The following is a 288,358-nucleotide window of genomic DNA, read 5'->3' as shown; positions in this document are numbered from 1 at the left end:
TTTTCGAGTTTGAGTTTTCGAGCTTGAGTTTTCGAGTTTGAGCTCGAAAACTCAAACTCGAAAACTCACTCAAACACTAAAAACTCAAACACTCAAACTCAAACACTCAAACTCGAAAACTCAAACTCGAAAACTCACTCAAACTCGAAAACTCAAACTCGAAAACTCAAACTCGAAAACTCAAACTCGAAAACTCAAAAACTCATGCTCGAAAACTCGAAAACTCAAAAACTCAAACTCGAAAACTCAAACTCGAAAACTCAAACTCGAAAACTCAAGCTCGAAGATTCGAAGATTCGAAAACTCAAACTCGAAAACTCACTCAAACTCAAACTCGAAAACTCACTCAAACTCAAACTCACTCACTCAAACTCAAACTCGAAAACTCAAACTCAAAGTTTTGAAAACTCAAACTCGAAAACTCACTCAAACTCGAAAACTCACTCAAACTCGAAAACTCAAACTCGAAAACTCAAACTCGAAAACTCAAAAACTCATGCTCGAAAACTCGAAAACTCGAAAACTCAAACTCGAAAACTCAAACTCGAAAACTCAAACTCGAAAACTCAAGCTCGAAGATTCGAAGATTCGAAAACTCAAACTCGAAAACTCACTCAAACTCAAACTCGAAAACTCACTCAAACTCAAACTCACTCACTCAAACTCAAACTCGAAAACTCAAACTCAAAGTTTTGAAAACTCAAACTCGAAAACTCACTCAAACTCGAAAACTCACTCAAACTCGAAAACTCAAACTCGAAAACTCAAACTCGAAAACTCAAAAACTCAAGCTCGAAAGCTCAAGCTCGAAAACTCAAGCTCGAAAACTCAAGCTCAAAAACTCGAAAACTCAAACTCGAAAACTCAAACTCGAAAACAAACTCGAAAACTCAAACTCGAAAACTCAAACTCGAAAACTCGAAATCGAAAACTTTGAAAACTCAAACTCGAAAACTCACTCAAACTCGAAAACTCAAGTTCGAAAACTCAAACTCGAAAACTCAATCTCGAAAACTCAAACTCGAAAACTCAAAAACTCAAGCTCGAAAACTCAAGCTCGAAAACTCAAGCTCGAAAACTCAAGCTCGAAAACTCGAAAACTCAAACTCGAAAACTCAAACTCGAAAACTCAAACTCGAAAACTCAAACTCGAAAACTCAAACTCGAAAACTCAAACTCGAAAACTCAAACTCGATAAATAAAACTCAAGCTCAAACTCGAAAACTCAAACTCAAAAACTCGAAAACTCGAAAACTCACTCAAACTCAAACTCGAAAACTCAAACTCGAAAACTCACTCAAACTCAAACTCGAAAACTCAAACTCGAAAACTCACTCAAACACTCAAACTCAAACACTCGAAAACTCAAACTCGAATACTCAAACTCGAAAACTCAAACTCGAATACTCAAACTCGAAAACTCAAACTCGAAAACTCAAACTCGAAGATTCGAAAACTCAAATTTGAAAACTCACTCAAATTTGAAAACTCACTCAAACTCAAACTCACTCACTCAAACTCAAACTCACTCACTCAAACTCAAACTCAAAAACTCACTCAAACTCAAGCTCGAAAACTCAAACTCGAAAACTCGAATACTCGAAAACTCAAACTCGAAAACTCAAACTCGAAAACTGTGTTGAACTGCAGTGCAATTTCGAATTTTCGATTTTTTTATTCAAAAATTCAGAAAATTCGGAAATGAAAAAATTCGACAATACGAAAAATGTTTAAAATTCGAGTTTTCGAGTTTGAGTGAGTTTTCGAGTTTGAGTTTTCGAGTTTGAGTTTTCGAGTTTGAGTTTCTGAGTTTGAGTTTTCGAGTTTGAGCTTGAGTTTTATTTATCGAGTTTGAGTTTTTGAGTTTTTGAGTTTTCGAGTTTGAGTTTGATTTTTCGAGGTTTCGAGTTTTCGAGTTTGAGTTTTCGAGTTTGAGTTTTCGAGTTTTCGAGCTTGAGTTTTCGAGTTTTCGAGCTTGAGTTTTCGAGCTTGAGTTTTCGAGCTTGAGTTTTCGAGCTTGAGTTTTTGAGTTTTCGAGTTTGAGTTTTCGAGTTTGAGTTTTCGAGTTTGAGTTTTCGAGTTTTCGAGTTTGAGTTTTCGAGTTTGAGTTTTCGAGTTTGAGTTTTCGAGTTTGAGTTTTCGAGTTTGAGTTTTCGAGTTTGAGTTTTCGAGTTTGAGTATCCGAGTTTGAGTATTCGAGTTTGAGTTTTCGAGTTTGAGTTTTTGAGTTTTCGAGTTTGAGTTTTCGAGTTTTCGAGTTTGAGTTGTTTGAGTTTGAGAGTTTGAGTTTGAGTGAGTTTGAGAGTTTGAGTTTTCGAGTTTGAGTTTTCGAGTTTGAGTGAGTTTGAGTTTTCGAGTTTGAGTTTTCGAGTTTGAGTTTTCGAGTTTTCGAGTTTTCGAGTTTGAGTTTTCGAGTTTGAGTTTTCGAGTTTGAGTTTTCGAGTATTCGAGTTTGAGTTTTCGAGTTTGAGTTTACGAGTTTGAGTTTTCGAGTTTGAGTTTTCGAGTTTGAGTTTACGAGTTTGAGTTTTCGATTTTGAGTTTTCGAGTTTTCGAGTTTGAGTTTTCGAGTTTTTGAGTTTGAGTTTTTGAGTTTGAGTTTTTGAGTTTGAGTTTTTGAGTGAGTTTTCGAGTTTGAGTTTTCGAGTTTGAGTTTGAGTTTGAGTTTTCGAGTTTGAGTTTTCGAGTGTTTGAGTTTGAGTGTTTGAGTGAGTTTTCGAGTTTGAGTTTTCGAGTTTGAGTTTGAGTGAGTTTTCGAGTTTGAGTTTTCGAGTTTGAGTTTTCGAGTTTGAGTTTTTGAGTTTGAGTTTTCGAGTTTGAGCTTGAGTTTTATTTATCGAGTTTGAGTTTTTGAGTTTTCGAGTTTGAGTTTTTGAGTTTGAGTTTTTGAGTTTTCGAGTTTGAGTTTTCGAGTTTGAGTTTTCGAGTTTGAGTTTTCGAGTTTGAGTTTTCGAGTTTGAGTTTTCGAGTTTGAGTTTTCGAGTTTGAGTTTTCGAGTTTTCGAGCTTGAGTTTTCGAGCTTGAGTTTTTGAGTTTTCGAGTTTGAGTTTTCGAGTTTGAGTTTTCGAGTTTGAGTTTTCGAGTTTGAGTTTTCGAGTTTGAGTTTTCGAGTTTGAGTTTTCGAGTTTGAGTGAGTTTTCGAGTTTGAGTGAGTTTTCGAGTTTGAGTGAGTTTTCGAGTTTGAGTTTTCAAAACTTTGAGTTTTCGAGTTTGAGTTTGAGTGAGTGAGTTTGAGTTTGAGTGAGTTTTCGAGTTTGAGTTTGAGTGAGTTTGGAATCTTCGAGCTTGAGTTTTCGAGTTTGAGTTTTCGAGTTTGAGTTTTCGAGTTTGAGTTTTCGAGTTTGAGTTTTCGAGTTTGAGTTTTCGAGTTTGAGTTTGAGTGAGTTTTCGAGTTTGAGTTTTCGAGTTTGAGTTTTCGAGTTTGAGTGTTTGAGTTTGAGTGTTTGAGTTTGAGTGTTTGAGTGAGTTTTCGAGTTTGAGTTTTCGAGTTTGAGTTTTCGAGTTTGAGTTTGAGTTTTTGAGTTTTTGAGTTTTTGAGTTTGAGTTTTTGAGTTTTTGAGTTTGAGTTTGATTTATCGAGTTTGAGTTTTTGAGTTTTCGTGTTTTTGAGTTTGAGTTTTCGAGTTTGAGTTTTATTTATCGAGTTTGAGTTTTTGAGTTTTCGAGTTTGAGTTTGAGTTTGATTTTTCGAGGTTTCGAGTTTTCGAGTTTGAGTTTTCGAGTTTGAGTTTTCGAGTTTGAGTTTTCGAGCTTGAGTTTTCGAGCTTGAGTTTTCGAGCTTGAGTTTTCGAGCTTGAGTTTTTGAGTTTTCGAGTTTTCGAGCATGAGTTTTCGAGCTTGAGTTTTCGAGCTTGAGTTTTTGAGTTTTCGAGTTTGAGTTTTCGAGTTTGAGTTTTCGAGTTTGAGTTTTCGAGTTTGAGTTTTCGAGTTTGAGTGTTTGAGTTTGAGTGTTTGAGTTTTTAGTGTTTGAGTGAGTTTTCGAGTTTGAGTTTTCGAGCTTGAGTTTTTGAGTTTTTGAGTTTGAGTTTTCGAGTTTGAGTTTTCGAGTTTTCGAGTTTGAGTTTTTGAGTTTGAGTTTTCGAGTATTCGAGTTTTCGAGTTTGAGTTTTCGAGCTTGAGTTTTCGAGTTTGAGCTCGAAAACTCAAACTCGAAAACTCACTCAAACACTAAAAACTCAAACACTCAAACTCAAACACTCAAACTCGAAAACTCAAACTCGAAAACTCACTCAAACTCGAAAACTCAAACTCGAAAACTCAAACTCGAAAACTCAAACTCGAAAACTCAAAAACTCAAGCTCGAAAACTCGAAAACTCAAAAACTCAAACTCGAAAACTCAAACTCGAAAACTCAAACTCGAAAACTCAAGCTCGAAGATTCGAAGATTCGAAAACTCAAACTCGAAAACTCACTCAAACTCAAACTCGAAAACTCACTCAAACTCAAACTCACTCACTCAAACTCAAACTCGAAAACTCGAACTCAAAGTTTTGAAAACTCAAACTCGAAAACTCACTCAAACTCGAAAACTCACTCAAACTCGAAAACTCAAACTCGAAAACTCAAACTCGAAAACTCAAAAACTCAAGCTCGAAAACTCAAACTCGAAAACTCAAGCTCGAAAACTCAAGCTCAAAAACTCGAAAACTCAAACTCGAAAACTCAAACTCGAAAACAAACTCGAAAACTCAAACTCGAAAACTCAAACTCGAAAACTCGAAACCTCGAAAAATCAAACTCAAACTCAAACTCGAAAACTCAAACTCAAAAACTCAAACTCGATAAGTAAAACTCAAGCTCAAACTCGAAAACTCAAACTCAAAAACTCAAACTCGAAAACTCAAACTCGAAAACTCACTCAAACTCAAACTCAAACTCAAACTCGAAAACTCAAACTCGAAAACTTTGAAAACTCAAACTCGAAAACTCACTCAAACTCGAAAACTCAAGTTCGAAAACTCAAACTCGAAAACTCAAACTCAAAAAAACTCAAACTCGAAAACTCAAAAACTCAAGCTCGAAAACTCAAGCTCGAAAACTCATGCTCGAAAACTCGAAAACTCGAAAACTCGAAAACTCAAAAACTCAAGCTCGAAAACTCAAGCTCGAAAACTCAAGCTCGAAAACTCAAGCTCGAAAACTCAAGCTCGAAAACTCGAAAACTCAAACTCGAAAACTCAAACTCGAAAACTCAAACTCGAAAACTCAAACTCGAAAACTCAAACTCGATAAATAAAACTCAAGCTCAAACTCGAAAACTCAAACTCAAAAACTCGAAAACTCACTCAAACTCAAACTCGAAAACTCAAACTCGAAAACTCACTCAAACTCAAACTCGAAAACTCAAACTCGAAAACTCACTCAAACACTCAAACTCAAACACTCGAAAACTCAAACTCGAAAACTCAAACTCGAAAACTCAAACTCGAAAACTCAAACTCGAAAACTCAAACTCGAAAACTCAAACTCGAAGATTCGAAAACTCAAATTTGAAAACTCACTCAAATTTGAAAACTCACTCAAACTCAAACTCACTCACTCAAACTCAAACTCACTCACTCAAACTCAAACTCAAAAACTCACTCAAACTCAAGCTCGAAAACTCAAACTCGAAAACTCGAATACTCGAAAACTCAAACTCGAAAACTCAAACTCGAAAACTGTGTTGAACTGCAGTGCAATTTCGAATTTTCGATTTTTTTATTCAAAAATTCAGAAAATTCGGAAATGAAAAAATTCGAAAATACGAAAAATGTTTAAAATTCGAGTTTTCGAGTTTGAGTGAGTTTTCGAGTTTGAGTTTTCGAGTTTGAGTTTTCGAGTTTGAGTTTCTGAGTTTGAGTTTTCGAGTTTGAGCTTGAGTTTTATTTATCGAGTTTGAGTTTTTGAGTTTTTGAGTTTTCGAGTTTGAGTTTGATTTTTCGAGGTTTCGAGTTTTCGAGTTTGAGTTTTCGAGTTTGAGTTTTCGAGTTTTCGAGCTTGAGTTTTCGAGTTTTCGAGCTTGAGTTTTCGAGCTTGAGTTTTCGAGCTTGAGTTTTCGAGCTTGAGTTTTTGAGTTTTCGAGTTTGAGTTTTCGAGTTTGAGTTTTCGAGTTTGAGTTTTCGAGTTTGAGTTTTCGAGTTTTCGAGTTTGAGTTTTCGAGTTTGAGTTTTCGAGTTTGAGTTTTCGAGTTTGAGTATTCGAGTTTGAGTATTCGAGTTTGAGTTTTCGAGTTTGAGTATCCGAGTTTGAGTATTCGAGTTTGAGTTTTCGAGTTTGAGTTTTTGAGTTTTCGAGTTTGAGTTTTCGAGTTTTCGAGTTTGAGTTGTTTGAGTTTGAGAGTTTGAGTTTGAGTGAGTTTGAGAGTTTGAGTTTTCGAGTTTGAGTTTTCGAGTTTGAGTGAGTTTGAGTTTTCGAGTTTTCGAGTTTGAGTTTTCGAGTTTGAGTTTTCGAGTTTGAGTTTTCGAGTTTTCGAGTTTTCGAGTTTTCGAGTTTTCGAGTTTTCGAGTTTGAGTTTTCGAGTTTGAGTTTTCGAGTTTGAGTTTTCGAGTATTCGAGTTTGAGTATTCGAGTTTGAGTTTTCGAGTTTGAGTTTACGAGTTTGAGTTTTCGATTTTGAGTTTTCGAGTTTTCGAGTTTGAGTTTTCGAGTTTGAGTTTTCGAGTTTGAGTGAGTTTGAGTTTTCGAGTTTGAGTTTTTGAGTTTTCGAGTTTGAGTTTTCGAGTTTGAGTTTTCGAGTTTTCGAGTTTTCGAGTTTTCGAGTTTTCGTTTTTGAGTTTGAGTTTTTGAGTTTTCGAGTATTCGAGTTTGAGTATTCGAGTTTGAGTTTTCGAGTTTGAGTTTACGAGTTTGAGTTTTCGAGTTTGAGTTTTCGAGTTTGAGTGAGTTTGAGTTTTCGAGTTTGAGTTTTTGAGTTTTCGAGTTTGAGTTTTCGAGTTTGAGTTTTCGAGTTTTCGAGTTTTCGAGTTTTCGAGTTTTCGAGTTTGAGTATTCGAGTTTGAGTTTTCGAGTTTGAGTTTACGAGTTTGAGTTTTCGATTTTGAGTTTTCGAGTTTTCGAGTTTGAGTTTTCGAGTTTTTGAGTTTGAGTTTTTGAGTTTGAGTTTTTGAGTTGGAGTTTTTGAGTGAGTTTTCGAGTTTGAGTTTTCGAGTTTGAGTTTGAGTTTGAGTTTTCGAGTTTGAGTTTTCGAGTGTTTGAGTTTGAGTGTTTGAGTGAGTTTTCGAGTTTGAGTTTTCGAGTTTGAGTTTGAGTGAGTTTTCGAGTTTGAGTTTTCGAGTTTGAGTTTTTGAGTTTGAGTTTTTGAGTTTGAGTTTTCGAGTTTGAGCTTGAGTTTTATTTATCGAGTTTGAGTTTTTGAGTTTTCGAGTTTTCGAGTTTGAGTTTGAGTTTGATTTTTCGAGTTTTCGAGTTTGAGTTTTATTTATCGAGTTTGAGTTTTTGAGTTTTCGAGTTTTCGAGTTTGAGTTTGAGTTTGAGTTTTCGAGTTTGAGTTTTCGAGTTTGAGTTTTCGAGTTTGAGTTTTCGAGTTTGAGTTTTCGAGTTTGAGTTTTCGAGTTTGAGTTTTCGAGTTTGAGTTTTCGAGTTTTCGAGCTTGAGTTTTCGAGCTTGAGTTTTTGAGTTTTCGAGTTTGAGTTTTCGAGTTTGAGTTTTCGAGTTTGAGTTTTCGAGTTTGAGTGAGTTTTCGAGTTTGAGTGAGTTTTCGAGTTTGAGTGAGTTTTCGAGTTTGAGTTTTCAAAACTTTGAGTTTTCGAGTTTGAGTTTGAGTGAGTGAGTTTGAGTTTGAGTGAGTTTTCGAGTTTGAGTTTGAGTGAGTTTGGAATCTTCGAGTTTGAGTTTTCGAGTTTGAGTTTTCGAGTTTGAGTTTTCGAGTTTGAGTTTTCGAGTTTGAGTTTTCGAGTTTGAGTTTGAGTGAGTTTTCGAGTTTGAGTTTTCGAGTTTGAGTTTTCGAGTTTGAGTGTTTGAGTTTGAGTGTTTGAGTTTTTAGTGTTTGAGTGAGTTTTCGAGTTTGAGTTTTCGAGCTTGAGTTTTCGAGTTTGAGTTTGAGTTTTTGAGTTTGAGTTTTTGAGTTTTTGAGTTTTTGAGTTTGAGTTTTTGAGTTTTTGAGTTTGAGTTTGATTTATCGAGTTTGAGTTTTTGAGTTTTCGTGTTTTTGAGTTTGAGTTTTCGAGTTTGAGTTTTATTTATCGAGTTTGAGTTTTTGAGTTTGAGTTTTCGAGTTTTCGAGTTTGAGTTTGAGTTTGATTTTTCGAGGTTTCGAGTTTTCGAGTTTGAGTTTTCGAGTTTGAGTTTTCGAGTTTGAGTTTTCGAGTTTGAGTTTTCGAGCTTGAGTTTTCGAGCTTGAGTTTTTGAGTTTTCGAGTTTTCGAGCATGAGTTTTCGAGCTTGAGTTTTCGAGCTTGAGTTTTTGAGTTTTCGAGTTTGAGTTTTCGAGTTTGAGTTTTCGAGTTTGAGTGAGTTTTCGAGTTTGAGTTTTCGAGTTTGAGTGTTTGAGTTTGAGTGTTTGAGTTTTTAGTGTTTGAGTGAGTTTTCGAGTTTGAGTTTTCGAGCTTGAGTTTTTGAGTTTTTGAGTTTGAGTTTTCGAGTTTGAGTTTTCGAGTTTTCGAGTTTGAGTTTTCGAGTTTGAGTTTTCGAGTTTGAGTTTTCGAGTATTCGAGTTTTCGAGTTTGAGTTTTCGAGCTTGAGTTTTCGAGTTTGAGCTCGAAAACTCAAACTCGAAAACTCACTCAAACACTAAAAACTCAAACACTCAAACTCAAACACTCAAACTCGAAAACTCAAACTCGAAAACTCACTCAAACTCGAAAACTCAAACTCGAAAACTCAAACTCGAAAACTCAAACTCGAAAACTCAAAAACTCAAACTCGAAAACTCAAAAACTCAAACTCGAAAACTCAAACTCGAAAACTCAAACTCGAAAACTCAAGCTCGAAGATTCGAAGATTCGAAAACTCAAACTCGAAAACTCACTCAAACTCGAAAACTCACTCAAACTCAAACTCACTCACTCAAACTCAAACTCGAAAACTCAAACTCAAAGTTTTGAAAACTCAAACTCGAAAACTCACTCAAACTCGAAAACTCACTCAAACTCGAAAACTCAAACTCGAAAACTCAAACTCGAAAACTCAAAAACTCATGCTCGAAAACTCGAAAACTCAAAAACTCAAACTCGAAAACTCAAACTCGAAAACTCAAACTCGAAAACTCAAGCTCGAAGATTCGAAGATTCGAAAACTCAAACTCGAAAACTCACTCAAACTCAAACTCGAAAACTCACTCAAACTCAAACTCACTCACTCAAACTCAAACTCGAAAACTCAAACTCAAAGTTTTGAAAACTCAAACTCGAAAACTCACTCAAACTCGAAAACTCACTCGAACTCGAAAACTCAAACTCGAAAACTCAAACTCGAAAACTCAAAAACTCAAGCTCGAAAGCTCAAGCTCGAAAGCTCAAGCTCAAAAACTCAAGCTCAAAAACTCGAAAACTCAAACTCAAAAACTCGAAAACTCAAACTCGAAAACTCGAAAACTCAAACTCGAAAACTCAAACTCGAAAACTCAAACTCGAAAACTCAAACTCGAAAACTCACTCAAACTCGAAAACTCAAGCTCGAAAACTCAAACTCGAAAACTCAAACTCGAAAACTCAAACTCGAAAACTCAAAAACTCAAGCTCGAAAACTCAAGCTCGAAAACTCAAGCTCGAAAACTCAAGCTCGAAAACTCGAAAACTCAAACTCGAAAACTCAAACTCGAAAACTCAAACTCGAAAACTCAAACTCGAAAACTCAAACTCGAAAACTCAAACTCGAAAACTCAAACTCGATAAATAAAACTCAAGCTCAAACTCGAAAACTCAAACTCAAAAACTCGAAAACTCACTCAAACTCAAACTCGAAAACTCAAACTCGAAAACTCACTCAAACTCAAACTCGAAAACTCAAACTCGAAAACTCACTCAAACACTCAAACTCAAACACTCGAAAACTCAAACTCGAATACTCAAACTCGAAAACTCAAACTCGAAAACTCAAACTCGAAAACTCAAACTCGAAAACTCAAACTCGAAGATTCGAAAACTCAAATTTGAAAACTCACTCAAATTTGAAAACTCACTCAAACTCAAACTCACTCACTCAAACTCAAACTCACTCACTCAAACTCAAACTCAAAAACTCACTCAAACTCAAGCTCGAAAACTCAAACTCGAAAACTCGAATACTCGAAAACTCAAACTCGAAAACTCAAACTCGAAAACTGTGTTGAACTGCAGTGCAATTTCGAATTTTCGATTTTTTTATTCAAAAATTCAGAAAATTCGGAAATGAAAAAATTCGACAATACGAAAAATGTTTAAAATTTGAGTTTTCGAGTTTGAGTGAGTTTTCGAGTTTGAGTTTTCGAGTTTGAGTTTTCGAGTTTGAGTTTTTGAGTTTGAGTTTTCGAGTTTGAGCTTGAGTTTTATTTATCGAGTTTGAGTTTTTGAGTTTGAGTTTTCGAGTTTGAGTTTGATTTTTCGAGGTTTCGAGTTTTCGAGTTTGAGTTTTCGAGTTTGAGTTTTCGAGTTTTCGAGCTTGAGTTTTCGAGTTTTCGAGCTTGAGTTTTCGAGCTTGAGTTTTCGAGCTTGAGTTTTCGAGCTTGAGTTTTTGAGTTTTCGAGTTTGAGTTTTCGAGTTTGAGTTTTCGAGTTTGAGTTTTCGAGTTTTCGAGTTTGAGTTTTCGAGTTTGAGTTTTCGAGTTTGAGTTTTCGAGTTTGAGTATTCGAGTTTGAGTTTTCGAGTTTGAGTTTTCGAGTTTGAGTATCCGAGTTTGAGTATTCGAGTTTGAGTTTTCGAGTTTGAGTTTTTGAGTTTTCGAGTTTGAGTTTTCGAGCTTGAGTTTTCGAGCTTGAGTTGTTTGAGTTTGAGAGTTTGAGTTTGAGTGAGTTTGAGAGTTTGAGTTTTCGAGTTTGAGTTTTCGAGTTTGAGTGAGTTTGAGTTTTCGAGTTTGAGTTTTCGAGTTTGAGTTTTCGAGTTTTCGAGTTTTCGAGTTTGAGTTTTCGAGTTTGAGTTTTCGAGTTTGAGTTTTCGAGTATTCGAGTTTGAGTTTTCGAGTTTGAGTTTACGAGTTTGAGTTTTCGATTTTGAGTTTTCGAGTTTGAGTTTACGAGTTTGAGTTTTCGATTTTGAGTTTTCGAGTTTTCGAGTTTGAGTTTTCGAGTTTTTGAGTTTGAGTTTTTGAGTTTGAGTTTTTGAGTTTGAGTTTTCGAGTGAGTTTTCGAGTTTGAGTTTTCGAGTTTGAGTTTGAGTTTGAGTTTTCGAGTTTGAGTTTTCGAGTGTTTGAGTTTGAGTGTTTGAGTGAGTTTTCGAGTTTGAGTTTTCGAGTTTGAGTTTGAGTGAGTTTTCGAGTTTGAGTTTTCGAGTTTGAGTTTTCGAGTTTGAGTTTTTGAGTTTGAGTTTTCGAGTTTGAGCTTGAGTTTTATTTATCGAGTTTGAGTTTTTGAGTTTTCGAGTTTGAGTTTTCGAGTTTGAGTTTGAGTTTTCGAGTTTGAGTTTTCGAGTTTGAGTTTTCGAGTTTGAGTTTTCGAGTTTGAGTTTTCGAGTTTGAGTTTTCGAGTTTGAGTTTTCGAGTTTGAGTTTTCGAGTTTTCGAGCTTGAGTTTTCGAGCTTGAGTTTTTGAGTTTTCGAGTTTGAGTTTTCGAGTTTGAGTTTTCGAGTTTGAGTTTTCGAGTTTGAGTTTTCGAGTTTGAGTTTTCGAGTTTGAGTTTTCGAGTTTGAGTGAGTTTTCGAGTTTGAGTGAGTTTTCGAGTTTGAGTGAGTTTTCGAGTTTGAGTTTTCAAAACTTTGAGTTTTCGAGTTTGAGTTTGAGTGAGTGAGTTTGAGTTTGAGTGAGTTTTCGAGTTTGAGTTTGAGTGAGTTTGGAATCTTCGAGCTTGAGTTTTCGAGTTTGAGTTTTCGAGTTTGAGTTTTCGAGTTTGAGTTTTCGAGTTTGAGTTTTCGAGTTTGAGTTTTCGAGTTTGAGTTTGAGTGAGTTTTCGAGTTTGAGTTTTCGAGTTTGAGTTTTCGAGTTTGAGTGTTTGAGTTTGAGTGTTTGAGTTTGAGTGTTTGAGTGAGTTTTCGAGTTTGAGTTTTCGAGTTTGAGTTTTCGAGTTTGAGTTTGAGTTTTTGAGTTTGAGTTTTTGAGTTTTTGAGTTTGAGTTTTTGAGTTTTTGAGTTTGAGTTTGATTTATCGAGTTTGAGTTTTTGAGTTTTCGTGTTTTTGAGTTTGAGTTTTCGAGTTTGAGTTTTATTTATCGAGTTTGAGTTTTTGAGTTTGAGTTTTCGAGTTTGAGTTTGAGTTTGATTTTTCGAGGTTTCGAGTTTTCGAGTTTGAGTTTTCGAGTTTGAGTTTTCGAGTTTGAGTTTTCGAGTTTGAGTTTTCGAGCTTGAGTTTTCGAGCTTGAGTTTTCGAGCTTGAGTTTTTGAGTTTTCGAGTTTTCGAGCATGAGTTTTCGAGCTTGAGTTTTCGAGCTTGAGTTTTTGAGTTTTCGAGTTTGAGTTTTCGAGTTTGAGTTTTCGAGTTTGAGTTTTCGAGTTTGAGTTTTCGAGTTTGAGTGTTTGAGTTTGAGTGTTTGAGTTTTTAGTGTTTGAGTGAGTTTTCGAGTTTGAGTTTTCGAGCTTGAGTTTTTGAGTTTTTGAGTTTGAGTTTTCGAGTTTGAGTTTTCGAGTTTTCGAGTTTGAGTTTTTGAGTTTGAGTTTTCGAGTATTCGAGTTTTCGAGTTTGAGTTTTCGAGCTTGAGTTTTCGAGTTTGAGCTCGAAAACTCAAACTCGAAAACTCACTCAAACACTAAAAACTCAAACACTCAAACTCAAACACTCAAACTCGAAAACTCAAACTCGAAAACTCACTCAAACTCGAAAACTCAAACTCGAAAACTCAAACTCGAAAACTCAAACTCGAAAACTCAAACTCGAAAACTCAAAAACTCAAAAACTCAAACTCGAAAACTCAAACTCGAAAACTCAAACTCGAAAACTCAAGCTCGAAGATTCGAAGATTCGAAAACTCAAACTCGAAAACTCACTCAAACTCAAACTCGAAAACTCACTCAAACTCAAACTCACTCACTCAAACTCAAACTCGAAAACTCAAACTCAAAGTTTTGAAAACTCAAACTCGAAAACTCACTCAAACTCGAAAACTCACTCAAACTCGAAAACTCAAACTCGAAAACTCAAACTCGAAAACTCAAAAACTCAAGCTCGAAAACTCAAGCTCGAAAACTCAAGCTCGAAAACTCAAGCTCAAAAACTCGAAAACTCAAACTCGAAAACTCAAACTCGATAAATAAAACTCGAAAACTCAAACTCGAAAACTCAAACTCGAAAACTCGAAACCTCGAAAAATCAAACTCAAACTCAAACTCGAAAACTCGAAAACTCAAAAACTCAAACTCGATAAATAAAACTCAAGCTCAAACTCGAAAACTCAAACTCGAAAACTCAAACTCGAAAACTCAAACTCGAAAACTCACTCAAACTCAAACTCAAACTCAAACTCGAAAACTCAAACTCAAAGTTTTGAAAACTCAAACTCGAAAACTCACTCAAACTCGAAAACTCAAGTTCGAAAACTCAAACTCGAAAACTCAAACTCGAAAACTCAAACTCGAAAACTCAAAAACTCAAGCTCGAAAACTCAAGCTCGAAAACTCATGCTCGAAAACTCGAAAACTCGAAAACTCGAAAACTCAAAAACTCAAGCTCAAAAACTCAAGCTCGAAAACTCAAGCTCGAAAACTCAAGCTCGAAAACTCAAGCTCGAAAACTCGAAAACTCAAACTCGAAAACTCAAACTCGAAAACTCAAACTCGAAAACTCAAACTCGAAAACTCAAACTCGATAAATAAAACTCAAGCTCAAACTCGAAAACTCAAACTCGAAAACTCGAAAACTCGAAAACTCACTCAAACTCAAACTCGAAAACTCAAACTCGAAAACTCACTCAAACTCAAACTCGAAAACTCAAACTCGAAAACTCACTCAAACACTCAAACTCAAACACTCGAAAACTCAAACTCGAAAACTCAAACTCGAAAACTCAAACTCGAATACTCAAACTCGAAAACTCAAACTCGAAAACTCAAACTCGAAGATTCGAAAACTCAAATTTGAAAACTCACTCAAATTTGAAAACTCACTCAAACTCAAACTCACTCACTCAAACTCAAACTCACTCACTCAAACTCAAACTCAAAAACTCACTCAAACTCAAGCTCGAAAACTCAAACTCGAAAACTCGAATACTCGAAAACTCAAACTCGAAAACTCAAACTCGAAAACTGTGTTGAACTGCAGTGCAATTTCGAATTTTCGATTTTTTTATTCAAAAATTCAGAAAATTCGGAAATGAAAAAATTCGAAAATACGAAAAATGTTTAAAATTCTAAGATTAAAAAAATCGAAAATTCCACAATTTCGAAAATTCCACAATTTCGAACATTCCACAATTTCGAAAATTCTGAATTTTTACATTTTCGGATTTTCGAATTTTTTATTGTTCGAATTTGCGATTTAAAAAAAAAATCTAAATTCGAAAATGAAAAATTCGTAAATTCGAAACATAAAATCGAAAATTTGAAAATTCGAAATTTCGGAAATTCGAAAATTCGAAATTTCGGAAATTCGAAAATTCAAAATTTCGAAAATTCATTTTTTGTTTCGAATATTCATTTTCGAATTTTCGAATTTTTACATTTAGAATTTTTAAATTTCGAATTTTCAAATTTCGAATTTTCAAATTTCGAATTTTCAAATTTCGAATTTCGAAATTTTCAAATTTCGAATTTCGAAATTTTCTATTTTCGATTTTTCGAAATTTCGAATTTTTAATTTTTGAAATTTCGAATTTCGAATTTTTAATTTTCGAATTTCGAATTTCGAATTTTCGAATTTCGAATTTTGAAACAAAAAATGAAATATTCGAAAATATTCTAAATTATTATTCGAATTTTCGAATTTTTCAAAATTCGAAAATTAAAAAATTCGTAAATACGAAAATTTGGGAATTAAAAATTCGGAAATTCGGGAATAAAAAAATTCAGAAATTCGACATTTCGGAAGTCCGAAAATTCGGAAATGGAAAAATTCGGAAATACGAAAATTCGGAAATGTGAAAATTCGAAATTTTCAGAAAGTCCGAAAATTCGGAAATAAAAAAATTTGTTAATACGAAAATTCGGAATTAACGAATTTCCGAATTTTCGTTAAAAAAACTAATTAGAAACTAAACTAATTGCACATGTCTACACAACGGCAAGACCCAATTTTTTACCTCTCTTAAAGAAGCAAACCACTGGTTGGAATCCCTTGGTGCTGCTTAAAGGGTCCTTGCTGTGTTCAGGTGTTCAGGAGGGGCTCCTTTCGAGATATTACTCTGGAACTACTCTTTGCTGGATAAAATGAACATTATTGATCCTTGCTGATCGCACAGCTATGGGGCTCAGATTTCTGACCCAGTTATCAGCGCGGTCCATCAGTTGCTCTACTGACTGTCACATACCTACCCCTGATCTTTCTGTCCGGCTGGACTGGGAGAACTACCCCCCGGGGGTGACTTTTTTTTCAATTTATGGCTACATTGTTTGGGGTGAAGGTATGTGGGATGTTTGAGGCTACGGGCAGGGAGGGGGGAAGGGGGATGGGGTTCCTTGTTGTTGGGGATCGCAGTTTCTCATGTTTTATTTGTTAGTTTTTTTTCGTTTACTTTTTTTTGTTTTTGCTCACATGGTCGTATTTGCTCTATATTTTGTTCTATGACTAGCCTATTGTATAGCAGAAATGTGTCTCATGTCATCATCTCCACGTGTGGGGTTGGGGGTGGAGTGCCCTGGCCTGGGTTAGAGTGGTTGCCTTGCTGCCCTCGAAAGTTTAGTAATGAATGAATGAATGAATGAAAACTTATATAGCGCAACACATGCGAACTTAATCGCCAATCCTGACATATTGAATGTTCCCCTCTTACATTATGCAGGCCCTTAATGTCATATCATGAATGTGAGGGATCTTAACTCCAGGATTAAACGGGCTTTGGTTTTCAAACACTTACAGAGTCGTAGGCCGAATATTGTCTTCCTTCAGGAGACACATCTAGTTGGCTCTAAAATGTTGGCCCTCCACAGGGCATTTGTGGACAGGGCATTCCACTCTGTGTACTCAAACTATGCAAGGGGGGTTTCAGTGTTGGTGTACAGGTCCCTTTTGTATACCACCAAGCTGGTTAAAACAGACCCATTTGGTAGATTTGTGATCTTGGTCCTTATCGTGAATAACAGACCACATACCTTTGTGGCAGTGTATATACCACCCCCATTTACAGTGGGAGTATGGGACACAATTATGTCTGAAGTTCTTAGGGTGGCGGAGGGGCCTATAATCCTGGCAGGGGACTTGAACGTGGTTCTGTCACCAGCATTGGATAGACATGGTATGGCGCCTATGGACAGCTCCCCTCTGGGGGCATGTGTAAACCCTATGACTTGGTGGAAGCGTGGAGGTGGAAAAATCCTAATGCTAAAGCATACTCCTGTTACTCTGCCACATGCAACACCTTGTCAAGGCTGGACATGTGTTTTGTTTCCAGTGAGCTCCTTCCTAGGATCCTGGATGTCCAGTACCTCCCCCGAGCCATCTCGGATCATTCTCCCCTGTTGGTCTCAATAGATATGGAGGGACCAAGGGGGTTCGTTTGTGGAGACTGAGCCCCTTGTGGCTCAAGGAGGAAATCTTTGAGAGGTCCACCTTGTCGGCTATTAATGCATTTTGGAGGGAAAATAGATTCCTGTGGGAGTTACATGGGACGCATTTAAGGCCACGCTTAGAGGCTCTGTTTCAGGAGTCATTAAACAAACTAGGTCAGATAGAGAATAGAAGTTAAGGGAATCAGAGCAAACTGCCACCAAAGCAGAGGTGGACTATATTAGGAATCCCAACCCTGACACTCATAGGACATGGAGGGAGGGAGTTAGGCAACTTGATCTAGTGTAGCAGGGTCATTCTGTCAGAGTCTAATGACAGGCCATCCCCGCTGGAACTTTATTCTAGCTTGTAAATATATAAGATACCTTTAAGAAAGTGATGCATTGTGGGACTGCAAGTAGCAGGAGATATGGATTCCATTGACTCTTAGGAGAAACAGACTACACTCCCTACAATGCCCTTCGTCACTTGAACATGTGACACCTCCGCACAGACTTATGGGGGAGGTTACTTAAGGAAAGGTAGTGACTGTTTTCGCTCTCTCGGGACCTGCATTCTTCTCCTCTGTGGAGCTGCTGACACAACACAGCCGTGCTGTTAGGCCAGAGGCCTGGGCCTAAACCCACCGAGAGACCAGCCATCCAGAAGGAAGCAAGACTCCAGTAACCAGCCAGTGTGTCCGGAGATCGAAGAGGCAGCCCAGCTGACAACTGAAACAGTGGAGCACCCTCATCCAGGATCCTTGTACTGCAGAGCAGTGTTCTATCAACGCGCCTTCTGAGAAAAAACTCCCCTTTCAGACAAACACTTAAGTGCCACCTCACAGACCGGAGACACATGTTGGCCTTCTGTTGAAACTTGGAGGCCTTATTAACCGTTTGAGAGTTTTATAAAAGTGACTGACGCTGACGAGCGATCAGTTCACCAACGTTAGCTGTTCCAGATACTTTGTTTGTAGCTTCATTCATCAATTGCCATTTGTGGATTATAACTTTAATGTGCACCACCCGGCCTCAACGTGAGCTCTAACTGTCTATAGGACTGCCCGCTAGAGGGCGCTCGCGAGCATAGACTGCCTACTTCAGTTAAATGAATGGTACCATTCTTTAGTTTAGGTCTTTATCTGTTTATACTAATTGCTGATTCCAGTAAGGGCCCTTAGAGTCATTACCTGCCAGTTGTCTGTTTGTGAAGTAAATCTAAGCCTGTTTGCTAAGTTCACATAGAGTAAACTTATCCTTTTCTGATTTAAATACATCAACTGTGTGGAGTGTATTTTTCTAATCTGGAGGGCCCATCCAAAGAGAACAGGTAATACCCTTGCCATATTGCTACTGCATAGTATATGCCTGCTATTGTGATCCCCAGCCAAGCAGAGGTCACAATACCCTGAAATACCAGATGTGTCAAGGGAGGGTTCGAGTAAATTGCATAGGGGTGAGTCAAGTCATAGAGAGTGGATCCCAAAACAATCAGCGGCTCCTTCAGGGGTAGCGCTACACTAGTATTGGTGTAAAAAAACAGGAAAAGCTTTTGCATCAGTCCCAGCGCATATTGAATTCGGCAACAAAAATAGTAGATTACTGGCCTACCTGGCTCACTCGCAGCAACCTGCTGCTTCTATCCCACGCATTTATGATGGGCAGCAGAACCTCTGCACATCACAATTGGATATAGCTGATGCTTTTTTTTTTAATTTTACAAAATTTTACTCAAACTTATACTCTCCAGGGTGGACTATGGGGAGAGGGAGGTGCATGATTACCTTGCCCCTATTCCAATCTAGGAACTGTCTGGGGAAGCAGCAGGGGAACTGGATCTCCCATTGACTGTCGAGGAAGTAGTGTTCGCCATACGTTCACTTAGCCCGAATAAGACACCAGGACTGGATGGCTATCCGGTTGAGTGGTACGATACGTATGCAGAGAGTTTGGCTCCTAGACTGCTGGAAGTGTACGAAAAGTCCCTTGCACTGGGGGTGCTCCCGGAAACTCTCAGAGAAGCCCTTATTGTACTGATTCCAAAACCGCACAGGGACCATGAGCTATGTGAGTCGTATAGGCCTATTTCATTAATTAATGTAGATGCTAAAATCCTAGCTAAACTTCTAGCTGCTTGCTTGAATAAGGTCATAGCTTCAGTTATACATCCTGATGAGACAGGTTTTATACCAACCCGTTTAACGGTCATAAACTTAAAAAGACTCTTTACTCTCTTACAAACTGAAGGGCCCACTCCTGACACCAGAATAGTGGTGTCATTAGACACTCATAAAGCTTTTGACTCAATTGAATGGCCATACCTGATATCGGTCCTTGGGCGGTTCAGATTTGGTCCCAAATTTATAGCTTGGGTGAGACTGCTGTATGCTGCACCAGTGGCTCGTCTACTGGTGAACAATATTGTTACGGAGCCCTTTGAGATAGCTAGAGGCACCAGGCAGGTGTGCCCATTGTTGCCCCTGCTGCTGGCAGCCCTATTGCGGACAGATGTAGGGATCAGGGGCTGTACTATTAATGACAGGGAGGAAAAAACGTCACTCTCTGTATTTGGCTGAAGTTGAGGGCTCCTTGACAACCGCCTTGGACAGAATCTCTGGATTTGGGATGTACTCTGAATTCAAGGTGAACTGGAGTAAATCTGTGGTCCTCCCATTTCCCCCCGAATATGTGCCTCTAATGCCCCCTCGCTACCTGGAAAAAGAGAAGCAACTACCACTGAATACATATATAAAGAACAACTTGCTCCCAATGGTGGTGCGCCTCAAGGAGTCTGCAATTCTGAAGTACACTGCCCCTTAACCTCCTGGGTAGAGTGAATATATACAAATGATTTATCTCCCTAGATTTCTCTACATGCTCTGGCATGCGCCAATATACTTACCTAAGAAACTGTTTACACATATTAATGCGCTGCTTCTCCCCTTTCTATGGGGAGCTAAACCAGCTAGGGTGTCCTTGCATACCTTATACTTGCCGATACGGGTGGGAGGCTTGGCATTACCAAACTTGCAGTGCTACTATCTTGCGGCTCAGCTGTCGCATGTGCATTGGTGGGGCTTCCCAAGGTTGCACAATGCCTCGTTGACTACCCAGGCAGCTCAGATGCATTCTTTTGAGGCTCTAATTAATGTTCTGTATCGGAATGGCCCCTATCCAGTACAGCGTGCGGGTATACTGAAACTGTCTTATAAGATATTTCATATGTGCAATGCAAGGATGGGGGGTACCAGCTTGTCTGGTTCTCCAAATGCCCCATTGTGGCACAATCCTCAGCTGAAGGACATATACAAAATCCCTGATGGTGCATGCTGGGCTGCATACGGAGTCAAGTATGCCCATCAATTGCTTAGGGACGGAAGGTTCAGATCATTTATGGACCAAAAGTCTGAATATAAAATGCCTAACAATTTTTTTTCCGGTATCTGCAGCTGCGTCATGCAGCGCAGGCTCAGTATGGGGGGGGGGGAGGTGTCACTTCTCCCTTCCTGTACGGAGAAAATGATAGCTGAGGAGGATCATTCCAAGCTTGTCTTTAGATATTACTTTTCCCTGCTGACATTCTCTTGTGCCAGAATGGAGAGGGTGGCGATGCAATGGAAGGCTGCTGTTCCATCCATGTCGGATAGGTCCTGGGCCGAGGCCCTGGATTCGTCGCTGCCATAAATGTTGTCGGCAAGAGACAAGCTGATACAATTCAATTATTTGCATAGGATTTATTACACCCCGCACCGCTTACATAAGATGGGAAGGTTGGACACACCGGAGTGTTATAGATGTAGGGATGCAGTGGGCGACTTCTTTCACATGGTGTGGCTATGCCCCCATGTGGTGAGATTCTGGAAGGCGATCCTTCAGTATTTAGAGGATGCTCTGGCCCTCCCGAATATCTATTCTTCAGCCAGGTGCCTGTTTGGGGACCTGGAGGAAAAAGGGTTGTCTGAATCAAGAAAGGCGCTGCTCAGAATACTGTTCTGTTACGCCAAAAAGGCAATAGCTCTGCAATATTGGATGGACCTAGTGAACCAGGCGATGCCAATGTAAAAAAAATGACCTACACTGCTAGAGGTTGCCCCAAAAAATTCGAGAAAATTTGGGCAGAATGGCTGAAATATTCTTCTGAAAATGTTGTGGTGGGATAAGAAGTGGATGTGATACTGGGATTAGATGGATGGGATGTGAGCGGATATCCGGTCAATAGGCACCTGAGCTAGGTCAGACTCCTGCATGATGTGGGGTGAGCGGGTGATGGAAATTTATATTGCAATTGGTTATTGGTTGAGGGCTGTTTTTTTTTTAATGACATACTGTTACGAATGTACGGTTAAACATGTATGCTATGCATTTCAGTTTAAGTTATGTACTGTCGAGCTTATACATCATTACTGTGAATTTCAATAGCCATGTGATGTAATACCTTTTTATTTTATTTTGTCTTTGTTTTTCTGAAAAAAAAAAAAAAATGTACCCTTTAAAAAAAAAAAATGGTTTACTAGAATTGGCAGAGTAGCCGAAATGGAGAAACTTATCCACATTGCACAGGACACCCCAACACGCCTGCTGGACGCACTACAAGACAACATCTGCATTCATAAACATACACAATTCACCCACGTAAAGGTATAACCAGGGTCGCGCTAGGCTCTGCTTACAACACACTGCAACCCACGTCCGCCATACCCCAAGCCTTTGCTTAACGTCCTTGCCACCTTCCAGACCGCCATACACTACAACACACCTGATGCCTAACCGGAGCCCCCACACCCAACTTAAAACTGGGGAGGGAAGTTAGAGATGGCCTCCCCCTCCCCCTATGCCTCTCCCCTCCCCCTATACCTCTTCCCTCCCGCCTCTCCCCACCTCTCCCTTCCCCATCTGCCCCCCTCTCTCATTCCTCCTTACCTTCCACACCCCCTGAGGTACTCTAGTTACATACCCACTCACCCACATTACAAAATCACTTCACACTCATTCCAATCTCCTGATTCAGAAGCCAGACACGATGCTACTGCATAGCTATTTCCCTCTAACCATTGTCCAAACTTATACCCTAATGACCTCACACTACAACCATTTTCCACGCCTAATGAATTCCTATCCAATACCAACATAACCTGGCTACAACCGATGGTACGCTAGACATTTCCTCAAGGCATTGCCCACAAGTGAACAGGAAAATGTATAGAATTTCATATCGAGTTCATATTTCTCCACATGTTAAAACTCATGTTGAAGTGACTAACTTTTCTATGTAATGGTATACTGTAGCTTTACGATTTTTATTCATTGTATTACTACTGTTCATCTGGTTCATGGTCAATTGGCTTCAGTATAAATCACACAAATAGGAAACACAAGGGGAACACTGAAGGCACTGAATTTCAAAAGAATCAACTTCCCTAAACTACGAACCTTGCTAGAAGATATAAATTGGGATGAAATCTTAGAAACAAAGAACACGGAGGATAGATGGGTTTGCTTTAAGAGCATATTAAGTAAGGGCATTAGCCAGTACATCCCATTGGGAAATACATTTAACACAAGTCCTGGATGGCTAAACTCTAATGTAAAAATGCATATAAAAGCAAAGGAGAGGGCCTTAATCTCCCTGGCGGTATGATTCTGTCTGGAATTACGTACCAAAAGCGGTACAATTATTTTACAAGGAAATTTGGTGATTTATACTGTAGGCCTGTAATTTTTAGGAATAACTCACTTAAATCTGACCAAACAAGAATCTTGTAGGCATCCCGGGTATGACATTTTTAAAAAAAAACAAAATATAAATTATAATATAATAAATAATTATAAATAATTATAACAAATAATAATATAATTATAATAAAAATTATTCAATAATGTAATCAACTCAAAATCACTGAAATTTGCTCAGTTGCAGAATTGTCGCTGTCATTATTATTATTTTTTTATGACGAATTTCCCCACAAATGGCTATCGCACATTTCTGCAAGTGATTATAATTTATTATCGCTGTTTTCTAGCTGATCTAAAACCATTTTTGACATAAAGGGACACTTTTGGACAATCTACAGTTTGCAGACAGAAAGAACAGTTTTTATTATATAAAAGTACATGTAGGGCACTGGGCAGACCACTAGGGACAAGGGGGTGTGTATTTTTTACATACAGTACTGTAATCTATAAGATTACAGTATACTGTATGTATTGTGTTTGTTTACTTTTTTTAATTTGGCGCCGTTCTCCGCCCCCGTGCGTCGTATCCAGGGACAAGGTAAGTAACTTGCCTGTGGATCCAGCGAGAAGGTAAGCCGCGCCGCTGCACACTCTGCACGTCCACCCCGAGCGTGACTCGGGGATACCGATCCTAACATTGAAAACCCACCCCGAGTCACGCTCGGGTTTACCGTTAAGGGGGTTAAAAAAATACAAGGCAAAGGAGAAGGCCTTAAAAAATATAAGGCTGAGGGATCATCATCAGCATTCAGACTTTGCAAAGAATGCAACAAGATATGTAAGGGTGCAATTAGGGCGGCTGAGATAGAACACGAAAGACACATAGTGGAGGAGAGCAAAAAAAATCCCAAGAAATTCTTTAAGTATATAAACAGTAAAAAAGGGAAGACAGACCATATTGGCCCCACAAAGAATGAGGAAGGAAATCTGGTTACAAAGGATAGGGAGATAGCGAAGGTGTTGAATTTATTCTTCTCCCCAGTGTTCACGAGGGAATCGGGGGGCTTCACCAACCAAAACTGCAGTGTTTGTCCTCATGACATATCACAGGAAGCACCCTCATGGCTAACAGAGGACAGAATTAGAAATAGACTTGGGAAACTTAACATTAATAAATCACTGGGACGAGATGACTTGCACTCGAGGGTACTTCGGGAACTCAGTCAAGTAATTGCCAGACCATTGTTCCTAATATTTACTAACAGTCCACTGACTGGAATGGTAACTGTTTGGAGAAAAGCCAATGTAGCACAAAAATAAAAAAGGGCCAAAATACATCCCTGGGAATTACAGACCAGTTAGCCTAACATCAATAGTATGCAAGCTCTTGGCGGGGGTGATGAGGGACTATATACAAGATTTTAGTCATGAAAACTCTATCATTGATATAGCGGGGTACCTAAAGGAAGTAGAATACCCAAAAATAACAAAAGAAAATGCAAAACCAATGTATGAGGAGATCACTTAGGAAGTAGTAAGGGAAGCGATCAGCTCGTTGGCAATGGGTAAATCCCCAGGACCAGATGGTCTACCTTTTTGGAGGTGTATAGCCGATATGTAGACCTGATAGCCCCAATATTATCTAAGGTATATAGAGAGGACTTTGTCCCACATTCAATGTATGAAGCAACTGTAATTTTATTGTTAAAAACAGATAAGGACTCATGTGTGAAGTGTAAAATGTACCTCATATAGGCCAATATCTTTGCTAAACTGCGATTATAAAATTCTGGCCAGGATACTGGCCAAAACATTAAACACTGTAATAACATCTATAGTACATGAAGATCAGACAGGTTTTATAACCTGTAAATCAACATCGATAAACATCTGCAGAACACAATTGGTAGTACAGATGAAGGAGTATATTCCAGAAACAGGGGCTTTGGCATCACTTGATACAGCCAAAGCCTTTGACACTGTAGAATGGAGATTCTTGCAGGCAACACTGGGGAAGTTTGGGTTTGGAAATAGATTTAAACAATGGATAAAAATATTATACGCAGCCCCGCGATCTAAGTTATTGATTAATGGCATACTAACCCCGTCAATTAACTTATTTAGGGGCATGAGGCAGGGGTGTCCGTTTTCTCCTCTCTTAATTGCTATCACAATTGAGCTATTGGCTCTACGATTCAGGCAGTCTGAATAATACCAGGGGATAGAAATGGGGGACAGTACAGAGCAGATTGGACTGTACGCAGACAATATTATATTGTATATGCAAGATACATATGGTATCCTGAGGAAGGCTATGAGTATAATAGATAGGTTTGGCCGGTACTCAGGACTCAAGATTAATTGGCAGAAGTCTTTTCTAAAGCCACTGCATCGAGAAATGGAAAAAGAGGAGATGACAGACACCCCACTTAAAATAGTGGATTCTTTTAAGTATTTGGGGATCCACATAACAATAGGGTTGAGCGAACCCGAACTGTAAAGTTTGGTACCCGGACCCGAAACCGGACAATTTACTGTAAGTTCGGGTTCGGGTCCGGTGTTCGGCAATGTAATGGCGCGCTGCAGGGCAGCCAATCACCATTTGTTTTACTCGTGTGACCTAGAAGCCATCACAGCTCGTCACTCTGCTTTAGATAGGGTAGGGAAAGGCTGCTGCTGCTGCTGCTCTGAGGGAGAGCTTTAGATAGGAGTCAGACTGTCCTGCTTCAGAAATCAAATTACTCAGCGATCTACATAGCACAGCAAGTCACTCTGCATTAGATACTTTAGGGAAAGGTTCCTGCTTTTGCTTGTAGGGAGAGAAATATATAGGAGTCAGTCCTGCTTCAGAAATCAAATTACACCAGCACTGCATATGTTACTGTGAGATACTCTGCATTAGATACTTTTCTTCTATTGTGCTATTCAAAAAACATCCATTTAGGGCAAAAAAAATAAAATTTGCAGTGGTTCCACCATATCTGTACGTGTGAGATACACCCTTTAGATACTTTTCTTCTATTGTTCTATTCAAAAAACATCCATTTAGGGCAAAAAAATATAAATTTTGCAGTGTTTCCTCCAGTGTTTGCAGTTTTTCCTCCATATCTGTACGTGTGAGATAAACACTTTAGCTAGGGTTCTTCTATTGTTCTATTAAAAAAACATCCATTAGTGCCAACAAATATATTTTGCAGTGTTTCCTCCAGTGTTTGCAGTGTTTCCTCCATATTTTTTATTTTTATGTATTTTATGTTATTTTAAGTTATTTCCCTATCCACATTTGTTTGCAGAGTACTTGCCATGCTCTTACCAACACTTTGCTGCCATTTGCAGCCCTCTAGAGACATTTTAGTACTCAAAAGTTCTGGTCCCCATTGACTTCAATGGGGTTCTGGTTCGGGGTCAAGTTCGGGTCAAGTTCGGGTGCCGAACCCGGACTTTTTTCCAAAGTTCGGCCGAACCCGTCGAATCCGAACATCCAGGTGTCCGCTCAACTCTACATAACAAGACAACCCCTGGCTGCATTGGCGGCCAATGTTTATCCATTGATAAAGTATATTAAAGTTAAGCTGGGGATCTGGATAAACTACCCCTGTCAGTGGTGGGAAGAATTAATTTAATTAAAATGATTTTACTACCAAAGTGTATGTACATCTTCTCACACTCTCCAGTGGCAGTGCCTAAAAAGTTCTTTAAAAAATTGAATTCACCAAAAATGTATATGGGCTAAAGGTAGATGTAAAGTAAAGCTTACAACATTACAGCACCCAAAGGTAGAGGCAGGGTTGGCGCTGCCAGATGTCTATTTGTATTACTTGGCAGGACAAATGAGACATGTGCGTAATTGGTTTACACCGGGAAAAAAGCCTGGGAGTAGAGAAGTACTTGTTAAATATATTACAAGCTGAGAACTTTTTTGTAGCACTAGAGGCAAATGCATACACCAAGGGTTAAGATCCCCATGCTCTTATTGGCATGATCAGTATTGCGGGATGTAAAAAAAATAACGGGCTTCAGGGATATCCCAGCTGAACTATCTATGTGGGATAATCCCTTGTTTGAAGAATTGTATACATTTGAGGATAGTATATTTTGGAAGCAAAAAGGAATAGTAGCTCTGGAGCAGGTATACCAAAGTGGGAATATATGTTCATTTGATTATTTAAACGCACAATATAATATAGTTGATACATTTTTTTTTATAGATTTTTACATTTAAGACATGCGTTAAATACCCAATTTGGTAGTAAAAGTAGAGATATATCTAAGTTCCCCCTCATAGGAATATTGAGAACTCAGGGATTAGTATCCAAGCTGTACACATATTTGATACAGGCCAAGATACGGGATTCTCCACTTTAGATCAAGAGAAAGTGGCAAACAATATGTACATCTATGACAGATGAGATCTGGAGGGAAGCGTGTAAATCACATTTGACAGTCTCACTCGCAAGTAATAATAGATTGACACAGTTTTATATAATACATCAGGTTTATCTTACACCGTATAAATGAAGTCTGATGGGGCGAGTAGTAAATGCGGAGTGTGCAAGATGTCACCTACCAGGCCCGGACTGGGACAAAAAATAGGCCTGGGCAATTTAGACTGAGCACCCAATTTTTCAGCAACCACCCATTCGCGAGGGCGATTGGTGATGGGATAATCACGGAGTCAGTCCTCCGCACTGTAATGTGATAGGGGCACTGCACTGTAAATGAAGCTGTTAGGATTACAGTGCCCCTTTACAGTGCAGTTCCCTTTTCATCACAGTGCCCCTACCAATCACAGCTCCCCATTACAGTGCCCCTTGCAGTCATGCCCCCTCTTTTTTCTCTGTAATCACAGTGGCCCCTTTTACTCTCTGCCTCCCCTGCACAGTCATACCTTTGGCAGGGCAGAGGCAGGATTCAGCCTGTGTGTCCTCTACTGTCTCTCCCACCCTTCTAACGATGTCATCCTGTCAGCATGGTAGGGGGCAGAAGGAGCTGTAGATCAGGATCATATCAACAAACAGGTGATTACCTGCTTGTTGATATGAAAGGACTGCCGCTTTATTGAACCTGTATTACCATTGATTAGGTCCTTCTGCACCCCGGCTTTGTTCCCTTCTTTTTTCACCTGTAATATTTTAGGTTTTCCCATTTTTCTTTTTTTCCTCTTCACGGTTTCTTACTCTTCGTGTTCTTTCATTTTTATCCTTTATTTTTATTTTTTATTTCTCCTTTTTTTTCCTTTTCTTTATATTATTATTTATATTTATTTTTATATTTTATATTATTTTTTCACACTTTATTTTTATTTTATATTACTTAGGTAATTTTCTTTACTTGTTTTTTTTAAGTTTATTTTCATACATTTTTCTCAGTTGTACCTTATTCTCTTAATTGTTCTCCTTTTCCCACTCATTTCTTCCTTTTTTCCTATTCTCATTTCTCTATCATCTTTTTATTTTTCACTCATATTTTTCTCTCCTTTTCTGTTGTCCTTATTTTTCTCTTTATATAGCCCCCTTTTTTCTATCTGTTCTTCCCTCTTTTCCCTCTTCTTCCCCCTTTTTTATCTCCTTTTTGCCGCCATTCATCTTTATCGATTTACACTTTCCTGTGTCCTCCATTACCCCCTTTCTCGTTTACCTGTTTTGCTTCTGTATCTCCTTTACTTGTCTCCCGAGCTGATGGCTTCACTTCACATGTGTCTTCCTCTCTCCTGTTGGTTTTTGAATGGACGTAATCTGCCTGGGTGGGCGGGGTCTCCAGACGTCATACGTTTCCGTGTCATCAGCGGCCCCAGCCCTGGCAGCGTCCACGTTGCCTAGCTACTGCAGGCAGCAGCGCGTGTGCGTGGACAGCAATAGCTGTCTCCGGCTTCTCCCAGCCCTGCTCTGCTGATTGATGACATTGTCGGCAGGGCAGGAGAGCCTGTAGAGGAGACACAGGCACAGCCGCATAGAGGGAGGTGAGCGGTGACCACGGCCTGTGTTAACCCTCTCCAGGCCGCGGTCACCGCTTACCTCCCGCTGTGCGGCCCGGTCATAAACAAGTATTGAACTGCGGCCCAGAGATTGATCCCGGCGGCCCCGGCCCACTGGGCAAATGCCCGTTGTGCCCTATGGCCAGTCTGGGCCTGTCACCTACCACGGGCTGACTTCAAGCACGTAATGTGGTCTTGTCTCGGCATCAATAGATACTGGAGACAGTTCCTGGATATACAGTGGGGATCAAAAGTTTGGGCACCCCAGGTAAAAATTTGTATTAATGTGCATAACGTAGCCAAGGAAAGATGGACAAATCTCCAAAAGGCATCAAATTACAGATTAGACATTCTTATAATATGTCAAAAAAAGTTAGATTTTATTTCCATCATTTACACTTTCAAAATTACAGAAAACAAAACAATGGTGTCTGCAAAAGTTTGGGCACCCTGCAGAATTTATAGTATGCACTGCACCCTTTGCAAAGCTGAGACCTGCCAGTGTCATGGATTGTTCTCAATCATCATCTGGGAAGACCAGGTGATGTCAATATCAAAGGTTTTAAATGCCCAGACTCATCTGACCTTGCCCTGACAATCAGCACCATGGGTTCTTCTAAGCAGTTGTCTAGAAAACTGAAACTGAAAATAGTTGATGCTCACAAAGCTGGAGAAGGCTATAAGAAGATAGCAAAGCGTTTTCAGATGTCAATATGTTCGGAATGTTATTAAGAAATGGCAGTCATCAGGAACAGTGGAAGTTAGAGCAAGATCTGGAAGACCAAGAAAAATATCAGACAGAACGGCTCGCAGGATTGTGAGAAAAGCAATTCAAAACCCACTTTTGACTGCACGATCCCTCCAGAAAGATCTGGAGGGACACTGGAGTTGTGGTACACTATTCCACTATAAATAGATACTTGTACAAATATGGTCTTCATGGAATAGTCTTTAGAAGAAAACCTCTTCTACGTCCTCACCACAAAAATCAGCGTTTGAACTTTGCAAATGAACATATAGACAAGCCTGATGCATTTTGGAAACAAGTTCTGTGGACCGATGAGGTTAAAATATAACTTTTTGGCCGGAATGAGCAAAGGTACATTTGGAGAAGAAAAGGCACAGAATTTAATGAATAGAACCTCTGTCCAACTGTTAAGCATGGGGGTGGATAAATCATGCTTTGGGGTTGTATTGCAGCCAGTGGCACAGGGAACATTTCACGAGTAGAAGGAAAAATGGATTCAATACAATTTTAGCAAATTTTGGATGGTAACTTAATGCCATCTGTGAAAAAGCTGGAGTTAAAGAGAGGATGGCTTCTACAAATAGATAATGATCCTAAATACACCTCAAAATCCACGGAGGATTACATCAAGAGGCGTAAACTGAAGGTTTTGCCATGGCCTTCACAATCTCCTGACCTCAACATAATTGAAAATCTATAGATAGACCTTAACCCCCCTGGCGGTATCCCCGAGCGTGACTCGGGGTTGGTTTTTCATGTTACTATCGGTAACCCCGAGTCACACTCGGGGTAGACATGCAGAGCCTGCAGCGTGCGCTGACTTACCTTCTCCTGGATCCAGCGATGTCACCGCGCTGTGTGAGCGAGCGGGACCTCGCTCGATTCACACAGCGTCCTCCTGTGCCGCCGATCTCCGTTCCCTGCGACGTTACGACGCACGGGAGCGGAGATCGGCGCCAAATTCAAAAAAGTAAACAAACGCTATACATACAGTATACTGTAATCTTATAGATTACAGTACTGTATGTAAAAAAAACACCCCCCCTTGTCCCTAGTGGTCTGCCCAGTGTCATGCATGTCATTTTATATAATAAAAACCTTTTTTTCTGCCTGAAAACTGTAGATTGTCCATAGCAACCAAAAGTGTCTTTTTATGTCAAAAATGTTTTTAGATCAGCTAGAAAACAGCGATAATAAATTATAATCACTTGCAGAATTGTGCGATAGCGATTTGCGGGGAAATTCGTCATAAAAAAAAAAAATAATGACAGCAACAATTCTGCAACTGAGCAAATTTCAGTGATTTTGAGTTGATTACATTATTGAATAATTTTTATTTTTATTATATTATTACTTGCTATAATTATTTATAATTATTTATTATATTATAATTTAAAATTTTGTTTTTAAAAAAATGTCATACCCGGGATGCCTATTAGATTCTTGTTTGGTCAGATTTAAGTGAGTTATTCCTAAAAATCACAGGCCTACAGTATAAAACGCCAAATTTCCTTGCAAATAATTGTACCGCTTTTGGTACGTAATTCCAGACAGAATCATACCGCCAGGGAGGTTAAAAGAGCAGTGCCTGACAGACAGCCCAGAAATCTCAAAGAACTGGAAGACTTTTGTAAGGAAGAATGGGCAAAGGTACCTCAAACAAGAATTGAAAGACTCTTGGCTGGCTACAAATAGCGTTTACAAGCTGTGATACTTGCCAAAGGGGGCAGTACAAGATATTAACTCTGCAGAGTGCCCAAACTTTTGCAGGCGCCATTTTTTTTTTCTGTAATTTTGAAAGTGTAAATGATGGAAATAAAATATAACTTTTTTTGACATATTATAAGAATGTCTAATCTCTAATTTGATGCCTTTTGGAGATTTTTCCATCTTTCCTTGGCTTCGTTATGCACATTAATACAAATTTTTACCTGGGGTGCCCAAACTTTTGATCCCCACTGTACTGTCGGAGGTGATGGGAGGAAGTGTCCCATTCACTTCGGAAGTATGTCTTTTAGGACTAGTCGAGAGGTGGAATGGATATGCAAAGACCTGTCTACAGGAAACTTTATTTATGGCTCTTAAGCAAATTGTACTTGGATGGACGCAACAAACACCTCCTTCAAAGCAACAATGGCTTAAAGCGGTAAATCAAATACTTCCATATGAGAAATTATTGTACGAGCATAGAGGAACACCCCAGAAATATCAAAGAATTTGGGATGAGTGGTAAAACGTAGTATTAAGTCAGTAAAGGGGGGGGGGCTGCAACCAGGGTAATAGGGTAGTTGTATTTTTAATTGGGGAGAGGAGTGGGTAGAGAGAGGTCTCTTTTTTACCCTCCTCCACTCTCTCGCTAAAATTTTGTCTGCATTTCCTTCTGAATTCTTCTTGCTTTTTGTGTTTTTTTCTCTTTCTTGTTTAAGGTGAAATGTAATGTATAATGAAACATTTTTGTCATGTGGCGGCAAATAGATAAAGAATTAATGAAAAAACTTGATATAATTGAATATTGTAAATGCAGATACAGTATATGAAAGAATAAAATAAAAACCTATTAAAAAAAAGAAAACGGTATCATTAGCAGTAATCAGCATGGATTTATGAAGAATTGTTCTTGCCAAACCAATCTATTATCCTTCTATGAGGAGCTGAGCTGCCATCTAGATAAAGGAAGGCCCGTAGACGTGGTGTATCTGAATTTTGCAAAAGCATTTGACCCAGTTCCCCATAAATTTACACACAGAGTTCCACGTCCCTGGCTCTGTGACTGCCGATCGCGGGTGCCTGGCAGACATGCCTAGGGGCGTGCAGCCGGAGGCCATATATTGACAGCCTCCCGGCAGATCAGAGCCACCTTGCGGCCGTAAATAGTCGGCCACAGGATGGCAAGTGGTTAAGGGTGTCCTATGACCGATCCCCTCTGTCCAACATTTTTCCTGTTCTGAGAAATAAACATCTTATTTGTTTAAGCATAAAAGTGACAGGCTCCTATGTTATTTCTTGTTCATCGCCCACAAACCTGCACCCTGAGAATGTATGTCAGCCATCCCTACCCCTGGTAGCCACCATCAGGCTTTTGAAAAATTGGGGTGGCGATATTTAGTATATATATTTTTTTGTAATGTACCTCTAAAGCTTTGCACCCACAATCAGCAGATCGTGAGTGTTATGCCATGGTCCTGCAGACTGTCTGCCAGGCAGTTACACTGACAGGAAGACTAAGGCTGGGTTCACACCTCCAACGAATGTGGAGCGCATCAGGAGTCCGGTGCATCCATGTTCTCAGTTTCAGGGATGAATCAGGGCTGAATTTTTGCCTGATTTCCCTGAAATGGAGCCAAAGATGCACAGCGTTCATGTGCAAGCTGCCCCACAGCCGCAATGAAGATATGTGAACCGGCTCTCCTGTCATGTGAATTGAATGCAATGAAGCTTGCATCAAATTTGCATAGGTGTGAACCCAGCCTTAAAGGGTCACTAAAGGATTTTTTTTTTTTAGCTAAATAGCTTCCTTTACCTTGCTGCAGTCCTGGTTTCATGTGCTCATGGTTCGTTTTTGCTTTGATGTTGCTGTAAATCCTCTCTGTTTTGGACACTTCCTGCTTGCCTGTTTCCTGATAACCACAGTGCTGGGAGATTTCTCACGGTGGTCACTAATGTGATTATTGTGTGTAAAACGAAACTGGATTGGTGCTGAGGAGTTTTAGACAAAGTATCACTGATCTCTATTGGCTGACTGCCCTCTAGTGGTTCTCTGTACATCAGAGAACCAGCAAACAACAGCAAAAACGAAACTACACTGCAGGCACATTATATGATTGTTTTTTTTATCAATTTTTAATAATTTTTAAAAGGAATCAGTTAACTATTATGTCTCTATGCCCTGTAAACAGTCATTTCAGCAAAAAAAATTTTTTCCTTTAGTGACCCTTTAATGAACTACCACAGCACTCAACAGCGCCATGGTAGTTCATTGAGAGTTCAGCCGACAGCCACAAAGGTAGTTTTGTCATTCACAGTGTCCAAATGAGCAGAGCGCCGCATGGCTGAGTTTTTTTGCAGATTGTGACAGCTAGCATGGTTTTCCAGTAGATCCCCCGCTAGCTGCCAGAACAGGCGAGTGGGGGCGGTTCATCTGTAATGCCGTGTACACACCATCACTTTATGTGATGAAAAAAAATGTCATTTTCTGTGAAGTAAAAAACGACGTTTTTGAAACTTCAATTTTCAAAAACGATGTTGCCTACACACCATCGTTTTTTCACAATGCTCTAGCAAAGCGAGGTTACGTTCACCACGTTTTTCCATTAAAGCTCGCTTCATAACTAGCTTCTGGGCATGCGCGGGTGTAAAAACGTTGTTTTAAACGTCGTTTTTTGCTACACACGGTCAATTTCTGTGAAGTAAAAAACGACGTTTTGAAAAACGACACATAAAATTGAAGCATGCTTCAATTTTTTTTGTCGTTTTTCACAAGACATAAAACAACGTTTTCCCCCACACACGGTCATTTAAAGTGACGTTTTTAAAAACGTCGTTTTTTTTTCATCACATAAAGTGATGGTGTGTACGCGGCATAACATCTTACAAAAGGTGAATGTGTCCTTTAAATCTGCTACACCCTGTCTAAAAGTAGGGAGAAAAACACATTGTGGCTTACCTCACAATCTAAATAGAGAATTGTGAAACATGGAGAAATTTCATTTGAACTTTGACAGTTTTGAAAGCGATAAAATCATTTCTCAATTTTGTTTTTTTTCCATTCTTCCTTGTTGACCTGTAAGCTCAGTTTATTTAATGAATGTCATGTCTAATTGTTTACTTTAGAAGGTGTTGCCCGTTCCTCTTACGACACATGGGAAAAAAAAACCTATCATGTCCCTGCTTGTTTAGACTAAGGAGAACTGTAGATTGGGAGAATTGTGCTGGTAGATGTATGATAAGACAAATTTCTCATCTTGGCTACAGCAAACTTTACTCACTGTAGTCCTTGCAGGTCCTCCTCGACTAGCCCTACCCATAATGATTTACAGTAATTCACTATTGGGGGTGCAAAATTGAAAATATTTTATATTATGTAAAATACAATAGGAAGCCTGTAACGCCTTAGGAATAGGAAGCCTGTAACGCATTCTCAAAAAATGTATAGGGACACTTTTTTGTCTGTAGACGAAGTCTCATTATAATTAGGGATGGGGCATTCATTTGTAGGCGTGGTGTAGCGCGAGGGGGGGGGGGAATGCACCACAGCAAAATGGGCATGGTCTAAACTAAATATCGGGTGTGGCTTAACGGGGGTGTGGTTAGAGTCTAAGATGAAAGAGGGATGGGGGAGAAGGAAAGAAAGAAAGAGAAAGAGATAGGAAGGGAAGAAAGAGAGAGAAGGAAAGAAAGAAGGTAGATAAATCAGAAAAAAAGATACTCCAAACATCTGGTGTTGGCACTTCAACCATTAAAGCACCATGTTTGTTGTGGTGTCAGGATGATTGAGGCACAATATTTCTTAATATAAAATGTAATAGTTCAACAAATTAAATAGTGCAGCGCAAAATATGTATAGCATAGAGTCCATATACTAAAAATAGTAAATCAGACGGAGAGAGACACCCCGTGTGGTAGAGATCTTCAAGTGAATACAGTATGATGAATGGAGTCCAGCCGGGTGACAGACAGGCATCAATCAAAAAACTAACCATGCATGGAATTAAAGGCAAAACCACAATCTAAGTATAGACTGGTTTTATTACAAAAGGGGAGAAGAGGGGGGATATAATCCAGAGAAGGCACAACGGCCTAAAAAAAGCAGCATAAAATGGTAAAAAAGGCACACACAACAACAGTGTGTCAGCAGTGTGTAAACCGCGAGTGAGCCTTAGTGGGAGCCCTGAGTGTCTCACTTACCACCGTCGCCTACCTCCAGATGCAGCGTGTCACTTGCCATGTCACCTGCTACCAGATGCTTGGCTCACTTGTCAACAGATGCAGCTTGTCACTTGTCTCCACAGATACAGCTTGTCACCACAGATACAGCACGTCACTTGTCACCACAGATAAAGCTCACTTGCTGCTCTGTATCTGTGATTCGGTCTCCGTGCCATTTGCAGAAGACTACTGTAGCTCTCGTGGAGGCCGAAGGGAAGTAAAAAGAGCTGGAGATAGTGTGGCAATGAAAGCGGCTACCAATATAAATGGAGCAGCCACCTGTGCTCCGCCTCTTGTTTCTTCCTCACGAGAAATGTTCTGTTGTAAAATGACGGCGGAGACAATTCACTAGTGCTGGCCCCGGACCTCTAGCTCTGGTGAAAAAACCTGAAAATGCCAATTTCTCCGTGAAATTTCTCAGGACATGGTAAGACTGGGACAAGGGTCCAAATACCGTAAATTTCCCGGGAAATTCGGGACTGGCTGCAACTATGCCTTATGTCTTAATGGAGCTAACTGTCCGTGCACACTGGGCTAAAAAAAAAAAACAGCCATACAATCGGATTCTGGTGCGAACCAAAAAAAGAGTGTTATGTCTGACTGTCTGTATGGCTGAAATTAGGTTACACAGACATCGCATGTGATTTGCACTGACATCGCATGTCAAGTACGGTTGCACAGCGCACCAGTGTGAACCCACGCTAAACGTCTTAATGTGCATGGACACATAGGACAACATTGAGCTGCTTTTACAGGCAAAACACAAAATTCCTGTAGAAACAGCATTTGTTTAACCCAGTATGCACAGACCCTAAAGGTTAGTGGGTATGAATTCTGTAATGTGGAAACTCAGACAATCAGCTGTGTGGACTTCTTAATGTTTGCACTCCCAGATCCAGCAATGATTCAACCAGTTGGGGTGGGCAACAGTGGCAGCTGGTGCTGCATATTTTTTTGGTTTTGGTCCTATATCAAAAGGGATCTTTGGCTCTGGTAAGCAGTTTTACTTACACTATGGTGGTGGAATTCACTTAAAGTTACGGATCTTAGGAAGAAAGAGCAGCTGTCATTTTGGACCATCACTGGGTGTTTCCTCATATTGCAGCCATATGGACTTTCTTTTTCTTTTCAATCCACTGTATTACGCCTAATACTAGTGGTACAGCCCATTGCAGGGCTTATAGTTCATGATTTGTTCACATCAATTTATGATCTGTATTTGGTTTTTGCACATAGGTTTATGCCCCGGCCTATTTCATGATTTGTCAATTTCACGTTTGAAATTTGGTTTACTGTTTATGCAGACAGGCACTTTAATATAATTCACGGTTCATGTTCACTCATGCAACTTTCACATTTATGGTCACCTTCTCCGTAAAGGTTTTCCTTTGATACTAGCACAACTATATATATTTTTCTCACTTTTTTTCACTGTTATGTTTTCAGGTTAGTTGCTGCTTACTTTTGTAGAGCTTCGGGCCATTACTAATTTGTAGTTATCCTAGCGCAGTTTCTTTACTATTATCTAAGATATTAGCACATACCATACCTAGTCCATCATGGGAAAAGCACAACACCTGTAAACACTGGAGCATAATTAATAAACAACATGGAAATTAAACAATATCTATGAATTATACTTAATAATAATGACATATATTGTAACAGTACTTACATGAAAATGTTTGTACTTTAACAAAAAATTGTCTAAATATATAATATATACAACAAAAACCCCCCTATCTATGTGTCTCCAATAATTAATTAAGTTTAAAGGTCCCCTTACATACCTCTATCAATGGGGCGTATCAGAGAGAGGAGTGTTCTAAAAAGGTGGACCTCAAGATGCCCAGAAGCATGAAGATCCGGACAGGATGGTGTCCACTTGGTAAGGGAGAAAAGTAAGGCCACAGAGGCCAAAGGTCTACCAGAGAGGAAACGGAAAATCCAAATAGTATACACTTCTCGAGTCTCAAGAAGGAGACTCGTCGATCAATCCGTTTTCCCAGATCTAAACCCCTCCAAGAAGGGTCTATAGCTTTCCGCCTCATTTAGACCGGGTGGTGTTGTGGCCTTCAGGTACCAGATCCAGCGCATTTCGCACTGGAGCAGGACCTTATTCCAGCCCCCCCGGAGTGGAATATGAATTCTATCTAGCACAGTAAAATTAACTGCAGGCATATAATAGTTATGACATCTAGCTACATGTCTTCCCAGGGGAAGATATAGATTACAAATACGCATAGAATGTATTAGCCAGATTCAGACAGACTTACGATGGCGTATCAGTAGATACGCCATCGTAAGTCCGAATGAGCGCCGTCGTATCTTTGCGTGCATTCTTAAAATTAGATACGCCTCACTGTTGCTAAGATACGACCGACCTAAGTCTCCTACGCCGTTGTATCTTATGTGCATATTTACGCTGGCCGCTAAGGGCGTGTACGTGGATTTACGCGTCTAATATCCTAATGAGGAAGATACGCAGATTCACGAACGTACGTACGCCCTTCGCAGTAGGCTACGCCGTTTACATAAGACATACGCCGGCGTAAAGATAATCCACCAAAAAGATGGCGCAGCCCATGCAAGGTATGGACGACAGAACAGCCGTCGTATTTTACGTTGTTTGCGTAAGCGTACGTGAATGGGGCTGGGCGTAGGTTACGTTCACGTCGAAAGCATTGAGTATTTGCGACATGATTCTGAGCATGCGCGCGCATGCGCCGTACCAACGGCCCTCATTTACATGGGGTCATGGTTACTTTACATGTAGCACGCCCACTACATGCCTAATTTGAATTAGGCGGGGTTAGGCCGGGCCATTTGCGCTACGCCGACGTAAGGATGAGGGCTGCTCTCCAGGACTTGGACTGGGAGGGAAAATTTGGCACCAATGAACACAGAACAGAAATGGGAATTCTTCAATAAGACCGTTTATGAACTCACTACAAAGTATATTCCCATGGGCAATAAGTTTAAAAGGCTAAAAATAAAACCTATGTGGCTCACGATCAAAGTTAAAAAAGCTATAAACAATAAGAAAATAGCTTTTAAAAAATATAAAAATGAAGGAACACTAGTGTCGTTTAAATGTTACAAAGAATATAATATGTAAAAAACGATATGTAAAAAAGGAAATCAAGGATGCAAAAATTCAAAACGAACGACAGATTACAAAACATAGTAGGACAAACCCCAAAAAATTATTTAAATATATTAATAGTAAAAAGGTGAAGTCTGAGCATGTAGGCCCCTTACAAAATAATCTAGAGTGGGTGACTGGGGACAAAGAGAAGGCAAATTGATTAAATGCTTTCTTCAGCTCTGTGTATACAATGGAGCATGGGGGAACTCATGTCCATAATGGGGGTGGTAGTGACACAGCCCCAAATCCACAATGGCTCAAAAGTGATATTGTCCAGAAATATTTAGACAGAATAAAGGTGGATAAAGGACCAGATGGAATCCACCCACGGATCCTAAAAGAATTGAGCTCTGTAATTTCAAAGCCACTGTATCTAATATTTAGGGACTCATTAATGACAGGAATAGTACCACTGGATTGGCACAGGGCCAATGTAGTGCCCATATTTACAAAGGGAACAAAGTATTTGCCAAGTAACTATAGACCTGTTAGTTTAACTTCTATAGTTAGGAAGATACTGGAACGTTTAATAAAAGACCATATGGATGAGTTCTTGCTGGGAAAAAACTATTTAAGCAACAGACAGCATGGATTCATAAAAGACAGAAGTTGTCAGACAAACCTGATTTCCTTTTATGAAGAGGTAAGTAAAACCTTGGACAGAGGGTCCAGAGGTGGACGTGATATACTTGGATTTTGCAAAAGCGTTCGATACAGTTCCGCACACACGGCTGATGTGTAAGGTAAGGTCTACACTCTACAGGATTGGATATATCAGTCTGTAAATGGATAGAAAACTGACTAAAAGACAGAATTCAGAGAGTTGTGGTTAATGATTCATACTCTGAATGGTCAAAGGTTATCAGTGGTGTACCCCAAGGTTCAGTGCTGGGACCCTTACTTTTTAATATCTTTATAAATGATATTGGGTCTGAGATCAAAAGTAACATTTCTGTCTTTGCAGATGACACCAAGCTATGCAGTGGAATAACGTCCTTACAGGATGTCTCCAATTTACAAGTCGAGCTCAATGCTCTGTCTGATTGGGCGACTATGTGGCAGATGAGGTTTAATGTTGATAAATGTAAAGTTATGCACTTGGGGGCTAAGAATATGCATGCATCATACATACTAGGGGGAGTACAACTGAGGGGATCTGTAGTGGAGAAGGATCTTGGGGTTTTGGTAGATTATAAGCTCAATATTGGCATGCAATGCCAAGCTGCGGTTTCCAAAGCAAGCAAAGTCCTTTCTTGTATTAAGAGAGGCATGGACTCCAGAGAGAGAGATATAATTTTGCCCCTGTACAAATCATTAGTAAGACCTCATCTGGAATATGCAGTTCAGTTTTGGGCACCAGTTCTCAAAAAGGATATCGGAGAACTGGAGAAAGTGCAGAGAAGGGCAACCAAACTAATAAGAGGAATGGAGGAGCTCAGCTATGAGAAAAGATTAGAGGAACTACATTTATTCACTCTTGAGAAGAGGAGAATAAGGGGGGATATGATCAACATGTACAAATATATAAGGGGTCTATATAGTGAACTTGGTGTTGAGTTATTCACTTTACGGTCAACAACGAGGACAAGGGGGCACTCTTTACGTCTAGAGGAAAAGAGATTTCATCTCCAAATACGGATAGGTTTCTTCACAGTAAGAGCTGTGAAAATGTGGAACAGACTCCCTCCAGACGTGGTTCTGGCCAGCTCAGTAGATTGCTTTAAGAAAGGCCTGGATTCTTTTCTAAATGTACAGAATATAACTGAGTACTGACATTTATAGGTAAAGTTGATCCAGGGTAAATCCGATTGCCTCTCGGGGGATCAGGAATGAATTTTTTCCCCTGCTGTAGCAAATTGGATCATGCTCTGCTGTTTTTTTTGCCTTCCTCTGGATCAACTGTGGGTATGGAGTTGGGTGCATGGGATTGTATTGTGTTTTTTATTTTGTTTGTTTATTTATTTTTTTGGTGGTTGAACTGTATGGACTTGTGTCTTTTTTCAACCTGACTAACTATGTAACTATGTAACTTAGGAAGCAAGTGCTTTGTGAATAGTGATGTCGCGAACCTAAATTTTCACGTTCGCGAACAGCGAATGCGAACTTGCGCATATGTTCGCGAACGGGCGAACCGGGCAAACCGCCATAGACTTCAATGGGCAGGCGAGTTTTTAAATGCACAGGGACTCTTTCTGGCCACAATAGTGATGGAAAAATTGTTTCGAGGGGACTAACACCTGGACTGTGGCATGCCGGAGGGGGATCCATGGCAAAACTCCCATGGAAAATTACGTAGTTGTCGCAGAGACCGCTTTTAATCCAAAAAGGGCATAAATCACCTAACATTCATAAATTGTTTGGAAAAACGTGCTTTAAAACATCAGGTATGATGTTATATCGATCAGGTAGTGTAAGGCTTAGGATTAGGGTTAGGGTTACAGATAGGGTTAGGGTTACAGATAGGGTAACAGATAGGGTTAGGGTTACAGATAGGGTTAGGGTTAGGGTAACAGATAGGGTTAGGGTTACAGATAGGGTTAGGGTAACAGATAGGGTTAGGGTAGGGTTAGGGTTACAGACAGGGTTAGGGTTACAGATAGGGTTAGGGTTACAGATAGGGTTAGGGTAACAGATAGGGTTAGGGTAGGGTTAGGGTTAGGATAGGGTTAGGGTTACAGATAGGGTTAGGGTTACAGATAGGCTTAGGGTTAGGGTTACAGATAGGGTTAGGGTTACAGATAGGGTTAGGGTTGGGGTTACAGATAGGGTTAGGGTTACAGATAGGGTTAGGGTAACAGGGTTACAGACAGGGTTAGGGTTACAGATAGGGTTATAGATAGGGTTAGGGTTAGGGTAACAGATAGTGTTAGGGTTAGGTTAGGGTTAGGGTTACAGATAGGGTTAGGGTTACAGATAGGGTTAGGGTAACAGATAGGGTTAGGGTAGGGTTAGGGTTAGGGTTACAGATAGGGTTAGGATTACAGATAGGCTTTGGGTTAGGGTAACAGATAGGGTTAGGGTTAGGGTTATGGTTACAGACAGGGTTAGGGTTACAGATAGGGTTAGGGTTACAGCTAAGGTTAGGGTTAGGGTTACAGATAGGGTTAGGGTTTCAGATAGGCTTAGGGTTAGGGTTACAGAAAGGGTTAGGGTTAGGGTTACAGATAGGGTTAGGGTAACAGATAGGGTTAGGGTTACAGATAGGGTAAGGGTAGGGTTAGGGTTACAGACATGGTTAGGGTTACAGATAGTGTTAGGGTTAGGGTTACAGATAGGGTTAGGGTTAGGGTAGTGTTAGGGTTACAGACAGGGTTAGGGTTACAGATAGGGTTAGGGTTACAGATAGAATTAGGGTTAGGGTAACAGATAGGGTTAGGGTTACAGATAGGGTTAGGGTTAGGGTAGGGTTAGGGATACAGACAGGGTTAGGGTTACAGATAGGGTTAGGGTTAGCATTACAGATAGGGTTAGGGTTAGGGTTACAGATAGGGTTAGGGTAACAGATAGGGTTAGGGTTAGGGTTACAGACAGGGTTACCCAGTCTTCAGAGGCCACGTACCCTGAACTCGAAAAGTTAGGGTTACAGATTGGGTTAGGGTTACAGATAGGGTTAGGGATAGGGTTAGGGTTACAGTTAGGGTTAGGGTTACAGTCTGTAACCCTAACCCTATCTGTAACCCTAACCCTATCCCTAACCCTAACCCTATCTGTAACCCTAACTTTTCGAGTTCAGGGTACGTGGCCTCTGAACACTGGTCATTATTCTAGGGCCAAAAGGAATCACAGCACCACGACCACGACAGCCCCTGCGGGGTGGCCTGCCTCTGCCAGTTATTTTTTTTTATTTATTTAGTTGTACTATGCGTGCAAGCTACTGTGACACCAGATATGAGTGGCACTGTGCACTGGCAGAAGTTGGCAGAGTAGACGCTGTAGGCCTGACACACGCCTGCAGATAACTAACTGCTATTCTATTGCAGTCAAAATTGTGTTTTTTCTTTTTAAATTTAATCTACTATGCCACCAGATATATGAGTGGTGGCACTGGGCAAGTGGGCACAGTATATACTATGAGCCTGACACACGCTGGCAACTGACTACTATTCTATTGCAGTAAATTTTTGGGGGTTTTTAAATGTTATGTACTGTGCCACCAAGATAGTTGAGTGGTGGGTGGCACTGGGCACAGTGTACGCTGTACCCCTGACACACGCTGGCAGCCAGGCAACTGACTGCTATTCTATTGCAGTAATAAAAAATATATATATTTTTAAATGTTATCTACTGTGCCACCAAGATAGATGAGTGGTGGGTGGCACTGGGCACAGAGTATGCTGTACCCCTGACACACGCTGGCAGCCAGGCAACTGACTACTATTATATTGCAGTAATATTTTTTTTTTTAAATGTTATGTACTGTGCCACCAAGATAGATCAGTGGTGGGTGGCACTGTGCACAGTGTACACTGTACCCCTGACACACGCTGGCAGCCAGGCAACTGACTACTACGCATATGTTTGCGTGCATCGACGAACGCGCAAAAATCGCCGCAAATTATTCGCCGGCGAACAGTTCTGTACATCTCTATTTGTGAATACTGGCCTTGCCTCACTATGTTACGTCGGCGTAGTGCAAATGGGATGAGCTACGCCGAACTAAAGATGCACCCGTCTCTCTGAATCTGGCTATATATGTTTTTCAACCGTTTGCATAATTCCTGTTTTGTTTTTCCTATGTAAAAAGAACCACACTGTCACTGCATGAGATACACGACTCCCCGAGTTCTGCAGTTAGCAAAATGTCTCTCCATTAGGCAGTGCCAGTGTGGTTCTCCTACCTATTACCATGCATTGTGCACAGGACCCACATGAGTAAGTACCATGAGTTTTACATGGATCTTTTCTAAAGCTACCTTTATATTCGCTCTGGACCAACAGAAGGTAATTTGTGATATATCCGTCACCAAATTCTTAAGGATAGGATCTTCGGTAAGAATAGGCTAAAAATTAGAAATAATTTTCTGTATGTTAAGTAGAGTTGAGCGAACCCGAACTGTAAAGTTCGGGTTCGGTACGGACTTTGGGTTTTTCCCAAACCCGGACCCAAATAATTGGAAAAAGTCTGGGTTCGGAGTTCGGGGGAAAAAAATTTGCGGAGGTCCCCGCAAATTCAATAACAAGACCCTTTAGGTCTGGTATGGATATTAAGGGGAAAAAAAATGACGTGCGGTTCCCCCTAAATATCCATAACCAGACCCGTTATCCGAGCACGTTGACCTGGCCAAGGACCCACCCCAAAGCACCCTCCCAATGTTGAGGGCATGTGGCCTGGTGCGGTTCAGGAGAGGGGGGGCCGCACTCTGTCCCCCCTCTTTTCTGCGGCCGGCCAGGTCAACGTGCTTGGATAAGGGGTCTGGTGTGGATTTTAGGGAGAACTCCACACCATTTTTTTTTTAAATTTGGGGTGGAGTTCCCCTTAAAATCCACACCAGACCTGAAGGGTCTGTTATGGATCTTTAGGGGGAACCGCACGTGATTTTTTTTTTAATTGACGGCGGGGTTCCCCTTAATATCCATAACAGACCTAAAGGGTCTGGTTATTGAATTTGCGGGGACCTCCGCGCATTTTTTTTCTAAAAGTCCGTGTCCCATTGACTACAATGGGGTTCGGAGTTCGGGTTCGGGTTCCCGAACCCAAACTTTTTTTTAACATCCAGGTGTCCGCTCAACTCTAATCTTAAGATGTTCATTTGAATATCCGATAATAATCCTTGTGTTGTTTTCTTCACTTTTTTTCTTTATTTTTGGCTTGAAAATCAGACTTCGCCTATTGATGGCTGTAACGGACCTATGAACTATTCTGCCTAGACATCTATAATCTTCATGCAGGGAGGACTACAAGGAACTGCATGGGTTTTCATATTGGATGTACCACATTGTATTCTGAGCTCAAAGGGTTAATTGGACAAGGGTCTCTTTCACTGCTGAATGCTAATGTACCCTTTGCATAGCTAATGAACTCTCTTTTGTGTAGGTAACAGCCTCCTGTGAGGTGTATGCTGACGGGGATTATGTGTGAGTGATAATTGTTTTAAAGGTTGATTGAATTCTATTGTCTGATCAAGCTAAGTTTAGGAGCCAAAACGTCTAGCGACTGATTGGCTCAAGGGAATGTCATTATTTCAAAGTATGTGTATTGAAGCCCCCCCTGGGTGGGGGGGAGTGTCATTTGTTTCTGTACAGTTTGTAACCAGATATAAGGAGGTAAAATGTGGCATTTAAAGTCAGTCCTGCTTGACTCTGCAAACGTAGCCCGTCTCGTTTCTTGAAAGGGCGTTCGATGGGATATACCGGCGGTACCTGCATATCACAGCTTGTCAGGGAAAAGGACTTCTCCAACGGCTGAGACCCTCTCACCAGTGGGTAGCCGTTACATTGGTTGGCAGCACTGGGATGGTCCTTTTATCCAAAGAGCAAGTGCTGAATGGAGTCGCAGTACGCCAGGCTGAAAAGATCCACACTGAAAGATTTATTAGAGAGTCGTGGTAGGAGTGCCAGTAACAGACCACGGAGGGAGCTGATAGCTGAACTGCTGGAGCTGGACGAAATGGATGGATCCATGGAAGGAACGGAGCCCCTTGCACCGGTCAGCGAAGAAGATGTAATTACTGGGATTGTACAGCGGAGATTATCCTTGTATCCAGAAACGTCCGTGGAACTAATCAACCAGCTGTTCCGGGAAGCAAGGGAAGAGATACAAACGAAGAGGGGACAAGAACTGGAACTGGTAAGAGCGAGACAGCCCATTACACCTGCAGTTCCTACCCCCCCACCTGCTGCTACAGGAAAGAAAATACCGTTGACTGCATTTAAAGCTTTTGTAGAAAGTGAGGAGGAAATAGATGGATATTTGGCGGACTTTGAGAGGCAGTGCTCACTACACCAGGTACCACCAGACCAATGGGTCACTATTTTGTCGGGGAAATTGTCGGGCAAAGCCAATGAAGCCTTTCGGGCTCTCGCTCCAGAGGATATTTTACAATATCAGCAAGTTAAAAAGGCGCTGCTAACCCGATATGCCGTAACGCCAGAAGCCTACCGCCAGCGCTTCCGGGAGTCCAAGAAGATGGCTGTGGACTCCCACATGGAATGGGCCAACCAGTTACAAAGGGTGGCATCCCTTTGGGTCCAAGGGTGCAAGGCCAACACCGGGGAGGAAGTATTGCAGCTGTTCCTAATGGAACATTTCTTCCAAGACCTGGCCGCAGACATACAAGACTGGGTACGAGATCGCCATCCCGCTAACTTAAGCGAGGCGGCTCGGCTAGCAGATGAGTACGCGGAGACAAGGAAAGTAAGCCAGGGTACTATGCGGCTGGCTCAGAAGGTAGAACCGCGTACTCCAACCGCCCAGAGTTTCGGGCTCCAGTCCCACCACGTCGTCAGGGGCCTAGCAACTACCCCCGGGATTCGCCTAGGGTGACGTGCCATCACTGCAGCGACACGGGACATATTGCTCGTTATTGCCCTTTGAGAGCTACAAATAACAATTGGAGATGCACAACACCCAACACAGAGGTCAGTCCATCACGTCCCTCTGCGGCCCACTGCCTGGAGACCGAGGGGGGCCCTGAGGAATGTCTGGGAATTTGGTATGAGGCAGACCCAATACAAGCTGCCTCTCCAGATAACCGTCAGCATCACCGTTAGGAGGTACGAGTAAATGGACAAGTAGCACAAGGCCTAAGAGATTCCGGGACTACTATCACTCTGATTCAAAAACATCTGGTAAAGCCAGAGAACGTGTCCACTTGCACAGTTGCCGTCCGGGTCGCAGGCGGTGCTGTATTTCGCGTACCCACCGCCCGGGTGCACTTAGACTAGGGAGCCGGGTCAGGAAAGACCACAGTTGGTATCATGGACAACCTACCTGCCGAGGTGGTGCTGGGCAACGACATTGGCCCTCTGACTTCGGCTTATTTACCTACACCTGCTGCTGCTTGTCCCGTGACCACCCGCGTTGCTGGAATCAACCCGCTTGCTGCTGAGAACCGGGTAAGACTACCTTCCCCGACATGTATGATAAGAGGGGGAACCAATGCGCAAATCCACCTAATCAAGGGTATTCTAAACTAAAAGGAAGCTAAAATTAATAAATAGCAGCCACGACAGAAAGTGTTCTCACACTCAAGACAGATAAGAATAATGGTAGGTGTAATGGCGCTAAAAACAATAAAAAAACTTAAAACAATAAATACTCCTCATCACTAGACCCATAAAATAATTAAGAAAGTAACGTGGTGAATCCTCCAATGGATGTGAATAAAATGTGTTCCACTCTGGGTCAATCCTGGAATACCATCCGACATCAACAAAAAATGTGGAGGGTATTAATAGTGGTAGATAATAATACGTACCTAATGATTAGTGAACAACTGTGCCAAAACACTGCACAATGTTGCATCAATACACTCAAAAATGACTAATTGGTAGCATAGTGAACATAGATGATAGTGAAAAAACAAATCCAGTATAATTAAAATCACCAAAGGCAGTAATCCATTAAAGTGCAGCGTGCAATGATATAAGTGCAAAAAATACAAAGTGATCCGAAGTAATTTAAATGACATGCACCAATGAGCATTAAAATAAAATCTATATGTGAAAAAATGTCCAGTGAAAAAAACAATATTAAGATGGTAACAGTGTCTCAAATAATCCACCAATTGAGGTTAAAATAAAACAAGGTGATATTAGCAAAGTGTCCCAGTGCATATAATCATGAAGAATAAACAATCATGAATAAATATTCAGTGAAAAAAATGTGCTCCAAAACACAGATCCTTATATCCAAAGCGTTCAGTGATCAATGCTGGATGTGCATGCGTGCTTATACTTCCACCATCAGGCTTCCCAGAAATGTCCGACAGACTAGGTGTTCCAGCCCCTTACCTCAGAGCGGCTTGTAATCAAGCCTAAATGGATATCTCACAGGCAGTCTGCTGCTCATCCACTCCCTCAATCTCACGGCTCGGTCACAGATGATTGCAGTCTCTCAGAGGAAATATAAAGCAAGGGGAGCCTCCATAGTCTAGTAACACAAAGATCGTACACGCCGACTTTTACTGCTTGAAATGTGAGTGTCTACTTGTTGCTTAAATAAATGTTTTAATGTTACTACACTATGGAGGCTCCCCTTGCTTTATATTTCCTCTGAGAGACTGCAATCATCTGTGACCGAGCCGTGAGATTGAGGGAGTGGATGAGCAGCAGACTGCCTGTGAGATATCCATTTAGGCTTGATTACAAGCCGCTCTGAGGTAAGGGGCTGGAACACCTAGTCTGTCGGACATTTCTGGGAAGCCTGATGGTGGAAGTATAAGCACGCATGCACATCCAGCATTGATCACTGAACGCTTTGGATATAAGGATCTGTGTTTTGGAGCACATTTTTTTCACTGAATATTTATTCATGATTGTTTATTCTTCATGATTATATGCACTGGGACACTTTGCTAATATCACCTTGTTTTATTTTAACCTCAATTGGTGGATTATTTGAGACACTGTTACCATCTTAATATTGTTTTTTTCACTGGACATTTTTTCACATATAGATTTTATTTTAATGCTCATTGGTGCATGTCATTTAAATTACTTCGGATCACTTTGTATTTTTTGCACTTATATCATTGCACGCTGCACTTTAATGGATTACTGCCTTTGGTGATTTTAATTATACTGGATTTGTTTTTTCACTATCATCTATGTTCACTATGCTACCAATTAGTCATTTTTGAGTGTATTGATGCAACATTGTGCAGTGTTTTGGCACAGTTGTTCACTAATCATTAGGTACGTATTATTATCTACCACTATTAATACCCTCCACATTTTTTGTTGATGTCGGATGGTATTCCAGGATTGACCCAGAGTGGAACACATTTTATTCACATCCATTGGAGGATTCACCACGTTACTTTCTTAATTATTTTATGGGTCTAGTGATGAGGAGTATTTATTGTTTTAAGTTTTTTTATTGTTTTTAGCGCCATTACACCTACCATTATTCTTCCCCGACATGTACTGTAGATCCGGCACAATATCACAGTCTAAAATGGGAATGTGACAAGTTGGCCAGTGAGAAATCAGAGATGCAACTACACTATGTCATGTATTATGAGATGTCCCGTGGCTTGAACATTGAAATGCACAAACAGGCGGAAATTGTCAAAAGATTAAATGGGATTTGCATCCAGGTGGTGCCGTATCTGTCCCAAGAGCATCAGCAACAGGTTTTGGGAGCCATTGAGAGAGCAAAGCAAGTGACTGTTCCAGAACTGAATTCTATTATTCACCTTCACCATCAGCTACCGACCTGGTAAGTCAATGGGAAGGCCGACGGACTGTCCAGGCAAACGGAGCTTTTACCTTAACAGCAGACCGGACATCCCCAAGTTGATCCGAAAAGGATCAATCCGGGTCTGCCGGAGTGTTCCACAAAAGGGGAGTAGTGTAACGGACCTATGAACTATTCTGCCTGGATATCTATAATCTTCATGCAGGGAGGACTACAAGGAACTGCATGGCTTTTCATATTGGATGTACCACATTGTATTCTGAGCTCAAAGGGTTAATTGGACAAGGGTCTCTTTCACTGCTGAATGCTAATGTACCCTTTGCATATGATAAAGTGAGGGTGCTCTTGCGCCTACCTAGTAAAGCTTAAGATGTGAAGTAAAATAATAGTAATGAACTAAAAGTGATGATGCTGCTCAATCTAATAATGTATAAATATCAAATAGAAATACAATAAAATAGTGAAAGGTAAAGTGACGAGCGCAATGAATATGACTAAGTAATCAAAGTGTTAATCAGTGAACATTGATAATAAACTAAAATTGAAACAAAGTGCTAAAAAATATTAAAAACATCAATAATGAATAAAACCGTTCAGCCAGCAAGTGGCCAGTGAAAAAAAAAAAAAAAAAAAAAAAAAAAAGTGTGCACAAAAATAGCTGCAAAAGTCAGCAGGCAAACATAAATATGAAGCCTAAATCAGTCCTGGAATAATAGGCTAACAATACAGCCTTTATACGTGCATAAAAGTGTAGGAAGTTCCATAAAGACAAAAATAAATATAAACTTCTCCAATAGTGATAAACAAATGTTTAAAATCTTCTCATGTGGGTCTTCAAATAATGTGGGCTCACAATGCGCTTACCTTCCCAAGGTAATAATCAAGCCTTGATTAAATGGATATCCACAAGGGGTGTTGTTGAATCTGCAACTAGCTGTGGATGTTCAGGGCGTCCTGTATAATCCAATGTTTGTAGGCTCCAGATTTCTATTTGGCAGCGGTGGTGCTCAGCATGGGGAAATAAAAAAGGTAGCTTCCCATAGTGTAGTAAACCAAGGCTAATTTATTGGTAAAAACGCTAACAAGTGCATTTTAAAAGATCAAAGAAAACGAAACTAAGAAACAGCTGATGACAGCTTACTGATGTATTGCTTCAAAAATCAGTCCGTCCCTTACATGTTACACCACGTCACGTGGCTTCATCAGAGGATGAAGCCACGTGACGTGGTGTAACATGTAAGGGACGGACTGATTTTTGAAGCAATACATCAGTAAGCTGTCATCAGCTGTTTCTTAGTTTCGTTTTCTTTGATCTTTTAAAATGCACTTGTTAGCGTTTTTACCAATAAATTAGCCTTGGTTTACTACACTATGGGAAGCTACCTTTTTTATTTCCCCATGCTGAGCACCACCGCTGCCAAATAGAAATCTGGAGCCTACAAACATTGGATTATACAGGACGCCCTGAACATCCACAGCTAGTTGCAGATTCAACAACACCCCTTGTGGATATCCATTTAATCAAGGCTTGATTATTACCTTGGGAAGGTAAGCGCATTGTGAGCCCACATTATTTGAAGACCCACATGAGAAGATTTTAAACATTTGTTTATCACTATTGGAGAAGTTTATATTTATTTTTGTCTTTATGGAACTTCCTACACTTTTATGCACGTATAAAGGCTGTATTGTTAGCCTATTATTCCAGGACTGATTTAGGCTTCATATTTATGTTTGCCTGCTGACTTTTGCAGCTATTTTTGTGCACACTTTTTTTTTTTTTTTTTTTTTCACTGGCCACTTGCTGGCTGAACGTTTTTATTCATTATTGATGTTTTTAATATTTTTTAGCACTTTGTTTCAATTTTAGTTTATTATCAATGTTCACTGATTAACACTTTGATTACTTACTCATATTCATTGCGCTCGTCACTTTACCTTTTACCCTTTGCATAGCTAATGAACTCTCTTTTGTGTAGGTAACAGCCTCCTGTGAGGTGTATGCTGATGGGGATTATGTGTGAGTGATAATTGTTTTAAAGGTTGATTGAATTCTATTGTCTGATCAAGCTAAGTTTAGGAGCCAAAACGTCTAGCGACTGATTGGCTCAAGGGAATGTCATTATTTCAAAGTATGTGTATTGAAGCCCCCCCTGGGTGGGGGGGGGGTGTCATTTGTTTCTGTACAGTTTGTAACCAGATATAAGGAGGTAAAATGTGGCATATCACAGCTTGTCAGGGAAAAGGACTTCTCCAACGGCTGAGACCCTCTCACCAGTGGGTAGCCGTTACACTGGCTTTCACCCTATTAAACGCCTTTTTAAGGCTAGTTTTTGTATACCCTCTTGTTAAGAGGCGTGTTGTCAGGGAGTCGCTTTCTTTTTGGAAATCTGCATCCGTTGAACAATTCCTTCGGAAAACACATACTAGTATTAGGGAAAGATTCCTGATGAGGAGGGAAAGCATAGGGTTAAATCTCTTATGGATACCTTCCTGACTGGGCAGGAGACAACCAGGCCGCATTCAGCCCCCTCTCAAAAGAGGTCTATTTGAAATCTACTCCTTTCACGTTTCTGGAAACCATGGGCCAGATCCTCAAAAGAGATACGCAGACTTAACTGCTGTTCAGTCTGTGTCTAACTTTGGAAACGATCCTCAAAAGGCTTTTTCCAAAGTTAGGCAGAAGATCCGGCATGTGTAATTGAATTACACTACCGAATCTTAGGATGCAGTACCGCATCCGCCGCTGGGGGCATTTCGAGTCGAAATTCCGTTTCTAGTATGCAAATTAGCACTTAAGGCGATCCACAAAGCTTTCCAGCTTCGTTTTTTCGCCGTAATTTTTATTTTGCAAGTGTAAAACTAGGGCTGGTGTTACAAAGTGTAAACTAGTAACACCATGTAAAAGCCCATTCCAGCGACGGCATTTGGTATGCATTCCCGAGGGAGAACTCCACGGCAATTTGTAAAAACAAAACCGGCATGGGTTCCCCCCCAGGAGCATACCAGGCCCTTAGGTCTGGTATGGGTTGTAAGGAGACCCCCCCACGTCGCAAAATCGACGTAGGGGGTCCCCCTACAATCCATACCAGACCCGTATCCAAAGCACGCTACCCGGCCGGTCAGGAAGGAAGTGGGGATGAGCGAGCCAGGCCGCATGCCCTCAACATGGGGGGGTTGGGTGCTCTGGGGCAGGGGGGCGCACTGCGGGCCCCCCCACCCCAGAGCACCCTGTCCCCATGTTGATGAGGACAGGACCTCTTCCCGACAACCCTTGCCATTGGTTGTCGGGGTCTGCAGGCGGGGGCTTATCGGAATCTGGGAGTCCCCTCAAATAAGGGGGCCCCCAGATACCGGCCCCCCACCCTAAGTGAATGGATATGGGGTACATCGTACCCCTATCCATTCACCTGTAGGCAAAAAGTTAAAGTTAGTAAACACACAACACAAGGCTTTTTAAAATAATTTATTATTCTGCTCCGGATGCCCCCCCTGTCTTCTTTATTAGCTCTATTACCAGGGGGGGGCTTCTTCTTCCGCTCTCCGGGGGTCTTCTCCGCTCTCCGGGGGGGGGTTTCTTCTTCCGCTCTACGGGGGTCTTCTTCCATCTTCTCCCCTCTTCTGCTCTTGACTCGGCGAACCCCGGTTCTTCTGCAGATGTCCGGTGCCTTCTTCTTCAGCGCTGGCTGCCTGCTATGTTTGTGTGTTAGCTCAATTTCTAACAGGCAGCCGGCGCGGTCTTCTGTGACGTCAGGGTCTTCTCTTCTGTTCTTCTCCCCTCTTCCGATGTTGCCTCGTCGCATCTTGTCGCTGTAATGATGGAAGCGCGCCTTGCATCCCATTTATATAGGCATCACCGTCCCATCATGCTCCGGCAGGTACCCACGTGGTGGGTGCACGTGGGTAGGCACCCACCACGTGGGTACCTGCCGGAGCATGATGGGACGGTGATGCCTATATAAATGGGATGCAAGGCGCGCTTCCATCATTACAGCGACAACAGGCGACGAGGCAACATCGGAAGAGGGGAGAAGAACCTGACGTCACAGAAGACCGCGCCGGCTGCCTGTTAGAAATTGAGCTAACACACAAAGATAGCAGGCAGCCAGCGCTGAAGAAGAAGGCACCGGACATCTGCAGAAGAACCGGGGTTCGCCGAGTCAAGAGCGGAAGAGGGGAGAAGATGGAAGAAGACCCCCGGAGAGCGGAGAAGCCCCCCGGAGAGCGGAAGAAGAAACCCCCCCCCCCGGAGAGCGGAGAAGACCCCCGGAGAGCGGAAGAAGAAGCCCCCCCTGGTAATAGAGCTAATAAAGAAGACAGGGGGGGCATCCGGAGCAGAATAATAAATTATTTTAAAAAGCCTTGTGTTGTGTGTTTACTAACTTTAACTTTTTGCCTACAGGTGAATGGATAGGGGTACGATGTACCCCATATCCATTCACTTAGGGTGGGGGGCCGGTATCTGGGGGCCCCCTTATTTGAGGGGACTCCCAGATTCCGATAAGCCCCCGCCCGCAGACCCCGACAACCAATGGCAAGGGTTGTCGGGAAGAGGTCCTGTCCTCATCAACATGGGGACAGGGTGCTCTGGGGTGGGGGGGCCCGCAATGCGCCCCCCTGCCCCAGAGCACCCAACCCCCCCATGTTGAGGGCATGCGGCCTGGCACGGCTCAGGAGGGGGGGGGGCGATCGCTCCTCCCCACTCCCTTCCTGACCGGCCGGGTAGCGTGCTTTGGATACGGGTCTGGTATGGATTGTAGGGGGACCCCCTACGTCGATTTTTCGGCGTGGGGGGTCTCCTTACAACCCATACCAGACCTAAGGGCCTTTTTTTTTGAAAATTGGCATGGAGTTCTCCCTCAGGAATGCATGCCGAGCGACGCTGTCATTTTTTTTTTTCCCGACGCAACTTTTTTAAGCCGTCGCGATCCTCAAAACTCGGCGTAACGTAACTTCGCGCATGCGCAGTACGGCCGGCGCGGGAGCGCGCCTCATTTAAATGGGACTCGCCCCATTTGAATAGGAACGCCTTGCGCCGGCGGAATTTTAGTTACACAGCCTGAAATTTCTAGATAAGTGCTTTGTGGATCGGGCACTTAGGTAGAAATTTTAAGGCAGTGTAACTTAAATGGGATTTTTTAAGTTACGCCAGGTTTTTGTGGATCTGGCCCCATGAGTGCACCAATACAAGTTTTACATTTGACCCTGACTGTGAATTATTGTCACCACACCCGCTGCACCCCACCTACAACCTCCAGACTAAAATAACAAATGGTGAATAGTTTTAATGGACCTCCTTATTCTACAATAACACAGACATGCTCTGCAGTTGCCAGTTCTCTTCTTTTAGTGCTGTATACAGTCATCAGCTTGTAGACTACCACTTATCTATAGAAGATCTGCAACTAAGCTCTAAGCGAACAGACAAATAAAATTGCACCTGAACACGCTTTGGTCACGATGGTATAATTATTGACGGATTTGCATATCACCTAGCACTATGCAAATAAAACAAATGCACTGACCTTTGATTTAATCAACTGTCTTCAGCCACAGTAACACAACTGAGCATAGCGCACAATATCTGGTAAGAAATACCTTATTTTGTATATTTGAGACAGAAGATGATGGCAGATGCAGCTCTGGAGGGCTTCACCCATGTTCCTAATTCAAGAATATTTGTGTGTTTCCTACTTACATAAAAATGTAATATCATTATAGGTCTTGTTGTATATAAATACTTTGTGATCACAAGTTTGATATATAGTTTGAGATGTTTGTGGTACAATTGTGTAAGATATTGTGGACCCCTGTCAAAGTATAACTCTAATGTGGGGAAAGGTTAGAACCTCTGTTGAATTTTTATTGTGTCCCTGTTGGGAAGATTTCCTGTTCACTTCCTTTTACAGTGACAGCATTGTCACCAAGACAGAAATCTCCAGTGGGGCACAAGACAGTAGTAAATACGATATCAAGACTTTGCTTGAAAGGAAGTGTTTTAATGTCCCTGTTAGCTTGATAACACTATCAGTAGGACAGAAAGTTAGGGAAAATCTCCCCAATGGGGCCACAAAGAGCAAAAGGAAAACCTGACCGGGTTCTAATTCTAACTCTAAGCCAATTCCAACTTTTTTCTGTCTTGTGCTTAAATGTAATATCAGCCATCACACAGGATAGATTTTACAGAGAGTTACATCAAAACAAAGTTTTTGTTCAATCATAGGCATAATAATATAATATATGCAGTATACATGGTAGCTACAGTGGATATAAGAAGTATACACTCCCCTGTTGAAGTGTCAGGTTTCTGTAATGTAAAAAAAAATGAGACAAAGGTAAATTATTTCAGAGCTTTTTCTTCTTTTAATGTGACCTATAAACTGTACAAGTCAGTTGAGCAACACATTTAAATATTTTAGGTGTAGAGAAGTAAAAAATAAATATAATAATAATAATAATAATAATAATAATAATAATAATAATGATAATAATAATAATAATAATAATATTAATATGGTTGCATAAGTGTGCAGACCCTTAAACTAATACTTTGTTGAAGCACCTTTTGTTTTTTTTACAGCACTCAGTCTTTTTAGGTAGGAGTTTATCAGCAACATTTGCCCATTCTTCTTTGCAAAAACACTACGGGCCAGATTCACAAAGAGATACGACGGTGTATCCACAGATACACCATCGTATCTCTGACTTACACTGGTCCTATCTATGCGCCTGATTCATAGAATCAGTTACGCATAGATAGGGCTAGATCCGACAGTGTTACAGTGTAACACTGTTACAGTGTAAATCAGCGAGATACGCAAATTCACGAACGTACGCGGACCCGTCGCAGTGTTCTTACGTCGTTTCCGTAGCGGTTTTCCCGTCGTATACTTACCCCTTCTTTTATCAGGCGCAGCCAATGTTAAGTATAGCCGGCGTTCCCGCGTCGAATTTGAATTTTCCTACGTCGTTTGCGTACGCCGATTCACGAACACGCGCGTCGCAAGTCCCGCTCACGTCGCAACCACTGACGTCCTAGTGACGTCAGTGGGAGCAATGCACGCCGGGAAATTCCACGGACGGCGCATGCGCATCTAAATCGGCGCGGGAACGCGCCTGATTTAAATAGTACACTCCCCTAGCCGCGGAATTTGAATTCCGCCGGGGGAGTTAGGATCCGCCGTCGCAAGTTTGGAGGTAAGTGGTTTGTGAATTAGCCACTTGTCTCCTAAACTTGCGGGAGCGGATCTTAATTCACGTAGATCGAGCGGGTCTATAGATCCGCTGCGCTACGTGAATCTGGCCCTACATATTTATCAGATTGCAAGAACATCTCCTGTGCACAGCCGTCTTCAAATCGCCTCACAGATTTTCAATGGGATTCAGCTCTGGGCTCTGGCTGGGCCATTCCAAAACGTAATTCTTCTTCTGGCAAAGCCATTCCTTTATTGATTTGGATGTATGCTTTGGGTCGTTGTCATGTTGAAAGATGAAGTTACTCTTCATGTTCAGATTTCTAGCAGAACATTCACTGGCTACATGCTTGATATAATTTTGTACAACTTGATTGTTTTTTCACTTGTATTCTATGCAGAGCATTTGCACTTTACTATATCCACCTAGGCTTGTTTGCAATAGACTTATTTTTTTACCTATGTCATGTGCAGCAGCAGCAAGTCCAAACATTAATTATCACATATAGGTGTCCTTTTATGAAAGTGCGGTAAAATACCGCTATTCAGTTCTCAGGCATTCTCAGGGGAGATCGCTCTACTCTGAGTGCCTGTTTATGAAACTTTGTAGCTCGCTTCTCATGTTGAGATGAGGAGTGATCTAAAAACGGCGGGAACTCCTAAAAACAGCTCCTCTCACTGTAATCTCACATGATGTAGCGGGATTACAGTACGAGGAAGTGTAAAATACAATAGTTGAACATGAATCAGCACACATTATTCCCCAACATATTAATAAAATAATAAAGTTAAATTCCCCCTACACAATCTACATTAACCTAATTATTAAAAAAATATGGCCCAGATTCACAGACATATTTATGCCACCGTAGCGTATCTTCTTTACGCTACGCCGACGCAGCCCAGAGAGGCAAGCATGGAATTCAGGAAGCCAGTGCTCCCAAAGCTGCGTCGGCGTGGCGTGGATTTAGAAGGCGCAGACTGGCGTAGGTGGAAGTGGGTGTGACCCCATGCAAATGAAGGTCCGAGCGTGGTGAAATGTTTTACGCCCGGCGTATCATGAACGGCGCATGCGCAGTGACGCTGACGTCTGCCCAGCACCCCTGTGCGCATGCTCACAACTACGCCGGCGCAACTTCCTGAGATACGCCGGCCCACCGGCTTACGCCCAGCCATTCGCCCATCCAGTGCAAAAGTACACCTGTTTGCTTGTTTCCCCCCTGGAGCACAGTACTTTTGTGGAGCCATGGCAGCTGCTAAGATTGATAAGGAGAGGAGGAAGGAAAATTTCTCCATGGAAGAGAGGGCTATCCTGACCTCAGCTATAGGCCAGTACGATGTCTACCTCAATGGTGCACACAGTGCCAGGACCAGCAAGGCATGGAAGAGGGAGATATATATGAGAAGATCACCCTGGAGGTCAATGCTCTTGGGCATGAGACCAGGACCTCCGACGATATTCAGAAGAAAATCAATGAAATGAGACGTCGGGTCTGGGATAAGCTGGCCAGCATGAGAAGGCACCTCAGGGGCAGCTTCATCTCTGAGGTTGACACCGGAGGAGGAGGTGATCGCCAGCTGTCTGTGGCGGGAGCAGGTGGAGGGCATGGAGGGCTTCGACTCCAGTGACCAGGACTTGAGGAGAGGTAAGTGTGTTTTATCCCCCATTCGGTGTGTAGCATGTGAGGGGGTGCAAAAGAACATGTGACAAGTGTGTGGGTCCACCAACATGTGAATGTTTTGTGTCATCCACAGATTTGCTGGAGGGAGTTGGGCCGTCGTCTGCAGGTGTCCGACCCATGCCATCTCTGGAACATCCTCTGCCTCAGCCTGACCCCCTGGGAAGCCTGGTAATATCGGTGGAGGGGAGTGCCCACACCTCTCCTCTATAGATAGTTGAGGAAGAGCCGGTGGATCTCCACCAGGAGGAATGCCTCTATTTTGAGGAGGCTTCCACCTTCCCCGGACCCTCAGACACCTCCCCGCCCATCAGGGGAACCCCCTCCGGGCTACCCCATCCAGGGGAACCCCCTCCAGGGCTACCCCATCCAGGGGAACCCCCTCCAGGGCTACCCCATCCAGGGGAACCCCCTCCAGGGCTACCCCATCCAGGCAAACCCCCTCCAGGGCTACCCCATCCAGGGGAACCCCCTCCCGGGGTACCCCGTCCAGGGCTACCCCATCCAGACGGGCACAAGCTTCTCCATCCCCCAGGAAGGCTTTAAGAAAGACCAGGGGTGTAGTTGGATCCCTCCAAGAAGGGCTGCAGAGGGAGCAGGCAAGGCAGACACGCCACATGGATGATCTAGCCTGTGACCTGCGCCGTGTGGCTGACAGCCTGGCCTCCTCGGCCAATACCCAGGCTGAATGCACAGTGGCTGTGCAGGGCACCCCAGCCACTATGCAGCAGTGCCTCGCTCAGCAGGCTGACCATACCAGCTCGATGTCGGACTGCCTGCAGGAGGTGAGCGCTAACTGCGCAGCCATGGTCACAGTTCTGGGTGACCAAACCGAGACCCTTGAGGCTATGCAGCACCACATAGTGGCAGGGGGTCCCTCACTATCTGGGGACCATGGTTCGTTTGTGCAGGCCAGGCTGGAGCAACATACCCTGGCCATTGGGGAGCTGCAGGCCACAGCAGCAGGCCTCGTGGCGGAGGTGAAGAGCCTGGGGGAGGTTATCCAGGCAAACACTGCTGCCATCCAGGCAGAGGGTCGGCACAACAGGTGACTCCAGCGGCAGACCACCACCCGCCAGCTGCGGATGCAGGCAGATAATAACTTGTTTCTGAGCCGCATTGCCATAGCTTCATTTGCCATCAGACCAGGGGATAAACCTCGTTCTGATGCGCCACCCCCCCACCCGAGTCTCCCACCAGACAATTGAGTAGCCGGACCCGTGGCACCAGGCCTGGCCCACGAGAGGGCAAATGACTACTCTTTGATTTATTTTTGCTCAGAGTATGAGTTTTTTTTTTGTTTTTGTTGGTATGTGCCGTCCTTCTGTAAGGGCATGATCCCTTTTTTTTTTTTTACTGCACACGGTGAGGAGTGCAGAAGTGGTGCCCGGACACCCGTTTGCAGGGGCAGGGTTTGCCCGGTGCTGCTACAGTGTGACTGGTGTGTGAGTGTGTGTATGTGTATGTGGGTGACATTCCTGCCAGGCGTGTCACCTTGGTTCGTCAGGGAGAGGTTATCCCCACGACCGTGTGAATGGATGTGGTGTGTGTGAGCTAGGGACCACAGTGGTGTGCATGCGTGCATTGTCCGTGATGAATGTTTGTGTTTAACGTGCAAAGATGCGTTCCACGAGGCAACTCCTGACTGCTGTTCCCTCAGCAGACGGGGTAGCCTCGGGCAGGGGGGGACTGTGTGGCTCGGGGGTCAGGTCATCACATATGTCAATCTCCAGGCCCTTTCTCATGGCGTAGTTGTGCAGCACGCAACATGCACCGATGATCTGGCACACAAAGTTTGGGGAATACAATAGGGTCCCCCCGGACTTATCCAGGCATCGGAAACGGGACTTCAGGATGCCAAATGTGCGCTCCACCACTGCACGGGTACGTATGTGTGCAGCATTGTATCTTCTCTCGCCTCTGGTTTGGGGATTCCGGTATGGAGTCAGGAGATGGGGCCCAGGTGCATATGCAGAGTCACCTGGAAGGAAAAAGACAGGAGGATGTTAGCTGTGCATGTGCCCCTCTTGATGTCTGCATCATGGGGTCGGACAGTCATGCCTGACACCCATGTCACTCACCAACCAGCCAGCTGTCCCCGTACACGTTCTGTTCCAATTCTGTTGGGATGTTGCTTTGACGGTATATGTAGCTGTCGTGGCTGGCCCCGGGGTGTTGGGCACGGACGTGCCATATGAGGCAATGGGCATCAGCTATCACCTGTACGTTGATGGAATGCCACTGCTTACGATTGCGGTATATGTGCTCTGTGGCACGGGGGGGCCGTAGTGCCACATGTGTGCAATCAATGGCCCCCACGGTGCGTGGGAATCCGGCAATGCTTCAGAAATCCTGCATTGCCTTCTGCCGCAGGTGCTCATGGGTGGGTTTGATGATGTGGTGGGATATGCATGTGAGGATTGCAGGGACAACCTGGTGCACATATCTGCTCATGGTGGATTGTGACATTCCAGACACGACTCCATTTGTACGTTGGAAAGATCCACTGGCAAGGAAATGGAGTGTTGCCAGTACCTTGACCAGTGGTTGCACTGCACGTGAGCTTTGTGTCTGGCTGGTGATTTCATCATGCAGGGCTGTGGCTAATTCCAGGATGGCATCAGGGCTGAATCTGAAGATACGATACACCTCCGATTCCCCCATGCCAAAGACGTTCATGCGCGTTCGGTATATCCTCTCCCGTGCCCTCCTCCGTGCCTGTGGACGCAGTAGTGATATGACCATGGCTGCCCCTGGCACGTTGGCATACGGATGTGTTGTCCTGCAAGTGTGGTTGCTCTGCTCGTCCGTAACGGTGCTGTTGCAGCTGCTCTCCAGCTGACCTGTGCATGTCTGTTGCTGAGTTACACCTGCTTTATGGGAAATAACTCTAGGCCGGACGTACAACCTACGCGCACATCGCGTAGCCTGCGCTGGGCGCATGTACGTTCATGAATTGCCGTATCTCCCTCATTTGCATATGTGAATAAAAAATTAATGGGAGCACCAAATACGTCCAGCGTAAATATGCGCCCACGATACGCCGGCGTAGGCAAGTTACGTCGGTCGGATGAAGTCTATTTTCAGGCGTATCTTGGTTTCTGAGTCCGGCGCATAGATACGACGGCGCATATTTGCACTTACGCGGTGTATCTCGAGATACGTCAGCGCAAGTGCTTTGTGAATCCGGGCCATTGTTTTTATCAATATTTAAAGATCATGGCCCAGATTCACGTAGCTCAGCGCATAATTAGGCGGGCGTAGCGCAACGCAGATACACTACACCGTCGAAACTTAGAGAGGCAAGCAGCCTATTCAGCAAGCAAATGCGCGCTGCGATGCGCCATCGTAACGTAATTTAGACGGCGTAACCCGACGCAATTCAAAGTGGGAAGGAGGTGGGCGTGATCCATTTAAATGAAGCGTGACCCCATGCAAATTAAGGTCCGAACGAACGGCGCATGCGCCGTCACGTGATCGCATGCCCCGCGTCCCACTGCGCATGCGCCCCAATTCGCCTATCGTATTCCCCCACGATAACCCAGCCCACCGTTTCCGCCCAGGGCATAAATCCGCCCAGACATGCGCCAGTCAAGTGCAAAAGTACACCTGCTGGTTTTGGTCGTTTGGTGTGACTACTTTTGCTTTCTTCTTATCCAAAAAGATGTCTGAGGCTGCGTCTAAGGATAGGAGGGATAAAAACTTTAGTATTGAGGAGAAGGCGGTCATTATTGATGCCATGCGAAAATATAATAAGTTCCTCCACGGCAAGGAAAGTGGCTCAATCAGCAAGGTCCGTAAGGATCAAATCTTGGCACAGATTGCAGCGGAGGTGAGTGCCCTTGGCTATGCCAACCGGACCCCAGACAAGATAGCCAAGAAGATCAACGACCTGCAGCGTCTTGTGAAGGAGAAGGTGGCCAAGATCAAGAAACACAGAAGGGGCACCGGAGGTGGTCCAGCCCTGAAGATAAGACTGACACCTGATGAGGAGGTCATTGCCAGGTGCCTGGAGAAGGAGCAGGTGGAGGGCCTGGAGGGCTTCGAGTCAGTTGATCAGCCCTTGAGGACAGGTGAGTGTGTTTTATCTTTTATCTGGTGTCTAGCATGTGGGGGGGGGAGTGAATATGTGACAAGTGTGTGGGTCCACCAACATGTGAATGTTTTGTGTCATCCACAGATGTGCAGGATGAAGCGGGCCCATCCTCGGCTGCTGGGCAACCAACCCCATCCCAGGATACCAGTGTCCACACCTCTCCATTAGAGGAAGTGGAGGAGGAGCACAGGCACCTGGATGATGGCATATATCTGGGGGATGAGACCACCGTCGCTGGACCCTCCCATACCTCCACCTCCATAGGGGATACCCCCCCAAGGGACTCAAACTTCATTGTAACCCCCCCAAGGCCCTCAAATGTGGGATCCCCCCAAGGGCCTCCACCCTTTTGGGAACCCCCCTAAGGGCCTCCGACCTTTTGGGAAGCCCATCCTCCCTAAGGGAAGTGCCCTCAGGGGCCTCCCCATACATTCGTCCCCAAGCCTCACCTGCACCCAGGAAGGCAACTAGGAAGACGAGGGGTGATCCTGACGCCTTAGAAGCCACTTTGGCTATGGACCTGGCCAGACAGACCCACCATGTGGGTTCTGTGGCATGTGATATGCGCCGGGTGGCAGCCAGCCTGGCCTCCATGCAGCAGACCCAGGCTGCTTTCACTGCCACCATGACCGAAAATGTGCAGGAGGTCAGTGCCAACAGCACTGCATTGGTGACCTGCGTTAGGGACCTGGATGACACAAATTCAGGCCTTGTGGCAGAGGTCAGGAGCCTGGGAGTGGCCATACAGGCCAATACAGCAGCCATTGAGGCGGTGGGGAATCAGACCACTGCGGTCCTCACCCGCATAGCCCTGGCTTTAGAGGGTATCCAGGCAGCCAGGGAGAGACCGGGGGATGTTCCTCCTCCCAATGACCCACCCCCCCACCCGCGGCTGCCCCCAGGCAACAGAGGGCACGGAGCCTTGGCACTAGGCGTAGTCCACGTCGGGCCAGATGAGTGCCAGTTCGAATATTTTCTTTTTATACTCGATATGATTTTTGGTTATTAACTGATACTCATGATATGAGTGATATTATGTTATTATGATACTCGATTGGAGTTGTATTTATTTTATTATTATTCGGGATATTTTTTTTTTGAAATATTTTCAGAGAAAGATACAGCAACATAATTGGAGCCTTGACGTGGCGTTGCTGCTCCCAAGTACCGCACGGTGTACTTCGGTCTAATCCAATTTATTGTGGTTTGGGTGAGGGGGGGTGTGTTAGGGACCACAGTGGGGTGCATGCGTGCATTCTCATTGTGACATGTTTCATGTGCGTGTTGCACGTGAAAATAAGCCTACCACGAGGCATCTCCTGACTGCTCTTCCCTCAGCAGACGGGGGACCCTCGGTTGGGGGGGGAATGTCATGACGGAGTTCAACCTGCAGGCCCCTTCTCATGGCGAAATTGTGCAGAATGCAACATGCACCAATAATCTGCCACACAAAGTCTGGGGCATACAACAGTGTACCCCCAGACCTATCTAGGCATCGGAACCGTGACTTCAGGAGGCCAAACGTGCGCTCCACCACTCCCCGGGTACGTATATGAGCCTCGTTGTAGCTTCTTTCTCCTGGTGTTTGTGGGTTCCGGAATGGGGTCATCAGGTGGGGTCCCAGGGCATATCCAGAGTCACCTGGAAGGGAAAAGACAGGAGGAGGTTAGTCATGCATGTGCCCCTCGTGATGTCTGCATCATGGGGGGGACAGTCATGCCTGACACCCATGTCACTCACCAACCAGCCAGCTGTCCCCATACACGTTCTGTTCAAATTGTCCTGGGATGTCGCTTTGCCGGTAGATAAAGCTGTCATGGGTGGCCCCAGGGTGTTTAGCACAGACGTGCCATATGAGGCCTTGAGCATCGGTTATTACTTGTACATTAATTGAATGCCAATTCTTCCTGTTACGGTACATATGCTCAGCGTCACGGGGGGGCTGGAGTGCCACATGAGAACAATCAATGGCCCCCACAGTGCGTGGAAATCTGGCTATTTTATAGAAATCGGTTCTTGCCTTTGCCTGCTGGACCTCCTGGGTGGGTCTCACAATGTGGTGGGACATCCGTCTCAGGATAGCGGGTACAACTTGGTGCATGCACCTACTCATTGTGGATTGGGACATCCCAGCCAAATTTCCACTGGTTCTTTGAAATGATCCACTGGCTAAAAAATGCAGGGTTGCCATGACCTTGAGCAGTGGCGGCACTGCTTGTGATCGATGTGTTGGGCTGGTGAGGTCATCCTGCAGGGATCGTACTATTTCCATGATGGCTTCAGTGTCAAATCTCAACAAGCGAAACACCTCCGATTCAACCATGCCAAAGAGGTCCATGCGATCTCGGGGTACCCTCTCCTGTGCCCTCCTCCTCCTCCTGCGTGCTTGTAGACGCCGTAGTACTATGACCACGGCTGCCCCTGACATGTTGGCACACAGATGTGTTGTCCTGCAAGTGTTGTTGCTCAGCTCCTCTGTCACACTGCTGCTGTTGCTGCTCTCCAGCTGACCTGTGCAAGTCCGTTGCAAAGTTACCCCTGCTTTTATGAAGGGTAACTTTAGATCGGGCGAGCAGCTTACGCGCACCGCGCGTAGCCTACGACGGACAATCGTACGCATGTGAATCGGCATTTCTCCCTCATTTGCATAATTGAATAGCAAATCAATGGGAACGAAGAATACGCCTAGCCTAAATATGCGCCTAAGTTTCGCCGGCGGAGGACAGTTGCGTTGGACGGGTGAAGCCTAAGTTCACGTGTATGTGCTTCTGTGGGTACCGCGCATCGATACGACGGCGCACATCTACACTTACGCCGCGTATCTCGAGATACACCGTCGTATCTCTTTGTGAATCTGGCCCCATAAATGTGCCTATTTAAATGTGAATGGTGTATAGTAAATTAATGGAATCCCACATATGTAATGCAGCTATACACCATTCATATAAATGAAAAATACATTTATAATCATTAAATATTTTTTTTTAATAAAGTATACAAATATAAACCTGTATAACTGTAATAGAACAGTCCATGTTTAAAACATATTTTAGGGTTTACAATTTTTTTGTTACCAATTAGAAATTATATAAAAATTACTTTAATAATAGAATTTTAATGCAAGTAGACTAATATATATATATATATATATATATATATATATATATATATATATATATATATATATATATATATATATACACACACACACATATATATATATATATATATATATATATATATATATATATATATATATATATATATATATATATATATATTTTATGGTCATTACCCTTTGACCGAGAGAGATGTGGATCACATAAACACGCGACAAGACTTACAACATAGATAGATCTGAAGTGTGCCTTGGAGGTCTGGTCAGTATGCCAAGAAAAGGGGGCATAACCAAGGTAAATAATGGGTAGTTAATTGAAGAAGGATATGCTGAGAAGTGCCCTGAAAAGGGGAAGGGCGGTAGGGTGTCGAATGCGATTGAATGCGCAGACTTGCGGACATGAGGTGAGCTGGGAAGAGTCGGCCCAGTGACGTGTAGTACCGCACACTGAAACGACAAAGAGCATATGTGAGTGGGCTGCTTAAATACCCTCTGGGCTCCTCCCATAAACTCAGGCCACCATACTGGCCTTCTTATTTATGGTCGTTACCCTCTGACCGAGAGATGTGGATCACATAAACACGCGACAAGACTTACAACATAGATAGACCTGAAGTGTGCTTGGTGGTCTGGTCAGTATGCCAAGAAAAGGGAGCAAAAGACTCAGATTGGGAAATAGCTTTTATTGATTTATTGTATTTATTGAGCCAGCTTGGTAAAAGCTTGTGCCATTTCTTCCTGAGGATTTGGGAAGTATGAGGCAAAACAAGGAGACTTCCATCAGCCTAGTATGTTGATTACGTGGTCTGGTACTCCTTGTTGGAAGGCAGCTGAGGCTGCTCAAATTTGGAAAGAATGTCCAGAGAACTGACTGGGGTTTGAAGCCCAAGTTGCTTAGGAGGATTCTGACATGCTTCACAAACTGGCTGCCACTCAGGGAGCTGGCTTAGAAAGTGTAGCAACGAGCTACCATCAGATTAGCTGGGTAGATGGAGCAGTAATCGGTCGAGCACCGTCACTGGGCGTCAGGCGTTGTTAGTCTGAAACAGGTTGATGTCAACCCCGGGGCTGTTTTTTTTGTGTTTGCAGACTGTGAGAGTGTAGTGGTTCGAAAGCGAGTGGGGTGGCGTCGGAGCAGTGTCTGACTGCCGGAGCCGCTGACTGTAAATTCACTAGGTCGTAGGGCCTGGTAGATGGCTGTTTGGGCGACTAGGCTAGGCAAAGCCCTAACGGGGAATGAGTAAGGATTTCAGACATGTCCCTAAAGAGGGCACTCTAGAAAGGTAGGCGCTTGCCACTGACTACAGGTTGGTGCTTCTGTATGTCCTGTAGGAGGGACTTGACTGCGTGGGCTCGAGAATACTGATGGTTTACTGGGGTCCTGCAGGGACAGGAAATGCTGGACGCAATCTAGATATAGTGTGATAGTATTGTGAGAAAGGGTCAGCTGCGTGTGGCAATACGATATGAAGGCTAGGAGGTGTCTAACGTCGCCTATTGCTGCTCCGGGGCAAGGGGCCAAAAATTTGGGTTAGTGTTCCAAGCAGTGCGATAGGCCTTCAGTGTATTGCGTGCCGAGAAGTGGTTAATAAGCTGGGTTGCGTTGGCGAGATGCAACTTCAGTCCATCGTCAGCAATGAGCAGGGTGGAACAGGAAAAGTTGTTGGCCCGGCTCCAGGCTCTTGATGGAAAAAACAAAATAAGGTTGGAATGGGACAGCACATCAGCTGCGATTTTGCATTTGCCTGGAATATGTCTACAGAAGATAATAAACTGGTTACGGAGTGACAACTGCACAAACCTGCGCATGAAGGACGTGATGGGGAGTGACTTAGACCTACCTTAATTGATGATGTCAGCTGTGGCCTGATTGTCCGTGGTGAAGAACACTGTCTGTCCTGTTCAAGTGTGGCCCCAGACCTGGGCAGCTGCCATGATGGGGTACAGCACGAGGCGTGATGAAGACTGGGTGAAGCAGAAATTTAAGAGAATTTCTGGGGGCCAAGGTTTGGCGAACCAGTGGCGGCCGAAAAATGGCCGCAAAAACCTGTGGTGTCCCGGCTGACACTGCCGGGAGGAACATTGAAATGCTGTTCTATCAGGTGGGGAAGTTGTCCCACATAGCCACGTCTGCTACTGATGCTTGGTCTAGTTTGAGAACTTGGACTGGATCTTGCATTGATGTGAGAAAATCAAGACAATACACAGGTGCTCAACAAGACGATATACATGCACTCGCTGACCAACGTGCGCCCGCTGACCAACGTGCGCTCGCAGACCAACGTGCGCTCGCAGACCAACGTGCGGGCATGTGGCCTGGTACGGTTCAAGAGAGGGGGGCCGCACTCTGTCCCCCCCTCTTTTCTGCGAACGGCCAGGTTAACGTGCTCGGATAAGGGGTCTGGTGTGGATTAAAAAAAAATTGAGGCTCAGCACCGAAGGGAGAGTTTTTTGACCGGATGATGGAGTGAGTGTGGGACGTGTGTGGGCGTGCTCCTCTGCTGTTGCGATGCTCCACGTGTGAACCACCAGCCTCTCTCCCTCCCTAGCAGCTTTCTATCTCCCGTCCTAGATATTGAGGGGACAACTGAGTGGAGCTGGATGCCCGGTTACTGTGGGTAGCAGAGCAGAGTAACAGCAGCTGGGCTTCGGTGCTTTCAGCCCTCCTTTGGCTGCATACTTCATACTTCCAGATCGGCAGGTCTGCTTACCGTTGGAAGTAATTTGACCCCCTCCTGGATCCTCGGAGCACAGTACGTCATTGTATCCTGCCTTCAGAACTGAGCACTGGCATCCCCAGCATCCCCACGGCTGTGCCTTCTCCTCCTCCTCCTGCTGGCTTCCCTCGGCACTGAACATTCTCCTTGCATAAGTAGGTCTGATCTTTTATTTACTTGTACACACACTGAATGTCACTGCTTTACTGAGCGAAAATTAGGAGAGTGGAAGAGATGCTGAGTGGAAAAACAGAATAAGGACATTTATGTTGGTGAACTGCATTAAGGCATAAATTGCCTAAGAAAGAGGAGAATCTGTGAAAAGGTGGTGGGGGATAAATAAATAAAAATACAGTCTCTATTTCACTGACAAAATCTAGAAATGGTTTAGACGGTGGAGTAGAGAGCAGCATACGCACGCTTGTAGCGCCCCATACCCCACACCCTGCACCCCGCCGCTCACCGAGGGAGGCAAAATTTGAATCCCTGGAACCCAGCTGAAAAATAACCCCTGCGGTGGCCTAGGAATGGCAGCGTGAGAGACATGGAACCCTGCAGCTTCGGGTTCTCTCCATGAGGATTTCAGCGATAGCGGTGTGCTTCTTCTGCGGGGTTTGAAGCGGTATTCACGGCGGGAGCTGGAGCTGGCGCCCTATGGAGCGGCATGAACAAAGACCGCAAATACATAACACGGGCAGATACAAAGAAAGCGGCCGCTCTAACAGATAGCAAGCAAAGAGACATTCAGAGATATCTTACCTCGGCATCTCCAGTGTCCATAGCGGCGAGCGGTGCAATTAACAAAGGAGCCCGCGGTCGGAGCGGTGAAAGTAGTGCAGCGGGGGAGAGGTCAGCAACGCAACGAAGAGCTTCCGGAGCAGGAGTTACCCAAACACAGACGCCGACTGCAGTGAGATCCGCCGCAATAGAGATGGAAATGGCAGAGATCAAAGCGATGCTTGCAGCTCTCCCGACACGCCAGGACATCGAGCGGCTCCCCACCCGGCAGGAGATTGAGGTAATGATACGCCATATGGAGGAGACTCAACGCCAGGACCTACAGGCGGTAAGACAAGATTTAAGTGCCCTGTCAGAAAAGGTGATGTTAAGAGAAAGCTCTATAATCTCAATAGAGCAGAGAGTGGGGGCCATCGAGAGAGCCGTGGAGGAATTGGAGCGTAGTAGAATGGACATAGCAGCCGAATCCCTAATAGACCTGCAACTACAGTTGGAAGTTTTAGAAGACAGAAGTCGCAGGAATAATGTGCGACTTAGGGGTGTCCCGGAGGCAACAGATACTGAGGATTTGGACAGTAAAGTCAAGGCAGTCTTCGGGTTAGTACTAAAATTACCCCAGATGGAAATTGAGATAGAGAGGGTGCATAGAGCCCCAGGCCCTAAGTCACTTAATTTAGATAGGCCAAGGGACATCATCTGTAGATTATATAAATATCAGCAAAAAGAAGCGATTCTCCGGACAGCATGGGACATAAAGGACATAGTATATGAGGGCGCGCCTGTAAAAATTCTACCAGACCTGTCCCGGGCCACCCTTCAGCGCAGAGCATGCCTGCGGCCGTTATTGGACCTTGCTAGAGAAAAAGGGGCTACATACAGGTGGGGGTACCCACTTGCAGTGACATTTCGTAAGCCTGCAGCGTCATTTACGCTCAGAGCCCCAGCGGAGCTTCCAGAACTATTTTTATTTCTTGAGACAACATCAATCCAGGTACCAAACTGGCTCCTACCAATAACATATACGGGTAATAGAGGAAGGCCTCAAATGAAATCAGGGCAAGGGAGGACCCCACAGAACATGCAAACAGCGGACACCAGGAAAGACGGGGGATCCCCTAAGAGACAAATAGTGGTCCCTGAAGGGAAGTAGTTGACCAGCAGGAAGAAATGTGATAAAAGAAGGAACTGAGACAGCCATGGCCAGAAAAAAATGATGGAGAGAGACCAGCTTTGGGGAATTTTTTTTTTCTTTTAACACCCCCACCCTTCGATCATATAACCTTCCCCCCCAAAGATTTTTTTTTTTTTTTTTTTTTTTTTATAGGGGGGGGCGGTCGGGAAGTTTTGAAAAAGGGGAACTTTTTGAAAAAGGGGAAAACCAGGTGTAACGGGGCAGTATATAGGGGACTGCATTCCAAGGAAAGTATCCTAAGGAATGGAGTGTATTGGAATGTTAAGACATGGTATAGTATGATTTAATATGAAAGGTTATGGTATATGGCATAAGGTAAATGGTATAGGGCCAATAGGCAGATATGGATGGGAGGGTGGAGAGAGCTGGGAGAGTGGAAGATGGTGGTGTGTTTTTTTTTTCCCCCCTCTCTCTGCCTCACCCTTCTGCCCCCTTTTTTTTTTTTTTTTCTATTTCTTCTTTTCAGGTGGGGAATGGGAGGGGAAGATACTCGCCAAGGGAAAAAGCGTAGCCCGCCAGAGGAGGGCTGTATGGGGGAAGGGGGGCCCTTTTTCCTTTTTTTTTTTTTTTTTCCACATCACATACAGGGGGAGTGAGATACACCCCAACAAACAAACAACACCAATTACAATTAACGATCCCAGTATTAACGTCAGGAATGACACTAGTGCACAACACATCGTATACACACATAGCGATTTAGATAATTGCCACATAACCATATAGACAACACAGACACTCACTAACATATAGATACACCGATACATAGTCTCACGACAAAGGGGTAGGGGATTCCCCCCCTTTTTTTCTTTTTCTCTCTCTTTTTTTTTTTCTCTCACACACACACACAACTCACAACACAACTACTGATGCACCCAGGTGCCAACGTAGTACGCTATCTGGGGAGCACAATATGCACATGGCACAATAGAGGGGCCCCCCGTTGTACAGAATACCCAGCAGACCCTGACGAGATGCTGTGGAGTTAGGAAGGGGCAGGTCGACCCACCCCCCCCCCCCCCGGCTTGGGGAATGCATTTAATGACAATACAAGAAATGGAATGATACGATTGGTGAATATCTATAGAGAGGAAGCAGAGAGCTGCGAGCTGGAAAATTGAAAAAAAGTGGTCCCACTCTTTTCCTCTCTCGAACCCCCCTTTGATACCCTACAGTTGGGATATTACTGAATCGTCTCTTTCTTTTCTCCGTCTCCTTCCCCCTACTGGGAAATGTGATTATAATTATATTTTTTGGATTGTACTTCACTCCCACCTCCATCTAGAGTTGGATAGTTGGAGAGTGGAGACCAATAAATGAGGGTGTGGTGAGGGATGGGGGGGAAGGGGGAGAAAGGGGCATAACAATAGAATAATAAAAGATAACCCTCTCGATATAAGGGGGGGGGGTACAATATAAAGTAATGGTATGGGCCATGGCTGTAACCTTCTATGTATGTATGTGTATATGTGTATATATATGTATATATGTATATGTGAAATATGTTAAATGTTATGTGGTATAATTACTAGAGAGTAGATATAGTAGGAATGTATGTTCACATTTCTGTAGGTCTTCCCCTTCCCTTTCTCTTATGGAGAGGGGGAACGAGCAGAAGAGAAGGGAAAAGGACTTGGCGATAGGAGTCACACTTGGGCCCCCACAATTGACAGAATGAAGGAACGTGAGAAGCCAGGGGGCAAAGGGAATTTTCTCTTTTCTTCAATTTTTTTTTTTTTTTTTTTTGGGAGAATTGGAAGGAAAATATGGGAATCATGGGGAGACCCGGAGCTTAGAGCTCGTGTTTTTTTTTTTGGTTTGTTTGTGCTCCCTGTATTTCTCTCTCTCTACCCTATTCTACTGAAGGTGTCCCTATAAGTGGGATACTCTCTCATATCTTTTTTTGTGTAAGCATTACATTTAAAAGGAAAGGAGAAGGAAAGGGAGGAAAGAGACTGGCACATAGGAGCACAACGGAAGGCCACTTATGGAGCACGCCCCCCCAAACATAGGTTGACGCTCAAATACCGTTAATACGGTGAGTGTTTCCACTCTTATTAGCAGGATAGCTAATATTAGGAAAGGAGAATATCTCCTTTTTTTTTTTTTTTTTCTTTTTTTTTTGTTCTTTTTTTTTTTTTTTGTTTTTTTTTCTGTTTTGTTCTTTTTACCCACTTTTACCAATCCCACCCCTCCCCCCTCCTTAACTGTCTGCCCTCTAGGTTTATGCTCTAAACTGATACAGGGAATATAGGAAGATAGATGGAGAAATTAAATGTACTTTCAATAAATGCGAAGGGGTTGAACTTACCCGAAAAAAGGAGAATCCTCCTGCATGACCTACAACGATTAGGTATTGACGTTGCGTATATACAGGAAACACATTTTAGAGAAGACAAAACTCCGACATTAAAGAATAGGAAATACCCAATAGCATACCATGCGACAAATCAAGAGGCAAAGTCAAGGGGGGTGTCTATTCTGATAGCAGGGAGAATCCAATGGACATATGTAGACTCCATGAGAGATCCGAAAGGGAGATATTTATTCGTGAAGGGTAAAATAGGAGGAATAGGGGTAACATTCGCCACAGTGTATGTCCCAAATGAGCATCAAGGAACCTTCCTAGACAAAACAATTAAACGCCTATTAGAATTCACAGAAGGACATTTGATTATGGGAGGAGACCTGAATATTCCCTTAGATCCCAAAGAGGATACCTCATCGGGAAAGTCATCCACATCTTTCAGTGTGAGAAATCATATTATGCAAACTCTGTATAAAAGTCAACTGATTGATATATGGAGGCTGCTACACAATAAAGAAAGAGACTACACGTTCTACTCTGCACCACATAAAATATACTCCCGGATAGATCTTTTCCTCATTCCACATGCCCAATTACACTCTGTACAGTCGACTAAAATTGGATCAATTACATGGTCGGACCATGCCCCGATCTTCCTGGTATATGAGTTAAAAGATTTTAGACAGTCCAGACCAAACCAGTGGAGACTAAATGAAAGCCTGTTGGAAGATAAGGAGGTCCTAGAAGACGTAATTAAAGAATTGAGGTTTTATTTCAATTCTAATGACACACCAGAGTGCGACCCTGGAATTATATGGGAAGCACACAAGGTGGTTATTAGAGGTGTGTTAATTAAACATGGATCTAGGATCAAAAGGAAACGTACTGAAAAGTTAAACAGGCTATTAAAGGAGCTAGCCATCTTGGAAGGCAAACATAAGCAAACATGGTCAACAAATGTAGAGAAAGAACTAGCTAGTAAAAGAACTGAAATCACAGATCTCCTGTACTATAAAGTAAAAGCGGCAATGCAGAGATGCAAAAAGGCTGAATACGAGTCAGGGAATAAGTGTGGGAAAAGACTGGCGAGGCTACTAAGAGAACAGAAGCTGAGTAACTATATTCCACATATTAACTCACCCAAGAAACACAGGGTTACAAAACCAAATGATATAACGAAGGAGTTCCAGGAATACTATAACTCTCTTTACAATATACAGAGCAAGCCCCCGACTAGAGAACAAATTGATTTGTATCTAACAGAATCCGCAATACCAAGACTATCAGAAGAGGATAGACAGAAATTAGATGACGTTATAACCGAGGAGGAAATTAAAGTAGCAGTAAGCATAATGAAAAGGGGGAAAGCCCCGGGACCCGATGGTTTTACAGGTCAATATTATAAAATTCTGTTTCCCTCGATATCAGGATATATGGTTAAACTATTTAATGCCTTAGGGACATCGGCCAGTTTAGCCAAAGATACCTTGCTAGCATATATCTCGGTGATACCAAAAGAGGGGAAAGACCCAGCCCTATGTGGAAGCTACCGACCAATTTCGTTATTAAATTCGGACGTGAAGATTTTTGCCAAGGTCTTAGCAAACAGGATACAACAACATATCCCAGACTTAATAAACCTGGACCAGGTGGGATTTGTCCCTACCAGGGAAGCACGAGACAACACAATCAAGGCAATTAACCTGGTGCAGTTAGCCAACTCAACACAGACGCAATGCGTATTTCTCAATACGGACGCAGAGAAGGCCTTTGACAGGGTGAGGTGGAGTTACATGAGGGCAGTCCTAAAATATGGCGGCTTTGGGAACAAAATAATACAGTGGATATTCTCCATGTATTCAGGCTTAACAGCCCAGGTACGGGCCAACGGAATTCTGTCCGAGCCCCTCACAATCTCAAATGGGACAAGACAGGGCTGCCCTCTGTCTCCACTTTTATTTGCCCTGTCACTAGAGCCCTTTTTGTGTACGCTACGAGCAAACTCTAATATTTCTGGCATACAAATAGGGAAGAACCACTGTAAAATTACAGCCTATGCAGACGATATGTTGTTCAGTCTTACAAACCCGTTGATTACAATTCCAGAATTAATGAAGGAATTTGAGAGATACGGATCTTTATCAAACCTACGTATCAATTTAAATAAATCGGAAGCGATGGGGGTAAACGTCCCACATATAGCGATAAACTATCTAAAACAAAAATTTAAGTTTAAATGGACTGACAATGCTCTGACATACCTTGGTATACAATTAGCAGGGAAGGTGGAGAAGATCTTTGAGCTGAACTTCCCACCCCTCTTACAGAAAGTAAAGATCTTATTGGATAAGTGGAACCAGGGTTTTCATAGCTGGCTAGGACGCTGCAATATTATTAAGATGAACATACTCCCGAAAATCTTGTATTTATTACAAACATTACCAATACATATTCCATCAAAGTATTTTAAACAGTGTCAGAGAGTGATCTTTAAGTTCATATGGGCACATAAGAACCCCCGGATACATAGGAAACAACTAATGAGCACTAAGCAGCAGGGAGGACTGGGAGTCCCAGATATAAGGAAATATTATTACGCAACACATCTGAACAGGCTAATAGACTGGAATAGGCATTCAGATACGAAGCTATGGGTACAAATCGAACAGGCGCAATTCAAAACACCTCTAGAAAGAGCACCGTGGTGGTTTGCCTCACTCCCTAAAGAAATGAATAAAAATCCAATAGTGGGTAACACGGTGAGGATCTGTGCAGCAGCACTACCTATGATGGGCATCGAGCCCAGGACCTCCCCACTATACCCAGTGATAGGTAACCCCCTCTTCCCATCGGGATACGAAGACGGAGCATTCCGGCAGTTGAGAAAAAGAGAGTGTATACAAGTAGCAAGGTATATCCACATGGGAAGATGGGTAACCATAGCGGAACTGATGGAAATAGGAAATGTATTCCGTTTGAAATTCTGGAATGCACTTCAGATAGTTCACTTCCTGAACACTTTGCCAAATCCAGAGAGCTTTGAGAGACCACTCATGAAATTCCAGAAAATATGTAACGAACAAGGAACATTACTACATAGTCTTTCATTAAGCTATGAGTTATTAGTACGATCAGGAGGTTGCCCTCTGAGGTGCGTTCAGGAATGGGAAAGGGAATTGGAGAAGTCCTTCAGTTCGGAACAGCGACAATGCATATACAGGCGAACACACGAAACATCAATATGTGTGAGAATACAAGAGACAAACTATAAGATCTTCACAAGATGGTATAGGACACCAGAAAAGTTAAGCAAAATGTTTGCAGAGGTATCAGATAAATGCTGGAGGTGCCAGAGAAGCAAAGGAACGATGCTACATATATTCTGGGAGTGCCCAATGCTAAGGAGTTTTTGGGCAGAGATTAAAAGTGCTTTACAGTTTTGCTCAGATTATGAGATTCCGGAAGATCCGGAATTCTATCTTCTGCATTTAAACCAAATACCAGAAAAAGCCTATAGGGAAATGATTATATGCCATCTATTAGATGCCGCTAAGGCCTGTATAACGAAGAGGTGGAAGTCACCAGTTCCACCAACAGCGGAGATGTGGATATGTAAAGTTAGGGAAATAAGCAAATTAGAAGAGTTAGTCCTGACAACACAATATAAAAGGGAAAAATATTTAAGAACTTGGACTCCCTGGAAGTCCTATATGGACCACAGGGGGGAAGGTTAAGGGGGATAAGGCTGAATGGTATAGAAGGAGCCCGGGAACTTGGATTGGGTATATGTGGGATTTAATGAGAAACCACAGAAATATGGAGAAGGGTCGGAGGAGAGGGAAGTAGGGTGGGTTGTTGTGTTTTTTTTTTTTTTTCCTTCTCCCTTTCTTCTTTCTCTCTCAGGGATGTTCGGGAAGGGGAGAGATATGTAAGAAGGAGATATATGTTTGATTTTGACAACAAGGTTAAAGGGGATGTATAATAATAAGATGGACTGTGACTGTTGTTTTGTAATAATGTTCTGTTATGTATTTTTTTTTTTTTTAATATATATGTGTTGTACTGATTTGTTTTAAAATAAAAAAGAATTATAATCTAAATAAAAAAAAATTGAGGTGGAGTTCCCCTTAAAATCCACACCAGACCTGAAGGGTCTGGAATGGATATTTGGGGGCAACCCCACGTCATTTTTTTTTTAATTGACGGCGGGGTTCCCCATAATATCCACACCAGACCTGAAGGGCCTGGTAATTTGATTTGGGGGGACCTCCACGCTTTTTTTTTTTATAATTGAATTCTCTCTGAATTGCAGGAGCCGACAATTCATGACTGCTGTATAATCTATGTCACTTCAGTACTTAATCACCTATGTTACCAAATGCTATACCTCCCTTTTAGTAACTTAGACCAATACCAAGGGTGTGGAGTAAACATGGCCGTAGCAGCCTCCTTTATTTAAAATATAATAACTTTAACATTAACTCAAAAACATTTCCATAACCACAAAGGTGTCAATCAATTTTGCAGGGAAAACCTTTATTATACACTTCCTTCGATTTCTGCACTGCGGTCTTCTCCCATCCGATAATAGGCCTCAAGCCGACCTGCTGGCTCAAAGACAATCCTGACTGCAGTGCCCCATTCCCAGTGCTTCCAGCTAAGCCTCCGCTTGCTGAAAGCCAAAATATCAGGACCCATACCACGACAAGTCCTGACCCATCTTTTACCAGGTATTTCCTCCTCCTGCAAAACGACCAGACACCTGCCACAGCGCACCACTGTAAAAGCCTTTACAGTTGGGCGACCCTCCACACCCTAAGGGCCCTCTGGATGCCATCCTGTATGCCCAACGCCCACATGTCAATCCCAATGTCCGTTAAGTGCACCCCGTCTCTACGTAAGTACCTCCACATCTCCTCTTCCAGCTCCATGTGGCGAATCACCAAGCCTCCATTCCTCCCCATGAACCTCCCCACATCTCTGTTCACTTTCCTCCTGGCTCTATTAATGCCCCCCCCCCCAAGATCTAGCAAGGCGCCACGATGTGCGAGACACCATGTCAGACCAGACTATAATCATGTCCGGGAAAGCCATGCGCAGGCGAAGGACATCAAATTTTATGTCCTTGGTTAGGTCCAGCATTGACCTAAGGCCGAGATCATTCCCGCCCACGTGCAGGATAAGAACATCGGGCGGGCGGTCCATCCTACTCCACAGCATGCCCGGCACTCCCAGCCTGTGAATCCGGGCCTCCTCCCTGGGAAACCCCAATTGCCGGCCTTCCGGTCTAGCCTCAGCCCTCTTAGCCCCCCAAAATACATAGGAGTGCCCCAGTATCCAAACCAGAGCCGGCGCCGCACCTGAAAGACAAGAAAGAAATTGCTCCGCCATAACCTAGCAGCCCTGACCACTGACACATATGCATACCCAAACAGCGATAACATCTTCCCAGCAATACTACCCCCCCATTTTTTTTATAGATTGACCAACAAATGGGGGCGCACATAAATACGAAACCTATTGGACTCCCATCTCCCTATCCGCTTCACTGATTCCTCATCTAAACCGCTCCTGGCTGCCTCTGTAGCTGCTCCTATCCGGAATGAGTGGGACGAATATTCCCTGTCCACCAAACCCAATGACCTCAAACATGTGCGAAAGACCGCCGTAAACTGAAACCTGGATAGCGGCGACCCATCTGCGTGTATCAGCAAGGACCCCCCTTTGTCCGGACGTTTCTCTAAGGCCTCGTACAGACGAGAGGATTTCCGCTGGAAACGGTCCGACGGACCGTTTCCAGCAGATAAATCCTCTGGCGGATTTTGATCTGATGGCTGTACACACCATCAGATCAAAATCCCAGCGGAATACATCCGCGGTGACGTGGCTGCGCCATCGCCGCGACGATGACGCAGCGACATGCGCGACCCTGGAAGGTAAATACTTCCACGCATGCGTCGAATCAATACGACGCATGCGAGGGATGGGATCGGACGGACTTATCCGGTGAGTCTGTACAGACGACCGGATAAGTCCGGCGGACAGGATTCCAGCGGATAGATTTCTTAGCATGCTAAGAAATTTTTATCCGCTGAAAATCCGTCGGCTGGATTTTTATCCGCTGGAAAATGTCCGCTAGGCCGTACACACGACCGGATCTATCTGCTGGAACTGATCCACGCATAAATCCCAGCGGACAGATCCGGTCGTGTGTACGGGGCCTAAGAATCCCCGGACCGCACCCACCGGACATAAGAGTGATTCTGGCACAGCAAAAACAATTACCCTTTTGCCCTTCCCGCTTTGATCCGTCTTAGATTTTCTTAACCAAATTGCCACCCTATCGCTGCAACAACTTACCTCAGTCATCCAGATCCCGCCCTGCACTTTCTTGGAAGGGCTGACCAATTCCCCTACCCTGAACGCTCTAAAAAAGGCTAGTGCAAATGCGCGTGAAATAACGCGACTTCGTAAGTCGAGGTGCAGACCTCCGACAAACTGCCGAACAAACCCTGCAGCAATTCAAACGAAACTGGCCGTCTGGCATCCCTGCTGGGCCTGGCCTGTCTATAACCTTTCAGCGCCTGTCTCACCCAAAAATCTTTCGTGAGATCTGGTAACCCCTGCCATTTAAATAAAAAGGCCAGGGCAGCCACTTTCTTACTCAACATGGATATCGACACCCCGGCCTCCATCAACCGTGAAATGAAATAAAGCACCAGCAACTTCACCTCTGGACCCCTGATCTCCACACCTGTTTTTTGCGGCCTACCTCAGCCCACTCCTGCCACACCTTGCTGTAAGCGGCCCACGTCGTCTCACGCACCGACCTCCGAATCCATCCATGTGCTACTCCAAGGCAATCCTCCACAGCCAGTCGGGACATGTGATTCCTTGTTGCTCCGCTTCCGGCGCCATCTCCCGAAACCTGTCCCACTGGAAACGAGATAACGCGTCAGCGATGACGTTTTCTACCCCAGGGAGGTGCACTGCATATATGAAAATGTTCAGTTGCATGCAACGCAAAACCAACCTCTGCAGCATGCGCACCACCGGCGGTGACAATGCCGATGCCGATGCTTTATTGATAACCTGAACTACACCCAGGTTGTCACCATGAAAACAAACTTTTCGATCCTGAAAAGACTCACCCCATAATTCCACTGCCAACACTACTGGGAATAACTCCAACAGTACCAGATTTTTCATAAAACTCGCCTGCACCCAACACCGAGGCCAAGAACCAGCGCTCCATTTGCCGTGGAAGAAAGCTCCAAAGCCCGTGGAACCCGCCGCGTCCGTGAACAATTCCATATCGAAGTTGCTGATGGGCCCAGACATCCACAGCGCCCTTCCGTTAAAGGACTCCAAGAATGTGTGCCACACCTGCAAGTCCTGCCTATGTGCCTTTACCAGACGGACAAAGTGGTGTGGTGACCGCACCCCTGCCGTGCTAGCCGACAGCCGTCGTCAAAATGCCCTGCCCATGGGTACAATGCGGCACGCAAAGTTGAGCTTGCCCAACAACGATTGCAGTGTTCGCAGTTGCACTTTTTGTACTGCCAACATACCTTGTATCTCGTCCTTCAATGCGTCCATCTTGCCCTCGGGCAACCTGCACTCCATGGCCGCCGAGTCTATTGTGATCCCCAAAAATGTGAGAACCGTCCTAGGACCCTCCGTCTTGTCCGGAGCCAATGGAACCCCGAACATGTCCGCCACGTGTTCCAACGTACCCAACAGTATCGCACACGTTCTGGACTCCGCCGGGGCCCACGCAGAGGAAGTCATCCAAGTAATGGATAATGGAATTCACACCTGACACGTCCCTGACCACCCATTCCAAGAACGAACTAAACTGTTCAAACAGTGCGCACGACACTGAGCACCCCATTGGCAAGCATTGATCCACGAAAAATTCCTCATCCCAAGTGCACCCCAACAGGCGAAAGCTTTCTGGGTGCACCGGCAAGAGCCTAAAAGCCGCTTCCACGTCGGCCTTGGCCATCAACGCACCTTGCCCGTAATGACGCACCCGCGACACGGCAGCATCAAATGACGTATAGCTAACCGCGCAAGTGTCAGGGTCTATGGCATCATTCACCGACCCCCCTTTAGGAAAGGAAAGGTGGTGAATCAATCGAAATTTGTTCGGCTCTTTCTTCGGAACAACCCCCAAAGGAGAAACCACCAAATCTGGCAATGGAGCCTCTGAAAAGGGGCCTGCCATACGCCCAAAAAGCCACTTCCTTCAGTAGTTTCTCCGAAACCACATCAGGGTGCCGCAAAGCAGACCGCAAATTGCGAGGAACGGGCGGAATTACCTGCAACGAGCATGGAATCCTAAAACCTTCCGCAAAACCCTCCTCCAATAAGCGGGCCGCCTGCCTGTCCGGATACTTACTTAGAAACGGACGCATCCTTTCCACCATCACCGGAGTCCTCCCTTTTGTTGCCAAACTCACCTGAACGACCTTTTCCTTGTTTAAAACATCTTGACAGGGTGTGAGTTCCCCCGCACCCGGAACACTCGTGCTTGAACCTGCATGTTGACCCAAACTTGCAGCTACCGGAGTTATATTGCCAACCCCTTTTGTATTACTGGCCGGCTGTCCAGAGGAAGACGATCCACCGGCCCCTCCCTGAAAAAACTGATTGGGGGCCCTGGTCAAAGTCATGAGGCGGACCCACAAATTTATGTCTTTGTGATCCCACCTCAAGTCCGGTCGCACTGCCATCCGCTGCCTAAACTGCTCGTCGTATCTAAGCCAAGAAGTACCACCGTACACTGTATACCCTGTAAGCCTCCCCTATGGAGTCCTGGTACCCAAAAAGTGCAGCCCCGCACTCTGGCTTTTTAGTGCTAATCACACTGGCCAAAATACCAAACGCCTGCAACCAATTAGAGAAAGTAGGCGGGATCAGCCGATACCTACGCTTTTCTTCATCGTCTTTTTTGTAGTCATCCGGCTTGACCCCATCCAGGTTGAACTTTTCCAACGGCAACAATGAAAATATCTCAACGTACTCACCTTTACCAATTTTCTCGCGTACCTCCGCCTTCAAATGAGTCCCCAACGGGCCCTCGAAGCATACGTATACGTATACTTCTCATTTCGCAGAATCAGCCAACCTCACCACGTCCTGCCTTTCCACCGTGGCCTTGCTACCCTCCTCCACCTTTTTCTGTGCGCTATCCACCACCGCGGGGGGGACAACAGGGCGCCACCACCCCCGCCTCAGGTACACTCACCACTACGCTCGTCTGCGGGGAACCCCATGCAGCCGCCGGACTAGCCCCGCTCCCTCCCTGCTCGAAACGGCTGACCAGCTCCTTTATCCCCTCCAAAAACCCCTTAAAACCAGTCTGCTCCCCCTTGGACCCCTCAGTCCCTGACCTGTCCTGGCTAACACCAGTAACCCCCCTTCCAGACATGTTATCAGCAGTATCAGTATGTGTGGACTTACCGGGCTGCCTGGGGAGAGAACCCCCCGCTCCGGAGCTCCCGGACCAGCCGCCCGTAGAGCTGCGTTGGGGCTGGGGATTCCTTTTGGCGTCCCCCCTGCGGCAGCGTTCCTCCGCTTGGCAGGGGGGCCCAAAGGGGCCCGAGAGGCGGGATTCCCTGAGCAACGTACGGCTCTGGGAGAGAGGTCAGGGGAGAAGTGCTCAGGCGGCTTGGAGCACCTAGATCGCGCTGACTCTCTCCCCCTGGTTTGGGGACCTACCACTGGCTGGTCCATGATGGGGCCCATGTTCTGCTGAACCCAATCCTGTCCCCTGGCTGAGGCCTCGGCCCTGAGCTCTGCTAACAGCTCCTCAATCCTGGACATCTCACTGAAATTTCCCTGGGGATGTGTTACAGTGGTGGGAGGGATCACCTCATTTAACTGACCTGTCCCCCCCTCCCACTTTGCTCCTGCCAATCCACATCCCTCTCTCTTTCATTCCCATCTTAACCTAGTCATGCCAGCCCTCCGCCTATGGCATTCTTTCTCTTAGCTCCAGGCTTTTCTTTATAGCCACAAGTCCGGTTTTAAATGCCTTTTGTTTCCTTTCAGAAATGACACTTTGTGCAGGGACAGTTCTATGTACGGGAAACATGCGATATTTCACATGCTAACTTTACACCCCCCCCCTAGGTACGAAATTTAAAGTAATATTTCACTTTTATTGTTTCACTTTAAGCATTATTAAATTCACTGCACCCAAAAAAACGGCCGTTTTAAAAACTTTTTTTGCATTGATACATGTCCCCTGGGGCAGGACCCAGGTCCCCAAACACTTTTTAGGACAATAACTTGCATATTAGCCTTTCAAATTAGCACTTTAGATTTCAAATGTTCGAGTCCCATAGACTTTAATAGGGTTCTAAAGTTCACACGAACATTTGGTGTGTTCGCAAGTGTTGATGCGAACCGAACAGGGGGGTGTTCGGCTCATCCCTACTCAGAGGCAGGTTTTTTACAAAAGGGATGCAGGATAGGAAGCATAACGAATTGCAAGATTGCACAACATAAGAAAAGGTTTGAATACTACCTGTGACAGTAAGCGGGAACCGCTGACGAAGACCATAAAGGGAGAAGCCGCAATGAACTTGCGATTGAATGCGCAGACTCACGGACATGAGGTGAGCTGGGAAGAGTCGGCCCAGTGACGTGTAGTACCGCACACTGAACCGACAAAGAGCATGTGTGAGTGGGCTGCTTAAATACCCTCCGGGCTCCTGCCATATATATTGTGACATTGGTGGTTGTTAGCTCTCGTGGTAGATGCATTTTTGTGTAGTGAGTCCACGCCAAACAGGCATATATCGTTAAGGGCCTGGTAGCCCACGTTTATTAAATAAGGAAAAAAAAACAAAACAAAAGTTCACTCAGGAGTCCCAAGCAGGGGTTTAAACGTTGTTCAGAAAGTAACTGAAAGTACTAGCCCACCTGGCTACTCTTCAACAGCACTGGTACCTTAAACCACCAGATCTTCCAGTCCAACAGTCTTGGATGCGTACAGTCTTTGGGCTCCTTAAATGCACACAGCTTCAAGCCCCTCAATGCACACAGCTTCTGGCTTCTTGGTCGCACACAGCTTGAAGCCCTTCAACGCACACAGCTTTGAGCTTCTTGGACGCACACAGCATCTATCTTCACACAGAGACGCTCACAAGCAGCCACTGCTCCACATTTCTCTCACCTCTAACTCTTACCAGCCCTTCATTTTTATTTATTTTTTTCACAACCAGCCCTTCATTATATGAGCTGTGTGCACATGGGCACACACCCTGCAGGCTATCTATAAGATCTGGAGACAGGGTTGGAGATCCCGTCCCACCCATATCTCTGAGGAATCTCCAAGCCACAGAGCCCCTTGTAGATATTGAAAAATCAGAGAAAACTGTCAGAGCAGTTTTCTCTGTTTTTAAATTTAAGCTCTGCAGCTCTGCATTCAGCCGATATACAGACTCTGTGTCCACTTCAATATAATTTTCATTGGAACAGAGCCAGGATCTGCCACTATATATATATATATATATATATATATATATATATATATATATATATATATATATATATATATACACATATACATACACTATAAATTCCTAACATGCTCATTTTGGGGTGTGTATTGGTGGGAAGATGTGTTCTGACTGTATGGCTGCTCCTGTGTGAAGCATGGAAGTCAAAAGACTTCCTTCTTCCTCCACAATACTCTGCCAGCTTCGGCTTCTCTCTCTGATTCTCCACCCTTTGAGATGGTGAATTAGAAAGTGAGAATTCTGTCACAGATCGCCAGTGATCGCACCTTCATAAACTGGCCATTTCTGTGACAGTCAGTTACAGATTCTCACTGTGCTGCGATAATCAGTGGAGAACATGTTCTCCGCTGATTACCTCAGCTTCATAATGACCTGAGATCAGGGGTGAGAGTTGGGATCGCCACTGATCTCACTTTCATAAAAGGACACCATAGCGTGAGTGATTTATTTTACAATTTTGGGCCAATATTGACTGGTATTTGGAACTGTTCATAATTCCCTCCAGCTGAAGAAAAAGAGCCTCAAAGCAAAATGCTACCACCACTATAGTTCACATGGGTATGGTTTTCTTTTGGTGATGTGCAGTGTTGTTTTTGCACCAAACATATCTTTTGTAATTATGGCCAAAATGTTTAACCTTGGTTTCACAAGACCATAACACATTTTCCCACATTCTTTTGGGAGAGTTCAGATGTGTTTTTGCAAAATTTAGCCGGGCTTGGATGTTTTTCTTTGTAAGAAAAGGCTTCAGTCTTAACACTCTACCCAATAGCCCAGACATATGAAGAATATGTGAGATTGTTGTCAAATGTACCACACAGCCAGTACTTACCACATATTCTTGCAGCTCCTTTGATGTTGCTCTAGACCTCTTGGCAGTCTCCCTGACTAGTTTTCTTCTCGTCTTTTCATCAATTTTGGAGGGAGGTCCAGTTATTGGTAATGTCACTGTTGTGCCATATTTTCTCCACTTGATGATGAGTGTCTTCACTGTGTTCCATGGTATATCTAATGCCATGGAAATTCTTTTGTACCCTTCTCCGCACTGATACAGTTTAACAATGAGATATTTCGGATGCTTTGGAAGCTCTCTGCGGACCATGGCTTTTTCTGTAGGATGCGACTAAGAAAATGTCAGGAAAGACCTACTAGAACAGCTGAACTTTATTTCGGGTCAATCAGAAGCACTTGGCAGGGTGTGCACTGATTCCTATTTAACAGGAGTTTGACTGTGATTGCTTAATTCTGAACAGAGCTAAAATAGCGCTTGTAAAGCGCCTGAAAGAAGCCTCATCTGCAATCCCAGTGTGAAAGGCCGTGTGCTTTCACATTGAGGTGCTGTGCTTTACGAGCGGTAAATACACTGCTCCTAAAGCACACCTTCCCATTAAAATCAATGGGAAGTGCCTTGGCAGCTGCGCTTTTAACCCTTTGTTCGGCCACTAAAAAGTGTCCCACTAGCGCCAAAAAAACGCAGGTAAAGGGCCGCTAGTTTAAGCGCCGCTTTACCAACATTTTTCCGGGTGCTGGCAGTGTGAATGGGCTCTAAGAGGGTGTGCACAAGTATGCAACCACAATATTTTATTTTCACTCCACCCCTAAAAGATTTAATTTTTTTTTTTAATTGAGTTGTACAGTTTATTGGTCACATTAACCGCTTGCCGACCAGCCGCCGCAGTTATACAGCGGCAGGTCGGCTCGGCTGCGCGAGATCACGTAATATTACGTCATCTCGCGAATCAGCCAATAGGGTCCCGACGCGCGTGCCCGGCGGGTGCGATCACCGCTGGGCACCCGCGATCGCTTGTTACAGAGCGAGAACCCGGGAGCTGTGTGTGTAAACACACAGCTTCCGGTACTGTCAGGTGGAGAAATGCCTGATCATCTGTTCATACAATGTATGAACAGCGATCAGTCATTTCCACAAGTCAGTCCCACCCCCCCTTCAGTTAGAACACACACAGGGAACATAATTAACCCCTTCCTCGCCCCCTAGTGTTAACCCCTTTCCTGCCAGTGACATTTTTATAGTAATCAATGCATTTTTATAGCACTGATCGCTATAAAAATGCCAATAGTCTCAAAAATGTGTCAAAAGTGTCCGCCATAAGGTCGCAGTACCGATAAAAATCGCTGATCGCCGCCATTACTAGTAAAAAAAAATATTAATAAAAATGCCATAAAACTATGCCCTATTTTGTAGACGCTATAACTTTTGCGCAAACCAATCAATAAACGCTTATTGCGATTTTTTTACGAAAAATATGTAGAAGAATACGTATCGGCCTAAACTGAGGGAAAAAAATTGTTTATATATTTTTGGGGATATTTATTACAGCAAAAAGTAAAAAATATTCTCTTTTTTTTCAAAATTGTCGCTCTATTTTTGTTTATAGCGCAAAAACTAAAAACCACAGAGGTGATCAAATACCACCAAAAGAAAGCTCTATTTGTGGGAAAAAAAGGACGCCAATTTTGTTTGGGAGCCACATCACACAACTGCGCAATTGTCAGTTAAAGCAACGCAGTGCCGAATGGCAAAAAGTGGCCCGGTCATTGACCAGCAATATAGTCCGGGGCTGAAGTGGTTGAAGATGGAAAAAGTTTTGAAATTATTTATCTTTGTCTCATTTTTTTACATCACAGAAACCTGACATTATAACAGGGGTGTGTAGACTTCTTATATCCACTGTATGGTATCTTCCCAAAAATCGTATTATTTGTACCAAAATTAGATTAACTTACCGTATTTATCGGCGTATAACATGCATTTTTCTTCCCCTTAAAATCAGGGGAAATCGTGGGTGCGTGTTATATGCCGATCCATACTGTAGGAGGGAAGAGGAGCGAGCGCCGCTGAATTACATAGAGCCGCGATCTCCTGTGTACCTGGCGCTCCGTCACGCACAGCCACGCCTCCTGGCCCCGCATTGGGCCACTGTTCTGTCTATCATTTGATCAGGGCCAGGAGGCGTGGTTGTGCGTGATGGAGCAATGGGTACACAGGAGATGGCGGCTCTATGTAAATTCAGCAGTCATCGCAGCCCTGTGACGGCGCCTATACGATCCCCTATTCATCTGGGACGTGGAGAGCTGTAGGAGTGCCGGTTATAATACAGACCCAGCCGTTCTGCATGAAAACATTGCAGAGTATCTCTGAGTACCTTGCAAAGTGCTTCCATGTGTTTCCAATTGTGGCCATGAAAAATTGAAGATATGTCCTAAGGACTTTGCAAATCACAGCCATAGAGGAGGAGAGCGAAAGGCAGTCTGCCGGAACAGCATATGGATGTGGTAATGTAGGGACATTGCTCTGCTTTATGCTTGCCACTTGATACATTACACTGAACTGTTAAACATTCTTGTTTTGCATGCCTTTTCGACATGTTATTTATAGTGCCACTCAGATGCATCCTCTTGTCACTGTCAGCATTATAGGGCAAATTGGCCATTATGAATATACCCTGCATAGAGTATGAGCAATTTTTATCTTGTATATTTTTGACTAAATAAATTTGACTACATTTCGTCAACGACCCATTATTGCCTTCTGCAGCCTAAGTAGTCGTCTTTTCTTTTAATTTCTTTTATATAACCTTTTGTGAGTAAATTCAGCGGCGCTCACTCCTCCTCTTCCCTCGGAGACAGAAGGGATAATTTGACACTGGCGAAGGCTGCAATGAAAGGAAAGGTGAGACTGCAGATGGGCATTGAACAGGCTGCATTGTTGGTCAATTTATAGGCTGCAGATGGGCACTGAGCAGGGTGCATTGATGAGCAGTGACCCTAATTTTGCTTCACAAGTTCTTTATTTAAAATGTACGTTTTTTCCCTTAAAAACTTCCCTCCTAAAATTGGGGTGCATGTTATACGCCTGTGCGTGTTATACGCCGATAAGTACGGTATATAGTTTACATTGTGATGTGAAGTATATCACAGTGTACCTGGCAAACAGAACGAGGTGAAACAAAACATGCACAACATTTTGAGGGTCATCAAAGGCCAATGGAGAAAGGAGCTATTCATGCTTAACCTCTTGACAACCAAGGACGTCCCTGGGACGTCCTCGACTTTGTGCGGTCATATCTGAATGATGCCTGCAGCAACAGGCATCATTCAGATATCACCATCTTCAGCCACCGATTCTCTGCATGATAAGAACAATCAAAGCGGCAGTTCTGCCGCTTGATCGTTCTTATAGGCAGCGGGAGGGGACGTCCCCCCTCCCGCCGCCATCCGGTGCTTCTCCGTGCTCTCCCGTGCCATCAGGGGGCCCGGAGAGCGAATCGGTCAGTGCTGCCTGGAAAGCATAGAGATGACTGGTAACCAGTTGGTCACCAGTTATCTCTATGAACGTCGGAGGCCCGGGTGCGACGTTATGACGTCACGCCCGGTACCCGGAAGTAAACAAAGCCGCAATCGCGGCTGTCAGCATGTGATCGGTGATTTTTCCACTGATTTCATTCTTGAAACCTGGAGGAGAGATGTGGGGTCTTATTGACCCCACATCTCTCCATAAAGAGGACCTGTCACACTGATTCCTATTACAAGGGATGTTTACATTCCTTGTAATAGGAATAAAAGGAATAAAAAAAAATATGTAAAAATAAGTGTAAAAATTTAAAAAACTAAGTAAAAAAAATGTTTTTTTAAAACGCCCCTGTCACCGTTATCTCACGCGCAGAAGCGAACATGCATGCAAGTCCCGCCCACATATGTAAACACGGTTCAAACCCCACATGTGAGGTATCGTCACGTGCGTTAGCACGTGTGCAACAATTCTAGCACTAGACCTCCTCTGTAACTTGAAAATAGTAACCTGTAAAAAATGTTAAAGCGTGCCTATGGAGATTTTTAAGTACCGAAGTTTGGCGCCATTCCATGAGTGTGCGCAATTTTAAAGCGTGACATGTTAGGTATCTATTTACTCGGCGTAACATCCTCTTTCACATTATACAAAAAAACTGGACTAACTTTACTGTTTTTTCATTTTTTAATTCATGAAACCGTTTTTTTTTCCCAAAAAAAGGCGTTTGAAAAATGATTGCGCAAATACTGTGCGAGAAAAAAAAGTTGCAATGACCGCCATTTTATTCCCTAGGGTGTCTGCTAAAATAAAATATATAATGTTTGGGGGTTCTGATTAATTTTCTAGCAAAAAAAAATCGATTTTTACATGAAGGAGAGAAGTGCCAAAATAGGCCCAGTTGTCTAGTGGTTAAATTGAGTGCACATATGTCCATTGAATTTACTGTATATGTATTTATATAAGACGTTCATATCCCCCTTCTATCACATTTTATCTTGGGGATTATCCTAAATCCAGCAAACCTTTGCTTATAATTCAGTACTAGTAAAAGGGAAACCAGCCACACTCCCAATTTAAAGCCATGTTTGAAGGTTTTCTGACTGGTCCAGTGCAAAACAGATCAGATGTCCTCTGATGTGTTCCACTCATACTGAGCTTATTTATAGAGTATATACAGTACATAGAAGCTATGAATAAACTCAATCTATATATATAAAACTCAACGTGTGTGTGTGTGTATGTATGTTCCAGCATCACGTCCAAACGGCTAAAGATATTAACATGAAACTTGGCACACATGTTACTTATATGTCAGCAACAAACATAGGATAGGTGGTTTAACCCTTACCCACCCCCATTTGCCATGGTCGGGGTTTTCCTTTAAAGTCCCATTCAACTCTATGGGAAATACATGTTACTTCATAACTTCCAAACGGCTGTAGATATTTCGATAACACTTGGTCACATGTTACTTATATGTCCACTTAAACTATAGGATAGTTAATTTATCCCTTAACTCCCCCCATTTGTGAGGGTCGGGGTTTTTGTTTAAAGTCCCATGCAAATCAATGGGAAATGTATGTTCCCACATAACTTCTGTACGCCTGGAGATATTTCAATAATACCTGGTACACATATTACTTATATGCCAAATAAAAATATATGACAGTTAAATTAACCCTTACCTACACCCTTATATAAAAGATGGGTATATTTATATTGCTATGATTTTCCTCCCCAAAAGATTAAGATAGGAAGACCGGGCAAGCCGGGTATTCAGCTAGTTAGTCATAAATGGAGCAGAGGGTGGAGTTCAGGTTGTCTGTCTCTCACTGGACCATTTAATAATAAATTATGGCTTTTAATTTGAAGTATGGCTTCTTTTTTTTTCTTATTGGAACTGAAGTTGAACCACTGGGGAGCCAGCATGCAGACTGGAAGGTATGGGTATAAGCAGGACCACCATCAGGGGGTACAGGCATTACACCTGTAGGGGCCCGAAGGTCCCCAGGGGCCCAGCTGGCCCCCTCCCATTTTTTAAATTAATTAATTAATTTATTTTTTTGCATTACACCTGTAATGTCCTGTACACATGATAGGAATTTCCTATTGGCTAAAATCTGATGGAATTTTCTGTCAGAATTCCATTCAAGCTGTCTTCCATCAGTCTTGCATACAAACTGTCAGACTAAATTCCGACCGTCCAAAGCGCGGTGAAGTAAAACACTACGATGAGCCGAGAAAAATTAGGTTCAATGCTTCTGAGCATGCGTCGACTTGATTCTGAGCATGCGTGGGTTTTTTCTCCGACGGAGTTCCACACAGACGATCGTAATTTCCCATAGGATTTTTTTCCATCAGAAAAATTTAAAACATGTTCTATTTCTAAAATCCTACGGGAAAAAGTCTGATGGGCCCACACACGATAGGAATTTCTGATGAAAAAATTCCATCAGACTTTTTTCATCAGAAATTCCTATCATGTGTACAAGGCATAAGGGGCCCAATGGTCCACAGGGCCCCTTACAGGCTCGGCTGGTCCCCCTCCCTTTTTTTATTTATTTATTTTTTGCATTACACCTGTAAGGGCCTGGGGGCCCGTCTGGCCCCCTCCTGTTTTTTTTATTTATTTTTTTGCATTACACCTGTAAGGGGCCCAATGGTCACCAGGGCCCCTTACAGGCTGGCCGCCCCCCCCCCTCCCGTTTTTTTTGCATTACACCTGTAAGGGCCCAGAGGGCATCAGGAGAGACGGGATTACACTTGTTTTTTTATTTATTATTCGTCAGCACCCCCCCGGTTCTTTGCTCCAGGGGGGCCCTGCCTAAAGCTATGTAAGGGGCCCCAAAACTTGTGATGGCTGCCCTGGGTATAAGCATTTGTAGTGGAGCACAATACCTTTAGTTATAACCATAGCCAAGTTTCTCCATGCCACCTAATAATTTCGCCACCCACCCTCCTTAGTTTTTGGAAAATCAATATTGTGAACCGGTGCCCAAAATTAAACAGATAAGTTAAGGCAAAAGAAATGCAGAGGATATTAAGAGGAATCAGAAGACTTTTTGTATTTGTGGAAACAAGAAACCATGTATGGGGACATCCTACACATGACAACGTTGTCATATATGTTTTAAAACTAGGGGGAAGCTGATTTTATATTTAGTACATTTTTTTAATATTTGAATAAGGTATATTTATGTAATTAAAAGCTCTGTGATCCTTTATCTGACCATCTTTTCTGTGGTTCTGTCCCGCAATTGTCTTTTAAACAAGAAACCATCCCTCTTTCCTCTTGGTTGTTTGTTGGTTACTACTGTTAAATTTGTTGAGATTATAAACTGTAGGAAATCTTTACACTGAAAATAGTTTGCCTCTTTTAAATTTTTTTTTTTTTTGCACATCCACCCGGAGGTCCAGAACCTGTTAGAGAACAGAAGTTGTTACTATTTATACTTAACATCATTTAAGAAGTGGCTTTAACTTTTCATCAGGTCCAGACTCCAGAATATGGATTTCCTGGTGTCTCCGCCATGTGGACCTGTGTTTGGGGTTCAGCAGAAACACAACATTCTCCCAGTGGTTCCTTGTAACCAAGAATTTTACAAGATCTTCCTAAAGGGACACCTTAAAGTTCTTGGGGTGAGTAATTATTAGGTCATGGATTCTTAAAAACAAAATAAGAATTGTATTGGTATTTGATATGATAAGTTTGTAAGTCAAATGGAACCAATGCAATGATTTCCTTTCATGATGACCCACCGGCAATGCATATTCACCTTTCCTTCACGCTCTTATTAAGCCAGACGAGCAAACAAATACCCACTGCTTATGAGTATGAGGAGCAGGTCACCTCACTTGGTGATTTGGTGATTTGCACCTTAGGTAGTAAATGCTGACATGATGGAGTGGGATGGAGTCACTATATCTGCGTCAAGTCGTGACTTTTTAAGCTCCCTCTCTACCTTCCTGCTGGGCAAGCAGTGCAGTGGCAAAGTGGATATTGTCCCTTTAATAGCCTCACTACTGTTATCACAAAAATAGGAAAACAGATAGTGGAAAAATAAAACCATACATAATGACTTTTATAGGTTGGACTTAATAGACTTGTGTCTTTTTTCAACCTCACCTACTATGTAACCATATGATCAAAAACACAAAATAGAAATGACACAAAACAAATAACTCTAAATGAAACTCTCCAAAAAAGTAGATTTTTTATTCAAACTCTGCCCAAGCAGCACAATGAGCAAACTGAGAATTTCTGAACTTTCTTAGACAGCAAAACCAGTAATTTCCCAGCAAAATCAATTTTGCCTAAATCACAATCGCAATGTGCAGCGGTTGGGACAGGCAGCAGAGTCGTGAATCTAAGTCAGCCAGCACTGCATAATGCTGCTGCCCGCCGAGAGGTCCCTGAAGACTGGAGGAGTTAGGGCTCAGGAGGAGACACAGTGAAGATGCTCTGGCTGCTCTCGCTGGGTGCTGCTGCCACAGCCGGAGAAGGAGAGTTGGTTGGTGGACTCGGAGCGCAGGCCAGCACTGGGTAACGGCCTTGATCCTCATGGCCTCGCTCTGAGACTCTGCGAATGTGACGTCACTGGTTGCTAGACGCCAGGCGGGACAGCCCTAGCAAACAGTTTAGCAATTGTCTATTACGGTGGCTGTGTGTCCTCATTTCATTTCGAATTTTTTTTATTTTTCATTTTCGAAATTTCGAAAAATAAAAAATTCCAAAATTCGAAAATGAAAAATTTGAAATTTCGAAAAATTACAAATTCCAAAATTCGAAAATGAAAAATTTTAAATTTCGAAAAAGAAAAATAAAAAAAATGCAATATTTTTAAATATTGCATTTTTTTTGAAAAATGAATGAAAATGAAAAATTCCAAAATTCGAAAATTCGAAAATTAAAAATTCGTAAATTCGAAAAAAAAATCGAAAATCGAAAAAGAAAAATTTCAAAAATCCAATATTTAAAAATTCGAAATTTTCGAAATTTCCGAAAAAAAACGAAAGAAACGAAAATGAATTTTTTTTGGGAAAATTCAAACAATTCGGAAAATTTCAGAAATGAAAAAATTCCACAATTTCGAAAATTTCACAATTTCTAAAATTTCACAATTTCTAAAATCCTGATTTTTTTAATTTTCGAATTTTAATTTTTTTTATTTTTCATTTTCGAAATTTCGAAAAATGAAAAATTCGAAAATTCGAAAATGAAAAATTTGAAATTTCGAAAAAGAAAAATTAAAAAAATTCAATATTTAAAAATTCGAAAATGAAAAATTCGAAAATTCGAAAATTCGAAAATTAAAAATTCGTAAATTCGAAATTTCGAAAAAATTTTGAAAATTCGAAAAAAAAATCAAAAATCGAAAAAGAAAAATTTCAAAGATCCAATATTTAAAAATTCGAAAATGAAAAATTGTGGAATTTCGAAAATTGGAAAAATAAAAAATTCGAAAATTGAAAATTTCGAAATTCGAAAGTAAAAAATTGAAAAATTCGAAATTTTAAAAATCGAAAATGGAAAAATTCGACATTTCTAGAATTTAAAAAAAAGAAAATTTTTCGTATTTCCGAATTTCCGAAAATTCGAAATTGAAAATTCGTAAATTTAAAAATTCGGGAAAAATTTAGAAAATTCGAAAAAAAAACGAAAATTCTAAAATTCGAAATTTAAAAAAAAATGAAAAATTCGAAATTTCTAAAATTGAAAAAATCGAAAATAAAAAATGAAAAATTCGAAATTTCTAAAATTAGGGATTTTTAAAATTAAAAATAAAAACGAAAATTTTTCGTATGTTCGAATGTCCGAAAATCCGAATTTCCGAAATCCGGAAATACGAAAATGCGGAAATTAAAAATTCCGAAATTCGGAAATTAAAAAATTCGGAAAATCGAAATTTCAGAAGTCCGAAAATTCGAAAATTGAAAAATTCGTAAATACGAAAATTCGGAAATTCGTAAATTCGATTTTTCTGAAATCCGAAAATTCGGAAATAAAAAATTTGTGAAAACGAAAATTCGAAATTAACGAATTTCCGAATTTTCGTTAAAAAACGAATTGGAAACTAAACGAATTGCACATGTCTACTGATCATCTTACAGCACACGTATTGAATTGATTAGATCTCTGCAGACATTTTCATTGTGGTTAATTATATTAATGAACACTTGTCTATAAGTTATACTTAATTTTCGAAATTTCCGAAAAAAAACGAAAGAAACGAAAATGAATTTTTTTTGGGAAAATTCAAACAATTCGGAAAATTTCAGAAATGAAAAAATTCCACAATTTCGAAAATTTCACAATTTCGAAAATTTCACAATTTCTAAAATCCTGATTTTTTTAATTTTCGAATTTTAATTTTTTTTATTTTTCATTTTCGAAATTTCGAAAAATGAAAAATTCGAAAATTCGAAAATGAAAAATTTGAAATTTCGAAAAAGAAAAATTAAAAAAATTCAATATTTAAAAATTCGAAAATGAAAAATTCGAAAATTCGAAAATTCGAAAATTAAAAATTCGTAAATTCGAAATTTCGAAAAAATTTTGAAAATTCGAAAAAAAAATCAAAAATCGAAAAAGAAAAATTTCAAAGATCCAATATTTAAAAATTCGAAAATGAAAAATTGTGGAATTTCGAAAATTGGAAAAATAAAAAATTCGAAAATTGAAAATTTCGAAATTCGAAAGTAAAAAATTGAAAAATTCGAAATTTTAAAAATCGAAAATGGAAAAATTCGACATTTCTAGAATTTAAAAAAAAGAAAATTTTTCGTATTTCCGAATTTCCGAAAATTCGAAATTGAAAATTCGTAAATTTAAAAATTCGGGAAAAATTTAGAAAATTCGAAAAAAAAACGAAAATTCTAAAATTCGAAATTTAAAAAAAAATGAAAAATTCGAAATTTCTAAAATTGAAAAAATCGAAAATAAAAAATGAAAAATTCGAAATTTCTAAAATTAGGGATTTTTAAAATTAAAAATAAAAACGAAAATGTTTCGTATGTTCGAATGTCCGAAAATCCGAATTTCCGAAATCCGGAAATACGAAAATGCGGAAATTAAAAATTCCGAAATTCGGAAATTAAAAAATTCGGAAAATCGAAATTTCAGAAGTCCGAAAATTCGAAAATTGAAAAATTCGTAAATACGAAAATTCGGAAATTCGTAAATTCGATTTTTCTGAAATCCGAAAATTCGGAAATAAAAAATTTGTGAAAACGAAAATTCGAAATTAACGAATTTCCGAATTTTCGTTAAAAAACGAATTGGAAACTAAACGAATTGCACATGTCTACTGATCATCTTACAGCACACGTATTGAATTGATTAGATCTCTGCAGACATTTTCATTGTGGTTAATTATATTAATGAACACTTGTCTATAAGTTATACTGGCTGAAAGTGTCTGGAACTGCCATTTCTGATCCCCTTTTGAAAAGGCTACTTGCCAGGCCTTAATACTTGTGATGCTGTAAATGAGTGTCAGAATTCCTTGTATCTATACTTGATCTGGGTCAATAACCCAGAAGTGTTGCTGCTAAAGCATCACCTTTTCAGGACAGCGCGAATTACAACATCAATGCCCCACCATTCTTATTTGATTTCATATACCTATGTAACTACTGTTCATGCAGGCATGACGTCAGGTATAAGGGTGGGGCATGCACTTTGGTATTGCCTTGAGTGGCAGAGTACCTTGTCCTAAAACCACCAATAGAAGTTTGCATCATGGGCCATGTCACCCTCATGATAACAGTGTATGTTTTTACCACTTCACTTGAAAAAAATCAGATTATCCCTGATACCTAACTTTTAGCTGGTCCAGTTCTTGTAAACCACTTCAATTATAATGTTTTATCATTATTTTCATTTGTCTATATAGCTCTTAATACTGTACTCTGAGACCCTTTACCAAGAACACCAAATTATATTTAGTCTCATGCCGCGTACACATGACCGTTTTTAATGTCACAGAAAAAAGGACATTTTTCTCGACGTGATTCTTGTCAAGCCTGCCTTGCATACACACAATCGTGAAAAAAAAATGCTCGAGCAAAGCACGGTGACGTACAACAATATAAAGGGGAAGTTCCATTCGATTAGCGACACCCTTTGGGCTGATTATGCAAATGTCCCCGTCGTTAAAGCCTACACACGACCGTTTTTCAAGACGTGAAAAACGACGAGAAAAAATAGAGCATGTTCTAAATTTTGAATGCCCATTTTCACATTGAGAAAAATGCTCTGGAGCCTACACACAGTTGTTTTTAATGTCCAATTAAAAAATTGCATTTTTCTCGTCATGAAAAATGGTTGTGTGTACACGGCATTAGAAACTGATTCTTGAATAGTCACTGGCATACTGAGCCACATTAGACCTAGGAACTTAAACACAATTTTTTTTAAATATTATTACTTTAGATATCACTGGAGTATTTGGCATTTTTTATAATTTAAACGTATTATTAATTTTAGGCTGTCCAGATAACACTGGTGCTCCTGCATTGGTCCCTGGGGGCTGTGCTCTCATCCTCATCTTCAGAAGACTTGATTTCTAGAACTGCAAACAGTGGAATTCCATACTGGGCTTCAGTGGTAGTGAGTAAATTCTTTACAGCATTATTGGTTAATAGATACTTCTGTTGTTCCAGTGGTAACTAAACTGCTCAATGTTATAAAAACTTGATTGTCTATTGATAATTATGCAAATGTTTATTTTAGTGCACATTAGTGCAAGGCACATTTTTGGATGAACGGCGGTGTGTTGCAGTGCCATTCATTTTGAATAGCTCTAACACACAATTTACAGTATAGGACAAATCACTGCAGCAGACCACAATGAGTGCACATGCTGGCATTTGTAGTGTGCGGTGTTGTAAAAAATAGTGCACATACATTTTTTCATGCATTGAGACTTATTACTTATTTAAAGTCAATTGGACACCTTAACCTAATGCGCCTCAATGCAGATTTTTTTTCTTAATTAACATATGTGTTAATGCACATGGGAAGTAGAGAAGTAGTGAATGGGCCCTTGGGCCCTTGCACCCTTAACAAATTGATAAACCTTTTTTATCAAACTGTGCTTTATTACTAAATGTAATCATCTGTGAGCCTGCATACTAAACTTCTTTCTGAAATAGTCTTTAGGCCACTACCACAAAAGCTAGATGGTCCTAGGATATTCTAGACCATTCTGCAGAGTGATTTCTTCTCCTCACATTTCTCCATGTTTATCTCCTCTAGCGACAGACTCTAGGCTCCCATACCTGTTTAATATGCTATATGGAAATGGGTGCTGGATTAAACTCTATGGAGGTCTCTAGGCAGTTGAAACATTGCCCGTCCCCGCAGGTTTTTGAAGGTTTTTAACGTGCGAATGCTCTAGTGGGATAACAATGAACTAAGTAGTGTGCACATTGGCCGCTAGATGGAGATGACCACGGATACTGCACATTACATATACATTGGTTGCACCAACATTTTTAATAAACTAACGGCTGAAAGAAGATGAGCTTTTAAGAGACAAATTGAAATGTGAACTTGATGTCTGGTTTACGTACTTTGGGCCAGATTCAGATACAATGGCGTATCTTTAGTTGGGCGTAGCGTATCCTATTTACGCTACGCCGCCACAACTTAGACAGGCAAGTGCAGTATTCACAAAGCACTTGCTCCGTAAGTTGCAGCGGCGTAGTGTAAATGGGCCGGCGTAAGCCCGCGTAATTCAAAGTAGGCTGGTAGGGGGTGTGTTGTATGAAAATGAATCGCGACCCCACGTAAATGACGCGCCTAACGAATGGCGCATGCGCGCATGCTCAGTATCACGTCAATGCTTAGTCGACGTGAACGTAACCTACGCCCATCCCCATTCACGTACGACTTACGCAAACGACGTAAAATACGACGATGTTCCGACGTTTCCGACGTTCATACCTTAACATGACTTACCCCTGCTTTATGAGGGGTAAAGTTACGCTGGTCGTACGCCTTACGTATACAGCGTATTTTAATAAGCCGGGCGCAAGTACGTTCATGAATCGGCGTATCTAGCTCATTTGCATATTCGATGCTGAAATATACGGAAGCGCCCCTAGTGGCCAGCGTAAATATGCACCCCAAGATACGACAGTGTAGGAGAATTACGCCGCTCATATCTTGGCAACAGTGAGGCGTATCTGATTCTATGAATCAGTCGCAAAGATACGACGGCGCACATTCGGACTTACGACGGCGTACGTGGAGATACACCGTCGTAAGTCCTTTGTGAATCTGGGCCTTTAAGTTGTTATTGGGTATATTACATTATACAGTATTTTCTCTATGGAGTCTTTAATGCAAAGTTTTTATTTCTTTGAGTTGATTTCTTTTGTATCTTTCATAAACAATCTAACAAAGCTTCACTGTAAATTTCTTTCAATATCAAATCAATATTATTTTGATCCATTATTGCGGGGCCCTTAAATAGGGTGGGGCCCATAGGCTGGTGCCTGCTCGGCCTATTTGGTAATCCGGCTCTGGGGAGACTCATATCATTCTATATGGTCTTGCCCAAGCTTGAAGCCTTTCTGGTCTGCACTTATAGCCTGTATTGCTGATAATCTCTCAATACCCAATATATGCAATCATACTCTTTGCCTCCTAGGTGTGTGGTTTGGACAATCACAGCGTGCAAAAAACGGAGAGCCATAATTGGCCAAAGCCAGGGTAGCTTTGGCCAATTATGTCTCAGGGGGTTTAGTACACGCCCCACACTATATAAGGCCGCCTCCATGGCGCCCTTGTGTAGTGTGTTGCAGTGGTTAAAGACAGACAGAGAGAAAGAGACAGTGTCATTTATTTTGAGTTAGATAGAGCAGGCAGGCAGGCGAGTCTGTTACAGTTACAGTGTGTAGAGGATATATATGCATCCCAGGTGTTGTATATATATTTATACAATGTATTGAGTTTAGCTATACCAGTTCCTGTATGTTCCTGGTGATTGTGCTAGCTACAGTATTTTCACTTGGTGTAATGTGTCCTTTGCACAGTGTGCACCTAAAGCTACGTGAATACAATTGCTGGTGTTTTTGTATTAATACCACAGGCAGAGATCAGCAAGTATTTTCACTTGGTGTACTGTGTTATCTGCACAGTGTGCACCTAAAGCTACGTGAATACAATTGCTGGTGTTCTCATATTAATACCACAGGCAGTGATCAGCAAGTATTTTCACTTGGTGTACTGTGTCCTCTGCACAGTGTGCACCTAAAGCTACGTGAATACAATCGCTGGTGTTCTCATATTAATACCACAGACAGTGATCAGCAAGTATTTTCACTTGGTGTAGTGTCTGATCTGCACAGTGTGCACCTAACGCTACGGGAATACAATTGCTGGTGTTCTCATATTAATACCACAGGGATCTGCAAGTATTTTCACTTGGTGTAGTGTCTGATCTGCACAGTGTGCACCTAACGCTACGGGAATACAATTGCTGGTGTTCTCATATTAATACCACAGGCAGGGATCTGCAAGCATTTTCACTTGGTGTAGTGTCTCATCTGCACAGTGTGCACCTAAAGCTATGTGAATACAATTGCTGGTGTTCTCATATTAATACCACAGGCAGGGATCTGCAAGTATTTTCACTTGGTGTAGTGTCTCATGTGCACAGTGTGCAACCTAAAGCTACGTGAATACAATTGCTAGTGTTCTCATATTAATACCACAGGCAGTGATCAGCAAGTATTGTCAGTATTTGTGCAGCTACATCTCCCTGCAGGCCATTGCTATGTCTGGAAGGACAACAAGGAGAGGCAGAGAGTCACGAGCCGATAAAAGAGAGCAAGCAAGCTCTGTGTCAAGAGGCAACAGTGCTGGTCGTGGACACGGTGCATCCTCAGCAGCACGTGGCCGTGGGATACACTCGTCCTTTTTTCGGCAGCTGGCCATGTTGAGCTGCAACATGCCGAACACTTGGTAGAGTGGATGACCAAGCCGTCCTCATCCTCCTCATCCTCCTCATTCTCTCTCACCCAGGCTCAGGGTACTTTGTCTGGCAAAGCAACTGCCAACACGACCTCTTCTCTCTGCTCAATGGCATCAGTCACTCCTTCTCTAGCCCCACCATGTACTGAGGAGTCCCCCGAACTGTTTGACCACAGTGTTGGGTACATGCTGCAGGAGGATGTGCAGCGTTTTGAAGGCTCCGATGATGGTACCCAGCTAGAGGAAGGCAGTAACGTGAGCCCAGAGAGAGGGGGTGGGCCTTTTTTGAGACGAGTGCATCAGATCGCACCACTGCTATTTGCAACATATGTCACAAGCGTATCTTGCATGGCCAAAACATCACCCGCTTGGGCACCACATGCTTGACCAGGCATATGTCGACCTGCCATGCAGTTTGTTGGCAAGCGTACCTCAAAGACCCACACCAAAGAACAAAGCAGATCTCTCCTTGCTCCTCATCAGCTGGGATCTCCAACCCCACTATACCTTCAGTCCTCTCTGAAGCCTCCACTGATAGGACTAAAGGTGTAGAATTAGGTGTGTCACAGCCAAGTACTTGCGGGCAATCTACTATCGGTACACCAACGTCAGATTGTACCAGGCAAATTTCTTTGCCCCAGCTGCTGCAGCGCCGAAAGAAGTTCGCTCCCAGCCATCCACATGCCCAGCGGTTGAATGCTAGCTTAGCCAAATTGCTAGCACTTCAACTGCTGCCTTTTCAGTTGGTAGACACTGCCCCCTTCCGTGAGTTTGTGGAATGTGCAGTACCTCAGTGGCAGGTTCCCAAACGCCACTTTTTCTCACGGAAGGTGATTCCGGCTCTATAACGGCATGTGGAAGGCAATGTCCATGCCTCGCTGGACAGGGTGGTCAGTGGTAAAGTGCATATTACCACTAACTCATTGTCCAGCAGGCATGGACAGGGACGTTACCTGTCTTTCACGGCGCATTGGGTGACTCTGATGGCAGCTGGGAAGGATGCAGGACAAGGTACAGTAGTGTTAGAGGTTGTTCTGCCACCACGCCTCCAAAATGCTACTACTGGTGATTGTGACACACCTCTCTCCTCCACCCCCTCCTCTTCTTCCTCTGTGGCCTCCGTAGGCGTTCAAGGGGCTACACAGGTACAAAGGCAAAAAATATGCCATGCGGTGCTTGAGCTGGTGTGCTTAGTTGACAGGAGCCATACTGGGGCAGAGGTTCTGTCAGCTCTGCAGAAGCAGGCTCAAAGGTGGTTGACGCCAATGCCAGCTTAAGCCAGGAACGGTGGTTTGCGACAATGGCACCAACCTCCTCTCCGCCCTCCGACAGGGACAACTGACCCATGTGCCCTGTTTTGCTCATGTCCTTAACTTGGTGGTGCAGCAGTTCTTGGGTAGGTACCTGGGCTTACAGGATGTCCTGAAGCAGGCCAGGAAACTCTGTGTTCATTTCCGATGGTCATATAATGCCAGTGCTCGGCTGGCTGACCTCCAAAAGGAATACAACCTGCCCAAGAACCGCCTAATCTGTGACATGCCCACCAGGTGGAACTTTACATTGGCACATGCTGCAAAGGGCCATCAATGAGTATCTGTGCCAATATGGCACCAGGACAGGGTCAGGGGAGCTTGTTTTTCCCCCCACGCCAGTGGGCCATGATCAGGAATGCATGCACTGCCCTTTCACCATTTAAGGAGGCCCCGAGGATGGTGAGCAGTGACAGTGCATGCATCAGTAACACTTTCCCTCTTATCCACCTGTTGGAGCACACGCTACGTGGAATAACGGACAGGGCACTTGAGGCAGAACAGAGGGAGGAAGAGGAGGACTTCCTTACCTCTCAAGGCCCCCTTTATCCAGACAGTGTTCCTGCTTGCCCCCCTATCACACAGGAAGAGGAGGAGGAGGATTGTGTCAGCATGGAGGTGGAGCCTAGCACTGAGCATCAGCAGCAGTCTTCAAGGGATCAATTACAGTCCCAAGAAACCCATGGACTTGTACGTGGCTGGGAGGCGATGGCTGTGGATCATGTCGTCCTCAGTGACTCAGAGGACTGAATGCCTCAGTAAACCTACGCTGCATGGCCTCCCTGATCTTGCAAAGCCTGCGGAAGTATCCTCGTATTCGTGCTATCAAGGAGCGAGAGATCATTCCTGGCTGGCAACCCTCCTTGATCCACGTTACAAGGGTAAGGTTGCGGACCTTATCTTGCAGCGCAGAGGGAGCAGAAGATGAAACATCTTTGGGAGGTCTGGCAGAGAGGTCTGTGCAACGCGTTCCCAGAGACTGGGAGGTTAAAAAAAATCCTGGTCCTGGACAATGTGTTGCTGTGGCTTTGGTCAGTCAAAGAAGGAGCGGTGGAGAAGGTTGGCCATCTGACCGATGCGTTCAGACATTTTTTTATTCCGCAGCCCCAAGGTATGATTGGTTCCAGCAACCACCGCCAGCGTCTGTTTTACATGGTGCAGGAATACCTAGGGGCAAGATCAGACTTGGGCACCTTTCCCACCAAAAATCCTTTGGCTTACTGGATCTTGAGGATGGATCACTGGCCAGAGCTTGCACAGTATGCAATTGAGCTACTGGCCTGTCCTGCATCCAGTGTTCTTTCGGAACGCACATTCAGTGCTGCTGGAGGCTTTGTAACCAATCACAGGGTGCGCCTCTCCACCGACTCGGTCGATCGAGAATCGGCTTGGATCACCACCAGCTACCAAGCACCTGATGCTGATGTAACTGAATATTTTTTTTGGGAAATGTCAGATCTCTTCAAGACTGCCTATGCTGATGCTCAGTGACTATCCTGTCATGCTGAGTGACTATCCTTTTCCTCCTCAATGATCATGCTGATAGCTTGTAAGAATATTTTTGGTTCTGGGCACCGCCACCAGTGGCTAAGGCCCAATTTTTCTGCCCCTGTTCAACAGGGGTGTGTAATTACAATTTTTGATGCAATACTTTGCAGCAGGGCTCATTCCTGTGCTCCAACTTGAGTATCTGTGATGGGTTGCAGTGTTGTGGCACCAGCACCAGTGCCTAAGGCCCAATTTGTCTGCCCCTGTTTAACAGGGGCATGTAATTAAAATTTTTGATGCAATACTTTGCAGCAGGGCTCATTAGTGTGCTCCAACTAGAGTATCTGTGAGGGATTGCTGTGTTGTGGAACCAGTGCCTAAGGCCCAATTTTTCTGCCCCTGTTCAACAGAGGCATGTAATTACAATTCTTGATATAATAGTTTACAGCAGGGCGTTCCAGCGCCCACAAGACTAACTGTGAGGGCTTATAGTGTTGTGGCAACACCAACACCTAGGGCCCAAATTTCTGCAGAGTATATACGGCAGGCCCCAACTCTTAAACATCCAACTTACAAACGACTCCTACTTGCAAACGGAATGAGATAACAGGAAGTGAGAGCAAAAATCTACCCCTAGGAAGGGTAATTCTCTTCTGTAAGAGGTGTCTCCTGTCCACTGATGCTTTATCACCAATCCTTGTTTCACAAAAAAAAAAACATTTTCAAAAAAACATTTGTCATTGAGACAGAAAGTGAAGGGAAATCTTCTGAACAGATACACAGACAGCAAAACAAATGTTACAGGGATGATAACCCTTCTCTATGTTTTCCAAAAAGATAGATTTTTTGGCTGGAGCTACACTTTAAAAATGTACCAGTTCAAAATTACAAACAGATTCTACTTAACAACAAACCTACAGTCCCTGTCTTGTTTGCACTGAATGTACACTGCTGTTCAAAGTATATAGGGCCAAAGGGGCTGGCAATGACCTGGGGGGGGGGACCCATGCTATTTTTCTCAACGATTTTCATCCATATTGCAGGGACCAGACATTACATTAAAGCCACAAGCAGTTTTAAATGACTTTTTTCCTATATTAAAGTCATTCTGTGCAGGGACAGTTCTAAACCTGGAAAACAAGTGCCACTTCACAGGCATACTATAGATACCCAGCAGGTACGATATTTAAAGGAATATTTCACTTTTTTTTACGTTATTTTAGAGAAAAAGGGCCTAATTTAATGTGCATTAATCGCAGGGTGATGCTGCGAATGCACCAATCTTGAAGTGTGCCACCGCCCCGATATTAAGGGAATTTGAATGAAAGCTAGTGGTTTGGGCTTTAAAGGCACACGGTACAATTTGTATGAAAAAACTAGAACATTTATTGGTATGAAATATCATAAAATCAGTTATAAACATAAAATCAAAATAGAAATTAAATGAATAGCTGGTTCTATACAGGTTATCACAGTAATTATATGATCTCAGTATACAGAGGCTTAAATATAAAGCAGAGTCATAGATACAATCTTATAATGTGTAACCCAAGTAGTGATCCGGAGGATATGGAGGGCTTGCTCTACATGTTGCGCACTTTGGAATATCGCTTCCTCAGGAGCATAGATATTTGAGTAATTGGGCCGCGTTGAGGGTAGGCAACGTACGGTCGTGCGTTAGCCCCACAAAAGCTGTATATTCAGAAAATAACTGATCCAGCCTAGTAGAGGGGTAATATCATTAACATGAGGGCAAAATTGCGTAGGATGGTAGGGCAGTCAATTGCTGATATGCAACAATGCAATTATCTGATCCAGGGGTATGGTCAAACGGTGGTTTGTATGCTAGGTAAGGTGGGCTGAACAGTAGTGGGCAGATGGGCAAATCTGCCAAACCGATAGCCAGCCTAGAGGTCCTCAATCCATAAAAAGGAGGAGGTTACAGGCAATGGCAGTAAACAAAGTCCTTAGAGCCCAGAGTTACATAAACATCCGTGAGGTTACCCCCTGGTTATGATATTTCATACCAATAAATTTTCTAGTTTTTTCATACAAATTGTACCGTGTGCCTTTAAAGCCCAAACCATTAGCTTTCATTAAATTTTTTTGTACTTTAAGCATCATTAAAATCACTGCTCCCGAATAAACGGCCATTTTAAAAACTTTTTGTTGGCATTGATACATGTTCCCTGGGGCAAGACCCGGGTCCCCAAACACGTTTTAGGACAATAACTTGCATATTAGACTTTAAAATTAGCACTTTTGATTTTGAACGTTCAAGTCCCATAGACTTCAATGGGGTTCTAAAGTTCGCACGAACGTTCGGTCCGTTTGAAGGTTCTGATGCGAACCGAACCGGGGGGTGTTCGGCTCATCCCTATTCATAACCATGATCAATAGCTTGTGGTGGACCCTGAGGGTCAATGACTAGTGTGTTGAAGGTCCCTGGTTATCCAATGACTTAAAAGTCAAACGACAACTTGATTTGTAGATATCCATCACAGGGAAACTTCTCTGCTCCAATGCTTCAGATCACTAAATCTTTCAGTTCTTGCAAGGGCAAATGTTTCTGATGCTCACCATGGAAGTCTCTGTAAAAAGGGTCACTTGTGCACCAGAGCTGAGGAGGGCTCTTATATGGATACCTTCCACTTACAGAAGTACAATGGGTGAGCGGCCTACCAACTTTTCCAGAAGTTTGGTAGGAGCAGATTTGGCTGTAGTTCCAGCTGACTGAGCTTGCACTCCTTGCTTTCTTTGAGAATACTTTGGATGATTTTCAGACTGATGTCTTGGTAATTGGTATGCATTTTCCCCCCATGATAGTGTGACAGACTCGGACCCTCTTATGTCTAAAATCATCCTATGTCCACTAGGGGCATAGAATGACTGAGAAATGATACCTTGGACTACCTGTGATGGGATTATTATGTAATTATTATCCACAATATATTCCAGGATATCTGTAAAGAACTATTTACTGGTTGTTGATTCTGAACTCAACGGGTTAATTGTAAGAGTGACTCATTCATACTGTTAGATGCTAATGCCGTAACCTCCAGCCATCTCTCTGTTCTCTGTGCTAATTGACCCTCCTATTGTGTGAAGATGTCCTGTGTTTACACTTATGATAATGTATATTGTATAGCAGGTGAGCGGAGACGGGACGTCTACTGTGAAAGGTCATATCTCGGTGTCACCTCGTCGAGTCTGTCACAGATAGGAAGCCTGATGCCATGTAGACGTCGGTCCCTCCTGCATCCACCCTGCAGGACCGCTGGCATCAGTTCCGGCTGCTGCGCTTGGTGATGGCCAGCTCCAGAGCCTGGAGAAGCCCTGGAAAAACCATGCTGTGACAGAACCCACTGTCACTGTGTGTTTTGGAAGGGACGGTGGGCGGGGCTCTTACCCACAGATTATGGCCCAGAAGAGACTGGAGATCCAGGGACAAGCTGGCATTGAGATAATGTAATGTAATGCTACATCCCTTCTCCCCCCTCTTGTTGCTGTATCTAATTGTGTTGGTAAATGGCACATAGCATAGACAATGGTCTGGACTGGAGGCATTTAGCTGGAGCCACGATCAAAGGACCACAATGACCAGCTGCTCTGCCGCATGTACAATAGGAATAAATGGAAAGCATAAAATGCAAACATGCCCATATACATACTGGGCCAGATTCAGGTAGATCCGTGCAATATTTGCGTGGGCAAAGGGCAACGAGTTTTGCTCTGCGCCCACGCAAATATTTTGAAATGCCCGCGATTCACGGAGCAGTAGCTCCGTAAATTGCGCGGGCGATATGCTAAATAGCCGGGCGTAAGGCTGCCTAATGTAAATGATCCCGCCGGGGGTGGGAATCATTTAAATTAGGCGCGCTCCCGCGCCGAGCGAACAGCGCATGCTCTGTCGGGAAACTTTCCCGACGTGCATTGCGGCAAATGACGTCGCAAGGACGTCACTTGCTTCTAAGTGAACGTGAATAGCGTCCAGCGCCATTCACGAATCACTTACGTAAACGACGTGAAATTTAAATTTCACAAGCGGGAAGGGTGGCTATACTTTAGCATTGGTTGCCCCTGCTATAGCAGGAGCAACCTTGCGCTAAAGTCGCCGTACGGAAACTCCGTACCTTGCGTGCGCAGGGCCCGCGCAACTTTTGTGAATCGGTGGTAGTATGCAATTTGCATACTATACGCCGATCACAATGGCCGCGCCCCCTAGCGGCCAACGCAAGAATGCAGCCTGAGATATGAAGGCATAAGGAGGCTTATGTCTGTCATATCCTAGGCTGCAGTCGGTGTAACGAGGTTCCTGAATCAGGAGCACTCGTTACACCCGAGCAAGTAAGCACTTGCGCCGCGCAACCTATGGTTGCACGGGCGCAAGTGCTTCTTGAATCTGGGCCAAAGTATATAGATTAGATATAATCTAAAGGAAAATTATAATCAGACATATGGTAATAAATTTACACACATATATACAGTACCATAAATATACATGCACGTTCACATGTAAAGGTCAAATTATTGTATACACAGACCATACAAGATCAGCATATTTTGCAAGAAAATGATGATTGGGAATAATGTAATCATGAGATAGTACACACATCTACATGTATACATACATACATACATATATGCATATACATATACAGTGCCTTGAAAAAGTATTCATACCTCTTAAAATCATTCCACGTTTTGTCATGTTACAACCAAAAACATAAATGTATTTTATTGAGATTTTATGTGATAGACCAAAACACAAAGTGGCACATAATTGTGAAGTAGAATGAAAATTATAAATGGCTTTCAAAAGGTTTTACAAATAAATATCTGAAGAGTGTGGCGTGCATTTATACTCAGCCCTCTTCACCCTGATACCCCTAACTAAAATCTAGTGAAACCAATTGCCTTCAGAAGTCACTTAATTAGTAAATAGAGTCCACCTGTGTGTAATTTAATCTCAGTATAAATACAGCTGTTCTGTGAAGCCCTTAGAGGTTTGTTTGAAAACCTTAGTGAACAAACAGCATCACGAAGGCCAAAGAACACACCAGACAGGTCACGGATAAAGTTATGGAGAAGTTTAAAGAAGGGTTAGGTTATAAATAAATATCCAAAGCTTTAACCATCTCATGGAGCACTGTTCAATCCATCATTGAAAAATGGAAAGAGTATGGCACAACTGCAAACCTGCCAAAACATGGCCGTCCACCTAAACTGACAGGTCGGGCAGGGAGAGAATTAACCAGAGAAGCAGCCAAGAGGCCTATGGTATCTGTCCACAGTACAACTATTAAGCCCCATACACACTATCAGTTTTCCTGCTGGTTTTCTCTTCAGGTTTACCAAAACCATGTAGTACAAGGACCTGCCTGATTGCATTCAAATTGAAACGCTTAAGGTTTGACCTCATATTAGATGGTTTTGGTAAACCTGAAGAGAAAACCATCAGGAAAACTGATAGTGTGTATGGGGCTTTAGTCGTGCACTCCACAAATCTGGCCTTTATGGAAGAGTGGCAAGAAGAAAGCCATTGTTGAAAGAAAGCCATAAGAAGTCCTGTTTGAAGTTTGTGAGAAGCCATGTGGGGGACACAGCAAACATGTGGAAGAAGATGCTCTGGTCAGATGAGACCAAAATTTAACTTTTTAGTCTAAAAGCAAAACGTTTTGTTTGGCAGAAAACTAACACTGCACATGGCTAGTGTAGTTTAGATAGACCAACCTTATCCCCATAACCCCCCCCCTTCTTAATATTAACTTACCCCATTCTACCATTAACGAGAGACACAGATGTTGGAGTAAAATGGCCATAACAGCCTATTTATGTTAAACACTTAAATAGTTAAATGTAATTAATTAAATATTACAAAATTTTCCTTCATTAACAATTTAACAAAAACAACTTTTATTAACCCAGTTTATTGGTCTTTGACGGCAACCCGGCTTAGACCTTAATTTCACCACTGCACTGCGGTACCATTAACCATAACCGGCCCCCAGCTGTAACCAGCTTGGAGACAACCCCTTTTTCCCGCAGTGCAACTATAACTGTATTCCAGCGGACACCGTTCCACTGGAATAACCCCCATAAGGGGCCCATCCCACCGATGAGCCCACCACCACTTCCATCACATCTGTTAACTGCCACCATCAAAGACCAACGAACACCGCCAAAGCTGTTATGACGACCCTTGTCCGTGACCTGAAATAAAAGAAAACAAACGCACAACACCAAAACGCACAACAAATAGGGAGGGTGGGTGAGAAAACTGCCTCCTTGTGTCACTTCCTGCTCACATGCCAATTGTCCCGCCTGCTGAATGTTCCCCTGTTCTGAATGGAGGTGAATGGAGCGTGCGGGCAGAACAGGTGGAGCGGGTGACAGGTGGGCATCACTTTGCATCAGTGGAGCGGGCGGGTGGCAATTTGCTGGTTCAGTGGAGCGGGGAGTGGAGTGGGCGGATCAGATGGTGGGCGGTAATATGCCGCCCCTCTGAAAGTGCCGCCTGGTACAATGGTACCATCAGGTCCCATGGTAGAGTTGGCCCTGGGTGGAGGTTCACCTTCCAGCAGGACAACGACCATAAACATACAGCCAGAGCTACAATGGAATGGTTTAGATCAAAGCATATTCATGTGTTAATATGATGTTAATATATATTATATCCATGATAATAATTATATAAATAATGGTAGAAGTGTATGAAATAATATGGGAGAAAAGGGTATGTGGACACTTGAGGCACTACCTACTTCCTTTTTGTTTTTATTTTTGTGGAGAAGGTTGAAATTAATTATTAACACACTGATATAATTGTTTAAAGTGGTATATGGAAATGTTTTTGGGTGTTCCCTATTTAGGGAAGTTAAAATATAAATGTTGGTATAATGACTGAAGTTTGCATAGGGGTGAAGAGCACCATTTGTATTAATCAGAGAGGTGAAACAGTTTTTTTTATTTATTTATTTATTTTTATTTATGTATTTTATATTATGATCCCTATTTAGGGAAGTCATATTAAAAGTCGGCATAATTGGTCGAAAATTATATAGGGGTGAAAAGTACTGTTTATATTGCTTAAGGAGATGATAGATTCCCTCCCCCCTCCCCCTTTTTGTTTTTTGTTTTTTTTGGTGGATTGGCTATAATACCTTCCCCTCAGTACCCACCCAAACCATGGTTTGCAGTTAACATTATAAGAGCCCCAGCAACCTTGGAGTAATATGGCTTAGAGAAAAGAAGGAAAAGAAAAGGGGAAGGGGAAGGAGAGAGAAAGAAAAACAAAGAGGAAAATAAATAGATAAAAGGGAGTTGCAGGGACCACATATATGGTATGTGAGGTATCTATATGTGGAGGTGGTTGGGTATTGGGGAAAACGAGGGGGACTATAGTAGAGAGGAAAAGTCATGGTTACCCAATGCCCCTATCTGGAGGTATTTGGGGGTGAACTAGGTGTGGAGTAATAATAGGGGGGTAGGGGAGGGGAAGGGGAAAAAGGAGACTATTAACCTAATATCCCCACCCGATGCAAACCAGGGGGGGAAGATATAAGGGTCCCACTATGAAGTGGGCATGTGGTTAAAGGGAGGGAGTAAAAGGGGGAGGGACGTAGAGTAATGGGGGGAGGGGTAAAAGGGTGTTTTACCCGGTAGGCCAGGTCCGATATACGGGACACGAAAATCTGTAAGATTGCAGAAAGGTGGAGAGGTCGGCGAGGGGGAGTATACCCCCCTGCGGACAACTCTTCCGATTAGGGGGTAACCCAAAGGAGAGTACTGGGTTAGGGGAAAGAGAGGCCTGAGGATGAGGACATTTTTCCTTCCTTATTTCTTTTGGGGAATTTTTTTTTTGCTTCTTTTTATCTCTCTCTCTGCCTCCCTCTCTCCTCTCTCTCACATGGGCAGGGGAACAGAATAGAGATAAACAGCAGCTAGTAGCTGAAGCGTTTTGAATATATAAAAACTAGTGATGGCAGGTCCAATAAAGGTTATATCATATAATGTTAGAGGTTTAAATTGACCCCAGAAGAGGCCGTCTTTGGCAAGAGTTACACCATTATGCAATAGATGTGGCCTTTTTACAAGAAACAAATTTCTTGAAAGGGGCCACACCAAATATGCCCTTACACATATTTAATCAGTGGTTCCATGCTCCGTTCCCGATCGCAAGGGCAAGGGGAGTGACAATAACATTTAGAAAGACATGCCCAGTTATTGTGACATCCTCACAAATAGATCCCGAAGGCCGTTACCTTTTCTTAAAGGCAAAATTGAACGGCTATTGCTATACCTTTGCCTCAGTGTATGCGCCAAAAACAGAAACTCTGAAATTACTGAAGAAGTATAGAGAAGGATTTTTGATTTTGGGGGGAGATTTTAATTTAGCAATAAACCCAAGTATAGACACATCAACGGGCAAAACACCCATATCATGTAAGGCCCTAAAACATTTAAAACAGCTCTTACGATCTTCCCACTTGGTAGATGGATGGCGATTAATGCACGAGGGGATAAAGGACTATAGCTACTACTCCAAAATACACAATATGTACTCTTGTCTAGATCTTTCTTTGTGGACCAGTTCTACTTAGAAAAGATCAGATCATGTACGATGGAACCAATAACGATTTCAGACCATGCACCTATCATTATGACCTTACACCCAGTCTCAATAGGCCACCTGGAACGAACATGGTGGTTAAATGAGACATTGTTAGATGACAGTCGCATTGTGGAGGATTTAACTTTTAAAATTAACGTGTCTGGGGAAACCTCTGAACAAGCTATTTGGGAGGCCCATAAATCGGTGATTAGGGGGGAATTGATAGCTTTAGGGTCAAGGAAAAAAAAAGAAAAACAAAAAGAAGTAACAGATCTGCTGGAAGAAATAAATAAAATAGAGATAAAACATAAATCTTCTCTAGATCCAGCAGATGCTAAGAGGTAAGAAAATGCGCGAAGTAAGTTGACACAGTTTCTAGATTATAAAACCAGAAATAAATATAGATATTATGCGCATCGATTCTATGAACAGGGAAACAAATGCGGTCGCCTTTTTTAAAAAAACAACAAGACTCCAGACATGTTCATAATTTAACAATACAAAATAAAAAAATAGTAGAAACCCAGGCTATTGCGGCAGAATTCCACAAATTTTACGAGACTTTATATAATATTCAGCACAAATCGGCAAGTGCCCTGAATGAATATCGATTGGGGGAGATCCGGGACTATATTGCGGACTCAGCGTTACCTTCGCTGCTGCCTGAAGCAACGAGGTAATAAATAGGCTGATCACAGTTGAAGAAGTGAATGGAGTAATAGCAAATTTGGCAATAGGGAAAAGCCCATGGCCAGATGGCTTTACGAATCTATACTATAAGAAATTTGTTTCAAACCTGGGTGCCCCAATATGTGACTACTTCAACTCGATTAACATTTTGAATCCACTTCCTCCAGAAGCCTTATTGGCACACATTACAGTCCTTCCAAAACCAGAAAAAGATCCCCAACACTGCGCCAATTATAGACCAATTTCTTTGTTAAATTCCGACACTAAACTACTATCAAAAATGTTGGCACTTAGACTACAGGATCATTTAGTGAAGCTAGTTCACCCTGATCAAATGGGCTTTATGAAGGGCCGTGAGGCCAGAGACAACACCATAAGGGCATTGAATGTCCTCCACTGGATGCAACATGGCCCGGACAGAGCCCCTAGAATAATATTATCTATGATGCCGAAAAGGCTTTTGACAGGGTTAACTGGGCATTTATGATGGAGGTCCTGAAGTGGATGAGAGTGGGAGATCGTATGATGGGCTGGGTACTGGCGTTGTTTGCTTTCACGAGAGCAAGAGTAAAGGTGAATGGCACTTTGTCAAATTACTTCCAAATATATAATGGTGTGAGACAAGGGTGTCCTCTGTCTCCATTACTATTCGCGATGATATTGGAACCTTTTCTCTGTAAAATAAGGAAAAACAATGGAATCCAGGGAACGTGTATTGGGCCGGATGAACATAAGGTCTCGGCATACGCTGATGACCTGTTGTTCTACCTGTCCGCACCACAGACCTCACTACCTGCTCTGATGGTAGAAGTATTTAGATTTGGAGTTTTATCCAATTTTAAGATTAATTTTGAGAAGTCTATACTATTCCCCTGCCATATATCTTCAAGTATGGCTAAGACTCTGCAAGACGCGTATCACTTTCTATGGAATAAAACATTTTTGGTCTACTTAGGGACGCATATAACGCCTGACCCAAAACTTCTATACTATTTGAATTATAGTGCCTTGATGGAGGGGGTAAAGGAAGACCTTCAGAAATGGAAGGGTCAGTTATTAACTTGGTTCGGAAGGGTGAATGCAATAAAGATGAGTATACAGTACTACCTAAAATAATTTAGGGCCAGATTCACATAGAATTGCGGCCGTGTAACGTAACCCATTTACGTTACACGGCCGCAAGTTTTCAGTGTAAGTGCCCACAAAGCACTTATCTGTAAACTTGCGGCGGTGTATCGTAAACACGTCCGGCGCAAGCCCGCCCAATTCAAATGGGGCGGGTACCATTTAAATTAGGCGCGCTCCCGCGCCGGACGTACTGCGCATGCTCCGTTCGCAATTTTCCCGACGTGCTTTGCGCGAAATTACGCCGGCGCGACGTGTTTGTGAATCGCGACGTGCGTAACGTACTTACGCCGGAAAAAAATAAATTAAAAAGCGACGCGGGAACGACGGGCATACTTTAACATGGTGGAGTAATTTTACACCATGTTAATAGCACCCCTAACTTTGCGATGGGAAACTAAGAATTGCGCCAACGTAACGACGGGAAAAACCTTTGTGGATCGCCGTAACTGCTAGTTTGCATACCCGACGCTGGAATACGACGCGAACTCCACCCAGCGACGGCCGAGGTACTGCATCCTAACATCCGACGGTGCAAGTCAATTACACCTGTCGGATCTTAGGGCTATCTATGCGGAACTGATTCTATGAATCATTCACATAGATAGAACAAGAGATACGATGGTGTATCAGGAGATACGCCGTTGTATCTGTTCTGTGAATCTGGCCCTTACTTCTTACATACAGTGCCAATTTTTCTTCCACAGAGTTTTTTTAAGGACATACGGAGGGCCTTCGTGTCCTTTGTATGGAATGATAAACGCCCCAGATTAGCCTATGATATTCTGTGTAGAGGAAAGTCAGATGGCGGAGTGGGGTTGCCAGATGTAGCATCATATTATAGGGCAATGGCACTAGTACGTATATTGAATTGGAACCACGATTACTCAAACAAAATATGGGTAAAATTACAGCAAATAATGGCAGGAAGGAATTTGGCAGAAACACCCTGGATCCCGAAGGTAGATAGAGGGCTCTCAAAATGGACGTCACCTTTAACTCACAATACGTTAAAGATATGGAAAAAAAAAAGCAACTGGGAGATTATGCCCCCGGGATATCTCCCCTAACTCCGCTGGAGGGATTCCCGTGGTTCCCTCCAGGTGAGGAAGTAGGATCGATGAAGGCCTGGGGGAAGGACGGGGATACTACATGCGGCAAATTAGCCCCATGTGGAATTCTGACTCCCTTACCAGAATTGAGACAGAGCTTGGGAACAGTTCCAATGGTGGAGTGGAGGTACCATCAATTAGTGTGCTTCTTTCACAAGTGGAAAACCGTGATAAGACCTCTAAATAAGCTTACTATATTTGAAACTAAATGTGTAAAGCCGAGGCGGCTTTTTAATTAGGCAAATTAGGCGGTCGCCTAAGGCCTCGCACTCACAGGGGCCTTGCGGCCGCCTAATTTTGCCTCTGCTTGAGTTTTTTTATCCATTATGGGCCCCCATGTCTAAGTTTTGCTTAAGGCCTCCCAAAGCCTAGAGCCACCTCTGGTGTGAAGATAACAAGGGCTAAACACTTAGGGCCAGATCCACGTAGATAGGCGTAAATTTATGCAGGCGTAGCGTATCGTAGTTACGCTACGCCGCCGCAACTTTGAGAGGCAAGTGCTGTATTCACAAAGCACTTGCGTCTAAAGTTACGGCGGCGTAGCGTAAATGTTCCGGCATAAGCGCGCCTAAATCAAATGAGGAACAGGGGGGCGTGTTTTATACAAACTAAGCATTACCCCACGTAAATGACGTTTTTTTCTAACGGCGCATGCACGCTCAGTATCACGTCGAATTTTCAAATTAAATTACGCCCGCTCAATGCCTAGACGACGTGAACATAATTTACGCAAAGCCCTATTCACGAACGTTTTACGCAAACGTAAAAAATTTGACGCTGGTCCGACGTCCATACTTAACATTGCGTACGCCTCATAGAGCAGGGGTAATGTTACGCCGAAAAAAGCCTTACGTAAACGTCGTAAAAAAATGCGCCGGGCGGACGTACATTTGAGAATCAGCGTATATATGCTAATTTGCATACTCTACGTGGAAATCAACGGAAGCGCCACCTATCGGCCAGCGTAAATATGCACCTAAGACCCGACAGCATACTAAGACGTACGTCAGTCGGATCTTGCCCACATTCTGGCGTATCTTGTTTTGTGAATACAAAACAAAGATACGCTGGTGCATTGTAGAACTTACGCGGCGTATCAATAGATACGCCGCCGTAAGTTCTTCGTGGATCTGGGCCTTACTGTCTCAAATGTATATATTAGTCCTAGGGACCCGGAAAAAAACAACACCCTACTATATTAGAGACTGGGAAGGAGAGCTAAACCACAGGTTTACCTCACTACAAATTAAAAAGCTTATTGACTCCTCACACTATACATCGATAAGCTCACAGATTCAAGAGATGTCTTATACATTTCTATCGAGGTGATATAGAACCCCAGTGAGACTGGCACAGGTGTACAGGAATGCAGACAACAGGTGTTGGAGGGGATGTGGACAGGAGGGTACTTTACTCCACCTGTGGTGGTCATGCCCAAAGATCAGAAAATTTGGGCAAGAAATTGCCCCCTGGGTTGAAAGGCTGTCTCCCGGGGAAATGGAATTGACCCCTCTAAACTTCTTATTCCATGGGTCAGCGAGGTCCATTGGATCATATAAGGATAGTATTACACCTCATTTATTAAATGCGGCAAAACTATTAATACCTAGACTATGGAAACAGAAGAAAAGACCAACTATTCTTGAATGGAAGAGAGAAGTTAATTTAATTATGGAGGCAGAAAGATGGATTTCTATGGTTAAAAATAGAAAGGATAAGTTTAGAGAAATGTGGACAGAATGGGAACAACGCTCACCAGAGATAGAATAATATAAGGAGCTGCATAAATTCTAGGTAAATGCTCATGGAGGGAGAGAGGGTGAGGGGGGGAGGTGGAGATTATTTTAACTTTTTTTTTGTCTCTCTTCAAATGCTTGTGTGGCTCTGCCCCTAACCCCCACCTGTATAGACATAAGAGGAGGGGGGGCATTAAGGGAGGGTTTTTTTTTTTTTTCACTTTTTTGTTTTTGTTTTAAAATGGTCCATTCAAAGTCAAGGCCTAAATCCAATTAAGAATCTGTGGCAAGACTTGAAAATTGCTGTTCACAGAGCTTGAGCTATTTTGCAAAGAAGAATGGGCAAAATGGTCCCTCCCTAGATGTGCAAAGTTGGTAGAGACATACCCAAAAAGACCTGCAGCTGTAATTGCAGCGAAAGGTGGTCTACAAAGTATTGACCCAGGGTGGCTGAATACAAATGCACGCCACACTTTTCTGATATTTATTTGTAAAAACAATTGAAATACCTTTATCATTTTCCTTCCACTTCACAATTACTGTATTTTTTAGACCATAAGACGCACCTAGATTTTAGAGGAGAAAAATTCAAAAAGAAAAAAGATTCTGACCCATATGGTATACTGAAATATTTAATAAAATTTAACAGAATTATATTTCAACCATGTAAAGTGAACAGCAGGCACCTGGTCCCTAGACTGGGTGGCTGAGCTGGCACCTGGTCAGTGTTACCAGTATTCAGTTACTGTAAATTCCTTATTACTGTAAATTCCGTTTTTTTAAATGGCACTACTAGTGTACTGTATTCTGTATGCTGTATTCCATATGTAACAGATGCTGTTCGGATGCTTGTGAGGGAGCAACCAATGAGGTTACACTATTATGGTCAGCTGACTCAGGAGAGCACTGAGTGCATGGAGCAATACGTAGTGACGCCGTGTGGGCGTAGCTCCGTGCACTCGACATGGCACAATGCTCCCTGGGGCTTTTCTGTAGCCCGCTCCCCATGCTGACAGGAGGAGGGGGGGGACGGCTGACATAGATGAGGGGGGGGCAGCTGACATTGAGGAGGGGGGATGGCTGACATTGAGGAGGGGGGGGCGGCTGACATTGAGGAGGAGGGGGGCAGCTGACATTGAGGAGGAGGGGGGGCAGCTGACATTGAGGAGGAGGGGGGGGCGGCTGACACTAAGGAGGGGAGGGCGGCTGAAATAGAAGAGGGGGGGTGGCTGACACTGAGGAGGAGGGGGGGGGCAACTGACATTAAGGAGGAGGGAGGGCGGCTGACATTGAGGGGGGGGCGGCTGACACCGAGGAGGAGGGGGGGCGGCTGACACAGAGGAGGGGTCGGCTGACACTGAGGAGAAGGGGGGGCGGCTGACATTGAGGAGGAGGGGGAGTGGCTGACACTGAGGAGGAGGGGGGTGGCTGACACTGAGGAGGAGGGGGCGGCTGACAGTGAGGAGAAGGGGGGGCGGCTGACACTGAGGAGGAGGGGGGGGCAGCTGACACTGAGGAGGAGGGGGGGCGACTGACACTGAGGAGGAGGGGGGTGGCTGACACTGAGGAGGAGGGGGGGCGGCTGACACTGAAGAGGAGGGGGGCGGCTGACACTGAGGAGGAGGGGGGGCGGCTGACACTGAAGAGGAGGGGGGCGGCTGACACTGAGGAGGAGGGGGGCGACTGATACTGAGGAGGAGCGACTGACACTGAGGAGGAGGGGGGGCGGCTGACACTGAGGAGGAGGGGGGTGGCTGACACTGAGGAGAAGGGGGGCGGCTGACATTGAGGAGGAGAGGGGGGCGGCTGACACTGAGGAGAAGGGGGGCGGCTGACACTGAGGAGGATGGGGGGCAGCTGACACTGAAGAGGAGGGGGGGGCGGCTGACACTGAGGAGGAGGGGGTCGACTGATACTGAGGAGGAGCGACTGACACTGAGGAGAAGGGGGGGCGACTGACATCGAGGAGGAGGGGGGGCGGCTGACACTGAGGAGGAGTGGGGGCGGCTGACACTGAAGAGGAGGGGGGGGGGCCGCTGACACTGAGGAGGAGGGGGGCGACTGATATTGAGGAGGTGCGACTGACACTGAGGAGGAGGGGGGGCGGCGACACTGAGGAGGAGGGGGGCGGCTGACACTGAGGAGGAGGGGGGGGCGGCTGACACTGAGGAGGGGGGGCGGCTGACACTGAGGAGGAGGGGGCGGCTGACACTGAGGAGGAGGGGGCGGCTGACACTGAGGAGGAGGGGGGGCGGCTGACACTGAGGAGGAGGGGGGGTGGCTGACACTGAGGAGAAGGGGGGGCGGCTGACACTGAGGAGGAGGGGGGTGGCTGACACTGAAGAGGAGGGGGGGCAGCTGACACTGAGGAGGAGGGGGGCGACTGACACTGAGGAGGAGGGGGGGCGACTGACATCGAGGAGGAGGGGGGCGGCTGACACTGAGGAGGAGGGGGGGGCGACTGACATTGAGGAGGAGAGAGACGGACCTCAGGAGATAGTGTCACCTAGCCAGTTGGGAGTAGGCATGTGCAAAAGGGAACAATTTGTTTCGTTTTGTTTCGTTTTAGTTCGTTATTTAATTAATTTAGTTAAGTTAGATTCGTTACATGTGTTAAATTTGTTTTCGGAATTTGTTTGTTTTCAAACCGAATTTCGAAAAATTTGGTCGGATTCGAAAATATTTTGACCGGATTCGATAATATTTCAATCGGATTCGAAAACAAATTCTATTCGAATCGAATTCGAAAACAATTCGATTCGAAAACAAATTCGAATGAAAATTTAAAGCAAATTTGAATCATAATCTAAAAAATATAATTCGATTTCTAAAAAAGAATACAATAAAATTGAATATAAAATAATAAAACAATAGAATGAAAATCAAAGAATAGTAAAGAACAGAATGGAATTTAATAGAATTTAATCAAATACAATAGAATATGAACTGGCTTCTTCTATCTATCTTCTTTCTATCTTCCAATTTCTGAAATTGCAGAATAAGAAGCAGTTCAAATTAAGGTACTACTAACCTCTCAAAATACACTAAAACTGGCAATAGATTGATTGAAATTTGGCCAATTAAGCAAGGATCAGTCAAATTTTGATCTATGGCTATTCCCATTCATTAGAATGGGACTGCCAATTGACTGTAGCACTAATCATAGTATTCTGACAGTGGTGCCTCCTGAACGTCTGCAAACTGCATCCCCAAAGTGATCCACCATGGATCCTATTGCAGTGTGACACAGTAGAGACTTCTGACAGTGTGAGCCTAGCTTTAATGTACACAGGGACTAGCCTAACTTACCTTGCTCTAATAGGCATGTGCAAAAGGGAAAAATGTGCTTCGTTTTGTTTTAATTCGTTATTTAATTTATTTTGTTAAGTTAGATTCGTTACATGTGTTAAATTCGTTTTCGGAATTCGTTTCGTTTTCGACCGAATTTCGAAAAATTTGGTCGGATTCGAAAATATTTTGACCGGATTCGATAATATTTCAATCGGATTCGAAAACAAATTCTATTCTAATCGAATTTGATTCGAAAACAAATACGAATGAAAATTGAAAGCAAATTTGAATCAAAATCTAAAAAATGTTAATCGATTTCTAAAAAAGAATACAATAAAATAGAATATAAAATAATAAAACAATACAATGAAAATCAAAGAATATCTATCTTCCATTTTCTGAAATTCGAAATTCATATAGAATGAACTCAAATTCAAATAGAAAAATATTAGAATAGAGTAGAATAATATATATATATATATATATATATATATATATATATATATATATATATATATATATATATATAATTCTACTCTTCTAATATTTTCTATTCGAATTTGAGTTCATTCTATATGAATTTCGAATTTCAGAAAATGGAAGATAGATAGATAAAAGATAGATGCAAGAAGCCAGGTCATATTCTATTGTATTTGATTACATTCTATTAAATTCCATTCTGTTCTTTACTATTCTTTGATTTTCATTCTATTGTTTTATTATTTTATATTCTATTTTATTGTATTCTTTTTTAGAAATCGATTCATATTTTTTAGATTTTGATTCAAATTTGCTTTCAATCTTCATTCGAATTTGTTTTCGAATCGAATTGTTTTCGAATTCGATTCAAATAGAATTTGTTTTCGAATTCGAGTTGAATAGAATTTGTTTTCTAATTCGATCGAATTTCGTTCGCGGGTTTTCGATTCGAAAACGTTCGTTTGGATTCGGTTAAATACGTTAATATTACAATTCGGGCATTCGTATGCATCCGAATGTCCGAATAATGAAAAATTTGTCCGAATTTCGATTCGGAACGAAACGAAATGCACATGCCTAGTTAGGGGCATGCAGGGCAGGCGCGATTGCCTACAGATACAGTTCAGCCCTGCATCCACATGTGTCACTGTCCAGCTCCTCCAGGCGAATCACAGAGCCTCATGTCCTGCATATGACCTGCTCAGCCAATCACAGGACACCCGCCGCTACCAATTGCTGAGCTCAGCTCAGCTCAAACACAGAGCGGTGTTTTTAGGCAGTAGTACTAGTGTGAACATAGCAGGCACGGGATGAACGTGCACCCCTCTAGCAGCCAGGGATTCGGCTGCCACAGAACAGGTACGTGTTTCGGGTTCCCGGGGGGTGGAAACCCAGGCACATGTGCAGCGGATCGGGCTGGCAGGCGGCAATTTGCCGCCCCCTGAAAGTGCCGCCTGGGACCGAGGTACCATCGGGTCCCATGGTAGGGCCGGCCCTGCCTATAATACTACAAGCTATGAGTACTGCACTCATTGGGGTCCAGTTTCTCTTGTATGATCTCTCAACTAGAATAATGCAAACATAGGTGGGCAACAGGGCTCCCTTCCCATAAGATGGTCCAGATTGGTCCTCCAAAGGTCAGATGAAAGGTCACGCCCCACACAACTGGGGCTCCCCCCTCTCAGGTCAGAGTTCATTTGGTAACAGCACCACACAATTGCCTAATATGCATCTTTTCACTGCTCTGTGCGCTTGCATTAAGAGTTTTTCGCACATGGTACTGATGTATTGATGTATGAATATCAAATATTTCTGGTAGAAAGTTCCTGCGTGAAAACACAGAACAAGCTGTAAAAAACACGTGTTTTTCTGTATGTATACACATGTAAAAATTCTTCTTGCTTTTCTTGATGTGCTTTATATGTCTAAAATACACACCAGTAGTGCAGATTCAATACGCAGCACAAATTTACACACCTGTGTGTAAAGGGCCATTTAAAACTACTGTAAAAAAAAAAAAAAAAAGCCTGAATGCCTACACACGTGGTGTAAAATGGGCATTACTGTTGATGTTACAATCTTCTCTGTTTTAATTGTGACTTTAATCAGCTTCTCTTTTCAAAGTGCAATGTGCAATTCTTGTAGGTCTGCTGGGAGATCCCATACAAGGTATTCTGGTGGTGTTAGAAAGGGAGAGGCCTTGCCTAGGGCTAGAGAGAGCAGAGGACCCAAAAGGCCTATGGCTTCCAGGGGTGTATCACTACACGTATGCAAGAGTCTTTTTTTTTTTTAAACAAATTTTTATTGGAATTTTCACAGTACATTGGAGTAGGGCAAAATAATTTGATCCGTATACAGTCACGTACAAGTAAAGAAAAATAGGAATATAAAATAGAAATAAAAGCACAATTAAACCAATGGTACAGTGATTACCTGTATAACAATGTTACATTAGCAAGAGGATGTGACAGTACAAAACCCTAGTGCTTGAAGGAGCGGAAGCAACATTTGGAGCATTAGAAATGCAATAAGGAGCTAAAATAATGAAACAAACAGTAACCTCGGATATTAAACTGGCTGCTGAGGTGGCAATGGGTGATATTCACATAGAAAGGGTAAGAAGGAGTCACGAACGTCAAGGAGCAACTAGCATATGGTTCAGGGTGGCAGAAACACAGAAGGGTCAGACAGATTGGATACTTTGAGGCTGCCTAGCGAGTTTGCAAGGTTCTGTTTGAGATACCAATCCATATAGCGGAATGGTTGCATGAGTGTTTGCAAATCCACTTGGTCGAAGGAATGTTCCATGAATTTTCACCATCTCGTAAAGAATCGTGAGGTGGACCAAAAGTTCAACACGATGGTGTCCAACCTCTCCAGATAGAAAAGTGACATGAGGGCTTTTTTCACCGCTGGTAATTTTAGCGGTGTTGGGTTGATCAAATGGGACATTATAGTCCTGCGGGCCACCAGAAGGCAGACATGCGTCCAGTGAGAGATGGGAAGCGAGCTCTTTGTCGATAGCGTGGTCGGGGGTGGATCAGATCCGAATAGGCATAACAGGTAATGTCTGGGGACCCGTAGTTTGGCAATCTTGTAGATAAAGGACAACACAGAATCACAGTATTTAACAATAGGTTTGCACTCCCAGAAGCGGTGGAGCAGCGTCAGGCGAGGGGTGGAACACCAAGGGCACCGCTCCTGGGTTGGTTCAGCTTTGTTGATACGAAAAGGGTAGTATGCTCTATGAATAATTTTGAATTGGGTCTCACGCCATGTTTCCGAAACGACGAGTTTGTGCACTCACCTGTAACCTTCAAGGATTTTCTCCGAAAGGCCCTCATCTATAAATATTTGGGACCACTTCTGAAAGGGCTTAAGACGATATTTGGCAGACTGGTGTTCAATAAGGTGAGAGTATAGGGTGGAGATGGAGTAGTCATTCCCGCGTAATACAGCATCAATAAAGGACTTTTGCAGGGGATCAGTCCCAGGGCCGTAGCATGAGCGTAAATAGCTGACCAGTTGGTGGTAGAAGAAGGCATGCTTCGCTGGTAGAGAGAATTCCCTTGACAGGGTTTGAAATGACTTAAACTTGCCAGGAGCATTGAGATACATCGATGAAATGTTGGTAAGGCCCCTAATGTTCCACTGTTCAAAGGCTTTGTGTAGAGTGGACGGGAGGAACATCGGGTTGCCGAGTATTGGCAGGTGGCATGAAATGCTGGAGGGCAACCCCAGCAGCCTCCGCACCTCCCTCCAGGCTATAACTGTATCCTTGATGAGTACACTTGACCTGAGGCACGTAGGTAATTTGTTGGGATTCGAATGAAGAATGGCTGGTAGAGCATATGGGAAGGTCGAGGCACCCTCGAGCACGGTATTGGAGTATTTAGATCTGCCAGATAACCAATCAAGGCCCTGCCTAAGTAAGCATGCAAGATTATAGAAACGGATATTGGGCAGGCAGCCCCACCCTCAGACTTCGGGAGGCATAGTTTTTGCAGGGCAATGCGCGGTTTCTTGCGAGACCATATGAAGGCAGACAATGCTTTATGGATCTTTGTTACGTCAGAATGTTTCAATAAGAGAGGTATGGTCTGCATAGGATAGAGTAGGCGTGCAAACGGCACCAGTTTAAAGAGGTTACATCTCCCAAAGAGTGAGAAGGGGAGGGCCGCCCCAAGCTTCCAGCTCCTTCACAATTTTAGATATCAACGGTGGGAAGTTCAGTGTATATAAAGTGGAAGGTTCTCGGCCGATGTGAATGCCCAGATATGTAATGTGTTGCGCCACTATGGCAAGGGGGAATTGAAGTCGCCAGTTGGCAGGCATCTTGGGGTGAAGCAATAAAATTTTGCTTTTGTCAAAATTAATTTGAAAACCAGAACACTGTAAAGTATGAAATAGTTGCCGTAACCTGTCAAAGTCAGTGAGGGGTTGTGTGGAAAATAACAATATGTCGTCTGCAAATAGGGCGGATCGAAGAGATTGGGGACCTATTGTAATGCCACTGACCCCATCAGGTGAATTGAGTAGTCGGGATAAAGGTTCGATAGCAATATTGAAAAGTGAAAGGGGGCAGCCTTGTCTTGTTCCTTTCGTCAGGGGGATCGCGTCAGAGATAAAGTCTGGGGTGACCAGGCACGCAGTAGGGGATTCATACATTCGCTGTAGAAAACGCACAAATGGACCCGAGAAACCAAAATCTGTCATCACCCGGAACAGCCAGGACCAACTGATATTGTCAAAGCCCTTCTTGGCATCAAGTGACAATATGGCAACGTCTTGGTCTGGGTTCATTTTAGCATATTCCAACTCCATTAGAACCTTCCGTATATTTAGAGTGGCTGAGCGTCCCTGGACAAATCCTGACTGTGCCGGGTGTAGCATAAAGGGAAGTAGGTGGGTCAAGCGGGACGCAATAATCTTGGATAGTATTTTTACATCCACATTGATTAGTGAAATTGGGCGGTATGATCCCGGAAGCGAGGGGTCCTTACCTTTTTTGGCCAGCAATCTAATATGTGCCTGCGTGCCCGTAGGGAGATAGGGGCCCCCATCCCACATGTTTGCATATACATGTTTCAAGGTATCAGGAATAAAGTCTTTAGTTAGTTTATAGAATTCGGCCGTGTAACCGTCCGGGCCTGGAGCTTTAGCAGAGGTCAAGAATTTGATCGTCTGTTGTATATCTTCAACAGTTATGGGTGCGTTAAGTGCAGATAAGTGGTCCTCTTGGAGTTTGGGCAGTCGTACCTTAGCCAGGAGGGCTTCGGCAGCGGGCTGGTCAGTCGGATCTGCCGAGTACAGAGTTGTATAATAGTCAACCAGTATTCTACTAATTTCAGTAGGCGAGGTAACCAGTGTGCCAGCTGGATCCTTTAGGGCAGAGATATGGGTGGGTCGCCTTGGCCCCGTGCATAGCTTTGCCAGCAGTTTACCCGCTTTGTTACCAAACCTATGAAAGTGTAAATTAGAATAGGAGTTTTTAACTATTTCTTGTTGTTCGGCCCAGAGGTCAAATTCTCGTTTGGCTTTTCTCCACGCGCGTATGTTAGCAGGCGTATGGTTAAGTGTAAGTAGTTTGTGCGCTGAGCGTAGAGTGTCACTCGAAAGCAAGTAATGTTGTCTGGCATTCCTCTTAAATTGGGTGGTGTAGGATATTATTTTCCCTCTTAGGATGGCTTTACCAGCCTCCCAGAACAGGTTTGGTTCTGTAAGGTGTGGTTCGTTTGTAGAGGTATATTCCGTCCATGCTCCATAGAGCATGTGGCGGAAGTCCTCATTGTCCGCCAGGTAGGAGGGGAAGCGCCATACGCGTGAGGGAGAAGAAGGTTGGGGATTAATCAATTGTACCGCAATGGGGCTGTGATCTGAAATTCTGGCGTCAGCGATTTCCGAGTCGCATAGCAACGGGAGAAGTGCGGGGGAGGCAAAAAAGTAATCAATGCGGGAAAAAGAGTTGTGAGGCGGGGAGTAGAAGGTATACTCCCGGTCCGTTGGGTGTGCTAACCGCCACACATCAATTAAGTGCATGGAGTCTATGGCATGAGTTAGGAGCGTCGGGGTCGAGGTCGGTTTGGCATGTCCAGTCGTTTTATGTGCCGTGTCGCCTACTCGGTCAAGTGTCGTGGACATAACTGAATTAAAGTCCCTCCCACTAAATGTAAAGTACCCGGGCAGCTAGTATCCAGGCCACCAAGTCCTGAAAGAACGAGGTGTCCGGCGAGTTGGGTGCGTATATGTTAGTGACGGCTACGTCCTTGCCAGATAAGGTCAGGTGTAGCGTGATTTTACGGCCTATCAGGTCAGTCTGAACGTCCTTAAAAGTGTGTCTCAGGTTTTTATGTAGGAGAATGGCCACACCAGCCTTGCGCCCCACGGCCGGAGAGCCATATACAGTTCCCACCCACAATTTGCGCGGTCATCTGTGGAGAGATGGGTCTCCTGAAGCAGGGCCACATCCGTCCGGAGACGCTTCAGGTGTCTAAGAATGGACATGCGCTTACTTGGAGAACAAAGCCCCTTAACGTTCCATGACACAATCTTCAGGTGATTCCCATCGGTTGAGGAGGCCAATTCCGGGCTGGAGGTATGTATTGAGCTCAAATCGTGGAATGAAGTCCACCTTCCGGCATCGCGTCATCAATCCGAGGGTCACCCAAATATTGTAAGCATCCTGAGGTTACAGATATAAAACAGGTAAACACAACCAGTGTAAACAGTAAACAAATACAATACATAAACAACAACACAAAGGTCCAGTGCCTAAGGCACCTATCAAACATTGAGGACCTCACTTTTTTCCGCATGAAAGTAAAGCGTATGGCAAAACCCCCACCATTCGCCCACTCCCTTCCGTAAGGTTAAAGTATGAGCTTCAGAGGAGTAGAGGAGGGGGGGAAGGGTGGAGGAGGAAAAAAGAAAAAGAAAAAGGGGGGTAAGAGGGTGCTAGCTAACTGAATGGGGAAGAGTTGCTAATCAGGGCAGAGATGGGCTTAAGTTCTGGGAAGCTACAGTGCATGCAAAGAGTCAACTCAAAAAGGGAGAAAGAGTGATGACAATACTACCCGTCTCCCATGGGTCTCCGCCGGCAGATAGTCTCCGAGACACTGTTTCAGTGGCTGCCTGAAGGATCTGTATGAGGAGCAACGCGACTTCGCTTGTTTGGTTGTTTGATCGGGCTGCCAGGCTGCTTGCGGGATGTAGAAGAAGTAGCCGGTGATGAGGAGAAGTCCTCTGCAGAGTTGGTGTGGTCCATTCCGGCGTCGGCCGACGCAAGGTAGCGATCCGCTTCTTCAGGCGATGAGAACGTGAGGTGCTCCTGTGACTTAGTTTGGATGCGCAGGGTGGCCGGATACGCCAGGGAGAATTTTACTTGATCACGGTGCAGAGCTGTGCAGATTGCGGAGAATGCCTTGCGCTGTTTCATCACCTCGATGGAGTAATCAGCAAACAGCAGTAGTTTTGATCCATCCAGCGAGAGGGAGCGGGTGCAGCGGAATGCCTGCATTATGGCTGTTTTATCAGCGTTGTTTAGATATTTAACAATGACATGCCTGGGTTTGGTGCGACTCTCCACGTATTGACCGATGCGATGGGCGCGTTCAACCGTACAGGGTATGCGGAGTCCCAGTTGCTCAGGGATAATTTTAGCGCATATGTTTGTGAGCTGGTTGTTAGCAACTGATTCTGGCAGTCCAATAATGCGCAGATTGTTCCTTCTGGAACGATTCTCAAGGTCGTCTAACTTGCTCCATAACTCCCTGTTTTCAGCGGTTATGCGAGCTAAGATGGCGGACTGAGCAGTGGAATCGTCTTCCAGGGAAGATATTCTGTCCTCCGTCTGTGCAATTCTCTGGGCCTGTGACTGCACTTCCAGGTGAAGCTGCTCAAGCCCCCTTTGCACAGCGGCATCCACTGTGGCAGCTAGAGTGGGTCCCAGCAGGGCGACCACCTGATGAGCAATGCCCGCTGGCGATGCGGGGTCAATTGCCTGAATGTCCGGTGCAGCGTGCTCGAGTGTACGATCGCTCTACAAAGCGATCCATATGCGCCCGCTCTGGATCGGGGGTGGATGGGGGACACCCTGAAGCTCTGGCCGGGCTCTGTGGCAGCAAACGGGAGGATGGCGGCGAGAGCGGTGTCTGTCTATCGCCCTCTCATGCGGCGCCGGAACCGGAAGTCTGCAAGAGTCTTAACTTGTAAGTAGTGTCTTCTCCTCAGCACCTTGTACACCTGGCTCAATCTTGTCCTCTCTAGCATTGCATTTGGCCCTTGCTCCTCTGGAATCAGCAGACTCTGGACAGCACAGGACAGGTCACAGCGGCTAGTCTCTCCTCTGCTGCCTTCATTCTCCAGCTCCCCTCAGACCACACTTACACATTTTTTATCTCAGAGCCAGTGGGGGCCCGTCCATAGGGGGTGCCCGGGCGCCACCCCCCTCCTGTAGTCACAAAAAAAAATATATATATATATATATATATATTTTTTTTTTAAAACATAAAAAAATTACAAAAAAAGTCCTTTAACTAAATGCACTATATTCGGGCGCCGGCCATGTGCCTTATGGGAAGTGCCACGTCAATGCAATCACAAGATTGCAGATGTGGCACTTCATTTGCAGGCTTTCAACCCGCCTTGCGGCGCAATGCAAATCGCCGATCAGCTTCCGCCCTAGAATCACTATGGGCGCTGGGCAGGAGCATTGTTGTTTCAATTCAGAGAGGTCTCTTCCTGGTTTTCGTGTAATAGACGGAAACCGGAAGTGACGTTTGCATGGCCAGAACGGAGCTGCAAGCAAGGTAAGAGAGAGTTTGTCACTGACTGAGACAATGCTTTGTACCTTGGCTCCTTGGCTTGCTAATACTATATCCCTCAATTACTTTCCATCCAGAGATTCCAGACTGTCTTAATCTCTGCACGAAAACCGGAAGTGACGTTTGCATGGCCAGAACAGAGCAAGCAAGGTAAGAGAGAGCTTGTCACTGTGACTGAGACAATGCTTTGTACCTTGGCTCCTTGCTATATCCCTCAATTACTTTGCATACAGACTGTCTTATTCTCTGTGCAGTTTTCTGAACACAGGATTTGGAGATTTTAAATCAGACTTAACCTATGCTGTGCTGACCCAATTTTAGCAATGTCACCGAAACTCCTTAGGGTTGTTATTAAAGCGAGAGTTCACCCGAAAAAAATGTTTTAACCTTAGATTGATGCTCATTTTGTCAAGGGGAATTGGGTAGTTTTTTTTAAATCAAAGCCGTACTTACCGTTTTAGAGATGCATCTTCTCCACCGCTTCCGGGTATGGTCTTCGGGACTGGGCGTTCCTACTTGATTGACAGGCTTCCGACAGGCTTCCGACGGTCGCATCTATCGCGTCACGAGTAGACGAAAGAAGCCAAATGTCGGTGCGGCTCTATACGGCGCTTGCGCACCGACGTTCGGCTACTTTCGGAAAATCGTGACGCGATAGATGCGACCGTCGGAAGCCTGTCGGAAGCCTGTCAATCAAGTAGGAACGCCCAGTCTCGCAGCCCATACCCGGAAGCGGCGGAGAAGATGCATCTCTAAAACGGTAAGTGCCGCTTCGATTTTATAAAATCTACCCGATTCCCCTTGACAAAATGAGCATGAATCTAATGTTAAAAATTAACATTTCCGGGTGAACCTCCACTTTAATGTAGGCTATTTATTTTCTCTGGTGTCTTTGTACATTTTTATTTAAAGCAGGCTTGCTTTTCTAACACTAAGATTACATTTGTGAAAATTGCTGCTTCATGTTTATTGCATGCAAACCTTACATAAATCTAGCATTAGTAAAGCAAACTTGATGCGTTTCATTGATAATGCTATAATTATTAGATATTAAATATGCTAAGATAAACGGATATGGGTTATAGTTTTTTTAAGTGTAGTTTATTTTACTGTATATCCCCTTTTTGCAGTGGCAGAACTTTAGGGGTCGCTGCAGTCGCATTTGCGACTGGGCCCTTCCGTTATACCGCTGTGGAGAGGCCCCCCAAAACCACGCATCTCCCCCACCACCTCTGGCTGGTGCTGGCCGTTTAGAGTGCAGTGGGGAGAGGTGGTAGAAGGTAGAAGGCAGCGATCGGCAGCTCTATTGTGCCTGTGTGGTGTGGCGGGATCTCCCTGGGGCTTGTAGTACTCTCTTGAGTGTCAGTGTATACAGTGGAGAGGAGAGGAGAGGGGAGGGGAGGGGCAGGTATCACATTCACTCCTCTGTATATTTGGAGATAGAACTACTAGCCCCAGGGAGATCCCCCTGCCTGTGGACACCATAGAGCTGCCGATCGCCGCCTTCCACCTCCTCCAGCCAGGTACAGGGGAACCTCTGCAAGGGGGGGGGGGTCAGCTGTTTGGGAACCCTGATGTAAGAGGGGGGCCCTCTGGGGACACTAATGTAAGGAAGGGGCCCTCTGGGGACCCTGATGTAAGAGGGGGGCCTCTGGGAAACTGATGTAAGAAGGGGCTCTCTGGGGACACTAATGTAAGGGGGGGCTCTCTGGGGACCCTGGTGTAAGGGGGGGGGCTCTCTCTGGACCCTGGTGTAAGGGGGGGCTCTCTGGGACCCTGATGCAAGGGGGGCTCTCTGGGGACACCAATGTACGTGGGGCTCTCTGGGGATCCTGGTGTAAGGGGGGATCTCTGGGGACCCTAATGTAGGGAGGGGATTTCTGGGGACCCTAATGTAGGGAGGGGATCTCTGGGGAACCTAATGTAGGGAGGGGATATCTGGGGACCCTGATGCAAGAGGGGCACTCTGGGGACCCTGATGTAAGTGGGGCTCTCTGGGGACCCTGATGTAAGGGGGGGCTCTCTGGGGACCCTGATGTAAGGGGGGGCTCTCTGGGGACCCTGATGTAAGGGGGGGATCTCTGGGGACCCTAATGTAGGGAGGGGATCTCTGGGGACCCTAATGTAGGGAGGGGATCTCTGGGGACCCTGATGCAAGGGGGGCTCTCTGGGGACCCTGATGTAAGGGGGGCTCTCTGGGGACCCTGATGTAAGGGGGGCTCTCTGGGGACCCAGATGTAAGGGGGGGCTCTCTGGGGACCCTGATGTAATGAGGGGGGCTCTGAGGACCATAATATAAGGATCTCTGGGGACCCTGATGCAAGGGGGGCTCTCTGGGGACCCTGATGTAAGGGGGGGCTCTCTGGGGACCCTGATGTAAGGGGGATCTCTGGGGCCCCTAATGTAGGGAGGGGATCTCTGGGGACCCTAATGTAGGGAGGGGATCTCTGGGGACCCTGATGCAAGGGGGGCTCTCTGGGGACCCTGATGTAAGGGGGGCTCTCTGGGGACCCTGATGTAAGGGGGGGCTCTCTGGGGACCCTGATGTAAGGGGGGCTCTCTGGGGACCCTGATGTAAGGGGGGGGGGGCTCTCTGGGGACCCTGATGTAATGAGGGGGGCTCTGAGGACCCTAATATAAGTAGGTAGGCTCTCTGGGGACCCTAATATAGGGGGAGCAATGACACATAATCACCTGATAAATGCCTATTTAGAGTCCTTCATCACTAACAGTGTAATTTTTCAGTTTGTTTGTGCCGATCTGTAAGGCTGCGCTATATACCATGATCTGTGATGCTGGTGCTGTATACTCTGTCCTGTGATTCTGGTACTGTATACTCTGTCCTGTGATTCTGGTGCTATATACTCTGTCCTGTGATGCTGGTGCTATATACTCTGTCCTGTGATGCTGGTACTATATACTCTGTCCTGTGATGCTGGGGCTATATACTCTGTCCTGTGATGCTGAGCTGTATACTCCTGACACTATGAGTGGATACAAGTGGAATACAGGGGACGGAGTGGGTGGATTATTTAAGGGGTGTGGCTTATGAGAAGTGGGAGGGGTCAAACAGGGAGGGGCGGGGTCTTGCACCCCCCATCCTAAAACTTCACCAGCCGCCACTGCTCAGAGCACTACATTCCCTAGCAGCTTCTGCACCCACTGTACCCCATTCTCCTGTGGATGAGACTACACGTCCAGCCAGTGAACAATTGGAGTCTACTCTTTCTGGTTTCTAGATGTGGGTCTCTGTCCCAGACTGAAACTGCAAACAAGCAGTGTCCATCCTTTGTCCCCCTTCCTGTGATTGGTCAGTTCTTGCAGGGAAGGAGCAACAAGCTGCTGCCAAGTGTTAATATGGTTAAAATGCCAACAGCCGTCCTTAGTTGGGCAACACTTGGGTATGTTATGTATGTGTAGCACTACCCCCGTAGGAGCTGCTGGTTTGTTTTGGGTCTGCACTCTGCCTGTCAACCCCAAAAATTTGGCTCGAACCCTCCCCTGGCACACCTGGATAATAACTTGATTGTGGGACCCACTAGCAGTAGAGAACCACCGTAATACCATACAGTACTATACCAGTATATGTGTAAAGGAAAACTGTTACCTTGTTGCTGGTTTCCTGCTCCACACATGCAACAGACAAAGTCTCACACAAGAGATAGCTTAACCAAGGATTAGTAGTTTACTTGGTAAAGAAATAAACAGGGGTTATACAGGTAAAATTTGACTTCAAACAGGACCCTGTAAGAGTCAATGGTATAGAGGTCTATAACAGGCTCAGAATTAGGCTATACAAAAAAAGGTCCTAGTAACACAACCTGAGGTTGGACCTGAGTAAGTACACAGTGGAGCAATTCCCCAATGCAATGATGCCAGCAATGGGATACCTCTCCCCTGGGTCTCGTCCAACTCCCCAAGATAGCAAACGACTATATAAATGAATACAGACAGTTATATCACATGTATGAGTTTGTATGATCTTTGGCTCCCTCCAATGGACAGTTCCACCGACACGTGTCCTGCTGTGTCAGCTTAAACAGCAAACTGAATCAATGGTTGTTCCTTCAAGATCAGGGTAATCTTCTGCTAGCTTTAGTTGGTACACTTTAGTCATTTGTAATCCAACAAGAGATGTGCAGAAAAGAACAAACACTTAAAGTATGTAGTGTGAGGGCAATAAAAGTGCTGATCCTCCCAAAACGCAATGTCACTCCAGGGTGCAATGTGTCCCTACTTGTGGCATGGCAGCTTCCAGAAAGTGTAAGTGAGACTATAGAAATCACCTTCCTGCAACATAGTTATATATATTGGTGGGCAGGTGCCCTCTCACCAAATGAGCCCTCGCCTGTATGCTCCGTCTGGACTCTCCTGGCTCTCAGTCTTTCCTCAGCTTCTGGTGCCTGGTCCTCCGTGCAGCCGTTCACAAGGTGCCAGTGGATAGGCGACCTCCGTCAGGTGATCTGGTCCCCGCAACTTTAGTCCCAGGCTTCTCCGGCCTAAATTCACTCAATGCAGGCCTCTTGCCTGTTGAGAGATGGCATCCCAAGAGGCTGGGAAAAAAGCCTTCAGTAACCTTAAATACTCTCTCTCCTAGCAGGCTGTGCATGGCGCAATGCACTTTGGTAGTACAGTGGTGCTGTGGGCATTGTAGTCTATTTCTAATCCACAGTAGTAGAGTCTCTGTCTCTCTGTACTACAATGTCTATCATGCATTGGTCCCATATAGCTGAACCAAACAAACTGCAGCAATATAATAAATGGACACCAGAGGGAGCTGAGTTCCTTTTAGGCACAAACTGTATTCTATAAGCTACGTTCACAAAGTGACATCTTGCTACATATGTAATGTATGTTCAGTCATCGTCAGTTTCTCCTATTTAGTGATTGAGTAGTCCAAAATGTGTAATACTACCCTATTTTAAATTAGATCCTTGAAAATAGAACTGTACCTTCAAAACAGTGCAATTAGACAAATGCAAGTCATGGCAGTTTAGGTTTTTTGAAAGTCTGTATTTCTACCTTCAGTCCTATATTATTACATAAATTATGCAACACCCTCTGTTTGCCAATTCCTGTATAATATACAACTCACTTCATGATAACACTAGAGTTATCATCTCAAGGGTCAGTCGGGCAATTGCCAGGTATGCCACCCTTTTTATTGCTTTAAATGATTAAAGTTCCTTATTTGCTACAATTTACTGAATTATTTAGTGAAATGTGACACTAATGCCTAATACACACAGAGGTTTTTTTTTTCGTTTCGACCCAGCGGGCTGAATGAAAAAAAACTGAGGAGCTCGCTGTACTAGTTATTTGATGTTAGTACACCCACTGAGCTATTGTGTTATGACAGTGGGACTGCTGTAACCCCCCCGCCAGAAAACACTGGCAGCTGTTTGTTATCTGTCTGATGCCAATCGAAAACTGGTTTCCAAGCATGCCCATTGGACAGAAGCTGGCCATTCAGCCGGGATCTGTGAGACATGCTTGTTTACACACGGGCCGAATGTTGGTCGGTTTCTGCCCGATATTTGGCTTTTGTGTACCAGGCTTAAATGAAAGTAAAATTTTGAAAAGCTACTTCAATTTGACCAGGTTACATGCAATATCTGCAGTTACAGGATTCATTAAATCTTACCAGTGGTGGCTGGTGTTTTTTTTTGGGGGGGGGGGGCAGACAATGCACCCACAGCCACCCACAGGTCGGTCAGGTCAATTGCACCCCCACCCCCCTGTCGGTCAGGTGGTCAGTCGAGCCCACACATTCTCCATCTATGGAGCCGGCAGTGCTTACCTTCTGGGCGATGGCTTCCCTTGCATCACAGTGGCAATGCTCTTTCTTCCTCCTCCTCCCTCCTCCATGGCCAATATTCACTATTGTTACAATTGTCACTATTGTTGCACAACAGGGTGTTTTTTTTTAAGCCTATTAGAACCTCTGGCTCTAGACACGTGCTTAAAGCGGTGGTTCACCCTGCAGAACAACCTTTTAGCATAAAATTAGGCATAGTAGCGCAAGCTACAGTATGCCTGTCTTAATTTTTTTATCCCCGTACTCACTGTGTAATCGTACATAGAAGATTCCGACTGCCCGCGGGGAATGGGCGTTCCTTTCAAGAGGGAGGGTGATTGACGGCCGGCTCTGGCACGTCACGCTCCCTGAAGACAGCCGGAGTAGGTCTCGGCTCTTCACGGCGCCTGCGCACAGACTATGCGCAGGCGCCGTGAAGAGCCAAGCCTATTTCGGCTATTTCCGGAGAAGCGTGACGCGCCAGAGCCGGCCGTCAATCACCTTCCGTCTGGATTGGAACGCCCATTCCCCGTGGGCAGTCGGAATCTTTTATGTACGATTACACAGTGAGTACGGGGATAAAAAAATTAAGACAGGCATACTGTAGCTCGTGCTACTATGCCTAAATTTATGCTAGAAGAAAAAATAATTTTTTTATTTTTATTTTATAGGGTGAACCCCCGCTTTAAAAATAAAAAAACATTGGAATCCATGCATCTGACACGCTGCATGTAGATTAGGATAGGATGGGGGGTGGCGCCCCTGCGCTCCTGTGCTCCTACTGTTTCACCAAGTTGGACTGTAACATTCCATCAACCCCTCAGAAAATTAACAGACCGGATATTTTGTTTTTGCATGTCCTTCACAAAATAAATAAGTCTTTCCAGCCAAAGGTATATTTTGAAAATATATCTCTCAACACAAGATACATTTTGAACATTCTTGCTGAACATCAGCTGGTTGATTACCTTTTTTTTTCCAGACCATTATTAGTAACCAAAATATTTGTGCTGGCTGGAGACACATGATGTAATTTCTGCTACCTTCTCCATGCTGCTGTAGCGCAGTGCTTATTTATTTACCATGTGCAGAAGCAGGGTCATTTCATTCCTTTAACCCACAACATTATGAAACTCGCTGGGTTATTAGACACATACAGGGAAGAAAAGTTTATCTGTTTCTCTCTTTCAGCAGCTCAGAGAGGCCACACTTAATAATGCAGGAGAAGCTAGGCAAGCAGCCGGGTGAGAGGACCTCCGCATTTAGAATCGGCATGCAGGCAGCCAGGAAGGAGCCTAATGGCATGCAAGTTCTCTGGGAGACACACCCAGCTACTGTACATAGCCCCTTCCCAATTGCTACCAATGCGATCTACTTTTAGTGGGGTTGTTCCATTGCTGTGCAGAGTCCATGTATGCAGGGCCGGACTGGGAATAAAAACCAGCCCTGAAAATAATTTCATACCAGCCCCATAGCATTATTATACCAGCCCAACATCATAACGTTATGCGCTTTGCCGGCGGTATAGCTGCGGTGCACATTCATTTCAAAGGGCAGGAGTGGTGAAGGAATGTGAGGAGCGGCTCTTTCAGGGCACTTTGCAGGCGCTATCTTTAGCGTTATAGCACCTGCAAATCGTCTCAGTGTGAAAGGGGTCAAACCCACTTATATCAGAGTCCACTGCATTCCCCATTACATCAGAGTGCCCCCTTGCACTGTAAGGTTGAATCCTGCAGACTATGATGTAAAGGGGAACTCTGGGAATGTGGGGAGGACTCTGGTGACCAGATGACCCCCATCCTGGCAGCACTTCCACTCTCCACTCCTCTCCAGACCTAATATAAGACAAGATATAAAACCTGATATAAGGCTGCGGATGGTACAGGGGAGGTCAGAGGCTGCGGAGGGTACAGGGGAGGTCAGAAGCTGCGGATGGTACAGGGGATGTCAGAGGCTGCGGATGGTACAGGGGAGGTCAGAAGCTGCGGATGGTACAGGGGAGGTCAGAGGCTGCGGATGGTACAGGGGAGGTCAGAAGCTGCGGATGGTACAGGGGAGGTCAGAGGCTGCGGATGGTACAGGGGAGGTCAGAGGCTGCGGATGGTACAGGGGAGGTCAGAGGGTGCGGATAGTACAGGGGAGGTCAGAGGCGGCGGATGGTACAGGGAAGGTCAGAGGCTGCGGATGGTACAGGGGAGGTCAGAGGCTGCAGATGGTACAGGGGAGGTCAGAGGCTGCGGATAGTACAGGGGAGGTCAGAGGCTGCGGATGGTACAGGGGAGGTCAGAGGCTGCGGATGGTACAGGGAAGGTCAGAGGCTGTGGATGGTACAGGGGAGGTCAGAGGCTGCGGAGGGGGGGACAGGAGGTCAGAGGCTGCAGAGGGGGGGACAGGAGGTCAGGGGCTGCGGAGGGGGGACAGGAGGTCAGAGGCTGCGGGGAGGGGACAGGTCAGAGGCTGCAGGGGGGCAGGAGGTCAGAGGCTGCTTGGAGGGGACAGTTCAGAGGCTCCAGGGGGGCAGGAGGTCAGAGGCTGCAGGGGGGGACAGGAGTTCAGAGGCTGCAGAAGGGGGGACGTAGGAAGAGGCACGCATCAGACGAGACCTCAACTATCTAATCTATGCAGCAGGTGGCACTGTTGTGTTATAGTGTAATGTGCATGTATTCTATGATATGATGCAATCAAAGGAAGTACCTTCTTTCACTAAGTGTGTCCTTGTTTGTGTTCCTGTCTCCATGCTGTAAAGACATTCTTTGCAATCCTCCATGAAAGTAAAGTTATTGTCTGCATTCAACAAGCTTCCAGCGAATCCTTTCAATACCCTGCCAACACAATTAGCATTCCCATATATGGATGGAATCTCTGATTTATCATTTACCTAGCTTATCGTTTTTTTGCACAGTCTGCCTGGCTGATATCTTATCTCAACAGTTATTAAGCAAGGAGACAACATAGTGGCTAATCTACCCAACCGCTAGTTGCCAATTTACAAATCTCTACATTTGACACAAAATAAAAAATATGGAAATGTATAAATGTAGAAATTTGAATGTTCCCTAAAAAATGTTGTTTAAAGTTCCATTCCCCCAATTCTATTGTTTTTTAAAACTTCACTATAACTTGACCCACTCAATATGCAATCTTTAGATTCACGTAGTCCTTTTTATTTCTGTTTGAATTTAATAAAAGTACCTGGATCTCGGAAGCTGGCAGGGTCCATCTCCACTGTGGGCATCTGAAGCCCTCTTCTATCTATTTCCGGGAATAGGTGCAGCTAGCTACCCAGCATGCACCTCCCGATCTCGCGCCTATGCAGTAATGCCACTGCGTAGCGCTCCTTCCACCTGACACGTTTCCATAGCGGCGTCGGCTGATGATGCCCCCGTCAATAATCGCGAGATTTCATCACTAGTCGATTTGCAAGGACTCCTGGGATACATGACGCTGCTATCCCAGGAGCCCTTGCGATTTTCTGCCTAGTGACATAATCTCCCAGTCGGGTACTGCTGGAAGTGCGGAAGAAAGAAGATAATTAAAGGTATTTCCTTAAAAAAAAAAGAATTTTGATTGCGAAAAGGATGCTCACAGGGGAGAGGAAGGATACAAAATGGGCGGAACTCTGCTTTAAGGTCTCTTTAGGGTCAACTCTGCAATAATACCTTTTTAATGTACAGTATGTTCACCTTAAATAATGACAAAATGTTGCATATGTATATATATATATATATATATATATATATATATATATATATATATAAATAATGTAACGTGTGTACTTTGTTTCCTGCAGTATCTGGTCTCAGGAGGCTTGTGTGTTACTGTTGAGATCAAGCCCAGTCTAACCTTGGTGAGTCACCACAGAAGATGATCCAGATATTTTGAGCATTTAATCTTATAGTGTGTAACAGTTTTTATGTCTTTATGCAGATAAAATGGACCTTTGCATTTTCCGCCATCTGCTGCTTGATGTCCTTGATAGAGTTTTGTTTAATCTGTGTGGATTTGAATAACCTTAATGGTGGTTATAGCTGTCCACCATGGCATCCTTGCTGGGACGGGGACTATGTGGCTAAGGTATGTACCAGCAGGTAAAAAGGAGTGAAGCACCTTGTTAATGATATAGCAGGCAACATTACATTCATGTGCTGGAGTCCTATTACCAGTTCTGTCAACATCTTCATTAGTCTCCCATCCTTTTGCCTCTGGAGGCATAACAAGAATATTACTGGTATTGTGTAATACAGCGCCTTGAAAAAATATTCATAAACCTTTATTTTTTGTCATGTTACAACCAAACATGTAAATTTATTTTATTGGGATTTTATGTGACACAAAATGGTAAATAATTGTGAACTGGAAGGAAAATTATAAATGGTTTTCAAAAGTTTTTACAAATAACTATCTGAAAAGTTTGGCGTGCATTTGTATTTGGCCCCCTTTACTCTGATACCCCTTACTAAAATTTAGTGGAACCAATTGCCTTTATGAGTCACCTAATTAGTAAATAGTTCACCCGTGTGTAATTTAATCTCATCATAAATACAGCTGTTTTGTGAAGCCCTCAGAGGTTTGTTAGAGGACCTTAGTGAACAAACAACATCATGAAGGTATAGGAACACACCACAAAGGTCATGGATAAAGTTGTGTAGAAGTTTAACCACTTCTGCCCCAGAAGATTTTACCCCCTTAATGACCAGAGCATATTTTGCGATTCGGCATTGCGTCGCTTTAACTGACAATTGCGCGGTCATGCAACATTGTACCCAAACAAAATTGACGTCCATTTTTTCCCCACAAATAGAGCTTTCTTTTGGTGGTATTTGATCACCTCTGCGATTACATTTTTTTACACTATAAACAAAAGGAGCGTAAATTTTGATAAAAAGCAACGTTTTGCTACAATGAATATGCCCTAAAAAATCTATAAAAAAAACACAAATTTCTTTAGCAGTTTAGGCCGATATGTATTATTTTACATATTTTTGGTATAAAAAAAAAATCACATCAAGTTTATATTCATTGATTTGTGTAAAAGTTATAGGCCCGAATTCACATACATTGGCGCATATTTATGCCGGCGTAGCGTATCTAATATACGCTACACCGACGTAGCGCAGAGAGGCAAGCACAGAATTCACAAAGCACTTGCCTCCCAAACTGCGCTGGGTTCCCTCGGCGTAAGCCGGCGTAGGTGGAAGTGGGCGTGAGCCATGCTAATGAGGCGTGACCCCATGAATCACGTCGGAACTACTCCCTAAGATACGACGGATCACTGCCTACGACGTGAACGTAACCTACGCCCAGCCCTATTCACGTACTATGTAAACGATGTAAAATACGACGGCTGTGTTCCCTGGTTCATACCTTAGCATGAGTTGCACCTCATATATGCGGAATAACTTTACGCCAGACGTACGACTTACGCAAACCGTGAATCGACGCATCTCCCTCATTTGCATATGTGCATAGAAAATCAATTGGAGTGGCAAATGCGCCCAGCATAAATGTGCGCCCACGATACGACGGCGTAGGCAAGTTACGTTGGTCATAGGAAGCCTATTTTCAGGTGTATCTCAGTTTATGGGCACGGCGCATAGATACGATGGCGCATATTTATTTCTCGAGATACGTCGGCGTAAGTGTTTGTGAATCCGGGCCATAGTGTCTACAAAATAGGGGATAGATTTATGGCATTTTTATTATTATTGTTTTTTATTAGTAATGGCGGTAATCTGCAATTTTTATCAGGACTACGACTTTGCGATGGACAGATCGGACACTTTTGACACTATTTTGGGACCATTGATATTTATACAGCGATCAGAGCTAAAAAATAGCCACGGCTTACTGTCTAAATGTCACTGGCAGGGAACGGGTTAAACATTATGGCGATCAAGGGGTTAAATGTATTCCCTCAGCATGTTCTAACTGTAGGGGGATGGGCTACTTAGGACATCCCTGTCATGTCACTAGGCAGAACAGGGAAATGCCTTGTTTGCATTTCTCTGTTCTGTCTCTCCTCATCGCAATCGCGGGTCAGAGGTGGACATCGAGTCCACGGGACTCACAGGCACGCTCCCGCACCAGCTGGCCCAGGATTACGAAGGAACGTATGGGTACGCCCTTTTGTGCTCCCGTGTCATTCTGCTGACGTACATTGGCGTGTGGCGGTTGGGAAGGGGATAAAGCAGGGTTCGTTTATTAAAAAATATCCTAAGCTTTGAACATCTCACAGAGCACTGTTAAATACATCATCCAAACTTTTTAAAAGTATGGCCCAAATACAAACATGGTCGTCCACCTAAACTGACAGGCTGGCCAAGGAGAGCAAGAGAAGCAGCCAAGAGGCCCATGGTAACTCTGGAGAAGCTGCAGAGTAGGGTTCCCACGTGTCCCGTATTGCCCGGGATTGTCCCGCAATTCGCATTTGTGTCCTGTGTCCCGGCACCTTCATTCCAGGACAATACAGTGTCCCGGAATGAAATGAGGACACACAGCCACCCTTATAGGCGATTGCTAAACTGGTTGCTAGGGCAGCCCTGCCTGGCATCTAGCAACCAGTGACATCACATTTGCAGAGTCTCAGAGCGAGGTCGAGAGAAGCAAGGCCTTTACCCAGTGCTGCCCTGCGCTCTGAGTCCCCCACCCCCTCTCCTTCCCTGGCCATGGCAGCAGCACCCAGAGAGAGAAGCCAGAGCGTCTTCACTGTGTCTCCTCCTGAGCCCTAACTTCTCCTGGCATTTTGCAGTGCTGGCTTAGATCCACGGCTCATCTTCCTGTCTAGACTCCCGCAGCACATTGTCTTACTTCCCCTCCTCTGGGGCCCCCAGTCTGGACCAGGGAACAAAGACCAGCGCTCAACCGCTCACCACACCAGACCAGTTCCGATTAGAAGTTGAGATAATGGAAGCTGATTGGAGCAGGTCAGGGGACAAGTCGGGGCACTATGGCCGGGGTCAGAACAGTAATAAATGAGGCTGACAAAATAGTGCGCCGCCCTGGGGGAGCAATAAAAAATGGAGGCTGACAAGTGGGGGCAATTAAAATGAGGCTGACAAGTGGGGACAATAAAAAACTGTGGAGAGAGTGTCAGGCCCCGTACACACGATAGAATCCATCCGCGGATAAATCCGAGCAAATGGGTTTCAGCGGATAGATCCTATGGTGTGTACACTCCAGCGGATCTGTTTCCGCGGATATTTATCCGTCGACTCGCTTTTCAGCAGATCGAATATTTGCTGACATGCTAAACAAATCTATCCACTGCGAATCTATCCGACGGACAGATCCGTTGGTTAGTACACATTATCCGCGGATAAGAACCACGCGCATGCTCAGACAAAATAAGGGGATGGGAGCACTCGTTCAGGTAAAACTCTCGTTTGTTTGTGATATGGCACATTCGTCCTTGTAACTATATAGTGTGTCGTTTATTTCCTCTTGTTTTTTCAGCGTTCTCTTGCTAGAATAAACCCGTTCTCTTGCTGATGCTATCTATCCAGATGTTTGAACTTTCTTTTTTTCCTCCACATGTCAATGTTTATATTTTTTGGTTTGTAATTTAATGTTTTTTAATTTTTTTTCCCTTTTGTTTTTTGTTGTGCAATTTATGTCACCATTCTTTTTTCTTGCACATTTTTTTTCTTTTTTTTTTGTTGTGCAATTTATGTCACCATTCTTTTTTCTTGCACATTTTTTTTCTTTTTTTTTTGTTGTGCAATTTATGTCCCCATTCTTTTTTCTTGCACATTTTTTTTTTCTTTTTTTTTTGTTGTGCAATTTATGTCACCATTCTTTTTTCTTTCACATTTTTTTTCTTTTTTTTTGGTCAAGTTATGTCACCATTTTATTTTGGCGTGTGTTTTTCCTTTTTTGTTTTCCCAAGTTGGTACGCCAAATGTACCCCCCCCCCCCCAAGGAGTTGGTGTCCTTTCTAAATGACACATATTATTTGCTAAAATGTTTCATGCCTAATCACCACAGTAATAAAACACAATAGACAAGGTATTTCAGTAAATCAAATAACCATTTATTTTGGCCATAAACAAAAATAAATTACCGAGAACGGCAGCACTTGATGAGATAGCAACATACATGCAGACTTGTGTTCCAGACTGCACAGGCAACATAGTCAAGGAGAAAATGGCAAACCTTGAGGACCGCATACCGAGAACTAAAAAAGAACAACCACAAAAACAAAAACCAGGAGCAGCAGCAAGTGAGCCAATGGAGCCCAGGCTGTGGTAGTCCAAAAAACCTAAAGTTTTTGGGGGATCAAATGGAAGGCCGGGAATCATCTCCTCCTGTTCCTTGTAACCCTCCTTGCAGCCTGCATTGCAGCAGATCTTCCACGGACCCGTCCACGGCCCCTTGCAGGTCGGGATGATGTGGCAGCAGGAGGAGTTAGCAGGTGTTGGGCAGGATGGGCCGGGTCACTCAGCTCAGTGTCATCGGTCAGCCAGCCCTGGTGCAGCCATAAAAGCACCTGGTTCATCAGGTTCCTGGCACGCCTCTGACCATCCTCCCCCGCTTGGGACAATTTGTGGGCCACATAGGCACTGTAGGCCTCAGTGGGGTTGAGGGGGGCCCTCATTAAGGCGCTAGCCTCCCGAATCATTTGGAGGCTCTCATCCTCAACCTACCTCCTGCGCCTCATTAGGCCTGTTTGCCTGACCCGGGGGGGAGGGACTTGCCTGGTGGTGCTGACCGTGGGCCTGGGGCCCTCCTGACTGGTGCTGGGCCCGGCCTCCTCCTCCTGGCTGCCAATGACCCCTTCCTCCTGGCTGGCAGGCATCTCAGCATCAGTAGCCGATATTTCATGGCTGCTCCCTTCTTCCTGTGTCAAAAAAAGTGACATGTTTTACAATTTGGCACAAGCAAATCACACACATTTTCATGCTCTAGACTGGTTTGTTTTATCTTACTTTAAACTTGAATAGACTCTCCTTCTGATCCCTGCACTTGGCATCCATGACCCCTATTTTTATGACCATGACTTTTATAGTCCATTTTTTGGTTTGGGATTACAATATCAACTCAATAAACAAACAAGAATTAGCAGCCCAAAAACATTTTGAAAAATACTCTACCTCATCAGAAGTGGAGAGTCGCAGATTGTCATGCCTGCCAGCCAGCCCCTCACCGTCCTCCTCCTGGCTGTGGTGATCCATGGAAGGTCTGCTGCGATGCCGGCTGGAAGGAAGGCTGGACATTGATTGCCGGCCCTCCATTTGATCCCCCAAAAACTTCAGCTCCTGGTAGTACCACAGACTTGGCTCCGTGGACTCTCTTGCTGCTGCTCCTGATCGTTGCTCCCGTAGTTCTCTTCTTTTTGTTCGGTATGCGGCCCTCAGGTTATTCATTTTGTTCTTGACCATGTTGCCTGTGCAGCCGGGAACCCATGTCTGCATATATGTAGCTATTTCATCAAGTGCTGCCCTTCGTCGGTCCCTCCTAGAATAGTGGGGATGTTTGGAATCCCAAAGTAGGGGCATTTCCCTAAACTTTTCAATGAGCCGTGAAATGATCTCCTTTCCCACGATTGTTTCCATTTTTGAATTTCTTGTATAAATTTTAAGATGAACACTGTTAAACCAAAAAAAAATAAACATGAAAAAATGCCCAGCATTCCCATTGTATTCATATGTGGCCCCAGATTAATCAAGTACTATGCAAACACAGTGTCTCCTGCAGCTAAAATGCTGGCCATCTCTGCCCCATTGTTGTGACCAAAAATGACTTCACATGCAGACCCTTTTTCAAATAAGTTTGCTAAATACGTGTAATCTAGACCCATCCACAATTTGTTATATTTAGACCTTTCATCAAGGCACTATTTCATGTGTACTTAGCATGCCCCTCATCATTCCTGACATATAAATACACTTCCTAATAACCTCTGGCCAACCAACACAGAACAATACTTGCATGATCACAATACACCTGGCAAAAAATACAATTAGGTAGAGCATTCTTCACATCTAGATTTAAGTGATGTGTGAAAGCATTGTGAGAAGTAAATTCAGTTTTGGGGACACAAGAAACATACTAAGTTGCGTTAAAAGGCTGCAAACAACAGACAAAACCACAATCCCATGGCTCTCAAGTTTCTAGGCCTCTGCTGATCCCATGTTGTAATTTTTTACCTTATTATCTCTAGCTCCTCGTGCAGCTCAATGAAATAATCTCCGCGTAAGCAACGTAATCACGTCAGTTACCTTTTATAGACTCCGCGTGTGCGTGACACACCGCTTTCGTCTCCATTGCCATGCCCCCTAATCAATGTTAACTTCAAAAATCTGGCGTTAACTGTGTTACTGCTGTCAAATGTTCTACTAATCTCCGCGTAAGCAACGTAATCACGTAGGTTCCCTTTAACAGACTCCGCATGTGCGTGACACACCGCTTTCGTCTCCATTGCCATGCCCCCTAATCAATGTTAACTACAAAAATCTGGCGTTAACTGTGTTACTGCTGTCAAATGTTCTACTAATCTCCGCGTAAGCAACGTAATCACGTAGGTTCCCTTTAACAGACTCCGCGTGTGCGTGACACACCGCTTTCGTCTGCATTGCCATGCCCCCTAATCAATGTTAACTACAAAAATCTGGCGTTAACTGTGTTACTTCTGGGAAACGGGCGAATAATCTCCGCGTAACCTACGTAATCACGTCTTATTCATTCTCTACACTCCGCGTATGTATGAACCGCCGCCCTCGTCCCCGCCCATGACGGGACATTTCCTGTTTTCCACGCCCCTAATCTCTGTGGGGATGAAAGATGGCGATGACAGGCGAGCATGCACGGAGCTCTCAGGCCAGAAGTGAGGGGACAGAGGCAGGAACGTCGCGATCCAGGCCAAAACGTTATAAGGCCACTAATATGTCTTTCGACGAAATGGTGGAGCTGGTAGAGATTATGCGGAGGAAGGACTATGATGGGCAATATGGCCCATACAAGACCCCCAACCGCAGGAAGGGGAAAAATATGGAGAAGGTTGCAAGGAAAATGCAGAGGATGTTTGGGATCGCCAGGTCCAAGGAGCAGCTACGGAAGCGGTGGTCCGACTTAAAGCTCCGTGAGCCACATCAACTGAAGAAAATCAAAAAAATACTAAAAAAAAGTAAGTTCTTTTTTTGTTTGAGGGGTGGGGACAATTTTATTAGTTGAATGTTTGGTCAGGTACATTTCTACATCTGTATCCTTGGCCTGGTTGTACTTCTGAACACATGTTTAAATAATTTTAGTTTTCAAAATATCATTTGCTTGGCCAACGACTGTTAATAGTAAACCTTGTTCACATCAGGTTGCTTCTCACAAATACGATGTTGGCCCAGGAACAACACACCTGGACATGCCTCTCTTGCCAAAAACATTGTTTGTAAACATTGTGTAAAAATTTATTACTCGAAAATTTAAATCCAAGAATGGGAAATGCAAACAGTGCTACTAAGCAGGTGTTTTCATATCTGTAATCCAGAGCACCTGTGTCTCCCCCAAAAGATTACACTAAAATTTGAATGGTCTCAGCTCAAAATTTGAAGGGGGGGACATCCATGTGTGTCACTTTGCTAAAAAGGGACTTAATGAGAGCTTGGCCTAGAAGTCATCCTAAAATGTAGGTTTGGGGTGATAAGACAACAAAATTCTATAAAAAAAAAGCCTCTAAACTTCTATGCAATGTGTGCGATTTCTGCTCTACAATATCTGTGTGCTGATGAGTATACCTTTGTTTTGGTTATTCTTTCTAGGGGAAAGAAGACGCCAGCATTTCGAGGAGGCAGAGAGGGCCAGACACGCCCGGGATCTGCCATCTGGCCATGTGGAGGAGGAGGATGTGGAGGAGGAGGAAGGAAGAGAGGAGGATGTGGAGGAGGAGGATGTTGAGGAGGAGGAGGAGGAAGGAAGAGATGAGGATGTGGAGGAGGAGGTGGAAGGAAGAGATGAGGATGTGGAGGAGGAGGAGGAAGGAAGAGAGGAGGATGGAGTAATTTTAAATCTGGTAGTTGTTGAGGAGGAAGATGAAATTCAAGAAGAAGATTTTGGAGATTTTGAAGATGGTGGATTGGTGGAAGAAGAAGAAGGAGGAGTTTATGAAGATGGAGAAGTGGTGGAGGAGGAAATCGGCACAACATCAGGTCAGTGTCACCCCAGCTTGATAGGGCAAAACAGATGTAGTTAGGGTTGCCACCTCATCCCTTTAATCCCGAACACATATGGATTCCACATGTTCTGTGGCTAATGTAATGCAGATATGGCACCAGGTGAGTTAAATTACCACCTTTTAATCAGCCACAGAACCTGTGTAATTAATATGTGTTCTGGTTTAAAGGGATGAGGTGGCAACCCTAGATGTATCTAGGCCGGTAAAATGGCTAATTTTATATTTTGTCCTCATTTTGTAGGGGATGAAGATGCTGTTCAGCATTTTTCTCGCGCATGTGCGGGAATAATTATTCAGCAAGTGATGGAGTGCAGCAGTGAAATGGCGAATATGCGGCAACAGATGGTTCTCATGGAACAGAATGTGCGGAATGTAATTGTCGAGTGCTGCACCGAGCTGGACAATATGCGGCAAAGAATGGTGGTTATAGAACAGAACTATAAGAACATCATTGACATGATGGGCCGTGTCAAAGACTAAACACCCCCCCCCCCGCCCATCCCCCAACCTGTTTTAATGTATGACTCAGCCAAAATTTGAAGATGCACACACAGTGTGTCAACATGTGCTATCTGCCATCACAGAATATAGAACATCTGTGCTTTGTGGGTACAACCCCCTCCTCGATTGTCAATTAGTTTTCGAGGAAGGGTTTGCTCCCACAAAACCCAGACATTGTTCACCCATGATGGCAGATAGCACATGTCGCCATTTTAAAGTCTTTCTATGTTGTAGAACTTACATTTCGCGAATTGCACTGAATGTGTGCATCTTCAAATTTTGGCGTGTTCCGGTGTGAACTCACACCATGACTGTTTTTGGGAATGCAAAAGTGACACATTTGTGTTTTTATTTTTTGGGACATGTTTTAATTTTTGTATTTTCAAAATGGCTTCCAATCAACAAGCCATACAAAACAGAAAAACTAAAAAAAAATTAGAAAATTAAATAAAAACCAAAAAAAATAGTTAACCAAAAAAAGATTGGTTAACACATCTATCCAAAAAATTAGATCAATCTTTTTTTTGGAGTTCCAAAAAAACAAAAAAAAAAGTTATTAAAAAATTTAAAAAAAAAATTCTTCTAAAATATTGAAAAAAAAAATTAGTTTTATTGGGTGAACAAATATATTTAAAAAATGTGAGCAATATTTTCTAAAAAAATTACCCTCAAAAATAATGAAAAAATCAAAAAGGTCAAAAATCGCCACCAATTTTTAATGTAAAAAAAACCCAAAAAATTTAAGGACACCAAAAAGATTTGGTTAAGTTTACACTTGGTAAATACAATATTTGTGTGAAAAATGGTACAATTGTACTACATTGTTTGTGAACACCAATTTTTTTTTGAAAAAATGGTTTTGACCAAAAAAAAAAAAAAAATGATACGAAAAAAAAAAAAAAAATTCAAAAAAAAGCCTTGCAAACTAAAAATGTTGGCATGTTTATTAATAAAAATATTCCTAAAAAAAAAAAAAAGGAAAAAGCTGACAATAAAAAAATATTTTACTAAATCATTACAAGGAGTGGCTTGATTATTTAAGATGCTGAATACCCAGTTTGGAGATGAGTGAATAATGTGCAATTGTGTTTATTTACTAAAACCAGAACCCTACATTTGGCAGTAGAAGTGCACTATTTTTGTGGCTAACCAGGAAGACAGATAAAAATAGAAAAAGCAGTAATGACAAACAACTGTATAAAGTCCAATGGTCTAATTATTTATTATTTCTGTGAATATTCCTTTCTTTTGGGGGCCGAATTAGAAAGAAATATGATCTGGCATAGCAATGGCCCCCCGACCCATGAAGTACTCAACATATTTGTCGCGTACCTCACGAGCTGATTGGGTGCCAATGCCAGCGCGACCAGTGTCCAGCCCAGGGAGAGGATCTGAGAGTAGTCTTGCCTCAGAAACTCTGTCGGGTAGGTACGTCTGGGAATGCCTGCGTAAAAAGTTGTGCAAAATGCAGCAGGCAAATACAATGGTGTTCAATTTATATTCCGCCAGATGTATTGCTGTCAGGAAAAGGCGGAACCGGTTGGTGAGAATCCCAAAGGCATTCTCGACTACCCTCCGAGCTCTGGACAACCGATAATTGAACACCTTCCTCTCTAAGGTGAGGGTCCTCTGGGGAAAAGGCCGCATTAGGTGAGGTCCAAGCCCGAAAGCTTCGTCCGCTAGGAACACAAACGGAAGTCCTTCCACATTATCTTCATCTGGTGGCAGTGCCAGACCACCAGTTTGTAGACGATCGTAGAATTCTGTCTGCGAGAACACTCCCCCATCTGACAGCCGGCCGTTCTTCCCCACGTCCACATAGAGAAACTCATACTGTGCCGACACCACCGCCATCAACACAATACTATGAAAACCCTTGTAGTTATAATAGTAGGACCCCGAGTGGGGTGGGGGCACAATGCGGACGTGCTTCCCATCTATTGCTCCACCGCAGTTTGGAAAATCACAACGCTGGGCAAATTGGGAAGCCACAGACTGCCATTCCTGTGGTGTGGAGGGTAGCTGTGGGGACAAACAAATAAAGAGATTTAGTACTTTGGCACATAAACATTGCAAACAGAATACAAAAACCATCATTGTGCAACATCAACAACAGGATTCACATTTCCTACAAGCATTGTGAAGTGAGTATTTAATTCCAAAAATATAGGCCCACTTAATTAGCAGACTCCACATCCCTCTGATGATAGAGCATTAAACAATTTTCAGGGGGGAGGAGGGGGGGAGGGGCAGAGCTACAATGGATTAGCCAAAAAATCACCCAAAATTTGGCTAGGTGGGTTTGGGCCTAGGTAAGCATGCTGGACAGGTTTATGGTGGGTAAGGACAAAATATGCATGTAGGCCCAAAACAAACATGTAAAGGTTAACAACATGCATGGGTAGAAAAGGGAACATCCCACACACAGCAGATTACAATCTCATGGTTATTAGGGAATAAAAAAAAATTGACTTTCTCACACATTTCAAAAAAATACATTGTGATGTTAAAATTAGGGAACTTACCTTAATATACTCCTCCTGCAGAACATGTATGATGGCAGTACACGTCTCCGGTATGATGACCCCAAGCGACTGGGGAGAGATGCCTGTCGAGAACTTGAGGTCCTGCAGGCTCCTCCCAGTCGCCAGGTACCGCAACGTGGCAATAAGCCTCTGCTCGGCCGTGATGGCATCGCGCATCACAGTGTCCTGCCTCGTGATATAGGGGGACAGAAGATCCAGCAGACGGTTGAATACGGGGTCCGTCATGCGGAGAAAATTCCTAAAATCATCAGGATTATTCTCCTGGAGTTCCCTAAGCAGAGGCATATGAGAAAACTGGTCACGCTGGCGCAACCAATTCTTGGTCCAGAAACGCCTCCTCCCACTGTTCCTGGCCAATAAACAGGTTCGCTGGACATGGCCATAAGCAATCCCATAACCAGCACCAATTCGCGAGAATCGACGCTGCTGCTCCATCATGGATTCAAACCGGCCGGCTGGTCAGTCAAGAACACACTCCAACAGAAAGCACCCCCAAATCCAGCACAACCTGCTAAGCCCGCACGACACACAGATACGAGCGCACAGTACGCGGAAACGTGCTGAAAGCCTGTGCCCGAATGCCAACTGCAAACCCGCAAGCAAACGCACTGAACCCGAGAATACCTACTGTCAAAACGCGGAGACTGAAAAGCACGAATCGACTCTAACCAAACCTTCACTAGCACGCGGTCACACGGAACTAGCAAAAGCGGAACAGAGGGCGGCGCCGTTGACTTTGGTCTTCCCCTTTATAGTGACGTCTTACGTGGTTTACGTTGCATACGTTCTGGTTCGCGGGGATCAACAGATAAATCCGTCGATCCGCTGAAACCGATCCGCGGATAAATTTCAGCGGATGGATTCTATCGTGTGTATGGGGCCTCAGTCTGGAGTAGACATGTGCAGGATGAAAAAATTTGTTTTGATTAGTTTTGTTTCGTTATTTAACTAAATTCGTTTAGTTAAGTTTGTTGCATTCATTACATTCATTTTCGGGATTAATTTCGTATTCGAATTTTTTTTACCGCATTCGAAAACAAATCTACTGAATTCGAAAAAAACTATCAAATTCAAAAAAATGCTACCACATTTAAACTAATTCGAAATTTGTATAGCATGAAATCGAATTTGACCAGTAAAGATTAAAATAGAATCGAAAATACTAGAAACAAAAAAGCATAGAAAAACAACAGCACAGAACAGATTTTTTTTTTATATATCTATATATATATCTATATATATATATATATATATATATATATATATATATATATATATATATATATATATTTATATATAACATCTTATGAAATTCGAATTTTGTATGGAATGAAATCGAATTCCAATAAAAAAGATTTGAATAAAATAGAAAATAATAGAAATGAAAAGCATAGAAAAACAATAGAACAGAATAGAAAAAATATAATATATTCTATTCTAATCTTTTCTATTCAAATTCATTCTGTACCAAATTCAAATTTCAGATAATGGTTTATATATATATATATATATATATATATATATATATATATATATATATATATATATATATATATATATATATATATATATATGTAAAACCTCTTCCGAAATTCGAATTTCATATAGAGTAAAAATGAATTTGAATAGAAAAGATTAGAACAGAAAAGAATAGAACAGAATAGCATAGAATAACAATAGAACAGAATAGAAAAAAGTATAATATATATTATATTTTTTTCTATTGCGTTCTATTGATTTTCTATGCTATTCTTTTCTATTATTTTCTATTATTTTATTCAAATTCATTCTATACGTAATTAGAATTTCATAATTAGAATTTCGGAAAATGGTTATATATATATATAAATATAAATAAATAGAATAAAATCGAATTCTAATAGAATAGAAAAAAAACAATAGAGCAGAATAGAAAAAAAAATGTATATACACACTTTTTTTTCTATTCTGCTCTATTGTTCTTTTTCTATTCTAGTCTATTCTATTAGAATTCGATTTTATTCTATTTATTTATATTTATATATATAAAACCATTTTCCGAAATTCTAATTATGAAATTCTAATTACGTATAGAATGAATTTGAAAAAAATAATAGAAAAGAATAGCATAGAAAAACAATAGAACCAAATAGAAAAAAATATAATATATATTATACTTTATTCTATTCTGTTCTATTGTTTTTCTATTCTATTCTTTTCTATTATTTTCTGTTCTAATCCTTTCTATTCAAATTCGTTTTTACTCTATATGAAATTCAAATTTCGGAAGAGGTTTTACATATATATATATATTACATTATATTTTTTCTATGATCTTCCGAAATACTTATTTCGTATAGAATGAATTTACATTCGAATAGAAAAGATTAGAATAAAATAGAAAATAATAGAAAAGAATAGCATAGAAAAACAATAGAACAGTCTATATATATGTTTATATATATATATACACAAACATTTTCCAAAATTCGAATTTTGTATAGAATGAACTTGAATTTGAATAGAAAAGATTAGAATAGAAAAGAATAGACTGGAAAAACAATAGAACAGAATAAAATAAAATATAATATATGTTATATTATATTATATTCTATTGTTTTTCTAGTTTCTTCTTTTTTATTCTATTCTAATCTTTTCTATTCCAGTTCAAAATCATTCTATACATCAGAAAATGGTTATATATATATATATATATATATATATATATATATATATATATATATATATATATATATATATATATATATATATATATATAAATAAATATTAGGATTAGGGTTAGGGTTAACCCTAAACCTAATAAAGATTAGAATAGAATAGAAAATAATAAACTAGAAAAACAATAGAACAGAATAGAATAAAATATAACATATATTATATTTTATTCTGTTCTATTGTTTTTCTAGTCTATTCTTTTCTATTCAAATTCAAATTCATTCTATACAAAATTTGAATTTCGGAAAATGGTTTCATATATATATATATATATATATATATATATATATATATATATATATATATATATATATATATATATATATATATATATAAAAAATAGGGTTAGGGTATTTATATTTATATATATAGCCATTATCTGAAATTCTTATTTTGTATTCAATGATTTTGAATTCTTTTGTATTCTAATTCATTCTGTACGAAATTCGAATTTTGAAAGATGTTAGAAAAAATATAATATATATATATATATATATATATATATATATATATATATATATATATATATATATATATATATATATATATATATATATATATATATATATATATATATTTATTATTTGAATACAAAAGAATTCAAAATCATTGAATACGAAATTCTAAATTCGAGTTTGAATACAAAAGATTAGAATAGAAAATAATAAACTAGAAAAACATATATTATATTTTATTCTAGTCTGTTCTATTTTTTTCTATTCTATTCTTTTATATTTTCTATTCTAATTCAAAATCATTCTATATAAAATTCGAATTTCGGAAAATGGTTATATATATCTATAAATATTAGGGTTAGGGTAACCCTAACCCTATTATATAAACATATAAGCACTTTTCGAAATTCGAATTTCGTATAGAATGAATTTGAATAGAAAAGATTAGAATAGAAAATAATAGAAAAGAATAGAAAAAGTATAGAACAGAATAATATATATATATATATATATATATATATATATATATATATATATATATATATATATATATATATATATATATATATATATATATATAAACAACTTTCATATAGAATGAATTTGGATAGAAGAGATTAGAATAGAATTGAAAATAATAGAAAAACAATAGAACAGAATAGAAAAAAATATTTATATTTATATTCATGTATATATATATATTTATATTCATATATATATATATATATATATATATATATATATATATATATATATATATATATATATATATATATATATATATATATATAACATCTTCTGAAATTCGAATTTCGTATACAATGAATTCAAATTCGAATAGAAAAGATTGGAATAGAACAGAAAATAATAGAAAAGCATAGACTAGAAAAATAATAGAACAGAATAGAATTATATTTTTGTTCTATTCTGTTCTATTGTTTTTCTAGTCTATTATTTTCTATTCTAATCTTTTTTATTTAACATTCAAATTCATTCTATACGAAATTCGAATTTTGGACAATGTTTTTATATATATATATATATATATATATATATATATATATATATATATATATATATATATATATATATATATATTAACCCTAATATTTTTCATATATAACCATTTTCCGAAAATCTAATTTCGTATAGAATGATTTTGAATTAGAATAGAAAATAGAAAATAATGGAAAAACAATAGAACAGAATAGAATAAAATATAATTATATAAAAATTATTATTATTATATTTTATTCTATTCTGTTCTATTGTTTTTCTACTCTATTCTTTTCTATTATTTTCTATTCTAAACTTTTCTATCCAAATCATTCTATACGGAATTCGAATTACGGATTTTTTTATATATAAATGGTTATATATATATATATATATATATATATATATATATATATATATATATATAATGTGTATATATATAATATTATATTTTATTCCATTCTGTTCTATTGGTTTTCTAGTCTATTTTCTATTATTTCGATTTTTATAATATTTTCTATTCAAATTCATTGGATGTGAAATTCGAATTTCGGATTATGTGTATATATATATATATATATATATATATATATATATATATATATATAATAGGGTTAGATTTATGGGAAAAATAGAGCAATGGCGGGACTATGGCGGTGCATACAAAAAATAAAGAAAAGTTGAGCAAGTAATATAAATTTTAATAATTTATTAAAAAAGAGCAGAGTAGCATCAGGCTATAAAGCACACCATAGACCTCACAAGGGCCCACTAGGCAACTCAATAACCTGATCGAAAATACAATGTTAATTTAAAAATTCCCATAACAGACAACCAATACTATAACAGAGATCGCAACCCGGTTGGCAAACCCTATATATTTCGCCCGGTCAGGCTTCTTCAGGGGTGGTTGAGATCAGGGTTTCGATTCTGATGATGACATACAGAGAAAAGAAATTTACAAATATTCAGAAAAATATTAAACATACATAAATAATAATAATAAAGTCGCTCTGCCAGTGTATATCACATAATGCCCACCTGCTGGTCCGTAGTGGGAGTAAAAAAAAACAACAGGGTGCGTGTACGCCCTGGTTCCATCACATGCCTGAAGAATCAGGCCGGATGAGCACAAGTTGACAGCCACAAGGATATCTTAGGCAGGAAAAAATGGGGAGCTGCTGCAGATGGAGGTCACACATTCCCCAACCATCGGAGAGGCAAGGGGCGGCACCTAGGGACAGAGTGACCAGCTGTGGAGAAGAGTAGTGATATCAGTATCTATTAAGAAAATACTTAATAAAAAATAACTGTAAAAAATAATAAATGGAATGTACACTCACAGTGCTTAAATAAACGGATATAGCATCTGTGGAGGCGTCAGCCTAACTTGAGGCAAGTAGCTTATCAGATCTATAACAAACTGATCCAAAAAATATGTCAAAAAATTTGGAAAAAAGAACTTAGAAAAAAGAAGAAACAGACCAAGGAAAAGAAATAAAGCAGATAGTTTTCTTATATATATAAATTTAAATGTAGCGATCCTAGGGACCTTCAGCATACAGCTGTTCCATAATAGGATAAAAAAGGTCCACTCATAGAGAGAAAATTTGTCAATGAATAGCAGCAAGCCAAAGGATTGTAAATAATATATTTTTAACAGGGAAAAAAAGCATTTAGTGAAGGGCATGAAAAATTACTATTTAAACATCAGAAGGACACACTTGTATAGTAGGCAGCTTTCATGCATAGTAAAGAAGATACCTGATCAGTCAGTGTCAGCAGCACAGGTTGGCTCCACAGGAGTGTACAGCACACTGACGCTCCACAGCAGAGCAGAGTCCTAATATACCCCTAAACCCCTCCCACACGTCCGTGCGTCAGAAGGGGCGCGGTCGGGCGTGAGCGGGCACAAAGTGTCAGTGCGCAAGCGCCCGTACTGGCGTTGGACAAAAGGCCTACAATCCCCAGCAACCCCTGGGTTGGAAGGCGAGGAGGGCCGAGGATTCGGCCAATCACAGCGCGCCGGGGGAGGGACAACGCCGCAAAGCGGGGCATCCCATAGGCACAAAGGAAGGACCAATGGCCGAGGGCGGGGAGGGGCCAAGTCGCCGATGGAGTGGGCAGGGAGCCAGCGATCAGGGGGAAGAAAGAACACTGACATAAAACGGGCTCACAGAGTGAAGCCCTTGGGTGTCCGAATGGAAGGGGAGAAATGTGAAAGACCAAACAGCCGCAGCAGCATCACGATGGACAGGTCCTGCAGGATAGTATAGAAACATCCAACAAGATTTAGGTTTAATCCTAACCCTAATATTTACATGTATAACCATTATCCGAAATTCGAATTTCGTATAGAATGATTATGAGCTGGTATAGAAAAGATTAGAATAGAATAGAAATACGAAAAAAAAAATAGAAAAGAATAGAAAAACAATAGAACAGAATATAATAAAATATAACATATATTATATTTTATTCTATTCTGTTCTATTATTTTTCTAGTCTATTCTCTTCTATTTTTTCTATTCTAATCTTTTCTATACAAATTCATTCTATACGAAATTCGAATTATTATTTTTTTTTATATATAAATAACCCTAACCCTAATATTTACATATATAATCATTTTCTGAAATTCAAATGTCATATAGAATGATTTTTAATTAGAATAGAAAAGATTAGAATAGAAAATTCGAATTTTGGAAGATGTCATATATACAGTGCCTTGCGAAAGTATTCGGCCCCCTTGAACTTTGTGACCTTTTGCCACATTTCAGGCTTCAAACATAAAGATATAAAACTGTATTTTTTTTGAAGAATCAACAACAAGTGGGACACAATCATGAAGTGGAACGAAATTTATTGGATATTTTAAACTTTTTTAACAAATTAAAAACTGAAAAATTGGGCGTGCAAAATTATTCAGCCCCTTTACTTTCAGTGGTAAATGTACAGTAAATATAAAACTTCTAAAACCATAAAAGGTCCAAAGTTCAAATAAAATAAAACACTGTAGCAGCGCTATTCCCAGACCAACGTCTGAAACACTTCTATATGTCCATAATATATAGGAAATCAGATGATAGTGCTGATAGATAGGCAGAGAAAATCTTCAATTAGTGCTTCCTTCACCAGAGGGGGCATTCACCACGTGAGGGGATAAACCCCTTAAGGGGATGCACTCACCAAAAATGAGCAAAAGTAAAGCCTTGAGCATATGTCTCTCTGTATCTCCTGGATGTTGCACTCTCCACCAGCCAATGTGTTTATGTTCAATCAAATCGCCTGCTCCATGTCTCCACCTCGCACACTGTTTAGAAGTTTTATATTTACTGTACATTTACCATTGTTTTCCCGTTTTAAGCAGCAGCTTTTATCTTGTTTGTTTATCTGAATACCTGTGCTCAATATTACCTCAGTTTGCATCTTAAGCGCAGAGCAGTGCTGTAATTTAGAAGGAAGGGCGACATCAGCATTTTTGAGCCTTTACTTTCAGTGCAGCAAACTCTCTCCAGGGGGTAGATTACGCTGGCGTAATTTCAAAATTCCCGCGTCATATCTTTGTTTTGAATCCTCAAAACAAGATACAACGGCATCTCGGCTAGATCCGACAGGCGTACGTCTTCGTACACCGTCGGATCTAAGATGCATTTTTCCGGCGGCTGCTAGGTGGCGTTCCCGTCGTAATCCACGTCAAGTATGCAAATGAACTATTTACGGCGATCCACGAACGTACGTCGGCCCGTCGCTTTTTTTTCCGTGGTTTGCGTTCTGCTTTTTCCAGCGTATAGTTAGAGATGCTATACTGAGGCATACTCAATGTTAAGTATGGCTGTCCTTCCGGCGTACAATTTAGAATTTTTTACGTCGTTTGTGTAAGTCGTTCGCGAATAGGAATTTGTGTAGAATGACGTCACCGTCGTAAGCATTGGTGGGTTCCGGTTTAATTTCGAGCATGCGCACTGGGATACCCCCAGGGACGGCGCATGCGCAGTTCCAAAAAGACTTTGTTTACGTCGGGTCACGACGTATTGACATAAAACACGCCCCATTAGATCCATTTGAATTCCGCGCCCTTACACCGCGAGAGATACGCTACACCGCCGTAACTTATGGCGCGGATTCGTTGAGGATTCAAACTAAAAAAGATAAGTAACGGCGGCGTAGAGTATCTTAGATACGCTGCACCCGGCGCAGATGTCTGTGGATCTGCCCCAAGAAGTTCAGTGAGGATCTCTGAATTATCCAATGTTGACCTAAATGACTAATGATTGGATTGGAATAAATGCTTATAGAGTGCCAAATGCGAGTTGTGAAACTCGTGTCTAAGAGAATAAAGATAAATAAAGATAAATAGAATCCACCTGTGTGTAATCAAGTCTCCGTAAAAATTCACCTGCACTGTGATAGTCTCAGAGGACTGTTTAAAGCGCAGAGAGCATCATGAAGAACAAGGAACACACCAGGCAGGTCCGAGATACTGTAGTGGAGAAGTTTAAAGCCGGATTTGGATACAAAAAGATTTCCCAAGCTTTAAACATCCCAAGGAGCACTGTGCAAGTGATAATATTAAAATGGAAGGAGTATCAGACCACTGCAAATCTACGAAGACCTGGCCGTCCCTCTAAACTTTCAGCTCATACAAGGAGAAGACTGATCAGAGATGCAGCCAAGAGGCCCATGATCACTCTGGATGAACTGCAGAGATCTACAGCTGAAGTGGGAGACTCTGTCCATAGGACAACAATCAGTCGTATACTGCACAAATCTGGCCTTTATGGAAGAGTGGCAAGAAGAAAGCCATTTCTTAACCACTTAAGCCCCGGACCAATATGCAGCCTAAAGACCCAAGGTGTTTTTACAGTTCGGGACTGCGTCGCTTTAACAGACAATTGCGCGGTCGTGCGACGTGGCTCCCAAACAAAATTGGCGTCCTTTTTTCCCCACAAATAGAGCTTTCTTTTGGTGGTATTTGATCACATCTGCGGTTTTTAGTTTTTGCGCTATAAACAAAAATAGAGCAAAAAAAAAGCAATATTTTTTACTTTTTGCTGTAATAAATATCCCCCAAAAACATATATAAAAACATTTTTTTTCCTCAGTTTAGGCCGATACGTATTCTTCTACCTATTTTTAGTAAAAAAAATCGCAATAAGCGTTTATCGATTGGTTTGCGCAAAATTTATAGTGTTTACAAAATAGGGGATAGTTTTATTGCATTTTTATTTTTTATTTTTTTTTTACTACTAATGGCGGCGATCAGCAATTTTTTTCGTGACTGCGACATTATGGCGGACACTTCGGACAATTTTGACACATTTTTGGGACCATTGTCATTTTCACAGCAAAAAATGCATTTAAATTGCATTCTTTATTGTGAAAATGACAGTTGCAGTTTGGGAGTTAACCACAGGTGGCGCTGTAGGAGTTAGGGTGCACCTAGTATGTGTTTACAACTGTTTGGGGGTGTGGCTGTAGGAATGACGTCATCGATCGTGTCTTCCCTATAAAGGGAATGACGCGATCGATGCGCCGCCATAGTGAAGGACGGGGAAGCCGTGTTTACACACGGCTCTCCCCGTTCTTCAGCTCCGGGGAGCGATCGCGACGGAGCGGCTATAAACAAATAGCCGCGCCGTGGTCCCGGATCGCTCCCCGAGCGGACCCGACCTCCGCATGTAGCGGGGGGGGTCCCGATCGGACCCCCCACCCGCTAATAGGCGAGGACGTACGTGTACGCCCATGTGCCTGTACGTGCCATATTGTGGACGTATATGTACATGCGGGGGTCGGGAACTGGTTAAAGATATCCATAAAAAGTGTCGTTTAAAGTTTGCCACAAGCCAACTGGGAGACACACCAAACATGTGGAAGAAGGTGCTCTGGTCAGATGAAACCAAAATCGAACTTTTTGGCAACAATGCAAAACGTTATGTTTGGCGTAAAAGCAACACAGCTCATCACCCTGAACACACCATCCCCACTGTCAAACATGGTGGTGGCAGCATCATGGTTTGGGCCTGCTTTTCTTTAGCAGGGACAGGGAAGATGGTTAAAATTGATAGGAAGATGGATGGAGCCAAATACAGGACCATTCTGGAAGAAAACCTGATGGAGTCTGTAAAATACCTGAGACTGGGATGGAGATTTGTCTTCCAACAAGACAATGATCCAAAACATAAAGCAAAATCTACAATGGAATGGTTCACAAATAAACATATCCAGGTGTTAGAATGGCCAAGTCAAAGTCCAGACCTGAATCCAATCGAGAATCTGTGGAAAGAACTGAAAACTGCTATTCACAAACGCTCTCCATCCAACCTCACTGAGCTCGAGCGGTTTTGCAAAGAGGAATGGGCAAAAATTTCAGTCCCTCGATGTGCAAAACTGATAGAGACATACCCCAAGCGACTTACAGCTGTTATCGCAGCAAAAGGTGGCGCTACAAACTATTAACTTAAGGGGGCTGAATAATTTTGCACGCCCAATTTTTCAGTTTTTTATTTGTTAAAAAAGTTTGAAATATCCAATACATTTCGTTCCACTTCATGATTGTGTCCCACTTGTTGTTGATTCTTATTTTTTTTTTTACAGTTTTATATCTTTATTAGAGTTGAGCGGACACCTGGATGTTCGGGACCAAACCCGAACCCGGACTTTGACCCGAACCCGAACCCCATTGAAGTCAATGGGGACCCGGACTTTTGACTACAAAAATGTCTCTAAAAAACTAAGGGAAAGGGCTGCAAATGGCAGCAAAATGTCGGGAAGAGCATGGCAAGTACTCTGGAAATAAATGTGGATAGGGAAATAACTTAAAATAACATAAAAAAAATAAAATAAAAATATAATGATTTTTGACCTTTGAGGACGAGGTCCATACAGTTTTGTTCAAAATTATTGAACCCCCCAATGCTGTAAAGGGTTTTAGGGAATTTAGTGTACATTTGTAATTGTATTCAGAATGAAATCCTACAAGGACTTCATAAAGAACCATATGCAACTAATATGACATAAATTGGTTTTGTAATACAGTAGTAAATGCAAAATTCAAGGCAATGGGCACTGTTGAAACGCTACCTGGTCGTGGCAGAAAGAAGATGCTGACTTCGACTGCTGTGCGCTACCTGAAGCGTAGAGTGGAGAAAAGTCCCCGTGTGACTGCTGAGGAACTGAGAAAATATTTGTCAGATGTGGGTACTGAAGTTTCTGCTCAGACAATACGGCGCACACTGCGTAATGAAGGCCTCCATGCCAGAACTCCCAGGTGCACCCCCTTGCTGTCTCCAAAGAATAAGAAGAGTCGACTGCAGTATGCCGAAAGTCATGTGGGCAAACCACACACGTTTTGGGATTGTGTTCTGTGGACTGATGAAACAAAATTACAACTGTTTGGGCCCATGGATCAACGCTATGTTTGGAGGAGGAAGAACAAGGCCTATGATGAAAAGAACACCTTGTCTACTGTGAAGCATGGCGGGGGGTCAATCATGCTTTGGGGCTGTTTTGCTTCTGCAGGTACAGGGAAGCTTCAGCGTGTGCAAGGTACCATGAATTCTCTTCAGTACCAGGAGATATTGGATGACAATGTGATGCAGTCCGTCACAAACCTGAGGCTTGGGAGACGTTGGACCTTTCAACAGGACAATGATCCCAAGCATACCTCCAACTCCACTAGAGCATGGTTGCAGATTAAAGGCTGGAACATTTTGGAGTGGCCATCGCAGTCACCAGACTTAAATCCGATTGAGAACCTCTGGTGGGACTTAAAGAAAGCAGTTGCAGTGCGCAAGCCTAAGAATGTGACTGAAGGTGAAAGCGGCGGTGAAGGAGGAGGAGGTAGCCAACACAGCAGGTTTTGGTTTTTAATTGATTTATTTTTTAAATTAGGGTAAACCCCAAAATAGTGAGACAGATCTAGGGTTGCTACTTCATCCCTTTAAACCTGAACACAGAGTTACACAGGTTCTGGGGCTAATTTGATGTCGATAAAGCACCAAGTGAGTTTAATTAGCAGCACCTTAATCAGCCAGAGAACCTGTGTAATTAATATGTTTTTGCTTTGAAAGGGATGAGATGGCAACCCTAGAAAGCTCAGAAAAAAACAATGGCTGGGTAAGGCCGGCCCGGTGTCTATTCTGCACAAGGTACGGACAACTCCTCTGGGATCCATGCCTGGTTCATTTTAATGAACGTGAGCTTGTCCACATTGGATCTGGACAGGCGGCTGCGCTTGTCTGTGATAACGCCCCCTGCCGTGCTAAATACACGTTCAGACAATACACTGGCCGCAGGGCAGGCCAGCACCTCCAAGGCGTAAAGGGCAAGCTCAGGCCATGTGCCCAATATGGAGACCCAGAAGTTTAAGGGGGCATAGCCGTCATTCAGTACGTGTAGGGGTGTGCTCACATACTGCTTCACCATGTTGCTGAAATGCTGCCTCCTGCTAAAACGTTCCATATCAGCTGGTGGTGCTGTTTGTTGTGGCGTGCTGACAAAGCTTTTCCACATTTCGGCCATGCTAACCCTGCCTTCTGAGGTGCTGGCGGTGCCCCTGCTGCGTTGGCGACCTCTTCCTCCTCCTCTGCCTTCGTCCTTCTGCTTCCACTGTGGCCCCGCTGCCAGGTGGGAATTGCACCAGCAGCGCGTCTAACAGCGTGCGCTTGTACTCGCGCATCTTGCGTTCACTCTCCAGTGAGGGGATTAAGGACGGTACATTGTCCTTGTAACGGGGATCCAGCAGCGTGGCCACCCAGTAATCAGCACCTGTCATAATGTGCGAAACACGCCGGTCGTTGCGGAGACACTGCAGCATGTAATTGCTCATGTGCGCCAGGCTGCCCAGAGGCAACGAAAAAGCTGTCCTCTGTGGGAGGTGTATCATCTGTGTCCTCTGTATCCCCCCAGCCACGCACCAGTAATGGCCATGAGCTGGTCTGGATGCTATCCTGCTGTGAACATGGGGCCAAATTCTCAAAAAAGCTGCCTAACTTAACTTTCAGCAGTTAAGTTACACTGACTTAAAATTTCTACCTAAGTGCCTGATCCACAAAGCACTTACCTAGAAATTACACGCCGTGTAACTTAAGTGCCTCCGTCGCAAGGCGGTCCTCCTCTCCGGGGGGCGTTTAAAATTTAAATGAGGCGCGCTCCCGCGCCGGCCGTACTGCGCATGCGTGTGACGTAATTTTCCCGACGTGCAGCGCGCGAACGTAATTTACGCCGGGCTTTGTGGATTGCGACGGGACACTAAAGTTGCGACGGGTGAAAAAAAAAAAAAGCGCCGGGAAAACAAAAACAAAAAAGAAAAATTGTCAGCGTCGCTCGGCATGCATTCCTGAGAGGGAGAACTCCATGCCAATTTTCAAAGAAAAAACCGGCATGGGTTTCCCCCCCCAGGAGCATACCAGGCCCTTAGGTCTGGTATGGGTTGTAAGGAGACCCCCCATACGCCGAAAATTCGACGTAGGGGGTCCCCCTACAATCCATACCAGACCCGTATCCAAAGCACGCTACCCGGCCGGTCAGGAAAGGGAGTGGGGACGAGCGAGCGCCCCCCCCTCCTGAGCCGTGCCAGGCCGCATGCCCTCAACATGGGGGGGTTGGGTGCTCTGGGGCAGGGGGGCGCACTGCGGGCCCCCCCCCACCCCAGAGCACCCTGTCCCCATGTTGATGAGGACAGGACCTCTTCCCGACAACCCTTGCCGTTGGTTGTCGGGGTCTGCGGGCGGGGGCTTATCGGAATCTGGGAGTCCCCTTTAATAAGGGGGCCCCCAGATACCGGCCCCCCACCCTAAGTGAATGGATATGGGGTACATCGTACCCCTACCCATTCACCTGGAGGCAAAAAGTTAAAGTTATTAAACACACAACACAAGGGTTTTTAAAATAATTTATTAGTCTGCTCCGGAGGCCCCCCTGTCTTCTTTATTAGCTCTAATACCAGGGGGGGCTTCTTCTTCCACTCTCCGGGGGTCTTCTCCGCTCTCCGGGGGGGGTTTCTTCTTCCGCTCTCCGGGGGGGGTCTTCTCCGCTCTCCGGGGGTCTTCTCCGCTCTCCGGGGGTCTTCTTCTATCTTCGCCGCTCTCCGCTGTTGACTCGGCGCACCCCGGTTCTTCTGCAGCTGTCCGGTGCCTTCTTCTTCAGCGCTGGCTGCCTGCTATCTTCGTGTGTTAGCTCAATTACTAGCAGGCAGCCAGCGCGGTCTTCTGTGACGTCATGTTCTTCTTCTCCCTTCTTCCGATGTTGACACGTCGCCTCTTCTCACTGCAATGATGGAAGCGCGCCTTGCATCCCATTTATATAGGCATCACCGTCCCATCATGCTCCGGTAGGTACCCACGTGGTGGGTGCACGTGGGTAGGCACCCACCACGTGGCTACCTACCGGAGCATGATGGGACGGTGATGCCTATATAAATGGGATGCAAGGCGCGCTTCCATCATTGCAGTGAGAAGAGGTGACGTGTCAACATCGGAAGAAGGGAGAAGAAGAACATGACGTCACAGAAGACCGCGCTGGCTGCCTGTTAGTAATTGAGCTAACACACGAAGATAGCAGGCAGCCAGCGCTGAAGAAGAAGGCACCGGACAGCTGCAGAAGAACCGGGGTGCGCCGAGTCAACAGCGGAGAGCGGCGAAGATAGAAGAAGACCCCCGGAGAGCGGAGAAGACCCCCGGAGAGCGGAGAAGACCCCCCCGGAGAGCGGAAGAAGAAACCCCCCCCGGAGAGCGGAGAAGACCCCCGGAGAGTGGAAGAAGCCCCCCTGGTATTAGAGCTAATAAAGAAGACAGGGGGGGCCTCCGGAACAGACTAATAAATTATTTTAAAAACCCTTGTGTTGTGTGTTTAATAACTTTAACTTTTTGCCTCCAGGTGAATGGGTAGGGGTACGATGTACCCCATATCCATTCACTTAGGGTGGGGGGCCGGTATCTGGGGGCCCCCTTATTAAAGGGGACTCCCAGATTCCGATAAGCCCCCGCCCGCAGACCCCGACAACCAACGGCAAGGGTTGTCGGGAAGAGGTCCTGTCCTCATCAACATGGGGACAGGGTGCTCTGGGGTGGGGGGGCCCGCATTGCGCCCCCTGCCCCAGAGCACCCAACCCCCCCATGTTGAGGGTATGCGGCCTGGCACGGCTCAGGAGGGGGGGCGCTCGCTCGTCCCCACTCCCTTTCCTGACCGGCCGGGTAGCGTGCTTTGGATACGGGTCTGGTATGGATTGTAGGGGGACCCCCTACTTTGATTTTTCGGCGTAGGGGGGGTCTCCTTACAACCCATACCAGACCTAAGGGCCTGGTATGCTCCTGGGGGGGAACCCATGCCGGTTTTGATTTTACAAATTGCCGTGGAGTTCTCCCTCGGGAATGCATACCAAATGCCGTCGCTTGAATGGGCTTTTACAAGGTGTGACTAATTTTACACATTGTAAAACCAGCCCTAGTTTTGCGCAAGCAAATCGGAACTTACGCAGAAATCACAATGCTGAAAAGCGTTGTGGATCTGCTTAAGTCCTCATTTGCATACTTAAAGCGGCATTTCAATGAGAAATGCCCCCAGCGGCGGATGCGGTACTGCATCCTAAGATCTGACCGTGTAAGTGTCTTACACATGTCAGATTTTCTGCCTAACTTTGGAAAAAGCCTTTTGAGGATCGTTTCCAAAGTTAGGCACAGACTGAACAGCAGTTCCGCCTGCGTATCTCTTTTGAGAATTTGGCCCATGGTTCCTCCTCCTCCTCCATGTCTTCCTCCTCCTCATCCTCCACCGCGGTTTTTGAGGTGTCTACTCCACTGCAGCTCGTGCTTTGCACCTAGATGCCTGGTCATGCAGGTTGTGCTCAGGTTGAGAACGTTTATGCCTCGTTTCAGGCTCTGATTGCACAACGTGCAAACCACACGTGTCTTGTCATCAGCACATTGTGTGAAGAACTGCCACGCTAGGGAACTCCTTGGACCTGGCTTTGGTGTGCTCGGTCCCTTGCTGCGTTGGGCAGTAGCAGGCGTACTGTCTAGGGGACGGACGCTCTGCTTTGGCACCCTGCTCCCTCTTCTGCTGTGCTGGTGGCTCTGTGCGACCACCGCCTCTTCCTCCGAACTACATGGGTCACCTGCATGAGGTTGATTCCATGTCGGGTCGAGGACCTCATCGTCCTCCACATCATCTTCCACCCAGTCTTCACCACTGCCCTCCTTGTCGGTCTGCACAATTGCAAAAGCACCAGCAGTTGGCAACTGTGTTTCATCATCATAATGCAAGACGTGCTGTGATGGTCTCCCCATGAACTCATCCTGAAATATAAGTGGTTGGGCATCGGTGCACTCAATCTCTTCCCCTTCTGGGGCTGGGCTAGGTGGATGGCCCTTGGAACACATGCTAACAGACTCATCAAAAAGAAGAAGAGACTGCTGCATGCTTTGGGGCTCAGACTGCTTGGCTGATTTGCAAGGGGGTGAGGTGAAAGACTGATGGTGGACATCGGCTGCAGGCGCCAACTCTGAACTTTCAGCACAAGACTGGTTGGAAAACAATGTGAAGGAACTGGAGGCACTGTCAGCAACCCAATCTACTACCGCCTGTTCTGCTCCTGGCCTCAACATTCGTAGAGCTGGATTAGGCCCAACCAAATACCGCTGCAGGCTCTGTCGGCTACTCGCACCTGAGAAAGGTGTTTCACTTGTGCTTGTAGCTGGCACAGATCGACCACGTCCTCTCCCTGTAACAGGAGCTCCACCAGCAGCACCACGACCGCGGCCACGTCCCTTATTTGACGTTTTCCTCATATTTCTCAAATTTAGGTTCTTGTCCTAATTTTGAGAAATTTTAAATACAAAAAAGTGTAAGCTGGTGAAATAGGCAGAGATTCACCCATATATTTCTCTAGCTATAGCAATAAGCAGGAAGCCAGCACTAAACAATGTACTGCACAGACAGTATATCACAGGGGAAAGGTGGAGTGCTGGTGAAATGGGCAGAGATTCACCTATATATTTCTAAAATTTAGGGTCTTGCCCTAATTTAGCAAAATTTTAAATACAAAAAAGTGTAAGCTGGTGAAATAGGCAGAGATTCACCTATATATTTCTCTAGCTATAGCAATAAGCAGGAAGCCAGCACTAAACAATGTACTGCACAGACAGTATATCACAGGGGAAAGGTGGAGTGCTGGTGAAATGGGCAGAGATTCACCTATATATTTCTCAAATTTAGGGTCTTGCCCTAATTTTGAAAAATTTTAAATACAAAAAAGTGTAAGCTGGTGAAATAGGCAGAGATTCACCTATATATTTCTCCACCTATAGCAAGAAGCAGGAACCCAGCCCTAAACAATGTACTGCACAGGCAGTATATCACAGGGGACAGGTGCAGTGCTGTTGAAATATACAGAGTCACCTATAGATTGCTGACTGCCCCTATAGGAAAAATATTTCAGGAAACTCTCCCTGACTATGTACTTGACAGAAACACAGTATATCACATGTGCACAGGTGGTGTGGAAGGTGTACTGCTGTTGAAATACTCAGTCACCTATAGAGTGCTGACTGCCACCATAGAAAAAATATTTCAGCAAACTCTCCCTGACTATGTACTTGACAGAAACACAGTATATTACAGGTGCACAGGTGGTGTGGCAGGTGTACTGCTGTTGAAATACTCAGTCACCTATAGAGTGCTGACTGCCCCTATAGAAAAGATATTTCAGCAAAATCTCCCTGACTATATACTTGACAGAAACACAGTATATCACAGGTGCACATGTGGTGTGGCAGGTGTAGTGTTGTTGAAATACTCAGTCACCTATAGAGTGCTGACTGCCCCTATAGAAAAAATATTTCAGCAAACTCTCCCTGACTATGTACTTGACAGAAACACAGTATATGGCAGGTGCACAGGTGGCGTGGCAGGTGTAGTGCTGTTGAAATACTCAGTCACCTATAGAGTGCTGACTGCCACCATAGAAAAAATATTTCAGCAAACTCTCCCTGACTATGTACTTGACAGAAACACAGTATATCACCGGTGCACAGGTGGTGTGGCAGGTGTAGTGCTGTTGAAATACTCAGTCACCTATAGAGTGCTGACTGCCCCTATAGGAAAAATATTTCAGGAAACTCTCCCTGACTATGTACTTGACAGAAACACAGTATATCACAGGTGCACAGGTGGTGTGGCAGGTGTACTGCTGTTGAAATACTCAGTCACCTATAGAGTGCTGACTGCCCCTATAGAAAAGATATTTCAGCAAACTCTCCCTGACTATATACTTGACAGAAACACAGTATATGACAGGTGCACAGGTGGTGTGGCAGGTGTAGTGCTGTTGAAATACTCAGAGTCAACTATAGATTGCAAACTGCCCCTATAGTTGAACAAAATTCCTAAACTATATGAAGCACAGCAGATGTCACAGGAATAGAGTGCTTGTTGATATTTCTGGAGCAACATACACCTAAAACTGTCCCTATGATTCAGCAACCTTTCCCTCGCATAAGTGAAGCAGTGACAACGAGCCAGATGCCATAAGATGATGCAGATATCAAAGAAATAAAGGGGCATATCCACAAAAAGCCGGCGCAACTTAAAAAATCCCATTTAAGTTACACTGCCTTAAAAATTCTACCTAAGTGCCCGATCCACAAAGCACTTACCTAGAAATTTCAGGCTGTGTAACTTAAATCCGGCTGGCGTAAGGCGTTCCCCTTCATCAGGGGGCGATTCCCATTTAAATGAGGCGCGCTCCCGCGCCGGCCGTACTGCGCATGCGCGAAGTTACGTTACGCCGAGTTTTGTGGATCGCGCCGGGTAAAAAAAAGTTGCGTCAGGGAAAAAAAAAAAATTTACAGCGTCGCTCGGCATGCATTCCTGAGGGAGAACTCCATGCCAATTTTCAAAGAAAAAACCGGCATGGGTTCCCCCCCCAGGAGCATACCAGGCCCTTAGGTCTGGTATGGGTTGTAAGGAGACCCCCCCTACGCCGAAAAATCGACGTAGGGGGTCCCCCTACAATCCATTCCAGACCCTATCCAAAGCACGCTACCCGGCCGGCCAGGAATGGGAGTGGGGACGAGCGAGCGCCCCCCCCCTCCTGAGCCGTACCAGTCCGCATGCCCTCAACATGGGGGGGTTGGGTGCTCTGGGGCAGGGGGGCGCACTGCGGGCCCCCCCACCCCAGAGCACCCTGTCCCCATGTTGATGAGGACAGGACCTCTTCCCGACAACCCTGGCCGTTGGTTGTCGGGGTCCGCGGGCGGGGGCTTATCGGAATCTGGGAGTCCCCTCAAATAAGGGGCCCCCCAGATACCGGCCCCCCACCCTAAGTGAATGGATATGGGGTACACCGTACCCCTACCCATTCACCTGGAGGAAAAGTGATAGCTATTAAACACACGACACAAGGGTTTTTAAAATCATTTATTAGTCTGCTCCGGAGGCCCCCCTGTCTTCTTTAGCTCTAATACCAGGGGGGGCTTCTTCTTCCGCTCTCCGGGGGGGTCTTCTCCGCTCTCCGGGGGGGGGCTTCTTCTTCCGCTCTCCGGGGGGGTCTTCTCCGCTCTCCGGTGGGGCTTCTTCTTCCGCTCTCCAGGGGGGTCTTCTACGCTCTCCGGGGGTCTTCTTCTATCTTCGCCGCTCTCCGCTGTTGACTCGGCGCACCCCGGTTCTTCTCCAGCTGTCCGGTGCCTTCTCCTTCAGCGCTGGCTGCCTGCTATCTTCGTGTGTTAGCTCAATTACTAGCAGGCAGCCAGCACGGTCTTCTGTGACGTCATCTTCTTCTCTTCTCTTCTTCTCCCTTCTTCCGATGTTGACCCGACGCCTCTTCTCGCTGCAATGATGGAAGCGCGCCTTGCATCCGATTTATATAGGCCTCACCGTCCCATCATGCTCCGGTAGGTACCCACGTGGTGGGTGCCTACCCACGTGGGTACCGACCGGAGCATGATGGGACGGTGAGGCCTATATAAAACCCCCGGAGAGCGGAGAAGACCCCCCTGGAGAGCGGAAGAAGAAGCCCCCCCGGAGAGCCGAGAAGACCCCCCCGGAGAGCGGAAGAAGAAGCCCCCCCCGGAGAGCGGAGAAGACCCCCCCCGGAGAGCAAAAGAAGAAGCCCCCCCTGGTATTAGAGCTAAAGAAGACAGGGGGGGCCTCCGGAGCAGACTAATAAATGATTTTAAAAACCCTTGTGTCGTGTGTTTAACCACTTAAGCCCCGGACCAATATGCTGGCTAAAGACCAAAGGTGTTTTTACAGTTCGGGACTGCGTCGCTTTAACAGACAATTGCGCGGTCGTGCGACGTGGCTCCCAAACAAAATTGGCGTCCTTTTTTCCCCACAAATAGAGCTTTCTTTTGGTGGTATTTGATCACCTCGCCGGTTTTTATTTTTTGCGCTATAAACAAAAATAGAGCGACAATTTTGAAAAAAATTCAATATTTTTTACTTTTTGCTATAATAAATATCCCCCAAAAACATATATAATATTTTTTTTTTCCTCAGTTTAGGCCGATACGTATTCTTCTACCTATTTTTGGTAAAAAAAAATCGCAATAATCGTTTATCGGTTGGTTTGCGCAAAATTTATAGCGTTTACAAAATAGGGGATAGTTTTATTGCATTTTTTTTTTTTACTACTAATGGCGGCGATCAGCGATTTTTTTCGTGACTGCGAGATTATGGCGGACACTTCGGACAATTTTGACACATTTTTGGGACCATTGTCATTTTCACAGCAAAAAATGCATTTAAATTGCATTCTTTATTGTGAAAATGACAGTTGCAGTTTGGGAGTTAACCACAGGGGGCGCTGTAGGAGTTAGGGTTCACTGTGTGAGTGTTTACAACTGTAGGGGGGTGTGGCTGTAGGTGCGACGTCATCGATCATGTCTTCCCTATAAAGGGAATGACGCGATCGATACGCCGCCACAGTGAAGCACGGGGAAGCCGTGTTTACACACGGCTCTCCCCGTTCTTCAGCTCCGGAGACCGATCGCGCACTCGAGCGGCGATCGGGTCCGCGGGACCCGCGGTCCCGGAGCTTCGGACCGGGTCGCGGAAGCGCGCCGCGGGCGCGCGCCCGCTACCCACGGCTGGGTACAAGTACAGGACGTATATATACGTGCTTGTGCCCAGCCATGCCATTCTGCCGACGTATATGTGCAGGAGGCGGTCCTTAAGTGGTTAATAACTATCACTTTGCCTCCAGGTGAATGGGTAGGGGTACGATGTACCCCATATCCATTCACTTAGGGTGGGGGGCCGGTATCTGGGGGCCCCCTTATTTGAGGGGACTCCCAGATTCCGATAAGCCCCCGCCCGCAGACCCCGACAACCAACGGCCAGGGTTGTCGGGAAGAGGTCCTGTCCTCATCAACATGGGGACAGGGTGCTCTGGGGTGGGGGGGCCCGCAGTGCGCCCCCCTGCCCCAGAGCACCCAACCCCCCTATGTTGAGGGCATGCGGCCTGGTACGGCTCAGGAGGGGGGGGGGGGCGCTCGCTCGTCCCCACTCCCATTCCTGGCCGGCCGGGTAGAGTGCTTTGGATACGGGTCTGGTATGGATTGTAGGGGGACCCCCTACGTCGATTTTTCGGCGTAGGGGGGTCTCCTTACAACCCATACCAGACCTAAGGGCCTGGTATGCCCCTGGGGGGAACCCATGCCGGTTTTGATTTTACAAATTGTCGTGAAGTTCTCCCTCAGGAATGCATACCAAATGCCGACGCTAGAATTGGCGGGAATCCAAGTCGGATCCCCGTCACCTCTATGACGCGCTCGCTTGAATGTGCTTTTACATGGTGTTACTAACTTTACACTTTACACTCAGCCCTAATTTTACACTTGCAAACTAAAACTTACGGCGAAAAAACGAAGCTGAAAAGCTTTGTGGATCGCCGTAAGTGCTAATTTGCATACCCGAAGCGGCATTTCGACTCGAAATGCCCCCAGCGGCGGATGCGGTACTGCATCCTAAGATCTGACAGTGTAAGTCCCTTACACATGTCGGATCTTCTGCCTAACTTTGGAAAACTGATTCTGTGGATCAGTTCCAAAGTTAGAACCAGGGATACGACGGCGTACGCCGGCGTATCCCTTTTGAGGATATGGCCCCAAGTGTGCTTTTTGATATTTCTGGAGCAGTATAACAGCATAGACCTAACACTTTCCCTGAGCAGATTTAGCAACCTTTCCCTCACATAAGTGAAATACAGTGAAAACGAGCCAGATACACCTAAGGCCTCGTACACACGACAGAGTTTCTCGGCAGAATTCACCGAGAAACTCGGTCAAACCCGGATTCTGCCGAGAAACTCTGTCGTCTGTACACTTTTGGCCCGATGGAGCCGCCGAGGAACTCGTCGAGAAAATAGAGAACATGTTCTCTATTTTCTCGTTGTTCTATGGGAGAAGGCGTCCCGCCGAGCTCCTCGGCGGCTTCATCCCTGAACTCACCGAGGAACTCGACGTGTTTGGCACGTCGAGTTCCTCGGCCGTGTGTACGTGGCCTAAGACTTTCCCTAAGCAGCAGATTCCAGCAGCCTTTCTCTATCTAGAGTGAAGCAGAGTGACGATCTGTGCTGTGTGCCTCTATCTAATATAGAGGCACGTCACATGATGGGTCACATGCTGCATTGGACAATCACAGCCATGCCATAATTAGGCATGGCTGTGATCAGTTCCCAGTCACAGTAGTAACACGAATGGCGATTGGCTGCCGTGCAGCGCGCCAAAACATACCCAAACATACCCGAACTCCGAACCCGAACTATTCGGGTTCGGGTCCGGGTTCGGGAAAAACCCAAACTTTACATTTCTGGTTCGCTCAACCCTAATCTTTATGTTTAAATATATATATATATTAAAACATTTTCTAACATTTTCCAAAATTCGGATTTCATATAGAACGAATTTGGATAGAAAAGATTAGGATAAAATCTAAAATAATAGAAAAACAATAGAACAGAACGTATAAAAACATCTTCCGAAATTCAAATTTCATATACAATGAATTCAAATTTGAATAGAGAAGATTAGAATAGAGTACAAAATAATAGACCAGAAAAACAATAGAGCAGAATAGAATAAAATATAATATATGATTTTCTAGTTTATTGTTTTCTATTTTCTATTCTATTCTATTCTATTCTATTCTAATATTTTCTATTCAAATTCAAATTCATTCTATACAAAATTTAAATTTCGGAAAATGGATATCTATCTATCTATCTATCTATCTATCTATCTATCTATCTATCTATCTATCTATATATATATATATATATATATATATATATATATATATATATTAGGGTTAGGGCTAACCCTAACCCTAATATTTATATACATAACCATTTTCCGAAATTCGAATTTCGTATAGAATGATTTTATATTAGAATAGAAAGGAATTGAATAGAAAATAGAAAAGAATAGAATAGAAAAACAATAGAACAGAATAGAATAAAATATAATATATGTTTTTCTAGTTTATTCTTTTCTATTATTTTTTATACTAATCTTTTGTATTCAAATTTGAATTCATTCTATACGAAATTCGAATTTCGTAAGATGTTTATTTATTTATATATATATATATATATATATATATATATATATATATATATATATATATATATATATATATATATATATATATATATATATTCAAATTTGAATAGAAAAGATTAGAATATAGTAGAAAAGAATAGACTAGAAAAACAATAGAATATATATATATATATATATATATATATATATATATATATATATATATATATATATATGTATATATATATATATATAAAAATATAAACCATCTTCTGAAATTGGAATTTTGTATTGAATGAACTTGAATAGAAAAGATTAGAATAGGGTGTTAATAAATCCCTCCTTCTATTGTGGTAGGGGGGTCATAAGGTGACGGGATTTAAAGAGTCAAGAAATGGGGAATTTTTTTTTTCTCTTTTTTTCCTCTCCTTCATGGGGGTTATTTAGTCCCCCCTTCTTTTGGCATGGGGGTCATAAGGTAATGGGACCTAAAGAGTCACGGAATAGTTTTTTTTTTTTCTCCCTTCTTTAAAGAGAGATTACAAATTAATTTGTAAGTTCTATTTTTTTTTTACCTTAAAGCGGTAGTTCACCCTCACTTACATAATTTTTCCATCGAGACAGGCATTGTAGCGCGAGCTACAGTATGCCTGTCCCGATTTTTTTACCCCCATACTCACTGTGTACCTGTACGATAAAGATTTCGGCTCCCGCGGGGAATGGGCGTGCCTATGGAGAGGGAGGATGATTGACGGCCGGCCCTGGCATGTCACTCTCCCCGAAGACAGCCGGAGTAGGTCTCGGCTCTTCACGGCGCCTGCGCACAAGCTATGCGCAGGCGCCGTGAAGAGCCAAGCCTATTTCGGCTATTTCCGGAGAAGCGTGACGCGCCAGAGCCGGCCGTCAATCATCCTCCGTCTCCATAGGCACGCCCATTCCCCGGTATCTTCGATGTACGAGTACAAGGTGAGTACGGGGGTAAAAAAATCGGGACAGGCATACTGTAGCTCGCGCTACAATGCCTGATTTTATGGTAGAAGAAAAAAATATATTTTTTTTGCGTTCATAGGGTGAACCCCCGCTTTAAGGATGTTATTAAGCCCCCCCTTTTTTGGATGGCATGGGGTTCATAAGGTGATAGGATTTAAAGAGCCACGGAATAGTTTTTTTTTTCCTCTCTCCATCGTATCTCCCTCTACCTCTTGTAGGTGGGGGCTGGATTGGGGGGGTGGAAGAGAGGGAAAGGGGAGGTAAGAGACATAATCTGAGGGTGCTCTCGGGGGAGGGTAATGTATGTATTTTTATTTATATATGTAGGGTGATGTTTTTTTTTTCTTTGTATTTTTTTTGTTGTATTCTCTTGTTCATGTTTCCCTTTGTTTTTTTTTTATATATGTGGTGTAACTTATTATAATAAAGGAAAAAAAGCAATAAAAAAAAAAGAAAAGATTAGAATAGAATGTAAAATAATAGAAATGAATAGCATAGAAAAACAATAGAACTGAAAAAATATAATAAATATATATAAAACCATCTTCTAAAATTAGAATTTCATATACAATGAATTTGAATTCAAATAGAAAAGATTAGAACAGAGTAGAAAAGAATAGCCTAAAAAAAACAATAGAACAGATTAGAATAAATATATATATTATTTATGGTCGTTACCCTCTGAGAGAGAGATGTGGATCACATAAACACGCGACAAGACTTACAACATAAATAGACCTGAAGTGTGCCTTGGTGGTCTGGTCAGTATGCCAAGAAAAGGGGGCATACCCAAGGTAAGTAATCGGTAGTTAATTGAAGAAGGATATGCTGAGAAGTGCCCTGAAAAAGGGAAGGGTGGGAGGGTGTCGAATGCGATTGAATGCGCAGACTCATGGACATGAGGTGAGCTGGGAAGAGTCGGCCCAGTGACGTGTAGTACCACACACTGAACCGACAAAGAGCATGTGTGAGTGGGCTGCTTAAATACCCTCCGGGCTCCTCCCATAAACTCAGGCCACCATACTGGCCTTCTTATTTATGGTCGTTACCCTCTGAGAGAGAGATGTGGATCACATAAACACACGACAAGACTTACAACATAAATAGACCTGAAGTGTGCCTTGGTGGTCTGGTCAGTATGCCAAGAAAAGGGGGCAAAAGACTCAGATAGGGAAATAGTTTATATTGATTTCTTGTATTTATTGAGCCAGCTTGATAAAGGCTTGTGTCATTCCTTCATGAGGATTTGGGATGTATGTGACAAAACAAGGAGACTTCCATCAGCCTGGTATTTTGATTACGTAGTCTGGTACTCCCTGTTGGGAGGCAACTGAGGCTGCTCCAATTCGGAAAGAATGTCCAGAGAACTGACTGGGGTTTGAAGCCCAAGTTACTTAGGAGGATTCTGACATGCTTGACACACTGGCTGACACTCAGGGAGCTGGTTTAGAAAGGGTAGCAACGAGCTACCATCAGATTGGCTGGGTAGATGGAGCAGTAGTGGGTCGAGCACCGTCACTGGGCATCAGGCGTTGTCAGTCTGAAACAGGTTGATGTCAACCCCAGGGGCTGGTTTGTTGCGTTTGCAGACTGTGAGAGTGTAGTGGTTCGAAAGCAAGTCGGGTGGCGTCGGAGCAGTGTGTGACTGCCGGAGCCGCTGACTAAATTCACTAGGTTGTAGGGAACCGTAGAAGGCCTGGTAGGTGGCTGTTTGGGTGACTAGTCTGGGCAAAGCCCTAAACAGGGAACGAGTAAGGATTTTAGACATGTCCCTAAGAGGGGACTCTTGAAAGGTAGACGCTTGCCACTGACTACAGGTTGGTGCTTCTGTATGCCCTGTAGGAGTGACTTGACTGCATGGGCTCGAGAATACTGACGGTTTACTGGGGTCCTGCAGGGACAGAAAATGCTGGATGCCATCTAGATATGGCGTGATAGTATTGAGAAATGGTCAGCTGCATGTGGCAATACGATATGAAGGCTAGGATGTGTCCAACGTTGCCTATTGCTGCTCCGGGGGAAGGGGCCAAAAATTTGCGATTAGTGTTCCAAGCAGTGCGATAGGCCTTCAGTGTGTTGCGTGCCAAAGAGTGGTTAATAAGTTGGATTGCATTGGTGAGATGTGACTTCAGTCCATCGTCAGCAATGTCCATGGTGGGACAGGGATAGTTGTTGGGTCGGCTCCAGGCTCTTGCTGGAAAAAACATCCATTCCAAGGTTGGAATAGGAAAGCACATCAGCTGCTTTTTGCATTTGCCTGGAAAAGGTCTACATAAGATATTAACTGGTGACGGAGTGACAGCTGCGCGAGCCTGCGCAGGAAGTGATGGGGAGTGATTTAGATCTACCTTAATTGATGATGTCGGCTGTGGCCTGATTGTCTGTGGTGAAGAACAGTGTCTGTCCTGTTCAAGTGTGGTCCCAGACCTGGGCAGCTAACACGATGGGGTGCAGCACGAGGTGTGATGAAGACTGGGTGAAGCAAACATATAAGAGAATTTCTGGGGGCCAAGTTTTGGAGAACCAGTGGCGGCCTAAAAATGGCTGCAAAAGCCTTTGGTGGCTCGGCTGACACTGCCGGGATGAAGATTGAAATGCTGTTCTATCAGGTGGGGAAGTTGTCCCACATAGCTAATTCTGCTACTGATGCTTGGTCTAGTTTGAGAACTTGGACTGGATCTTGCATTGGTGTGAGAAAATCAAGACAATACACAGGTGCTCAACAAGACGATATACATGCACTCGCAGGCCAACGTGCACTCGCAGGCCAACGTGCACTCGCTGGTGCTGGATGAAAACCTGAACTAACCGCAGGGAAAAACACAGAGAAAAGATGAGTGGCCCACGTGCCACTGAAGATGAATGGCCAACTGGGTGCCACTGTGTGTTTGTGTGGCTGATTGTTTGTCACTAAGGTGTGTTTGCAAGTTTAGTTTGTATTCGGGTTTGCACGTAGGTGCCTGCCGCAAAGTGTTTTATACTACTGCAGACAATATTGTGCGGTTGCAAGGGTGTCAGTGAGTGTCAGGTTGCTGGGATGATATTGTGTGGTTGCAGGGGCCTTGAGTATGAAGGTTTGTTTTGAGACGGCATTGCGTGTTTGCAAGGGTCTCAGTCTGGTTTGCTGAGACGATATTGCGTGTTTGCAAGGGTCTCAGTCTGGTTTGCTGAGACGATATTGCGTGGTTGCAAAGGTCGTGATGATTATGAGGTTTGTTTTGAGATGGCATTGTGTGGTTGCCACGACTTTGTATGGCTGCAAAGGTCTGAACGGGTGTCAGGTTGCTGAGATGAGATTGTGTGGTTGCAAAGGTCTAGACGGGTGTGAGGTAGCTGAGATGATATTACATTTAGCAAGGGTCTCAAATGAGTGTCAAGTTGCTGAGACAATATTCCCCTTTATTTTTATTTATTTTTATGGAAACGACTGTGAATGAAACGCTGGTAAACATGAGTTACCGCATCTGGCAGTGTTTACAAGCTGTTACAGGCATTGGTGTTTCGAATGCATTTCGAATGCCTCTGAACATCCGTCTGAACCCATTTTTTTTTTTTTTTACCAACAGCAGTGTACATGAGGCCAAAGATGATTTGTCTGGCTGCAAGGGTCTCAATGAATGCCAGGTTGCTTGGGCGAGACTGCATGGTCACAAAGGTCTTTGACGAGTGGGAGGTCTCTCAAGACAGTATTGCGTGGTTGCAAGGGTCTCGATGAGTGTGGCGCTGCTAAGACGGTATTGCGTTTGCAAGGGTCTGAACTATAGTGTAAGGCTGCTGAGACGGTTTTGCGTGGTTGCAAGGGTCTCGATGAGTGTGGGGCTGCTGAGACGGTATTGCGTTTGCAAGGGTCTGAACTGTGGTGTAAGGCTGCTGAGACGGTATTGCGTGGTTGCAAGGGTCTCGATGAGTGTGGGGCTGCTGAGACGGTATTGCGTTTGCAAGGGTCTGAACTATGGTGTAAGGCTGCTGAGACGGTATTGCGTGGTTGCAAGGGTCTCGATGAGTGTGGGGCTGCTGAGACGGTATTGCGTTTGCAAGGGTCTCAACAATGGTGTGAGGCTGCTGAGACGGTATTGTGTGCTTGCAAGGGTCTTGATGAGTGTAGGGCTGCTGAGACGGTATTACGTTTGCAAGGGTCTCAACAATGGTGTGAGGCTGCTGAGACGATTTTGCATGGTTGCAATGGTCTCAACAGGTGTCAGGTTGCTGGGCCGAGATTGTGTGGTGACAATTTTTCTTTTTTTTTTTTGCACTTTTTATATTTCTTCTTGCGTATCCGCGGATAAATCCTCCCGTGTGTATGGGGCCTGAGATTGTGTGGTGGCAATTTTTTTTTGTTCCTGCACTTTTATTTCTTTTTGCTTTATTTTTTATTTTTTTGCGTTTTTTTGTTATAATAATTTTTTTTTTTTGTAAGGGTCATGTGTTGCAAGGGTCTTAACAAGGGTGTTAGGCTGCTGAGACGATTTTGTGTGGTTGCAAGAGTCTCGATGAGTGTGGGGATGCTGAGACGGCATTGCGTTTGCAAGGGTCTTGATGAGTGTAGGGCTGTCAGGCTGTGGAGACGAATTTTGCGTCGTTGCAACGGTCTCAACAGGTGTCAGGTTGCTGGACTGAGATTACGTGGCGGCAATTGTTTTTTTTTTTTTTGCGTTTTATATATTTTTTTTCCTTTTTGCGTTTTTTTTTTTGCATTTTGTAAGAGTCATGTGTTGCAAGGGTCTCAACAAGGGTATCAGACTGCTGAGATGATTTGCATGGTTGCAAGGTCTCAACCAATAAGAATTGGGTTACTGAGAAAGGTTAGAAACACATGGTTTGTTTGTACCTTAAGCAAGCAGTATAAGGTAGAAGGACAACGCCTGTTTGAATCGTAGGTTCCGCAGGGGCCACTAATGAACGATATGGGAGACAACGAATGGTAGCAAATTGATAAGACATAAAGAATGTAATAACAAATCTTACTTGCGACAGTGGGCCATGCGAGTGAGTTTGCGGCGGACTGTGGCTGGAGTGAAACATGTCGGGAACGTGTAGCGTGATGCCGTGCATGGGGCAAAACAACGAGGTTTGGTGTAGAAAATAGAACACGAGAAGTGCGTATCCATGCTTTGTAAGCTCCACTGCGGGAACTAAAAATATGGTACAGGTGACACCATGAGTGGCCACGAATTTGACATGACAAACAAGCTAACGAATCCTACCTGGGACAGTGAACGTGCGACTGGGTTTGCTTTGGACTGGAGTGGATGTGCAACACATCCGAAGAGTGTGGTGTGGCGCCATGCATGACGCACAGGCAATAACTTTGGTAAATAAATGAGAGAGAAGAACTGTGTACAAGCAATTCGTAAGTTCCGCTGCAGGAACTAAAACACACGACATGGGGGAAACAATGAATGGCAACGGTAGAAAGTATGCAATGTATCTGATACAAAATGGTTGTAAAATGCATGAAATTAATCCGATACGAATTGATAGTAAGGAGTATTGGACGAATCTGATACGAATTGATTGTAGAGTGTATGCTACCCCTTGCTTTGAAACTGAACACCTACCAACCACCCATCCCCCCAGGCTAATCAAGTGCAGACAAGGCACCATGTGAGTCCAATTACCACCTCAATCTGCCAAAGAACCCATACAAACACATGTCAATCTCCAAATGGATTTACAAATGAATCGTATGTTTGGCAGAAGGAAGTTACAAATGTACTACGCCTGAGCCAAATGATGTTGAAACATGAGCAACAGTAACTCAACAAGATACGAAAAGGTTTGAATCCTACCTGCAAAGTAAGCGGGAACCGCCGGCGAAGACCATGAAGGGAGAAGCCGCAAAGCGCTTGCGATGTCGAATGCGATTGAATGCGCAAGACTCACGGACATGAGGTGAGCTGGGAAGAGTCGGCCCAGTGACGTGTAGTACCACACACTGAACCGACAAAGAGCATGTGTGAGTGGGCTGCTTAAATACCCTCCGGGCTCCTCCCATAAACTCAGGCCACCATACTGGCCTTCTTATATGTTATTCTATTCTGTTCTATTGGTTTTCTAGTCAATTATTTTCTATTTTCTATTCTAATCTTTTCTATTGAAATTCAAATTCATTCTATACAAAATTAGAATTTTCGGAAAATGGTTATATATATGTATATATATATATATATATATATATATATATATATATATATATATATATATATATATATATATATACAGGTCCTTCGCAAAAAAATAGCATATTGTGATAAAGTTCATTATTTTCTGTAATGTACTGATAAACATTAGACTTTCATATATTTTAGATTCATTACACACAACTGAAGTAGTTCAAGCCTTTTATTGTTTTAATATTGATGATTTTGCCATACAGCTCATGAAAACCCAAGGGGCCAAATCCTCAAAGATCCTGCCTAACTTATCTTTTCCCATTTAAGTTACACTGCCTTAAAATTTCTGCCCGATCCACAAAGCACTTACCTAGAAATTTCAGGCCGTGTAACTTAAATGTCTCCGGCGCAAGGCGGTCCTCTTCTGCAGGGGGCGATGACAATTTAAATGAGGCGCGCTCCCGCGCCGGCCGTACTGCGCATGCTCGTGACGTCATTTTCCCGATGGGCAGCGCGCGAAATTACGTTACGCCGGGCTCTGTGGATTGCGACGGGACAATAAAGTTGCGTCGGGAAAAAAAAAAGTTACGTGCCGAAAAATAAAATTCAAAATTTAAAAAAAATCGCGCCGATCGAAAAAAAGGTCTGTTTTTACAAGGTGTAACTAGTTTACACTTTGTAAAAGCAGAACTAATTTTACGTATACAAACGTAAACTTACGCAGAAAACACAAAGCTGAAAAGCTTTGTGGATCTCCGTAAGTCATCATTTGCATACGCGAAGCGGCATTTCGACTCGAAATGCCCCCAGCGGCGGATGCGGTACTGCATCCTAAGATCCGACAGTGTAAGTCTCTTACAGATGTCGGATCTTCTGCCTATCTTTGGAAAACTGCTTCTGAGGATCAGTTCCAAAGATAGGCACAGGGATACGCAGGCTGAACAGCAGTTCCGCCTGCGTATCCCTTTTGAGGATTTGGCCCAAAATTCCTAACTCAAAAAATTTGCATATTTCATCCGACCAATAAAAGAAAAGTGTTTTTAATAAAAAAAAAGTCAACCTTCAAATAATTATGTTCAGTTATGCACTCAATACTTGGTCGGGAATCCTTTTGCAGAAATGACTGCTTCAATGCGGCGTGGCATGGAGGCAATCAGCCTGTGGCACTGCTGAGGTGTTATGGAGGCCCAGGATGCTTCGGTAGCAGCCTTAAGCTCATCCAGAGTGTTGGGTCTTGCGTCTCTCAACTTTCTCTTCCCAATATCCCACAGATTCTCTATGGGGTTCAGGTCAGTAGAGTTGGCAGGCCAATTGAGCACAGTAATACCATGGTCAGTAAACCATTTACCAGTGGTTTTGGCACTGTGAGCAGGTGCCAGGTCGTGCTGAAAAATTAAATCTTCATCTCCATAAAGCTTTTCAGCAGATGGAAGCATGAAGTGCTCCAAAATCTCCTGATAGCTAGCTGCATTCACCCTGCCCTTGATAAAACCCAGTGGACCAACACCAGCAGCTGACATGGCACCCCAGACCATCACTGACTGTGGGTACTTGACACTGGACTTCAGGCATTTTGGCATTTCCCTCTCCCCAGTCTTCCTCCAGACTCTGGCACCTTGATTACCGAATGACATGCAAAATTTGCTTTCATCCGAAAAAAGTACTTTGGACCACTGAGCAACAGTCCAGTGTTGCTTCTCTGTAGCCCAGGTCAGGCGCTTCTGCCGCTGTTTCTGGTTCAAAAGTGGCTTGACCTGGGGAATGCGGCACCTGTAGCCCATTTCCTGCACACGCCTGTACACGGTGACTCTGGATGTTTCTACTCCAGACTCAGTCCACTGCTTCCGCAGGTCCCCCAAGGTCTGGAATCGGTCCTTCTCCACAATCTTCCTCAGGGTCCGGTCACCTCTTCTCGTTGTGCAGCGTTTTCTGCCACACTTTTTCCTTCCCACAGACTTCCCACTGAGGTGCCTTGATACAGCACTCTGGGAACAGCCTATTCGTTCAGAAATTTCTTTCTGTGTCTTACCCTTATGCTTGAGGGTGTCAATGATGGCCTTCTGGACAGCAGTCCGGTCGGCAGTCTTACCCATGATTGCGGTTTGGAGTAATGAACCAGGCTGGGAGTTTTTAAAAGCCTCAGGAATCTTTTGCAGGTGTTTAGAATTAATTAGTTGATTCAGATGATTAGGTTAAGAGCTTGTTTAGAGAACCTTTTCATGATATGCTAATTTTTTTAGATAGGAATTTGGGGTTTTCATGAGCTGTATGCCAAAATCATCAATATTAAAACAATAAAAAGGCTTGAACTACTTCAGTTGTGTGTAATGAATCTAAAATATATGAGTCTAATGTTTATCAGTACATTACAGAAAATAATGAACTTTATCACAATATGCTAATTTTTTGAGAAGGACCTGTATATATATATATATAACCATTTTCCGAAATTCTAATTTTGTATAGAATGAATTTGAATATATATATATATATATATATATATATATATATATATATATATATATATATATATATATATATATATATATATAAATATATATATATATATATATATATATATATATATATAAATATATATATATATATATATATATATATATATATAAATAGGGTTAACCCTAACCCTAATTATATATATATATATATATATATATATATATAACCATTTTCCGAAATTAAAATTTCGTATAGAATGATTTTGAATTAGAATAGAAAAGATTAGAATAGAATAGAAAATAGAAAATAATAGAATAGAATTGGACATCAATAGAACAGAATAGAATAAAATATAATATAATATATGTTTTTCTAGTTTATTATTTTCTATTCTAATCGTTTGTATTCAAATTCATTCTATACGAAATTCGAATTTTGGAAGATAGTATATACACACACACACATTTTCTGTTCTGTTTTATTGTTTTTTTATGCTATTCTTTTCTATTCTATTCTAATCTTTTCTATTCAAATTCGATTTCATTCTATACAAAATTCGAACTTCTGAAGCCATCTTCCGAAATTCGATTTTGAATAGCAAAGATTAGAATAGAATAGAAAAGAATAGCATAAATATTATAGTAGATTTGTTCGAATTTAATAAAAAAATTCTAATTTGATCGACTTTTTATGAATTCGGTCAAATTTTTTTTCTAAAATCTTAATATGAAACTAATCTATTATAATATTTTCTATTCAAATTCGATTACATTCAATAAGAAATTCGAATTTTGTATAGAATGAATTCAAATTCAAATAGAAAAGATTAGAATGGAATAGAAAAGAATAGAAAAGAAAAAAAATAGAACAGAATAAAAAAAAAAGATTATATATATATATATATATATATATATATATATATATATATAATATTTATATGCCATTCTTTCCTATTATTTTATTTTCTATTATATTCTAATCTTTTCTATTCAAATTCGATTTCATTCATTAAGAAATTTGAATTTCATATAGAATGAATTCAAATTCGAATAGAAAAGATTAGAATAGAATAGAAAAGAATAGCATAGAAAAACAATAGAACAGAATAAAAAAAATGATATTATATATATATATATATATATATATTTAATATTTCTATGCCATTCTTTCCTATTTTCTTTTCTATTCTTTTGTAATCTTTTCTATTCTAATTCATTCTATACGAAATTCAAAATTCGGAAGATAACTTCAGCAGTTCGAATTTCGTATAGCCATTCTATACGAAATTCGAACTGCTGAAGTTATCTTCCGAATTTTGAATTTCGTATAGAATGAATTAGAATAGAAAAGATTACAAAAGAATAGAAAAGAAAATAGGAAAGAATGGCATAGAAATATTATATATATATATATATATATATATATATATATATATATATATATATATAATATAATTTTTTTATTCTGTTCTATTGTTTTTCTATGCTATTCTTTTCTATTCTATTCTAATCTTTTCTATTCAAATTTGAATTCATTCTATATGAAATTCAAATTTCTTAATGAATGAAATCGAATTTGAATAGAAAAGATTAGAATAGAATAGAAAATAAAATAATAGGAAATTTGAATTAGAATAGAAAAGATTTGAATAGAAAATAATAGAAAATAATAGACTAGAAAAACAATAGAACAAAAGCGAATAAAATATTATATTTTATTCTATTCTGTTCTATTGTTTTTCTAGTTTATTATTTTCTATTATTTTCTATTCTATTCTATTCTAATCTTTTCTATTCCAATTCGATTTCATTCTATACGGAATTCGAATTTTGGAAAATGGTTATATATAGTTTACTATTTCAAATTCGGAATTTTTTTTTCAAATGTGGTATTTTTTTCTAATTCAGTAGATTTTTTTTAAATGCAGTCGTTTTTTCTAATTCGGTAGATTTTTTTTCAAATGCGGTAGAATTTTTTCGAATGCAGTAGATTTTCTTGCAAATTTAATTAAATTTTTCAAATTTGATCGACTTTTTATGAATTCGGTCAAAAAAATATCAAATTCTAATATAAAACTAATCTATTATAATCTTTTCTATTTAAATTTGATTTCATTCAATAAGAAATTTGAATTTCGTATATAATGAATTCAAATTTGAATAGAAAAGATTATAATAGAATAGAAAAGAATAGCATAGAAAAACAATAGAACAGAATAAAAAAAATGATATTTTATATATAATATATATATAAGGGGCCAAATTCTGAAAAGAGATACGCAGGCGGAACTGCTGTTCAGTCTGGGCCAAATTCTCAAAAACCTGTGTAAATTTAGGATTATCTAACTTATGTCATTTAAGTTACGGCGCCCTAAGTTGGTGTCGTAAGTACCGCATTCTCAGTGCATTTGCGCACAAAATTGCGCCATCCTTAACTTAAGTTTCAATGCGTAAGGCGTGGTTATGGCAAGTGGGAATGAAGTGGGCGTGCTTCATTGTAATGAGCCGTGACCCCATGCAAATGAAGTGCCGGCCGTACTGCGCATGCGCGCACGAATCTGGACCTCACTGCGCATGTGCAGAACTTTGGTCAGCGCAATCAGTGAGATAGGTAAAAGGCCAAGCGTACTTAGTTTGAAGATCGCCCTGTGTCTAAATAGCCCCAGTCAAACAGACTTCAATTGCAAAAGTATTTCCCTGTGTTCCCTTCCTAAAGCAAGTTGCTTCTGCTTTGAACGTTTGTCAGTGTTTGTTGGTAAGATTTGTTTGTGAGAAAAGTGTTTGTGGAGTTGGAGGGTATAGTTGGTGTTTGTTTTTGATAATTTGTTTTTTGTTTTCCTTTTTTGCCTGTTTGTTTTTGATAAGTGTTTGTTTTTTGGTGTGTGATTGTTTTTTGTTTTCCTTTTTTGCCAGTTTGTTTTTGAATTTATAGTAGCTGTCTGTATATTTTTTATTTTTGCTTGTTTGTATTTTCTTTGTTGTGTGTGTGTATTGTTGTTTGTTTTTTGGGTGAGTTCCCTGTTGCTGGGTGTTGTCTGTCATGGCTCCCAAGCGCAGGAAGCTTAATTTTACCCTGGCAGAGAAGCATATACTTGCTCAGGGCGTCATTAAATTTGGGCGATTTCTCCATGGCCCTGAGAGCCACAACACCACCCCGGCCAGGAGGAAGGAGATCCTTCAAAAGATCACTGATCGGATCAATGCGGCGGAGTTCAAAAAAAAATTAATGACTTGAGGAGCGTGTCCCGGAACAAGCTGGCAACGCTGCATGCCCATACCAGGGGCACTGGAGGAGGGGGACCCTGCCCAGTCAGGATGAGTGAGGAGGAATGGGCAGTGGCCCAGTGTTTCCACCCACAGCAGGTGGTGGGCCTGCCTGGCTTTGACAATGATCCTCTTACGAGGACAGGTAATTTTTTAGAATTTCTATCTGGTGATTAGCATGTGTGGGTGGGGGAAGGGAAGATGTGCCAAGTGTGTGGATCCAAGAACCTGTGATTGTTTTGTGTCCTCCCCAGATGGCCAGGAGGTTGCAGCCCCATCAGCCCAGGAGGTGGCAGCCCCATCAGCCCAGGAGGTGGCAGCCCCATCAGCCCAGGAGGTGGCAGCCCCATCAGGTCAGGAGGTTGCTGGCCCATCAGGGCAGGCTGCTGCACCACCCCCAAGACAGGCTGATGCAGAGTCCCAAGAAGGGCAGGATTCGCCATGGGAGGGGAGTGCCCACAACTCCCCTAATTTGGATGTTGAGTGGGAGGAGGATGAGGGGGAGGAAGATGACAATATTGTGATTGGGCAGGAAATAATGATGGGCCAAGATATGACCTTTGAGTCATCCCCTGAGGGAACCCCACAGGCGCCCAGCAGTCAGGCCACCATCATGGGTCGCCCCTTCCAACCCTCCTCCAACATGCAGCAGCACCCATGGCTCACTCCAACTCCTCCTCCAAGGCCACGAGCCTCAGGGGCAAGTAGGAGGCCGACCCCGGAAAACAGGGGGGGGTTGGTGCGTCTGCCGGTCAGTCTGTTGAGGGACAATGTCCGGCAGACCCGCAGTCTGTCTGCAATCCAAAAAACAATGACCAAGGTGGAGCGCAGCCTGGGTGCAATGAGGGAGTCACTGGGTGACGTGGCCACCAACTCCGTGGGGGTCATCACCTGTTTGTGGGACCTGAGGAACGCCACAACAGGTGTGGCCCAGGAGGTGACTGCCCTCACCCAGGCTGTGCAGGCCAATACCCGGGCTGTGCAGGCCAATACGGCTGACATTACTTCCTGTCTGACAAGGATAGCCGTTGCCTTAGAGGGAAGGCCAGCAGGAGGACAGACACCAGGGGAGGCTGCTTCTTCCCCTGCACAGACCCCCCCCCTGAAAATACTCCCTCCCCTGCACAGACCCCCCCCTGAAAATACTCCCTCCCCTGCACAGACCCCCCCTGAAATTAGTCCCTCCCCTGCACAGACCCCCCCCGTGAAGATCCCCCAGTCGGCCGTGGCCGTCCCCGTGGCCGTGCCCGTGCCCGTGCCCGTGCCAGTGGCCGTGGGCAGCCCAGAAGGAGCACTCGGCAACATCCTTAATTTGCAGGGGTACTTTTTATTTTTTATTTTTTTGCTACTGTACTTATGATTTGGTTTATGTGTGTGAATGATGTGTGAATGTGGGGGGGTGGCATTCCTGAAATCATAAGGGTGTCACCCTCAGTTTTGGTGGAGTATGGATCCCCAGGACCAGGGAGAAGTCATCCTAGGTTCCTGAATGGTGTATGAATGCACAGTGACATAATTGGAGCCGTGGCGGGGCGTTACTGCTCCCAAGTACCAAAGAGGGGGGGGGAATTTGGATCTAATCCAATTCGATGTGCATGTTATGTGTCTGTGCTAGGGACCACAGTGACGTGCATTCATGCATTCTCATTGTGAGATAATTAATGTGCGTTTTGTAACAAAAAAAAAAAATTCTCATTGGCATATAAGTAATGTGCATTTTATGGTTTTTATGGTTGGTCATGCGCCGCAGTATGGCAGGGACCACCTGATGGACACATTTGCTCATTGATGACTGCACCATCCCAGCCACACCTCCAGATGCACGCTGGAATGAGCCACTCGCTAAAAAATGGAGGGTTGCCATCACTTTTTCGAGAGGTGTCAGGGCATGGGAACGTAGGGTTGGGGTGATAAGATCCTCATGAAGAAGTTGGGTGATCTCCAGGATGGCCTCCCTATCAAAACGGTAGTTGCCAATCACCTCATAATCTGGCATTTGCGAAATATCACGCCGTGGACGATAAACTCGCGCCTGTGCCCTCATCCTCCTCCTCTGTGCCCTCCTCCTCCTTTGTGCCTGTAAGGCAGCAAGTGCCGTCAGAATCATAGCTGGTCCTGGCATTTTTCCAAAAATAACCTTCACAACTAGAGCTCTAACCTCTAGTCACTACCTACAGCAAACCCTTCCACAGCATGTGTAAAATTAGGGCTGGTTTTATAATGTGGAAATTTAGTCAGAAAAACTAACAGGTGCGCACAGGGCGGAAAATATGGCACACACACTTAATTCTGAGAATCGCCCTAACTCCCTCATTTGCATCTTTGCCTATCAAAAACAGCGACGAGCCTAGCGTAATTTGCGCCCGGGGATGCGCAGGTGTAACTAATTTAAGTACGGCTGAAAATACGGAAATGTTTGCTTAAGTCGTTTTGACGATCGTGCGCAAATATACGCGCCGTGTAAATTTAGAAAAATGGAGTTAAGTCTGCGTATCTCTTTTGAGAATTTGGCCCTCTGTGCCTAACTTTGGAAACGATCCTCAAAAGGCTTTTTCCAAAGTTAGGCAGAAAATCTGACATGTGTAAGACACTTACACGGTCAGATCTTAGGATGCAGTACCGCATCCGCCGCTGGGGGCATTTCTCATTGAAATGCCGCTTTGAGTATGCAAATGAGGACTTAAGCAGATCCACAACGCTTTTCAGCATTGTGATTTCTGCGTAAGTTTCGATTTGCTTGCACAAAACTAGGGCTGGTTTTACAATGTGTAAAATTAGTCACACCTTGTAAAGGCCCATTCAAGCGACGGCATTTGGTATGCATTCCTGAGGGAGAACTCCACGGCAATTTGTAAAATCAAAACCGGCATGGGTTCCCCCCCAGGAGCATACCAGGCCCTTAGGTCTGGTATGGGTTGTAAGGAGACCCTTGCCGTTGGTTGTCGGGGTCTGCGGGCGGGGGCTTATCGGAATCTGGGAGTCCCCTCAAATAAGGGGGCCCCCAGATACCGGCCCCCACCCTAAGACAATGGATATGGGGTACATCGTACCCCTACCCATTCACCTGGAGGCAAAAAGTTAAAGTTATTAAACACACAACACAAGGGTTTTTTTGAATATCCATTCACTTAGGGTGGGGGGCCGGTATCTGGGGGCCCCCTTTTTTGAGGGGACTCCCATATTCCGATAAGCCCCCGCCCGCAGACCCCGACAACCAACGGCAAGGGTTGTCGGGAAGAGGTCCTGTCCTCATCAACATGGGGACAGGGTGCTCTGGGGTGGGGGGCCCGCAGTGCGCCCCCCTGCCCCAGATCACCCAACCCCCACATGTTGAGGGCATGCGGCGTGGCACGGCTCAGGAGGGGGGGGCGCTCGCTCGTCCCCACTCCCTTTCCTGACCGGCCGGGTAGTGTGCTTTGGATACGGGTCTGGTATGGATTGTAGGGGGACCCCCTACGTCGATTTTTCGGCGTAGGGGGGGTCTCCTTACAACCCATACCAGACCTAAGGGCCTGGTATGCTCCTGAGGGGGGGAACCCATGCCGGTTTTTTCTTTGAAAATTGGCATGGAGTTCTCCCTCTCAGGAATGCATGCCGAGCGACGCTGTCAATTTTTTTTATAATTATTTGTTTTCCCGGCGCGTATATTTTTTTTCACCCGTCGCAACTTTAGTGTCCCGTCGCAATCCACAAAGCCTGGTGAAAATTACATTCGCGCGCTGCACGTCGGGAAAATTACGTCACACGCATGCGCAGTACGGCCGGCGCGGGAGCGCGCCTCATTTAAATTTTAAACGCCCCCCGGAGAGGAGGACCGCCTTGCGACGGAGGCACTTAAGTTACACGGCGTGTAATTTCTAGGTAAGTGCTTTGTGGATCAGGCACTTAGGTAGAAATTTTAAGTCAGTGTAACTTAACTGCTGAAAGTTAAGTTAGGCAGCTTTTTTGAGAATTTGGCCCCATATTTCTATGCCATTCTTTCCTATTTTCTTTTCTATTCTTTTGTAATCTTTTCTATTTTAATTAATTCTATATGAAATTCAAATTTCAGAAGATAACTTCAGAAGTTCGAATTTCATATAGAATAGAAAATATTTGAATAGAAATAATAGAAAAGTATAGACTAGAAAAACAATATAACAAAAGCGAATAAAAAATTATATTTTATTCTATTCTTTTGTTTTTCTAGTTTATTCTTTTCTTTTCTTTTCTATTCTATTCTAATCTTTTCTATTCCAATTCAATTTCATTTTATATACGAAATTCGAATTTTGGAAAATGGTTATATATAGTTTACTTTTTCTAATTCGGTAGATTTTTTTCAAATGCAGTAGTTTTTTCAAATGCGGTAGAATTTTTTCGAATGCAGTAGATTTTTTCGAATTTAATTACATTTTTCAAATTTGATCGACTTTTTATGAATTTGGTCAAAAAAATTCAAATTCTAATATGAAACTCATCTATTATAATCTTTTCTATTTAAATTCAATTTCATTAAATAAGAAATTACAATTTTGTATAGAATGAATTCAAATTCGAATAGAAAATATTAGAATGGAATAGAAAGGAAAAACAAGAGAATAGAATAAAATATAATATATATTATAATTGATTCTATTCTGTTATATTGGTTTTCTGTTCTTTTCTTTTTTAGTTTCCATGAATTTGAATTATTTTCCAATCTATTCTAGAATTCAAATTTATACTATTCGAATTTCGGAAGACTGTCATGTTCCATTTTATTATATTTTTTTAACTTCTATTCTATTCTTTTCTATTCTTTTTTATTCTATTGCATTATTGTTTTATATTCTATTTTATTGTAGTTTTTAGAAAATCGATTTCAATTTTTTTTCGAATTCGATTTTGTTTTCGAATTCGAATTTCGTTCGCGTTTTTTCAGATTTGTTTAAATTTGTTACTTTTGTAATTCAGAAATTCGGATGCATACAAATTCGAATAATGAAAAATTCGGCCGAATTCGAATTCGGAATGAAATTAAATGCACATGTCTAGTCTGGAGGACCGTGGAGAAGTTAGCCAGGAAGGCTAGTGAAAGGGGCAGCTGCAACCAAGCAGGTTGGCAGTGCCTGAAGGCGTGGTACTGGGATCCGTAGCCACAGGAGGAGTGAAGAATGCTGGACACTAGCTAGCTTTTTTGCTATACATCTAAAGCCTCGTACACACGACCGAGTTTATCAGCAAAAACCAGCAAGAAACTTGCTGGGAGATATTTTTTTGCCAAGGAAACCGGTTGTGTGTACATTTTCGTCAAGGAAACTGTCGAGAAACTCGACGAGCCAAAAAGAGAGCATGTTCTCTATTTCCTTGACGGGAATGGAGAAAATTGGCTTGTCGAGTTTCTCGACGGCTTCACAAGGAACTCGACGAGCAAAACGATGTGTTTCGCCCGTCGAGTTCCTCGGTCGTGGGTCGGCTTCAAGGGAAATTGGGTCCCTGCCTATAACCCGCTTTTGCTCTTATCTGACTGAGTGGCTTGTCAGATTCACTAATAGTGTGCCAGCGGAGTTCTGCAAGCAGGGCCGGATTCCTGACAAGGCCACCGAGGCCAGGCCTCGGGGCAGCAGTGGGTGCAGGGGCGGCGCCAGCTGCAGCGCTCTCCTCCCTCTGTCCTCCGGCGCTTGGATGTCATGGAGCTGGGTCTGTGTGGGCAAGGTCCCATCCCCCTAAACCAGATTGTGTGATAGTAGATTGAATCAGTGTTCCGCCTATCACACGAGCTGGTCTAGGGGGGCGGGACCTTGCACACACAGACCCAGCTCCGTGACATCCGAGCACCTGAGGACAGAGGGAGGGGAGCGATGCATGTTATCAAGGAAATGGTGAGGCTGCAATCAGTGGGCACAGAGGCTGCAATTAGTGGGCTAAGCGGCTGCATTCATGGGCACAGAGGCTGCAATAAGTGGGCACAGAGGCTGCAATAAGTGGGCACAGAGGCTGCATTCATGGGCACAAAGGCTGCAATTAGTGGGCACAGAGGCTGCATTCAGGGTCACAGAGGCTGCAATTAGTGGGCACAGAGGCTGCATTCATGGGCACAGAGGTTTTTACTGTACGGTTGCACGTCTTTTATCGAACAAGTAGGCCCGAAAACCCACGAGAATCGTACTATTCTCGGTGGGTTTGTGGCGTGCTTGTTCGATAACTGCTGAACAGGCCGGTGTGCGCACACAGACCGTGCAGCATTGCCGTCATCGGAAGCCCGCCCCAAGGCCTTGGGGCGGCAAAGGGAGTAAATCCGGGTCTGTCTGCAAGCATGTGATTGCTGGAGGAAGCAGTGGAGTGTACATAGAGACTGTATATAGGAAGCAGTGGCAGCTGCTCCTAGGATCGCCTGACCTTTCAGCCAATCGGGAAATGGGTATGCTTTTCTAATACACCTGGGTGGACTCTGAGCACAATGCTCGGCGCTCTGAGTCCACCCTATCTACAACAGTGTATTTGCAAATTAAAAGATTATGGCACAGATTTGGTTTAGAAGCCATTTTTTCTAGCGCGTGTGCAGCTGGTTCATGCTTATTTGTCATCATCCGTGCAGGACACAGAACAATAGCTTTCCTGGTGTGGGGTTTGGGTGTTCCAAAGAAGAGGAAAATTTCCTGCCCTAAAAAGGCCTACTTTGTCCTTTTCTTAAAACAGAAGACATACCCCACTTACCCACACCCTCCCCAGTTCAAAAGAAGAAACAACTTTTTAAATTTAATGCAGGCAAATCATTTTAAATAACTGTGCATAAAAAACTGATAATTTACCCAATAATAGGCATGTTTAATTAAATGTTTTACAGTTCTTCCCTTTTTCCTTAGCAAAGGTCAAGTTATTATTTTAGGTTAAATTAGTTTTAAACCTCAGACATGAAATACAGTGCCTTGCAAATATATTCACCTTCCTTGGCTTTTTACCTATTTTGTTACATTACAGCCTTTAGTTATTTTTTTTTAAAATCTGAATTATATGTGATGGATCAGAACACAATAGTCTAAGTTAGTGAAGTAAAATTAGAAAAATGTATACTAATAATTGGCATGTGCGTATGTATTCACCCCCTTTGTTATGAAGCCCATAAAAAGCTCTGGTTTACCCATTAACTTCAGAAGTCACATAATTAGTGAAATGATGTCCACCTGTGTGCAATCTAAGTGTCACATGATCTGCCATTACATATACACACCTTTTTGAATGGTCCCAGAGGCTGCAACACCTAAGCATGAGGCACCACTAACCAAACACTTCCATGAAGACAAAGGAACTCTCCAAACAAGTAAGGGACAATGGGCCAGATTCACAAAGGAGATACGACGGAGTATCTCAGATACTCCGTCGTATCTCTCAGGCCCCATACACACCATAGAATCTATCCGCAGATAAATCCCATCAAATGGGTTTCTGCGGATAGATTCTATGGTGTGTACACTCCGTCGGATATTTATCCGCGGATAAATCTCCCCTGGGATGGATTTCCAGCAGATGGATATTTGCTGACATGCTCAACAAATCCATCTGCTGGAATCCATTCCAACGGATGGATCCGCTCGTCTGTACAGACTTACCGGATCCATCCGTCCAAAGGGATTCCCCGCACGCGTCGTAATGATTTGACGCATGCGTGGAATTCCTTATATGACAGCGTCGCGCCCGTCGCCGCGTCATAATAGCGGCGACGGTGCGACACGTCATCGGCAGAGGATTTCAGCGCGGATTTCAATGCGATGGTGTGTACACGCCATCGCATTGAAATCTTCTGAAATCCTCGAGAGGATTTATCCGCGGATACGGTCCGCTGGACCGTATCTGCGGATAAATCCTCTCGTGTGTATGGGGCCTCAGAGTATCTATGCGACTGATTCATAGAATCAGTTATGCATAGATATCCCTAAGATCCGACAGGTGTACTTGTTTTACACTGTCGGATCTTAGGATGCAGTACCGCGGCCGCCGCTGGGGGGAGTTCGCGTTGTAAACCAGCGTCGGGTATGCAAATTAGGAGTTACGGCGATCCACGATGGATTTTCGCGTTCGCTACGTCGCCGCTAGTCTAGTTTCCCGTCGCAAAGTTAGTCATCGTTTTGGGTGCCTTAACTTTACACGGCAATCGTATTGCTGTATAAAGTATGGCCGTCGTTCCCACGTCGAAATTTAAAAATTAACGTCGTTTGCGTAAGCCGTCCGGGAATACGGAATTACTCTACGCGCGTTGCCGTTCGAAAAAATGACGTCACTGCGCGCAAAGCACGGCGGGAATTCCGAAACGGAGCATGCGCAGTAGATCCGGCGCGGGAGCGCGCCAAATTTAAATGGCACACGCCCATTTAAATTACGTGGGCTGACGCCGGAGGCCGCCGGCGTAGTTTTCATCGCAAGTGCTTTGTGAATCAGGCACTTGCGATGAAAACTTGCGGCGGTGTAACGTATCTACGATACGTTACGCCGCCCCTAGTCTACGCGAATCTGGCCCAATGTTTTTGAGAAGTGCAAGTCAGGGTTAGGTTATAAAAAATATCCAAATCTTTGATGATCCCTAGGAGCACCATGAAATCATAACCAAATGGAAAGAACATGGAACAACAGCAAACCTGCCAAGAGACGGCCGCACACCTAATCTCACCGACCGGTCAAGGAGGGCATTAAATCGGAGAGGCAGCACAGAGACCTAAGGTATCCTGGAGGAGCTACAGAGTTTCACAGCAGAGACTGGAGTATCTGTACATAGGACGACAATAAGCTGTACGCTCCATAGAGTTGGGCTTTATGGCCGGAGGCCGCCGGCGTAGTTTTCATCGCAAGTGCTTTGTGAATCAGGCACTTGCGATGAAAACTTGCGGCGGTGTAACGTATCTACGATACGTTACGCCGCCGCTAGTCTACGCGAATCTGGCACAATGTTTTTGAGAAGTGCAAGTCAGGGTTAGGTTATAAAAAATATCCAAATCTTTGATGATCCCTAGGAGCACCATGAAATCATAACCAACTGGAAAGAACATGGAACAACAGCAAACCTGCCAAGAGACGGCCGCACACCTAATCTCACCGACCGGTCAAGGAGGGCATTAAATCGGAGAGGCAGCACAGAGACCTAAGGTATCCTGGAGGAGCTACAGAGTTTCACAGCAGAGACTGGAGTATCTGTACATAGGACGACAATAAGCTGTACGCTCCATAGAGTTGGGCTTTATGGCAGAGTGACCAGAAGAAAACCATTACTTTCAGCAAAAAACAAAATGGCACTGCTCTGGTCTGATGAGACTAAATTTTAACTTTTTGGCCATCAAAGAAAGCGCTATGTCTGGCGCAAATCCAACACATCACTTCACCCAAAGAACACCATCCCCACAGTGAAACATGGTGGTGGCAGCATCATGCTGTGGTTTTGTTTTTTAGCAGTCGGGAGGTTGAGGGAAAGACAAATGGTGCTAAATACAGGGATATTCTTGAGCAAAACCTGTACCACTCGGTGTGTGATTTGAGGCTAGGATGGAGGTTCACCTTCCAGCAGGACAATGACCCAAACACACTGCTAAAGCAACACTTGAGTGGTTTAAGGAGAAACATGTAAATGTGTTGGAATGGTCTAGTCAAAGCCTTCAATCCAATAGAAAAATCTGTGGTCAGACTTAAAGATTACTGTTCATAAGTGCAAACCATCCAACTTGAAGGAGCTGGAGCAGTTTTGTAAGGAGGAATGGGCAAAAATCCCAGTGGTGAAATAAAGTTGGTATATCGCTATTAATTGTATTAATAATCGATATTCATATTGATGAGAAAAGTTCCAAGAAAATCCATTCCGTTCTTGTGTAAAAACTCCAAAATGTATTTAATGATAAAATAGTAAAATATCACATGAATATCATCAATTGTAGAATATAAAAATAGCATCAATAAGTTTCTTAATCTTGAAATGAAAGTTGCAAATATATATCTTTGTGTGTGTGTGTGGCTATGTCAGCCTTCTTCTAAGTGTGAGTGAGCGTGTTCTACCATGTCAGCTCATTTCCAAGTGTGTGAGCTTGAGTGTGAGACATTCAAGAGAAGAGAGAGCCCAAATATAACCTACCCCCACCCTTCTAAAAATACGTCATGTAACGGTTCATTTTTGACTTGTTCTACAAAAAACGCGCCAAATTCAAATCTTCCTTAGAAGAGAAAGAGAGGGTCAATTACTCTCAAATTCCTGAGGATAGGGCTGTAAGCTGTGAATAAGTAGCTACATTTTAACCTATATAAGACAAATGTCCTTTAACATCTAAATCAAATATACATATATATATATATATATATATATATATATATATATATATATATATATATATATATATATATACATATATACATATATATATACACACATACATATACCATAACACTATATATACATAGAAATACTATAGTCTTAATAAAGAACTATGGGCCAAATCCACAGCCAGCGGCGCAAAATAAGTTTTTTCTAACTTATGTCATTTAAGTTACGGCGCCCTAAGTTGGTGTCGTAATTGCCGTATCCACAGCGCATTTGCGCCCAAAAGTGCGCCTGCCGTAACGTAAATTCGGAGGCGTAAGGCGGGGTTATGGCAAGTGGGAAGGAAGTGGGCGTGCTTCATTGTAATGAGCCGTGACCCCATGCAAATGAAGGTCCGGCCGTACTGCGCATGCGCGCACGAATCTGCTGCTCACTGCGCATGTGCAGAACTTTGCTTGGCACAATCAGTGAGATAGGTAAAAGGCCAAGTGTACTTAGTTTGAGGATCGCACTGTGCTTAACTAGCTCCAGTCAAACACACTTCATTTGCAAAAGTATTTCCCTGTGTTCCCTTCCATGAGCAATTTGCTTCTGCTCTTAGTTTGTCAGTGTTTGTTGGTAAGTTGTGCTTGATAGAGAAGTGTTGGAGGAGTAGTAGATAGTAGTTGTTGTTTGTTTGTGATAAGTGTAATTTTTGTTTGATTGTTTTTGCTAATTTTTTTGTTTGTTTTTTTTCTGCTTGGATTTTGAGTTTGGTTTTTGTGTGTTTGTATTTGACTTTGTAGTAGCTGTCTGTGTGTATTTTTGTGTATTTGTTTGGTGTGTATTTTTGTGTGTTTGTATTTGACTTTGTAGTAGCTGTCTGCTTGTGTGTGTATTTTTGTGTGTTTGTCCTGTTTGGCTTCTTGTTGCTGGGTGGTGTCTGTGATGGCCCCCAAACGCAGGAAGCTGAATTTTTCACATGTTGAAAAGCAAATCCTAGCCAGGTATGTCATACAATATGGAAGATATCTACATGGGCCTGATAGCCGGAACACCTCCCCGGCCCAAAGGAAGAGGATTTATGCCAAAATAACAGATCACATAAATGCGGCGGGGGGAGGGGAGACGAGGACCCCCGCTGGCATTAAGAAAAAGATCAATGATCTGAGGAGCGTGGTCCGCAATAAGGTGGCCAAGCTCACTGCGCATAGGAGGGGCACTGGAGGAGGGGGACCATGCCCCATCCGGCTGACTGAGGAGGAATGGGCAGTGGCCCGGTGTTTCGAGCCAGAGCAGGTGGTGGGCCTGCCTGGTTATCAGTCTGATGTTCCTGTGAGGCCAGGTAAGGTTTTTTTTTTGTTTTTTTTTGGTGATTAGCATGTGTGGGTGGGGGAAGGGAACATGTGCCAAGTGTGTGGATCCTCAAACCTGTGATTGTTTGGTGTCTTCCACAGATGACCAGGAGATTGCTGGGCCATCAGGCCAGGCTGCTGCACCACCCCAAAGACAGGAGCCTGCTGAGGAGTCCCCAGGGGAGGGGAGTGGCCAAACCTCCCCTCATGAGGAGGCTGAGGGGGAGGAGGATGAGGGGGAGGAGGATGAGGGGGAGGAGGAAGAAGATCTCCAGATTGGCCGGGAAATCATTATTGCCACAGATCTGATGACCTTTGATGATACCCTTGAGGCTAGCCTTGAGGCTCCCCTTGAGGCTACCCCAGAGGCTCCCCTTGAGGCTACCCCAGAGGCTCCCCTTGAGGCTACCCCAGAGGATCCCCCAGAGGCTGGCACCAGTCAGGCCACCATCAGGGGTAGCCCCTCCCACTCCTCCCACAACATGCCGCAACCCACAAGGGTCACTCTATCCCCTCCTACCTGGCCACAAGCCTCAGGGGCAGGCAGGACGGCGATCCAGGACACCAGGGTGGGGTCTGAGCATATGCTGGCCAGTCTGCTGAGGGACAATGCCAAGCAGACCCGCAGTCTGGGTGACATCAAAAAAACTATGGCCAAGATGGAGCGCAGCCTGGATGTAATGAGGGAGTCACTCAGTGATGTGGCCACCAATTCATTGGGTGTCATCACCTGTTTGTGGTCCCTGCATACCGCCACAACAGGCGTGGGCCAGGAGGTGACTGCCCTCACCCGGGCTGTGCAGGACAACACCCGGGCTGTGCAGGAGAACACACGGGCTGGCCAGGCCAATACGGCTGCCATCACTGCCTGCCTGACCAGGATAGCAGTGGCCTTGGAGGGCAGGCCAGCCGGAGGTCAGACACCAGGGGAGGCTCCTCCCTCCCCTGCTCCCCCCCCCAATGAAGATACTCCCTCCCCTGCTCCCCCCCCAATGAAGATACTCCCTCCCCTGCTCCCCCCCCCCCGTGAAGATCCTCCAGGTGGCCGTGCCCGTGGCCGTGCCCGTGCCCGTGCCCCTGCCCGTGGGCAGCCTAGACGGAGCACTCGCCGCCGGACTTAAATACCAGGGGTACTTTTTTTTTATTTTTTTTTTATTTAAAAATTTTGGTTATTATACTGTACTTATGATTTGGTTTATGTGTGTGAATGATGTGTGAATGTGGGGGGGTGGCATTCCTGACAAAATAAGGGTGTCCCCCTCAGTTTTGGTGGAGAAGGGATCCCCAGGACCAGGGAAAAGTCATCCTAGGTTCCTGAATGGTGTATGAATGCACAGTGACATAATTGGAGCCGTGGCGGGGCGTTACTGCTCCCAAGTACCAAAGGGGGGGGGGGTACTTGGATCTAATCCAATTCGATGTGCATGTGATGTGTTTGTGCTAGGGACCACAGTGGTGTGCATTCATGCATTCTCATTGTGACATAAATCATGTGCGTTTCCAGAGACAAAAACATTCTCAATATGTCATTAAACATGTGCGTTTACTGTGCAAAGCAACATTCTCATTGTCACATAATTCATGTGCGTTTGCAGTGAAAACAAATAATAACATTGTCACATAATTCATGTGCGTTTGCATTGGGAAAAAATAATAACATTGTGCCTTTTTTTCTGGCCATTTACTGAGAAAAGATGCCTTCTGCCAGGCGTCTCCTGGCTACTGTGCCCTCAGTAGACCGGGTAGAGTGGGCTAGGGGGGGATTGCCTGGGTGGGGGGTCAGGTCAGCACGTAAGTTAATCTCCAGTCCCCTTCTCGTTGCAAAGTTATGAAGAATGCAACAAGCCCCTATTATTTGGCACACAAAGTCTGGGGAATACAGCAGTGTACCCCCAGTCTTGTCCAGGCATCTGAAGCGGGACTTCAGCAGGCCAAAAGTACGCTCCACTACTGCCCGGGTGCGAATATGAGCCTCGTTGTAGCGTTGCTCTCCTGGGGTTTGGGGGTTCCGGAATGGGGTCATCATGTGAGGGCCCAGGGCATATCCAGAGTCACCTGGAAGGCAAAAGACAGGAGGATATTAGTCATGCATGTGCCCCATGTGATGTCTGCATCATGGGGGGGACATACCTGACACACATGTCACTCACCAACCAGCCAGCTGTCTCCATACACGTTCTGCTCCAATTCACGTGCTATGTTGGTCTGCCTAAAGATGTAGCTGTCATGGCACGAACCTGGAAATTTGGCACACACATGCCAGATGAGGCCATGGGCATCCACGATTACCTGGACATTGATGGAATGCCAGTTTTTGCGATTCCTGAACAGGTGCTCTGTATCATGGGGGGGCTGTAGTGCCACATGGGTACAGTCAATGGCCCCGATGGTCCGTGGGAATCGTGCAATCTGGTAGAAATCAGCCATGCTCTTCATTCGCTGGTCCTCCTGGGTGGGCTTTTCAAATTGACTGCCCATGCGTCTCAGTATTGCAGGGACAACCTGGTGCACACACCTGCTCATCGAGGACTGTACCATCCCAGCCAGACCTCCACATGTTCTCTGAAAAGACCCAGTGGCCAGAAAATGCAGGGTGGCCATAACTTTAATATGAGCTGGCAGGGCATGGGATCGTTGGGTTGGGGTGTTCAGATCATCCTGCAGGATCCTGGTTAAGTCCAGGATGGCTTCCTGGTTTAATCTGAAGTGGCCAATGACCTCAGACGCAGTCATGCCAAAGAGATCTTGGCGTGGGCGGTAGATCCTCTCCTGTGCCCTCCTCCTCCTCCTCTGTGCCCTCCTCCTTCTCTGCGCCTGTAAAGTGGCGAGTGCCGTTATAATCATTGATGGCCCAGGCATTTTGGCAGTCACAATGAAGTCAAGCAAAGAAGTGTTGGCAGCTCTTCCTAAATGGTGTTGCTTCAGCAGACCTTTACAGGGCTGGTGTAAAATTAGGGCTGCTTTTATAAAGTCTAATTTTGCTCCAGAAAACTAACAGGTGCGCATAGGGCGTTATCTACGGCGCACAGGGCGTAATCTACGGCGCACACACTTAATTTTGAGGATCGCCCTATCTCCCTCATTTGCATCTTTGCCTATCAAATAAAGCGGCGTGACTAGCGTAATTTGCGTCAGAGGATGCGCCAGAGTAATTATTTTAAGTAGGACGTAAAAACCGGATTTTTCGTTTTGAGGATCGGGCGCAAAGATACGCGCGGAGTAAAATTAGAAATCTCGAGTTAAGTCGGCGCATCTGCTTTGTGGATTTGCCCCTATATTCTTAGTTAATATACTTTTCTTCTTACAAGCTGTAACCTTATATCTCCTACGATGGGAGGATGGTAGAATTTCAACAGGAAGCTAGTTTCAGGCTAATGTCAACCATATGCCAATCTATACCATAGAAGCTTATGAGCTATATACTTAAATATATAACAAATGATATAATTCACTTTTCCAAATCCAGACACTATATGGAATACTTTAAACATATCCAAGTCCATTATTCTCAAAGACCCAACTCCATTCATTCATGTGTTAATATTGTTAATAGATGAATATTAGATATTAGATTAAAGAAAATCTTTATAACAATTCCCTCTCAAAATGATTGATTAACAATCTTTCATTTTCCATCTAATCTCATTCATAATCATTTGCTTCACATATGTATCCATTCATATAAATCTTAAGATAATTGACTTGAATATATTCTCAATTCCAATTCCACATAAGGAAAAGTGATTTCAAAAAAACTTTTGCTTCATGTACCATAAAATATTTTTTTTATACCTTATTCATTTCTTCTTCCTTTTGCCATAAAATCAACCCCCTTAATATTCCTAAATCCATGAATGTAACATAGTTGTACAATACTTTGAAGTATGAATGTCACTTCAGAAATATATGTTTCATTTTTTCCCTCCAAATTGTGTTCAGCATATTTAACTATAATCCATACAACATTTCTAATAACCTTGTCAAAATGTAAATATAAAATATGTTCTTAACTTCAATTTGTTCATATATGTGAAATGACTTCAAAACTAAATGCATATTACAAGGTAAAGTTAATCCTAACTTGTTTATGTACCTTTTAAGAAACATGTACTCTAGCTTAATTAACACCAGATGTTCCTACTAACTAGACTTCATTGTAAAAAAGTTTAACCCTTTCAACTCTGAAAGTACACTACATTTGTTTTTAAAAATTGGTGTGTAAAAAATATCTCTTCTTGATATGAAAAACATATCTCGTCACATAAAAAGTTCATATATAAAAACTACAATATATCTGATGGATAAAATTATATCATCAGTCGTCAAAAATAAAAAGTCAATTGTTTTTAGAAATTTCCCTCTCATTAGAGGTATTGATTCTTCTTTCTTTTTCTTCCTCTTGTACTCCTGTACTGTAAAGTTGAAAAACTTTATTGAACATAAAAAGACAACAATAATTATGACGAATGAATCTCATATGTCATCTTCTCCCAGAACTATATTCTTAAGTTTCAAAGGGCTTGTTTGCATTTGGAAGATCTTAGAAATATGACATTTCTCTTCTTTTGGTGACTCATAAGTCAGATCCTGTAAAAGAATGCAGCATCAATTTTTTTTGAATGAAAAAATACATTTTATATATCCTAATATTTCATCATGACATGAAAAACATATTTTGATTATAACATTTATAATTGCCTTACTTGACTTTATTTTTCTTAAACTAGGCCTATACTTCTTATACTATTTTCTGTGTATTTTAAATATTACAAGACGCAATTTCTCTTTTTTTGTCATGACTCAAAACATTGTTTTAACAAACACAGAAATGTTTTCAATCAACCCAGAGGACTGAAATGAAATATATCCATTCACTTCTGCCCTACAAATTTCAGAGCAATGCGTGCTGTACTGTAATTTTTATCTTCCAATTCAGCATTTTCTGTAGAATTTTGGCTGAATGATATTTTTTGAGTAGCACATAGAATAACCTGCTGAATGAATCTTGATATCATCAACAAATACTGGCTTAAAACCTCTCTCAGCAGTTCTAAAAACATCCTTTTGTACACTTTGCTGAACATGTTCTGTTATTAAATCTACCTGTATAGATTTAGATTTTAACGTTTTAACAAATGGGCAATATCTGTCATATAATTCTCCTGAATTAATTCTCTGTAGGAGAAGTTTTAATGATTGATCAGATGTCGGTAATATGATCTGACTAGATCTCACAATCTTTTCTGTTACTTTAACTGCAAAATAAAGACTTAACAATTGCTTAGTATGTGCATCAAATGTCTTTTCCATATTTGTCAAACCTCTGGAGAAATATCCTATTATTTTCTGTTTACCGTTTTTTAATTGTGACAAAGTAACTGAAATCGAATTCTCTGATAAATCAGTGTACAATCTCACAGATGGACCAATTTCAATTGTACTCAATGAATGAGCATTCCGCACATCCCATTTCAACATTTTAAAGGCATCTGTCTGGGGTTGACCCCATTTATCAAACACATCATCTTTTTGTCTCAACAAATCAAATAATGGTTTAACTTTATCATCATACTTCTGTAAAAACTCTTTGCAACACTTTATTTCGTTCAAAAATTTATGTAATGCCTTGTAAGATGTTGGAACTGGAAAAGCAGAAACTTTTCTGATTTTTTCCTGTGATAATCTTCTATGTCCATGACTAATTTGCATGTGCATGAATATTACATGACTTCTCATCAATTGAACTAGTTCAGTATTCAGTTTCAGCCCTGCTGCTTCTAATAGCGAAAATAACTCTGACAAAAGATTAATGTGCTCTTCTGTAGTTTCTGTGGTCAACAAAAACTTGTCCACATGCTGGAAAATACATTCTGGTCTAGAGAATTTAGATAATACTTCCTGCAAACTCTCATGTACTATGCCATCACTAATGTCCAATCCTGGAATTAATCTAGTGAATGCATAGGTTTCTTTATTAAAGCTGAATGCAAGTTTATATTGACAGCTTTTAGTTAATGGTACTGAAAACGTACTGTTGGCTATTTCCAATACAGAAAATATTTTAGCCTTGGCATCCATGTGTGACATTAAATTTAAATCAGGAATAATAGGTGTGTCATTTGTAATGCACTTATTCAATGCTCTTACATCAACTGATAACATATACTCATCATCAGCATTCTTGATAGGCCAAATGCAATTATTTACCACAGATCGTGTTTTCTTTAATATTCCTTGCTGTAAAAATTCTTGTACAATGTCAGAAACTGGACCTATTGTTTCTTGTGGCAACTTATTTTGACTTTGAGGTTTGGGATCTTTTCCTTCAATATCAATTTCAATATCTTTAAACACACCTGTGTCACTTTTGGTCTGACTCCAAAGACTTTTATGTGTTTGAACCAATTTCTTCAATACAAGATTGGCTTTTGTATGAGGCCATTTAAAATCTGAAGACATGTCAGCGACTGCTGTAGAAATGTTCCCAACATTACTGTAAATAGACTGATCTATTAAAATTGGAGCAACATAATTTAATGTTGGAGAAGTTAAAACTTCTTTTTTCCTTGATTTAGTCAATGGAAGTAATCCATTTATCTCATTGTCAGTATTGTTTGTCTTATTGATTGAACCGTCATTAACAGTCAATGTACTGATCTGCTTGACTTCTGAGGCATAAGGCAAGTCAATCGACTTTGAACAAGGATGAACAAATTGCTCAAAATGTTCCTCCTTTCCTAATTCCAATGTTTTTTCTTTGTGTACATATCCACTTTCTTTACTCTGAAAGCAATTAGCATTTCCTGTCTGCTCAATTCTGTCTGTGACGTGAATCTCATCATATCTGGGTGTGGCCATACAAGTGGCAACTCTGATTTCTCCATCTTTCCTTTGTGTGTTTAAACTCTGTCTATCTAGACTTTCTGTACATATTGTATCTTTATTCATTACTTTAGTTTTAAACAAAACTTCAAGTTCCTGGTCATATTTTCCAATTGACCGCTTTACCGGCACACCAGACTTTTTCTTAGAATCATCACTATCATTACTGTAGCTTAACTCTGCTTTAAACATTACATTATTCTGTAATTCCAACAACTGAATATCTTTTATTTGAATTGCACTTTGCAAATCATCTATTCGTTCAGTCAAAATTGAACATTTAGTACATAGACTATTGTCCTTCCCTGTTGCACAATTATCATTCCTTTCAGGAGCTAAAATCATTGCATCAAAAACTTTAACAAGCTTCATCAAATTCCTAATCTGTTTGCTGAATTTCTTAAAAGTAAATTTTGACTTTTGGATCTCAATATTAGATTGTAAGCATTCATTGAACATGTACCTCCATAATTCATCATCTTTAACAAATTTTGACAGATTTTTGAATTCTAAATTACTCTCACTAGATAATTCATTAATAAAATCCATTACTTACCAATTTAGGACGACTTCTTTCACGCTTTCCCTCTCTTTACGGGAAATTACGTCATCAAGAAACAGGATTTTCTTACGTGTGTAAACTTCTTCACCAAATAATTCTATGTTTCCAGATCCATTCGATGATGCTGAAAGTTCATTCGTTTTTATTTCTCCTTGAAGCTTGTCTGCATGATCAATGCTTGTTTTCCCTCTCGACAAGCGATAGGAGAAATAATTCAAAAACGTTCGATATTCAAGCAAATCGATTCTGGCTAAGGCTCGCCATTGAAATAAAGTTGGTATATCGCTATTAATTGTATTAATAATCGATATTCATATTGATGAGAAAAGTTCCAAGAAAATCCATTCCGTTCTTGTGTAAAAACTCCAAAATGTATTTAATGATAAAATAGTAAAATATCACATGAATATCATCAATTGTAGAATATAAAAATAGCATCAATAAGTTTCTTAATCTTGAAATGAAAGTTGCAAATATATATCTTTGTGTGTGTGTGTGGCTATGTCAGCCTTCTTCTAAGTGTGAGTGAGCGTGTTCTACCATGTCAGCTCATTTCCAAGTGTGTGAGCTTGAGTGTGAGACATTCAAGAGAAGAGAGAGCCCAAATATAACCTACCCCCACCCTTCTAAAAATACGTCATGTAACGGTTCATTTTTGACTTGTTCTACAAAAAACGCGCCAAATTCAAATCTTCCTTAGAAGAGAAAGAGAGGGTCAATTACTCTCAAATTCCTGAGGATAGGGCTGTAAGCTGTGAATAAGTAGCTACATTTTAACCTATATAAGACAAATGTCCTTTAACATCTAAATCAAATATACATATATATATATATATATATATATATATATATATATATATATATATATATATATATACATATATACATATATATATATATACACACATACATATACCATAACACTATATATACATAGAAATACTATAGTCTTAATAAAGAACTATATTCTTAGTTAATATACTTTTCTTCTTACAAGCTGTAACCTTATATCTCCTACGATGGGAGGATGGTAGAATTTCAACAGGAAGCTAGTTTCAGGCTAATGTCAACCATATGCCAATCTATACCATAGAAGCTTATGAGCTATATACTTAAATATATAACAAATGATATAATTCACTTTTCCAAATCCAGACACTATATGGAATACTTTAAACATATCCAAGTCCATTATTCTCAAAGACCCAACTCCATTCATTCATGTGTTAATATTGTTAATAGATGAATATTAGATATTAGATTAAAGAAAATCTTTATAACAAGTGGCAAGATGTGGCAAGCTCATAGAGACTCATCCAAAGCGACTTGGAGCTGTCATAGCCGCAAAAGATGGCTCTACACAGTATTGACTTTAGGGGGATGAATAGTTATACACATTTACTTTTTCTTTTATTTTGTCCTATTTGTTGTTTGCTTCACAATAATAAAAAAAACATCTTCAAAGTTGTGGGCATGTTCTGGAAATTAAATCATGCAAATCCTTAAACAATCCATGTTAATTCCAGGTTGTGAAGCAACAAAACACGAAAAATGCCAAGGGGGTGAATTATTTTGCAAGGCACTGTATGAACAAACCATATGCCTCTAAAGTGTGTACTTGTCTAAATTAAGAGCACTAAATGTCATTTATGTCTGCTGCCTCTGTCCTCTGCTATCTGCATGAATCACTTCTGACACGTTTTCCTGACACCAAGAGGAAAAAGGTGACAGAGGGAGCTCTAGCTGATGACGGACTCCGCTCACTGAGCTCTGCAGTGTGTAACTGCAGCTTTCCACCCCCTTTTTTCTGAACTTTTAGACAAGCCTATAAATTCTGGATTTTTATCAGATGTAGAGAAGAGAAGACTGCAGAAAGACAGATAGAACTTTTGTAGGAAGATTATTTTCATCTCTTTGTATCACCTGAGGCCCGTCACATCTCTGTTTTTTTTTTGTAGCATCCTGATAGTAGGCAGGCATTCTGACAAATTTACCTTGCTAGATGGCTGATTGATAGGGGATTCACTGGCCTTTTCCCTAACTCTGGATTTGATACACCTCTCTCTTCGGTCACTAGGTGGCATTGTTGCCTGTGGCAGTGGAACGATAAGGGCATAGGGAACCCAGACTAGGAGTGAATAGGTTGACTCAGCCAATTGGCAGGGGTTTCTTTGGTCCCTTGGCCTGCTGGGAGCACCTATTTATTCGGGAGGAATAAGGTGATCTGAGTTATTTGCCATCTGGGCAGCTGTCTAGGTGGACGTGTGTCACAAGGCTCTGGGTTGCTAGGTCAGAAGTCTGAGGCCTATCCCAGGAGCACAGCCAAGGACACAGCAGGTAGCATGGGTGAAGCTTGAGGAGTTTACAGTGGGTTTAGCTGTGGCACTGCTCAGGGGATCCAGTGATTTCTGGGATCTTGAAGTCTAGTAAGAGATCGGGAGCTCAGTGAGTGAAGAGCTACAGTATACAGTAGGATACCGTGAGTTAAGTGTAAGGACCTCTATTGACTGTTCAAAGTTCAGTTGCCATAGGAGACAGCAGTTCTACAAATACAGTTGCAGCATCCAGCTTAAAAGCTCTCTACCTGTATAGCTGTCTGCCTATTATTTTGTCTCAGGATCTGCCACTTACTATTGCAACTGCCTAAGGGTGTCCTGGCACTAATTGTTCAAAAAATAAGTTGTGCTAAACACATAAATAAATAAAAAATAGTTATTGAGTCCATACAGTGAAGTGATATCCAAGGTGAACACACAATGGTAATAAATGAAAGTGCACTAAGAAATTAGTGATATTCAGAAAAGTGACTTCCACCTCCTAAGGAATGGCCGCTTACCGACTCCCTATGATCTCCTCTTATGGGAGATCACACACGCTTTTGGCTCTATAACCAGGCCAGGAATCCAGGGAACATCGCATTTCAAGAACTTCCACCTCCCCGATTTGGCACGGTCGTACAGAAAACCCAAAGAAAAATAGAAGCATCCATAGCATAAAAGTAGTTTCTGACATAAAAACAAGCCGCCCGGGTCAAAGATGCAGCCCGTTACTCCGGGACCTGCACAAACGCGGTGACATTAGCACGTCACTCCTCCCTGCGTGTTTCGTCACAAATAACGTCATCCTGGGGCACGTTGTCCTGGCCCTAACCCTCTCTCCCCAGTTCTATTTAAGAGACAATAAATCTATTTTCTTGCATTCCAAAAAGCGTAGCGATCGGTGGTGTGGTGTGTCAGTCTGACATCGGACTTGACGTAGGCTCTTTACCATGTGATCAGCTGTGTCCAATAACAGCTCATCATATGGTAACCAGGAAGTGCCGTTTATCGGCTTTTCCTCTGCTCGAGCTGACAGGTGCTAGTAGAGGAGAGCCGATCAGCTGCTCTCCTGACAGGGAGGTTTGCACTGATAATCAGCTGCAACTTTTATCACTGCAGACCCATCGAGGATGCCCACTTGAGACAACCAGGAAAACCCACTGAAGACCACCAGGAATGCCCACTGGAGCCAGCCAATCAGTTCCTATTAGGGATGGCACTCTGTGCCCATTAGTGATGCTTGCCAGTGCCTTCTGATCAGTGCTGCCTATCAGTGCCGACTATAAGTGCCCCCCATCAGTACCACCTATAAGGGCCACTTATAGGTGGCATTGATAGGCACTCATGAGTGCCCATCAGTGTTGCATATCAGTGCCCATCAGTGCTGCATATAAGTGCCTCATTATCAGTGCTACCTCATCAGTGCCCGCCAGTGCAGCCTTATCAGTGAAGGCGAAAACGTACTTATTTGCAAAGTTTGGTAACAAAGAAAAACTTGTATTACTAAAAATGTTAGGTCTTTTTTTTGGAGCGCAAAAAATAAAAACCCAGTGGTGATCAAATACCACCAAAAGCTTTATTTGTGGCCTCCCTGTGCCCATGGCCAATGTCATTCAAAGGGGATGGGGGGGGGGGGACTGCTGACTTGCCTAGAGCTCAGTTTTGACTTAAAGGGTCACTAAAGGAAAAAAATGTTTTAGCTAAATAGCTTCTTTTACCTTACTGCAGTCCTGGTTTCATGTCCTCATTGTTCGTTTTTGCTTTGAAGTAGCTGTAATCCTTCTCTGATCTCCAGACTTCCTGCTTGTCTGGCTCCTTATGAAAAAACTCATGCAAGCTTCTCACTGTGGTCCATGATCAAGAAGGTGTGATTACTGTGTGTCTAAAACTCATCAGAACCAATAAGATTAATTTTAAAAACAAACACTGCCCTGTGTTTGTTTGTGTGTCTCTGTACTTCACAGAAACATGAAACCAGTTTAAAAACGAAACTAAACTGCAGGCACATTATATGATTAATTTTTATTTATTTTTAATCATTTTTAAAAGGAATCAGTTAACTATTATGTCTCTATACCCTGTAAACAGTCATTTCAGCAAAAATTTTTTTTTCCTTTACTGCTCCTTTAAGTTGAAGTTTAGGTATGGCATTTTTTACATAGTTCCATTAGACCAGCTCAGAGAAATGTGCATATGTATGTGCAATATCTGTGGGATTCAGTGGAAGCTGGAAATCCCTGTAGTAGGCAACACTACTACAATGATCTCCACTAGCTTCCGAGTCCCAGGCCAAGCGGCAACCCTACTGCATTGTGAACATAAGAGGTTGCTTGCTTGACAAGTTTGTTATTCAGGGAACACTTTGCAAGCTGAAGTTTAGTGATGGCATTTTCTAAATGAATGCAAAGTGTTCTCTGATTAGACGAGGTGGGGAGGCAGGGAGGTGACATCATAACCTCCACCTATTCCAATCAAAGAACACTTTACATTAAATGAGGAAGCACTGTGCCTGAAGCTTTAAAGGGTAACTCCACTGTGATGCAATTGCCTATATATGCTCCAGTTTAATTCTCCCTGCTAATTTAATGCTGTGGGTTAGAGGTAACAGGTGTTTTCATGTGTGATTCATCTCTCTCTGTAAAGACTGTTCATATGTTAAATAAGGCTAGCTTTTGAAAGGCCTTTAATTGTGTGATAACACTGTCTAAAAACCTATTGATGCTCAGAGGTGTTACTAGGTGTCAAACTGGATGCAGACGAAACGTCTGCCTAGGAAACTCAAGGGTGTGAAGGTGGTTTGTTGTTATGCTGTTTAAGGAATGTGCAGTGATTAGACATGATGATTATCAGTCGGTGCCGACCTGTCTAGAATGTTTTAGTAATTAGCCTTAGTGTGTGATTAGGGGGGGTGGAGATTTCATTGTTGCTTCAATGTCTTGGACTGTATAAAAAGCTGAGAAGAAAACCATTAAAGTTGTTGTTCCAGCAGTAAGCTTGTCTCATGTGTGGCTTTCTGGGCGACTCCAGGAATATTCATCCTCGTGGAATATTGGGGTGATTTTCGTTATGGGAAGAAGGGAACGTTGACGGGGATATCATTGTAATACCGTCACATCCACTTTTAAGGAAAACAAAAGCACATACATTTTTATTCTTTCTATCTCTTGGGGACTCCTTTATTGTTAAAATATCTGTGCTGAGTTCCCACCTCTGCACACCTGTTGTGGTCTTAATCAGAGGTTCCCACCATCCTAGCTAAAAAAAATTGTATGTAGCACTGCCCCTGAAGGAGCTGCTGGCTACATTTTGGGTTTGCACATTACCTCTTAAGCTTCGTTGTCAGGCTAGGGAAGTCCATAGTAAATGCAATGTCCAGACAGATGTAAAACCTTCAACAGTTGGTTTTATTTTCACTGCAGGATAACTTGAACAAAAGAAAGTAGAAGGGAGGAGAAGAGTAGGGGTAGGTTCAGGCACACGATACAGAATGCTCAAAATAGTCAATCAGTCTCCACTCTCAACTATTGAGTGAGGTATTGCTCACCCGGATAGTCCCCTCTCATTTAGCCTAGCAGCCAGGATGATGCACAAACTAATGTCCAGACGGTCTCTGCCACAGACTTTTTGGAATGAACTAGGTCTCTGCCACAGACCTTTAAATGAACTTGGTCTCTGCCACAGACATTTTGGAATGAACTTGGTCTCTGCCACAGACCTTTGAATGAACTTGGATGCGTCCAGGAATCCTCTGCCACAGGATTTCAAAGTCCCGAACCTGCAGCCGTACAGTAGAAGAGCCTTTAAGCCGAACCGTTGAACTGCAGGGCTTTTAATGTAGTGGATCCCTCCTTAATCAAGTCACCAGGCCTCACCCGAGACATCAGCACTTTGTCAGTCTCCTCCAGGGCAGGTCCTCCCCTGGTCTCCGTCATTAAGACAGCTACCTCCCTTGTAGACAGACAGTTTGGGATCCCCTTTTAGAGTTGCAGGCCCCAGTCAGTATAGCCAGGCCCACTCGACAGCAAAGCGACCCCTGGGCCAATGTGGCCCCGAAGGCATGGGGCTCACACAAGAACCTCGCGCCAGGAGGGCCACGAGGCGAAGGACCCTGATAAAATGGTGGCTGCCCTTTAGTACCCCTTCCCAGCATTCACAGCAGGGTCACCACTCCCACTGTACTGCCGCCGAGAAGAGACACCCAACACACCATGGTGCACCTGCGTTACAACATAAGACCGAGATGGCAACAACACCTGCAGGTAGGGGTGTAACGGATCGTCACCGATCCGTGATCCGAACGGGCCACCCCGTTCGGATCGGCACACCCCGCGATCCGCGGAGCGCTCCGGAGCCTAGGCCTAGGAAAGTCCCCGGCTTCGGCCTAGCTCCGGAGCGGCGGCCAGTCTGCTTGCCAGAGCCCAGCGTGACACGCCTCCCCGGGGAGGCGTGTCACGCTGTGCACTGGGCTCTAGCAAGCTGAATGGGAATGTTACCAGTGAAGCACTGGTGTGAGAGGAGGGGGGGGGAAAGGGGGAAAAAGAGCAATTCACAGGGGTGGATTAAAGAGGAAGCAGGTGAGGCTGTTTGGGACTTAAAGTACAATCTTGATGTTTTTACAGCAAAAAAATAAAATAATATATATATATATATATATATATATATATATATATATATATATATATATATATATATATATATATATATATATATATATATAGCTGTAAAAACATCAAGATTGTACTTTAAGTCCCAAACAGCCTCACCTGCTTCCTCTTTAATCCACCCCTGTGAATTGCTATTGTGCTCTTTTTTCGGATTAGCAAAAAAAAAAAGGTTCCTTTTTTTAATTGGTCCAAAAAAAAAAATATATATTATTTTATTATATATATATATATATATATATAATATATATATAATATAATTTTTTTTTTTTTGGACCAATGAAAAAACGGACCCTTTTTTTTTTTTTGCTGATCCGAAAATGATCCGATCCGTGACTCCTGATCCGAGGATCGATCCGATCCGTGAGTTTTTTGATCCGTTGCACCCCTACCTGCAGGCAACAAGGGAAACTACCAAGTAGTACCACAGCCAGAACAGAGGCAAATTTGTATCAATCAAACAGGTCTGGGCCCAAGTATTGACCCAGACATCCCTTAAATTTGAAATAGCGCCCCATGATTTGGGGTGGACGCTACATGTATATTGTGGAAAATGTAACAGGAGGAGCTGAGACATACACCACACCTAGGTAGACAGGAACAATTTTGGGAACTGTGGGAAGGTGCTCCACTTTTTCTAAAATATCTTTAGTATGGATAGGTAATACTACTATAATACAAGTTGTGTTTATCAGGACATATTATCAGCATACAATTACCATTGTCTACCATTTTTTTAACAGCTGCACAGGATAGCTTTGGCATTCCTCTTTATTGCTTGTCTGGGGCAGCTTGGAATGTTCATTTATCTGCTGTTTATCGGTAAAAAAGCATTGAGTGCCAAGGAGGATTACACACCAGAGGTAATACTATGCTTCATTACACAACACAGGAGTGAGCTTTTGTTAGGCCGCGTACACACGATAGGATCGCCAGAGGAGAACGGTCTGAAGGACCGTTTTCATCAGTCCAAACCGATCGTGTGTAGGCCCCATAGGTGTAGGTGTAGGCCCCATAACCTTCAGTCAAAAAAATGAGAACTTGCTTTAAAATTGAACCGATGGACGCCTAACCAATAGGTCAAAACCAATGGTTAGTATGCAAAAGCATCGGTTAAAAACCCGTGCATGCTCAGAATCAAGTCGACGCATGCTTGGAAGCATTGAACTTCGTTTTTTTCAGCACGTCGTTGTGTTTTACGTCACCGCGTTCTGACACAATCGTTTTTTTAACCGATGGTGTGTAGGCGCGACGGACCATCAGTCAGGTTCATCGGTTAACCGATGACAACGGTCCTTCGGACCGCTCTCATCGGATGGACCGACCGTGTGTACGCGGCCTTAGAGTAGCAAAGTTTCTGATAGTGCCACTGGACCTCACAGAATGTTCTATTTAAACTTTATGAAAATCAGAATGTGAATAAACTTGCCCTAGAAGTGAAAAGTTATATATATGCGATCAGTACTGTTCATCTTACCATGTATCTACCGATCCAGATTTATATGAATGGATCATCTTAGCTTCTACCAAGCTATTTCCAAAGAACAAAATATGTGTTCCGTACAGGTTTCTATCATATGAAGTGTGTAAGGATCAATTCACACTTGTACGAGTCCAAAGTTGCGCTGACTTTGGAGTGCAACTTTGGATGGGTGCAGCTTGGATACAACTTTGGCTTTGACCAGTGCTTTGACTGTTGCACACAAGTTGCATTGTATAACATTCAGGTACAACTTTCATGCAACTTTTGGGGGTTAACATTGAAATCTATGGTCCTCAAGTTGCATGAAAGTTGGACCAAAGTAGGGCATGAACTACTTCCAAGTTGCTGCAACTTTAAGTCGTTCATATATGAATGGTTATCGTTGGAAAACATGGGGAACGATTTGTCATGCAACATTTATCTCCAAAGTTGCATGACAAGTCACACAAGTGTGAATGGAGCCTAAAGCCTGATACACACGATCAGATTTTCATCAGACAAAGTGTAGGACTTTTGTCCGAAGGGCATTGGCCAGGAACTTTTGAATACAAACGGCAAAGAATTGTCGACCAACAAACACAAAACGAGGTGGTTTTTCAGCTCTTTAGCGCCACCCTTTGGGCAACTTCTGCTAATGTTGTGTTATGGTGAGCATTGCTTCACACAATTGTTGGCAGACAATTTTAAAGCATGCTATCCCACATTTGTCCGTGAAAAATCAGACAAAAATTGTCAGATGGAGCATACAAACTTTCGGATTTTCCGACAACAGCCTGTCATCACACAATTCCCATTGGATAATCCGATCGTGTGTATGAGTCTTTAGACTATATGACCCTGAAGACTGTCGTCAAATATAGAGATACAATAAAATTGGTCTGGTCGTAGCTACATTGTTTTATGTAGGAGTTCTGCATATATTTAATACTTTCTGTTCAATCTAGTGCTATTTGCATAGTGATCAGACATCACTTATAGCTATACCATCTTGTTATCTCTTGTTTTTCAGGTATTTGCTGTAAACAATGAATATAAGTATTTTATATCTTGTGAAATGTCACAACCAGCTAATGAAAACCAAAATTACATTCCTCTGACCCCCAACAGCAAGACATCAGATGTCAAAATATGATGGGAATCCTGTTTATGACAGCTCTAAGAAGGAAGGCTAACTACTAATAGTATATTATACGTGAAAATAGATTCATGATTGGGATATTTTTGGGGATTAGAGACTGGCTAAAATGTGGAAATACTCCTGCTGGTTTCAGAAAACCTTGCTTTAAGCGTTTACTACTCCAACACTTCATATTCCTGATATGTGCCTGCTGTACCATATACATGTATGGAATGTATCCTGTTCTCTTTGTATTGCTTCCTTTGTGTGAAATCCCTGGTGTTCCTGCCAGTCCCTTTGCGTTCCTAATAAAAACTGATCACACTAATCAGGGGAGCAAACCGTGGTCAGTCCTCCAGCTGTGCTGGGAACTCAGTGTTCTCTCCTCCAATTATCAGACTTGTCCTTAGATGCCCCCTCTGCACGGCCATTAACTGGGAAGCTCAGTGTGATGCTCCTCCTCCCAGCTCTTATGCAGCTGAGAACAAAGGGTATGAGATCACTTTAAAAAAAAGGGAAAAAAGGTATTTCTAATGTTTTTTTTTTATATCTATACAAAAATGTTTTGCCTTTCTTTTCTCTTTTAAACTGAATGGGTTGTTTTACAAGGTGATTGTTTACAATCACTTTAACGCTGAACTCCCGGCATATATAAAAGTCTCAAATTAATGAAGCTCTGCAATCATTAATATATCATGAAATGTATATATTTTTTAATGCAAGTACCTAAAAATGTACTTGTTTTTCGGCAGACTGAAGCTCTGCAATCATTAATATATCATGAAATGTATATATTTTTTAATGCAAGTACCTAAAAATGTACTTGTTTTTCGGCAGACTGAAGATAGGGGGATAGGGTTAAGGGATAGTATAGAACAGATTGGTCTTTATGCGGACGATATTATACTGTATATGCGGAATACACAGAACACCCTGACGAAAGCTATGAGCATAATAGACACCTTTGGCCAGTATTCAGGGCTTAAGATTAATTGGCAGAAGTCTTTCCTTATGTCACTGAATCAAGAACTAGAAATGGAGGAAGGGATAGATAGAAGAGAATTGAAAGAATAACTAATAAGTTGGGCTTTAAAGGCACACAGTACAAATAGATGTAGAAAACTAGAGATTTATTTAGTATGAAATATCATAAAAGTGGAACGACATAAAATCAAAAAATTACGAAATTAAGTCAGAAACGAATACTACAGCAGTGATTACAACAGTATACAATCTTGTTATATATAGGGAAGGGATAGATACCTCACTTAGAATTGTGGACACCTTTAAGTATCTAGGAATCTATACCTTGGATGTAAATCCATTGATGGAGTGTATTAAATCTAAGCTGAAAAACTGGAGTAACTTACCACTTTCGGTGGTGGGTAGAATAAATGTAATTAAAATAATTTTACTGCCAATGTGTTTATATATTTTTTCACATTCCCCAGTGGTAGTTCCTAAAAAGATCTTTAAAAGTTTGAACTCTCAATACACTAAATTGATATGGGCCAAAAGGCAGATGTAAAGTAAAACTTACAACATTACAGCGCCCAAAAACAGAGGCAGGGTTGACTCTGCCAGATATGTATCTGTACTATCTGGCGGGACAATTAAAACATTTGCGTAACTGGCTTATACAAGAACAAAGTCTGGGGGTGGAGAAGCACCTGTTAAAGATAATTCAGACCCGAGAATTTATTGATAGGATTGGAAGTAAGAGGTACACAACTACCAAGGGTTAAGATCCCCATGCTATCATTGATTCGATCGGTATGGCGAGAGGCAGAAAAATTAACAAGATTCAAGGATATCCCATCCAAACTACCCATGTGGAATAATCCACTATTTGAAGAATTAAGTACACTACAAGATAATAAATTTTGGATACAAAAAGTTATAGTGGAGCTGGAACAGGTTTATCAAAGTGGGACGAGAAGAAAAAAGGCGCACCAGCCCAGTGTGTTACCGTAGACAATTTAATGAATTAACAACTTCCGGACCGCCGCATGTACATTTACGTCGGCAGAATGGCACGGACAGGCACATTGGCGTACCTGTATGTCCCTGCCTAGACGTGGGTCGGGGGTCCGATCGGGACCCCCCCCCCGTACATGCGGCGGTTCCCGTGGCTTCAGGAGCGATCCGGGACGAGGGCGCGGCTATTCGTTTCTAGCCGCCCCCTCGCGATCGCTCCCCGGAGCTGGAGAACGGGGAGAGCCGTATGTAAACACGGCTTCCCCATGCTTCACTGTGGCGGCTGCATCGATCGAGTGATCCCTTTTATAGGGAGACTCGATCGATGACGTCAGACCTACAGCCACACCCCCTTACAGTTGTAAACACACACTAGGTGATCCCTAACTCCTACAGCGCCCCCTGTGGTTAACTCCCAAACTGCAACTGTAATTTTCACAATAAACAATGCAATTTAAATGCATTTTTTGCTGGTCCCAAAAATGTGTCAAAATTGTCCGAAGTGTCCGCCATAATGTCGCAGTCATGAAAAAAATCGCTGATCGCCGCCATTAGTAGTAAAAAAAAAATAATAATAATAAAACTATCCCCTATTTTGTAAACGCTATAAATTTTGCGCAAACCAATCGATAAACGCTTATTGCGATTTTTTTTACCAAAAATAGGTAGAAGAATACGTATCCGCCTAAACTGAGGAAAAAAAATGTATATATGTTTTTGGGGGATATTTATTATAGCAAAAAGTAAAAAATATTGCATTTTTTTCAAAATTGTCGCTCTATTTTTGTTTATAGCGCAAAAAATAAAAACCGCAAAGGTGACCAAATACTCTATTTGTGGGGAAAAAAAGGACGCCAATTTTTTTTGGGAGCCATGTCGCACGACCGCGCAATTGTCTGTTAAAGCGACGCAGTGCCGAATTGTAAAAACACCTTGGGTCTTTTAGCAGCATATTGGTCCGGTCCTTAAGTGGTTAAAAATGTGATAAAAACTACTCACAAAGGAAGCAACATAGGCTTGTCGACAACACTGTAGTGGATACCCCTCGAACCACACTCCAAATAGGGGGAATGAAGGTGTGTCACTGCCGGCTACTGAAGGGCAGCAAGGCCAGGAGTTTTTGTTTTCTGTTATCAAAGTGGGAGCATATGTTCATTTGATTTTTTTAAAACACAATATAACCTAACAGATAAGAATTTCTATAGATTTTTACAGCTAAGGCATGCGCTAGGTGCTCAATGCGATAGTAAAAGTATTAATATATCAAAATTCCCTCTAATTGGAATATTAAGAACTCAGGGACCAAGGGGGTTAGTATCTAAATATTTACATATTTAATGCAGGTTAAGACACGGGATGCCCTGCTTCAGGTTAAGAGGAAGTGGCAAAAGATTTGTACATCTATAACAGATGAGACTTGGAAGGAGGCGTGTATATCACACTTGGTAGTGTCACCTGCAAGTAATAATAGATTGATACAGTTATATATAATACATCAAGCTTATCTTACACCCTGCAAATTAAGTTTAATGGGACGAACAGAGTTGTTTACCAGAGGTCGACTTTGAGCATTTAATGTGGTCCTGCCTGGATATTGGAGACAGGTCTTGGATATATTGTCAAAATTGCTCGGAGAATGTATCCCATTTACTCCAGAGGTCTGCCTGCTGGAACTGATGGAGAGCCAGAGGGTGATTGGCTATGCCAAGACCTGTCTACAAGAAACATTATTTATGGCACACAACCTAATCGTCCTTAGGTGGATGCAACAAATATCCCCCTCAAGAGGGATCAATGGCTTAAACCGATGAATCAAATACTCCCATATGAGAAATTAATGTACAAGCATAGAGAAACACCTCAGAAATATCATAGAATCTGGGATGGATGGTTAAACTCATTATTAACTCTTAGTGGTAATGAATAATGTATAAGAGGGGCATAGACAGAAGGTTTCCCTGATTTATGGAACCTAGGAAAAGTGGAGGAAGTGGGGGCTGCAGTCAGAGTAATTGGGTATCTTAACTCTTGTTCCTTGAGGAGGGAGGGGGAAGGGGGAGGAGGAAGTGTTTTCTTCTTTTCTTTTCTTTGTTCCCTACACAGTCTCCATCCTTTATAAAAAAAAAAATTGTTGTTAGTTTTTGGTGTTGTTTTTCAGGGTGAAATGAAACGTATATTGATTTATTCTTAGATTTTTGGTGTGCATTTATTAATATGAAAGAAACAAATGAATTAATAATGATGACATGTGATATTGTTAATGTTTGTAAATGCAGATTTATGAAATAAAAAGTATTTAAAAAAAAGAAATTGACTTGGTAGTAGACCCTTGTAACCTACTGTGAAGCAGATAGAGAGAGGGATAAGGGGCACAAATAGCCAGTCAGGTATGTTGCATGGCAATGGGGCATACTGATAGGAGACAAAAGTAAACTCATCAGTGTGCTCCTTCTTCACAACTCCAGTCACAGGGTGGGGGTGGGGAGACCTGTAAGTGAAAGGGAATCTGCAGCAGAGAAAAATAAGCCCCCCCCTTTCCTGAACTGTATGCCAAGGCTTTTACAATCTGAGTATTGGATAGACAGAAATTGTTTGTCAGGCAAAACAGCTGTCTCATATGCATATCATCTGTGTAATAAATTCCAACGCTGGGCATAACAATAAAGCCTTTGCAGTTCATTAATTGGTGCATGAATAAAGTATAAGGTATCCCCTTCTCTAGCCTCTAACAAGGTCCCTTCAGCTTTGGGACTGGTCCAGCAAAGTCTCCTCTCTAAGACATTTCTAGCTGCAGTCAAATGCATGGCTTAACCCTGTACAATGCAGGGTTAATAACCCTGAATTGTGCACAATGACGCCAAGGAACTGCCCACAGCCCAGAGATTCAGGGAGAAGAGGATGACACCACAGAAGGGAGTCAGGGAAAGTAGTACTGCCTGTTCCTCTACTCCCTAGATATAAATGGGTTGATTTACTAAAACTGGAAAGTGCAAAATCTGGTGTAGCTGTGCATGGTAGCCAATCAACTTCTAACTTGTTACAGCATGTTCAGTTAAGCGTTGACAAAAACCCCAAAGCTGATTGGTTTCTTTGCAGGGCTGCACCAGATTTTGCACTCTCCCGTTTTAGAAAACCAACCCCAATGAGTATTTTACCCTTGTGGTGTGTGTGTTGGAGGGTGAGGTTGAATTTTAAGCTGTTTGCCTGGGATTCAATTTTAAGTGATTCAAAGAGTTTGGCTTTCTCCCCAAGAAACCTATGGGCTTGGATTAGAATGTCGGGTAAATGTCTAATTAAAAAAACCTTATAAATAAAAGCATGAAAGTTCAACACGTGTTATCTAAAAGGATATTAGGATAGCTAAGAAACCTTAAAGGAAGCCTCAGAAAATAGCACCAAAAGCCAGCTCAGAGTATCTCAGAAGAAAGACCACCCGACCAAGAAAAGCCCCAATTATGTTTTTCAGTGCATACCGTGAGGTGACGAACAAAGGTATCAGATCCTTGCCCTCCTCACTAACTCGTGACAAAGGACCGGCCAATCTCCCACTTACGGAACAATGCTACTCTCAGCTGCACCCAGCACAAATATTTTCCAGTGTGCGGGACCACAATCTAGGTGCCAGCAGTCTGAGAGCGATTGTCACTGAGTTAATTAGGCAATTATCCCTTTAACTTCCAACAACCCCTCTTTTATATCAAGCAGGAGGAGACTTGTAGTTTTAGCAATAACAATTATGATTTTAGAATAATCGTCTGTAACACACACTGTCACCACAGACAGGGACGTTCAGAGGATTTATCCTATACAGTAGCACTCTTCAAGAGACAGGTTGTTTAACTTGCATTAAGAGCTTAGGGACAAGGTTAACAGTTTTCAGAATAAGGTTTTAATATTGAAAAGGTCAAAATAGGTGCAAATAAAATAATTACAGAAAGGTGTTTCAAAGAAATAAAGACATAATTCTACAACAAACAAATAAGGTAGAATTTGAGGAGGAAGGATACTTGCAATCAATGACCTTGGGTTGATCAGAGTTTGGTCGATAAGCCAGGTGTAATCGGTTCTCAAACTTGACAGATGTTCCTGATTTGATGGTAAAGGAGAACTCCCTAACTATCCTGGTGTCTCCCTTTTCTTTGGGATCAAAGGGGTGTTGACAGATGCCCCTGGCCAGTTAGTTGCTGGGAGGTCTCTACATTCATGACCATGTCCCAGGTACAGTTTGTGATAAATATTCCTATCTCTGCATCTTTACTGTTTACAGACTTCTAACATCCATATTATCGTCCAGAGTGACAATTGCTTCAAATAAGTGGTGCCAGCAGTTCCCCATATGAGTTGACATAGCAGTGTCTGGACTTGAAACATTACAAATTATCTGAGGAAACTAAAAATGTCCGTATTATGACTGTGCTATCATTATTTTGGAAATGATAAAACATGCTGAAGTTTCAGAACTATACTAAACTGTCTGCACTTTATGTGGATTGAGCTATATATGACAGGGATCTGTTGGTTCTCTGGATTGAGAGGGTGACAGCTTTATTAGGGTTTACAGCCCTAAATTGTGGATTGGGTAATGGAAAAATCTGATCAATCGGCTGATAAGGTCCTGGCTTCCGTCACCAGCTTGTGTATTAGATAACTTAAAGGAAAAGGCGGGGGCAAGGTCACTGTGGTGTGCCCTTTACTGGACAACATGGCTGGGATGAGCTGCACAATGCCAAAATGGCTACAAACTACACAGCTATGCATTGTCTCAGTACGCATGACCATTACAGTCACTATTTAGTGATAATGGCCCATATTCTTAAAGAAGTTCCGCCGGCGTATATGGAGATGCGCGGCGTAAGTGTAAAGATGCGCCGTCCTATCTAAGCGCCGCAGTCACAGAACCAGATCCGCCAGAAACAAGGCTGCTCCCGTCCGTCCTAGCTCGTTTAAGTTTATGCGGCGTAGGCGCATATTTCCGCTGAAGGCATCCTACACGGCCATAGAATTAGTATTCAAATATGCAAATGATGTACATAAGCAGATTCCCGAACCTACGCGCGATCGGCGTAGGCTAGGCGTTGTGCGCGTAAGACGAATGTCCGGCTGAAAGTTACTCCTCATAAAGCTCGGATAACTTTGCTCCAGAGCTGATTAAGTCAGCTTGAAAGCCAATACAGCAGCACCATCCCGGACGAGCTGAGCAACCAAACTTCTCGGACAACACATTCGTATGCCAACATGCCAGGGGCAGGCAAGGTCTTAGCACTACTAGTGTATGCAGAGGCAGAGGAAGAGGAAGAGGCAGAGGCACGTAGAAGGAGGAGGGCACGTGAGAGGATATACCCACAGCGCATTAGCCTCTTTGGCATGGCTGATGTGGAGGTGTATCGCCGTTTCAGATTCAGCCCTGATGCCATCCTGGAAATTACCAGAGCCCTGCAGGATGACATCACCAGCCCAACACAACGCTCACATGCAGTGCAGCCACTGGTGAAGGTCCTGGCAACATTGCATTTCCTGGCCACTGGTTCTTTTCAAAGAACAAGTGGAGACGTGATTGGGATATCACAAACCAGCATGAGCAGATGTGTGCACCAGGTTGTCCCTGCAATCCTAAGACGCATGTCCCACCACATCATCAGACCCACCCAGGAGGTCCAGCGGCTGAAGGCAATGCGTGAGTTCTGCGAAATTGAAGGATTCCCACGCACCGTCGGGGCCATTGATTACACCCATGTGGCAATACAGCCCCCCCATGAGACACAGCACATTTATGTGAATAGGAAGCACTGGCATTCCATCAATGTCCAGGTGATCGTGGATGCCCATGGCCTCATATGGCACGTCCGTGCCAAACACCCAGGATCCAGCCATGACAGCTTCATATACCGTCAAAGCGACATCCCAAGACAATTTGAAGAGAACATGTATGGGGACAGCTGGCTGGTTGGTGAGTGACATGGGTGTCAGGTATGACTGTCCCCCCCATGATGCAGACATCACGAGGGGCACATGCATGACTAACATCCTCCTGTCTTTTCCCTTACAGGTGACTCTGCATATGCCCTGGGACCCCACCTGATGACCCCATTCCGGAACCCACAAACCCCAGGAGAGGAAAACTACAATAAAGCACATGCACGTACCCGTGGAGTGGTTGAGCGCACATTTGGTATCCTGAAGTCACGTTTCCGATGCCTGGATAAGACTGGGGGTACCCTGCTGTATTCCCCAAACTTTGTGTGCCAGATCATCGCTGCATTTTGCGTGCTGCACAACTTTGCTGTGAGAAAGGGCCTGGAGATTGAGCTACGTGATGACCTGACCCCCCAACCAGACATTACCCCCCTAACCGAGGGTACCCCGTCTTCTGAGGGATCAGCAATCAGGAGATGTCTTGTGGAACGAATCTTTGAACGTTAAAAATACACATTAAACATTGCACAATGAGAATGCACGCATGCACACCACTGTGGTCCCTAGCACACACTCCCCACATGCACATCCCATTGGATTAGACTGAAGTACACCGCACGGTACTAAGGAGCAGCAACGCCGCGTCAAGGCTCCAATGATGTTGCTGTCCATTCATACACCTTTCACACGGACCTGGGGAGAATTTATCCCCAGCGACCGAGGGTGACACCCCTTACTGGCAGGAGTGTCACCCCCCCCCCCCCCACATTCACACACCATTCACACTGTACTATGCACTACTTTGTGCAGCACCCCAAAAAAAAAAGCTCTTACTCAGAGCATAAATAATACAAAAAAGCTCTTACTCAGAGCATAAATAATACAAAAAAGCTCTTACTCAGAGCATAAATAATACAAAAAAGCTATTCCTGGCCCTCACTTAACTGGGGGGTGCCTCATTTGGGGGGGGGGGTGGGGCATCAGGTGGAGGAGCATCCCCAGGTGCCTCCCTGGCTGGCTGTCTGCCCTCTAGAGCCACTGCTATGCGGGTGAGCAGGGCCTCCTGGCAAGCAGTCTGGGCCTGAACAGCCTTCCGCAGGCACCTGACCTCCCCCACAAGTTCGGCTGTGGTGGTGGTGTGGTGGTGGTATGCAGCTCACCCAGGCTGGTGATTGTGGCTGCAGAGTTTCCAGCCACATCCTGGATAGCATCGGGCACTGCTCCAGAGGAGGACAGGCTATTATTCAGCCGCCTCAACTCCTCCACAATGTCCCCCATATGGCGGCTCTGCTGGTCCTGCTGCCTGGCCAGCTTTTCCTGCAGGACTCCTGCCACACCCCTGGTCTTATGAGTGGCCTTCCTGGGGGCAGGAGTGCCTGGGGCCCTTGAATAGGGGGAGGGCCGTGAGGGGCTGGTGGTGAGGGGCATGGGACGGGAGGGGCTGGAGAGGGTGTTGGAAGACCCTGAGGGGCTGGAAATGTGGTGGCGTTGTGATGGTCCGGCCACCTCATGCGAGTCCTCTAGAAATAGACCTCCTGCTCGCTCTGGACCACCTCCTCTTCATTGCCCACCACCTCCTCATGGGCAATCTCCTCCTCAACCACCTCCTGTGCGGAGGACTGCCCACTCCCCTCCAACAAAGCCTGTATCAGGCTGCTGGGGGGATGGTGTTGGACGGACACTGCCAGCAGTAGACGGCCAGCAGTAGACGGCCCAGCTCCCTCCTGCACACCTGTGGATGACACAAAAAATTCACATGTTGGTGGACCCGCACACTTGTTACATGTCCCCCCCCCAAACATGCTACACACCAGATAGAAGATAAAACACACTTACCTGTCCTCATGGGCGACTCACTGGAGTCATGGCCCTCCAGGCCCTCCACCTGCTCCCTCCGCAGGCATCGAGCTATCACTTCCTCCTCCTCTGTAAGGCGGATCGGACAGGGTGGCCCACCTCCAGTGCCCCTGGCATGTTTGGCAATGGTGGCCATTTTATTTCGGGCCACACCCCGCAGGTCATTCATTTTCTTTTGTATGTCCTGGGGGGTCCTCACCTCATGGCCAAGGGCATTGACCTGTGCCGTCACTCTTCTTAAAATCTCCTCCTTTTTTATTTTGCTTGTGTTGCCACTCTCAGCACCATGGAGCCTGGCATCAAAGCGCTCCATTGCTGAGACAATAACTGCCCTCTCAGCATGTGTGAAGTTTTTTTTTCTCCTGTCTTTCCTTGGGCCTGGCATAGCAGCAGCAAAGTGTAAACTCCAAAAAACGAAATCCAAGGGGCCCAACTCAGCAGGGATTTACGCCTATTGTCATTGTGCGCATGCGCAGAGGGCGGGGCACGTCCGGCGCATGCGCCGTTCGGTCTGGACATCATTTGCATGGGGTCACGGTTCATTAGCATGCTTCACGCCCACATCCCTCCTACCATCACTTGCGCCTACTTACGCCGACACATTTAAGTTACGCGAGCGCTGCGTAGGACGCATGTGGTCCAGGAATATGGTCCGGCTCTCGCCAAGTTAAGCCGGCGGTGCGCATCGGAGATCCGCTACGCCACACTAAATATGCGCCGATCTACGAGAATATGGGCCAATATGCTAATTGCATAAAATAATAAATTATTTTACTTTACAGACCAAAAACATTGTGAGTACATTAAAACCATGCAGACAGCGTTCCTAAAATAATAAAATCCCCCCTTTTTTTTAGAGGTACAGTATTATTCACATTTTTTGAACAGTTAATAATAATAATAATAATAATAATAATAATAATAATAATAATAAAAAACACATGGCCTATGCTGTTTGTTTGTTTTTTTCAATGGTTTAGGAGATGATAGAGAAGGTATTATTAAACATGACAGGACTACAGTTAAACTATTCACTCTCTAGCCATTATGGGAATGAGAAGTTACTAATGGTTATTTTCAATTTTTTATCTAATCTAATCTTTATTTTCAATTACCCTTTAAATGGCTCATATTCTACTAAATAGCCCTTCAAGTTCTGAGTGACACCCTGGCTCAGTGACACTTAATGGAAGCCTGTTGTGCCACAACCTTGGTGTATGTGTGAGGACACCAGTACATCAATGACGCAGAAAAAGGGTGGGACCAAACTCCAAGGCTGTGCACTTTAACACTTTATTATATCTCTTTGATAATTGCAAAATAATTACCTGTTTATCCTGCCAGAAATCTGGTGCTGTTTTGTGTTTTATTATGTTTACACTGCTATCTCATACAGTGTTATCAGCCTTATTCAGTCCTTCCCTCTTCTTACTATGCAACACCTCCCACTGTCATGGAGATGAAGAAAGGGAAAGGTATTCTACAATTGTAGCACAATTCCTGTACTAAAGTGACAACTTTGCTCCTCCATAGATACAGTTGTAGCCTTCTTTTGGGGAATGGGTTAGGATAAATGGCACTTCCCAAAGAAGATATTGTGCTAAACCTGCAGGTAAATAAGAGAACATGAATCTTTGCTAAATGTAAGAGTGGGTTTGATAAAAAGAAGTGGTAGTGCCTCTCACCCCAAAACGGGACCTCTGTGAAGAGAGGGGATTCCCTTCCTGGGAACTTAATGAGTAATCTAATTAAAGATGAACTACTGCAGCCAGAATATAACTTTAAGCATAAATATAAAGATGCACATCAGTATAGAAATAACACAAGCTTTAGATAACAAAAGATTAATAACAGTACATACATCCAATGTACAAACAGGTGTTATCAGCAAAGGGCTGTTGGAATTGTACACATGTACCTGGGTATATATAGTTATCAATAAAGCTTCAATTATTTTGGGATCACATATATATTTTTCAATTAATATATTTTTTTAGCACGGTTTAGCGCAGTTTCTTCCCCTATTTATTTATTTTTTCAATAAAGATACCTCTGGACGAAAGTTGCAGCAAAGTCCAGTTGCATGGGCCCCTGATGATGATCCGGATGAGGCATTCATCTTGGTGTCAAAAACCTGAAGACAGAATCTGAGATGATGGGGAAATCCTCCAATCGTTGTATGACCAGCCTGGAATCTATCTTTTCAGCCACAGAAATTGTGATCTTAAGCCCTCTACACACGATCGGTTTGTCCCATGAAAACAGACCGATTGACTGTTTTCATCGGAAAAAACGATCGTGTGTGGGCCCCATCGGTGAAAAAAATTAGAACATGTTTTCAATTTCTCCTATGGATAGAAAACCGATAGAAAAAAATGATCGTCTGTGTGAAAGTCTATCGGTCAAAAATCCACGCATGCTCAGAATCAAGTCGACGCATGCTCGGAAGCATTGAACTTAATTTTTTTCAGCATGTCGTAGTTTTTTACGTCACCGCGTTTTGGCACGGTCGGAGGGATAATGGGATAAGAATTCACGGATGGGTGAGTTGGGGGAGGGGGGGAATTGGTAAGGGGTAAGTGTTAATTAGTAAGTGGCACACGTCTGGGGAGGGGTGTGGGCTTAGGGGGGATCCCCCCTCTTTAGGGGTGGGTGATAGGTAGCAGCGGTCCCAGAGGGGATCCACTTTCTGAGCTCAACCTCTGGGGGGAAAACCGTTGGGCCGGATGTAGAAGAAGGAGGGCCACGGATCCTTGATCTTTTGGAAGGCTAAAATCCCCCAACTGGAGAGGGATAAGGGGGGCGGGCGGAGGGTTTTGGTGGGTAGGCCCGGGAGGGGACACGGTGGGAGGGGGGTGGTAGGGGAGTTGGTGAGAGGGTCAGGGGTAGGAAGGGGGGTCGGAGGGAGGGTGGGTATGGATGGGGGTTCTCTCCAAATTTTCAGTAATAAGATACTGGATGTGGCTTTGTACCGATGCTTATTGAAAACCTGCCGATACACCGAAAATATTTATATGAACCATCTAAGGACATACAATAAAATGGTGGGAGAGGGGAGGAGTATTACTCGGTAGATAGTATAGGAACCTTATACTTTCGTATAACGTACGGGGGTTGAACACTTCCATAAAAATGGGTAATATTTTGAGAGAACTAAAACATCTCAAAGCAGATGTAGTATTATTACAAGAGACACATTTCTCGCAGGACTCAAATCTTAAAATATGCTCACATGAATACCCGTTATGGTATTATGGGGACTCACCAATTAAACGTGCGAAGGGAGTCGCCATAGGTTTCACCAGGGAAGTAAGATTTGCCCTGGGGGAGAGAATGGTAGACCCCGAGGGGCCCTTTCCTTTCCTCAGGGGCAAGATAAACGAAGTTGAATATTCTATGGCCCAAACAAAAATCCTATCAAATTTATTAAGAGGGTCATCGAGAGGTTTATGGATTTCAAGATAGGCAGGGTAATTATGGCCGGGGACATGAATCTCTGCCTGGATCCAGATGTCGATTGTACGTCACGTGTGCAGCGAGTTGGGAATGTACAACGGTAATCACTTAAAAAGAAATTACATCAACATCAATTGATGGATGTTTGGAGAATACAACATCCGAAAATACGTGACTACTCATTCCGCTCAGCTGTACACAGGGCGTACTCAAGAATCTACTTATTCTTGGTGGACCACAGATCATTGGATGCAGTGACAAGTTCTGATATTGGAATTGTGATACTGTCGGACCATGCTCCGGTATCAATTAATTTAAAAATAGAGGGAACACAAACGAATAATAGAATATAGAGATTTAATGAAGATCTAATATAAAACAAAGTGGTCGTAGACAGGATTAAAAGGGAATTAGAACTGTATTTTAAAGCCAATAGCTCAGAACATATGTCAGAATCATTAGTATGGGAGGCTCATAAGGCCTTCATTAGGGGCATCCTGATCGCAATAGGAACAGCAAAAAAAAAAAGAAAGCAGGAGGAAATGTGATGAGTTACATAAAATAATCTATGATCTCGAACAGAGCCACAAACAAACAGGCGATCTTGAAGCTGAACGTACTGTTATTCAAAAAGAGAGGAATTAAGGGACCTCATAGAACAAGAAAATAGAGCGGCTTTCTATAGGATAAAGAAAGATAGGTACCAATGGGGCGATTTGTCGGGAAAATATCTAGCCAATATGCAAAAAAAAACATTAAGGGGAAATTTTATTGAAAGCATACAAACGTGTAATGGGGGTAAGGCACACATGGCGCCTGAAATCGCGAGAGTATTCCAAAAATATTATGGGAGGCTGTATTCGATAACCCAAAGTGATCCCCCAGATAAAATAAAAAGGAGATTAGACAATATAAAAATGTTTTTAATCGAAACATGTATAAAAAAAATACCTGCAGATAAATTTAGTTCTCTAGAGGATCCCATACCGGAAACGGAAAAACTGAAACATTTAAAGGTGTCCCCCACAGGGGAAAGCCCAGGTCCTGATGGGTTAACATTCGCATACTATAAGAAGTTTAGCAACATTTTGGTCCTTCGGATGTGTTCTTATATGAACGGCATGGTACCAATTGGGAGATCCGCCGTGAGGCATTAGAGGCTGTGATTACGATTATTCCCAAGGTAGGCAAAGATTCCTCATTGTGCTCCAGTTACAGACCCATCTCCCTACTAAATGCGGACGTGAAGTTGTTTGCCAAAATTTTAGCTGGTAAAATTAAGATTATCATGAAGGATCTGGTACATACTGATCAAGTGGGTTTTATCCCAGGCAGGGAAAGTAGAGACAACAGCATTAGAACACTCCTACTGATACAGAAAATAAAAGATAGCAAGTCCCCAGGTCTACTTCTGTCAATAGACGCCGAAAAAGCGTTTGACAGAGTAGACTGGGGATTTCTTCAGAATACCTTAGAGTTTTATGGGGTGGGTCCTAAGATGCTAGGGTGGATAAAGGCTCTTTACAATCACCCAACCACTAGTTAAGGTAAACGGGACGGTATCGGGGTCATTTGAGATGTTTAACGGGACCTGACAGGGACGATATCAAAACGGATTTAAACAAAATTGCAACCAGACAGAGATCTGTTAGGGAGAATAAACTGTTTTAAAATGTTAACCCTCCCCAAGATTTCACTACCGGAAGCATACTTCAAAACATTAAAAAAGTTATTAAGTAGGTTTATATGGCGGAATAAAAAACTGTGTATAAGCATGGCAATATTAACAAGAGACAAGGCACACGGTTGTCTGGGGGTACCAGACATCAACACATATTACATGGCCATTCACATGATGGTTGATTGGCATACAAGTACATACACTGTACATAGACAGAACATCCGGTGATCACATTACCATAGAATAACACACTATAACACTGCAGTGCCACCTGCTGGATAGATAGATACAATGCATACAGTATTGTCACTTTATTAGAAAATATGCTGTTGTACTTCCAACATAAAGAATTATCTTTCTGTAGCAAGCCCCATAGGGAGCTGCTTTTGTTTGTTCAGTCCGTTACTCTGCCTTTCAACCCCAATGAACTGTCCCAGCTCCTCTGGCACACCTAGCACTGTGATTAATGGAATAACTCAGTAGGAATACACAACAGAGCTCTTCTTGTAGTTTACTTGAAGAAAAGTAATATTTTACAGTGCTTAACTTCAGGTTAACATTAGTCAGCCATGACCTGTGTAAGTACCCAGGACTTGGTTGAAACAGTTTAAAGAAAACAGTCAGGAACACTATGCAAACAACAAAAGCAATAGGTAACAATATGTACATGTAGCCAGAAGATAGCTACTGAAGTGTTATGTATTGTTGATTTGGTAAAGGGTTGGCTCCCTCTGGTGACCACTGAATGTTATTGAAATGTTTCTCTTCTTGGTTTAGAATTGAACTGTGGTGCATTGTGGGATGAGTAGTTTTATGAGGAAGTGACTCTATTGCCTTAAAGTTAGTTGGAACCTACAAACCCACAATGCCACTGTGTTACCAGGATGCAACGCGCCACCGCACAGTATGCTGGGCGACCAGATAAAAAGGACAAGCTAGGCTGCAGTTGGGCCTCTCTGGACACACCTTTCAACTGCCAGCAGGAGTTCTGCGCGAGTGACTGAGAGTTTAGCCTTGTGGCCTACGGCCGAGCGGCTTGCGGCCTACAGCGGCGTGCCAGATCAATCGCCTCAGAGGGATCCTTGAAGGATGGATCTGTCCTGTTGGACAGGTGGATTGGCCCACGCTTCATAGCATTTGAAGCTACCTGCTCATCAGCACCCGGAGGGCGGCCGCATTGTGTGCCATCTTTTTCCAGAGACATCCGCAAGGGAGTTCCGGAAGGAACATTCCAGTGGGCTGAGGAGCCACAGTGGTGAGAAGGCACCTACCTATCAAGTAGCTGACTGAAATATAAAGAAGTGTTTCCTATTGTCCAGACTGTGTTTGCTGACACCTGTAGTCCCACAGGTAGATATTCATTACACCTGAGTGTTTGGACAGCCGGATTGACAGAGTTAGTGGTTCTTTTACAAACACCTAATTTTCTCATAGTTCACCATTCTTTTCATCTTTGAATTACAATTAAGTGCACCAACAGAGCTAGCTTGAAGAAGGACTGAGACCAGAGGCGTCCCTAGGATGGGGCCAGAGGGGGCCCTGACCCCCCCCCCCCAACATCATGCTGTTCCCCACCATGTGCCCCCCCAAAAAAAAAAAAAACATTTTTTTTTGCAATTTTTGTATTTTGCTCCCCGAGAGGGAGAGCATCCCCAGTAAGCTCTGCAGGGAATTCCTCCCCCTCCCTGTGCTCGCCGACACTGCATAATGCGAGCGCTCACACAACCAGATATTCTAGCCTGGGCCGTGTTTAAGTGTGTGCACTGCAGACTGCAGTACACTGTAATCACTGAACTACATTATCTCCATCCCTTCTGTCCCCCCCGATCTGTCTCCCTCCCCCTCTCCTGTTCTTTCAAAACATTCACAATTTACTTTCACTTTCAGTTAGGCAGATAATATACGGTGAAAATTTCTTTCCTGCATCCACAGATTGCAGAAAAGAAACTTGCATGATTCCCCCATCAACAGACAGTGGTGATGGGAATATCCCTCCTGCCCAGCAATTATATTCTCCCGACAAACAGTGATTATTATCACCAGTGGCTATACAGCAACCACTAGTGATAATTATAAGAGAATCTGCTCATTAATGGTTCAAATCTCAGCCAGTTTCTGCTGAACCAGCTGAGATTTAAACTGTCTATGGCTGGTCTTAGCACTTAGGCAGCCCATACATTGATTAGCACTGTGGAGTGTCGGCTTCCTGGCATGATCGGGCATGTGGGATTTCAAACACACCCGAGCCCATCTCTATTGGTTGTAGACCGTTGAGCTCCCTGCAGGTTGCTTAGCAGCAGTGGACCCTTCTCTGACATGCTGATCGGGATGCAATCCAGGTGATGCTCTTAGTCAAATCCTAGTCATAAATATCAGTGATTTTATTGATCAAAGCCCACACTTTACAGGCATAGAGCCCACATGGCTGCTGATCATACGGTTGATTATATTTACGTGGTTGTACTCTTGATGCTAATAAATACTGTGTTTATTAGATCTGACTGGGAGCATCACCTGGATCACATGCCGATCAGCATGTCAACAGAGAAGGTTATACAGCATTACTGCTGCTAGGTGACCAGCTGGGGGCTCGGCTCTCTATAACCAATAGTGTCAGCCTTCCCCTGCATGCACCCATAATGTCACCAGCACTAGATCCTAATAGACTGCCGCCGCTGCCAAGGAGACAGACGCCAGACCAGCGCTGTAAATAGCAGGGGCAGGACAGCTGGGGATCCCCACTGTGGCAGAACACCAGGGCCCGGTGGCAAGACAACCTTTGCAACCCTGATAGTTCTCCCACTGCTTTGGACCCTTATATTTTCTTGGTGTGCTGGTGACATATCTCTTGTTTTCTGCCACCCTGGGGGGACCCCAGTATAGTAGGAAGGGAGCCCACTGCAGAACATGTGAAAGGGCCCATAGTGCGATCGTAGTAAAGGGCCCCAGGATATATATATATATATATATATATATATATATATATATATATATAATTGCATTTTATAGTTTGCCCCCCTACTTTTGTCCCTGTCCCCCCATGTGCCCCCCCCCTAAATATGAAAGCTGGAGATGCCACTGACTGAGACAAACTGGAACAGTCATTATTTTGACTATTCTTCAAGTTCACCATATATGGTCACAGTTACACTGAACTGTCCTCAGAGAGGGAGCCATTTAGTAACATAAACTTTTAGCACTTGATGTCATTGCTTTACATTGTTCTGGTTGTTTTGTTATTTATGGTGTGTGTGATTGGGCCTAGGTGGAAAGGGATCCCAATACTGGTGTTATGGTGTTGGGGAGTCTCTCCACTGCACACCTACTCACATTTGCCTGCCTTATATGGTAATTGAGAATAGTGAGTGAACGGCATTTAATAGATTGTGTTGCTTTGCCTTTCTTCTGCAGAAATCTGTGATCTTTCATTTATGTTTGCAAAATAGCTGTTTTATTATTGTCTAAGTAAACACTCTTTAAATGGTTAAGAGTATTACTGTTTACTATTGAATCAATCAAATATGGAACCCAAGGTGTGAGAGGTAAGAAATAATCTGTTGAGTCGGGATAGCCTATGGGGTATAGAGTCAATCAGCTACATACAGATTAAATAGACTCCCCAATAACTTTTGATGTGTGTGGGATGCTGTGGCTAAAGGAGAACCCCAGGCCAGCCAATGATACCTCTAGTACACACCCAGTGAAATAATCTCAATATCTGTGGTGTGTCCCCTTTAAGAGCAACCGCAGCAATGTCTTGGAAGCAAAGCTTTGCATTTTATTATCTTCACCGGCAATGTAGGAGTTCTGTGGACAATATTTGGATGTGGTATTCTATGAAAAGCATTAAAGGTTCCTGGGCAAAGCCCCCTCACCAAATCCTGTACACAGTCAGCGGTCCTCCCCTGAGCGATCAATCGATCTTAGATGCAGGTGTGTCGCAGTGACATTCAGCCCTTGAGCTGTTGCAGGGTGTCCTTCTTTAACATGGACAATCTGTTCCTCTGGGCTGGAGCTGCATGAACAATCTGTTCCTCTGGGCTGAAGCTGCATGAACAATCTGTTCCTCTGGGCTGAAGCTGCATGCTGTGTGCCCCTTGGTAGGCCGCGATTCCACACATACATAGAGTGCAGGAGATGCTCTCCTGATGGGGTGCAGGCATAAAGAGAAGCTCTAGCCTAGTTCCTCTGGCTTTTTATCTCGTCGCCCACAGTCCTTTGCTGCTGTCTGATGATTGGCTCAGGCTCTTCCAATAGGGAGTTTACAGACAATCTCCAATAGGGAGTTTACAAACTGTTACGGAACCATGAACCAGACGTACAACAAGAGATAAGTGAAAATAAGAAGGCTTTATTGAAAATCAAGCTGTAAAGCAAAAGTCCAACGGATGGTGAAACCAGAGGTCAGGAACCAGAAGAGTAGTCAGACGAAGCCAGGATCAGGAACCAGCAGGGAAGTCAGACGAAGCCAGGATCAGGAACCAGCAGGGAAGTCAGACGAGGCCAGGATCAGGAACCAGCAGAGAAGTCAGACGAAGCCAGGATCAGAACCAGAAGCAGCAGCAGTCTTAGAAGCATGTGCACACAGGAGGACCAAGCAAGGAACTGAAGTCACAGACCTCCTATATATGTGAGCCAGGTATCCAGCTCCTCCCAGTGGGAAGGAGGAGCCGCAGGGTGGGAGGCTACAAGAGACCTAGAAACCAAGATGGCCGCCAGCACATGTCAAACGAAGGAGACAGGAGAGAGGTAAGACCATGACAGTACCTCCCCCTCAAGGGCCCCTCCTCCGCGGTGCAAAAAACGGTTTCTGAGGGAAGCGTGCGTGGAAGGCTCGGAGCAAGGCAGGAGCATGGACATCTGCGGAGGGAACCCAGGAACGCACCCGACCGCGAACCAGGCGTGAGTCCAGGATATTGCTCACCTCATACTCCTCGTGATTGCCCACTTGGACCGGACGAGGCCGAGGAACCGAGGAAGTGAAGCGATTGCACACCAGTGGCTTCAACAGGGAGACATGAAACACGTTGGAGATCCGCATGCCAGGTGGAAGCGCAAGGGCATAGGCTACCGGGTTTACCCTGCGAAGCACTCGGAAGGGACCAACAAAGCGAGGAGCCAGCTTGGGAGTGGGCACTCGAAGGTTGAGGTTGCGGGTGGACAACCATACACGGTCTCCGACCTGGTAGGAAGGAGCAGGCGCTCGTCTGCGATCAGCCTGGAGTTTCTGGCGCTGCGCAGAGACCTCAAGGGACCTCTGGATCTGTACCCAAGAAGCACGTAGAGCAGAAAGGTGATCCTCCACAGCCGGAATATCCTGGGGAGAGAATGCCTCCGGTAACACGGCAGGTTGGAACCCATAATTGGCCATGAAGGGAAACGTCCCAGAGGAAGAGTTCACAGCCGTGTTCCTGGCAAACTCAGCCCAAGGCAGGAGGTCAACCCAATTGTCCTGGTGATCGGAGACATAGCAACGAAGGAATTGCTCCAAGGCCTGATTGGATCGTTCTGTGGCCCCATTGGACTGAGGGTGGTAGGCCGAGGAGAAGGAGAGATGAATCCCCAACTGGGAGCAAAAGGCGCGCCAGAACCTGGACACAAACTGACTCCCCCGATCCGACACTATCTCTTTGGGCAAACCGTGCAACCGGAAGACCTCCCGGGCAAAAATCGTGGCCAACTCTTGTGCAGAGGGTAACTTCTTGAGAGGAACACAGTGGCACATTTTGGAAAACCGATCCACAATCATGAGAATGACCGTATGGCCTCGGGATGCAGGGAGGTCCACAATGAAATCCATCCCCAGGTGTGACCATGGGCGCTCCCCGGTGGCTATGGGTTGCAGCAGGCCCAACGGAAGGTGCCGAGGGGACTTACTTTGGGCACAAACGGAGCATGCCGCTACATATGCGGCGATGTCGGAACGTAGGTAAGGCCACCAGAACAGACGTGAAACAGCCCAGGACAGCTGATTCTTACCAGGATGCCCCGCGGTCTTGGAGTTATGGTAGGTTCGCAACAACCGAGTGCGCAACTCCTCAGGCACAAAACATCTGCCGTTGGGTGTCCCAGAGGGAGCACCAGACTGAGCCGCCAAAATCTGCTCACCAAGGGGAGAGGTCAGGCTGGTGCGAATGGCGGCCAGGATCTGATTCGGAGGTATGACCGAAGTCGGTATAGATATCTCCCTGGACAGCTCGGAGTACTGCCGTGATAAGGCATCCGCCCTGATGTTCTTGGAACCAGGTAGGTAGGAGACCACGTAATTAAAACGTGACAAGAACAGAGCCCATCTGGCCTGACGTGGTGTCAATCTCTTGGCCTCAGAAAGGTAGGTCAGATTCTTGTGGTCCGTCAGGATGAGAACCGGAACCACCGAGCCCTCGAGCAAGTGCCTCCACTCTTTGAGAGCCTGCACTATGGCCAATAACTCCCTGTCACCAATCTGATAGTTGCACTCCGCGGATGACAGTTTCCGGGAGTAAAACCCACAAGGAAGCAGCGGACCCTCTGGTGTCCTACGCTGAGACAGAAGGGCGCCTACTCCCGTCTCGGACGCGTCCACCTCGAGGACAAAGGGCAACCCAGGGTTGGGATGAGACAGAATCGGAGCTGACACAAAGGCGGATTTTAGGACCTCAAAAGCCCGGATGGCCTCGAGCGGCCAGACCTGGGAATTACTGCCCTTCCTGGTCAGATCCGTGAGAGGCTTGGCCAGCATGGAGAAGTCCCTGATGAACTTCCGATAATAATTGGCGAAGCCCAAAAAACGCTGCAAGGAACGAAGACCACTGGGCTGAGGCCACTGTAAGACAGCCGAAACCTTCTCAGGATCCATGGAGAACCCCTCAGCGGAAATGATGTAACCTAGGAAGGTTACCTGGGATCGGTGAAATTCGCATTTCTCAAGCTTACCGAACAGCTTGTTCTCTCGTAACCGTTGCAACACTCGTTTGACATCCAGAATGTGGGCCTCCCTGGATTCAGAATATACCAAGATGTCATCCAAATAGACCACCACACACTGCTGCAACAGGTCACGGAAAACATCGTTGATGAATTCCTGAAAGACTGTGGGCGCATTGCACAACCCAAAGGGCATAACCAAGGATTCATAATGACCGGTCCTGGTGTTAAAGGCGGTCTTCCACTCATCGCCCGCCTTGATCCTTACCAGGTTATATGCCGCCCTCAGGTCGAGTTTGGTAAAGACCGTGGCCCCTTTAAGGCGATCGAACAGCTCGGAAATCAAGGGTATCGGGTAAGCGTTCTTGATCGTGATGCGATTGAGACCCCTGTAATCGATGCAAGGCCTCAACTCACCGCCCTTCTTTTTCACAAAGAAAAATCCAGCCCCTGCCGGGGACGAGGATTTGCGAATGTGACCACGGGACAGCGCCTCCATCACGTACTCCTCCATGGCCTCATTCTCCGCAACCGACAGTGGATAGACCTTGCCGCGAGGAGGAACGGCACCAGGCTGTAACTTAATGGCACAATCATATGGGCGGTGCGGAGGTAGGGCAACTGCCCGTACCTTATCGAATACATCCCGGTACTCCTCGTATTCAGGAGGCAACAGAGAGTCCGAGGAAGTACACAGCAACTTGACAGGCCCATGGATGCACTTAGCCCCACACTGTGGTGACCATGAGAGGATCTCGGCCGATCTCCAGTCAAAAGTCGGATTATGCTTCTGGAGCCAGGGGTACCCCAAGACCACCGAGTAGTGTGGAGACGAAATAACTTGGAAGCAGACCGACTCTCTGTGAGCGGCACCAATGGCTACCCCCACTGGAAGGGTCTCATGAGTCACGTGTGACGGTTGGAGGGGTCTGCCGTCTATCGCCTCTAGAGCCAGCGGGGAACCTCGAGCCTGTAGAGGAATGGAATTGGCGGCAGCGAACTCACTATCAATGAAAAAACCACCAGCACCAGAGTCCACCAACGCCTGGGTCGTCACCGAGCCCCCGACCCAGGAGAGGACAACAGTGATCAGTGGTTTATCAACACGGGAAACCGGGGACGAGGAGACTCCACCCAAGATCTGCCCCCGACAGGATCTCAGGTGCGAGCGTTTCCCGGACGGTTCGGACATGCCAACCGAAAATGCCCATCGAGACCACAGTACATGCACCGGCCCTCGCGTCTCCGGAGTACCCTCTCCCCCTCGGACAAGCGAGCAAACCCCAGCTGCGAGGGTTCACCCCCAGACAAGTCAACACCAGGAGGCGTGGGAGGAGAGGGAGGCACGGGTGGGACAGCAAACGTAGGCGCCAAACTGTTAGGAGGCCTCCGCAGGCTCACCTTAAAGGAAGGTCTCTCCCTGAGTCTGGTGTCAATCAAAATCAGGAAAGAAATAAGAGCCTCGAGCTCCACTGGTAGGTCCTTAGCTGCAACCTCATCCTTCAAGGCATCCGAGAGACCATGAGAGAAAGCAGCGACCAGGGCCTCATTATTCCAACCTACCTCTGCTGCCAGGGTACGAAACTCAATGGCGTATTTGGCTACGGATCGTGAACCCTGTCTGACGGACATAAGGAGCTTCGCAGCAGAGGCGGCGCGAGCCGGCATATCGAATACCTTCCGAAGAGAAGCAACAAAACCGGAAAACTCGGCAACCACCGGATTGTTGTTCTCCCATAAAGGACTGGCCCAGGCCAAGGCCTTGTCAGAGAGCAGCGAGATCAAGAACCCCACCTTTGATCTCTCAGTGGGAAAGGCATGTGGCAGCAACTCGAAATAAATGCCCACTTGGTTAAGGAAACCTCGGCACTGAGTTGGCTCTCCCCCAAATCGCTGTGGAAGGGGGGCAGAACCGGACATACCCCGAAACACCGCAGGCGCAACAACAGGTGTCGAGGTAGACTCTGGCGCAACAGTCGGATCGGCCGTAGGAGCGGGCCCAAGAGCGACGACCGACCCATCGGCAACGGGAGCGAAATGAGCCGCGCGTTCAAGCAGGGTTTGCAACGCCACGGCGAACTGACCCAACAGGGACTCCAGCTGATCAAGTCTGGCAACCAGCGTGGGTAGCGAGGATGGCTCTGTACCGTCAAAATTCATGGCTTGGTCCTAATGTTACGGAACCATGAACCAGACGTACAACAAGAGATAAGTGAAAATAAGAAGGCTTTATTGAAAATCAAGCTGTAAAGCAAAAGTCCAACGGATGGTGAAACCAGAGGTCAGGAACCAGAAGAGTAGTCAGACGAAGCCAGGATCAGGAACCAGCAGGGAAGTCAGACGAAGCCAGGATCAGAAACCAGCAGGGAAGTCAGACGAGGCCAGGATCAGGAACCAGCAGAGAAGTCAGACGAAGCCAGGATCAGAACCAGAAGCAGCAGCAGTCTTAGAAGCATGTGCACACAGGTAGGGATGAGCTCCGCGTTCGATTCGAACGTATGTTCGACTCGAACATCGGTCGTTCGATCGTTCGTCGAAACTCGAACAAAACGGGTCGTTCGCGCCAAATTCGAGTGACGCAAAACGTCCCATAATTCACTGGGGCGTTGAGCGCTGATGATTGGCCAAGCATGCTGTATGTCCCGCATGCTTGGCCAATCACAGCGCTCAAAAAACGAAGAGCCATAATTGGCCAAAGCCAGGGTGGCTTTGGCCAATTATGGCTCAGGGGGATTAGTACACGCCCCCCACTATAAAAGGCAGCCTGCACGGCTGCCTAGTGTAGTGTGTTGGCGGTTCTAGAGAAGATCAGTCAGTCAGACAGAGAGAGATAGAGAGATAGAGACACAGTGTCTTAACCAGATAGATAGATAGATAGATAGATAGATAGATAGATAGAAAGATAGATAGAGTAGGAAGTGTAGTCAGTATAGTTAAAAGTACAGTTTGTAGAGAATATATTCACATCCTTAGGCGTTGTCAATATATTTATAAACTGTACAGCTCAGCTAGTTTATCTATCAGGCAGGAGATTGTTCTACATGCAGCGCTCTAACGTGTTGTATTGCCTGCATTAGGGATTTACTTTAAATATAATTATTCTGTGTTATTTAACGTGTGCTAGTTAATTGCACACACAGACGCATTACCTGTTACTGCACGTGTGCAATTTATTTGCACAGAAGCGCAGTCGCTGTTAATGCAACTGGGCTATTGAATTGCACAGAAACGCAGTCGCTATTACTGCGTGCGTGCTGTTTAATAGCAACTAAAGGCAGTTGGTGTCACTGCGTGCGTGCTGTTAAATCGCATTTGACCGCAGTCGCTATTACTGCGTGCGTGCTGTTTAATAGCAACTAAAGGCAGTTGGTGTCACTGCGTGCGTGCTGTTAAATCGCATTTGACCGCAGTCGCTATTACTGCGTGCGTGCTGTTTAATAGCAACTAAAGGCAGTTGGTGTCACTGCGTGCGTGCTGTTAAATCGCATTTGACCGCAGTCGCTATTACTGCGTGCGTGCTGTTTAATAGCAACTAAAGGCAGTTGGTGTCACTGCGTGCGTGCTGTTAAATCGCATTTGACCGCAGTCGCTATTACTGCGTGCGTGCTGTTTAATAGCAACTAAAGGCAGTTGGTGTCACTGCGTGCGTGCTGTTAAATCGCATTTGACCGCAGTCGCTATTACTGCGTGCGTGCTGTTTAATAGCAACTAAAGGCAGTTGGTGTCACTGCGTGCGTGCTGTTAAATCGCATTTGACCGCAGTCGCTATTACTGCGTGCGTGCTGTTTAATAGCAACTAAAGGCAGTTGGTGTCACTGCGTGCGTGCTGTTAAATCGCATTTGACCGCAGTCGCTATTACTGCGTGCGTGCTGTTTAATAGCAACTAAAGGCAGTTGGTGTCACTGCGTGCGTGCTGTTAAATCGCATTTGACCGCAGTCGCTATTACTGCGTGCGTGCTGTTTAATAGCAACTAAAGGCAGTTGGTGTCACTGCGTGCGTGCTGTTAAATCGCATTTGACCGCAGTCGCTATTACTGCGTGCGTGCTGTTTAATAGCAACTAAAGGCAGTTGGTGTCACTGCGTGCGTGCTGTTAAATCGCATTTGACCGCAGTCGCTATTACTGCGTGCGTGCTGTTTAATAGCAACTAAAGGCAGTTGGTGTCACTGCGTGCGTGCTGTTAAATCGCATTTGACCGCAGTCGCTATTACTGCGTGCGTGCTGTTTAATAGCAACTAAAGGCAGTTGGTGTCACTGCGTGCGTGCTGTTAAATCGCATTTGACCGCAGTCGCTATTACTGCGTGCGTGCTGTTTAATAGCAACTAAAGGCAGTTGGTGTCACTGCGTGCGTGCTGTTAAATCGCATTTGACCGCAGTCGCTATTACTGCGTGCGTTCTGTTTAATAGCAACTAAAGGCAGTTGGTGTCACTGCGTGCGTGCTGTTAAATCGCATTTGACCGCAGTCGCTATTACTGCGTGCGTGCTGTTTAATAGCAACTAAAGGCAGTTGGTGTCACTGCGTCCGTGCTGTTAAATCGCATTTGACCGCAGTCGCTATTACTGCGTGCGTGCTGTTTAATAGCAACTAAAGGCAGTTGGTGTCACTGCGTGCGTGCTGTTAAATCGCATTTGACCGCAGTCGCTATTACTGCGTGCGTGCTGTTTAATAGCAACTAAAGGCAGTTGGTGTCACTGCGTGCGTGCTGTTAAATCGCATTTGACCGCAGTCGCTATTACTGCTTGCGTGCTGTTTAATAGCAACTAAAGGCAGTTGGTGTCACTGCGTGCGTGCTGTTAAATCGCATTTGACCGCAGTCGCTATTACTGCGTGCGTGCTGTTTAATAGCAACTAAAGGCAGTTGGTGTCACTGCGTGCGTGCTGTTAAATCGCATTTGACCGCAGTCGCTATTACTGCGTGCGTGCTGTTTAATAGCAACTAAAGGCAGTTGGTGTCACTGCGTGCGTGCTGTTAAATCGCATTTGACCGCAGTCGCTATTACTGCGTGCGTGCTGTTTAATAGCAACTAAAGGCAGTTGGTGTCACTGCGGCTATTTTGTTACTTTGCACTTGAGCCAAGTCGCTCTTACTGTGTGGTTGCTGTTTAATACCATCTGAAAGCAGTTGGTGTGACAGCGACTAATTTGTTACTTTACACTTGAACCAAGTCGCTCTTACTGTGTGATTGCTGTTTAATACCATCTGAACGCAGTCAGTGTGACAGCGACTATTTTGTTACTTTACACTTGAGCCAAGTCGCTCTTACTGTGTGGTTGCTGTTTAATACCATCTGAACGCAGTTGGTGTGACAGCGACTATTTTGTTACTTTACACTTGAGCCAAGTCGCTCTTACTGTGTGGTTGCTGTTTAATACCATCTGAACGCAGTCGGTGTGACAGCGACTATTTTGTTACTTTACACTTGAGCCAAGTCGCTCTTACTGTGTGGTTGCTGTTTAATACCATCTGAACGCAGTTGGTGTGACAGCGACTATTTTGTTACTTTACACTTGAACCAAGTCGCTCTTACTGTGTGATTGCTGTTTAATACCATCTGAACGCAGTCGGTGTGACAGCGACTACTTTGTTACTTTACACTTGAGCCAAGTCGCTCTTACTGTGTGGTTGCTGTTTAATACCATCTGAACGCAGTTGGTGTGACAGCGACTATTTTGTTACTTTACACTTGAACCAAGTCGCTCTTACTGTGTGATTGCTGTTTAATACCATCTGAACGCAGTCGGTGTGACAGCGACTACTTTGTTACTTTACACTTGAGCCAAGTCGCTCTTACTGTGTGGTTGCTGTTTAATACCATCTGAACGCAGTGGGTGTGACAGCGACTATTTTGTTACTTTACACTTGAGCCAAGTCGCTCTTACTGTGTGGTTGCTGTTTAATACCATCTGAACGCAGTTGGTGTGACAGCGACTATTTTGTTACTTTACACTTGAGCCAAGTCGCTCTTACTGTGTGGTTGCTGTTTAATACCATCTGAACGCAGTCGGTGTGACAGCGACTATTTTGTTACTTTACACTTGAGCCAAGTCGCTCTTACTGTGTGGTTGCTGTTTAATACCATCTGAACGCAGTTGGTGTGACAGCGACTATTTTGTTACTTTACACTTGAACCAAGTCGCTCTTACTGTGTGATTGCTGTTTAATACCATCTGAACGCAGTTGGTGTGACAGCGACTACTTTGTTACTTTACACTTGAGCCAAGTCGCTCTTACTGTGTGGTTGCTGTTTAATACCATCTGAACGCAGTGGGTGTGACAGCGACTATTTTGTTACTTTACACTTGAGCCAAGTCGCTCTTACTGTGTGGTTGCTGTTTAATACCATCTGAACGCAGTCGGTGTGACAGCGACTATTTTGTTACATAACACCTGAACGCATAACTATGGCTGGAAGGACAAAGAGAGGCAGAGAGTCACGAGGGCAAGCAGGCTCTGCATCTAGAGGTAACGCTGGTGATGGATGTGGTGCATCCTCTTCAGCACGTGGCCGTGGCCGCTCGTCCTTCTTTTCGGGAGCTGGCCGTGTTGAGCCTCAACATGCTGAGAAATTAGTTGAGTGGATGACCAAGCCGTCCTCATCCTCCTCATCCTCTCTCACACAGACTGATTATAGTTTGTCTGGCAAAGCAGCTGCCAAGGCGTCCTCTACCCTCTGCACAATGGGATCACACAATCCTTCCCTAGTCCCACCGTGTCCTCCTGAGGAGTCCCCCGAACTGTTTCAACACAGTGTTGGGTACATGCTAGCTGAAGATGCACAGCGTTTTGAAGACTCCGATGACGGAACACTGATAGAGGAAGGCATTGATGTGAGCCCAGGGAGAGGGGGTGGCCGAGAGGGACAACAATCTGTGAGTGATGTTCCCCCAGCTGGAGCATACTGCCAGGTTGTCGCCAGTGATGATGAGGAGGGAGGGGATGATGAGGTCTGGGTGCCTGGTAGGAGAGAGGAGGAGGAGGAAGAGGACGAGGCACAGGCACATCTTCAAAGAGGCAGGAAGCCCTCCAGGGGTCAGCTTAAGGGCAGTACACCAACTGCATTACGTGGCGCTGCTGTGTCTCAACGGTACAGCAAAAGTTCTTTGGTGTGGGCCTTTTTTGAAACCTGTCCATCAGATGCTACCTTTGCTGTTTGCAACATATGTCTCAAGCGTATCTCGCGTGGCCAAAACATCACCCGCTTGGGCACCACATGCTTGTCCAGACATATGTCGACCTGCCATGCAGCTCGTTGGCAGGCATACCAGAAAGACCCACACCAAAGACCAAAGCGGTCCTCCCCTTGCCCTTCTGTGACCTCAAACCCCACTAGACCCCTAGTCCTCTCTGCAGCCTGCACCGAAGGTGTAGAAATAGGTGTGTCACAACGTAGTAGTGGTAGTACATCCGGCCAATCTACTGATATTACCAGACAAATTTCCCTGCCCCAGCTGCTGCAGCGCCGAAAGAAGTACGCTCCCAGCCATCCACATGCCCAGCGGTTGAATGCTAGCTTAGCAAAATTGCTAGCACTTCAACAGCTACCTTTTCAGTTGGTAGATTCTGCCCCCTTCCGTGAGTTTGTGGAATGTGCAGTACCTCAGTGGCAAGTACCCAAACGCCACTTTTTTTCACGGAAGGCGATTCCGGCTCTCTACCGGCATGTGGAAGGCAATGTCCATACCTCGCTGGACAGGGCGGTCAGTGGTAAGGTGCATCTTACCGCTGACTCATGGTCCAGCAGGCATGGACAGGGACGTTACCTGTCTTTTACGGCCCATTGGGTGACTCTGCTGGCAGCTGGGAAGGACGCAGGTCAAGGCACAGTAGTTTTGGAGGTTGTTCCACCACCACGCCTCCAAAACACTACAACTGCTTGTGACACACCTCTCTCCTCCACCCCCTCCTCTTCTTCTTCCTCTGTGGCCTCTTCCTGTGGTGATGTTGGCTCAGAACCAGCCGTGCTCCGTAGGCGTACGACGGGCTACGCAGGAATGCAGGCCAAGAGATGCCATGCGGTCCTAGAGCTGGTGTGCTTGGGAGACAGGAGCCACACTGGGGAAGAGGTTCTTTCAGCTCTGCAGGGGCAGGCTCAGAGGTGGTTGACGCCACGCCAGCTGAAGCCTGGAATGGTGGTCAGCGATAATGGCACCAACCTCCTCTCTGCCCTGCGACGTGGAAAACTCACCCATGTGCCCTGTTTTGCGCATGTTCTCAATTTGGTGGTGCAGCGGTTCTTGGGCAGGTACCCTGGCTTACAGGATGTCCTGAGGCAGGCCAGGAAAGTCTGTGTGCATTTCCGGAGGTCATATAATGCCACTGCTCGGCTGACAGACCTCCAGAGGGAATACAACCTGCCCAAGAACCGCCTAATCTGTGACATGCCCACCAGATGGAACTCTACGTTGGCCATGCTGCAGCGGCTGCACACGCAGCAGAGGGCCATCAATGAGTACCTGTGCCAATATGGCAGCAGAACTGGCTCAGGGGAGCTTGGGTTTTTTTCACCACGCCAGTGGGCCTTGATCAGGGATGCATGCACTGTCCTGTCACCATTTGAGGAGGCCACGAGGATGGTGAGCAGTGACAGTGCATGCATCAGTGAGACTGTCCCGCTTATTCACATGTTGGAGCACACCCTACGTGGAATAATGGACAGGGCCCTTGAGGCAGAACAGAGGGAGGAAGAGGAGGACTTCCTTACCTCTCAAGGCCCCCTTTATCCAGACACTGTTCCTGCTTGCCCACCTGGAACACAGGAAGAGGAGGAGGAGGATGAGGAAGAGGAGGAGGAGGAGGATTGTATCAGCAGCATGGAGGTGGAGCCTAGCACTCAGCATCAACAGCAGCAGTCTTCAAGGGATCATTTACAGTCCCAAGGAACACGTGGACTTTTACGTGGCTGGGATGAGGTGGCTGAGGATCCTGTCGTCCTCAGTGACCCAGAGGACTGTGCCCCGAATGCCTCTGCAAACCTACGCTGCATGGCCTCCCTGATTCTGCAAAGCCTGCGTAAGGATCCTCGTGTTCGTGCTATCAAGGAGAGGGATCATTACTGGCTGGCAACTCTCCTTGATCCACGTTACAAGAGTAAGGTAACGGATCTTATGTTGCCATCGCAGAGGGAGCAGAAGATGAAACTACTGCGGGAGGCCTTGCAGAAGGGTCTGTGCAATGCGTTCCCAGAACCGGGGGATTACCAAAACCTGGCCCTGGACAACGTCTTGCTGAGGCTTCGGTGAGTCAGAGAAGGAGCGGTGGAGAAGGTGGCCGTCTGACCGATGCGTTCAGACAATTTTTTAGTCCGCAGCCCCAAGGTCTGACCGGTTCCAGCAACCATCGCCAGCGTCTGGTTTACATGGTCCGGGAATACCTAGCGGCAAGATCCGACTTGGACACCTTCCCCACGGAAAATCCTCTGGCTTACTGGGTCTTGAGGATGGATCACTGGCCAGAGCTTGCACAGTACGCAATTGAGCTACTGGCTTGCCCTGCATCCAGTGTTCTTTCAGAACGTACATTCAGTGCTGCTGGAGGCTTTGTGACCGATCACAGGGTACGCCTCTCCACCGACTCTGTTGATCGACTGACCTTCATCAAAATGAATCAGGCTTGGATCAACACCGGCTACCAAGCACCTGATGCTGATGTTACTGAATAAGAATTTTGTGTTGAAATATCAGATCCCTTTGAGACTGCTGATGCTGAGTGACTGTCCTGTTGTGCTGCTGATGGAATATCCTTCTCCTCCTCACTTTTCATGCTGTTAGCTAGTAAGAAATTTTGTTTTTCTGTGCCTAAGGCCTAATTTTTCTGCCCCTGTTTAACAGGGGCGCCTAATAACAATTTTGGATGCAATACTTTGCACGTGGCCTAAGGCCTAATTTTTGTGCCCCTGTGTAACAGGGGCGTCTAATAACAATTTTTGATGCAATACTTTGCACGTGGCCTAAGGCCTAATTTTTGTGCCCCTGTGTAACAGGGGCGTCTAATAACAATTTTTGATGCAATACTTTGCACGTGGCCTAAGGCCTAATTTTTGTGCCCCTGTGTAACAGGGGCGTCTAATAACAATTTTTGATGCAATACTTTGCACGTGGCCTAAGGCCTAATTTTTGTGCCCCTGTGTAACAGGGGCGTCTAATAACAATTTTGGATGCAATACTTTGCACGTGGCCTAAGGCCTAATTTTTGTGCCCCTGTGTAACAGGGGCGTCTAATAACAATTTTTGATGCAATACTTTGCACGTGGCCTAAGGCCTAATTTTTGTGCCCCTGTGTAACAGGGGCGTCTAATAACAATTTTTGATGCAATACTTTGCACGTGGCCTAAGGCCTAATTTTTGTGCCCCTGTGTAACAGGGGCGTCTAATAACAATTTTGGATGCAATACTTTGCACGTGGCCTAAGGCCTAATTTTTGTGCCCCTGTGTAACAGGGGCGTCTAATAACAATTTTGGATGCAATACTTTGCACGTGGCCTAAGGCCTAATTTTTGTGCCCCTGTGTAACAGGGGCGTCTAATAACAATTTTTGATGCAATACTTTGCACGTGGCCTAAGGCCTAATTTTTGTGCCCCTGTGTAACAGGGGCGTCTAATAACAATTTTTGATGCAATACTTTGCACGTGGCCTAAGGCCTAATTTTTGTGCCCCTGTGTAACAGGGGCGTCTAATAACAATTTTTGATGCAATACTTTGCACGTGGCCTAAGGCCTAATTTTTGTGCCCCTGTGTAACAGGGGCGTCTAATAACAATTTTTGATGCAATACTTTGCACGTGGCCTAAGGCCTAATTTTTGTGCCCCTGTGTAACAGGGGCGTCTAATAACAATTTTGGATGCAATACTTTGCACGTGGCCTAAGGCCTAATTTTTGTGCCCCTGTGTAACAGGGGCGCCTAATAACAATTTTTGATGCAATACTTTGCACGTGGCTCCTTGTTGCGCTCCAATTACAGATATTGGGAGGGGTTGCAGTGTAATGTTGCGCCTACGGACACATTTTTATGCCCCTGTGTAACAAGGGCGCCTAATAACAATTTTTGATGCAATACTTTGCACGTGGCTCCTTGTTGCGCTCCAATTACAGATATTGGGAGGGGTTGCAGTGTTATGTTGCGCCTACGGACACATTTTTATGCCCCTGTGTAACAAGGGCGCCTAATAACAATTTTTGATGCAATACTTTGCACGTGGCTCTTTGTTGCGCTACAATTACAGTATGTTTGAGGGGTGCCCTTTTTTCTACAATTTTGCTTTCCCAAAAAGATAATGCCACCCCCCCACCACCCCTAAAATAATCGAGATATTGTTCCCACACAGCACGTGCGCAACCAGTATTAAATTACTTTGTTCTTATAATAATTTAATGTTGTGCAGGGACATTTCTAAACATGTGCCACTACTAGAGACACACAGCAGGTGTGATATTTGAAGGAATTTTTCATTTTTTTTTTTCACTTTAAACATCATTAAAATCGCTGCTCCGCAAAAACGTCCGTTTTTAAAATATTTTTTTCGATTGATACATGTTCCCTGGGGCAAGACCCGGGTTCTGAAAGACGTTTACCAACATTAAATTGAATATTGGTCTTTAAAATGATCGTTTTTGAATTCGAACGTTCGAGTCCCATAGACTTCAATGGGGTTCTAAATGTTCGCGCGAACCCGCGGTCTGTTCGACCGTTCTGATGCGAACCGAACCCGGGTATGTTCGGCTCATCCCTACACACAGGAGGACCAAGCAAGGAACTGAAGTCACAGACCTCCTATATATGTGAGCCAGGTATCCAGCTCCTCCCAGTGGGAAGGAGGAGCCGCAGGGTGGGAGGCTACAAGAGACCTAGAAACCAAGATGGCCGCCAGCACATGTCAAACGAAGGAGACAGGAGAGAGGTAAGACCATGACACAAACAAGCAGTTCTGAGAGTCTGTGTGTGAAGAGAGAAAGGGGGGGGGGTGAAAAAGCCCATGCTCTGCCATCATAGATAATATCAGTCTGGAGAAGTACCTGCTACATTTAATTACCATAAATCTTTGCTGGCATTACCTTAGATTGCAAATCTAAGAGACCGTGGAGGAACATATATTCCATCAATCACTTTTCCTAGCATTCAAATTTGTTTCACTGGCACCCCGCTATAATATATACACACAGACCCTGAAGCTATTGACAACAATAGTAAACTAATAAACACAGAAACACTTTCCTAATAATCTTCCCTAGCATTATTTCTGTAAGGCCCCTTTAACAGTAGCGGACCGATGGGCTCCGCCTGTCAGTTTTTCAGGTGGATCTAATTGGACCCTTCAGTCTCCGCTATGGAGTGTGGAACATGTGTTTGTTAAAACCCGCCAATATTCTAAGAACAGACGGATCGGCAATGGCATCCGGTGGATAGGATGGTAGGTGGGTATAAATGTATAGGCGGTCTGTTTATATCCAACCACCCATAGAGGAGTGGACACTTCCCCCTGCTCAACGGGGATCAGCGGGCAGATTCCACGCTGAGCAGGTGAACTCCAAACCAGCCCACCCCATGTGGAAGGGGCCTAACAATGAACAAGCAACAGCTATTTACAAATACAGACAGTAGAGGGCAGCAGATCCCTTCACAGTACATACTGTTATTACATACAGTACATACATTTAAAATATACAAAGTATTATTATGTAATGCACCAAAATACATGATGGTGCATTACTGTGCATTGGAGTGCTTTTTAGATTTAATGGCACTGCAACCCTCTAATGTGAGATAATGTGCATTTTGGTAATGCTCATGTGTTACCAAAACACACCCCAGTGCTAAACTGTGTTTCAGCCCTAATGCAAGATTTTTTTGGGATGTTTGCAAATATAGTTTTTATTACTAACACCTTGGTAAAAGATATCAAATACTTTCATACATAGCAAAAACTAATTACTGAATTATTTGCATTTTCCTATAATTGTCACAAAAAAACACTGCATAATTCAACTTTGTCAGAACTTTTAATATCAAGTTTGTACAATAACTTCACCCATCCCGGTGTCTTGGTCTCTGCGTATGCAGACAGGCGGCCAGGGAAACAGTCAGAATTTTCTTCTCACTTTGGTTATTGTCTTCAGGCTGTCAGTGGTTTTGAGCTGGCAAGGGATCTGAATTATTAGTCACCTCTGTGCTCACAGGCGCTGTGCTGACAGGAGGAATGGTCATTGAGTTTGGGTTATCAGTCTGTACGATAAGGCCCTGATAAAGGATCAAGACAATGTAATTACTTCCTTCAGCTACATGATAGGATGAAAAACAAGGTCAAATCTGCAACAATATAAATTAATCTGTCCAACTCTCCCAACAGAAGGAAGGAAAAAAAAGTCGACCTATATACATTGCAAAGAGTTAAGGAAACTCTGTAACAGATCATTGGAAATCATGACTGCTCTGCGAGTCCCTGTCAACATACTATATTGAACCACCTGACACCTGTAAGTCGGTGGTGGTCAGTGTTCTTGATATAGGCTGCACATTATACTCAATTAGCTAGATTCAGAAAGATTTACGCCAGCGTATCTTCAGATGCGCGGCGTAAGTGTAAATATGCACCGGCGCATTTATGTTCAGTACCTACAGAACAAGATACGCCTGGAAATAGGCTTCCTCCGACTGACGTAACTTTCCTACGCCGGCGTATGGCGGGCGCATATTTACGTTCGACGCATCTTGCGCTCACATTGATTTCCTATTCAAATATGCAAATAAGGGAGATACGCCGATTCACGCATGCAAGTGCGCCCGACGCAGGCTACGCCCGGTGCGCGTAAGTGGTACGTCAGGCCTAAAGTTATTCCATCAAAAAGCTGGAATATCTTTGCACCAGGCGTGCACAGGTCAGCTGGAGAGCAGCTACAGCAGCAGTGTTACGGACGAGCTGAGAAAGCTGAGCACCCACACTTGCAGGACAACACATCTGTGTGCCAACATGCCAGGGGCAGGCGTGCTCCTAGCACTACTAATGGGTCCACCGACTCGTAGGAGGGCACGGGAGCGGATATACCGCATGCGCATGAACATCTTTGGCATGGGTGATTCCGAGGTGTATCGCATCTTCAGATTCAGCCCTGATGCCATCCTAGAATTAGCCAGAACCCTGCATGATGACATCACCAGCAAGACACACCGCTCACATGCAGTGCAGCCACTGGTCAAGGTACTGGCAACACTGCATTTTCTTGCAAGTGGATCTTTTCAGCGTACAAGTGGAGTAGTGGCTGGGATGTCACAATCCACCATGAGCAGATGTGTGCACCAGGTTGTCCCTGCAATCCTCAGACGCATGTCCCACCACTTCATCAGACCCACAGAGGAGCATCTGCAGCAGAAGGCAATGGCGGATTTCTACAGAATTTCCAGATTCCCACGCACCGCGGGCGCCATTGATTGCACACATGTGGCACTACGCCCCCCCCCCCCCCGTGACACAGAGCACACATACCGCAATCGTAAGCACTGGCATTCCATCAACGTACAGGTGATAGCCGATGCCCAATGCCTCATATGGCACGTCCGTGCCAATCACCCCGGGTCCAGCCACGACAGCTACATATACCGTCAAAGCACCATCCCAACAGATTTTGAACAGAACGTGTATGGGGACAGCTGGCTGGTTGGTCAGTGACATGGGTGTCAGGCATGACTGTCCGAACCCCATGATGCAGACATCACGAGGGGCACATGCACGACTAACATCCTCCTGTCTTTTCCCTTCCAGATGACTCTGCATATGCACTTGGGCCCCATCTCATGACTCCATTCCGGACTCCCCAAACCCCAGGAGAGCAAAACTACAATTCTGCACACACACGTACCCGTGGAGTGGTGGAACGCACATTTGGCCTCCTGAAGTCCTGTTTCCGATGCCTGGATAAGTCCGGGGGGACCCTGTTGTATTCCCCAAACTTTGAGTGCCAGATCATCGGTGCATGTTGCATTCTGCACAACTACGCCATGAGAAAGGGCCTGGAGATTGACATACATGATGACCTGACCCCCGAACCATACAGTCCCCCCCTAACCGAGGGTAGCCCGTCTGCTGAGGGAGCAGCAGTCAGGAGACGCCTCACAGAAGACATGTTTGCACGTTAAACACACACATTCTTCATGGCACAAGGAGAATGCACGCATGCACACCACTGTGGTCCCTAGCTCACACACCCCACATCCTCATCATATTGGATTAGCCCAAGTCCACCAAGCAGGACTTGGGAGCAACGCCACGGCAAGGATCCAATTATGTTGCTGTACATTCATACCACATTCACATGGGTCGTGGGGATAACTTCTCCCCAACGACCGAGGGTGACACCCCTTACTGGCAGGAGTGTCACCCCCCACATTCACACACCAATCACACTGTAGCCAGCACTCCTCACTGTGTGCTTTAAAAAAAAAAACTCATGACCTGAGCATAGAAATAATATAAAAAAAAGGCACTTATTTTGCCTGACAGGGGCTGTGCCTGGTGGCAGCTTTCTGGCTCCTCAGCTGCCTGGGGGGAGCCTGGGGTGGGGGGGTTGGTACATCTGGAGGTGGCTCATCCCCGGGTGGGCCACTCCTGGCAGGTGATGGCTGCCTGCCCTCCATGGCCACGGCAGTCCGGCTCAGGAAATGGTCCTGCATCCTCAGCTGGCGTGTCACGTTATGCCGCTGATTGCGCTGCCTCTGTCTCCCCTCCTCCCGGAGGGCAGCCATGTTGACGTTGACGGCCTCAGTAAGGCTATCAACCTTGGCCACCAGGTCCACCACACAGGTGGCCACTACAGAACTGTTGCAACTGCCATCCAGCACTGCGTCATATATTTGGCCAGTCTTATGTGCCATCTGCTGCAGGTGCCCGGCTATATCCCCCATATGCCAGGTCTGCTGGCTCTGGTCCAGGGCTATTTGGTCCTGGACATTGACAGCTACACCCCTGGTCTTACGTGTTGCCTTTCTTGGGGCAGAAGACGCCTGCGAGCGGGTGTAGGGTGAGTCCCTTGAGGTGGTTCCCCTGCTGGTGGGAGACGCAGAGGGGTTTCCCTTCATGGGGGTGGAGGTGTGAGAGGGCCCAGCCATAAAACTGGACTCCTCTATAATGAGGCAGATCTGGCCAAGGTCCACTGACTCATCCACCACCTCCTCGAGAGGAGAGGTGTGGACACTCCCCTCCACCGCAGGATCTTAGGAGTCTTGCTGAGGCTGCTCCGGGGACAATGTGGTGGGACGGCCACCACCAGCAGATAAGCCTGCTCCCTCCTGCACATCTGTGGATGACATAAAGCAGTCACATGTTGGGGGACCCACACACTTGTCACATGTTCCCTTCCACCCCCTCACATGCTACACACCAGATAGGGGATATAAAACACTTACCTGTCCTCAAGGCATCGTCACAGGAATCGAAGCCCTCAACTCCCTCCAAATGCTCCATCTGCATACACTGGGCGACCTTCTCCTCATCCGGGGTCAATACAATAGTGCAGGGTGGTCCACCCCCCGTGCCACTCTGGTGCTTACGAATGGCGGTAAGCTTATCCCGCACACGGAGCCTCAGGTCGTTGATTTTTTTGTTTATGTCCTTGGCGCTGTGGGTGGCATTGCCAAGGGCACTAACCTGAGTGGCAATTGTGTCCAGGATTTCTTGCTTCCTGGTGCGGGTGGTATCGCGACTCTCCGCACCATGGAGGAAACGATCATATTGCTCCATAGCAGCAATCACAATTGCCTTCTCCTGGGGAGAAAAATTCTTCTTCCTCTTGCTGACTGGAGCAGCCATAGTACAGCAAAAGAGGCAAGAACTAACGACCAGCAAAATTACCTTGCTCAGGGGGGGGAAAAGCAGGATGTAATTTTGCGTCGGACAGGCGCATGTCTGGGCGTATTTATGCGCTCGGCGTAGGCCGGCGTATACCAGGAAGTTAGGCCGGCGCAGTTGTGAGCATGCGCACAAGGAAGCGATCATACTTCCACATCACTGCGCATGCTCCGTTGAAGATACGCTGGGCGTAATCCACTGCTCCACGCTCAGGCCATCATTTGCATAAGTTCACACCCACTTACACCGGCTTACGCCTTCAAATTTAGGTTACGCCGGCGCAAATTGGAGAGCAAGTGCTTTGTGAATCATGTATTTTGCTCTCTGACTTATGCCGGCGTATCGCATATACGTTGCGTTACGCCGGCACAAAGATGCGCCCATCTACCTGAATCTAGCTAAATGAATTTAAAGAAAACTGCCAGGGACTGCATATATACAACATGAGATAGTCAAAGACCATGTCCAGGCTACAAGAGATGGTCAGAGACTACAGACATGCTGCAGGTGATGGGCGATTATAGTAGCTGTTGGAGGCATTAGGAGTTAGGAGTCAGTCATTGACTGGAGATGCGTTTCATATGACTACTTGAGATTTCGGCTATTACAACTCCCTGATAAAAATCAATGCCTCCACATTTTTGCTTTCAACAGCCCCTAAAATTACTTGTGCCACTAGAACTATAAAGAATATTTTTCCTTTACTAGGCACCTAGGTAAGGGAAACACAGACTACTGTCTGAAAGGACCACATGGGAAACATAGTATGTGCCCCCCCCCCCCATCCCCAGCTGCCGATTCTAAACCAGGGCTGTAAACAGTTCACCTAATCCTTAAATATTGAAAACTATGGATGTTAAGTTTTGCAGAATAAGCAGCAGTTCAAATTAAGGTACTACCAACCTCTCAAAAATACACTAAAACTGGCCATAGATTGATTGAAATTTAGCCAATTAAGCAAGGATCAGTCAAATTCCCATCTATGGCTATTCCCATTCATTAGAATGGGACTGCCAATTGACTGTAGCACTAATCATTGTATTCTGACAGTGGTGCCTCCTGAACGTCTGCAAACTGCATCCCCAAAGTGATCCACCGTGGATCCTATTGCAGTGTGACACAGTAGAGACTTCTGCCAGTGTGAGCCTAGCTTTAATGTACTCCGGGACTAGCTTAACTTACCTTGCTCTAATGCCTCGTAAACACGACCGAGAAACTCGTCGGGCGAGACACATCGTTTTCCTCGACAAGTTTCTTGTTAGGCTTGTCGAGGAATTTGACAAGATTGCTTTGCATACACACTGTCAAGACAAAATCTCCTAGTTCTCAAACGTGGTGATGTACAACACATACAATGGCTGGGGAAGTTCGATTCCACTGGCACAACCCTTGGGGCTGCTTTTGCTAATCTCATGTTACTGTGTGTTAAGTAAAAGTTTGGTCGGAGGCGATTTGCACTTTTCAGTCTGTTACAGCATGAAAAATGTGTTATCTCCATTACAAATGCTACTTTTACTCCCATCTCATACTTTATTCTGAGCATGCAAGGGTTTCTTAGCATACACACGCTCGAGTTTCTCGTCGAAAACCAGCCCGATGAGGAACACGACGAGGAAATTGAGACTGCTGTCGAGGAAAAAGAGAACTTGTTCTCTTTTTTTCTCGTCGAGTTCCTCGACAGTTTCCTCGATGAAAAACGTACACACGACTGTTTTCCTCGGCAATTGAAGATTGCTCATTGGTGTGCTACATCTCCTCTGCAATAAAAAAAAACGCATCCACCCCTTTTCAACCTGCTCAGTTTTCATTCTTGGCACAGTACCTGTGTACCGCAATGAATGAACTCCCATGAAAGCACAGGAGTTGTCATCCCACCTAGGCCAATCAAAATGGCCAAAGATCGGCACCTGGAATAGCTGGAGAGAGGATACCAATGTCAGGCCTCGTACACACGACCGTTTTCCTCGACAAAATCCATCAAGAAACTTGGTGGCAGAGCTTTTTTGCAGAGGAAAACGGTCGTGTGTATGTTTTTCGTCGAGAAAACTGTCGTGGATCTCGACGAGAAAAAAAGAGAACAAGTTCTCTTTTTTCTTGTCGGGAGTCTCAATTTCCTCATCGTGTTTCTCGTCGGGCTGGTTTACGACGAGAAACACGTTTGTGTGTATGCTTAGAAAACCCGCGCATGCTCAGAATAAAGTATGAGACGGGAGCGCACCTTCAGTAAAAGTAGCGCTCGTAATGGAGATAGCACATTCGTCACGCTGTAACAGACTGAAAAGCGCAAATCGTCTCTCACCAAACTTTTACTTAACATGCAGTAACATGAGATTAGTAAAAGCAGCCCCAAGGGTGGCGCCAGTGGAATCAAATTTCCCCTTTATAGTGCCGTCGTACGTGTTGTACGTCACCGTGTTTGAGAACGACGAGATTTTGTCTTGACAGTGTGTACGCAAAGAAAGCTTGACAAGATTCTCGACAAGCCTGACAAGGAACTCGTCTAGGAAAACAATGTTTCTTTTACGACGAGTTTCTTGGTCGTGTGTACGAGGCCATAGACTGTTGGAGCAGAAGTAGGTACCTGGGACTTTAGTCCCACTTTAAGTCACTTTTAAACCAGTCCATCTAAAATAAAATTGTTGAAATTGTTATCTGGGTCATAATGTGATATGTCACTATCCCTGAATGTACATCAGAAAGAGACCATGAAAACCCAACTAGGACTTTTGCTGAGGGTACATCACATGGGACAACATTTTTACTCATTAAATAAAACCTTACCATTTTTTAATTAATCCAAAAAAACTCTAAGGCCCCATACACACGAGAGGATTTATCCGCGAATACGGTCCAGCGGACCGTTTCCGCGGATAAATCCTCTCGAGGATTTCAGCGGATTTCCAATGCGATGGAGTGTACTCACCATCGCATTGAAATCCGCGCCGAAATCCTCTGGCGATGACGTGTCGCGCAGTTGCTGCGATTATGACACGGCGACGTGCACGACGCTGTCATATAAGGAATTCCGCGCATGCGTTGAATCATTACGACGCATGCGGGGGATCCCTTCGGACGGATGGATCCGGTGAGTCTATACAGACCAGCGGATCCATCCGTTGGGATGGATTCCAGCAGATAGATTTGTTGAGCATGTCAGCAAATATTCGATCTGCTGAAATCCATCCCAGGGGATAAATATCCGCGGAAACCGATCCGCTGGAGTGTACACACCATAGGATCTATCCGCTGAAACCCATTCGCTGGGATTTTTCAGCGGATGGATTCTATCGTGTGTATGGGGCCTTATAAAAAACATGATAGCAAACTTTTGGATGATATCACATAGTCACATTGGCCCGGATTCACATACATCGGCGCATATATATGCCGCCGTAGCGTATCTCTTTTACGCTACGCCGACGCAACACAGAGAGGCAAGCATGGAATTCACAAAGCAAATGCTCCCAACGTTGGCCGGCGTAACGTAAATTCGTAGGCGTAAGTCAGCCTAATTCAAAGTAGGTGGAAGTGGGCGTGATCCATTTAAATGAAGCGTGACCCCATGCAAATGATGGGCCGAACGAACAGCGCATGCGCTGTCCCGTGGACCCATCCCAGTGCGCATGCTCAGAATCACGTAAAAAATACTCCCTAAGATACGTCGAATCACTGCCTACGACGTGAACGTAACCTACGCCCAGCCCTATTCACGTACTACGTAAACAACGTAAATAACAACTCATTTGCATATTTGATTCGTAAATCAATGGGAGCGCCCCTTGAGGCCAGCGTAAATATGCGCCCACGATACGAAAGCGTAGGAAACTTACGTCGGTCGGATGAAGCCTATTTACAGGCGCATCTTGCTTTCAAAGTCAGGCGCATAGATACGACGGCGCATATGTGCACTTACGCCGCGTATCTCGAGATACGTCGGCGTAAGTGCTACGTGAATCCGGGCCCTTGTATCCAGTGTTGCCAACCTATCGATTGAAATTTTCTGGAACGACACATAAAATTTACTGGCACAGCCAAGTTTTTTCTAAAAGTTTTTCTTACAGTTTTAAGTGCAATTTTCAGCATTTAAACTCCAAACAAGTACAATATGCAAAAAAAAATGTCTTATTTTATTTTCAAAAGTAAGTAAGTAGCTCAGGGGCAGGATTCAGGAGGGTAAGAAATTAGAATGGGCAGGCACACACACATGAAATTGACTCTCATAGTGGCACAGACAGCAGTGTGCAGCAGCACAGATGATAATGACACATCACCGACATGACACGTCCCCTTCTGAGTCACAGTGACAGTCTCTCTCTGTCAGAAACCATGAATCAGGCCAAGACAGAAGTACAGTTAAATCACACTTGTTTATTAATAATAATAAAAAGATAAACAGAATAAACGTAGTCAAAACATAGCCAGAGTTCAGGAAACAGATCGGATACTCAGACAAGCCAAACGTCAGGGAGACAGAGATATACGTAGTAGAACAGCAAGCAGGATCAGGAGCCAACAGGGATGTCAGCCAAGCAAAGTCTTCAACAGGAATGCAGGAGTCTCTGTGATGTTTAACCAAGGCGAAAGCAGAGAGCAACTGAGCTGGACAGCTTAAGTAGGCAGGACGGACAAGCAGGATTAGCAACAGGGGAGTCACTGTGGAGAGATAGGAGCTGGCAATTAGCCGACAGCTGAGCGGCCAGCTCAGAGAAGGAAGGGCTGAGCCCAGCCCTGACAGTACCCCCTCCTCAACTACCCCCCCCCCCCTTGGAGGACCACTGGGTTTGAGGGGAAAACATCTATGGAAATTACAGGGGAGGACAGGGGCATGTACGTCTGAGGATGAGACCCAAGAGCGTTCCTCCGGACCGTACCCTTTCCAATGCACTAGGTACTGTATGCGCCTATGGAATCTACGGGAGTCAACAATGGACTGTACTTCATACTCTTCATGGTTCTCAACCTGTATATTGTGAGGACGTGGCACTGACGTGGTAAAGCGGTTGCAGACCAAAGGTTTCAATAAGGAGACATGAAACACATTTGAGATACGCATACTAGAAGGAAGGTCCAACGCGTAAGCCACTGGGTTAATCCTGTGAAGGTTATGGAAAGGCCCAATAACCGAGGTGCGAACTTCAGAGAAAGAACACGAAGTAGGAGGTTGTGAGATGACATCCAGACCCTGTCCCCGACCTTGTAAGAAGACGCAGGCAAGGCATCTGCGGTTGGCATGGAGTCTGTACCTATGGTTAACATGTCACAAAGCCTCCTGCACTTGTGCCCAAGTGGAACGAAGACCACGGAGATGCTCCTCTAACGCAGGAATACTCTGTGGAACAAACAAGTCAAGCAACATGGAAGGTTGGAAACCATAGTTTGACATAAACGGGGACAATCGGGAAGCAGAATTCAAGGCACTATTGTGAGCAAACTCCACCCACGGTAAGAGGTCTGACCAGTTGTTACATACTTGTATTTTGTATGTTTGTCCAGTCTTGTTGTTGTTCTCTGTGTTTTTTCTCTTGCTGCACTCTTGTATTCCTTTTGGTTGCTGCCCGTGCATCCTTTCTTTTTTCTGTTGCTGTGGGTGCTGTCCACAGCATTGTTTCTTTTAATTTTTCCCCCTTCCCCTTATTCCTGTTTACTGTGTCCATCCTTCTTTGCGCTATTGCCCATTCTCCCCCCCCCCCCCCCGCTCTCCTGTGCTTCACGCTGGTTCTCGGCATCCTCGCCCTAGTGTCTCTTAGCTTGCTGCAATAGTTTTTTCCCTGTACCTTGTATACTGTGTGTTTAGACAAAGGAAGCAGAATCACAGCCAAAAGCAGCGAGATTGCAAACAAGGAGAGGTGGGACTTTAAATGAGGCTCATGATGGCAAAAATGAATACAGTGGTGGAATATAAAATATTTAATAATGTCACATATCAAACAAGTTTAACATACATTAGATTGCATATACAGAGAAAAGCCCCTAGAAAGGGTTCCGGTTTCCAAGCTAGCAAAACTAGTACTAACATGTTTATGCACATTAATAATAGGTAAATTTCAGAGGATCCACCAAGATTCATAGTTGGGTATAATTGTAAAAATGATAACATCTGCAAAGTCCAAAGTCTTTCTATTCCCTATCATGGTAAACGTAAAATCAACACATATTAGTAATAGTGGATAATTGTGTAACTTGGGGTACACAGTGTCTAAATGCTTGACGCGTTTCGCGGCTTTCAACCGCTCTTCAGGAGCAGACGTGTCAATTATCTGCAAGGGAGAATAAGTTGGTCTGAGTAAGTTAACCAAGTCACAGTAAAAGAGGGGGTGGGTAAACCCCCCCAAAAGCAAAAAGGCCGTATAGGACCAGATAACTTACGGACTGGTATGCACGAGATGACAAAATGTCGTACCGCCAGAGGCCATCCGAGGACATCATGAGTGGGGAGCCGAAGGGGTGCGCCATGCGGTGACACCAAAAATGGACGTGGGGCCCAGCAGGTCCAGACTCCTCGAGCACTCCTAGTGTGAAAAAGGAGAGGGTGATCGTGTGAGGTAAATAGATGGTAAAGGTGTGAGAAAAATTAGTGAAATAAATTAGGATGGGGTGGGTGAGTAAGGAATAGATGGTGAGGTGACAGAAGCAAGAACAGATACATGGGGGTAAGGACCATGGTGAAGGTCAACACCGACCATATAGTGAAAAGGGGGGAAGAGGGGGGAAGGGGGCAACTGAGAAATAGATGGTGGGGTGACAGAGCAGGACAAAAAAAGGGGGTGAGGACCATGGTGAAGGTCAACACCGACCATATAGTGAAAAGGGGGGAAGAAGGGGGGGCAACTGGGAAATAGATGGTGGGGTGAAAGAGCAGGGCGAAAAAATGGGGATGAGGACCATGGTGAAGGCCAACACCGACCATATAGTGAAAAGGGGGGGAAAGGGAAAACTGAAATGTCGTGATGAGCTGACCCCATCGGGAGTAAGGGTGGAAGACCACGGTACAGGGTCCCCGCCAAAAACATCCGGGGGAAGGGAGGAGGAAGGAACGGGAGGTAAGTGTACCTGTGTGAGAAGCGAAGAAGAACCCATCCGGGTAAGCATGAAGCTGTTGTAAGGGAGCGCTCATGGAAATCCAGGCTGCTGGCAGAGTGACCGTCCACAATATATGTGCCGCCACAGACACGCCCCTAACATCACATACACAAGTATGGAAGGGGGAGGGGCAGGCGAGGACGCCCCGCATTCAGGAGAAAAATCGCCCGGAAGCCGGCTCCAACGCTGCACCATCCCAAACTAGTACTAGTTTTGCTAGCTTGGAAACCAGCACCCTTTCTAGGGGCTTTTCTCTGTATATGCAATCTAATGTATGTTAAACTTGTTTGATATGTGACATTATTAAATATTTTATATTCCACCACTGTATTCATTTTTGCCATCATGAGCTTCATTTAAAGTCCCACCTCTCCTTGTTTGCACTCTCCCTGCTTTTGGCTGCGATTCTGCTTCCTTCGTCAATTGTAGTGTTGCTCAAAAATATTCGTATTGCGAATATTCGTTACGAATATTGCATATTCGAGTATTCGCGAATAACTCGAATATCGCGGTCAAAATTTGCTATTACGAATATTCGTATTTTTTCAAATTTATTTTTAAAACAGATCACATCCTAGTGATCTCCATCGACGTCTAAAAGCATTGCTGGTATGATTAGAGACCCTGGGCCGAATAGCTGAGGCGATCCTTTTATGTTGACGAATATTCGCGAATACTTTCTCCGCCCTTCTTTTGCATCAGAGCCAATCAGAATTCTCCTACCACAGTTGTCAGAGGTTAGCAACCTCCATAACAACCAATAGGAACCTGCCTGCACGACCAGTATATAAGATCACTCCCAGCAGTATTTCAGTGCAGATTCACAAGGTGGCTAGAGAGAGTGGAGTGTTTCTGTGCGTTTTTCCAGTGTATTGCGATCTTAGAGCTTAGAGCATTGTGCTTTCAGTTCTGAGTTTCCTGCTTCTATAACCAACTGCTTTTTTCAAAGCAAAAGACCCAACAGCTTTTCTAAAAGCTCAGATTTGTGTTGTTTTGTCCAGGTTAGTGTAGCTTAGTGTTAGATAGATTTCTGTGTAGTTAGTGTAAGGCCCCGTACACACGACCAAACATGTATGCTGAAACTGGTCCGCGGACCAGTTTCAGCATACATGTTCGGTCGTGTGTAGGCGCGAGTGGGCCGAATTCCAGCAAACATTTGCCCGCCGGGCCTTTTCCCAGCAGACAAATATTCCTGGACGTGTTTTAAAACCGTCCGCTGGAATCCTGCCCGCTCGGACATGTACGGTCGTCAGTACAGACCTACCGTACATGTCCGAGCGCCCGCCGTCCCTCGCATGCGTCGAATGACTTTGACGCATGCGTGGAAGCCTTTAAATGGCAGGCCCGCCCACGTCGCCGCGTCATCGCAGCGTCATCATCGCGGCGACGATGCGGACACGCCCCGCGTATTGTTTACGCGCGGACTTCTGTACGATGGTTAGTACAACCATCGTACAGAAGCCCCCTGGCAGGCATGTACGGTGAAAACGGTCCGACGGACCGGTTTAATCGTACATGTTTGCCCGTGTGTACCGGGCCTAAGTGTACATTTCTTTAAGGTAGCTTAGTTTAGTGTGTGTTTAGTCTCTGTGTTTTGTGTTTAAAAAACAAAAAACAAAAAAAAATTTGCTTTAGTTTAGTCATATAAGTTTGTGTAAGTAGAGTTAGTGTTTAGTGCATATTAGTTTAGTATTTGTAGTCCTCGTCTTTGTCCTTGTCAGTCAGTGTAAAAAAAACAAAAAAAAACAAAAATTTTTTAGCTTTAGTTTAGTCATATAAGTTTATGTAAGTAGAGTTAGTGTTTAGTGCATATTAGTTTAGTATTTGTAGTCCTCGTCCTTGTCTGCGTCCTTCAATCTAAAAAAAAATAAAAAAAAAACAAAAAAAGTTTAAGCTGTAGTATTTTAGTTCCTGTTTAGTAGCTGTCCGTGTCGTAGTCTACGTCTTTGTCCGTGTAAGTTTTAGGTGTAGTAGTTTTATTCTAGTTTAGTAGCTGTCTACGTCTTTGTCTGCATCTTTGTCTACGTCTTTGTCTGCGTGCCTGTCTTGCTAAAAAAACAAAAAACACTCCTTTCTCACATTTCCCCCCCGCAATAAAGTTTACCTCCCCCCCCCCCACATCAGCAAGCTGTCCAGGCATGCTGGGAGTTGTAGTTTTGCAACAGCTGGAGACACACTGTTTGAGAAATACTAATATCTTATATCCTAACTTTTAAATTAGTCTAAAATGCAGTTAACCACTTAAGGACCAGCCCATGTACATATACGTCCACAATATGGCACGTACAGGCACATGGGCGTATAGGTACGTCCTCGCCTATTAGCGGGTGGGGGGTCCGATCGGGACCCCCCCGCTACATGCGGAGGTCGGGTCCGCTCGGGGAGCGATCCGGGACCACGGCGCGGCTATTTGTTTATAGCCGCTCCGTCGCGATCGCTCCCCGGAGCTGAAGAACGAGGAGAGCCGTGTGTAAACACGGCTTCCCCGTCCTTCACTATGGCGGCGCATCGATCGCGTCATTCCCTTTATAGGGAAGACACGATCGATGACGTCATTCCTACAGCCACACCCCCAAACAGTTGTAAACACATACTAGGTGCACCCTAACTCCTACAGCGCCACCTGTGGTTAACTCCCAAACTGCAACTGTCATTTTCACAATAAAGAATGCAATTTAAATGCATTTTTTGCTGTGAAAATGACAATGGTCCCAAAAATGTGTCAAAATTGTCCGAAGTGTCCGCCATAATGTCGCAGTCACGAAAAAAATTGCTGATCGCCGCCATTAGTAGTAAAAAAAAAATAAAAAATAAAAATGCAATAAAACTATCCCCTATTTTGTAAACACTATAAATTTTGCGCAAACCAATCGATAAACGCTTATTGCGATTTTTTTTACTAAAAATAGGTAGAAGAATACGTATCGGCCTAAACTGAGGAAAAAAAATGTTTTTATATATGTTTTTGGGGGATATTTATTACAGCAAAAAGTAAAAAATATTGCTTTTTTTTCAAAATTGTCGCTCTATTTTTGTTTATAGCGCAAAAACTAAAAACCGCAGATGTGATCAAATACCACCAAAAGAAAGCTCTATTTGTGGGGAAAAAAGGACGCCAATTTTGTTTGGGAGCCACGTCGCATGACCGCGCAATTGTCTGTTAAAGCGACGCAGTCCCGAACTGTAAAAACACCTTGGGTCTTTAGGCTGCATATTGGTCCGGGGCTTAAGTGGTTAAAGATAATGAAATAACAGTGGTGAAATTACTTACACTAATCAGCAGTTTTTCCTCACTGGATGAAAAGTTACTCCCCACCATCTTCGCTTCGCTGGGCAGCACAAAATAGCGATCCGAAAATCGACTGGCAAAGATCCAGGAAATGATCTCCGTTCTCGCGTGTTCTTAGCGCGCATGCGCGGACGAGAATTTCGCAATCAATTTCGCATTCGCATTAGCGAAATTTTGCAAAAAAATTTTTTTGATAAAATATTACGAATATTCGATTTTAACGAATATTTCACGAATATTCGTCTATATATTGGTGATATATCGCGAAATCGAATATGGCGTATTCCGCTCAACACTAGTCAATTGACAGGGATGGAGGCACTCGCCCCTAACCGGGCTTGGCCTCATTTAAAGTCCCAAATTTCCTTCCCCCCCGCATTATATTATGATTATCCTGTGTGTTTCCTTAGTTCTTCCAGAGTGCTATTTGCTGGCACTGTATCTGCACAGGTGTGTTAGAGAACCACAACCTAGGGGCTACCTCGCAGCGCAACATCCACACCTCTCCACACCTGGCTCTGGTGAAGAACAGGCGGCACCTTAGATCCTGCGACTTTGACACACCTCCGTTTGTGCGTGGTCACATTGCTCTTGCCAGTGGTGCCAACCGTACGTTAATTTATGGACAGTCTGTTAATTTCACCCCATTTCCGGGGTGTCCGTGAATGTCCGTTATGGGCAGCCGGTGCCAGTAAAAAAGATGGCTGCGGGCCGGCTATACAACTGCGCATGCGCCTTCCCGAAGCCTGCAAAGATCGCACAAGCTCGGCTGGGCGGCGCATGGGCAGTAACATAATGTCGCCATCTGGTGCCACTTTTGAATGGACGGCGGTGCGTCTCGGCAGTAGGGATGAGCCGAACACCCCCCTGTTCGGTTCGCCCCAGAACCTGCGAACACACCAAATGTTCGTGTGAACTTTAGAACCCTATTAAAGTCTATGGGACTCGAACATTTGAAATCTAAAGTGCTAATTTTAAAGGCTAATATGCAAGTTATTGTCCTAAAAAGTATTTGGGGACCTGGGTCCTGCCCCAGGGGACCTGTGTTGCCAACCGTACGTATATTAACGTACAGTCCGTGAATTTAACCCCTTTTTTAGGGTGTAGGTAAAGTCCGTTATTGGGCACCGGCGCCCATAAAAAAGATGTCCGCGAGCCGGCCATACAACTGCGCATGCGCCGTTCTGAAGCTCTGGGCGGCGCACGCGCAGTAACACACAGTGCTGTCAGACAGGCACAGGCAGCAGTTTCCAGACAAAAATGGCAGAGGTGAGACTGTACAAAATCATTGTATGCAATCTCTGTCTGCTGTCTCTCTGATATCTCCTGAAACCTGTCTGCATGAGTGTATCCTGTCCGTATAACCATCTCCTGTATCCTGTCCACGTGACCATCTCCTGTACCATGTCTGCATTCTCTGACATCTCTTGTACCATGTCTGCAGTCTCTGACCATCTCTTGTCCCATGTCTGCAGTCTCAGACATCTCTTGTACCATGTCTGCATTCTCTGACCATCTCTTGTCCCATGTCTGCATTTTCTGACCATTTCTTGCCCCATGTCTGCAGTCTCTGACCATTTCTTGTCCCATGTCTGCAGTCTCTGACCATCTCTTGTCCCATGTCTGCAGTCTCTGACCATCTCTTGTCCCATGTCTGCAGTCTCTGACCATCTCTTGTCCCATGTCTGCAGTCTCTGACCATCTCTTGTCCCATGTCTGCAGTGTCTGACTATCTCATGTCCCATGTCTGCAGTCTCTGACCATTTCATCTTTTATCATGTCTACAGTCTCTGAGGGGGAGCCAGTAGAGGAGCCAAGAGGGGGAGCGCCGCCAGATTGGGGATCAAGAGAGAAGTCAGATGTATGTGGACTGTGTAGCGAAGATTATCAGATAAAACCAGAGCCGCCAAGCTGGAGTTGCCTGACTGAGCCCTACACGGTGCACCTGAGAGGAGGTCAGTCTGAGGAGGGGTCACTGATGTAGAGGGGGGGGGGGAGGGAGTGAACACAATAATGTAAGGGGGCACTGATATAAAGGTTAACCCTTATATCAGTAACCCCCATTACCTTAGTGTATTCACTCTGCGGGAGGTAATCTCTGGTCACCTTTACATCAGAGTCTGCAGGATTTCCTCTCATAGTGCAAGGGAGAACTCTGCGGACCCTGATGTAAGTGGGAACTCTGATGTAAATGGGAGCACAGAGCCCCCCTTACATCAGAGTTCCCCCTTAGATTGTGATCTGTGGCATCGTCCTTTACATCAGGGTTCGCAGAGTTCTCCCTTGCACTGTAATGGGGAACGCTGTGCTGGCTGTTATATTAAACTGATCTTCATGTAAATAGAGAAATTCAGTTTTTGACTTATGTTTAACTTGAACACATTGCTAATAGCACTAGCAACATGTTTAAATACTAAAAGTTGCAAAGTTTAGCACCGAAAACAGCCATTTTAGGTGCTTTTTTGAAGTGCCAGTAAAAAATTGGTGGTGTTCGTAATTTTTAGGCATCTTGCCAGTAAATTTCACTTGGGGGGGTTGGCAACACTGCAGGGGACATGTATCAAAACAAAAAAAAGTTTTAAAAATGGCCGTTTCGGGAGCAGTGAATTTAATAATGCTTAGAGTGAAACAATAAACGTGAAATATTCGTTTAAATTTCGTACCTAGGGGGGGTGTAAAGTAAGCATGTGAAATAGCGCATGTTTCCCGTACTTAGAAATGTCTCTGCACAAAGTGTCATTTCTGAAAGAAAAAAAGTCATTTAAAACCGGACTCGCGGCTATAATGAATTGTCGGCTCCCGGCAATTCAGAGAGAATTCATTCATAAATAAAAAAAAAAAAGCGTGGGGGTCCCCCCAAATTTAATTACCAGGCCCTTCAGGTCTGGTATGGATATTATGGGGAATTTTAAAAAAAAATTACGTGGGGTTCCCCCCAAATATCCATTCCAGACCCTTCAGGTAACTCCACCCCCAATTTTTTTTTAAAATGGCGTTGAGTTCCCCCAAAAATCCACACCAGACCCCTTATCCGAGCACGTAACCTGGCCGGCTGCAGAAAAGAGGGGGGACAGAGTGTGCCCCCCCGTCTCCTGAACCGTACCAGGTCACATGCCCTCAACATGGGGAGGATGTCCCCATGTTGATGGGGACAAGGGCCTCATCCCCACAACCCTGGCCGGTGGTTGTGGGGGTCTGTGGGCGGGGGGCTTATCAGAATCTGGAAGACCCCTTTAACAAGGGGGACCCCCAGATCCTGCCCCCCCTATGTGAATTGGTATTTGGGTACATTGTACCCCTACAATTTCACGAAGGAAGTGTAAATAGTTGTAAAAAACACTCACCGTAGAATAAAGTCCTTTATTATTAAAAAATAAAAAAATCCAGCGGTGGTAATCCACTCTCGGTCCGGCTCCCCGCTCCAACGTTGTCTGTATCCAGCGACGGGTGATCTCCTCTCCGGTCCAGCGATGAGAAAATCATCCAGGATCCAGAGCGCAGCATCGCTGGCTGCCTGTCTCCACTGGAGACAGCCCGACGAATGACGCTGCTGAAGCTGTGAAATTTCTTTTATTGGTGAGGCGGGGCCACCCGTCACGTGACCCCGTCACCCTCTGACGCACCCTCTGCTACATCACTGGGGAAGCCTGGCTTCCCCCTTGCGTCAGAGGGGGCGTGGTCACGTGACGGGTGGCCCGTCTCACCTATAAAAGAAATGTCACAGCTTCAGCAGCGTCATTCGCCGGGCTGTCTCCGGTGGAGGGAGGCGGCCGGCAATGCTGTGCTCTGGATCCTGGATGATCTTCTCATCGCTGGACCGGAGAGGAGATCACCCGTCGCTGGATACCAACAACGTTGGAGCGGGGAGCCGGACCAAGAGTGGATTACCACCGCTTTATTTATTTTTTATTTTTTTTATTAATAAAGGACTTTTTTCTATGGTGTGTGTGTGTGTTTTTTACAACTATTTACACTTCCTTCGTGAAATGGTTTACCAATTCACATGGGGGGGCAGGATCTGGGGGTCCCCTTTGTTAAAGGGATCTTCCAGATTCTGATAAGCCCCCCGCCCGCAGACCTCCACAACCAACAGCCAGGGTTGTGGGGATGAGGCCCTTGTCCCCATCAACATGGGGACATCCTCCCCATGTTGAGGGCATGTGGCCTGGTACGGTTCAGGAGAGGGGGGGCCGCACTCTGTCCCCCTCTTTTCTGCGGCCGGCCAGGTTACGTGCTCGGATAAGGGGTCTGGTGTGGATTTTTGGGGGGACTCCACGCCATTTTTTTAAAAAATTTGGGGTGGAGTTGAAGGGTCTGAAATGGATATTTGGGGGGAACCCCACGTCATTTTTTTTAAATTGACGACTGAAGGGCCTGGTAATTAAATTTGGGGGGACCTCCACGCTTTTTTTTTTTTATGAATGAATTCTCTCTGAATTGCCACGAGTCCGGTTTTGAATGACTTTTTTTCTTTCAGAAATGACACTTTGTGCAGAGACAGTTCTAAGTACGGGAAACATGCACTATTTCACATGCTAACTTTACACCCCCCCTAGGTACAAAATTTAAAGGAATATTTCACTTTTATTGTTTCACTCTAAGTATTATTAAATTCACTGCTCCCGAAAAAACTTTTTTTTGTATTGATACATGTCCCCTGGGGCAGGACCCAGGTCCCCAAACACTTTTTAGGACAATAACTTGCATATTAGCCTTTAAAATTAGCACTTTAGATTTCTCCCATAGACTTTAACAGGGTGTTCGGCGGCTTTTCGAATTTGCCGAGAACACCCTAAATTGTTCGTTGTTCACCGAACAGGCGAATAGGCAATGTTCGAGTCGAACTCGAATCTCATCCCTACTCGGCAGTATATCAGTGGAGTGGGCTGTGAGCAGGAGGTCATCTGTGTTGCAATGCTGAAGTGCTGTCAGATTCAGTAATTTTCATATGTGCCCATATCTTGTCTTCCCTGAGCCAGAAAGGGGTAGCAGTCTGTTTGCAGGGCACTGCAGTCTGAGGCTATTTTTCTGTTGGGGGCAAAGGCTGTGTCTCTCTGTGGGGGGCAAAGGCTGCGTCTATCTGTGGGGGGGCAAAGGCTGCGTCTATCTGTGAGGGGGCAAAGGCTGCATCTGTGGGGGGGTGGAGCAAAGGCTGCGTCTATCTGTGGGGGGGGCAAAGGCTGCATCTATCTGTGGGGGGAAAGGCTGCGTCTATCTGTGGGGGGGCAGAGGCTGCGTCTATTTGTGGGGGGGGGCAAAGGATGCATCTATCTGTGGGGGGGTAAAGGCTCTGTCTATCTGTGGGGGGGCAGAGCCTGCGTCTATCTGTGGGGGGGGGGAAGAGGCTGCGTCTATCTGTGGGGGGGGCAAAGGCTGCGTCTATCTGTGGGGGAGGCAAAGGCTGCGTCTATCTGTGGGGGAGCTGAAAAAAGGAAAAATTCAGCGCTTTCTAATCCAATTGAGAGGACTCTCCCAATTGTTACTTCCGCATATCTCCGGGACACCAAGCAGATCATTCAAATCTTGAACTCCATCCCCTGTACATGTAACACCATATTGGTGACTGCCGATGTGGGGTCTCTGTATACCATAATTGGGCATGATGCAGCTCTAGCATCGGTTGCATGGGCATTGGAGTCCACTGATTTGAGTCCTGAACATGTATGTTTTCTTTTGGACATTTTGAGATTTTGCTTACTAAAGAACTATTTTTGGTTCAATAAAGAATTTTTTCTTCAACGGTGCGGGGTAGCAATGGGAGCCCGGTTCGCTCCCAGTGTGGCCAACCTGTTTATGGCCCACTGGGAGCGAGATGTGGTTTTCCATGACACACCTCCTCAGCTCCTCTGCTACCGTAGATATATTGATCTGGGAGGGCGACATGCCCTCACTGGAGCTGTTTATGAATAAATTAAACTCCAATGATAAGGATATTGTCCTGACTTGGACTGTTTCCCTGGATCAGGTGACCTTTTTAGATCTTGAAATATTTAAGTCTGGGTCCAGATTAGTTACCAGGAATCATTTTGTAAAACAGTGGACCGAAATGGGTATATTCCCCTTACGAGCTGCCATCATCGATTGTAACATTCCACGTGGCCAATTTGTCAGGCTCCGGAGAAACTGTACATTAGAGTCTGACTATTTAGTGCAGTCTCAGGAATTGGCCACTAGGTTTGTGTCTAAAGGTTATTCTATGCCTGTAGTTAAGCAGGAAATTGAGAGAGTTAGGAATACTGATAGGAGTTTAATCGTAAAGGACAAACCTCATAATGGGGATATAGAAGGAGCTAATTTCAAAATGTTGCTGGATTATAACATTCAACATAGAAAATTTGAAAAAATTTTGGCCAAACATTGGCCTATCCTGAAAGGAGATGCGGTCCTTGGTCCGGTCCTCCCTGAGTGTCCCCAATTTGTCTACAGGAAGGCCCCTTCTCTCAGGGACCGGTTGGCCCCTGGAGTCACTGACCCACCAATTATCCCCCGACCTAAACTCTTCAACTTCTTGTCAGGTTTCTATGCCTGTGGCAGATGTGCGACTTGTAAGCATGCCAAATTTAACATAAAAAAACGTAAATCTTTTGTTTCCAATGTCACCCGGATTGAATATCCAATCAAGCAGTTAATCACTTGCTCCACTGTGGGCGTGGTTTACATGCTAGAATGTGAATGCGGTTTACAATATGTTGGACGCACCTCACGAGAGTTACATGTGAGGGTGGGGGAACATATTAGTAACATCAGACGTGGCATTAAGAACCATAGTGCGTCCAAGCATTTTAGGGAATGCCATCATAGGGACCCTAAGGGTCTCAAATTTTGGGGCATAGAAAAAGTCTCCAAACATTGGAGAGGTGGGCATTACATCCGGCAATTAAGCCGCCGAGAATCCTTTTGGATTTACGAAACCAAGGTTGCTTTTCCGGCTGGCCTTAATGTTGTGTTCGATCACAACTGTTTTATTTCTAACCGTTAATTAACCACTTAAGGACCGCCTCATGTACATATATGTCAGCAGAATGGCACAGGCAGGCACATCAACGTATATATACGTGCCCTGCTTGACGTGGGTCGGGGGTCCGATCGGGACCCCCCCCAGTACATGCGGCGGTCCCCGTGGCTTCAGGAGCGATCCGGGACGACGGCGCGGCTATTCGTTTATAGCCGCTCCGTCACGATCACTCCCCGGAGCTGAAGAACGGGGAGAGCCGTGTGTAAACACGGCTTCCCCGTGCTTCACTGTGTCGGCGCATCGATCGTGTCATCCTATTTATAGGGAAGACACGATCGATGACGTCATTCCTACAGCCACACCCCCCTACACTAGTAAACACATACACAGTGATCCCTAAATGTTACAGCGCCCCCTGTGTTTAACTCCCAAACTGCAACTGTCATTTTCACAATAAAGAATGCAATTTAAATGCATTTTTTGCTGTGAAAATGACAATTGTCCCAAAAATGTGTCAAAATTGTCCGAAGTGTCCGCCATAATGTCGCAGTCACGAAAAAAATCGCTGATCGCCGTCATTAGTAGTAAAAAAAATAAAATAAATAAAAATGCAAAAAAACTATCCCCTATTTTGTAAACACTATAAATTTTGCGCAAACCAACCGATAAACGATTATTGCGATTTTTTTTACCAAAAATAGGTAGAAGAATACGTATCGGCCTAAACTGAGGAAAAAAAAATGTTATATATGTTTTTGGGGGATATTTATTATAGCAAAAAGTAAAAAATATTGAATTTTTTTCAAAATTGTCGCTCTATTTTTGTTTATAGCGCAAAAAATAAAAACCGCGGTGATCAAATACCACCAAAAGAAAGCTCTATTTGTGGGGAAAAAAAGACGCCAATTTTGTTTGGGAGCCACGTCGCACGACCGCGCAATTGTCTGTTAAAGCGACGCAGTCCCGAACTGTAAAAACCCCTTGGGCAGCATTTTGGTCCAGGGCTTAAGTGGTTATGTTATTTAGTGTATTGGGGAATTTTATATTTTATATATTTTTAATGTATTTTTACCAATTTTTGCATTATTAAGTTTTACTATGTCATAATATAGTGAAATAATTTATTTTGCTGTGTATGGTGGTAATTTAATGTAAGTATATTGGTATATTGGTTATCGCCAATTCGGCGAGTTTACAATTTCTGTTAATTTTTTGTAATGAGGAGGCGATTGCGGATGACGTCATTTAACAATGATTTTTATTGTTTTAATTTGAAATATGTGATTGGTCTTTTTTACCTGCTGGTCTTCTGTTTAAGTTGACCTTTATTCCTGTTAACTGGTCGTTTGTAAGTGTTGCCTGCTGTCTTCTAATAAGGAAACACTAGATGGTGCAGGTTTGCATGTTTCTATTGTGCCTTTGATTGCTATGGCAACGGCACATTATTTAGGCCAGTGCGGGACGTTCACGTTGATCTCTCCACCCCACGCTGATGAAGTCCCGCCCACTGGGACGTAACGCGTACGAGGGGGAGGAGTCATGTGACGTCACCCGCGTTCGCCGCCTCACGTGCTGACCTGTGTGCTGTATGTGTATCCGGACGCCTGGAGCTCTGGGATATGTTGTTGTGCCCTACACTCGGCCATGAGTGTCTTCAATTGTGAGTGTTTTAACTTTCGTTTTTAATAAATCGATTTGCTATACAGAGAGCACTAGTCTTTCCCTTCTTCTATATTTGCATATACCTGTCCGTTGATTTGAGGAACTGCTGAGCTGCCTGCTGATTGCTTGCCCTATTTGAGATCCGGAGGTGTTTTAATGCTTTGTGACCTAGCCATGGGTCGAATGGCTGAGGTGAGAGGCCATCTATAATTTCTGGTGGAGGATCTTTCCTGTGGGTCACTGATCTTGAAATATTTGCACTCAGTCACCATATATTGGAGCACGTTTGGAATTCCTTTTTCACTTGTGCACTTTATGGACTCTGTTTTTGATATTGTATTTTTTTATATTCACCTTAATTATTTGCGCTGCACTTTTTGTTATAGAATACTATCTGTGGGGGAGGCAAAGGCTGCGTCTATCTGTGGGGGAGGCAAAGGCTGCGTCTATCTGTGGGGGGCAGAGGCTGCGTCTATCTGTGGGAGGGCAGAGGCTGCGTCTTTCTGTCGGGGGGCTGAGGCTGCGTCTATCTGTGGGGGGGGGGGGGAATCAGTCTCTCTCTCTCTTATAATAACCTGCCTTGCTATATAAACAAAAAAAAGTTTTTTTTGCTTTTAGATCTACTGGAAATCACATTACTAACTGTATATTGTAGTTAAAACAATAGTGAAAACAGAAAATCGCGCTAAGCCCTAAACAATATTAAAATGTTGGCAATATTGAACCAGAAGGCTGCAGTTAACAGTGTGAACACACATAAAATACAAGAAAAACAAAAACAAAAAACTGCGCCAACACAAACCAACTAGCACTCATGCTAGATATAAATGACATAAATAAACATATAAATCAATCATGTGAAAAGTGTCCCAAAAGGTGAAAAAATCTTGTTGGTGTTAAAGCGCAGGCTTACCTCGCATAGCACACCCACCAGGAGCCGGGCTGAGACCACCAAACTCAATTCACATGTAGCTGAGACCGGGATCCGAACCCCTAGCTGCAGAGGTGAATGGCTTGTCAGCGCAGTGCCAATCGCAGTGCCAATCGCGTTGAGCCACTGTAGCTCCCCTTCCGACGGTCGCATCTATCGCGTCACGATTTTCCGAAAGTAGCCGAACGTCGGTGCACAGGCGCCGTATAGAGCCGCACTGATGTTAGGCTTCTTTCGGCTACTCGTGACGCGATAGATGCGACTGTCGGAAGCCTGTCGGAAGCCTGTCAATCAAGTAGGAACGCCCAGTCCCGAAGACCATACCCGGAAGCGGCGGAAAAGATGCATCTCTAAATTGGTAAGTACGCCTTCGATTTTTAAAAAAATACCCGATTCCCCTTGACAAAATGAGCATCAATCTAAGGTTAAAAAAATGTTTCGGGTGAACTCCCGCTTTAACATCTGAGACGAACAGCACCACAGTGAATGTTTAAACCATCAGTGAGAACCGCCACCACATGGACAGCCTCTTACCAGAATGATATATTGTAGTTGTTTATAGATTAAATACCGAAATTTGCACTTAAAACTGCCATTTTGGAACTTTTTGAAATGCCAGTAAAAACGTGGCTGTGTCCGTTAATTTTGGGTGTTGCGCCAGTAAATTTCAGCTTGGTAGGTTAGCAACACTGGCTCATGCTTCTGCTAGGACCGGTACCCTGGCACACCTGTTTAGTAATTTCTACTGTTCCACTAGACCCAGAGTTTTACAGTCCCAGGTGTTCCAATCCTTAGATAGTGACAGCAGGGCCAGCAGCCAAGGACTACTCCATTGCACTATACATTAAAACCTTGGTTTGAGAGCATTTTGCAAGACAAGCAACATTTCTAAATACATTTTGACTTGCTATACAAGCGATGTCATGATATAAGAGTAGCGTTAAATCACAACTGAGTATAAAAGAGAAGAGAGGCGCCTCAAAGTGTAGAAATATGGTTACATTTAATGAAGGTACAACATTTAGCAAATCACATGGTTAATGATTAAAAGAGGCACATTTAAGTATGCAGGCATCCAGGGTAAAGCTGTCCACATAGACTATCCTCCGCACCGCCATCGGCGTTGTCCCTTTCAAGCTGCGCTCCCCGAGCGATTCAAGCCTCGCTTTTAGATCGCTCTACTGCAGGGTTGTCCTCCTGGTCACGATTTCAGACTGACAGAGATGAGAGCCAGTGTTGCGGAGGATTGTCTATGTGGACAGTTTTACTCCGGATGCCTGCATACTTAGAGGTGTCTCTTTTAATCATCAACCATGTGAGTTGCTGAATGTTTTACCTTCATTTAATGTAATCATATCGCTACACTTAGAGGCGCCTCTCTTCTCTTTTATACTCCTGCTACATTTATTCTTCTAATCCCCTTGTGGAGGCTTCCATTTGTGTATGGACATTTTATTGCTACACAACCTATTACATGGCTATAATCTTTTTATATGGACTATAAACTGAAGGACTTATGAATAACTGGTTGTGGAACAAATCATTTGAGTTTCCATTATTTCTTATGGGAAAATTTGCTTTAATATAAGAATGCTTTGGATTACAAGCATGTTTCTGGAACGAATTATGCTTGAAATCCAAGGTTTTACTGTATTGTCGCTGGACTTTGCTACTGCTTGGCTTAGCACCAGACATTTTTAAGGTTTTATACAGAAATTCTTTGCAAATTAGGGCTCTTTCACACGTCAGCTCAGTTTTTTAGATCAGTTTTTTTTTCATCAGTTGATCCGTTTTTCCATCAGTTTTTCGTCCGTTTTTCGTCAGTTTTTCATCAGTTTTTCCATCAGTTTTTCCATCCGTTTTTTCATCCGTTTTTTTTTTGGGGGGCTTTTTACATACAGTGCCTGCCGCCGAGAATGTGTTTTTAGCACGACGGCATCGCGCTTATTCTCGGCGACAGGGTGCCGACATCTCGCACTCGCTGGAATAGTAAAAGCACATTCCAGCAAGCACGTCATAGAAGCGACGGGAGATCCGACTTGGATTCCCGCCAATTCTACACGTGTGCGGCGTTTGGTATGAATCCTGAGGGGAAAGTCCCCGCCGGATTTTAAATAAAAATCCGGCATGGGTTCCCCCCTCAGGAGCATACTGGGCCCTTAGGTCTGGTATAGGTTGTAAGGAGACCCCCCCTACGCCGAAAAAACAGCGTAGGGGGTCCCCCTACAATCCATACCAGACCCGTATCCAAAGCACGCTACCCGGCCAGTCAGGAAAGGAGTGGGGATGAGCGAGCGCCCCCCCCCCCCCTCCTGAGCCGTACCGGGCTGCATGCCCTCAACATGGGGGGGGGTTGGGTGCACTGGGGCAGGGGGACGTTAGCGGATCGGATGGTAAACGGATCATCCGTTTTTCGTCCGTTACGTTTTTTTGACGGATGAAAAATAAGGTTTTCTTCCGTCCAAAAAAACGGAACTTAACGCAGACGGATGCTAACGGACGTTAGCGGATGCTCATCCGCTAACGGACGTTAACACATAGGGAAGCATTGCGGTCCGTTAACGGATGTCCAAAAAACGGACGAACGGAACGGACGTGTGAAAGAGCCCTTGTAGTACAAAATTTGTTTAACATGATACATACCGTTGATGAAGACAAAAGAATGGTGGGATCATTTTTTGTCTTCTTCAACAAAATGTTACCCATAAGGGGATGTGGAACATACAATAGAGCCATTCCTTCTGAAAGTTGTTAATATAATATTACTTCCACAATTTCTTCACAAAACGAAATAACTTTCCTAGCTGGAGAACCAGCGTGAAGATCTTTATGGCTAATCCAAAGGAGGTAATATCATATCAAACAAATTGTGGACTATGATTTGTAAAGAATTTCTTTATCTATATGCACTATAATCGTGTGAGATGCAATGGGGGTTATTTACAAAAGGCAAATCCACTTTGCACTACAAGTGCAGTCACTGTAAATCTGAGGGGTAGATCTGAACTGAGGGGAACCTCTGCTGATTTTATTATCCAATCATGTGCAAGCTAAAATGCATTTTTTTATTTTCCTTGCATGTCCCCTTCTGATCTACAGCGACTGCACTTCCAAGTGCACTTTCAGTGCAAGTTCAAGTACACTTTGCACTTGTAGTTTGCACTTGTAGTGCAAAGTGGATTTTCCTTTAGTAAATAACCCCCCAATGTGACTATATAACATCATCCATATGGTTGCTATGATGATTTTTATTGCCGTGGTTTTTATTGATAAAACAATTGTAACAGGAGTGACTTTAGGGGCACAGGGTGAATGAGAACCCCACTATGGTCTGTGCTAGTCACATTTAATGCGGTCAGATATTGTATATATATTGTGTGTTGGCTGATGTATACTAGTAAGCTTGCTGTGATGAAAGGGGTGGGGTGTGATTGCATTCCATTGTCTATTGTGGTAATTAAGTCTGCTATGTGGATTGGAGCTTGGTAGTCTGCATACCTATTATGGGATGTTAAAGTGTCTTGCTGTGAGGAAAGGGGGGGAATCACTCCAGCAACCCCCCCCCCCCTGCTAAGACTGTTTACTGAAGGAGAAGTTTGAACACACCTGACCTGTATCACCATTGTCATTGGACAATTTAACCCACCCTGTTTCCCAAGGGTGGGAGGGATGTATTTTGAAGAGGAATGTGTTACCATGGGCAGATAATAAAGAGTCATTCCCTGTGTTGAACCTCAAACAAGAGCTGTGTGTCTCGTTTCTGGGGGGGATTATCATCGGTCGTGTTCGTTTGCCTGATTGTGGAGTGTCGATAAGCTGTCTTGGGTGGAATGGAATATCATGAACGGATTTAACCCCTGTCCCATTTGGGGTTCCGTTACAACAATTTTACTTTTTTTACGAGTAAACATTTTGGCCCGGATTCAGAGAGATCGGTGCATCTTTAGATAGGCGTAGCGCATCTCATATGCGCTACGCCGACGTAACATTGAGAGGCAAGCTGAGTATTCACAAAGCACTTGCTCCCATATTTAAGCCGGCGTAATGTAAATGGGCCGGCGTAAGCCCGCGTAATTCAAAGTAGCAAGGCAGTGGGCGTGTTGTATTATAATGAAGCGTGACCCCATGTAAATGCATGGCCGAACGAACGGTGCATGCTCAGAATCACGTCAAATTTACTCCCTAAGATACGCCGGGTCCATTCATGCAAAGTCAACGTAACCTACGCCCAGCCCCATTCACGTACGACTTACGTAAACAACGTAAATTGCGATGGCTGTTCCGACATTTCCGACGTCCATACCTTAACATGACTTACCCCTGCTTTATGAGGGGTAAACTTACGCCGGACGTAAGCCTTACGTAAATGGCGTAGCTTACTGCGACGGGCGCAAGTACGTTCGTGAATCGGCGTATCTAGCTCATTTACATATTTGATGTGTAAATCAACGGAAGCGCCCCTAGCGGCCAGCGTAAATATTCACCCAAGATACGACGGCGTAGGAGACTTACGTCGGTCGTATCTTGCCAAAATTCAGGCGTATCTGCTTTCCTGAATAAGCGTATAGATACAACGGTGCACATTTTGACTTACGACGGCGTATCTGGAGATACGTCGTCGTAAGTCCTTTCTGAACCCGGGCCTTTATGTCTAGTGAGATGTAAACTGAACAAAAGTCCCATTGCTTTTTTTATCCCTCTGGGTATACAGAGGGATAACACTGATGCACTATTCACTACAGAACAAGCAGAGTTGTCATCCACTTAAAGTGAAAAAAAAATAGAACTAGTGTCAGGACCAAAGGGTAATAAAAGTGTGTTATCGAGAGACTCAGAAAAACTAAAACTACTGTGAAAATGTACCCATAGTTCACTTTAAGCCATTTCCTCCTGGTACCTTGTTACCTGTGCACCCATTACATTGGTTATTCAAGGACAAATTCTCTCCTGTCAGTATCTTAAACATTCTACCTGTTGAACATTCTGGGACTTCTCCTTCAAGGAGCGAATGCTGAACACTAGCAATGACACGGTCACACAAAACTGAAAGGCAGCAATGAAGATGAGTAAGATGTTACTAATCACTTGGATGATCTGGAAGCAGACAATGATAATACCGTTAGATAATACAGCGTAGTACAAGGATCGAATGGATAAATGTAAAAATTACCAGAACATATTCTGGGTTAGTAGCTGAAAAATATAATTGACACCTAGAATTTTCTCAAGAAGGTTTACTTTATAGTGTATATACTGTATAGCCCTTTTTTTTAATTGAGGGTTTTTTAATGGGTTAAATGTTACAAAGAATATAACAGGATATGCAAAAAGGAAATCAAGGATGCAAAAATTCAAAACGAACGACAGATTTCAAAAGATAGTAGGACAAACCCCAAAAAATTCTTTAAATATATTAATAGTAAAAAGGTGAAGTCTGAGCATGTAGGCCCCTTACAAAATAATCTAGAGTGGGTGACTGGGGACAAAGAGAAGGCAAATTTATTAAATGTTTTCTTCAGCTCTGTGTATACAATGGAGCATGGGGGAGCTCATGTCCAAAATGGGGGTGGGAATGACACAGCCCCAAATCCACAATGGCTCAAAAGTGATATGGTCCAGAAATATTTAGACAGAATAAAGGTGGATAAAGCACCTGGACCTGATGGCATCCATCCACGGATCCTAGGTGAGTTGAGCTCTGTCATTTCAAAGTCACTGTATCTAATATTTAGGGACTCATTAAAGACAGGAATAGTACCACTGGATTGGCGCAGGGCCAATGTGGTGCCCATATTTAAAAAGGGAACAAAGTCTTTACCAAGTAACTATAGACCTGTTAGTTTAACTTCTATAGTTGGGAAGATACTGGAACGTTTAATAAAAGACCACATGGATGAGTTCTTGCTGGAAAAAAACTATTTAAGCAGCAGACAACATGGATTCATGAAAGACAGAAGTTGTCAGACAAACCTGATTTCCTTTTATGAAGAGGTAAGTAAAACCCTGGACAGAGGCGTGGCTGTGGACGTGATATATTTGGCTTTTGCAAAAGCGTTCGATACAGTTCCGCACACACAGCTCATGTGTAAGGTAAGGTCTACAGGATTGGATATATCAGTTTGTAAATGGATAGAAAACTGGCTGAAAGACAGAATTCAGAGAGTCGTGGTTAATGATTCTTACTCTGAATGGTCCAATGTTATGAGTGGTGTACCCCAAGGTTCAGTGCTGGGACCCTTACTTTTCAATATATTTATAAATGATATTGGGTCTGAGATCAAAAGTAACATTTCTGTCTTTGCAGATGACACCAAGCTATGCAGTGGAATAACGTCCTTACAGGATGTCTCCAATTTACAAGCCGACCTCAATGCTCTGTCTGATTGGGCGACTAAGTGGCAGATGAGGTTTAATGTAGATAAATGTAAAGTTATGCACTTGGGGGCTAAGAATATGCATGCATCATACATACTAGGGGGAGTACAACTGGGGGGGGTCTGTAGTGGAGAAAGATCTGGGGGTTTTAGTTGATCATAAGCTCAATAATGGCATGCAATGCCAAGCTGCGGTTTCCAGGGCGAGCAGAGTCCTTTCTTGTATTAAGAGAGGTATGGACTCCAGAGACAGAGATATAATTTTGCCCCTGTACAAATCATTAGTAAGACCTCATCTGGAATATGCAGTTCAGTTTTGGGCACCAGTTCTCAAAAAGGATATAGGAGAACTGGAGAAAGTGCAGAGAAGAGCAACCAAACTGATAAGAGGCATGGAGGAGCTCAGCTATGAGGAAAGATTAGAGGAACTAAATTTATTCACTCTTGAGAAGAGGAGAATAAGGGGGGATATGATCAACATGTACAAATATATAAGAGGTCCATACAGTGAACTTGGTGTTGAGTTATTCACTTTACGGTCATCACTGAGGACAAGGGGGCACTCTTTACGTCTAGAGGAAAAGAGATTTCACCTCCAAATCCGGAAAGGTTTTTTCACAGTAAGAGCTGTGAAAATGTGGAACAGACTCCCTCCAGAGGTGGTTCTGGCCAGCTCAGTAGATTGCTTTAAGAAAGGTCTGGATTCTTTCCTAAATGTACAGAATATAACTGAGTACTAAGATTTGTAGGTATAGTTGATCCAGGGTAAATCCGATTGCCTCTCGGGGGATCAGGAAGGAATTTTTTCCCCTGCTGTAGCAAATTGGATCATGCTCCGCTGGGGTTTTTTGCCTTCCTCTGGATCAACTGTGGGTATGGAGTTGGGTGTATAGGATTTTACTGTGTTTTTCTATTTTGTTTTTTGTGGTTGAACTGGATGGACTTGTGTCTTTTTTCAACCTGACTAACTATGTAACTATACTATGTAATTATGCCTTGTACACACGATCGATTTTCCCGGCGGTAAAAAGGCCGCTGGGAAAATTGCGTGGAAAACCGAGAACCTGCTTTTTTCCCCTACACGGCTGGTTTTCCTGGCAAGAAAACTGCCTTGAAAGCTTTACTTGGGAAACCCAGCTCCACCACAGGCTTCACCATAGAAAAACTGCCGGGAAAAAGACCGCCGGTAATGCCGGCAGGAAAAAAAAGAACATGTTCTCATTTTTCCTGCAGGGATTCCCAGCGGTTTTCCTGTCGGTAAAAATGGAGCATACACACGGTGGGAAAACTGGTCGTGTGTACGAGGTAAAGGTATATTTTTTGCTCTCTTTATTGTTGAGGAGATTTCCTCACACTTACTGTCCCAAAGACAAGAAATTAATGGAAAACTCTACCAGGTGTGACAGGAAGTCAGGTAAATCTGTGGGTGTTGTCACAGACGGGAGATACATTTCTACCTTGTTTAGACAATACACCAATTGTTATTAGGCGTCGGCTGCAGAAGTCGCCAGAAAAGGTTTAAGGGCGTTGGAAAACTTCAGCTGTTCAGAATGAGGCAATTAAGGCCGCTATAAGTAATCCAGAGGATTACCACTGGTTTGCTCCATCCTGAGGCCTTGTGAGTAAGGAGAGCAGTAGCTGAAAGTCTTCTGAGGAGGTGAGGTGGTGATGGATTTTTCTGTGTGACAAAAATCAAAAAGAGACTATTGTTTTTTCTGCTGTATGACCAGCAGTGTCTGCCCAGCACTAGGCTGTGCCAGACTCCCTAGATAGGTTCCTGTGTGGTGAAGGTAGACGCCTCAAGTGGCCAGGGTTTATTTTATGTTTGATTTTGTTTATGCTATTTGGATGCTTGCACTTGTTTCCAGCAAGATGGAAGAATAAACCAAAATCTTTGTTTTCAACCGTCTTCGACTGCCTGTCTGTATAAATTCAGTGTGTAGTGAACCCATCCAGGGGGTCACACACCCCGCTACCGAGCTAACCGCTTACACAGGCGATATCCTCTTTTAGACATCTGTCAAGAGGCGTTCTGATGGAAGATCTATCTTTACTTCTTCAGGTGTCTGCTCTAAGATTTTACTTATCATATTCCATCTCTATGGTACTGGTCACCAGGGCTTGAATTGAATGCATGAGTTTGAGACACGGTGCTGCCTGTCAAATTGACAAACCATGTAACATGACCGAATGAGTCGCTACCTCACAGACAACAACCCTCTCGACCCCCTACAGTCTGGCTTCCGCCCACAACATTCTACAGAAACTGTCCTACTAAAACTTACCAATGACCATTTCTCCATACTCATACTCTTACGCCGCGTACACACGGTCGTAATTTATGATAAGAAATGTTTGATGTGAGCTTTTGGTCGGAAATTCCCACTCTGTGTAGGCTCCTTCTGACTTTATCTGTCGGAATTTCCGACAACAAACATTTGAGAGCTGATTCTCAAATTTTCCGATAAGAAAAGTTCTTGTCGGAAATTCTGATTGTCTGTATGTAGTTTTCGACGCACCAAAAACCACGCATGCTCGGAAGCATTGAACTTAATTTTGATTGGCTCGTCGTAGTGGTGTACGTCATGGCATTCTTGACGGTCGGAATTTTGTGTGACCGTGTGTATGTTTGAGCCAAAATCGGTCGGAAAAAATACAAGGTTTTCTTGTCAGAATTTCCGATCGTGTGTAGGCGGCATTAGACGTCTCTGCTGCCTTTGACACAGTTGACCACCTGCTCCTTCTCAGCAAACCACACTCCCTTGGTGTCAGGGAAATAGCCGTAGAAGAAGTACTGGCAATCTTGCCAGTAGAAGAAATGGGCGCCATAGGCACATCATGTAACAGGTGGAGCCTCCTGCTGGCCTATTGTCAGGGAAATGGCCATAGAAGAGGATCCTCCTGCTGGCCTATAAAAGGCTGCCACTGTCTGATCCAAATTGCTGGATTGTCGTCAGCCTTCCTGAGTTCCTGAGCCTCTGTACTACTGCTGTTTGGATTTCCTGTTGTGACCGGCTTGTTCCTGACCTGTCTGATCCGCTCTCCTGGTTTGACCCCCTGGCTTGCTTTACTGATATGTTACCTTCCATTGTTGCTCCTTGTGCACACCTTGCCAAGTGTTACAGAGGATTCTTATAGACTGCAGTCCAGCGTTGTTTCCTGTATTCTCCAGTATTCTTCAGGCACTCGCCAGCTCTTCTCTCCTGGATCCATCTGGCAACCTGTGCTTCTCTGGGCACTACACCCTCTATACCCAACCTCAGAGGTGTACTGCACTCAGCCGCAAGGGGAGCCCTCTCTGCATTTCAGCTTCCAACCAGGTATGTGACAGTACAATCCAGCCATGACCGAGGCCGACAGAGTTGCTCCCCCGCTCGAGATGATGTGCCAACAAGTCACCACCCTTTTACACAAGCCATCCAGAAACTCCAGGACGGTTACGTTCATTTGGAAGACCGGCTGCAGCATTTGCCTGTTGCTCCAGCCTTGGTGGACTCCAGCTCTTCTTCCACTAACACAGCATCAGCTTCCCTGCCTCAAGAATCTGCTAACTCGACCCATACAGTGATGATGACTTCTCCTGAACCACGGGTACCAACACCCGAACGATTCTTTGGTGACCGAAAGAAGTTTCGGGCTTTTAAGAATGCGTGCCTGCTGTACCTAGAACTTTTTCCTCCGAGTTTGTCAAAGTAGGATTCATCATTTCCCTACTGTAAGGGGTTAGCTCGGTAGCGGGGTGTGTGACCTCCTGAGTGGGTTCACTACACACTGAATTATACAGAGAGGCAGCCGTGGGTGGTTGAAAAACAAGGGTTATGGTTTATTCTTCCATATTGCTGGAAACAAGTGCAAGCATCAAAACAGCATAAACAAAATAAAACATAAAATAAACCCTGGCCACTTGGGCCGTCTACCTTCACAACACAGGAACCTACCTATGGAGTCTGACACAGCCTACTGCTGGGCAGACACTGCTGGTCTTCCAGCAGAAAACAATAGTCTTTTTGATTTTCTTATCACACAGCAAAGATATCAACTACCACTTCACCTTCAGAAGTCTTCCTCAGCTCACTGCTCTCCTTAACTAAACAAGCCTCAGGATGCAGCATTGAGTAGTAATCCTCAATGTGAACAGCTGAAGCTATCCAACGTCCTTAAACCTTTCTGGCTACTTCTGCAGCCGACACCCGATAGTAATTGGTGAATTTTCTAAACAAGGCAGAAATGTATCTCCCGTCTGTGACAACACCCCCATATTTACCTGACTTCCTGTCACATACCCCCCCTCTTGTTTCAACCCTAGGGTTGGGACACAGGTTGCCAGGCACGCATGTACTCGGGACAAACCATCTGCATTCCCCATTTTAATACCGGGGCGATGTGTTACCACAAAACTAAATTCCTGAAGGGCCAGGAACCACCAATTTATTCTCCTATTGGTCTTCTTGTTTTGTGCCATCAACTTCAATGGGGCATGATCCGTCACCAGTTCAAACTGTCTACCCACGAGGTAGTACCTGAGAGAATCCAAAACCCATTTCACTGCCAAACACTCTTTCTCAATGGTGGCATAATTCTCCTCATGGGCTTTCAACTTTCGGCTGAGGTAAAGAACAGGGTGTTCCTCCCCCTTAATAACCTGGGACAGTACAGCTCCTAACCCCACATTTGACGCATCTGTCTGAACCACAAAGTCCCGTGAAAAATCAGGCGAATTTAAAACTGGCTGACTACATAAGGCCTGTTTTAAAGCCTGAAAAGCTGTTTCTGCTTCGGGAGTCCATTTGGTCATGACAGACTCCTTCCCTTTGGTCAAATTGGTCAGGGGAGCAGCCTGTGAGGCAAAATGGGGGATAAAACGGCGATAATAACCCGCGATCCCCAAAAATGCACCAACCTGTTTCTTATTGGCGGGACGTGGGCCAATCCTGAATAGCCTCGACTTTGTTTATCTGGGGCTTGATTAGACCTCTTCCAATGGTATACCCCAGATATTTCGCCTCTTCTAACCCAAGGGTAAATTTTTTTGGATTGGCTGTAAACCCGGCTTCCCAGATGGAATCCAACACAGCCTGAACTTTTGGTAAGTGCGAGTTCCAATCCTCACTGTGGATGACCACATCATCGAGGTATGCAGCAGCATAGGCTCGATGAGGCCGAAGGGTCTTATCCATGGTGCGTTGAAACGTGGCGGGAGCATTCTGTAACCCAAAAGGCATCCTCCGATATTGAAAAGATCCTTCTGGAGTTACAAATGCTGTTTTTTCCCTGGCCGACTTTGAGAAAGGAATTTGCCAATAACCCTTGGTCAGGTCTAACGTCGTCATGTACCGGGCAGTGCCTAGGCGATCAATCAGTTCATCTATGCGGGGCATAGGATAGGTGTCAAACTTAGTGATTTTATTCAGGCGGCGAAAATCATTACAAAACCGCCAACTTCCATCTGATTTGGGTACTAAGACAATGGGACTGGACCAATCACTATTTGACTCTTCTATCACCCCTAGCTCAAGCATTATTTTTTTTTACTTCCTGGTGAATTGCCTCTCGCCGGGCTTCTGGAATATGATAAGGCTTCAACTTGACCTTATCCCCTGGTGCAGTGATAATGTCATGTTCAACTCCGGAGACCCAACCTGGCAAGTCTGAAAACTTCTCCCTATTTCGGAGCACAAACTCTTTAGCCTCCTGTTGCTGAGTTTTGGACAGAGTCTCCGCTATCCCAACTTCAGGGACAGCCAGGTTAAACGGAGCAGAAGATCGGGTAGTCTTAGCGACCAAGGACTCTCTGTCTTTCCATGGTTTCAACAAGTTCACGTGATAGAGTTGCTCAGGTTTTCGTCTTCCCGGTTGGCTAATTTTATAATTCACCACCCCCATTTTCTCCAACACTTCATAGGGACCCTGCCATTTGGCTAGGAATTTACTTTCGACCATGGGGACCAACACCAACACCCTATCACCAGGTGCAAAGGAACAGACCTGGGCCCCACGATTGTAAATCCTTTGTTGAGCCAACTGGGCTTGGGCTAAATGTATCTTCACAATCGGCATCACTTGGGCAATTCTATCTTGCATTTGTGCCACATGTTCAATCACACTTCAATGAGGGGAACTCTCACTCTCCCATGTTTCCCTGGCAATGTCCAGTAGGCCCCGGGGGTGCCTCCCATACAATAACTTAAACGGAGATAACCCTGTGGACAATTGGGGAACCTCTCTTATGGCAAACATCAGATAAGGTAGCAGATAATCCCAATTCTTTCCGTCTTTATCCACCACCTTCCTCAACATTTGTTTTAAGGTTTTAATAAACCTTTCCAACAACCCGTCTGTTTGAGGGTGATATGCTGATGTACGTAATTGGGTCACTTTCAGGAGTTTACAAAGTTCTCTAGTCATCCTAGACATACATGGGGTGCCCTGGTCAGTTAGGACTTCCTTAGGGAGACCCACAAGGCTGAAAACCTGAAATAACTCTTTTGCAATGGTTTTAGCAGAGGTGTTTCTGAGAGGAATCGCTTCTGGGTAACGGGTGGCATAGTCCATTGTTACCAAGATGTGTTGGTGCCCTCTAGTGGACTTCAGTAAGGGGCCAACCAAATCCATGGCGATCCTCTCAAAAGGGACCTCAATAATGGGCAGGGGTACCAACGCACTGCGGAAATGTGGCATGGGTGCAGTAATCTGACACACTGGACAGGAAGAGCAGTACACTTCCACTTCCTTAGTGATCCCAGGCCAATAAAACCTCTGGGTGATTCTCTCCCGGGTTTTTTCTGCTCCCAAATGTCCCCCAAGAATGTGCCCATGGGCCAGTTTCAACACCATCTTGCAGTACGGTTTAGGCACTACCAGTTGCTCAATGGTGTCCTCTATCCTCTGTGACACTTGATATAACAGGTCCTTCTCAATAATGAAGTAAGGGAGGGCAACCCTCTCGTCAGGGTTAACTAACTCCCCATCTATCTTCACTACATTCTTCCGGGCTCTTAGCAATGTGGGGTCCCTCAATTGCTCAGTGATACAATTTTCTCTGTGCACCTCAAGTTCATCAAATCCTATCGGCCGCTGTTCCTCTTCTGAGGTAGCCGGCTCCTCCCTAGGGACTGGTGTTTCCCCTGCTAAGACTGAGAACGGAAACTCAGGAGAATCCTCACAGTTAGAGGATTCTGGAGTAGATGGTTCAGGCTCAGAAGAACCACTTACTGGGGAATCTGGGCAATCCCAGAGTTCCCAGAACTTTGGGAAATCCCTTCCCACAATGGAGTCATGTGGCAGTCGGGGAACTAGACCCACTTGGTGACACAAGTTACCGAGGGAGGTTTCAAAGGAAACCGTAGTCACCGGATATTCTCGAGTGTCCCCATGTACACAAACTACAGCCATTTTCCTAGGATGTAAGGTTTTTCCCACCACTAGATCACTTTTCACTAAGGTGACCAGGCTACCTGAATCCAACAATACCACAACATCTTTACCATCTAAGCACATTCTACATAAAGGTTTCTCATTCCCCTTTACTGCAGTGCATGTGGTTGCAAAAAGGGACTGTCGTCTCTCTGTCAGAAAGTCACACTGCATGGGTTCATCACCCGCTGGGCAAACCGCTGCTACATGTCCCTCTTCCCGGCAACGGTAACAAATCAACCTTCTGGTCCTCTCTTGTGGGATGGGTCTTCCAGGCCGCTCTAGTTGTTCTTTGGTCCCTCTCTCCACCCCTATCCCTTGATGCAGTCTTACCTATAGGTGGGGAGGGTCTGGTCTTGGAGTGGAAAGTCTGTGCATCTCTGGGGAAAGGGGACACATTTTCTGTTGTTAGGTACCTTTTGACCAGGTCTACTAGTTTGTCTGCGGTTTCCGGACCGCCATGGCTCAACCATTTCTGCAGGGTTTTAGGAAGAGACCTAAGAAATTTGTCCATGACTACTCGCTCCACAATTTTTGGTCCGGACAGAGTTTCTGGCTAAATGGATGAGGTCATACATCTGTGATCGAGGTGGCTTCTTCAGCTGATAACTCCAATGGTGGACCCGCTGAGCACGGACAGCCAGGGTTACACCAAAACGTGCCAATATTTCCTCTTTTAACCGATTATAGTTTTTAGCATCTGCAAGCTCCAAATCAAAATATGCCTTTTGGGCTTCTCCAGATAATAGGGGGGCTACTAGTCCAGCCCACTGTTCTTTAGGCCAACTCTCTTTTTCCGCTGTTCTCTCAAACGTGGTCAGAAACATCTCAGGGTCATCATCTGCAGTCATCTTTGGCAATAAGTGGCTTACCCGAAAAGTCGAAATGTTACTGGCCTGACTCCCAACCTCGGCCTGCTGTCTCTGAAGCTGTTTCACAATGGCCTCCATTTGCTGCTGGTGTCTCTGTTTCAAGCCTGCAATGCTCTCTTGGTGAGCTTGTTGTTGAGCTGCAATGCTCTCTTGGTGAGCTTGTTGTTGAGCTGCAATGCTCTCTTGGTGAGCTTGTTGTTGAGCTGCAAGGCTCTGCTGCAAACCTGCATTTGTCTGCTGTTGATTTGCATTTGCTATAGCCAGCTGCTTCAGTATCTCCTCCATTTTATGTTTATTTTAACTGCCCGCGGCACACTACCATGTGTAAGGGGTTAGCTCGGTAGCGGGGTGTGTGACCTCCTGAGTGGGTTCACTACACACTGAATTATACAGAGAGGCAGCCGTGAGTGGTTGAAAAACAAGGGTTATGGTTTATTCTTCCATATTGCTGGAAACAAGTGCAAGCATCAAAACAGCATAAACAAAATAAAACATAAAATAAACCCTGGCCACTTGGGCTGTCTACCTTCACAACACAGGAACCTACCTATGGAGTCTGGCACAGCCTACTGCTTGGCAGATACTGCTGGTCTTCCAGCAGAAAACAATAGTCTTTTTGATTTTCTTATCACACAGCAAAGATATCAACTACTACTTCACCTTCAGAAGTCTTCCTCAGCTCACTGCTCTCCTTAACTCAACAAGCCTCAGGATGCAGCATTCAGTAGTAATCCTCTGGACAATTTATAGAGGCGTTAATTTCCTCATTCTGAACAGCTGAAGCTATCCAACGTCCTTAAACCTTTCTGGCTACTTCTGCAGCTGACACCCGATATTGATTGGTGAATTTTCTAAACAAGGCAGATTTACCTGACTTCCTGTCACACTACTATCCGAGGAACCCCAAGCTTGGGCTCATAACCTGCTGGAACAAAAGAGCCTGGCTTTGAACACTATGGACACTTTCTTTGAGGCTATGACTCTTTGAGGCTATGACTCTTTTGTATGATGACCCCCAGCGTATGGCCTCCGCTGAATCTGCCTTAGTCACCTTACGGCAAGGAGAACGCCCAGTGGAAGATTATACAGCAGAATTATGCAGATGATCCACTGATACAAGCTGGAAGGCAGCACTCAGGTTTCAGTATCGCCAAGGACTATGCGAGATCCTTAAAGATGAACTAGACTGAGTTGCTGTTTCACACACTCTTGACAAACTTATCCACCTAGCCATTCTGCTTGACAGGCACCTGCGGGAGCCAGAGGCCACCCAGGTCTCCACCTGCTGTTGCACCCACGCCTGCCTGTTCTGCAGGTCCCAAAAGAGGTCCAAAGCAAGTTGGCCTGGTCCATTCCCCCTTACCTTTGATGAGAGACAACACCATCGGCGGGCCTATCTATGCCTGTACTGTGGAGGGGCTGGACATTTTTTACGAAGCTATCCCATAAGACCCAGTAAGGCCTA

The 288,358-nt window shown here is 44.0% G+C and overlaps 1 protein-coding gene and 1 long non-coding RNA gene across 2 annotated transcripts; one reads left to right on the top strand and one right to left on the bottom strand.

The window, feature by feature from the left end:
• The first annotated feature begins 53,978 nt into the window (after positions 1–53,978).
• Positions 53,979–214,199, top strand: LOC120909269 (membrane-spanning 4-domains subfamily A member 8-like). Its single transcript, XM_040321001.1, has 7 exons — positions 53,979–54,094; positions 90,883–91,030; positions 95,880–96,002; positions 137,129–137,185; positions 137,266–137,412; positions 211,834–211,953; positions 213,583–214,199. Exons 2-7 carry the CDS (start codon positions 90,899–90,901, stop codon positions 213,703–213,705), a joined length of 702 nt encoding a protein of 233 aa, XP_040176935.1. The 5' UTR covers positions 53,979–54,094; positions 90,883–90,898; the 3' UTR covers positions 213,706–214,199.
• Positions 200,478–204,960, bottom strand: LOC120909270. The gene is made up of 2 exons (XR_005741239.1): positions 204,106–204,960; positions 200,478–201,254 (listed from the first exon to the last, which is right to left on the bottom strand). It is a non-coding gene; the product is annotated as an uncharacterized LOC120909270 (long non-coding RNA).
• Positions 214,200–288,358: the final 74,159 nt, after the last annotated feature.

This window comes from Rana temporaria, chromosome 8, assembly GCF_905171775.1.
Source record: "Rana temporaria chromosome 8, aRanTem1.1, whole genome shotgun sequence".
In the NCBI taxonomy this organism is placed as follows: domain Eukaryota; kingdom Metazoa; phylum Chordata; class Amphibia; order Anura; family Ranidae; genus Rana; species Rana temporaria.
The sequence above is the reverse complement of the archived record's forward strand: the minus strand, read 5'-3'. Positions and strand labels throughout refer to the sequence as shown.

Excerpts from the sequence above, each read along its gene's own strand:
- LOC120909269 (XM_040321001.1), top strand. The coding sequence starts at position 90,899 with ATGGATTTCCTGGTGTCTCCGCCATGTGGACCTGTGTTTGGGGTTCAG. Across the intron at positions 96,003-137,128 it reads CATACTGGGCTTCAGTGGTA|TATCTGGTCTCAGGAGGCTT; the intron begins GTGAGTAAATTC and ends TGTTTCCTGCAG. Across the intron at positions 137,413-211,833 it reads ACGGGGACTATGTGGCTAAG|CTGCACAGGATAGCTTTGGC; the intron begins GTATGTACCAGC and ends TTTTTTTAACAG.